This window comes from Schistocerca cancellata, chromosome 8 (genome assembly GCF_023864275.1).
Source record: "Schistocerca cancellata isolate TAMUIC-IGC-003103 chromosome 8, iqSchCanc2.1, whole genome shotgun sequence".
In the NCBI taxonomy this organism is placed as follows: Eukaryota; Metazoa; Arthropoda; class Insecta; order Orthoptera; family Acrididae; genus Schistocerca; species Schistocerca cancellata.
In genome coordinates, this window is record NC_064633.1 from 55,788,712 (window position 1) to 56,077,069 (window position 288,358).

Below are 288,358 nucleotides of genomic sequence, written 5' to 3' on the forward strand. Positions count from 1 at the left end.
TGGCACTGTTATCATAAATTGTAATTCTGTAAGATTAAAAAAAAAAAAACACGCCATTTGCATATTGGCACTACTGACAAAACTTATAGGATAAGCAGCACCTGTTGGCAGCTTAAGTTTGGTTTCCGTTCCATACTTTGTAAGGCACAATGGAAGCCCACATTAAATATTTCCACGTCTAAATTGTCTATACTTATCGAAAGGCACACCTTTCACTTACTGACACTGCTAATGTAATTTATGTGTTTGTTGATGAGCTTAATTCGACATTTGTACCATCCATTCAAGACAGAAAAAAACAACATTATGAAATGATTGGGCAGTACTGCTGATATAGATTATAGATACAAATAATTCGGTCTGTGTATGACTGACTTAATTCTGTACCATCCATTCCAGGCAGCAAAATACATAAAAATTTGTTCTATAACAATACAAAATGAACATGGGCACTGTTTCTGATGTAAATTATAGATCTGAATAATTCGATCTATGTACCACAGTAAACAATGTTATTGATATGTCCAAACTTGGCGGAATCTCGTCTTAATTTGGCTGAAACAGACTGCAATATAAGCCAAATAATATAGTAACCCCCACGCTTGGGTATTAACTTTACCAAGCAGTGCAAAGCATCTGTCATCTGCTGATAATGCTAACAAGTGAGGTTGCATGGTGGAGACTATATAATACTGATGAAATAGCGTACCAAACAGTAGTAGTGCACATTTGTACAGGTAAGAAACAAGAGTTTCTATGCTTTCTAACCTGCTTTCGAGCTATAAAACATTATAATGACCCTATACTAGTGCATTAACTTTATCTTTCAATACAACATGTTTCTCATATCCTGCTGATAATGCTGAATGATGCTACAAGACAGTGTGTAAGGTTTTCAGGACAGAACAACAACTGTGTAAGCTATAAATATTTTGGTTTAATGTTGCAATCTTATCACAGAAATACACGCATTTACGTAGTTTACAATGTGACAATGTTACGACAGTTGCCAAACGAATGTCTCTCGTCCTTAGAAAGTGAGGTAATTCTAAACACAAAAATAGTTAATTTCAACTAGAAGTTTCTTTACGAAATCATCTTATGACTACGTGATGATGTTGGCCAGTAGTACGATAAATCATCCGATTCTGGTTGAAGGTTCGCTACTATTCAGTATGACAATCAAGTCTATGGAGGATGGTTAGTTTTGTGACAACTTGAGCAAACGATTACCCAAGGTCGATCGAGTTTACAGCGGACGCAAGCTGGTGAACCAACAAGTTTACGCCTCTGCTTATGGTATTTACCTTAGCTGCGATGATCTGTCATCTGCATGGCTGCTCTCATCCTCCGGAATTCCTGTAAAAACTAATAAAGACCTTTCCGATGTTTTCCAGCAGAAACTAAACATGTACTCATCGCTAGTCCTGGAATATGGCGATATGCATGCGCATGGCTGGTGCAGCATGCATAATAAAATGCCCTCTCAGTCCTCGCAAGAACAATTAACTAACAGGTTGGTTCGTCCCTCCACAGTTGGAGCTCAACGACGCTACAGCTAATACCTAGCTGAATGTCAGCCGCAGTGAATGCAGTGTTCACACAAATTTCTCCTCTACGTCATACTGTGCATAATGCGCCCTGTTCTGCACTTAATGCTAGTTTAGAGAAGAGTTCCCGAAAATTTCACTCTTGTCTTTCTCGTAGCTGAACTGTCTCCCCACCTGGGTTTTTTCATTCTCCAAGTCACGGCTTCTTTCGACCAATATGAGCATTCCTGTTATTTTTGTGGAAACTCTCTCCGCCAATCGCAATGGCCTTACCATTAAACCGCGTCGAAATCTCCTTCCTAGTTCGTTTCCGCCAATCGGACGTTTTGTGCCCACTCCAGACGCCTAAAAGTTACATGTGTACATCACATGTGTACCACTCGCTGTGCACGTGATCAATTGCATCACTGGTTTTGATTGTATCCATTTGGATTCTGTTGTGTACATAGTTCCGCGTAGTCAGCACGTACACAACTTTCCCACTAGAGCGCGCCCCGCTAAGCACAACACCCCAGGCGCAGCGCTCTTCCGTCTCCCCGCTACGAGATGGCGCTGCCTTAGAGACAGACCAAATTCTGCTTCCGCCGATCTGCGCATTAATATGCAACGCAGCCAATGAGATTGCTGCTAATGTAGAACCTTTTCCCCTCACAGATCACACTCGCGCAGTAATACCTGAATGCGCGAGGTATTATAACGAGTGTACAGACCTCCGATTACTCAGTCTGCATTTGTCTGCACCAGTCTGTACGAGTCTGCATTAGTCTGTACCAGTCTATAGTCAAGTTTCAGTCTGCGCCTAATAAGATTATCATATTCCTGTACATACCCATGAAGATGAATGTATAGACACTTTGTCAAGTATCAGAGATATGTGAGAATAAGATTAACGTCCCAAGAAAAAAGGAACTTCAGATTGTCAATTGTAATTAGCATCCAGAATCAAGTTACGTTATGTTAATGCTTGTTATTATTTTAATAAATGTGTGTGAAAATTAATCAAGTTCTGCTTAAAGTTGGTCACCGTCAATCTGCTACTCTAACCATGCAAGTGGCATTTCTATCGTCTGCCCTAACGGCAGAAGATAAACTCGTCACAGTAAGACCACGAGACATATTGCTGGCACTCGCCTACTTCTTTAGAGCGACATGTCAAATAATCTGATGGTGTGTGTACCGAAGGTCTTACAGTACGCACACCACAGTTTCCGAAATGCAGTTTTCTAAAGCTTGTTTCTGTCCTACTTCTGGTGGCCCGTTGCTTGCTCTCCAGTATGCGTCACCTGTCCGGTCGCTGACTTCCGCAGTGGGACGCCCCTTAGAGCTTTTCGTGGTGTCTCCTGTGGTCTGGCCTCCACTTCTACCTGCATCTGCTTCCAAACAAAACGTATCCTCTCCCTGCTTGTTTCACCTTCTGCTCATTGACATGCATTATATAGGAGCAGTGTGTTAATACCATCGATTGAGTGTCATCCCTTTTGCATTACATACTTACAGGCAAATCTGCTCATTACTGCCGAAGTAAGTCAGGTGTCATATTCACCTTCTCGTTACGATGTATAAAATCCTTATGTAAGGTGCAAAACTGAGCTTCATTTATTTCGCCACCTTACATATCCTCCTCCTTCCATGTTCAATTTTGTGCTGGGTCAATCAATAGTTGAGAAATTGATTGAAGTCAATGCAAAATTGTTTGCAACTGCTGACTGTTGCAATTTACACATGTAATGACCAACTTCCTGTTTTAATATTTTGTATACCTTAAACAGTGGTTTGATCTAGTCTCGATCTATTTTACATTGTAGTCGATTTCATGTTTGCGTATTTGAGCTCTTAAGTGATGTTCTTTTCCTTTCAAAATTTAACATTGTTTCTAATTTTCTGATTTTTATACAATTCTATTTAACTGATGTAAGGTACTTCTCTTTCCGTACTTTAATTTTAATTTTAATTCAAACACTTTGAGCTTATCTATAAATTTCTAGCATACCTAATTTTTTTCTTACTTTGAGACTGATCTGTTTCCTTCAAGTGTGTCATGTTTACTTTTATTCGTTCTACCATATTTGGGTGCTGAGATGACATATTTACGTCCCATCTAGCATCGTATCTATGCAGTGCTGTGCACTTACCTAAACCGTACCGTACCTTGTGTATCAGACTGAAAGATTCGTTTAAATTTCCCGTCACTGGATCAGTGTTTTTTCTTCCTATTTGATTCATATTGACTTACGGTCTATAACCTGTTGTACTATAACTTTGGAATCGAGAAATCGGTACATGTGTCGTCCCAACTTGCTCTGTTCTCGCGTCACACGGTTACGCACGGAGAATCGGTTGCCACTCTGTTGGAATGCGCGCGTGTACTGTTTCTCGCTCCATTGTCTGTTGTGACTGCACATTACCTGTTTCGCTCATCACATGTGTTAACTGTTCTCTTCCCCTTTGCTTCTGTTTTGTTTCGGTAATTATTGACGCAACCTCTTGGCGATATACGACTGGAATCTCATGGCTTCTTCGTGTTTCTGACACTGCTTCAGAAGATTGCACAACCGACTTGTTTACTTCTGGATTTTTGTCCATCACTATGTCGGATTATACTACCGATTCCGTTGCCTCACTACAGTTTTCTGTACGGTTCGCGATACACTCTTTCAGTTCTGTACGAAGCTGTTCATACTGTTCCTGATTTTTCGAGACGATGTTTTCAATGAGTGTATCGAACCTTTCTAAGGTGGCTCGCAAGACACGTTTTCTGACATTGAGCTCTTCCACGGTTTGTTGTGCCTTACCAGGCGTCTTACGTGCTAAATAATCAACTCTTTGATTAACATTAGACACTGCATCCTGCACCTGGTGAACGTCAGAACGCATCTTTTTCTGGTCAGCCATTACAGATTGTATAAACTCGCGCGAGTCTCTCGCCTCTCTCCGGATTTTAGTAAACTGTTCATAGTTTTTGCTGATCTTCACGGGCTATTTAGAATCCAGTATAGGTTTCAAATTTGAGATTTGGCTTAATTAGTGAGTTCTGCGGAGCCCCCCATTCTGCTCTCTCACAATGTCTAATAACTACTGAGGTCGGTGATGTGGAGTACCTGGCAGTACGTGGCAGCACACTTCACCTAATATGAAAAACGTATGTTTTTGGGGTTGTCCGGATACTTTTGGTCACATAGTGTATCTTACAGTCCAACTCGTCACCCATTCGACCAAGTATAAAGTCTCCTCAGCTGGTTACCGATGGACAGATCTGTTTCAATTGTACATTTGAGTGTGGTTCTGATGTTAAAAAATGGTTCAAATGGCTCTGAGCACTATGGGACTTAAGTGCTGAGGTCATCAGTCCTCTAGAACTTAGAACTACTTAAACCTAACTAACCTAAGAACATCACACACATCCATGCCCGAGGCGGGATTCGAACCTGCGGCCGTAGCGGTCGCGTGGTTCCAGATTGTAGCGCCTAGAACCGCTCGGCCACCCCGGCCGGCGGCACTGATGTGATTGTACTCATAGCAAGTTACAGAATTAGAATACGCCATAAGGAAAAAGCCGCCTGTATTTATCATCCCACTTAATTTTTCCCGATTCCTGATGCCACACTTATGCCAGGAACGTACAGTCATTCGGAGTGATCACTGCAGTCAGTTCAGTTCTTGGAAACGGCAACAGCATTAATTTATATTAATTTATTATTTCCTGGTACAGGTAAGTTTCTTGTACAGACTGTTAACATGCTGCCAAGGTACTATCGTTGCAGCTGTAACTGTCTGCGCAAATATTCAAGGTGAAAATACCATTAAGTTGTGCTATATTAATGTTTTTGAGCGGGCATGTGTTTGTATATTACAACTACTTATTTTATGATAATATGTTAATATGATATTATATTGTAACTAAGTTGGAATTTGATGTGAATCATAATTTTCAGGAAAGCAGAACAGACGTTATTTAAGGAATTAACATGTTATAGATCCGCATTAAAGAAAGTTAAAACACCATGTTGTATGCAGTGCTCTCTGAACAGCGATACTAGGGACAACGTCGTTGTTGACGTGTGGACGCAGGCATAGGCTATGCATTAAGAGACCCTCATTCCTGGGCAGCTACATATAAGATTTAAACCAAAAACACCTTACGACACTGCTGAGATTCAAGCCACTAATTTACATAAGCAGCAGAATCGTTTAGCACTTCTCAGGCCGACTCATTTCCACTACCACACATTTAATTCAGCTGTTGTTTCCTAAATATTGAACACTTATATTAAAATCCTGTTTATACTTTGCTTTTACATCTTGCGTAATTGGATAAAAATTCTCAGTGCACTTTGCACATAAATCTTGTATATCTGAAGCTCTCGGTGACTGCCTCCATCATCGTCGTCATGACCAAAGACTGACTCATGAAAGGGGTGAGGCTCCCACTTTTATGTCCAGAAGAAGTCACCTCATTAGTTACATTGCATCGTGATGACGTCACGCGTATGACCGAATCTGAGGTGAGGCTCTGTTCGTCCATAGATTCCGTTTGGACTCTTTGTCCAGTTTCACTTGCAGCGCCACCCTCGATAAACTATTCGAAATCCTCCTCTGTGCTATTTCTTTCTCAACTGCAAGATTCCATGCTTCGGTAAGTGCAAAGCTCGTTCCCCTCTGGACACACCAAGCTACTGCAGACAGGCGTCAGTGACATACGCCTACAGTTGAGTGCAATTATTAGGCAACCCCTCTTCAATGACCTACGCATTCTTGGCCTTCTTGAGGACTGGAATGACCTACGCATTCTTGGCCTTCTTGAAAACACAAATGATCTACGCATTCTTGGCCTTCTTGAAAGCATGAATGACCTACGCATTCTTGACATTCTTGAAGACAGGAATGACATATGCATTCTTGGCCTTCTTCAAGACAGGAATGACCTACGCATTCTAGGCCTTCTTGAAGACAGGAATGACCTACGCATTCTTGGCCTTCTTGAAGACAGGAATGACATACGCATTCTTGACTTCCTTGAAGACATGAATGGCCTACGCATTCTTGGCTTCTTGAAGACAGGAATGTACTACGCATTCTTGGCCTCCTTGAGGCAGGAATGACTTACGCATTCTTGACTTTCTTGAAGACAGGAAAGACCTACACATTCTTGGCCTTCTTGAAGACAGGAAAGACCTACTATTCTTGGCATGCTTGAAGACAGGAATGACCTACGCATTCTTGACCTTCTTTAAGACAGGAATGGCCTACACATTCTTGGCTATCTTGAAGCCAATAATTCCCTAAACATCTTGGTCTTCTTGAAGACAGGTATGTCCTACCCATTCTAGGCCTTCTTGAAGATAGGAATGACTTACATATCCTAGGCTTCCTTGAAGACAGGAGACACCAACGCATTCTTGGCCTTCTTGAAGACAGAAATGGCCTACCCACTCTTGGCCTTCTGAAAGGAATGACTTACACATCCTTGGCCTTCTTGAAGACATGATCAGCCTAACCACTCTTGCCCTTCTTGAAGACAGGAATGGGCTATACACACTTGGCCTCCTTGAACACAAGAATGACTTGCGCATTCTTGGACTTCTTGAAGACAGAAGTGACCTATGCATTTTTGGCCTTTTTGAAGTCAGGTGTGACCTACACATTCTCAGCCTTCTTAAAGTTAGGAATGACATATGTATTCTTGCCCTTCTTGAAGACGGGTATGACCTACGCAATCTTGGCCTTCTTGAAGATAGGAATATCCTGCGCAATCTTGGCCTTCTAGATGACAGCAATGGCCTACACACTCTTGGCCTTTTTGAAGACAGGAATGACCTACACATACTTAACCTTCTTGAAGACAGGTATGAAGAACGCATTCTTTGCCTTCTTGAAGACAGGTATGACCTACGCATTTTGGACTTCTTGAAGACAAGAATAACCTATGCGTTCTTGGCCTCCTTGAAACCAGGAATGCCGTAAGCATTCTTGGCCTTCTTGAAAACAGGAATGACCTACACATACTTGGCCTTCTTGAAGACAGGATTGACCCAAACATTCTTGATCTTACTGAAGACAGGAACGACCTAAGTATTCTTGGCCTTCTTGAAGATAGGAATGAGCGACACATTTTTGGCCTTCTTGAAGATAGGAATGACTTACGCATTCTTGGCATTGTTGAAGGCAGGAATGGCTTACGCACACTTGGCCTTCTTGAAGACAGGAATGACTTACGCATTCTTGGCTTTCTTGAAGACATTATCGCCTACGCATTTTGGGTCCTCTTGAAAACACGAATGTCCTACACATTCTGGGCTTTGTTGAAGACAGGAATGGCCTACACATTCTTGGCTTTCTTGAAGACAGGAATAACCCAAACATACTTGGTCTTATTGAAGACAGGAACGACTTAAGTAGTCTTGGCCTTCTTGAAGATAGGAATGACCTACACATGTTTGGCCTTCTTGAAGACAGGAACGACCTACACAAACTTGGCCTTTTTAAAGTCAGGAATGACCCAATCATTCTTGGTCTTATTGAAGACCGGCATGACCTAAGTATTCTTGGCCTTCTTGAAGACAGGAATGACCTACACCTTCTTGGCCTTCTTGAAGACACTAATGGCCTACGCACTCTTGGCCTTTTTGAAGACAGGAATGTCCTACGCACTCTTGCCTTCTTGAAGACAGGAATGTCTGAAGCATACTTGCCCTTCTTGAATGTTGGAATGACCTACTCATCTTTGGCCTTCTTGAACACTGCAATGACCTACACATTGTTGGCCTTCTTGAAGACAGGCATGACCTACGCCCTCTTGCCTTTCTTGGAGACAGGAATGACATACGCATTGTTGGCTTTCTTGAAGACAAGAGTACGTAGGCATTACTGCCTTCAAGATGGCCAAGAATGTATAGGTCATTCCTGTCTTGCCAAGAGTGGGTAGGTCATTCTTGTCATCAAGAAAGCCACGAATGCGTAAGTTATTCCTGTCTTGAAGATGGCAAAGAATGCATAGGCCATTCCTGTCTTCAAGAAAGCCTAGAGTGCCTGAGTCATCCCTGTCTTCAAGAAGGCCAAGAATGTGTAGGTCGTTCCTGTCTTCAAGAATGCCAAGAATTCGTAGGCCACTCCTGTCTTTAAGAAAGCCACGAGTGTGTAAGTCATTGCTGTCTTCAAAAACGCCAAGAATGCGTAGGTCATTCCTGTCTTCAAGAAGGCCATGAATGCGTAGGCCATTCGTGACTTCAAGAAGGCCAAGAATGCGTAAGATTTTTCCTATCTACAAGAAGGCCAAGAATGCGTAAGTCATTCCTGTCTTCAAGAAGGACAAGAGTACATAGGCCATTACTGTCTTCATGAAGGCCAAGAACGTGAAAGTCATTTGGAGCTCTTGAAGACAGGAATGACCAACCCATTCTTGGCCTTCTTGAAGACAGGAATGACCTACGCATTCACTGAATTCTTGAAAACAGGAATGAGTCACGCATTCTTGGCATTCTTGGAGACAGGAATGACCTACGCATCTTGGCCTTGTTGAAGACAGGAATGACCTACTCCCTATTGGTCTTTTTGACGACAGGAATGACTTACACATACTTCATTTACTTTAAGACAGGATCGCATATGCATCTTTGGCCCTCTTGAAAACAGGAATGACCTACGCATTCTTGGCTTTCTTCAAGACAGGGATTGCCTACACATTCTTGGCCTTCTTGAAGACAGGAATGACCTACAAATTTTTGGCCTTCTGCAGTCAGGAATGGCCTACACATTCATGGCCTTGTATCCAGGAATGACCTACACATTATTGGTGTTCGTGAAGACAGGAATGACTTACACATTCTTGGCCTTTTTGAAGACAGTAGTGGCCTTCGCACTCTTGTCCTTCATGAAGACAGGAGTGGCCTAGGCACTCTTGGCCTTCTTGAAGACGTGAATGGTCTATGCACTCTTGGCGTTCTTGAAGACAGGAATAACTTACAAATTCTTGTGCTTCTTGAAGACATGAATGACCTACGAATTCTTAGCCTTCTTGAAGAAAGGCATGACCTACGCATTCTTGGCCTTCTTGAAGACAGGAATGACCAACACATTTTGGCCTTCTTGAAAACAGGACTGACGTACACATTCTTGGCCTTCTTGAAGACAGGAATGGCCTACGCATTCAGGGCCTTCTTCAAAATAGGACTGAACTACTCATTCTTGGCCTCCTTGAAGACAAGAATGATCTACGCATATTTCTCAAGGAAAGGGAATGACCAACGCATTCTTGGCCTTCTTGAAGACAGGAATGACCTACGCATTCTTGTCCTTCTTCCACGATGGCCTATGCATTCTTGGCCTCCCTCAAGGCAGGAATGGCCTTCACATTCTTGGCATTCTTGGAGACAGGAATGACCTACGTTTCCTTGACTGTCCTGAAGACAGGAATGACCTACATTTTATTGGCCTTCTTGAAGACAGGAATTACTCACGCATTCTTGGCCTTCTAGAAGACAGGATTTACCTACGCAATCCTGGCCTTCTTGCAGACAGAAATGACCTATGCTTTCTTGGCCTTCTTGACGAGAGGAATGACTTACGCATATTTGGCCTTCTTGAAAACAGGAACAACCTAGGCACTCTTGGCCTTCTTGGATACAGGACTGGGCTGCACATTCTTGCCGTTCTTGAATACAGGAATGACCTACGTATTCTTGGCTTTGTTGATGACAGGAATGACTTACGCATTCTTGGCTTTCTTTAAGACATGAATCGCCTTCGCATTCATTTAATTTCTTGAAGAAGGGAATGTCCTACGCATTCTTGGCCTTCTTGAAGACAGGAATGTCATAGGCACTCTTGGCCTTGTTGAAGACACGAATGCCGTATGCATTCTTGGCATTCTTGTACACAGGAACCACTCATTCTTGGCCTTCTTGAAGACAGTAATGGCTTAGGCACTCATGTCCTTCTTGAATACAAGAGTGGCCTACACACTCTTGGCCCTTTTGAAGATAGGAACGACTTATGTATTCTTGACCTTCTTGAAGACAGGAGTGACTTATGCATCTTTGGCCTTCTTGAAGACAGGAAGAGCCTAGGCACTCTTGGCCTTCTTGAAGACAGGAATAGCCTATGCACTCTTCGCCTTCTTGTCGCTGGAATGACTGACGCCTTCTTGCCCTCCTTGAAGACAGGAATGGCCTACGCATTCTTGACCTTCTTGAAGACAGGTATGACCTTCACATCCTCGGCCATCTTGAAGACCGGAATGACCTATGCTTTCTTGCCCTACTTGAAGATTGGTATGACCTACGCATTCTGTGTCTTCTTGATCACAGGTAGGACCGACGCATTCTTGGCCTTCTTGCAGACAGGAATAACCTGCGCAATCTTGGCCTTCTTGAAGACAAGAATGACTTACGCATTCTTGGCCTTCTCGAATACCGGAATAATCTATGCATTTGAGGCCTTCTTGAAGACAGGAATGACTTACCCACTCATGGCTTTCCTGAAGACAGGAATGGCCTACGCATTCTTTGCTTTCTTGAAGACTGGAATGACTTACGCATTCTTGGCTTTCTTGAAGACAAGAATGACCTACCCACTCTTGGCTTTCCTGAAGACAGGAATGACCTACACGTTCTTGGCCTTCTTGAAGACAGTAAAGGCTTACGTACTCTTGTCCTTCTTGAGGATAGGAGTGACCTACGCACTCTTGGCTTTCTTGAAGACAGGAATGGCCTACGCATTCTTTGCCTTCTTGAACACAGGAATGTCCTACGCATTCTTGGCCTTCTTGGAGACAGGAATGACTTACGCATTCTTGACTTTCTTGAAGACAGAAATGACCTACCCACTCCTGGCTTTCGTGAAGACAGGAGTGACCTACACATTCTTGGCCTTCTTGAACACAGGAATGACCTACACATTCTTGGCCTTCTCGAAGACAGGAATGACGTACGCATTCTTGCAGCCACTGGGAATGCTATGGTCCTCCAGCGACCTACAATAGAATGCTGCTAAAAGAGAAGCCAGTTCTTTTTTATTCTCTGTGAAAAACAGTACTGATAACCTATCTGGTTCGGTGATCTTTGTTCAATCGAGCGATTTCAGTTGATTTCCTATCCTGTAGTAACTTATTTCGATATCAGTGATGTTGCTGTTCACGTTACGATATAAATGAGTAATAGCAGTCGCAGTCTCCAGTTGCGGATGACCACTCACGACAACTGAGGCTTGGTCTGGCGGGTATCGCTCATCTGTAGCGCTCCATCCACTCTGCAGAGTTAGATACGGCTGAAGAAGCGAAGCCTGCTGGAGGCCAGAGGTCGACAACTCTCAGGTTGGCAGCACTGATGCACCACAAAATCTACTCTTCCACCAATGTGAATTTTTTAATGTATAGGCCTATTATCTGGACGCTGCAACCAGACGTATTTGCCGCATACAAATATAAATTAAGGTTTTCAGTCAAAAACGATGAATACAAAAGAAAAGACAAGGTAACTGAAATCTAAAACCTAACCGTAATGTAATCGCACCATCAGTCTAAGCTATCCTAAATCCAATCTACGGCGAGAGTGGGTCAGATCCAATGTATCACTAAATGTCACAAACTTCATTTAACCTCATGACAGCTCGGAAGTTCCTGGGGACCCCTCCTTGGTTCAAATGGCTCTGAACACTATGGGACTTATTTAACATCTGAAGTCACCAGTCCCCTAGAACTTAGAACTACTTAAACCTAACTAACCTAAGGACATCACACACATCCATACCCGAGGTAGGATTCGAACCTACAACCATAGCGATCGCACGGTTTCAGACTGAAGCACGTAGATCCGCTCGGCCACAGCAGCCGGCCAGAACCCAACCTGGGCCCGAGATCTAGTCATTGCTGCAATATCTCCTGCCTACAAGTCTCTTTTGTCGGTAAATTATCCTTGGGAAAAGTGAACCGCTAGCCCATGCAGCACCGGACACAATTCTACATTACATATAATACTCTAGATATGTCTCAGTAGACAGAGTGAGCACTGTCTACGATTGTTTGCTGACGAAGCTGCAGCTTCCGAGTAAGCGTCGCTTTTGAGTGGCTGCTCGAGGATACAGGAGGGCTTAGACAGCATCCCTAGTTGGTGTGCAGGGACTAGAATACCCAGCAAGACGCCTTACTCCAGCCTCCATTAGGCAGCTTGCGAAGTACGTGAGTAGGTGCAGATGTAGACCTTCTTCATACTCTCTGAATAAGTCCACCACATCATCAAAAACTACATGATGTCGTATCTCTTCTGCACCAAATATGGTTTATCTCATTTATTATCGATATTTGGGATACGAATTGCGTCCTGTCAAGAAATGTATTAATCCAATTCGGAAGTAGCTCGTAAAGCCTCGAGCATGGCAACGTCCACATCATTTGTCGGAAAGGCATCGATCCGAGGCGTGCAATAAAGACCGACTAATCGCCAGTATGTCAACTGAACATACTGTATTAATAAACACGGGGTGCGAATTTCGCTATTATTACGACTCAAGGACACGTGTTCATCTTTTATATACCAAAGTAAACCTGTTTTTAGTACATACAATGTTCTCCCACTATTACTAACTGATGATGCTTTTGCATCTGGCTTTTCGAGGGAATCAAATATTTTTCTTAATTTATGGGAAATTTTGAACTTGATGTCCTGCAATATATGTTGATGACATAGACTCGGTCACTTGAAGATGGCATACCTGGGTCGTAATGAAATAAACAACAAAACAGCCAAATGATGATGTGTTCATGTTAAAAAATGTACTTATTAGATTGGTTAGTAGAGTTTGTCTCTAATTAAAATTTGCATTACAGTGAAATTACAGTCATGAAATGAAGTAATTAGGTCCCCAGTGCTGAAACGTATAATTTATTTCTGAAAGCAAATAGATGTAATCAGAGCTAAGTTCACGTGGCAATCTCGAGCTCGTGCATTAATGACGTCGATAGTTACTTGCGAAGGGGTGAGTTTTCATGTTTAACTAAACATAAAATAGTTAAATCAGTGCGCAGACTCAAAACGTTAGAATTCCATAAGATAATGATAAAAAATGGTAAGTGAAGGGATTACAGTAGTATGCTATGCGATAATAATGACGTAGCGTGATTTCAGTATACCCCCTACTACTACATTTTCCGATCGACACACATTTCCATATACCATACTTAAAATCACTATTAATCTTACTTTATTTAAACGTGAATGACCAGAAAATTCTGTATACCAACGAGAGGGGAACACTGCACGCGGTATGTGTCACCCACGGCACATGAAAAGTTTTCGAGTGTAGCTTGAGTCCGTATTACGTGTCACAATGATGCCACGGCACACAGAAGCGCCGCACCTATGGCAACTTAAGGACACGGAACAGTACTGACTGTCTTTTGTGACTGCGCCCTTGTTCGGGCCTTTCACCGCACTGTCCAACAGTTAACGTCTCTTTTGAAATAGAAGAAAATTTTGGTATGCACAGTATGCAACACAAATTTAAAAAGTAGAGACTGACGTTTCCCGGCACTGCTTGCAGTTGACCTATCGTTTGAGCGGTGGAAATTTCCACCGGTATGAAGCTGGTGCTCAAAGCAGAAGCAGTCATTGGAGTTATATTACTGAGCATTCTGGAGAAATTCAGAGAGACCACAGGCCGGAAGATATTTCTCTATTTGTAGTACTGAAAAAATTTGATGGAGCATCTGATCAGAGCGTGGCCATAGAATGATGGCGACGAAGAGTTATCGAGGTCTGTGTGATGTTTTCTGGATAACTCCCTGTAAATAGGGACTGAGTCCATGCCTTCTCACAATATAATACCGGGAGGAATATTATTCTGAGATCCCGACCATCTATCAATATTTATCCCACCCACTAGCAGGGGCAAGTTCTTTTTGTTTATACGGCCTGGAATAGGAGCACTACGTCAGTCTGGTTAGTAGGTGAACGCACAACCACTCCGATACAGGAAGGAGAAGTCTAGGGATGCGAAAATATAGAGTAACTGACGGTGGATGTATTCTACAAAAAAAATACACTGATTATGACTACAACATCTACATTCGAGTCAATGTGCAAAATGTATATAGACTATGTGTAAAAACACTTCCGATAAAATGCTATAGCAGGTTTAAGCTGGTCTCCACGGAATTAGTCTCTTCCACAAAAAAAGCCCTTACCGACTCACAAGAAACTTTTTCACCCTACGGAATCAACAACAGGAACTGAAATGGCCGCAAATACTTAAGCAAGCAGCAATACAAGATACAGGTGTGATGATAATCCACACCACTACATCAAAGGCTGCCATTTTGATAGCGTCACCATGACAGGTGAATAAGTAGATATCTTGATACAGCCGAAAGCATTTGTCTCATTTCCAGATAATACCTGTTTCCAGAAGAGTTGGCGGTATGATTCACCAACTGCACTTTGCGGTGGAGAAATGAACAGAAATACAATCTATGACACTGACAGTTCTCTAAATCTGCAGAAAAACTCGCACTACAACTTTCGACGCTGCCGCCTGGTCGAGACTCCGCACAGTGCCATGATTTTTGCTACGTACCTACAGGTACTGGCATGGCTGGATAGAGAACGTAGTTCGGCTGATGCCCTGAACCCCCATTCTCCACTGTTCGAGTCTATAGCGTTGTTCCGAAGGAAGAATAGAACACAAGACTTAACGTCCCACCGATGGCGAGGGTGCAAGCGGAGTTGCACAAAACCTCGAATTGCCAAAGATTGGGGAATGAAATCGGCTACAACTACCACCACCACATCGTAGAAAAAGATCTGGCCAAGAAACTGAGAAAATTCTGGTTGCTGAGAGGGACTAAGGGTTCCATCCAGTAACTCCTTAGCTAGTCTGGTGTGGCAATAGAAGACACGAAAACGAAAGCTGAAGTTTTAAATTTCACATTGAGGAAATCATTCACGCAAGAGACCGCAGTTTGACCGTGGCACAGACTTCCTGTGGAAAACGTAGTAATATCCCTGGAGTAATGAAGCAACCGAAGGAGTTGAAAACAAATACGCCTCCACGTCCAGATGGAATGCCACTTCCATTTTACGAGAACGCTCCGTACGAGGTGCATTCAAGTTCTAAGGCCTCCGATTTTTTTTCTAATTCTCACCCGAAATCGATGAAACTGGCGTTACTTCTCGACGTAATTGCCCTGCAGACGTACACATTTTTCACAACGCTGACGCCATGATTCCATGGCAGCGGCGAAGGCTTCTTTAGGAGTCTGTTTTGACCACTGGAAAATCGCTGAGGCTATAGCAGCACGGCTGGTGAATGTGCGGCCACGGAGAGTGTCTTTCATTGTTGGAAAAAGCCAAAAGTCACTAGGAGCCAGGTCAGGTGAGTAGGGAGCATGAGGAATCACTTCAAAGTTGTTACCACGAAGAAACTGTTGCGTAACGTTAGCTCGATGTGCGGGTGCGTTGTCTTGGTGAAACAGCAGACGCGCAGCCCTTCCCGGACGTTTTTGTTGCAGTGCAGGAAAGAATTTCTTCTTCAAAATATTTTCGTAGGATGCACCTGTTACCGTAGTGCCCTTTGGAACGCAATGGGTAAGGATTACGCCCTCGCTGTCGCAGAACATGGACACCATCATTTTTTCAGCACTGGCGGTTACCCGAAATTTTTTTGGTGGCGGTGAATCTGTGTGCTTCCATTGAGCTGACTGGCGCTTTGTTTCTGGAATGAAAAATGGCATCCACGTCTCATCCATTTTCACAACCGACGAAAAGCAAGTCCCATTCATGCTGTCGTTGCGCGTCAACATTGCTTGGCAACAAGCCACACGGGCAGCCATGTGGTCGTCCGTCAGCAGTCGTGGCACCTACCTGGATGACACTTTTCGCATTTTCAGGTCGTCATGCAGGATTGTGTGCACAGAACCCACAGAAATGCCAACTCTGGAGGCGATCTGTTCAACAGTCATTCGGCGATCCCCCAAAACAATTCTCTCTACTTTCTCGATCATGTCGTCAGACCGGCTTGTGCGATCCCGAGCTTGTTTCGGTTTGTTGTCACACGATGTTCTGCCTTCATTAAACCGTCGCACCCACGAACGCACTTTCGACATATCCATAACTCCATCACCACATGTCTTCTTCAACTGTCGATGAATTTCAATTGGTTTCACACCACGCATTTTCAGAAAACGAATGATTGCACGCTGTTCAAGTAAGGAAAACGTCGCCATTTTATATACACTCCTGGAAATGAAAAAAAGAACACATTGACACCGGTGTGTCAGACCCACCATACTTGCTCCGGACACTGCGAGAGGGCTGTACAAGCAATGATCACACGCACGCCACAGCGGACACACCAGGAACCGCGGTGTTGGCCGTCGAATGGCGCTAGCTGCGCAGCATTTGTGCACCGCCGCCGTCAGTGTCAGCCAGTTTGCCGTGGCATACGGAGCTCCATCGCAGTCTTTAACACTGGTAGCATGCCGCGACAGCGTGGACGTGAACCGTATGTTCAGTTGACCGGCTTTGAGCGAGGGCGTATAGTGGGCATGCGGGAGGCCGGGTGGACGTACCGCCGAATTGCTCAACACGTGGGGCGTGAGGTCTCCACAGTACATCGATGTTGTCGCCAGTGGTCGGCGGAAGGTGCACGTGCCCGTCGACCTGGGACCGGACCGCAGCGACGCACGGATGCACGCCAAGACCGTAGGATCCTACGCAGTGCCGTAGGGGACCGCCCCGCCACTTCCCAGCAAATTAGGGACACTGTTGCTCCTGGGGTATCGGCGAGGACCATTCGCAACCGTCTCCATGAAGCTGGGCTACGGTCCCGCACACCGTTAGGCCGTCTTCCGCTCACGCCGCAACATCGTGCAGCCCGCCTCCAGTGGTGTCGCGACAGGCGTGAATGGAGGGACGAATGGAGACGTGTCGTCTTCAGCGATGAGAGTCGCTTCTGCCTTGGTGCCAATGATGGTCGTATGCGTGTTTGGCGCCGTGCAGGTGAGCGCCACAATCAGGACTGCATACGACCGAGGCACACAGGGCCAACACCCGGCATCATGGTGTGGGGAGCGATCTCCTACACTGGCCGTACACCACTGGTGATCGTCGAGGGGACACTGAATAGTGCACGGTACATCCAAACCGTCATCGAACCCATCGTTCTACCATTCCTAGACCGGCAAGGGAACTTGCTGTTCCAACAGGACATGCACGTTCGCATGTATCCCGTGCCACCCAACGTGCTCTAGAAGGTGTAAGTCAACTACCCTGGCCAGCAAGATCTCCGGATCTGTCCCCCATTGAGCATGTTTGGGACTGGATGAAGCGTCGTCTCACGCGGTCTGCACGTCCAGCGCGAACGCTGGTCCAACTGAGGCGCCAGGTGGAAATGGCATGGCAAGCCGTTCCACAGGACTACATCCAGCATCTCTACGATCGTCTCCATGGGAGAATAGCAGCCTGCATTGCTGCGAAAGGTGGATATACACTGTACTAGCGCCGACATTGTGCAGGCTCTGTTGCCTGTGTCTATGTGCCTGTGGTTCTGTCAGTGTGATCATGTGATGTATCTGACCCCAGGAATGTGTCAATAAAGTTTCCCCTTCCTGGGTCAATGAATTCACGGTGTTCTTATTTCAATTTCCAGGAGTGTATTTAAAACAGTTGCATTCAAGGTGCAAGGTGCATTCAAGTTCTAAGGCCTCCGATTTTTTTTTCTCCGGACTGGAAAGAGATAGAAACATGCGAATTGTTTTAAAATGAGGCCGCATTCATTGTCAATACGTCCCTGAGATGGCAGCACCGTACGGCAGATGGAATTTTACCGCCAGCGGGGAGAATGAGAACTGTTTTAAATACTCAAAATGGCGACGTTTTCCTTTCTTGAACAGCGTGCAATCATTCGTTTTCTGAATTTGAAAGCGGTTGTCTTGAGAGTTATTTTTTTTAGGAATTATGAAGGACAAACGCAACATGAGGAGAGACAAAGCCATTGGCCATCGTTGGAAGAGGCTTCGTCGATCAGCAGTATTTGTTTCAATCATTTCTGTTGTTGTTGTTGTGGTCTTCAATCCTGAGACTCGTTTGATGCAGCTCTCCATGCTACCCTATCCTGTGCAAGCTTCTTCATCTCCCAGTACTTACTGCAACCTACATCCTTCTGAATCTGCTTAGTGTATTCATCTCTTGGTCTCCCTCTACGATTTTTACCCGCCATGCTGCCCTCCAATGCTAAATTTGTGATCCCTTGATGCCTCAGAACATTTCCTAACAACCGGTCCCTTCTTCTAGTCAAGTTGTGCCACAAACTCCTCCCCAATTCTATTCAGTTTCTCCTCATTAGTTATGTGATCTACCCACCTAATCTTCAGCATTTTTCTTTGCAACCACATGTCGAAAGCTTCTATTCTCTTCTTGTCCAATATATTTATCGTCCACGTTTCACTTCCATACAAATACTTTCAGAACCGTCTTCCTGACATTTAAATCTATATTCGATGTTAACAAAGTTCTCTTCCTCAGAAACGCTTTCCTTGCCATTGACAGTCTACATTTTATATCCTCTCTACTTCGACCATCATCAGTTATTTTGCTCCCCAAATAGCAAAACTTCTTTACTACTTTAAGTGTCTCATTTCCTAATCTAATTCCCTCAGCATCACCCGACTTATTCGACTAGATTCCATTATCCTCGTTTTGCTTTTGTTGATGTTCATCTTATAACCTCCTTTCAAGACACCGTCCATTCCGTTCAACTACTCGTCCATGTCCTTTGCTGTCTCTGGCAGAATTACAATGTCATCGGCGAACCTCAAATTGTAAATTGCCTTTTACTCCCTGTATTTTACCCTTGCCATTTCTAGCAGGACCAATAGTTAAAAATTCAGCCTTCACATTTTTGTATTCATCACTTTCATCATTTGTTTCATTCAAGGAAATCACATGTGGCAAACCATATTCGTCTTCACTTTTGCACTGTTCCGATTTTCTGTTACGTGCGCTTTAATTTCGTTCTCACTATCTTATACGACATCACTTCTTAAACTGTCCTCGAACCACTCTAAAACAGCACCCTCAAAATCAGGGTCTGTAACACGAACAGTAGACGAAGACCTGACTACCGAATCCATAACGCAAAGGCCCAGGAGAGATCTCAGAGACTGCTACCACGAAAGAAGCAGTGTTAGTACAAGTCTACGACACGTTCAAGTGGCTACTGAGGTAGAAAACCACAACAGCTTCGGGAAAAACGAACTACATGCCGTTTTATTCTCCTAGCCCTCCCCTATCAGCAATAAACTCTTAGTGATATATGAAAAATCACTTGGGACGTTACTGCTAAAACTAAGTGAGCTGTGCGTGGCTCATGTTCGTGTCATCTATTATGTAACATCTTGTTTTACCGTACGGCCACCTCGTCGTTTTAATTTCAGTTACTGGTGTCACTGAATTGCTGTCTTGCCTGCCGTGAGCGGCAGCAGCAGCGCGTATCGATAAGTGCACTGTCGTACTAGCTCTGGGTGACCGATAGTATCTCCGGGTCGTCGTATGTCTGGCAGTCATTAGAGTTGGAATGCGGCAGAAGTGCAGTCTGGGAGAGAGCCCATGTCAGGTCCGCACAGCCAGTACCAGCGAGGACGGCCGATGGTTGGTCGTTCGGTCGGTCGTCTCATCGACGTAATGTATTTGGGTCAGTTCCTTCCTGTGCAGGGAGTTCGGTTGTGTTCCCTCTGCATGGTTGGGACGTCGTCAGTCCGAAGGAAGTCAGTGAGTGGGAGTCCCACCAGCAGTGCAGTCGCGACGGAGCAGCAGTCGCGAAGGGACCAGCAGTCCAGTCAGGCGGTTGGCGTGGAGCAGCAAGCAAGCCCCCTGTGATATTCGCTATATTTGCCTTCATTAAGACAGCAAATAGTTAACACTTTCAAGACGGCATATTACAGGCGGAGCACAAGATGTCTTCATAACATACATTCGAATATTTTTTGTAAAGTTGTCGAAACAGGAACGAGGTATTTGACACCTCCCCTACCCATCGGTCGAGGGCCAGCCATTTCAATGCTAATGAGCTGATTAGTCTTTATCCGATGATCGGATTCAATGGAATTCAAGTAGGAATATTCACAGCTTTCACCTTTTGGCAGATGACACAGAATTTTAGGAACTTGTGTATCCGACGATGTAGGTTGGGAACGTAACAGTAAGTAGCAATCTCCTTTTTACACTTCTCTGGACCTTAGTGAACCCAAGAAATGTGGGTATATGACAAAAGATGTTCGACGAAACTGCTAGGTATACAAACAAGCCAGTTGTCTGATGACACAGAGGTACGATGAAATAATACCTGATTATGAATCTTGAAGAACAACTTATGGTTCGGATTTTCTTGAAGAAGCCTTATATCTTTTCTGCACTTAGGATCTGTGCTCTGTAGTGTCTGGATTTGCTTGCGCAGTTGAAAGAAGTATTTCCTATGAATGAGATCTTGCATAAGAAGAACTTTGTAATTCGACATTTGTTCTACCAGCTCACTTGTCTCTGGCAGACCTGCTGGTGAACGAAAAAGTGCGTCTGCAATAATGTTATCCTTGCCCTTTATATACACAATATGACGGTCGTATCCTTGCAAAAATAAACACCACCTGGTGAGGCACGGATGTTGTAGTTTACAGATCAGAAGATACGAAAGTGCTTGATGGTCAATAAATACTTTTATCTTTCTACCAAAAATGTAATTATTAAACCTCTTGAAGGCCCAGATTAGTGCAAGTGCCTCCAGATCAGTAACTGAATAGGACTTTTCACGTTCTGTTAAGACCCTACTCGCAAAACTAATCACTCTGATTTGCTCTGTTTCGTCTACTAATTCAATCTGAAACAAATAAGACCCATTTCCAACAAACGAAGCGTTTTAAATGATGCAAAATCCTTTATCAATTTGTGGATGACAGAGAATGTTACTGTTTAAAGTATCATCTTTAATTGCCCGAAAAGCTTTCTGACACTCTGTTGTCCAATTCCAGTGCGTACTTTTCTTCAGAAGAAAATGCAAAGTAGAATTATTCATTACATGACCAGACAGAAATCGTCGAAAGAAACACGATAGACCGAGAAATCCTCTTAGTTGCCACTTAGTTACCGGTCTAGGGAAATTCTTAATCGCAGACAACTTTTCCGAGTCAGGTTTATTCCCTTCAGGTGTAATCACATGACCTAAAACTTTACCTCACCTTTTGCAAATTTTGACTTCTTCAGATTTGCTGTAACACCATGTTCTTGAAATCTCTGAAACACCTTTCGTAGAATAGCTAAATGATCTACCCAGTTCTTAGTGGCTATCAACACGTGGCCTCCGCCTTGCCCATGCCACTTGCTATTTTTCCACCTATAACTTTGATTGTACACAGACCCATTTGAAAAATTACCACTCGTTTGTCGAGGATTTCCATACTGCTCAGGCGCAGAATTAAAGGGTCGGTTTCCATACTGATGTAGTACCTGGTGGTTATAAATTGGGTGGTATCTCTGCTGATTACTGTAACAGGTTTTGTGCTTCCGTTTATAGCTAATGCCGTGTATGTTTTCATAACGGCTGGCAGGTTGGAACCAGCGATCGCGGTAGCGCGCCCTCTCCTTCGGCGAATAGTTGTCCGCGTGCGATGCATTCTGCTGGCTGACAGGGAAGAATTTGTCGCCACCAACCTTTGAGCGCACATCCGCGCTAATTAAATCTAAGGAATCCAGCACAGAAAGGAATGCATCCGTGTCTTCTTCGGACACATTTACAAGTTTCTCTCTTATAGACAATGGGAGTTTGCTTTTGAGAATCACTATTACGTCCTTGGAACTAATTGGAGAATCCCAGAATTTAATTTTTGCTAGATACTTCTCAAAGTATCGCCGGAGACTTTCATGCTTCTCATTGAAAATTTCCGCACAATACACCTTCCTTAATCTCTGCTGTTTCCCATCACTTTCTCAAACTCTTTATAATTCCTACTCCCCAATAATGCTGAATCACCGGAAATAAATCCAGTGACGAACTGAATATACTGTCTGTCTGTCCAGCTCCTGGGAAATATGCCGGAAAAATTCTTTAGGAACACGATAGGGTGTATTTCTCGCTTCTGCGGATGAAAAACAGGAAAAGTGCGATCCTTAAACACAGTTTGCATTAAACTCACAATTGTGGGCGGATCATTTATTTTCCCCACTCGGGACTCAACAGGACTGTCGTTTTGCATGTAATCAGGCGGTGAACCATAAGGAGTTGACTGACATTCGTCACCGTCTAAAGAGTTGTTCCCTATAGTTTGCGTATGCGTGTGCGGATTTTCTACCCAGTTACTCAGCATTCTAACTTCGTCCACTACTTGCTGCTTCCACTCAGGAAGATCCCATGTAAGTATCCTCCGAATTTGTCCCAATTCAGGCACCACTGTGTCTCCCGACTTACCAGGAGCTGGTAAGATTTCATATGTTTCATCCTTGAAAGTCTCCCTAAGCTCCTCCCTGACCCTCTTTTCCAAAAAATATCTTTACCTTTTATCCATTCACCGTAGTGTCCCGACAACACCTCCGTGTGTGTTTTCACGGTGATGTTAACCTAGTCTTCGATATTGATTGATTCTACCTGCCTCGACAGATCCTCTACCACACTTTTAGTGTCAGTTACCGCATTTCTAGCTGAGTTTTTCTTTGGTATCTGCCTGAATTTTTGTGTTTAATGTTCCAGATACTTCAGCTATTTCACCTTTCACCTGTTTCTGCATTTCCCTAGATTCGGAGTCCCTGAATCTATACTTTCAGATAATCCATCCAACTTTACTTGCCGCAAATGGCATGAATTTTTGGCCATCACAATCTCAAGCAGATCTTAATATCACGTTTTAGGCCTCAGTCGAATCCGACTGCGCAGATCTTCAAGGAGTTTAACAGATTTGTTCAGACGTACATTCCCAACCAGCAAACACGTTGGGTCGATTTCGTGACACCTTTTGAGGAGATAGCCTATAATTTTCCACACACTTCCACAGGTTTTACTCCGCATCATATCTTGATCCTCTTCCCAAGATACCTAGCTCTGAGGTAGATGTCATAATTCGAGAAGCTTTTAGTTCCATTACCACCAGTTCTCAATTAAGGAAGAAAGGGCATGATAAAATAATAAACAAAATTGTAAATTATCATGTAGGTGGAAAGGTATTACATAAGACTCATTTCAAGCCAACCTTAATATGTAAGAAAAATCGCAAGTGGTAACATATGTATCAAGGTCCTTACCTTATTTTAAGGAAACCGCCCATAAGGAGTTATTTATTAACTGACCTGGCTACGGGGAAAGCAAAAGGCTTATTTCACCACCAAGACTTAAAGAAATTTTATAATGGTAATGGGTAAGCTGAAAGGGTATAGTACCGCCCGACATTGAAAATAGGTACAACATTGATCACATGTGCACTCCCACAAAATAAATCCCTACATCCAGTTTGGTGAGATCTGTGAAATGAATAAATGTATGGTCGTCTGCTAACCGCAGATAGTGAATGTGAATATATGATCATCTCTGAGGCGATCCTTTGGCCACCTTTGGTGGAACCAAAGATGAAATTTACCGGAGCTTTGAGCGCCTGAAATGTGGCTGACCAATACAGTAGCAAGGTGCTCCCCCACTTCGGCAGAGGTGCAAGAGGACCTGAAGAATGGCCATGTTTCAGCACTCTGCCGCTGGATCTAGTGTTGTTAAGACCTGTCTTAGGTGTGCTCCATAAAGACAAAAGAGTGGAGACATGGTATGCATGTGAAATACTCAAGAGTAGTTTGGAATAATTATTTCTCTATTTCAGGAACTTTTGTGGGGAGAATTAAATGTCAGGCAGGTAATATTAAGGGGATCGTAGTAATCTTTGGAAGTGACCAACGGTCACAATGAAACCACGTGTAGCAATAAGTTGAAATACTTACGAGTGCTTAAGTTAAGCTGAATTATTAGCGTGTGTACTATAAGTTGGAAATATTTAAGAAATGGCATGTGCAGGACTTGAAATTAGAGACGAGTACTTCCATGTGGTGAGTACTGTGTGAGTCTCAATCTGTGTATGAGACAAAGGATAAAGAGAATTACTCGTCCATGGTATCAGTTGAGGACTCGCGTGTGTGATGAATATGTTCTTAATATTACTTTGCCTGTTATGTTTCCGTGTGACGCTTGATTCAAACTATAATACTCTGAGAGAGAAGCATGGTGAGTCAGCCGTCTATCCAGCAACGCCACTTGGCTTGCATTGCACAGGAAGACGTGCATATATCCTCCAGAGTTCGTAGTAGGAAAGAAAAGTTACGAAGTGGGGCAGTGTCGTGTGAAATTGGTATGAATACTAATTGAAGTGGGAAAGCTGAAAGTGATGTGATTATAATGTTGTGACTATTCCTTGTGTTGTATTCCATGTTGCAGTGTGGTGTATGTCATGTAATTTAAGTATGTGTGGTTTGCATAGGAGAGTAGCAAGATAGTTTCAGAGGAAGTGGGTTATGCATGTTCCTTTTTGTACTGCTCTGTCTGGAGGAAATTTTCGTAATGATGGGTGTGAGAGTCGAAGTGTGAGATATAGAAAAAGATCCACCATCCTATCCAGAAATTGCACTGTAGCGTTAAATAATTACGAGACCATAAGATAGAGAATCACCAATGTAAAGCCATGCCCACTGGAGGGAATTTCCCGTGTGTTATTGTTGTAGGTTAAAGAATTTGTGTGTTTAGGTTATAGAATTTATCGGAATAAATAAGATAGTGAAAAGAAAAAGATTGGTGGCCTTTTCCTTCGAATAGTATGTTGTCATGATACCCAGAATATATAATGTGTGTGCCATTCATATTCAGTGCGATGGCCACGTGTTGATCAAAGCCGTTGAATAAGAAAGAAAATGTGGTATTGCCAGTGCGTAGTGAACAATCAGAGTTGTGTAAATTTTTAATAGTCAAATGTGCGTTATCCGTTTCCGTTGGTTAATATTCAAACAGGAGAATAATTTGTAACTTAATTGTGTGTACTAGAGTTCATGTTACTTGATAAATAAAAAAATGAATCCACTCGGTTGGCAGACCACTCATCTTGCAGGCCTGACTGCTTGATGCCACAGTATGAGCAAGGCATGTGGGTGCCTCTCAAAGTACTGTCGTGGAAATGAATTCTTGCATAAGGGAAATTTCCTTGTGTGAACTGTTAATGACAAGTATTGTGTTGAACAGCACCCGTACTTCATGGTACCGGCTGCTACATGGAAACTTTAACTATTAAATGTTAAGAATGAAAAAACTGTTTATAGTGATGGACATGAACTGATATTTCTTCAACAAGCTGAAGCAGGAAATTAAAATTGCAGAAAGAATTTCAATTTAACTTTAAGTTATACAAAAAGAAAAGAAATGTGATTGTGAGGTGATTGCCTGGAGCTACATAAATATGTAAAGGTGAGAAATGGAGGAGGGTACGTAAATAAGCACTTCTCTCAAGGTACAAGGAGATTTATAGATTTATATTTAGTAATGTAAGTACTTGAAGTTCTGTTGTAAACGCCCAACTTACCCCGACGTCCAGACAGTGAACAGGAGTGAAGTAAAGCTTGCTGTTAAATGAGAAAACAAGTGGTAACCCTCATGTGTTCACACAAGGAGACAATAAATTGTAGTAAACAAAGTTAGTTGAAATACAGTACCAAGAGAGACGAACCATGAAGCATGAATAATGTAGCGTAAGTACACCCCGAGGCCATTAATTGCCCTGAAAGTAAACTGTTTCCCTGTGATCTGAGCCCAATCTAAAGAATATATGAGGAAACTTAGCTGACGAATTTATTCCATTAGAATCAAGGTAGTAATTAACCACACAGAAATCCCCCTGTATCAAAAATCTTCAGATGCTTTGTAGTGTAATCTAGCGAACATTCAATTCTCTAATTGAAGGCTAAACTAAAGAACAAGCAATGCAGTGATGTTTAAATTTAATATTGACTATAACGAGAGTAAGACGTAGAACTAGCAAAGCATGCTGCAATGAAAGAGGTTAAAAATATATATATGTGTCTATGTTTGTAATGATAATTTTATTTATATGCAGATATTATTGTAAAAATGTCTCCTAAGACACACCTCTTCTGAAATCCATTTTCCTTGTGGCCGTTCCTTTTGATCCTGGTTCATTAACCCAGACCAAGGGTCGACTTGTAGAAGGCACGTGTGTTTGGAGGCAAAGCAGAGCTTATGAGAAATGAGATACGTAGCGCAATGATCTTCGCTAGCTTTGGTAATGTTTGTTATGGATAGGTTGCGTAAGCCCAGTGGAATGTGGGTAATTCCACCCATATGAAAAATAGTAGACACGCATTCCCTTTTTTTCTATTGTTATCCAGTCTGCCCTCAACTATAAAAGTTTTGGCAAGCCCAAAGGAAAGCACAAAATAAATGTTTCAGCGTTAAATGCTTACTCGTTAAGTAGTAGATACGCTACGTGGCAGTAGAAAATGATCTTGGGTGCACTAAAGAATAAATGCAACGAGTGTTGCGAAATCTGTAGTTGTCATAATGAGGAGATGAGGCTTTCTTTTTAAAAAAAAGAAAGGTTTCAAAAAATATTTTTAGGTTCACTAGTGAAAGTAAACCTTGAGATATAAAGTGTCTGTTCATAATGCACTTGTTCACAGGACTTAACCAAAGGATTGACCATTAATTGTAAATATAAGCTTGAAAGTGATCTTTTGTAAATAGTAGAATATAAGTCTTTCTGTACCAATGGAGGAAACCTTCAAATTTGACTGTTTCGTAAATGAACGCTATCGACGAAGGAAGTGGGTACGAATGCTGTGTGAAGATGCACACTACAGTGCGACGTGCATAATAAGAATAACTGTTCAGTGTGTATTAGTGGCAGTGTTATACTGCAAGTGTAGAAAGAAGTCAAGGCTACGACAAAAGGTGCAACGCAAAGTTCAGTGTTGTTTTAAGTGCAACGACAGCTAAAATATTGTCCGCAGCTCGTGGTCGTGCGGTAGCGTTCTTGCTTCCCGCGTCCGGGTTCCCGGGTTCGATTCCCGACGGGGTCAGGGATTTTCTCTGCCTCGAGATGACTGGGTGTTGTGTGCTGTCCTTAGGTTAGTTAGGTTTAAGTAGTTCTAAGTTCTAGGGGACTGATGACCATAGATGTTAAGTCCCATACTGCTCAGAGCCATTTGAACCATTTGAGCTAAAATACTCGTCGTCACTTACCTGTGAGCCTCATGGGAGGCAATTGACAGGGAAGTGTGAACGCAGCTTCAATGTCCGGCTCCTCCGATGGAAAACAACCCCGAGGTGTGTGCATCGATGCACTCGCATGATACGAAGTAAAAAAAAATGCGATCGACGACCGGCACGTTACAGCCTGAGCGCGAACGGATACTGAAAAGGGAGCCTCTCCATCGCACCCTCCTCAGATTTTGTTATAAGTTGGCACAGTGGATAGTCCTTGAAAAACTGAACACAAATCAATCGAGAAAACAGGAAGAAGTTGTGTGGAACTATGAAACAAATAAGAAAAATATACAAACTGAGTAGTCTATCCGCAAAATAAGCAACATCAAGGAAACTGTGAGCTAAAGAGCGCCCTGGTCTCGTGGTTAGCGTGAGCAGCTGCGGAACGAGAGGTACTTGGTTCAAGTCTTCCCTCGAGCGAAAAGTTTAATTTTTTATTTTCAGACAATTATCAAAGTTCAGGCACTCACACATAATCATCTTCGCTCTCCAAAATTCCAGGACATGTTCAGATTTGCTTGGGCATATGCAGGATTTGACGGTCTACACACGGAAAAATTTGAAAACGTTAAAAACATATGTTTTGACAGAGCACAGGGAAAACTGTGCGACTTGGAAACTGTTGCATTCATTTGTTGCAGTTTATGTAACAAACTCTTATGTTTTCATCACTTTTTGGGAGTGATTATCACATCCACAAGAAAACCTAAATCGGGCAAGGTAGAAGAATCTTTTTACCCATTCGCCAAGTGTACAAGTTAGGTGGGTCGACAACATATTCCTGTCATGTGACGCACATGCCGTCACCAGTGTCGTATAGAATATATCAGACGTGTTTTCCTGTGGAGGAATCGGTTGACCTATGACCTTGCGATCAAATGTTTTCGGTTCCAATTGGAGAGGCACGTCCTTTCGTCTACTAATCGCACGGGTTTGCGGTGCGGCCGCAAAACACGCACACTAAACTTATTACAGTGAACAGAGAAGTCAATGAACGAACGGACAGATCATAACTTTGCGAAAATAAAGAAAGTAAAATTTTTACTTGAGGGGAGACTTGAACGAAGGACCTGTCGTTTCTCAACTGCTCACGCTGACCACGAGACCAGGGCGCTCTTTAGCTCACAGTTTCCTTGATGTTGCTTATCTTGCTCATGGAGTAGTCAGTTTGTATATTTTGCTTATTTTTTCATAGTTCCACACAACTTCTTCCTGTTTTCTCGATTGATCTGTGTTCAGTTTTTCAAGGCCTATCTACTGTGCCAACTTATAACTAAATCTGAGAGGGGTGCGATGGGGATGTTCCCTTTTGAGTATTGGAGCGCACGCAACACTGTGCAGCCGCTGTGAGCGGCTGACGTGTGGGTGACAAAACAATCCATGACTTCTATCGTACATACTGGAGGAAAGACATTTGCACACTTATGTGACTACATTTTCATACATAAATTAAGCAATTTTCTTGATTTGAAGTTGAGTGAGAAGTAGATTGTCAGATTACTCAGACCTTAAAGCCATTAATACCGGCACTCCTGAACACTGCTATAATGAATTATAATCCCGTCTCTTGATGGACAAAGAAAATTAATGTGCACTATAGGAAGACTCTGATCTCCAGACCCACCCCGATCATTAACCAATGTATCCAATAGGTTGTAAGTTACACTAATAATTTTCCACTCCTTCTGTTTCATATTGTAAATAAAAACCCGGGAAGCCACTCGAATTCCTGGCACCACAGTGGAAAGGACAGATGTACTGCATGATGTACGCCGTTGACAGCTAACACAGAAAGTGAAAGCATCACCAAGTGTAGTGCTACGCAATTAAATTGTAATTGTACCACAACGAGTCAACAGAGGCTCGAACATTGTCCACTCTAGTTTAGTGAAAATAAGAACTCGCTGTTCTCATGTATTGGTTGTTAATGTCAAGAGACTGTAAATTCTGAATTCTATCCCCCGAAGTGTGAAATGAACGGTCACTTATTGTTATAAGCAAATATGGACCAATCTTAAATATGCACATAAATGTGAATCTTAGTATTAAAGAATGAAGTGACTGATGAACAAACAATGAAAAACTTTATTTTCAATAATGATAAATATCTGATATATGTATATAAATGTAATTTCAGTTAATGGACTTAGTACGCCAGTAACTTCCGATGGAATAGTACGTGCCATACCAAAAATCACAAATATCTCATGATGACATGAGGATCGAGGCAATCCTTAGGTATTCCCTCTCTCATCATGGGAGGCGCTGTGACATTCGCTATTTTTGACTTCATTAAAACAGCAAATAGTTAACACTTTCAGCCAGAAGGCGAATACTTGTTTATAAAGAATGATTAATGTATAATAAGGCGTCGCATAGCGACGGTGGAATTTCCTGCATAATGTAATTCGTCGTCTTTGAGCGGCAATATAAACTGAGAAGAATACAGATCGATATGCGATCTTTCATTATTTTGTTCGCTGGAGATCAAATGAAGCCTTGAGCGCTAAACACTTGCACTGTTTTTCTTAAGTAAGAAGGACGCAAATTTGTGGCGGTACTAAATGTATAAAAACGTGTTCCGTCTAAGTTTGAGTGAAGTGTGAAAAGAAGAACTGTTATAACTTATCGTGACGACGCACGGGCGGCTGAAGTGGACAATGACTATATAAAAGAGCATTCAATGGACATGAAACGGACATAAAAATCTACCGTCATTGTTGTACTAAGCATAAGGTATGATATATGTTTTAGTTATAATAAATATTTGTTCTGTAAATATTGAATCATTTAGCAGTGCTCATTCCTATCATCTTCTCAGTATTATTTGCATTTTAATTATGCATTTTGCTAAGATTACAGACACCAAGATCAGCAGTCCAATGCGTGTGTTACATTGGAAAAAAAACCTATTTTATCGTCTTCTTGCATCTGTTTTAATATTAAATTCCTTTTTTGTGTGATGTTGCAGTTGTTCTTGCGCCCTTAAGAACTTTCTGGTCCTTTAGGAAATTGTTTTGTCATAACAAGAACTTCACAACCTAGTATAATCGTATCTACGTTCATGAAGTAAGTAGAAAGACGATAATGCAATTTCTTAATCAATAGCACGCTAGCTGTGACTGCCTCAAGCCACGCGAAATTGCAAGTAAGGACTATTCACATTTCATAATGCAATATCTTATGACAATGGTCAATCCATGATTCTTACGCCAATTGTGATTGATAAAACAGTAAACGAAATCTCAAATTCCAGCTTTTCCCTTGAATAACAACATCAAATGTTCAAATGTATGTGAAATCTCACGGGACTTAACTGCTACGGTCATCAGTCCCTAAGCTTACATACTACTTAACCTAAATTATCCTACGGACAAGCACACACACACCAATGCCCGAGGGAGGACTCGAACCTCCACCGGGACAAGCCGCACAGTCCAGGACTTCAGCGCCTTACACCGCTCGAATAACATCATCACTTTTATTTTATTACAACACACTTGGCGCGTCGCACGGAGTCGGGCTGGAGCTGCTGGCGGTGTGCACGCGCGGTTTGAGTGCGAGGTGCTACTTACGAGTGCTACGAAGTTCGTCCCCCACCGATCTTGGACATGAAAGTTGAGCCCTCACTTAACTTAGTATCGAGCCTGAACTGTTTACATTTCTTCGTTTGATACTGGTTGTCGCTTTTGGGACATTACCGCAGGCAACAACGTGTGTGTATTTAAGTCGGCTAAGATTCCAGCCGCCTTCCTGTGAAATTTAACTTAATTTATTCCCTGTTACGGAAGTTCACCAGCGGAATCTTCTGCCTTGTGGCCGTTGACGTTCCCGTTACATGCCCTGGTCGTTGCCGCAATTTTAGGCAGTGTATTTTTCTCGTCGTGTTGTTGCTGTCCAGCGCGGCGTGTGGTTTGACAGCTGAGGTGTTGGTGGTCGTTGTGGGCGACAGTATTGTGTGTGTCGTGTATTGAAATCTCGTGGTCGTTTTGCTGGTCGCGTGGAGCCGAACTGATTTGGTTGATTGGTCGGTCGGCTGTCTGTCGGTTGGGTTGCCTCCAGATTAATAAGTCGTTGGACAGGCTGCCTGTTTCACCTAAACGTGCGTTAGCGTTACAATCGTAGGCCGACCCTTGGAAACTTCTGAGCGCCGTTCCTTGTGTGTTATGTAGTGACTTCCCCGTTTGGATTTTAGTTATTTGGTTGATGTGTGGCTTTCAGCTGAGTATCAATATCTCTTAAATTAATGTTCTTGTCTTGCCCTTAAGGCATGAGATTGTTATATTTTTATATGGGGCCTTCAGCCGAATTTTACTGGAGAGGTTTTAAGATAAGGCATTCTGCCTTATAGACTGAAATTCTTTCCAGGCCATAAGCCATTAAACATATTAGTTGATATGCAGCCTTCAGCCGAGTATTAATATCTCTTAAATTAATGTCCTTGTCTTGCTCTTGAGGCATGAGATGTTATTCTTTATATTATATGAAATGTATTAAGACGCGGCCTTCTGCTCTCTGAAATCGAAACTCTTCTTGTAGGGCTTAAGACGTTAAATTATTTGTTGGTGAACGGACGGCCTGCAGCCGAGTTTTAATATCTCTTAAATTAATCTTCTTCTCTTGCCCTTAAGGCATAAGATTGTTATGCTTTTGAATGTTGCCTTCAGCCCAATTTGCATAAATGTTTTATGATAAGGCCTTCTCCCTTTTGATTGAAACTGCTCTTATTGCTTAATATGCGACCTCCATCTTAATTCCATTACAATTAAATTGTTAAGGCCTTCAGCCGATTGGATTGAAGACCTAGAAAATATTGTTGGGTGACACTTCCAGAAGACCTTGTATTTCAATTTTGACTAAGCCTTGCGTCTTGGATTTTGAATGTGGCCTTCAGCCGACCTGAAGTTAATCACAGGAGGTCGATTAAAGTTTTGAGTATTTTGCGTCCTTGTTCTAATACTGTGAGTTGATAAACAAAGTTTTTATGTCGAGTGCAACCTACAGGAACTCATTTTGGCCCCTTTCCACAACCTGATACGCTCTGTCCTGCTAGTTCAGGCATTTCACTAAAGTTCGTTGTATACTCATGAAACCAAAAGCTAAAATAAATTTAAAAAAAGAAAATAAAGAAAAAACAGATTCCATGAGTTTCCGGATGGGTGCTAATAAGAGGAGGGAGGACTCCCATAGCAACAATGGAAAAAGTAGTTCCAGCCTCATTAGTTCCACTAATCTTAAATCACTTCTTAAGCTGTCCTTCAGCCACTTTAAAACAGTATCTCCAAAGTCTTGCAAATGTATGAAAGTGTGTAGCAAACAGGTCGGCAGTTTCAAAAAGCAGGACCCTGGTACTCCGACATTAGCAAACATTGTTGAGACAGTGCTTGTGAGAATGGATTTTAGCCTTTCCGCAGTAAGGAGGACGTTCAGCAGGATTACAACGATGGGAAAACCCGAAGCGTCGACATCATTGCTGAGGAGGGAGGAGCTCAAGCTCAGTGTGACTTCCCAAATGGGCCAAAGAGGCCAAGACGTCATAGCTTTTCGTGTGATTCTGTATTCTGTTACATGCTTTTTTCATTCATGGTTATTTTCATGTCTTAAACATACGTTTAGCTGGTAAGAACTAATAGAGCATCAGATGTAACGGAAATTTTTCTATAAGTATACTTTATGTAGATCAAAAATTGTGTGTATCTGTGTAGTTTCTTACCTCTGCTGGGTGAAGATCGCATAACGACAGTTACAAGGGGCGCTCGTGAACTTGCTAAACGTTAACAATTATAAGCACCTAAAATGAAAAACCTGCGTTTCTGTCGTTTTTAGGCAACCTTAGTAGAAATGTGTATCCCCACTTGGAGATAGAGTTGGGGCTCTTGATGTTAAACATTGACCATTAGAGGCGCTTAGCACTATACTTTTAAATAAATATTATAATTAAAAGTATAATTCTGAAGCTTGTCCTTTTTTCAGTTTTTTTGTTTATTTGACAGTTTTATTGCTCATTTGTAGCTCTGCATATTGGTAAGCATGTGGTGTACCCATAAAATTGCGTTTGAACAAAAAAAAATGGTACACTGTACAAGAATGATTTTTTTTAAGAAAGCAGAGGAAAACATTCGGAGGGATGAGCTGAAAAGAAAACTACTAATCTTCGCGGTTTTTCAGTTTCCACCTCCTCCTAACCCTCACCCCAAGTTGGAATAGGGTTCTAGAGGTCGAAACTTGGAATCTACGGTAGAGACCTGTGCTCTGTAACCTTTCAGTGCTCAAGATACATCCAGATTTGCCTAGACTCAACATGGCACACCAAAATGTCTGTCCCCTCAAAACCCTGAAAATCATAATATTACGAATCATTATGACGTTATGAAATCATTTATTACTATTTATTATTATTACTATTATTATCATTATTATTAAACAGGTATCGGCTCATTCATTTATCAATAACATACTAACATTAATTAATCTCACAAAACAGACATTTAAAGTACCGTAAATAACTTCATTCATGTCGACCCCCGGTAGCTGAGTGGTAGAGTTGGCCTTTGGCTGTGCTGCGGTGAGGACGCGCTGTTTGTGTTCCTGCCGCGGAGCGAGCGCTCGTGTTGTTTACATAGTATTCGGCCGTTTCGCGCGTGCCGTACTCAGCATATAGATCACTATGGCGCACCAATACAGAAAATCGACGCTCAAATTTACGTTCCGCAACGAATTTGCACGGCCTAAAGCACTCGAAGTCGAACGATTTCTACGAGAAGAAGTTAAAATCCCGGCGAGCGACATTCTCGGCATTCACTTGTCCATTGTGAGTAGTATCGTATATGTCAAGATCATCAACGACGCAACATGTGAACGGATCCTTCGGGACACGAAACAGGGCCTCCGTTTCTGCCATGCTGATGGCAATGTGGGGACTGTGCACGTCGATTATTCTGGCATGGGACTTCGCACGATCAGAATTTTCGAACTTCCTTTCGAACTACCGGCGGAGGACGTCGTGACAGCGCTGCGCCCCTACGGCACGGTCCATGATCATATTGCGGAAAAATGGACGCAATTCCAGACATATCCTGTGCTGAACGGCGTCCGCCAGGTCCGAATCGAACTTAAACGACATGTACCTTCATATCTGACTATCGGTGGCTGCCGTGCCATCGTCATCTACGATGGGCAACCGAAGACCTGCTCTGGTTGTGGGAAGGAGGGACACCTCAGATCAGAATGTATGCAACGTCGAATCACGCAACTGCCGCCGGCTGAAGCGGACCCGCCATCGCAGCCGACGCTGCTTCCTGTGACTTATGCAGCAGCCCTCACGACAGCTACCACTTCACCACGACAGCCGACATCCACTGCTGTGTCGCGGCTCCATGCTCCAATACAGGGCGATGATGCCACACCCGTTCCACAAGCTACGGATTCAACTCCGATGCCGCCGCCTCCGTCGACGGATAACAACATACAGGAAGATAGCATGGCCGTCGATTCGCTTATTGTGCCTACGGCTGCCTTTGTGCCGGAACGTCGTGAATCTTTGCCATCGTCTGACGCAGAAGAGCACACCAGGAAGCAACGCTCTCCGAAGCGACGGAAGCGGAGGCGTAGAGCAACTTCCGAACGGGATGCGACACCGCCTCCAGAGGATGACGATTCCACCTTCAATGACGACGCTACCACAGAGGCAGCCGCCACTTGCTGCAGTGTGGCACCATCGAACGATAATGAGGACCAACCACATATATCTACAGTGGCACAATCGGATGCCGAGATGCAGGACAGATGCTGCCCACCACCTTCTGGAGTGCAAGCACCAGCGCCGTGTCCTAAGGACGCTAGGGAAGCCGATCTTGCTTTCAGTTCCCCGACGTGGGCGGATGACCACGACGACGACGGAACCATGCAAGTTACGCCAACAGGGCCCACGGCGTTGGCGCCGGCTCTCTAGAACGGCCTGCAGGTGAGGTTTGGGGGGCTGCGGAGGTGTCAATACAGTCAGAAGCGTCATAGGTAATTCCAGTCTTAATGAATAACTTAACACCTGCGGTTCGTCAACAAGCTTATCGTATCGCCACGCTTAACATCAACACGATACGAACGGCAGTGAAGATCCAGTTGCTGCGTGAGATGCTTCGTTCTTCGGATGTTGACATTGCCCTGTTGCAAGAAGTATATATAGCGGCCCTCCCCGTTTTCTACGGTTATGTGACATATGTGTCACCGGCGGACCGGAATGGCAGCGGTACGGCAATACTAGTGCGCGACGGAATTGCCATCGAAGAAGTGACTTACCTTCCGTCAGGAAGGGGGTTGGCGATCACAGCACTGGGCACGCGCATCATTAACATTTACGCTCCATCAGGAACTGACCAACGCCGCGAACGATCGCTGTTCTACTCGGAGGATATCGCCCCCCTCTTTATCAGCAGCTTCGAGCAATATATCTTCGGCGGCGATTTTAACTGTGTGCTCAACCCCAAAGACCAAGTCCCACATTTCTCGACTTGTCAAGAACTTCGGCTCCTGGTTCGAGACCTGCTTCTCACCGACACGTGGGAGACAGTGCACGGTGACCGTCCCGGTCCGACATACCTTACTAGTCACTCAGCCAGTCGCCTAGACCGCATTTATGTCTCACGAGCTCTAGCACCGGGAGTATTGGACGCCGAACGTTGGCCGCTTGCCTTCTCCGATCATAGCGCTTTCATATGCACACTCACTCTACAACAGCAGCGGATATGGCGCAGCCGAGGACCCTGGAAGCTGAATGTGGCACATCTTCAAGCCCCGGAATGCCGTCAGATTATCGCCAACACATGGCTGGATTGCGAACGTCGTCTTCCCCGATACCCATCGACTCTAGCATGGTGGGTGGACTGTGCAAAACCAGCTTTTCGGCGTGTGCTAACTCAATTCGGAAAAGATACCGCAGCTTGGCATCGTCACACATTGGACTTTTATTACACGATGCTTCGCGAACTCGACAGCCAACCACCATCTCCAAACCGACAAATGGAAAGCCGCCGAATTAAAGGTAAAATATTGTCTCTTACGAGGAAACGTTTGGAGGGGGTCGTAGTGCGATCGCGACGTCAAGACCGAGTGGAAGGAGAAAACCCGTCTATGCATCACATCGTGCTCGACAGCCGCCGACGCCGACAGCAGCTGATCACGGACCTCGTATTGCCAGGTGGCAGGGTCGTAACGACTCAGGCGGCGGTTACAGAAGCCTTCGCAGATCACTATCGCCGGTTTTACGACGAGGTGAATACAGAGGACGAGGAAGCGGACGATCACGACATACTGCAGCATGTGTCGCACACCCTCGACAATGCAGCAGCGGCGACGCTTTTAGGTGGAATTACACGAGACGACATCGAGGACGCGCTTAACAAGGGAGCCCTCAACAAATCTCCCGGGCCAGACGGACTGCCGCTCGAGTTTTATCGTACTTTCCGCGATCTCATGATGCCCCGATGGATCATCATGTACCAAGAACTGATAACCCCTGGTTCCCACGTGCCACCTGCATTCGTGGAAGGTCTCCTTATACCGATACACAAGCCTTCCAGAGGTCGGACGGTCGAGGACTACAGGCCCATTACAATGCTTAACTCGGACTATAAAATCTTCGCCCGATTACTCGCCAGCCGCATAAAGAAGGTTCTGCCCCTGCTCCTCTCAATGGAGCAAACGACACAGGGTGGAGTGACCAACATGCAAACGGCAACCAGTGAATGCAGGGATTTAATAGCCATCGCCACATCCTGTCGCCTTCGAGCTGCTCTGATCTCCATTGATTTCGACCACGCCTTCGACAGAGTTCACCACAAGTTCCTTCTGTCCGTAATGGCCCGCATGGGCTACCCGCCTGACTTTATCGACATCTTTCAGCGCCTTTTCCGTGGAGCTGCATCCCGTGTACTGGTGAATGGACGGATTGCGGGTCCCTTTCCGATCCGACGGTCAGTTCGCCAAGGATGCCCACTCTCCATGATTCTTTACGCGATCGCACTCGAACCACTTGTCGGAGGGTTGAAAAACAGGCTCTCGGGCGTTTCATTGAGGGATCATACCTTTCAGTGCAGAATATATGCTGATGACCTTCTGTTACTTGTCCGATCTGATGACGAGGTACGCTCGGTGATACAATGGGTCAATCGCTATGGTTTGGCAGCGGGCAGCCGCATGAATGTGGCCAAGTCGGCAGCGATGCCCATTGGGAGAGGTCTACAGGCCGACGCTTTAGCCCCACTCCCACTAGTTAACAAGATCCGGTTCTTGGGCATAACATTTACACAGGATGTGCGCCGCACGGCTGCCATGAACTATGCACGATTACTACAGGCAATACGCACAGAAGTTCGCCGGAACTTACTTCGACGGATGGACCTCCTACAGCGTGTGGAATACCTCAACCTTCACGTGGCGACTAAGATGATCCACATGGCCCAGGTCCTACCGATATCGACAGCGATGGCACACAGACTGCAAGCAGCGTTTGGGTATTACCTTACCGCCGGACACCTATTCAAAGTCCGCTACGAAACACTCACCCTCCCTCCGCTTGATGGCGGACTGGGACTTATAAATGTACGAGCGAGGGCTACAGCATTATACTTGTGCACAATGATGAAATTGTGGACCCACCAAGATGCTTCCCTTACGGGTCGTCTGTTAGAGGAATTGCTGCCGGCGTCTCTTATGCCACCTGTCACGGTTGCACACATTACACCCTCACTCTCGCACCTCTCGGCATTTATTCTTGAGTATAGTTACGTGCACCCAGATCTTCCCAACACTCGCACTCCCAAGGCGAGAGACTTTTACAAACTGCTGCTAAGGTCCACCCCTCGCAATGTGATTGAGAGGAAGAGCCCTACGACCCTATGGCCTGCAGTGTGGAGAGCGGTCCAGAAGTCGTTCCTCCCCACGCGGGTTCGAGCCGCGTGGTACCAGGTGGTGAACGGGAAGGTTGTCACACGACAAAGGCTGCACGCTATTGGGATGGCGGATTCCCCCCTTTGTCCACATTGCCACCTCGTGGATACTGACGAACACCGTTTAACATGTGGATCGGCGATAGAGGTATGGCTGCTAGTGCAGAAGATCCTCGCCTGCTACCTACGTATCGCGCCTCGCACAATTGAGCCACGGCTCCTCCTTTGTCCAGAGGATACTTATTTCCCACCTGCGAAGACTCATGCTCTCACATGGTTTAAAGGCATGTCCATATACTACCTCTTTCAAAATGATGAGAAGATGGTGCTTGATTACTGGCAATTTCTCCAGAACAGTCATAGCACACTTGAGTGTACACCCCGATACCGACAACTATTTGCGAACTATTTGCGCAGTGTCTTCGATAACCCCCCTCACAGTTGGGGAGTACCGGGCAGAGGATGATCGCCTTCATGGGGCTCCACACGCTGAGAATTGCTGTACCAATTTGGAACATGGAACCTGTATGCAGATGGGCCATGCACATGGAATGGCGTGCGGGATTTGGTTACATTTTTCTTTCTTTATTATCTATCATCACACTATTGGTTTCAAATTCTATTTCATAGTTTAGAAGGAACTCTTGTTTTCTTTGTTGATATGGATGTCCATTCTAATTTTGTTTGTCGTAACTGAAAGACGCCTTTTCCATCATTTACAATTTAAAAAAAAAAATTAAAAAAAAAATAAAAAAAAAAAATAAAAAAAAAAGTGGTCAGAGCGACAGAATGTCAATCCTAAGAGCCCGGGTTCGATTCCTGGATGGGTCGGAGATTTTCTCCATTCAGGGACTGGGTGTTTTGTTGTCCTAATCATCATAATTTCATCGCCATCGATGAGCAAGTCGCCGTAGTGACGTTAACTCGAAAGACTTGCACCCGGCGAACGGTCTACCCGACGGGAGGCCCTAGTCACACGACATTTCCACATCATTCATACCTTCAATGTGATACGAGTCTGCTTAGTTACATACAGACTGCTGATTCGTAAAGGAATCATTGACAAAGCAAGCCTCATTTCTTCATCTATGGATTTCAGTCTCTCTCTCTTTGATGTTCTACTTTCAGTCAACGGCGAGAAGCCAAGTTCACAGAAATAAGTAGTTGAAAATGGTAATAACTCATTAACTTCCATCTCATAGATTGTATTCGTTGCTGTCTGTTTATTAAGAACCAAAATGTATCCTAAGCAACTTAGAAAAATTTTTATTTCATTGTTCTGTCTGCTTTCAAAACTGCCGGTTCTTCTTGTAAGCCTAAACCCAAATTATTTGGAGGATGTTTCGAATCCACGAACGCATCACGAACACAGTCAAAATCCTTTACACTCTCTTTAACATATTTTTAAATTTTGCTGCAAGAGTACTAAATGTTTTTAATTAAGTCCATCAACACCTTATTATCGTCAGTAAGGAGCCATACAACTGGAAACACCTCAGACGATCTATTTTCAATGGTCTGTATCCAGAAATTTAACTTGTTAATACATCCTTAAAAATTATTCATACTTGTCAGAATGTTTCTGTTTCTACCCTGCATTTTTCCCTGTAGTTCATTTAAGTGTAGAATACGAACGCGAATTCTTTACAGACGAATGGAAAAACTGGTAGAAGCCGACCTCGGGGAAGATCAGTTTGGATTCCGCAGAAATGTTGGAACACGTGAGGCAATATTGACCTTACGACTTATCTTAGAAGAAAGATTAAGAAAAGGCAAACCTACGTTTCTAGCATTTGTAGACTTAGAGAAAGCTTTTGACAATGTTAACTGGAATACTCTCTTTCAAATTCTAAAGGTGGCAGGGGTAAAATACAGGGAGCGAAAGGCTATTTACAGTTTATACAGAAACCAGATGGCAGTTATAAGAGTCGAGGGGCATGAAAGGGAAGCAGTGGTTGGGAAAGGAGTAAGACAGGGTTGTAGCCTCTCCCCAATGTTATTCAATCTGTATATTGAGCAAGCAGTAAAGGAAACAAAAGAAAAATTTGGAGTAGGTATTAAAATTCATGGAGAAGTAGTAAAAACTTTGAGGTTCGCCGATGACATTGTAATTCTGTCAGAGACAGCAAAGGACTTGGAAGAGCAGTTGAACGGAATGGACAGTGCCTTGAAAGGAGGATATAAGATGAACATCAACAAAAGCAAAACGAGGATAATGGAATGTAGTCAAATTAAGTCGGGTGATGCTGAGGGAATTAGATTAGGAAATGAGACACTTAAAGTAGTAAAGGAGTTTTGCTATTTAGGGAGTAAAATAACCGATGATGGTCGAAGTAGAGAGGATATAAAATGTAGACTGGCAATGGCAAGGAAAGCGTTTCTCAAGAAGAGGAATTTGTTAACATCGAGTATAGATTTAAGTGTCAGGAAGTCGTTTCTGAAAGTATTTGTATGGAGTGTAGCCATGTATGGAAGTGAAACATGGACGATAACTAGTTTGGACAAGAACAGAATATCTTGATGATAGAGAGATGAAGACAATAGAAGCTTTCGAAATGTGGTGCTACAGAAGAATGCTAAAGATAAGGTGGGTAGATCACGTAACTAATGAGGAGGTATTGAATAGGATTGGGGAGAAGTTTGTGGCACAACTTGACTAGAAGAAGGGATCGGTTGGTAGGACATGTTTTGAGGCATCAAGGGATCACAAATTTAGCATTGGAGGGCTGTGTGGAGGGTAAAAATCGTAGAGGGAGACCAAGAGATGAATACACTAAGCAGATTCAGAAGGATGTAGGTTGCTGTAAGTACTGGGAGATGAAGAAGCTTGCACAGGATAGAGTAGCATGGAGAGCTGCATCAAACCAGTCTCAGGACTGAAGACCACAACAACAACAACGAAAATATCAGAAAGTTACACCAAATTAGATATTCATTCATCATCTGCAAATACATCTGTATTCTCATGCTCCTCGGTAGTAAAAAATGCAAGTAGTTCATCTCTCAGCTCAGACATTCGCATTAACGCTTTACCTAGTAACAACCAGCGTACTTCTCTATGTAGCAGAAATTTAATGTGGTGATCCCATTTCATAACACAAAATGAAAGAAAGTCGGATATTTAGGGATCGCGATTTGATGAAATTCACGGGCCTTACTACTTAGTCCATAACAATTTTTTGAGGAGATGGCAAAGACTTAGTTAGCTACAAAGGCTTTGCGGCGAGTGAAACAACAGTCGGTTCCTAAGTTACTTCGTGTACCTTACCCACGAATCCTGTCACTCGATTTGTCATAGATGCGGCTCCGTCTGCGCAAACACTAACCAATCATTACAGACCAAATATTCATTGGTCGCACAAATAATTCCTTCACCTGTTGCTCGTTCGAGGAGTTAAGTAGCAAAAAAGAAATTACTCTCAATTACATCCCCATAACTGTACCTTATGCAGGAAAGGCGTTTTGCGTGACGGACAGTGTCGGTGGACTTGCCGATCTGCAGGAAGAATTTACGACTGCTTATAACCCTACCACTACTATTGTAATTTAGTATGCTTTTACCTAAATAACAGAAAACCCTGTCCCTGTGTTGCCACGTATACCATACCCCAACAGAACAAATAGTCCAGTCACGGGAAAACTACGTATAACCCTCTTAATAAAATTTAGTTTAGGTTCCAAATAAAGTACACTATGGGAGGATAGTTCTGTTAATAGGAAAAGCTAATCAATAGAGCTACCCTTTTTACAGGATTTGACCGTGTGTCGTGTCTAATGGATAAGTAAATCAGACTATTGACTTCTTTTCCTTTGATCCTACCCAGCGGTTAGATAGAAACGCAGTATGAATAATATTATACTGAAGCTATGACAACTCAGTTCCAAGTTCACTTAGTGGTTTAAAACATGTGCTAATGCTCGCCAGCCTATCCAGGCAATGAAACAGTGAAGTATTGGAAAAGCAGAAGTATGAACTTTTCCTCCTTTCTTGCTACTGTTTAATTTGCTTCTTCAAATAAATATTACTCCACATAAACAATGTTGGATTATGCCCTTATACGTTATGTTTTAAAAGAGAAAGAGACCTGTAGATAGCCGGCCGAGGTGGCCGAGCGGTTTTAGGCGCTTCAGTCTTGAACCGCGCGACCGCTACGGTCGCAGGTTCGAATCCTGCCTCGGGCATGGATGTGTGTGATGTCCTTAGGTTGGTTAGGTTTAAGTAGTTCTATGTTCTAGGGGACTGATGACCTCAGAAGTTGAGTCCCATAGTGCTTAGAGCAATTTGAACCATTTTTGAACCAATAGGTAACTGCGAGGAAACCAAAAAAATTTGGCCAGCTGGGACCTTTAGAAAATCGCTGTCTATAGTTGACAGACTTAAATACTAAATACTTAAATACTAAAGCACGCATTTTTATACTGAAAATTTCACTTCAAGAAAAACTCCTTCTCACTGAAATTTACTTTCAGAAGCTATTACTCTTTGAACTATTGTGTATAGTCATTTAACAGATTCTAGTAACATGGGTACACACTGACGGAATGTTACGTAAGCAAACTTTTACTATAACACGTTGCAATAGAAATAGAAAACACAAAAACAATTTAAATGGTGCCTCTTTATATTAACTTGGACTTCATAAGTCTGTAAAATAGGATGCTCGGATTAATCAAACACCAGGAAGGAATCCTATATAGGTGTATGAGTAGGATGAAATAACAGGGTGAGCCAGTTTCTTTAAAGTTCAAGAATGATTATTAAAACACTGTTTACAATAATGGTTCACGTTTCACAAAAGTAAATTTACAAAATGAAAAAAAAATCTTATCTGGTGGCTGCAGACTTGGGTGTGGCAAACAATTATCTTGCTGTATCGGCTCAGTTTCTCTACTTGGCGTCTTTAAATTTTACTTACAGTATCCCAACAATTCGCAGGTATGTCGTAAACCGTTTGCAGTCTCCATCCGATGCATTTTTGTGCAAATTTGCTGGCAAAGCTTCTCCTCAAAACTAGACATAGTTGTCTCACTGGGAATTCCGCGATCGTTCAATAAGTAAAATATGGAGTTTCAGTCTTCGATCGCTATTCTTTATTTTCAATTACCGGTTTCGGGCTAGCTGCCCATCTTCAGATCTGTTAGACAATGTTAAAAATGCAATTAATAAGAGAGATACAGTTAGTGAAAAACTATCTTAGTTTACAAAATGAAATTTTGGAATATATAAAATGCCAACATACCATATGTTGTAGTTACAGAGTAACTTGTCCGTACAGAACACACTGTTCACTGTCATAATTAAAGTAAATTTCAATCTGTTAAAACATTATATCGCAGTATTTAAGAGTAATCTGATTGGTAACAGTAAAAAGTGCCCTCTACCTATAACAATTGTGCATCTGTTATTATTTCGCCGTATATATTATTGGCGAATATTCTTTTTAATAAAACAATTTTTAAGGTAATTTCATGGTCCACTCAAAAAGATTATTCATTTGTTAATACCTTAAAAATTGTTTACGCACGATTTACATATGAAGTTAGGTAACCTATTGTCGCCACTGCAGTTTAGACAAGTTGAATATGAGATTGAAGCAAGAATCCAGGTACATAGGGACGAAATCATAAAAAGACACAATAAGAAAATTACTAATCTGTGCAGAGCAATAGCAAAGGCAGAGAGGGAAACAGATAAAATACAGTATGTACATAAGTTTTATGACAGAACCGTTAACCTAACAGATATTAATCAAAATATCCACGGGTATGCTGCCGGTCTATAGTGTCCAACGGGCACGGCAACGGTGCCCGTTGGACACTATAGACCGGCAGCATACCCGTGGATATTTTGATTATCAAATACGCCGGGAGAAACTCAAGAATCACATCTAACAGATATTGTATTTTCTAAAGAAGAGCAGAAGCTTTTGGATAAGGGGCTTAAGCATAATCCGCGAACGAACTTGCAAGATCGAGACATCAAAAGAATGATCGCAGAAGTTAAGGTAGCATGTAGGGATGCTAAGTTAACTAAATTCCAGGAGACATGTATCGCCATCAAAACCAAAGAGGCAATTGAATGCCAGAAAACTTTACATAACGGTAAATATAGTGAGATGAGGTTAGTGAAAGAAATTAACTTAAAACTGGATTCTAATAACGCAATCGTGATTAAGTCAGATAAGGGCAGTACCTCAGTTGTCATTTACGAAAAGGAATATATAGATAAGACAATGCGGTTTTTTCAGGAAAATGGAATTAAAGAAGTCAAAAAAGATTTAACAAAGAAGTTTCAGACAGATTTAAAGGCAAGGATAGAAGCAATACAATTTTTATTCACTCCAAATGAAAAAGCTAGATTAGTAAAGATGAATCCAAGAACACCAGAAGCAAGAGCGCAAATAAAATTGCACAAGGAGAATAAACCAATGCGTGTTATTTGCAATGGGAAGGAATCCGTTAATGAGCTCTTGAATAAAGCTTTGTACCGTAAGTTAAAATCTGCGTATAAATACGAGCAAGTTTACAACGTAAAAAATAGTGTATGTTTCGCGAACGAAGTGAAGGACATTGCAATCCCAGAGGATGCAGTCCTAGCCTCATTGGACGTCGTGAACCTCTACACTAATATACCAATACCAGAAACTTTGCAAATTATAAGGAAAAACCTGATAAAAAATAAGTCAATGAGCATGGGTGAAATCGTCGAACTCGTAGATATGCTAGAGTTCACACTGAGTTTTAATAGTTTTATCTTTAACGATAAAGTTTTTATTCAAGATGAAGGTTTAGCTATGGGTAACAGTCTATCAGGCATTTTAGCTGAAATTTTTATGAATGACTTTGAGAACAAAGTTTTTAGCTCTTTTCCAGAAATTAAGGAGAAGTTAATTTATTACAGACGGTATGTTGACGACACTATTTTATTATTCAAAGGGGAAAAAGAAGACGTAGAGGAAATGACTAAAGTTTTAAACGAGCAGCATCCAAAAATTCAATTCACACTAGAAATGGAAAACAACAGGACGATTAACTATTTAGATTTGACTGTCAGAAAGGAGGGAGGCAGGCACGTTTTCGGCGTCTATAGAAAAGACACGTGCTCCGACAACATCATAGTAGCGACGTCGCACCACCCGGCACAGCATAAAAGAGCGTACTTTCATGCAATGTGCAACAGAGCCCTCAGATTGCCACTACAGGAAGATGAGTTGCAGAAAGAACTGGGTATCATTAAGCAAGTAGCAGCAGCTAACGGATACAGGACACAAGATGTTACACGCATGTTTAACAAAATCAAAAACAAATCCGCGGGCATCATTAGCGATTCTAGGAAAATTAAAGTTAAGAAGAAGTTTGTCACCCTGACATACAAAGGGCGTGTGTCGGAAAGAATTGCTAAATGCTTTCCAAAAAACATCGCAGTGGCATTTCAGAACGAAGGGCAAATGGCACATAGATTAAGACATAAACCAGCAACGACGAAACAAATGAAATACAATAATTCCGGAGTATATAAGATTAAATGTGCTGAATGTGACAGTTATTATATAGGACAAACAGGGCGGAACTTTGAAATTTGATACAGGGAACATTGTAGCCATAGCAATCGAACAACATTTGGAACACATGTAAAAGAGAGTAGACATGAAGTTAGTAATATAAATCAACAAATGGAGGTGCTACATAAAGCTCCAAAAAGTCTCTATCTCAACGTGCTAGAAGAGCTTGAAATATACGCACATCAAAGAAAAACCCCAGGCCTACTAAATGAGCAAAGTGATTTTATGCACAGGAATTATTATGAGATTTTTAAAGACCTGTTTTAGGCTTACTCTTGAACGCAGCAGCACGCCCCAGTAAGAAACAGCTACAGCGGAACGGCCCTCAGCGTACTGGCGGCGAGGTGAATTGGGCGCGGCGCATGACAACTCGGCGTGGCGTTGTATACGCTCAGGCGTAGGGAAATCCACTCAACCACCAATCAAAAACAAAGAAGAGTAAACGCACATTTTCGGAAGGATATCTACATTTTAATTATATTTTATGTTTCTTTATAAATAAATTTTAAATTAATGTAAAAATTTTTCGTTTCATGGTCCACTCAAAAAGATTATTCATTTGTTATTACCTTAAAAATTGTTTTATTAAAAAGAATATTCGCCAATAATATATACGGCGAAATAATAACAGATGCACAATTGTTATAGGTAGAGGGCACTTTTTACTGTTACCAATCAGATTACTCTTAAATACTGCGATATAATGTTTTAACAGATTGAAATTTACTTTACTTATGACAGAGAACAGTGTGTTCTGTACGGACAAGTTACTCTGTAACTACAACATATGGTATGTTGGCATTTTATATATTCCAAAATTTCATTTTGTAAACTAAGATAGTTTTTCACTAACTGTATCTCTCTTATTAATTACATTTTTAACATTGTCTAACAGATCTGAAGATGGGCAGCTAGCCCGAAACCGGTAATTGAAAATAAAGAATAGCGATCGAAGACTGAAACTCCATATTTTATTTAAAGCTTCTCCTGTTGCACAGAATTGTGCCTCAATCACTGCTGGCTACATACTGCGTGACGTACAGGGTGGTCCAAAAGTTCGGAAACACCCTGATAAAATTCAAATGGAGTGGCAAACAAGGAAACAGAGTCCCTACAAACGAGGAACAGGAAGGGGGAAACTTCATAGGCTATGCCACCAATATGGCGGCCATCTTGAAAGCCGCCATCTTGGATTCGACTCCAAAATTTCAAATGGGAATGTAGTCATGTGACATATCAAACACATAGCGAATTTAACCAGAAAAACAATGCCGTTGTTATTTTAAACATAGCTTTATTTATTCTCATGTTATAGCCAATTACTTGCTGCAGCAGTAGGACGCTCGGCAGCGTGAGTATTACGTACTGAGAAGTCATAAAATGGAGTCTGAAACGGTGCAAAGTGACTATCCCATGCCTGATACGTTACATGTGTTTAAATGTTAGGTATCATTTACTCATGCTAACGTTTTAATCATTGTTTCCTTATTTACAGGTTACAAAATGTCCTTAACACATGCAGAACGCATTGAAATCATTTTGATATCAGGAGAAAGAAGCACACGGGTCATTGCTGAGGATTTCAACAGTCGTCACCCAACCAGACAGCCCATCACTCACAGTGCAGTTGCCAAGCTTTTAGCCAAATTCCGAGCAACAGATTCTGTCGCAGATAAACCTAAGGCTGGAAGATCAAAATCCGCCACCGATGAAGCAACAATAGTGAGCTTGTTGGCATCATTTAGCAAGAGTCCGCAACGGAGTACTCGTCGACTGCCTCAAGAATGTCGGGTTAGCCGTACCTCCATACTGCGAATTTTATTGCAGCACAAATGGCACCCGTACAAAATTACACTGCTCCAACACCGGAACGAGGATGACCCAGACCGTCTGGTACAGTTCGCAGAATGGGTGACACAGCAGCTGCAGATAAACCCACGTTTCCCCTATCATGTGCTGTTCAGTGATGAAGCCAATTTCTTTATCAATGGTGAAGTGAACAAGCAGAATCACAGATACTGGTCCGACACAAATCCGCACTGGATGGATGCTTCCGAAACGGTCGACTCACAAAAAGTGATGGTCTGGTGTGGTGTGTGGGGTACCAAAGTCGTTGGACCTTTTGTTTATTGATGATACATTAACAGCCAACGGTTATCTGAGGTTATTGGATGAAGAAGTGTTTCTCTCGTTGTTAATGGAGGACGGGATATTTCCGGAATGCTTCCAGCATAATGGAGCCCCACGACATTATGGGTACAATATGCGATCATACCTGGGTGTGCATTTCCTCAAAAGTGGATTGGTCGTAGGGGTGCTATGGAGTGGCCACCACGTTCACCAGATTTGACTCCTTTGGATTTTTATCTTTGGGGTCATGTCAAAGCACTGGATTATTCTGTGAAAATACGGGATTTGCATCATCTAAAGCAGCGCATTGTTGATACGTGTGGTCAAATTCAGCCAGATGTGTTGGTCAAAGTTCATCAGGACTGGATTCGGAGGATAGCATTAACAATCCAACATAATGGACAACATATCGAGCCATTCCTATGACTGTTGGTGGTCTCTCGGGACTGTGTAACATCGGCGGAATGTCTCTTCGGCACGTAACACACATGCTGCCGACCGTCCCACTGCTGCAGCAAGTAATTGGCTATAACATGAGAATGAATAAAGCAATGTTTAAAATAACAACGGCATAGTTTTTCTGGTGAAATTCTCTATCTATTTGATATGTCACATGACCACATACCCATTTGAAATTTTGGAGTTGAATCCAAGATGGCGGCTTTCAAGATGGTCACCGTGTTGGTGGCATAGCCTATAAAGTTTCCCCCTTCCCGTTCCTCGTGTGTAGGGACTCTATTTCCTTGTTTGCTACTCCATTTGAATTTTATGAGGGTGTTTCCGGACTTTCGGACCACCCTGTACTTCCCATTCGCCCTTTGCAACTTTTCCACTCCCCAGAGCCACTTTCGTTTAAAAAAAAAAAGCACACTGACTTTTACATACCATCTATTTCCTGCATTGTTTCTAAGCGTGACAATTTCTTAAATTGTCAAATTTACATCAACATGAACAATTTATACATACAAATATTTTTAAATACAAAATGTCATCAGAAAATTATTTAACGTAATAAACAAATTACATATTATTTTACATACATTACACACATACAATGCAAAGAACTTCAAACGCCAATATTGGACACATAACTTTACATCTACAGAAAATATAGTACCAATACGGGAAAATTGTAAATCAAAAAGAAATTATAAAAATTTAAATGAACCATAAACAAATGATGTTACCTGCTGTGTGTTTTCTCATTTTGTCACCAGAATGAGGAATTTTTAAAATATCAGAAGCAGCTTCTCAACTGAATGACTAATTTTACCATTTCCTTACATGCAGTTGATAAAAATTTTCTGCTATTGTATGTCGTTTTTGGTCTTTACGATAAGTTCAGCTGCCTTCTAGTTGGCTACCTATACTTTTTACTGAACACGTACCGATGTAGTAATGAGTACATTTTATTTTGTTACAACAGCTGACGAAAATTATTCGCATCATAAGTTATTAGACAGGATTTTTTTTTTTTTTTTTTTTTTTTGAGAATTGTCGTTTCCATATACTGGGAACCATATCAGCATTAGGTTTTCACCATACACAACACACTCGGGGATTGGGCATGTTTTGTTACCATATCAAAAAAAATAAGATAAATACTCATCAAGATGTTGTTGTTGTTGTGGTCTTCAGTCCAGAGACTAGTTTTGGTGTGATGCAGCTCTCCATGCTACTCTATCCCGTGCAAGCTTCTTCATCTCCCAGTACCTACCGCAACCTACATCCTGCTCAATCTGCTTAGTGTATTCATCTCTTGGTCTCCCCCTACGGTTTTTACCCTCCACGCTGCCCTCCAATACTAAATTGGTGATCCCTTGATGCCTCAGAACATGTCCTACCAACCGATCCCTTCTTCTGGTCAAGTTGTGCCACAAACTTCTCTTCTCCCCAATCCTATTCAATACTTCCCCATTAGTTATGTGATCTACCCATCTAATCTTCAGCATTCTTCTGTAGCACCACATTTCGAAAGCTTCTATTCTCTTCATCTCTCTATCATCAAGATATTGCCTCAGAATTATTTTCTGTTCCCTTTTTTCGAGCCCGATGGTTTCACTACTTGCACTCGAGGATCGGTCCGCTCCGTATGATACAGTTATCCATAACGAGGGAAATAAACAGTGCAATAACACTGTCATAGAAAATAACGGTGTAGCTGTCACAATATTTGCACTACTGGAGAGTACAGCTGTGTAAAAACTGAGCTGAAATACTCAAGTAACGGAAAATTCCATGATGGAAACAATATTGTCAAACCGAAATTGTCTGACAACATGTGGTCTCTTTGGCTGCGAACGAAAAGACAAATAATGTGTAAACTGCAACAAATACGAAAACAAGGCAATAAAAGTAATCAGAGAGCGAAATTTTAGCGAAAATACATGTACAGCCAGCCGTGCACAAAAGATGTGGTGTTACGAAGTACTCTCACCCTAAATAGTGCAGGGCCTGGGCAAATCCCGTTTCGCGACCGCGGGTGCCCGCAGATGAAAGCAAGGCCTGCCCACGGCTCTCCCCCACTCCGTCAGCCAGCAGTACCCCCACCACCTACTCGCCTAGTCACGCACGTCACTGCGCCGCTCGAAGCGCTCGGTCCATTTATTTCCCGTCGTTTCTATTGTCTGTGTAGACATCGCGTTCGGTGTTTGTGATAGAACTACTGGCTGGAAGAATGGCTGAGGAGGAGTTAAAATCGTTGAAACGAAAGTCCTTTGAACCCATACTTGTTAATCCACAGTCGAACGCAAAACGGACCTCAGTTTTTGATTTACAATACAATATTGTCATCACAGAAGAAGATCAGTGTCAAGCGACATTATCGAATGCTTCACGAGAAGGATATAGTCGATTTAAATAATGAAGAAAGAAAAGCCAAACTTATGGAACTGAAGCAGAAAAAGGAGAAAGACGTACGTATACATGTAGATAATTATGACATTGACTCATACAATTACTGTTATTAATAATATGTTGGGCATACCTTCTCCTGCACGTATTTACACGACGAAAACCTCATCATCCCCAACGATGCAGCGATGACAGTAAGCTATCATGTAGCTCTTAAAATAGCTGAAACAGCACGGCCCTTCGGGTATGGAGGATTTGTGAAAGAATGTTTTGTTGCTGCCGCAACAATTTTGTGGCCAAAAGGTCTTAATGTTTTTGAAACCGTTCCTCTTTCACGGAGAACAGTTTGCAGGCGCATTGAAGAAACGGCACACGATGTCGGAGCTCAAATGAGAAACAGAATCAAAGATTTGGTTCTCTTTCCACTAGCTTTGGACGAAAGCACTGATGTATGTGATGTTGCTCAACTTCCAGTCTTTTTGCGAGGAGATGATGCTCAGTTTAATGTGATTGGGGAACTCCCTGATTTAGTGCCAATGCATTACACAACAACGGCCGACGATATATTTCCGAGCGTAGAACAAATGGTTCAAATGGCTCTGAGCACTATGGGACTTGGGTCATTAGTCCCCTAGAACTTAGAACTACTTAAACCTAACCAACCTAAGGACATCACACACATCCATGCTCGAGGCAGGATTCGAACCTGCGTAGAACATATAATAGAGAAATACGAGCTATGTTGGGAGAAACTTTCATCGATTGCAACAGATGGGTCTCCTGCAATAATTGGTAGTAAGTCTGGTGTCGTTGCTTTCATACGAAAAAGTTGAAAGCCGTCGGTGCCCAGCAGGAACTACCAGCAATACATTTCGTTCTTCACCGAGTTTTTTTGCTAGCAAAACGTGCCAAACTAATGTGCGTCATGGACGTGGTTATCAAAACAGTTAATATTCTCAGAGCGAACTGTTTTGAACACAGACAATTCAAATCTTTCCTGGCAGATCTCGAGTGTGAATACGGTGATGTTCCATATTTTTGTGAAGCACCTTGGTTGAGTCGAGGTGTTGCTTTAGAATGGTTTTTTATTTTACATAAAGATATAGCGTTATTCATGGATGCGAAAGAAAAGCTGGTGAAAGAATTAAACGATCCACAGTGGATTTTAGACCTCGCGTTGTTAACTGACGAAACAAAGCATCTGAATAGCTTGAATGTAGCTTTGAAAGGTAGAAATAAGGTAATTAGCGAAGTGTTTGACACTATTCTGGCATTCGAGAGAAAACTGCTTTTGCGGGCAAAGCACTGTCAGAAATGTCGTGTGTACACTTCCTGAGTGTTGACACTAGTTGTTAGTGAAAACAATTTGGAACAGGAGAGGCTCAAAGAACATTTTGATTGGTTTATAGCGGTGTTACTATCCCTCGAAGGCATTTTTGTTAGTAGATTTTAGGACTTAAATCGACTGGATGCGATGTCAGCTTTTTTTACTCCTTTTTCAGTTAACGTTGAAAATGTGCCTTCTGAAATTCAGTTGGAACTCATTCACTTTCAATGCAATCATGCGCTGAAGCAGAAGTTAAGCACTGTAGAAATGTTGGAAAGAACAAAATGGCTCTGAGCACAATGTGACTTAACTTCTGAGGTTATCAGTCCCCTAGAACTTAGAACTACTTAAACCTAACTAACCTAAGGACAGCACACAACACCCAGTCATCACGAGGCAGAGAAAATCCCTGACCCCGCCGGGAATCGAACCCAGGAACCCGGGCGTGGGAAGCGAGAACGCTACCGCACGACCACGAGCTGCGGACTAAAACGTAACATAGCTCCAACAGCGCAGTGGAGGAAAGCTGATATTTTGCTCTAGGTTTTAAGAGATATAGTTTAGCGTAGGTTGTATGAGGCGAAGTTAATAGAACTTGTACAAATCAGAACTCCACGCTACTAGGTAGACGAACTGGCTAACGATAAACAGCATAGTTTAATCATGCTTCCTCCGTATCATGCTCGTTTCAATCCGTCTGAGAGTGTAACGGCCTAGGTGAAAAGTAATGTGGCAGAAAACAGCAAAAAGTTTACGGTCATTGAGGTTGGGCCGGCTGGTGAGGCCGTGCGGTTCTAGGTGCTTCAGTCTGGAACCGCGTGACCGCTACGGTCGCAGGTTCGCATCCTACCTCGGGCATGGATGTGTGTGATGTCCTAACGTTAGTTAGGTTTAAGTAGTTCTAAGTTCTAGGGGAGTGAAGACCACGGATGTTAAGTCCCATAGTGCTCAGAGCCATTTGAACCATTTGAACCATTGAGGTTGAGATGGTGACAAAAGAAGCCACTGCAAATGTTACACAACAGGACGAAGTTGTCAGCCATAGAGAAAGGTAGTTGAGGAGCCACTCATGAAGGACTGTAACGAGTTCTGAGGAATACGTGACTTCTCTTGTTGCTATGTTATGGTTCAAATGGCTCTAAGCACTATGGAATTATCATCTGAGGTCATCAGTCCCCTAGACTTAGAACTACTTAAACCTAAATAACTTAAGGATATCACACACATCCATTCCCGAGGCAGGATTCGAACCTGCGACCGTAGCAGCAGCGTGGTTCCGGACTGAAGCGCCTAGAACCGCTCGGCGATACCGGCCGGCTGTTGCTATGTTAAAATCTGTTTCTTTTGTCAGAACACAGCAGAGTTTTGAAATACTCATCTCAATAACATTGTAACGCAGTTGAAATTGCGACAGAATCCTGATATAGTGTATTATTAAACAAACAATTTAGTGCAAATCAGGTCAATAGTTTACGAAACAAACCATTCTCAGCATAAAAATAATTGTGTAACTTCATCACTTTTCATCTCTTATATTGTTACAAAAGCCACAGCAGTTCTCGTTTCATCAGCTACCGATGGCCCTCAGTAATTACAGTATTTGATTGAAAAAATCTGTAGTCTCTTGAATATCGCGGTAGATATATATATTTCGCATTCTAATCATATGCCAAACACTCTCGTCTTTGTGCGCTATCGTTTGCCAAAATCTTGTTTCGATATTTCAAAATATTTATAAGATTCGAAGAATCTTGACGGAGCGCTTTACATACATTCCATTTTCTCGAGACTGGAAACAGACAGGTGGATCCTTCCAAGTTTAAAGAATAATGCACTATATTAACTGTGGTGTCACCGCCAGACATCAAACTTGCTAGGTGGTAGCCTTTAAATCGGCCGCGGTCCGTTAGTATACGTCGGACCCGCGTGTCGCCACTACCAGTGATTGCAGACCGAGCGCCGCCACACGGCAGGTCTAGAGAGCCTTCCTAACACTCGCCCCAGTGGTACAACCGTCTTTGCTAGCGATGGTTCACTGACAAAATACGCTCTCATTTGCCGAGACGATAGTTAGCATAGCCTTCAGCTACGTCATTTGCTACGACCTAGCAAGGCGCCATTACCAGTTACTATTGATGCTGTAAAACATGTACCGTCAAGAGCGATGTTCACCATTTATGGATTAAAGTTAAGTATTCCACCAGCTACGTCAGTTTTTTCTACAGTCTAATTTTCTTGTCCTGTTCCAGACCTCACGCCAGCCTGCGTGAGCTAAAACGCGTGCCTTTCGGCTTCCTCTAATATTACGGTGTTGGTCTCCTGCCAACCCACATTAACCACGTTTAGTCCACAGGAACATCTAAACTAACACGCGCCAAACATGAATTCTTAACGACACCTGTTTCTCACTGCAAACTGAGATTTCTTACATTAGTTTACCTGTTACTGAAACATCGCAACGACTGTGACCATTCACACTCTGGTGGCGCCCCCCTTAACTCATACTGATGGTCGCGCCACATCTGTGACATTCATTCACTCAAATTAACAATACATTATAAATATCACGTATGGATGAGCTCCAGGATCGTGTAGGTACTATATTTATTTTTAATAATTTTATTAGAAAATTATTTCATAAACATACATCATGGAACTGAGGAACTACGATTTGAAAAAATATAATGTTCAGGAAATCTTTTATATGGTATGTAAAACATACAAAGACCTGAAAAGAAACTTACAACTAAAAATATAATAAATAAGAGACGTTTTCGTGTTTCTTCTGGAGGAGCATCCAATTCATATCCTTCAAGGCAATCACAGTGTTGAAGACACAGGTATTGTCCGCACGATTTACACGAGTATTTCGTCACTCGTCTTGTACTAGTTGTGAAGCAGGGTTTGCAACATTTCCTTGTTTCTTGATTGGTGTCGACATTGTCGGCTCTCTCACCAGAAAGACCTAAAGGTAGATTGGAAAGCAGGCTTCGTTTTACCAGTTGATCCTCCAAGAGTTTCCATACGAGCCGACGAAGAAACAGCCGTCGGCCGAGGCTTTCGTTGCCATTTCCCATATAAATTATCTGGGAATTTATAGCAGCAACATTCAGTATCGAATAAAATACGACCGTGGACCATCGTCGTGCAGCCCTCTGATCGTTGTGGGTAGAGCACATTTTGTCAACCATATCAACTCCAATTTTGTGTGTGCTGTAAGAAGTTATCGCAATAGGTTTCCTTTTATCTCCCGTGTTTTCCTCAATTTCAGCATCATAATGCATACTTGAGATCAATAAAACATTTTTTGTTAGTTTCATTTTGTGGGACGTAAGAAACGATCGTACCTTCTTTTCTGTAAGCAAATATACTAGAATTTGCAGCCCTGGTTTTCACGTCCTTCATTTCTTTCCCGATCTGCCATTTAATTTTTTTCAGGTTTCCAACATATGACAGCCGGTGCTGCTCTGACAAATCATGGAGCAGATTTACATCGCTGAACCAGTTGTCAGCACAGACATTGCGTTCTGAATTAGTGAGAGGGGCCACCAAACGTTCAACCACGTCACTGCTTTTGTTACTAAGCTGAAAAGGGACTCTGACTGTCTGCCAGCATACATCTCCACATTTCAGATGTAAAACAGTTTGGGATCAACTGTAGCAAATATTTTTATTCTATATTTTGCCAGCTTCGACGGTATATATTGGATAAAAGAGCAACGTCCTCTGAAGGCCTCTAATTTCTTATCATTTTTGACGTTTTGGCCTACAACATAACAAGACTGGTAGTTCATCACAAACTTTCGAAATAAATCTCGAATTGGCGCCAGGACGTCCACTACTCTGCGTTCACTACGTGATCGTCTTATCATCAAATCGGAGGGCTTGTAACTGAAAACGCGACCTGTACTCACTCATGGCCTACCAAAGTATCTCGATTCCGAACCCCTTGAAATGTCACAAATCTTGAAGACTTTTCCTTCCCGCCTTGGGCATTCCAGCTTGTATAGAAGTCCAATGAAGGCTGTTAAGACGACTATGTGCGTTAGAAGAGCGTTCCGTTGTCGCTGGTAATTGCTTGGGATCATTTCAATGGATTGATTCTTGTACTTTACAATCATTTCCAGCATTTCCTGGTCAAATAAGCATTCCCATGTTGTTAAAATTCCTTTAGTATTTTTTGCTTTCCCAGTGACACCAGGAAGCCTTATGCGGAGAATGTTGTGCTTTTGGGATTTCCTGCGGTTATTTATGGTGCCTTTTTCCAATCGAATGATTCAATTATTTTCTTTCCTCTCTTCCTATAACAACGATGCACATCGCCATCTTCCTAACCTGAACTTAAGACTGTGTCATTCTGTTCGGTCTCTGAGTCGTCTCTTTCTTCTATACTTTTTGAGGCATCAGTATGGATCTCTTCGTCTCCCTGATCGAGAATAGGAGCCCTGTGTGCAGCGTGTTAGCCCTCGTCATCGCTGTCATCAAACAAAATTTGTTGAAAATCTGTAACTTCTGGATTGTGTGTATCCCGAATTTCATTTGAGCCCGTGTCCAGACAAACAACATACCTGTAAACAATGTTATCATTCTGTACAGGAATAATGAAATAAAAATAAAAAGAGTAGTTGAGACCATTGTAAAGGAACGAGGAAGACTAGAACCAGTGTGCGCCCAGGGGGGGGGGGGGGGATGGGAGGGATTTCCCCCCCACTGCATCAGACCATCCCCTCCTCTGGTTTTAGTTTATGCATCCGAACCTGGGATGTTTATTTCCCACGCACTGGAGTAAAACTTTACATATAACTTAAATTTGTGGAGCCGAACACTGAAAGTTTTTAATAAGTCTTACTATTAATGCTATTAATATGTTTCAGTTTTCTATCATCAGAATAAGTACAGCTTTTCACAAACGTGCCTCTACTTTTCGAATTCCCCTCGTATATCTGTACCCGTATGTAGATAATTTTGTAAATAAGCTTTACCTGTAATGTACTTTTAAAGATATAACAAGGGATGGCTTTTCTGATAGTTCATACCGGTGAATAGTGAGTTTCGGCATTAACATCTATTTATAAATAGCTGTTTAACCATGCGTAACGCTACGGTCCAAGCTAGTAACATATATAATTCTACTAACCCCCTAACACATCCCCCCCCCCTCCCACTGGCAGAAGCACAAATCGCACCGTGGCTATAACGTAAATGTTGGCGCCAGATCGAAGAGATCCAATACCAGATTCTGTTATAAAAGTGCACGATAATAACTTCCACTTCACATATAGAATGCTTGAATGTAAAACACAAAGACACTGGAAATGAAGTCCATGCTTCTTGACAGAGTGTAGGGGTACGTGAGGGAGACCCGCACTGCCGTACTAGGCGAGGTCCTATTGCAGGTGGTTTGCCGTTGCCTTCCTCCGACCGTAACGGGGATGAATGATGATGATGAAGACAACACAACAACGCCCAGTCATCTCGGGGCAGGTGAAAATCCCTGACCCCGCCAGGAACCGAGGCCAGGACCCCGTGCTCGGGAAGCGAGAACGGTACCGTGAGACCACGAGCTGCGGGCACCAAGAAACATTACAGTGAGGAAAATTCAATGGATCAAGAAACGAGGATACTGTACGATCCGTCGCTCCTCTGCAGCTAAGGTGTTGCTCTTGCAGAAGTAAACACGCTGTAAACACGCTATTGGCTGTTGTGAACGCTCGAGTCAGGGGGATAGACGAGGGGAGGGGGGGGGGGGGTAAATAACGGTGCAGGCGTTCGCTGAGACCCAGGCACAGACACACTACCTAGTGGATCTGTGCGATACAACGCCAGCATCAGAGAACGGAATGAACGGCGGTTCATCACGAAGCTGTGGAATTAAACTATGAAATGTGGGAGAATGAGAGTTTATTACGGAATAGTTTCTTCAAAAACCATAAGAGAAAGTTCGCAGATCGGCCGGCCTGCTATTCACGCAGTGAAGCGATCCTGCCAGATGCCGCGGCGAATATGACTGGCACTGTACTGCGGTCACCAACTGGCGCGCGCAACACACGCCGGCAACTACGCTTCCCTCCACTCGCTCCGTACCGAACTGTCAAAAGACAACTTATTTTAAACGCACTACAGTGGCACAACCGGAGCAGTGTACAGACGAAAATACAATTAAGATAACAGCAATATTGAGTAGAAAATTTACATGTAATTTCTATGTATTGATAATTAAATAATAAAAGTAAAACGCCCTGCTAAACCCGCACGACAGGGCAGGTAGTTGGAACCGTGAAAAGGGGCCAAAATGAGCGGCTGTCAGTTACACTCAAAAACATATAACTTTATTTATTTGACCGAATATTACAGTACAAATTCTTAAACTTAGTTATCGGCTGAATACGCCGTACTATCATATGCCTTAAGGGCACAACCACTTTAATTTAAAAACACGGCTAAAAGCCATTAACTCAAAATTCAGACACCAAACAGAATATGTAGAAGGCAGAAGGCCTCACGTTAAGTAAGTTCTATAATTTAGCTGAAGGCCCAAAAATCGAACACTTGTAAAGCAACAACCTTAATTTAAAGACGGCTGAAGGCCGATGATTAAAAACTCAAGGTAAAATTAAATAAAAAAACCACAAGGCAGCAGGCCTTATCTTCATTAGGCTGAAGGTCCCAAACAGTCTGATGCTCGAAAGACAAAGATCCTTAATTTAAAAACGGCTGAAGGCCCCATGACTTAAAACTCAAGGTAAAATAAATTTGTACAACAAAACCTTACCTAAAGTTGGGCTGAAGGTCCCAAACAATCTAACACTTGAAAAGTAAGGGATTTTAATTATAAAGTGGCTGAAGACCCATGACGTAAAACACCACTAAAAACAATTCGACTTTAATTCAAGACCATCGGCTATGAGCCATACAAATACACACAACAGAAAATAAGAAAAAGCAATGCAGCTAACGGCACTCAGAAATTTTGGGGGTCGGGCAGCATTCGAAATACTAACGTTAGGTGAGACAGGCAGTCAGCCCAACCATTCTCGATCCGACAACAACCCAACCAAGAGACAGTCAACAACTTGCGCTCCATTCGACTAGCACACAACTGGGAAGTCAATGCAAACGTAAAACGCATGGAAGCCCACAACGAAGCATACGTTAAGCTGTCAAAACTACACACCATGCTGGACAGCGACAACACAGTGAGGAAAGGACACTGCCTAAATTTACGTCAATGGCCAGGGCAGGTAACCGGAACGTTAACAGCCACAAGGCCGAAAATTCCGCTGGTGCACTTCAATTGCAAATAACCAAATACAGTTAGACTCCACCGGACAGCAGCTGAACCTTTGCCACCTCGAACACACCCGTTGTTGCTCACGGGAATGTCCCAACAGCAAAGAGCGAGAACCAAATGGCACAATGTGAGCAGTCTTGACATGCTGGTAAATTAAATCCAAACTCAAATTTCGTGTCCAGAGTCGGTGAGCCACGGCTCTAGTAGCAATGGGAACAGCCCCCACTCCCACATTGTGTAGAGACCACCAGCGGTCCCAGCCAAACTACGCCCCGCAGAGATTTTCTCGCTGCTCCACGCCAACCGACCGACTGCCACACATCAGCATGGAGACAGCACTAAAACAACTGAGCAGTCGACATCACAAGCTGAACACAGTTTCACGAACACTTTCACGAAGGACTGGATAATACTAACGTCAGCGACTGTGCAATAACAAGGACGAATCGCGAGTCGGCACATGCGGGCAACCCATAAGCCATCGCCAGCCAACACACACGTCGTCCGACAAGGCGACCGACTGACGTCCAACCAAGGTGTTTCACACTCAAGTGATGTGTATCGGCAACTGTCGGGCGAGTCATGGCTGTCTGGACCTCACTGCAGTCGCGCCCCGACTGAACTTCTGCCGCGTCCTAAGTCAAATACTGTCAGGTCGGAACTGCACTGCTAACGCCTCCCAACTCACTGGCAGATCCGAACTAACTGCGAAATCTTGATAACCGGGAAGTAACAGCAGTCAGCAAAGATACAGGGTGTTTCAAAAATGACCGGTATATTTGAAACGGCAATAAAAACTAAACGAGCAGCGATAGAAATACACCGTTTGTTGCAATATGCTTGGGACAACAGTACATTTTCAGGCAGACAAACTTTCGAAATTACAGTAGTTACAATTTTCAACAACTGATGGCGCTGCGGTCTGGGAAACTCTATAGTACGATATTTTCCACATATCCACCATGCGTAGCAATAATATGGCGTAGTCTCTGAATGAAATTACCCGAAACCTTTGACAACGTGTCTGGCGGAATGGCTTCACATGCAGATGAGATGTACTGCTTCAGCTGTTCAATTGTTTCTGGATTCTGGCGGTACACCTGGTCTTTCAAGTGTCCCCACAGAAAGAAGTCACAGGGGTTCATGTCTGGCGAATAGGGAGGCCAATCCACGCCGCCCCCTGTATGTTTCGGATAGCCCAAAGCAATCACACGATCACCGAAATATTTATTCAGGAAATTAAAGACGTCGGCCGTGCGATGTGGCCGGGCACCATCTTGCATAAACCACGAGGTGTTCGCAGTGTCGTCTAAGGCAGTTTGTACCGCCACAAATTCACGAAGGATGTCCAGATAGCGTGATGCAGTAATCGTTTCGGATCTGAAAAATGGGCCAATGATTCCTTTGGAAGAAATGGCGGCCCAAACCAGTACTTTTTGAGGATGCAGGGACGATGGGATTGCAACATGGGGCTTTTCGGTTCCCCATATGCGCCAGTTCTGTTTATTGACGAAGCCGTCCAGGTAAAAATAAGCTTCGTCAGTGAACCAAATGCTGCCCACATGCGTATCGCCGTCATCAATCCTGTGCACTATATCGTTAGCGAATGTCTCTCGTGCAGCAATGGTAGCGGCGCTGAGGGGATGCCGTGTTTGAATTTTGTATGGATAGAGGTGTAAACTCTGGCGCATGAGACGATACGTGGACGTTGGCGTCATTTGGACCGCAGCTGCAACACGGCGAACGGAAACTCGAGGCCGCTGTCGGATCACCTGCTGCACTAGCTGCACGTTGCCCTCTGTGGTTGCCGTACGCGGTCGCCCTACCTTTCCAGCACGTTCGTCCGTCACGTTCCCAGTCCGTTGAAATTTTTCAAACAGATCCTTTATTGTATCGCTTTTCGGTCCTTTGGTTACATTAAACCTCCGTTGAAAACTTCGTCTTGTTGCAACAACACTGTGTTCTAGGCGGTGGAATTCCAACACCAGAAAAATCCTCTGTTCTGAGGAATAAACCATGTTGTCTACAGCACACTTGCACGTTGTGAACAGCACACGCTTACAGCAGAAAGACGATGTACAGAATGGCGCACCCACAGACTGCGTTGTCTTCTATATCTTCCACATCACTTGCAGCGCCATCTGTTGTTGAAAATTGTAACTACTGTAATTTCGAAAGTTTGTCCGCCTGAAAATGTACTGTTGTCCCAAGCATATTGCAACAAACGGTGTATTTCTATCGCTGCTCGTTTAGTTTTTATTGCCGTTTCAAATATACCGGTCATTTTTGAAACACCCTGTAATAAGCCAGGGCTTATATCGATAAGCGCCGCTGCTGCTAATGGGGAGACAAAGCAGCAACTCAGTGACAACAGAAATTGAAACTAACATAACGAGGTGGCAACACGAAAAAAACAGGATGTAAAGTAAGAGATTCCGCGAACACGAGCCATGCACGGCTCAAAACGTACAGCTTATTGCTTGAAATCTAAGGAAGTAAGTTACATTTAATTTATTTAAAAATTCATGGTACGTATGAAATTGAAGTCCGTCAGTTTCATACAATAGCATGTAAATGTTCACGTCACACCATTCAGTTTGTGGCGGGAAACCAATGCCCTGCGGCCAACATCTTGCGGAACACTGCTGTGGACCACCTGCACACAACATACTCAGAGTTCACAGAATTCGGATCTTCTGTAGGACCGACAAGACTACGAGAGAAGGTACTGAGATTTATTCACATTGCAACCCCTGAAGCTATCATTGGCAACTACTGAAATAGGATGCGATTCTCCAGCCTTTTGCTAGCAAGTGTAACATTTCTGCACATTGTAAAGCCGGAGTGAATCACATATTAGATACTGTACTTACTATATTATCTTTCGCTACACAGAATAACGTATGTTATTTCCTACAAAAGCAGCTCATAAACGACAAAGAGTAAAAATTTAGTCACAACACGTTACAACCATCAGCACTAAAGCAGTTATGAATAAGGGTAAGATATATCTACACAAAGAATCGAGGTATTTCTCACCTACCTCGGAAACAAGATTAACTCAGATGAGTGTACCTGAAAGATGTCAGTTTCAGAATAAACCAGAAGAAAGACACCTTTTACCAAAAATAGGTATCTTTCGTCTTAAAAAAAACATCCTACCGCTCACAGATTAATTCCCAGAGAAATGACAGTCGTATTGTGGCGGTTTTTTGCTACAGCACTTCGAGTAAACTTAGTCGTGCCTTGCGACTTTATTCTGGTGAGTGAACTGAAGTGGTCATCGAATTTTCATGGAGGACATGTTTCTGGAAACGCTTTGCTTGGAATAAACATATCCAAGACTGCCTGTGTGAACTGTGAATGGAGAGCAAATGGTAGCAACACATATGAGGTATGGCAACATAGAAGGGCTTAACACTGGTCAGACTTGCCAAAGTTCAAGAATATTGTCACAGATCCCTGCAGAGTAAATATGATACAAACGAGATCAGAAGTAACACAGCGTCTCCAGCTGTTTCTTCAAATACTGTCCGAAGGTGGAAATTAAACTTATAGATCAGTTTGTTTTATTTAGAGACAGCAGACAAGACATAAATAAGGGTGATAAGACTGGAATACAAATCCCGTTGCCGGCAAATTATAGTCCAGCGCCCGAACCATATATTCGCTGGGTAAGATGATACGACGCGAGGTGCATACACTCTACTGCATCGGCGGTTGTGGCATTTATCACATTTCAGATCTCCGCATAGGTCGTTCTAACATTATATAAGGCGCAACATATACTATCGGTGACAGTATTATCTCAAAAAGGCCAGGTGTGATTAAGACCAGTGTAGGAGCTCCGTTGCATTTACAGTCAAGAGCGAGACAGATTCAAAAGTCGCTACATATTTTATCGAGTGGTGTGTTTGGAAAGGGGGGGATCGCTACTATGTGCTCCTTGAGTGCACAACTACTGGAGTGAGTGCAGTTAGCTACAAGACTACGAGAGGAACTTACAGCCCCGAACAAACGAAACACAGAAATAAGTTAAATCGGCGTAGTCAGTTTCCGCCCTCTACTTGCTCGCAGTACTTTCTTACACGGTGACAGATGGACGCCCCAGTGCCCGCACGACTTTTGCCCCTCTTGGGCTCGCATGTCGCGCCGACGGCCAGTGGAAGGCCTGGCGACATAGTCGAAGTCGTCTATCTACTGTAGCGAAGGGCACCTCACTCTTCCTCCAACGAGACGGCTGGAGTGGCCGTGCGGTTCTAGGCGCTACAGTCTGGAGCAGAGCGACCGCTACGGTCGCAGGTTCGAATCCTGCCTCGGGCGTGGATGTGTGTGATGTCCTTAGGTTAGTTAGGTTTAATTAGTTCTAAGTTCTAGGCGACTGATGACCTCAGAAGTTAAGTCGCATAGCGCTCAGAGCTATTTGAACCATTTTTTCTTCCTCCAACGCAGCAGGTATAATCATTTTAATTTATCCTCGCAGCATCAAAAGCAGCGTCCAATCTTATCAGAAAACGTCGTGCAGATTGTATGCTATCGAGATAGAATCAGGTGACACTTCTCACATGATTTCTCCGATTATCTAAGTACCCTTTTTTTCAGAATTGTAACCACTTGAAAGAGGCGGCTTCAGGTAGCAAGTGTGACTAATATATAAACGCCGTTGAACTGTCAGGCCGTAGCGGACTCTGTTCTTGCACGAAATGCAGCGAGTGGCGCTACTTGTTGCGGTGTTGACCGCAGTGAGTGTGCTGCACGGAGTTCCCCAACCAGCGTTGGCGTCGCGCAGGGCTGCCAACCAGTTCCCAGACGACTTCTACTTCGGTGCTTCCACTGCCGCCTACCAGACCGAGGGCGCCTGGGACGCAGATGGTGAGTCACGATCTGACGTGCTGCAAAACTAAAAACAATGGAAAAAATAAAAAGGGTTATTATCCCATACCAAATTGGATAAGGAACTCGAGCTTTTAGTGAACGCCCCCCGTAACGATCAAGCTTCTTTGTCAGATTCACTCTTTTCTATCTATCACTTCATCCAACAAGATGCCAGACGTACCAACAAAGATGGTCAAATTGGACTTCATTTTCGAAGTAGCTGTCAGGCTGTCGTGGAGTATTTTGAAACTAGTGGAGATGGCTATAAATGCAGACAAAACGTTTCTTGCATTGACTTTATCGCTGGATATAAAGAAAAAACAAGACGCCAGTCCAGGGGATGGTTAAAATTTATATATAAATAAAACCATGAAAATCTAATGAAATTTTATTGAAATACCACAATGAGGAAGATGTGTGCAGAATATTGATTACCTTATTATGTCTTCCTGCATAATGTACGGCTGGGAAAGACGCAACACCTCTGCCGTTTTGGTAACTGCCACTGGTCCTCCGTTTGCTTTGTTCCCATATGCTCTCACACAATGCAGTGAGGAAAACTGATTCTCCCTTAACATTCGAAGTGAAACGTTACTACAAACGGTGTCTGTATCAAATTTGAGGGCAATTAATATTCCTCTGAAACCTTCCACCGCGGTCTATGTTTGACAAACATATCAAACATTTGAAAAACCGATAAAGTTTTCTTCATCTGGGCCTCAGATCTTATCGTTGTTGTTGTCAGCAATAAAACTGACTTCCAAATTGCAGTTGTAGCAGCACCTGTCTTTCTCTCGCTCTCTGTTTCTCTGTTTCTCTCTCTCTTCCATAAACACACACACACTTTTCTACGCCCTTACCACTCTTCCATTCCTCTCCATCTCTCTCACTCCTTATAAGCTTCTGTATGGTAGTAAAGGAAGCCTGCCAATTTGGATATCTAAGGAAACGTTATTTGCTTCTGGCAGAGTCACAGCTGGTTTATACAGGTTGCATGTTCCGAAACAGAGACTGTCACGTTTTTCTGATTTGTCACATGCAAAGAACATCCAAAAAAGCACCTTTGTCTATAGCTCCATATGTTCTTAGTTTCGAACATAAAGCAGATGGATGTCTTTTGCGTGTCTGTGATATACAAAGAAATGCATTTTGTCGCATTACGCAGAAATGCAATACTGAACCGTTGCTATTCTGATCAGATGAAGCGCCATCTGTCGGACATTTTTTCCAACTTTTGTATTTTTTTGGTTCTAATAAAACCCCGTGTCATTCCAAGCATGTATGTCAATTTGTGCCTCTCTATCTACAATGTTCCGTGATTTATTCAGTTTTCAAATGTATACTGACTTTTTGATCAACTGGTAGGTAAGGTAGTAGCGCGTGGAGTAAATGCGGAAGTGTGAACTATAGGGACTTTATTCAAATGGGTCCAAAGAGGGTCAACGTGCTGCCGAAGGCCAAACACCGGTAGACATCCATTGGAGAATGAAGAATGTGTATGGGACAGCAAGTCTGTCGAAAAGCAGTAATGGAGAACGCTGCTGCAATGGGTGCTGCTGCTTCGTGACGACGCGCATCCACACATCGCAAATGTCGTGAATCAGAAGTTACGCCAACTCAAGTAGGGTACACTCGAGCCCCTGCCCGGTAGTCCTCATCTCTCCTCATGCGACTCTCACGCCTTTAGTCCGTTAAAAAAAGCCTTGAAGGGTCGACGATTCCTGTCGGGCGAGGAAGCAGAGCAGCAGGCAGTTACGGACTTCTTCACGCAGCAGGAGCTTCAACGTGACGCGCCGGCGGGACGACTGTCTGAGTACTCAGTGCGACTTTGCCTGACTGGCGTACCGATTCTGGACTTTATGGCCATCAAGCGGAACCTTCTTGATCGCCCTTTATACATCATCATCATCATCATTTAAGACTGATTATGCATTTCAGCGTTCAGTCTGGAGCATAGCCCCCCTTATACAGTTCCTCCATGATCCCCTATTCAGTGCTAACATTGGTGCCTCTTCTGATGTTAAACCTATTACTTCAAAATCATTCTCAACCGAATCCAGGTACCTTCTCCTCGGTCTGCCCCGACTCCTCCTACCCTCTACTGCTGAATCCATGAGTTTCTTGGGTAACCTTGCTTCTCCCATGCGTGTAACATGACCCCACCATCTAAGCCTGTTCGCCCTGACTGCTACATCTATAGAGTTCATTCCCAGTTTTTCTTTGATTTCCTCATTGTGGACACCCTCCTGCCATTGTTCCCATCTACTAGTACCTGCAATCATCCTAGCTACTTTCATATCCGTAACCTCAACCTTGTTGATAAGGTAATCTGAATCCACCCAGCTTTCGCTCCCATACATCAAAGTTGGTCGAAAGATTGAACGGTGCACAGATAACCTAGTCTTGGTACTGATTTCCTTCTTGCAGAAGAGAGTAGATCGTAGCTGAGCGCTCACTGCATTAGCTTTGCTACACCTCGCTTCCAGTTCTTTCACTATGTTGCCATCCTGTGAGAATATGCATCCTAAGTACTTGAAACTGTCCACCTGTTCTAACTTTGTTCCTCCTATTTGGCACTCAATCCGTTTATATTTCTTTCCCACTGACATTACTTTCCTTTTGGAGATGCTAATCTTCATACCATAGTCCTTACATTTCTGATCTAGCTCTGAAATATTACTTTGCAAACTTTCAATCGAATCTGCCATCACAACTAAGTCATCCACATATGCAAGACTGCTTATTTTGTGTTCACATATCTTAATCTCATCCAGCCAGTCTATTGTTTTCGACATATGATCCATAAATAATATGAACAACAGTGGAGACAGTTTGCAGCCTTGTCTTACCCCTGAAACTACTCTGAACCATGAACTCAATTTACCGTCAACTCTAACTGCTGCCTGACTATCCATGTAAATACCTTTAATTGCTTGCAAAAGTTTGCCTCCTAGTCCATAATCTTGTAGAACAGACAGTAACTTCCTCCTAGGAACCTGGTCATATGCCTTTTCTAGATCTATAAAGCATAGATACAATTCCCTGTTCCACTCATAACACTTCTCCATTATTTGCCGTAAGCTAAAGATCTGGTCCTGACAACCTCTAAGAGGCCTAAACCCACACTGATTTTCATCCAATTGGTCCTCAACTAACACTCGCACTTTCCTTTCAACAATACCTGAGAAGATTTTACCCACAACGCTGATTAAAGAGATACCTCTGTAGTTGTTACAATCTTTTCTATTTCAATGTTTAAAGATTGGTGTGATTACTGCTTTTGTCCAGTCTGATGGATGGTTCATGGTGTGGGTTCATGTAGTCATGTCCTAGTTCATGAACCACGGGCAACGTATGAGTGTCCAAGTAAGTGGTCCCGACATTCGGGATACCAGTTACTTTGGAATAAGGCTGGGCATCTCGGACATATTCTGAGTCGTGGTCACCTTTGTGCTCATACGGCAAAGACTACCAAATCCACCGGTTAGTCCCTCAGCCGTTAGGGGTAAAACCCAATGGGACTTGGGGCAAGTAAGGCTAGCAACCTGCATCCCTGGTACTTTAAATATGATGCTGGCAACAATCAGAGCTAACGCCCTTTATACACGAGAAAAAAATAACATAAGTTACTATATTTCAATACTTTCTGGAGGCATTCGCGACTTCAGGAACAGCATTTCATTTGTAGCTTACACTTAACAATAATTAGCTGAACAACAAAAAATGGTTCAAATGGCTCTGAGCACTATGGGACTTAACTTCTGAGGTCATCAGTCCCCTAGAACTTAGAACTACTTAAACCTAACTAACCTAAGGACATCACACACATCCATGCCCGAGGCAGGATTCGAACCTGCGACCGGTGCGGTCGCGCGGCTCCAGACTGAAGCGCCTGGTACCGCTCGGCCAAACTGGCCGGCAATTATGGAAGTGTGGGGTCTCGCATCGTCCTGCTGGAATTCCCCGAGTCCTTCGGAACGTACAATGAACATGAATTGATGCACCTGGTCAGAGAGGATGCTCGCCGGCTGGGTTGGCCGAGCGGTTTTAGGCGCTACAGTCTGGAACCGCGCGACCGCTACGGTCGCAGGTTCGAGTCCTGCCTCGGACATGGATGTGTGTGATGTCCTTAGGTTTGTTAGGTTTAAGTAGTTCTAAGTTCTAGGGGACTGATGACCTCAGAAGTTAAGTCCCATAGTGCTCAGAGCCATTTGAACCAAGACAGGATGCTGACGTACGTGTCACCTGACAGAGTCGGATCTAGACATACCAGGGGTCTCATATCACTCCAACCGCACACGCTCCACACCGTTACATAGCCTCCAACAGCTTGAACAGTCCCCTGCTGACATGCAGTGTCAATGGATTCATGGATTCATTCCCTCAATACTACTTGAAACGAGACGCGTCCGACAAGGCGACATGTTTCCAAACATCAACAGCACAATGCCGGTGTTAACGGGCCCAAGCGAGGCGTAGCGCTTTGTTTCGTACAGTCATCAAGAGTACACGAGTTGGTCTTCGGCTCCGGAGTCTCACATCCATGATATTTCATTGAGTGGTTCGCACGCTGACACTTGTGGGGGACCTGTCATTGAAATCTGCAGCAATTTGTGGAAGGGTTCCACTTCTGTCACGTTGACCGATTCTCTTCAGTCGTCATTGGTTCCTTTCTTACAGGATCTTTTCCGGTCACAGCGATGTCGGAGATTCGATGTTTTACCGAATTCCTGATATTCACAGTACACTAGTGAAATGATCGTACGGTAACATCTCCACGTCATTGCTACCTCGGAGATGTTGTGTCCCATGGTTCGTGGGCCGACTATAACATCAGTTTCAAACTCACTTAAATCTTGTTAACCTACCACTGTAGCAGCAATAACCGATCTAACAATTGAGCCAGACACTTGTTGTCTTCATAGGCTACGCTGACCGCAGCGCCATATTCTGCCTGCTTACATATCTCTCTACTTGAATTCAGTTTAGCTGTTTGCATCACGCACTAACCACTACCTCTGATCGCAATAATTATTCCCCAGAAACAAGAAATTGCTGTTGTGAAGTGCTAGTATCGTGTTACGCCAGTGGATTTCGTTTTTCTTTTCAAGACCAACTTTGCTTATCTGCTGTAAATTACATCCGTAGTCGCAACGTTACCTCTTACATGTCCCTCCGTCTCCAAATTAACAATTCTTGACGTTTCGGTATCTATCCTAAAACGTGTTTATTCGAGTTTTACCACAAAGTTTTTTTTCTCTACTAGTCCATACAACGCTTCTTCGTTAGTTCATCGACGCCCCATTTAATTTAGTCTCTTTTTGGGTACCACATTTCAAAATTTTCTGTTTTATATTTGTCTCTACTTTCTATCATTTCACTTTTATAAAATGGTTGCACTTCAAAGACGTGGTTTTGAAAATGTTCCCTTTCACTGAAATTTACATATTTTTATATATTTTCTCCAACAGCTCAGCTGCAGTTCAGACTGTTACAATAAACATTTTAAAAAATTTGTGCACTTGCATAATCTCCCTTGATAATATGTCATCCATCGTTAAATATGCATGCGATTTTAACATACAATATGCATGGAAAAAAAAGCAAATTTCTGTATTTCTGGAAAAAAAATTGTTTATTCCTCTACATTAATGTTATATTTTTCAAAATAATCCGCATTGGATATTATACACTCATCCCACAGCTTTTTTAACCCCGAAATCCTTCTGGAACACGATCATTAAAAAGCCTTTAGCTCTCTCAGCGATGAGTTTTTAAGCTTATCTTGCGACATTCCTGGCTGTAGAGCCATAAGATTCCATCCTACCCACCACTTCATAGTTTTTTTGAGATTGTGTTAGCTGGGGTATGACGTCAGAAGTGGCGTGAGGGACCGACAACATATGGTACAACGAGTACCATTTCCGTGAAGAATTGCGCTATTTCAGTAGGAAGATAACGTGGATGGCTGCCACCACAGAAGCCAGAGCGCCAAATCTCAAAGTATAATAATTCAGATTTAATTATCAATAATGCAAGTAACCCCTCAATGGTATACTAGCATCCATTCATTTCAGATCTGATATTTACAATAATCTTCGTTAACATTATAATAAGGGTATATAGACGAAACACTTCAGGCATCTTCAACTTCCATGGAAAGCGTGCGCTGAGCAAAGTGATTCGGGCAGACCACTCCACTCTGTTACGAGGGCCGTAAGATACACTCAACAGCAAAAATACTGGGACACTGTAGACAAAAGGGTAGAAAAACGGATCATTTGGGAACAGTAGCATAAAAATTGGGCCAGAGTGTGTCATCAGACAGAGGAAGTGGGTCATTGATTCAGGAAATGGGAGCTACCTGACTGTCATTACTATGCCCCGTATATTAATGATTGATTACGTCACGACACCAGTTATACATCAGACAGAACATCTGAATTGCAGTGACAGCATCTGGATACCAACAAACACGAAGCCCAGAGGGTTTTAATAATGCGTTTATAAGTGATCACTATCTATCATTCAGGCTTAACTAACAATGAAAGACCAGTTCTGCCAATACGGTCCTCGTCCTCGTCTTTTGCAAGTTGAGATGATAGCTTCGCACGCTTTAGAATGAAGATAAGATCGACAAAATTGTCTTCGACGAGCACATATTCAAGGAGAGTGCGTTGGAGCCTGTCTGTCGTGGCGTAATGGTTACAAGAGTGCTAATCTGAAGAGTGCTAATCTGAAGGTCGCGGCGGACGGACACTCGAGCGGGTAACTTGTGTTTACTTGCTGATATTATGCGGTTCTCAAGTGTCTTTACTTAGCGAACTTTTCAGGTTAATAATCGTTCCTGGCAAGTGTTGTTTACGTGTATCTTCACTATTTCAACACTGCAACTGCAATGGAAACACACCCCAGAAAGAATACTTTCAAACTTGAATTCTCAAAGGATAACGAGCAGCCCTAGAAAACGAGCAGTAAGTAACTATCAGTCTCAGACTTACTAGAGATCAAGTGAATAGTATACAGCGTAACAGTCTATAATTTATTACAAAATTATTTTTCATCCAGTTTACGAACGTGTTGTTTGGTATTCTTCACGAAATATTGACATGGTACTAACTTCCGAACTTCAAGTTTTCTGTCACTGCATAGAAGGCAACGTGACCAACGTGAGTGTTTAATATACTAGTGGAATTGGCGAACGAAGTTATGAGACGAAAGTTACATTTGTGGTATTTAAAACAAGGTATGGGCTGACTATTAACAGTTTCCCGTTCCCAGTCGTATACGATCAGTAAAATTGGAGGTAAAAATGCCAGTTCCATCAGTGACCGACTCGAGGACCTATCACGGCTATGTAACGTATCTGGGGCAGCTCTCATTGTGTTTCATATGGAACCAAACCGACCATGTTAAGCAGCACTGCTAGAGACGAAAATTTCATATGTAAATAAATGTTGCGGAAGGTCATCCTCTATTTTTCGATCTGGTTCCGGGTACAACAAGAGATTCAGATGTAAACATTACTGTCTCAGCTGGGAAACGTGAGGAGTTGAGGACGCAGTTCGTGATCCCGCTGATGCAGTCAGTAATTTAGCACAGCACAGGACAGAAACAATGTAGAGAATCGATATGACATTAATAACAGGAAAACAGCTTCAGCAGCAAGTATTCAGGATCTGTCTAGCCTCCTAGTTGAGTTCAACAGTGCACCTTACTCAGACAGTGTTGAAACACGAAATCATGAGCCACGTGACGTAGCAGACACTAGTGTGAACGTGGGCAGGCGAAGTCCGAAACTCAATCTCACCAATTTCCGGGTGGAAGCAAATCAAATCGTAGCGTTGCATGAAGAATCGGTAGTGAACTCTGAAGTGCACAGAACAACAAGTTCACTTAGCAGAGGAGCTACAAAAGACGACAACTGAAACCCAAACTGTAGGACTTCATATTGACAGAAAGAACGAACAATATAAAAGGAAGATATCAGGGACCAGCACTGAAAAAGCGCAGGAAGAAATAGAACAAGACCTCTTAACACAGTCAAATACTGACCTAGGTGAGAGTAGTGTGTCAGGCTCCAGAAGATCCCCTCACACGGTGCACCCTAAGTTCCTGTAGGACCAAAGTGCTGAGGTCATCAGTCCCTAGGCCCTAGGCTTACACGCTAGTTAATCTAGCTTAAACTAACTTACGCACACACGCCCGAAGGAGGACTCGAACCTCCGACGGGGGGAGCCGCGCGAACCATGGCAAGGCGCCTCAAACCCCGCCGCTACCCCGCGCCCTATGAAGAAAGGGTAGAGCGAAAAGAATGGACCGAAACAGGGTACTGTTGTGACTACTGAAAGTAAGCGTAAAATCAGAAAAAGAGACGCGAAACCAAATCTAATCACAAAAATTAAGACAAAAGCCGAAACTGATTAGCAAGAAATCGTCAGCCAGGGAGCGACAATGAAGTTGCAGATCCATAAAGTCTGCACTTTCAACGATAGCAAAATCTCTTCGTGGTTAAAACTGGTGTGTCTTCAACAGTTTTTACATGCAACTGTATAAGACATAACATTACTACCGGAAGTTTCTGCAATCTCGACTCAGTTCCAGGCGAGAATGCTGGTATAGCTAGATTAATCAAGTATGGTACACTACCTGCAGGAACTGGAAGGTTATGAAAAGAAGGGCGTTAACAATATCCGCAACAGGTACACATACCTTAAATGTATACACCCCGTCTGGAAGTAACTACAAAACCGTCACAGATGATAAGTTCATTAAACACGAAGTTATGCCTGTTTTGCCGATGACGTGGAACAATGTTGTAATGGAGGATTTTAATTGTGGTATTAACCGAAGGGATCAAACGCCAACTTACAACAGCTGCTCAGAGCTGGAGCATACGATCACAAAACTAAGTATGCGGGACACCTGGGAGATTATAAACGGCGACGCCATAGCCTACGTCACCAGCACTTCGGAAAGTAGAGTTAATAGAATCTACGAGTCACGATATAGAGCTATCTGCTGAAATATGGCTAGTAAAATTTTCGGATCACTGTGCCTACACAACCAGAATTAATTTGGCAAAACAACAGTACTTTCTCGGCAGGGTCTATTGGAAATTAGACAGCAACTCACTCAGCGACATAAATCAATGGAGATGTTGTTTAGAACATGGAAGGCTTCCATAACAAATATTAGGAGATACCCGACAAACTACAGTGGTGGGTGGGGCATGCGAAACCAAAACTGAAGACGCTGCAGTTGTAACAGGCATGACTGGAAGGAGCGCATTGAAGTATTTCTTTTCCTTTATCTTCAAGAACTCTATCCACATACAGACGGAATAGCCAGTAACAATACGTGAAAAAAAAATAAAAGCACAAATCACATTAATGCAGGGAAGGATGTTGGAAGCTCTTAATGTGAGATCAAGGCATGACATCTTACACGAGGAAACGGCTTTCCTTTACCATCGAATCCGAACAGCACAAGGGATTCAATGCAAAACGATTTCGGAACTTAACACTGGAACAGTCAGAATTTTCGAACCCCCCCCCCCCCCCCTAAAACCGCCGTCGGTACACAAGTATTCCATATCTAGCCGATACGTTCGTAGTCTTTCTTTAATTTACGGATTTAGTATTTTTTTAACAAATTGTCACTCTAATGGTCTCTTGTTTAGTTTTAGTTCTAGACATCGAACATTTTCTTATTTCTTTTCTGCATCAACTGAAGTACGCATACATTTGAAAACTGTTTGAAATATCGTGAAGAAATTTTGCATTTCTATAGAAAGTCAAAAAGTTTTCAGTAAAAAATTATTTTGTGAGCTAGAACAGGTAACGTAGAATCAATATCTTAGCATAATCTAGTACAGGTCTACATTTTCATAAACATTGTCTATAAAGAAACATTACGATCTGTGCAAGAAATGTGTTTCTTTCAGGTACCTACGGATCATCACTGTCTGTAGACTGAGTTTTACGGTCTGCACGAACATAAGAACTTGTAACAACACATTTCCTGCAAACTGTTTTTTCACACAAAGCACATCTATACATCCTTTTTTTTCTCATTGCAAGATTTTCACACCTGGCAGGCGACTTCCGAATATGTGTGATGATTCAACGTGGATAACTCTTTTCTGTGTGATCTCTGGCCGGCTTGAGTGACAAATCTCGTCTTGTTGTTTTGACGTTTGTTACAACGCAGTAGGACACATAGCCACTGATCTAAAATTTATAAAAAGTTATCTTATACATTCTTTCACTGAATATTTGAGGACCATATGTAATTCTTTGTAACATCTCTCTGCGTCAGACTTTGACTTCCTGCAAGTTGCAAACTGTACATTTGGATGGAAGAAAAAGACAACGTTTACAATCTTTCCTGGCTCTCTTTCATACGAATTTAGGATCATACCATCGTTTTTGAAAACTACAGTCTTGTATGGGTTCTCACGAGCTTTATACACACACTCAGACACTTCTTTACTAAATTTGTTTTTCTAACAAACACACTTGTTCAGTTTGTTTCCAAATGTCATGATAGTGAACTCCCCTCAATGAACCATGGACCTTGCCGTTGGTGGTGAGGCTTGCGTGCCTCAGCGATACAGATAGCCGTACCGTAGGTGCAACCACAACGTAGGGGTATCTGTTGAAAGGCCAGACAAACGTGCGGTTCCTGAAGAGGGGCAGCAGCCTTTTCAGTAGTTGCAGGGGCAACAGTCTGGATGATTGACTGATCTGGCCTTGTAACACTAACCAAAACGGCCTTGCTGTTGTGGTACTGCGAACGGCTGAAAGCAAAGGGAAACTACAGCCATAATTTTTCTGGGTGGCATGCAGCTGTACTCTATGGTTAAATGATGATGGCGTCCTCTTGGGTAAAATAATCCGGAGGTAAAATAGTCCCCCATTCGGATCTCCGGGCGGGGACTACTAAAGAGGACGTCGTTATCAGGAGAAAGAAAACTGGCATTCTACGGATCGGAGCGTGGAATGTCAGATCTCTTAATCGGGCAGGTAGGTTAGAAAATTTAAAAGGGGAAATGGATAGGTTAAAGTTAGATATAGCGGGAATTAGTGAAGTTCGGTGGCAGGAGGAACAAGACTTCTGGTCAGGCGAATACAGGGTTATAAATACAAAATCAAATACGAGTAATGCAGGAGTAGGTTTAATAATGAATTAAAAAAATAGGAGTGCTGGTAAGCTACTACAAACAGCATAGTGAACGTATTATTGTGGCCAAGATAGACACGAAGCCCATGCCTACTACAGTAATACAAGTTTACATGCCAACTAGCTCTGCAGATGACGAAGGAATTGAACAAACGTATGATGAGATAAAATAAATTATTCAGGTTGTGAAGGGAGACGAAAATTTAATAGTCATGGGTGACTGGAATTCGACAGTGGGAAAAGGGAGAGAAGGAAACATAGTAGGTGAATATGGATTGGGGCTACGAAATGAAAGAGGAAGCCGTCTGGTAGAATTTTGCACACAGCATAACTTAATCATAGCTAACACTTGGTTCAAGAATCATAAAAGAAGGTTGTATACATGGAAGAATCCTGGAGATACTAAAAGGTATCAGATAGATTATATAATGGTAAGACAGAGATTTAGGAACCAGGTTTTAAATTGTAGGACATTTCCAGGGGCAGATGTGGACTCTGACCACAATACATTGGTTATGAACTGTAGATTAAAACTGAAGAAATTGCAAAAAGGTGGGAATTTAAGGAGATGGGACCTGGATAAACTGAAAGAACCAGAGGTTGTACAGAGTTTCAGGGACAGCATAAGGGAACAATTGACAGGAATGGGGGAAAGAAATACAGTAGAAGACGAATGGTTAGCTCTGGGGGATGAAGTGGGGAAGGCAGCAGAGGATCAAGTAGGTAAAAAGACGAGGGCTAGTAGAAATCCTTGGGTAACAGGAGAAATATTGAATTTAATTGATGAAAGGAGAAAATATAAAAATTCAGTAAATGAAGCAGGCAAAAAGGAATATAGACGTCTCAAAAATCAGATCTACAGGAAGTGCAAAATGGCTAAGCAGGAATGGCTAGAGGACAAATGTAAGGATTTAGAGGCTTAACTCACTAGGGGTAAGATAGATACAGCCTACAGGAAAATTAGAGAGACCTTTGGAGAAAAGAGAGCCACTTGTATGAATATCAAGAGCTCAGATGGAAACCCAGTTCCAAGCAAACAAGGGAAAGCAGAAAGGTGGAAGGAGTATATAGAGGATCTATACAAGGGCGATGTACTTGAGGACAATATTATGGAAATGGAAGAGGATGTAGCTGAAGTTGAAATTGGAGATATGATACTGCGTGATGAGTCTGACAGAGCACTGAAAGACTTGAGTCGAAACAAGGCCCTGGGAGTAGACAACATTCCATTAGAACTACTGACGGCCTTAAGAGAGCCAGTCCTGACAAAACTCTACCATCTGGTGAGCAAAATGTACGAGACAGGCGAAATACCCTCAGACTTCAAGAAGAATACAATAATTCCAATCCACAAAGAAAGCAGGTGTTGACAGATTTGAAAATTACCGACCTATCAGTTTAATAAGTCACGAATGCAAAATACTAACGCGAATTAATTACAGACGAATGGGAAAACTAGTAGAAGCCGACCTCGGGGAAGATCAGTTTGGATTCCCTAGAAATGTTGGAACACGTGAGGCAATACTGACCTTACGACTTATCGTAGAATAAAGATTAAGGAAACGCAAACCTACGTTTCTAGCATTTGTAGACTTAGAGAAAGCTTTTGACAATGTTGACTGGAATACTCTCTTTCAAAATCTGAAGGTGGCAGGGGTAAAATACAGGGAGCGAAAGACTATTTACAATTTGTACAAAAACCAGATGGCAGTTATAAGAGTCGAGGGGCATGAAAGGGAAGCAGTGGTTGGGAAGCGAGTGAGACAGGGTTGTAGCATCTCCCCGATGTTATTCGATCTGTATATTGAGAAAGCAGTAAAGGAAACAAAGGAAAAATTTGGAGTACGTATTAAAATCCATGGAGAAGAAATAAAAACTTTGTGGTTTGCCGATGACATTGTAATTTTGTCAGAGACAACAAAGGACTTGGAAGAGCAGTTGAACGGAATGGACAGTGTCTTGAAAGGAGGATATAAGATGAACATCAACAAAATCAAAACGAGAATAATGGAATGTAGTCGAATTAAGTCGGGTGATGGTCAGGGAATTAGATTAGGAAATGAGACACTTAAAATAGTAAAGTAGGTTCGCTATTTGGGGAGCAAAATAACTGATGATGGTCGAAGGAGAGAGCATATAAAATGTAGACTGGCAATGGCAAGGAACGCGTTCCCGAAGAAGAGAAATTTGTTAACATCGAGTATAGATTTAAGTGTCAGGAAGTCATATCTGAAAGTATTTGTATAGAGTGTAGCCATGTATGGAAGTGAAACACGGACAATAAATAGTTTGGACAAGAAGAGAATAGAAGCCTTCTAATTGTGGTGCTACCAAAGAATGTTGAAGATTAGGTGGGTAGATCACGTAACTAATGAGGAGGTATTGAATAGGATAGGGGAGAAGAGAAGTTTGTGGCACAACTTGACTAGAAGTAGGGATCGGTTGGTAGGACATGTCCTGAGGCATCAAGGGATCACAAATTTAGCATTGGAGGGCAGCGTGGAGGGTAAAAATCGTAGAGGGAGACCACGAGATGAATACACTAAGCAGATTCAGAAGGATGTAGGTTGCAGTAGGTACTGGGAGATGAAGGAGCTTGCACAGGATAGAGTAGCATGGAGAGCTGCATCAAACCAGTCTCAGGACTGAAGACCACGACAACATGATAGTGAAAGTGAAGTGAAGAAGGTGTCACACGTAAAATGCCTTCCTTTATTTAGATGTGGGAATAGTCGTTTCTTTGCTGAAAATTCACTCAGATTTTCACCACCACTACGAGTTTCATCTCTACCAAGATGTGGGAAAGTATTTCGCTTATATTTGGAATGTTTATCGACATACATGCAGTATGTCTGCTCATTTTTGTTAAGTTGTGACAAAAATGTCACATCGGCGAATCTAGGAATTTTTTATTAATTTTTTTTAAAGCATGCAATTATAGAAGACCACGTGAAACGTTTTAGAAAAGTTTTATTTGCAAATGTCCGTTATTTCTAGTAATTTATATTACGGAAGTCGCCGGCCGCGGTGGTCTAGCGGTTCTGGCGCTGCAGTCCGTGACCGCGGGACTGCTACGGTCGCAGGTTCAAATCCTGCCTCGGGCATGGGTGTGTGTGATGTCCTTAGGTAAGTTAGGTTTAAGTAGTTCTAAGTTCTAGGGGACTTATGACCTAAGATGTTGAGTCCCATAGTGCTCAGAGCCATTTGAGCCATTTTTATTACGCAAGTCGTTTGGTGTGTGTGTATGGTACTACTTCCCAGAACAGAGTACGTCTTCTCTTCTCTTATAAAGTTTCCTTATTTCCTTTAGTCTGGAGTTAATACTTGGGCCAAAATTTTATAACCTACATACATCAGAGTTGTTGGTCTCGAAGATTCTATGATTGTTGGTGGATGTACCTTCGGTATTAAAACGATTAGGCTTTCCTGGAAACGTGGAAGGAGCTGTCGGATGTTCCAGAGATCGTTAAAAACATCAACAAGTTCACAATAAGTGAGGTAGAATCCGTTGGCAATCCATCCAAACATGGCGATTTTGCTACCGGACTGCTGCACAATGCTTCAAATGCGTGATTCCGTATTCTGTGAGATCCTATTGGGCCATTGTCTACTATCCTAACAGTACAACCCCCGACGGGACAGTTTTGTCCCACAGCACAATGTTATCCCCAGTTTTATCCGCTCTCCCTCCTCTAATTGTTTGAGAAGTTGAATGAGAGTTCCCGACTTTTACTGTTTCTTAGCCTTGCCCATTTTGAAATAATTTCTGTTAACTTTTCTCCCATAATTCCCTATTGAGAACAGTGCAGACGTTTGAAATTAGTAATAAATTCAGACAGGTCCTGAAATAGCGCTCGTTGACATCAAGCGATCAGTGTGACACGATTTCCACTACCAACGGCACTTCACGCAATCGTAATTTAACCGTTGTTGAATAAACTACACAGTGAAATTCCAGGTTTGACATTATTGTGAGAAAACGTTACGTGCAGCGCACTCGCCGACAACTTGAGCCTATTTGCTTCGGCACACAATCAGATAACAACCTTCAAAAGCATTGTAACCGCTGTTGCCGACATACTGGAGCCATTATCAACTATGAAAAATTTCTTACAATGAATCTGGGCAGTGTTCTACAATTAGACGAACATCAGTGGATCTGTGTAGCAAGGAGGATATTGGGTCTTGGGATCGACCTCGTATCATTCCCACTGAACACGGAGGCTTGCAGCTGGCTTTCAACGATGCCCATAGTTAGAGGTAATGCTCAAGAGCACTTAATGCGTAGTTTAAATATGCATCAAGAGGCAGAACTGGTAAATGGCTGCAACTTACTCAGCTTCTTCTATGTCGTATTCACGCTACCACTCCCGCAACAATAGTTAGGGTAATTCGAAAGACGAAGAAATAGAGATTCCTTGCGAGAAAGATGGATCAGCGTAACTGATATAGAGCAAACTTGCAAGCCCTTCCTGTTAACAATGTTATTAATGAGACAAGAGTAAATTCTCCAGATCTGACGAATATCTTTGCCAACGCTGTTACTCCTGAAAGCCATATAGCACCTGTTAAGATTGGAAAATAAATCCAAAACTTAACTCCTTCAAAACGTCAGTAATTGAGAACAGCTACACAGGCCGGAGCGCTAAACTGTGCACTCCAAGGAAAAAAAAAACAACATCTCGAAAGAGAATGCAGAACAAGTATCCTCTATGGATCGGCCTGAAGTCTGGAAAAATATTAATAACCATCAATTACCAACATATACCAGATCGACGTGGATAAGCTTGTCAAAAAATGGTTCAAATGGCTCTGAGCACTATGGGACTTAACTTCTGAGGTCATCAGTGCCGTAGAACTTAGAACTACTTAAACCTAACTAACCTAAGGACGTCACACACATCCATGCCCGAGGCAGGATTCGAACCTGCGACCGTAGCGGTCGCGCGGTTCCTCCTGAAGCGCCTAGAACCGCTCGGTCACATCGGCCGGCTAAGGTTGTCAATGAAACCATTCTAATACATAGTAAGCTACACGCATTCACTAAACCATCTCCCTCAAGTGCGTAAAATGGAACAATGAAGACACATTGACATGCAAATTTACATGTTGCACAGCCACCGAAGTATGGCAGTGGTTTAGAAGAAGACTTGCTACCATAGTAAAAACGGCGATACAACACGTTCATATAGAACAAGTACTACGGCAAGACGTAAAGCTATTTCCAATACAAGGCACAATATAATTATCTGCTCACTTCGCCCAGTATGTAATGGGCGTGGGCAACCCAGAGCTTCAAATGGTTCAAATGGCCGTAGCGGTCGCGGGGTTCCAGACTGAAGCCCCTAGAACCACTCGGCCACGCCGGCCAGATAATCCAGAGCCCTTGAAATTCTAATATAGTCTCCCAAGAATGTGTGATGAACCGAAGAAGAATCGAAAATATAAAGTGCTATTTGCTAACTATACAGTGGCATGGTATTCTTATGCTTAATATTGCAACCATTCATTTCCTTGTTGTTTCGATTTCTTTAAGCAATGTAATATTCAGCCATCAATACATAATTAATATTACACACTGAAGAGCCACAAAAACTGGTACACGTGCTTGATATCGTGTAGAGCCACCGCGAGCATCCAAAGGTGCCGCAATACGATGTGACATGCACTCGACTAACGTCTGAAGTAGTGCTGGAGGGAATTGACACCATGATTCCTGCAGGGCTGGCCGTAAGTCAATAAGAGTAGGAGGCGGTGGAGATCTCTTCTGAACAGCTCGTTGCAAGGCATCTCAAATATGCTCAGTAATGCTGTGGGGAGTTTGGTGGCCAGTGGAAGGGTTTAAACTGAGAACGGTGTTCCTGGAGCAACTCTGCAGCAATTCTGGACGTGTGGGGTGTCGTATTGTCCTGTTGAAATTGCCCAAGTTCGCGGAATGCACAATGGAAATGAGTGAATTCAGGTGATGAGACAGGATGCTTACGTACGTGTCACATGTCAGAGTCGTATCTAGACGTATCAGGGGTCCCATATCACTCCAACTGCAAACGCCCCACACCGTTATAGAGCCTCCACCAGCTTGAACAGTCCCCTGCTGACAGGCAGGGTCCATGGATTTATGAGGTTGTCTCCATACCCGTACATCTCCATCCGCTCGGTACAATTTGAAACGAGACTCGCCCGATCAGGCAACATGTTTCCAGTCATCAACAGTACAATGCCAGGCGAGGTGTAAAGCTTCGTTTCGTAGTGTCATCAAGGGTCACGATTCGAACGCCCGTATCGACGATGTTTCATTAAATAGTTCGCACGCTGACTCTTGTTGATCGCTCAGCATTGAAATCTGAAGAAATCTGCGAAGGTTGCACTTCTTTCACATTGAACGATTCTTTTTTAGTCGTCGCTGATCCCGATCTTACAGGATCTTTCTCCGCCCGCAGGATGTTGGAGATTTCAAGTTTCACGGGATTCCTGATATTCACGGTACACTCATGAAATGGTCGTACGAGAAAATCCCCACGTCATCGCTACGTCGGATAAACTGTGTCCCGTTACTCGTGCGCTGATTATAATGTTCAGACTCACTTGAATCCTGATAACCTGCCATTGTAGCAGTAGTAACCGATCCAGTAACTGTGCCAAACACTTGTTGTCTTACATAGGTGTCAGCGACCGCGGCGCCGTATTCAGCCTGTTTACTTAAATTTGAATAAGTATGCCTATACCAGATTCTTTGGAACTTCAGTGTATGAAGAGTATCATAGCATAGCAGCATAAATGTAGAGAATATATATTTATTATTGAACAGTAGAAAATGAAATATTGTAAATTTACCAAAATTTTTCAAATCAAGAATTTTAGTTGTAATTTAAGTTCGTAAATTTATGTCTGAAAATAAATTATTGATCAAAAAGTTTGTAGAGTTCAAAGCTACTTTTTTATCTTTTGTAGAAATTCATTTGAATGAAAAAGACGGTGAAATTTCGGACAATGCTTACGAAAATTATACAATAAAGTATGACAGTAACGGAACAGCTGCCCTTACCGTATATCGGTTTCTTTATTATCCCAATATTTTTCCTCAGATAGCTTAAATTTCCATAAGATCTGATGTTCTTGATTTCCTGTGACTGTTGTATCTTTGTTGCTTTGAACATGGTGTCCAGAATTTTTCTTTGCTCGGAATTTTGAAGACATTGCAGTGTTTCAGCCGAGAGTTAAGCAGAGTCAGTTCAGTAGAGACAGGTAGCGATCTATGTTTCTGGTTCAATGGGAGTAAATTGGAACTTAACGTAACGTAATGAGAGCTGATAGTAGTGAATGAGAGATACCATTCTTATTCTCGTCTCGCGGGCCTAGGTGAGGCTGGTGAACTCGGCTCACCTGATCAGCTTTTCCGACAATGCCGCAAATGACTCGTACAGGGAGACTGCGTACCTCACCGCACAGGGACAGAGTCTCTGGTCTTCAGAACGACCACGATCTGCGAAAGTAGGAAACCGTCCGTGACACATACAGCGGGTTCGTTCGTTATTCCGTGACAAATAAACGTAGCGAAAACAACAGGTGCAATGAACTTCGTTTTATGCTGAGCAGTGCACGGCTCGTGTTCATGCCATTTACTGTTTGTCATCTTCTGTTACGGTACTGCCACCTCGTTTCCTTATTCCATTTACTGGCGTCAATAACTTCCTGCCTTACTTGCCCGTGAGTGGCAGCAGCAGCGCGTATCGATAGTGCACTGTCGTACCATCTCCGGAGCGACTAGCCTTGTGGCCGTTGACGTTCCGTTTACCTGCCCTAGGCGTTGACGCAATTTTCGGCGGTGTATCTTCCTCGTCATGTTGATGCTGTCCAGCACGGCGTGTAGTTCGACAACAGAGGTGTGTTGGCAGTCTTGGGCGCTTATTCTGACTTGGGTGGATTGGGCACCAGAACGTTGTGCTATTGACATCTTGTTGTCGCTTTGCCGGTCGGGTGGAGCAGAACTGATCTTGGTGGTTGGTTCGTCATCTGGCTTTCAGTTAGGTTGCTTTTCGATTAAGAGGTTATCGGTCTGGCTGTCTGTCTGTCTCACCTAAACGTGCGTTGGTGTTACCTTCCCGGGCCAACCCTTGGAACCTTCTGAGCGCCGCTTCTTGTGTTTTACACAGTGATTTCCTTTTTAGTCTTAAGTACTCTGTGTGGCCTTCAGCCGAGTTTTAGCTTACAAGGGGAGGCCGCCAATTGTGAAATTCAGATTCGATTCATACAGCGCATAATAAAAGCTCATGGCCGTTGTCGAGAAAATCGACAGTTAAAAGAAATCGTTGCGGTGAAATACTCTCTACGATTAATAATTTTCTACAGCGTCGTGGCGCAGTGGTAAGCGCTCGGGTTCGTAATCCAGAGGTCGCCGGATCGAATCTCGCACCATTCAACCCTTTTTTTTTTAGTATTTGTTTTTTGTAATTCAAATGTGTATGAACACACACACACACACACACACACATAAAATTTAATGAATTGCTTATGCATGTTGGTAAAGGCGGATCGCTCTCCAATTCTACCGCCTCCATTTTTCCATTTGTTTAACAGGGTGTACCAAAGCTCTCACGTCCGCACTGATTTTCGACGATGTTATAAGTTGCGCTAGGGACCGCATCTACCTTATTTCGAAGTTAGCAGGCAGCTACGCTGTTATCCGACGGCTCGTTTTGGCCCATTCAACATCTGCCCTTCAAGCGTAACGAGCGAGTAACGGAGTTTATATTTCATACCTGCCACAGCAAATTTGTGTTCGTGGGGTTTCTATTCTAATTCGAACGTTTGACTTACGCTATACGTATTCGTTTCGGAATATCGTTTCTACGTCTTCCGTTAACTATACGTGGTAAACATTATGATGACAATTAATAACATTTGTGAAATACAATTTTGTTTGCGGAAAACATAATGATGTACGAAGTCGCCAGTTTTTCCACGATAAACGACTTTCAACAACTTATTATTATATGCATAATTGTTGCAACTGATTGTCAGGAATTATATATATATATATATATATATATATATATATATATATATATATATATATGTATGTGTGTGTGTGTGTGTGTGTGTGTGTGTGTGTGTGTGTATGTGTATACATACACATTTGAATTACAAAAACAAATACTAAAAAAAAAGGGGTTGAATGGTGCGAGATTCTGAAACGTCCCCTTAGAAAAATTGCACAAGACTGTGCTTAAACTGACACAATATTTTTAGAGCAACGCAATCTGACTTTCAAAAATCCCTACAAAAGAATGGCCCTGACTAACATTAACCTATACGTTTCACAAATCACTTACCTCACCAAAAATCTTCTTTACTCGAACTACTGCAATACAGCGAGCGCCACTACTGCCAGCTAAATAAAAGATTCAAACTACAGAAGGCACTAACTACTGATAGGGATAGTTAGCAAATGAAAGATTTCAATAGAGAACAAACAATGTATTTACCTTAATATCATCAAAAGTCATAATATATGTAATTTCAAAACTCCGCCATCTCTCTCCTCACATCCACCACTGCTGGCGGCTCACCTCCAACTGCGCAACGCTACGCGCTGTTCACATCCAGCTGCCGCTGCCCAACACTACAATGGCAGACAACAATGCAAACTAGCCACAGACTGCACACAGCACAGCCAGTGATTTTCATACAGAGCGCTACGTAACGTTGCTAATAAGAAAACATAAACAGCCTACTTACATAAAGAAAACAATTCGATCCGGCGACCTTCGGATTACGAACCTGAGCGCTTACCGCTGCGCCACCACGCTGTAGAAAATTATTAATCGTATAGAGTATTTCACCGCAACGGTTTCTTTTAACTGTCGATTTTCTCGACAACGGCTGAGAAGTGCATCTTGGTGCTTTGCCACATTACACCTCTGGTCATGAGCTTTTATTATGCGCAGTATGAATCGAATCTGAATTTCACAATTGGGGGCCTCCCCTTGTTAGTAAAATTGAAAGGTTTTTCTTCTTTGGCCTTAAGCCGTAAAAAAAAATTCTTTCTTATTTGGTTTGTGGCCTTCGGCCGAGTTTCAGCCTTTGAAAATTAGAATTGAAAATTCCTTGTGCCTAGGCCGTGAATTTGTTTCAAGTTGGTTTGTGGCCTTCAGCCTAGTTTTCAGCCTTTTCAAATCAAAAGTTGAAAAATTTTGTCTAGGCCTTAAACCGTAGGAAATATTTTCTGGTTTGTATATGGCCTTCAGCCGAGATTTCCAGCTTAAATTTAAAATTGCACATGTCTTTGTCTGGGCTTTAAGCCGTGAGATTGTTTGGGTTTCGTATGTCTTCTTCAGCCGATTTTTATGTGAAGTATTTTCGGATAAAGCCTTAAGCCTATTTTAGTTGAAATTTAGAAGCTTTTCCCTCTAGGCCTTAAGCCGTAAAACTGTTTTCTGCATGGTGTGTGGCCTTCAGCCGAGTTTTAATCTCTCTTAAATTAAAAATTAAAAATCCTTGTCTTGCCCTTAAGTCATAAGATTGTCATTCTTTAGTATCAGGCCTTCAGCCTTTTCAAATTGAAAGCTCTTCTTCCTAGGCATTCAGCCGTTGAATTGTTTTGTTGATATGCGGCCTTCAGCCGATTTTTCAGCCTATTTAAACATTGAAAATCATTGTCTCGGCCTTAAGCCGTAACACTGTTCTTGATTAATGTGTGGCCTTCAGCTGAGTACTATGGGAAAAATTTAAGCTAAGGCCTACAGCCTATTTATATTGAAGATAATTTTTTTCTAAAGAAGTGAAACCACAAGAAGAACTGCTGTACCTCAATTCCTTGCTTAGGCATTGTGCCTTGGATTTTCGATGTGGCCTTCAGTCGATCTAAATTAAATCAAAGGAGGTCTTTCGTTAAAACAGAGTTTGTGATTCTTGCTTGTGTGATTGTGTGTTTTAAGAAAAAAGTTTATTTGTTGAGTGCAACTGACAGTAACTTATTTTGGCCCTTTACACTAATATAACACCAAAACCGCTCTGTCCTGCTAGCCCAGGGATTTCAGATGCACGGCAGTTTAATTTACTGAATTTTCATATAAACTCGTTACTTTAGTTGATTTTCGCCTTCGCAACGATGTTTTCAAATTCTTGCATGGTGATTTCAACAGTGGGGCTGCTGGTCTCGATATCTATTTGTCATTCCCTTTATCATTACAACGCGGAAACGACAAAACAAATAAACTAAAATAAAAAAATCGACGCACCACGTAGGAATTATCCGAACGGGACGGGAATCTGTAGAGCTGATGTACGTGTACAGAGAAACAACTGATTACAATTTCAGCAAAACTTAGATTATTTATTCAAGAGGAAGAGTTTCACAAACTGAGCATGTCAATAACGCGTTGGTCCACCTGTGGCCATTATTCAAGTAGTTATTCAGATTGGCATTGACTGAAAAGTTTGTTGGATGCCCTCCTGAGGGATATCATGCTACGTTCTGCTCAACTGGCGGGTTACATCGTCCAAACCCCGAAGTAGCTGGAGGGCTCTGAAATGAAGAGAGACCCGGCGACCTTGCTGGCGAATGTAGGGTTCGGCAGGCCCCATTACAAGCAGCATAAATTCCCGCTATGTGCAGGCGAGGCATTATCTTTCTCAAATGTAAGCCCAGGAAGGCTTGCCATGAACAACCATAGGTGTCCTGCTATGAAAACAAATGGCACCCGAGACCATAACTCCTGGATGTCGGGTCGTCTGGAGAGCGACACTCAGGTTGATATCCACTGCAGTCTTCAGACACGTCTTCGGCCTGGAAGTCAGTGATCTGCTTCAAACTCAGCCCCGGCGACCTACAAAACCGTGTTGGGAGATGCCGCAACGACGTTGGGATACCAACCTCACTATCGCCCGCCCTACGGCCCAACAGACAGTGGTAGTGGTCCGTGGTGCCATTTCTGTTTATACCACGACAACTTTGGTTGTACTCCGCGGCATTCTTACAGTACAGCGGTACGTTTACGATATTCTACGGCCCAGTTTGTTGTCCTTTGTGCCAAGCCATCCTGGGCTTGTATTTCAGCAATATAATGCCGCCTGCACACGGTAAGAGTTTCTACTACTTGTCTTCGTGCCGGCCAAACCCTGCCTTGGCCACCATGGTCGCCGGATCTCTCTCCATTTGAGACGGTTTGGAGCATTATAGGCAGGCTCCTCCAACCACTTCGTGATTTTGATGATTTAACGCTTCAGTTCAGCAGAATCCCTCAGAACGAAATCCAACAACTCTATCAATCAGTGCCAAGCCCAATAACTGCTTGCATAAGGGTCAGAGGTGGACTAATGCGTTATTGATTTGCTCAGTTTGTGAAGCAAATGGCCACAGGTGGACCAACGCGTTATTGACATGCTCAGTTTGTGAAACTCTTAAATCAATCATCCAATTTTTATGAAACTGTTCGCATTTGTTTGTTTGTCGGTACACGTAGATCATATCTATCCATTTCCTTCCCATTGGAATAATTCCTTCGTGTTGCGTTTTTGTTTTTTTGTTTTTTTTTAGCAGGTCCGGGGGAGGGTACGACAAAACAGCGAGGTCATCGGTACCATCTGACTAGGGAAGAATGGGAAACGAAGTCGTCCGTGCCCCTTCAAAGGAACCATCCAGCCATTTGCCTGAAGCGATTTATGGAAATCACGGAAAATCTAAATCACAATGGCCAGACACGGGTTTCAACTATCGTCCTCCCGAAAGCGAGTCCAGTGTGCCAGCCACTGCGCCGCTTCACTCGATATTTTTCTTTTTTTTTGCGAATGTATATATGAAAAGGCTGCAAGTGGAATCGCGGTTTGGGGAATACTGGTGTTCGGTTCCTATCTGAGCTATGAGCATGGGGTGGATAGTTTTTTTTGTAAGATCAAATAGACACGCATTTATATGCTTCTAGAGAGTGGGATGAAACTACAGAAGAAAGTATACGTGCGTGGGTGTGCATCGATAATATCATGTACCACAGAGTGATATATCCTAACTTCACTGACTTGTACACAACTTCCATGTTAGATGACATGATAGCATTTGTCATGTTATACAACATGATATCATGTACCATGTTACTTTACTTGACACGACGCATTGCGTTACATCACTTGAGTACTAATACTATCTATCTACACTCCTGGAAATGGAAAAAAGAACACATTGACACCGGTGTGTCAGACCCACCATACTTGCTCCGGACACTGCGAGAGGGCTGGACAAGCAATGATCACACGCACGGCACAGCGGACACACCAGGAACCGCGGTGTTGGCCGTCGAATGGCGCTAGCTGCGCAGCATTTGTGCACCGCCGCCGTCAGTGTTAGCCAGTTTGCCGTGGCATACGGAGCTCCATCGCAGTCTTTAACACTGGTAGCATGCCGCGACAGCGTGGACGTGAACCGTATGTGCAGTTGACGGACTTTGAGCGAGGGCGTATAGTGGGCATGCGGGAGGCCGGGTGGACGTACCGCCGAATTGCTCAACACGTGGGGCGTGAGGTCTCCACAGTACATCGATGTTGTCGCCAGTGGTCGGCGGAAGGTGCACGTGCCCGTCGACCTGGGACCGGACCGCAGCGACGCACGGATGCACGCCAAGACCGTAGGATCCTACGCAGTGCCGTAGGGGACCGCACCGCCACTTCCCAGCAAATTAGGGACACTGTTGCTCCTGGGGTATCGGCGAGGACCATTCGCAATCGTCTCCATGAAGCTGGGCTACGGTCCCGCACACCGTTAGGCCGTCTTCCGCTCACGCCCCAACATCGTGCAGCCCGCCTCCAGTGGTGTCGCGACAGGCGTGAATGGAGGGACGAATGGAGACGTGTCGTCTTCAACGATGAGAGTCGCTTCTGCCTTGGTGCCAATGATGGTCGTATGCGTGTTTGGCGCCGTGCAGGTGAGCGCCACAATCAGGACTGCATACGACCGAGGCACACAGGGCCAACACCCGGCATCATGGTGTGGGGAGCGATCTCCTACACTGGCCGTACACCACTGGAGATCGTCGAGGGGACACTGAATAGTGCACGGTACATCCAAACCGTCATCTAACCCATCGTTCTACCATTCCTAGACCGGCAAGGGAACTTGCTGTTCCAACAGGACAATGCACGTCCGCATGTATCCCGTGCCACCCAACGTGCTCTAGAAGGTGTAAGTCAACTATCCTGGCCAGCAAGATCTCCGGATCTGTCCCCCATTGAGCATGTTTGGGACTGGATGAAGCGTCGTCTCACGCGGTCTGCACGTCCAGCACGAACGCTGGTCCAACTGAGGCGCCAGGTGGAAATGGCATGGCAAGCCGTTCCACTGGACTACATCCAGCATCTCTACGATCGTCTCCATGGGAGAATAGCAGCCTGCATTGCTGCGAAAGGTGGATATACACTGTACTAGTGCCGACATTGTGCATGCTCTGTTGCCTGTGTCTATGTGCCTGTGGTTCTGTCAGTGTGATCATGTGATGTATCTGACCCCAGGAATGTGTCAATAAAGTTTTCCCTTCCTGGGACAATGAATTCACGGTGTTCTTATTTCAATTTCCAGGAGTGTATATCCGAATCCCGCTCCAGCTACTGCCGGGTCTGGGTGCTGACGAGTCCTCTCATTTGGCTCGGTCTCTCCCACCACTTTTCTTCCTCCACTTGCTGCCAGGTCACACCTCTCCTTTCAACAGATATTCTCACTCCCATTTTCCACCGTGTTCTTGGGCGCCCTCTAGGTCTTTTCCCATCCATCTTTAGTTCTCCCATAATTTTGGGGAGTCTCTGCCCATGCATCCTCTTAACATGCCCATACCACCTTAATCTCTTTTTTTCAATTTCTTCTCTCATACTTTTTTGTTTGAGGTCCTTTCTAATCTCTACATTCATTACTCTGTCCATTCTTGTTTTTCCCTTAACTGCTCTGAGAAATTTCATTTCCCCTGCTTGCAGTCTGCTCCAGTCCCTTTCTGTCATTGTCCATGTTTCTCCACCATAGGTGACAATAGGGATGTAATAATTCTTATACATAAGGAGTTTTGCTCTTTCTGAAACTTCATTGTTCCAAATCAGATGTTTTATTGTTTGGTAGGAATTGCCTCCCTTCTGTAACCTCCTATTAATTTCGTTAGTTATTCTTCCATCCCTAGATATTTCACTCCCTAAATAAGTGAAACTTTCTACCACTTTGAGGGGTTCTCCATTCAAGGTAATATTTCCGTTGATTCCTTTCTCCCTTCCAAATACCAATACTTCACTCTTATCTTTATTTATTTTTAATCCATACCTTTTCATTATTTCCTTCCACGCATCAAGCTGTAACTGTACATCTACCTCTTTATCACCCCATATTACCATATCATCTGCAAAAATCATCTTTTTGTCTTTTTCTTTTACTATATCTTTAATTGCCCTATTCATTCCCTCCATCACAACATTAAAAAGCGCAGGAGATAGAATACTTCATTGCTTAAGTCCTTGTCTTATTTCGAAGTATTCAGAGTTCCCCAATGGTGTTCTAATTCTACAATTGTGGCCTCTGTACATTGTCTTTATAACATTAATGTATCCATCTTCTATATCTATCTCCTTCAGTTCTTCCCAGAGTCTTTCCCTGTCAACTGAGTCATATGCCTTTTCTATGTCTATAAAAACCATTATCACCCTTTTGTTATATTCCCAACTTTTTTCCATCAGTTGACGGATAGAAAATATCAGGTCGATCGTGCTCCTTCCTTTCCTAAACCCATGCTGTTCTTCACTCAGCCCATTTTCTATCTTTTCACTTATTCGATTTAGTAAAATTCTTTCAAAAACCTTGGCTGTATGACTCATGAGGGTTATTCCTCTGTAGTTTTTACAAAGTCTTTTATTGCCTTTCTTGAAGATGGGAACAATGTCTCCTGTTCTCCAGTCGTCAGGTATTTTACTATTTCTCCACACGTTTGATAGTACTCTATACAGCCACTGCATTCCCACTGGACCTGCTGCTCTTATCATGTCCACTGATACTTCATCAGGTCCTGGGGCTTTCCCCCCATTCATCTTCTTCACAGCTTTTTCCATTTCTTTCCGTGTAATTTGTCCTAATTCTGCTTCCCAACTTCTCTCAATTTCTTCATTATTTGTTGTTTCCTCATGTACCTGCTTCTCAGCGTTTAACAGCTTCTTAAAATATTCTTTCCAGAGATCTTTTATATTCCCTGGATCTTCAATAATGGTACCGTCCTCTGTTTCCATCTTTACTGGTACTTCAGAAGCCTTCCTTTTATTTTTCATCATTTTATAGAACATTTTCTTATAGCTCTTCACATCTTCTTCAAGTTTTTTTGTAAACTCTTCCCGTGCCTTTTTCTTTGCCGTTTTCACTATTTCTTTGCACTTCTTCTTTTCCTCTATATATCTTTTATGGTCTTCATCATTTTTAGTTTTCCAAAATCTTCTCCGTGCTCCATTTTTTCTTCTAACTGCTTGGATTGTGGTATCATCCCACCAACTTGGTTGTCTTATATTTTCCTTTCCAGGTGTTCTGCCACATACTTTTTGTGCTGCTTCGACTAAAGTGTCTTTGAATCAACTCCATTCTTTTTCTACATCGCAGAAAACTTCTTTTGGAAATTTTTGTGTTATTAATTCCCTGTACTTCTTAGCACATTCACTCTCCTTCAATTTCCAATCCCGTATCCTCATCACTTTCTTCTGTTTTCTATTTTTCACACACTGATTCATTTTCCATTGTCCCACCAGTAATCTATGGTCTCCATCTGCACTCACACTTGGAATTACCTTCACATTTGTTACTTTCTCTCCCCAATTCCTATCTACTAGAATATAATCAATTACACTCTTCGTTCTTCAATCCCAACTGTATCTGGTGATAACATGACTTTCTTTCTTCATAAACCAGCTGTTTGCTATTTTCATTCCATTCCTCTGGCACAAATCCAGGAGTCTTTCCCCTTCTTCATTTCTGCCTCCATATCCAAAACATCCCAATACTTGAAAAAAGAGACAGCATTGGTCGTATATTTTTTACTATCGCAAAATCGATTTTCTGTCACTGAGTGACCATCTTCAGTGCTATATTGTATAACTTAAATTAGGATGCACTGTTGTCAATAAGCTTACGGCAATCACATAGACTCTTTTTTCAAGTATACCGTTTTATCTGGTCGTAGTGCACAGGACAACATGGAGTCGCCAATCAATCCCAATACTTGCTCAAATCCCTTTCTGTCTTTGCCTACCTGTGCATTAAAATCTCCCATATTAGCACACTCTGTATGGTTTTCTAACACATTTTCAAAGTCCATCTTCTCTTCTTCGCTACATCCCACTTGAGGTGCATAAATCTGGATTACTTTTAGTGTTTCTTTTTGGAATCTCAGGTGTAAGATTATGATCCTGTCTGATATATATCTCACATTTTCAATACAGCTTTGTACATTCTTATTCACCATCACTGCCACACCATTTCTTCCATACCTGTTATTACCACTCCAGTACAGTTTTCCTCCTCCTCTCAAATTCTTCTCACCTTTTCCTTTCCACTTTGTTTCGCTTAATCCCAATATATCTAACTTCGTCTCTGTTAGTACATCTGTCATTTCTTCCATTTTTCCATTGAGGGTTAATGTATTAAGTGTGCCAATATTTAGGTTATTTTTTAGTCCAGTTGGTTTCATCTTCTTGTACTGATGAATATCATCAGGTGTCCCATCATTTGCACCAGTACTTGAAGAAGCAGTGGGGTCAAATCCTGAGTGGTTCGTTCCGAGGCTCGTCTGTGTTTTGAAAGCAATATATGAAGACTTTCCTACTGGCTTGCTAGGCCTAACGCAAGGAAGGATTTTCTGTTGGGGTTGTCTCCCTTAGCCTTTGGAGTGTCGCCTCCACCACAAGGCAGTGGTTCCCTTCTCATTTAATCCCCAGAAGGAGGGTTGCCTCATCTGCCAGCTACGCCGTTCCGAAGTCTTCCTTCTCCGCCGTCGCTGCCATTAAGGTCTTCACCCGTAACCCTGGGCATGGGTTCCGTGTTATACCCCACGGGATTGGGTCCCTGCCTGAACTCAGCCATCCTAGCACTCCGGCCTACTGGAGTGTAGGATGCCCACCCCCGCGACGTGGACGCGCCAGGCAGGAATTACCCCAGTGGAGGAATAGGGAAGGGCACCCTACCTCCCTGGAGCCAGGATAATGATTGTGAATGGTGCCACAATGAAAGGGCAGTACTAATACTGACAAGTAAAAAAGCAAGAAAGTTTCATGTTCTGATGTAATCTGTTGGAAAAGTCTGTAACATTTATTTGAACCACAATTTTTCAGTTCAGCAAAAGCTGATGAGCAGTAGTGTAAGGAAACAGCTTGATGTTGCCAAGATTTATGTCCGAGGCATTATTTATCTTTACAATAGCCTCCAAGCGTTTTGACTGGTTTAAGACATGCCGAACGCTATACAGGTTCGTATGGGATCAAAAGAAACAATTTTGTAACCATAATAACTACAGAGGATTTAACTGAAATAGAGAACGATATTTACGTAACAAAACATTAGATTAGGTCCAGAAATAAGATTTACGTTCCATCCACATCCTGGGTGTTGACGGTGGGAAATTGTTGTTTATCGTTGCTGTGGCCAGGGCTCATACTGCTACAGACGAAATTATGTTGTTTACCCACTTACAAATTGGTCGGTGCCACTCAGTATTTAATCAAATCATGTATTCACAAAATAATTTTAGACACTACTGGCTGAAGTAAAAAAATGTTGGTATTAACAAATGCGTAATTCAGGAATTTCTTAACTTTTTCACCTTCAGATCTAAAACGCACTGAATGAATGTTATGATAATTCTTATGAGGCACAGGTTTTCTTAAGATATCCTTGCCGAGTTTCGATCCGGCAACGTAAAGGAGAGGAGAAACGTAAATGCAAAATAATAGTCCTCCAGTACGCTTCCAACTCACAGTTTTACAGCCAATGCTTCTTTTTCCCTCGACGTTTGATCTGGGCGGACGTCACAAGACACCCATTTAAGTTCATTGATGAATATTTAACTCAGTCTTCTTAAGGCAGAGAGCAGACAGCCCTCTGACCGAACACGCTGAGTTACCATGCCGGCAAAACCGGGAAGCCACGACGCTAACCACTGAGCCACAATTTCGGCCTTAGCAGAAACAGGGAACGATATTTATACTTCAGACAGCGATCCCGTTACCACTACGCTAGCAAGGCAGTGCTGCTGTCCCTCTCCAGTCATTGCTACACTATGTTATCAAAAGTACCCGGGCACCTGGCTGAAAATGACAAGTTCGTGGCCCCCTCCATCGGTAATGATGGAATTCAATATGGTGTTGGCCCACGCTTAGTGTTTCTGACAGCTTCCATTCTCGCAGGCATAAATACAATCAGGTGCTGAAAGGTTTCTTGGTGAATGGCAGTCCATTCTTCATGCAGTTGTATCGATGTCGGTCGGTGAGGCATGGCACGAAGTCGGCGTTCCAAAACTTCCGAAAGGTGTTCTATAGGATTCAGCTCAGAGCTCTGTGCAGGCCAGTCCGACACAGGCCGTTTATTGTGAAGAGATGCTCCATCGCGTTGGAAGATGCAATTGCCATCCCCGAAATGCTCTTCCACAGTGGGAAGCAAGAAGGTGCTTAAATCATCAATGTAGGCCCGCGCTGTGATAGTGCCACGCAGAACAACAAGGGGTGCAAGGCCCCTCCACGAAAAACACGACCACACCATAACATCACCGCCTCCGAATTTTACTGTTGGAATTACACTTGCTCGCAGTTGATGTTCATCGAGCATTCGCCATAACCACACGCTGCCATCGGATGGCCACTTTGTGTACCGTTATTTGTCACTCCAAACAACGTTTTTACACTGATCAATTGTCCAATGTTCACGCTCCGTACACCAAGAGGGGCGTCGTTTAGCATTTACTGGCGTGATGTGTGGCTTATGAGCAGCCGCTCGACCATGAAATCCTACTTTTCTCACCTCCCGCCTAACTGCCATAATACTTCCAGTGGATCCTGAAACAGTTTGGAATTCCTGTTTGATGGTCTGGATAGATGTCTGCCTGTTACACATTACGACCCTCTTCAACTGTCGGTGGTTTCCGTCGGTCAACAGACGAAGTCGGCCTCTACGCTTTTGTGCTGTACGTGTCCCTTCATGTTTCCACTTCACTATCACATCGGAAACAGTGAAACAGTTGACCTAGGGGTGTTTATGAGTGTGGAAATCTCGCATACAGACGTATGACACAAGTGACACCCAAACACGTGACCACGTTCGAAGTCCGTGAGTTCCGCGGAACGCCCCATTCTGCTCTCTCACGATGTCTAATGCCTACTGACGTCGCTGACATGGAGTACTGGCAGTAGACGGCAGCACACTATGAAAACGTATGTTTTTGCGGGCGTTCGAACCCTTTTGATCACACACCAAGCGAGGTGGCGCAGTGGTTAGCACACTGGACTCGCATTCCGAAGTAAGGCGGTTCAATTCCGCGTCCAGCTATCGTGATTTAGGATTTCCGTGATTTCCCTAAATCGCTCCAGGCAAATGCCGGGATGGTTCCATTGAAAGGGCACGGCCGACTTCCTTCCCCATCCTTACCTCATCCGATGAGACTGATGACCTCTCTGTTAGGTCTCTTTCCCCAAACAACCCGCAACCCTTTTGATCACATAGTCTATAATTACAGCTAATATAGATAATTTGAGAGTAAACGACGAGATAAATGGTATTTTCTCCGTGGAACGACTTCCCTGGATTGAACACAAAAAATTCATATCCCGATGTCACGCCCTAAATGGAAATCACTCAGATTATATAATGCAATACAATTCTTCTCCGTTTGGAAGTAGATTGACTATCACAAAGTTGCAAAATATGTTATGTTGTGTTTCCCGTTTTACTGACGCAGGCTGCGTTCGAAATATTATGTTTAAGTGTCTTTTTATTGCGCCTATCTTCAAATTACTGTATTATCCTTATGGGAAATAGCAGTAAGTCTTTTCCTACATGAGATTTAAAGAAGTTTACTTCAACGTATAGGGTAAGGAGGCTAGGTATGACATTCTGGTGACGCAACAATCTCGTCCCATACAGTGCTATGTTACACATCTGGTATCTGGTAAACTATTTGGGTTCCTTGCTTCCTCCTGTCCATTTGCCCCAGGGAACCACTCGGAATTGATCAGGGTCACCCAAGGCAATCACACAGCCAACTGTCCTACTTACATACAAGATAATGGCGGCAACAGATTTCTCTCCCCTTTCAACAAATAACGCTATTGCGCGCCATCTAATCTTTTATTTTTATGACTGGGAGGTGCAAGTGAGCAGCATAGGGAGAGGAAGTGTCTATTTGTTTACAAAAACCTAGGTCATTCTAGGTCTATTTGTTGAACATTTCGAGACCCCCAACAGACGCTACACCCAAACAAATAATACGTTAGTTCTCTTAGTTTTACGTATTTTCCACAATTTTGCACGATGTACCCAATTACGCGAGTTACGTGTCGACATCGCGTCGTTTCGCATCAAGACGCCACGTTAGAGTGCTGCGTCGCGTCGCTTCGAGTCACGACATCACATTGTGTCGCAACGACGTCATAGAGAATTCTACAAGCAATATCGAGTTCTAACCAAACATTTTTCATACGAGATACCACACTACATTACTATATGACGTGACGTCATAGCAGAATTATGATGCTTCCAGCCAAAGATACTACACTTGCAGCGCCCCTTTAAAGAGATGCGTCCAGTACCTGCGATAGCCACGGAGAAAGTCATGTCGTCCAATACAGTGTAGACCGCCACCCTCAGTCTCCGACTGTGGTGCGTAACATCGAACGGATATGTTTGCGAACAGACTACCCAGCAATTACCGAGAAAATTGCAGTTGCTACCTATCACTGGTGCTATATCGCTGCCGGCCGAGAGAACTCCCGCTCGCGGTAGTAACAGCAAACAGATCCCGAGACGTAGGTGGAAATATCAAAGACTCGTGCACATCTAGATTACGAGGAACTCTTCCACTGTATTTGCCGGATAACGCCGAAACGGTATGGAAAACCTCGTACGATCGTGGCCATCTCCCCGGCGTATTACAGAAATATTAACAATGTGTGTGTAATAACTTCCGACTCACCGACCTAGTAGCCATCATAAATGACGCCAAATCGTTCAGGAAGGAAGCGTGACGCCAGAGTAAAACCTGTCGTAACTTGTCGATGCTTTTGCAGACGAATGTTGCTAACAGTTCAGGCACCAGGTACTCTCCTGCCCGGCCCTCCATCCTCCCCCCTCTCTGGGGCAACACGGGGGCAAACCAGTCAAAACTCGCAGAATCCGACATCAACACCAGAGGACATCCATGGACTCCTTTGCAGATAAACGGTGCTATCAGTTTAAGGGCCAAGCTCATCCGCCCCCACAACCGTTTCTTTCTGGACCTATCAGAAACATACTCCCGTCCTCCTCCATCCAACCGTCATTCTTTTGAAACTAGCCTGGGTGACTCCATTTTCAGCTAGACGGCCTCCCTTGTGGAATGAAGATCCTTTGTAAGTAGGCTGTTTAGGTTCTTATATTGGTAACCCCGCCGCCACGTAGCGCTCTCTGTATGAAAATCACTGGCTGTGCTTTGTGCAGTCTGTGGCTAGTTTGCATTGTTGTCTGCCATTGTAGTGTTGGGCAGCGACAGCTGGATGTGAACAGCGCGTAGCCTTGCGCAGTTGGAGGTGAGCCGCCAGCAGTGGTGGATGTGGGGAAATGAGATGGCGGATTATTGAGTACAGAATGGATGTCATGAACTGCTATATATATTATGACTATTAAGGTAAATACATTGTTCGTTCTCTATTAAAATCTTTCATTTCCTACTAGTAGTTAGTGCCTTCCGTAGTTTGAATCTTTTATTTAGCTGGCAGTAGTGGCACTCGCTGTATTGCAGTAGTTCGAGTAACGAAGATTTTTGTGAGGTAAGCGATTTGTGAAACGCATAGGTTAATGTTAGTCAGGGCCATTCTTTTGTAGGGATTTCTGAAAGTCAGATTGCGTTGCGCTAAAAATATTGTGTGTCAGTTTAAGGGCAGTCTTGTATAATTTTTCTAAGGGGATGTTTCACCTTATCATAATAAAATCCGTAAGTATAAGCTATGTTATTATAAGAGTCGACTACTAACCACAGGAAAATCGGAGTATGGTATGTTATTTCGATAAGTCCATAGTATTCCAAAAACGCATGCTGCCCAGCCAGCACACTGATGTATTTGCTACGAAAACTTATCTGTGCGACAATAGTAGATACCCCTCAAACGTGAGCACGTCTTGTGCAACAGACATATATCCCGCACTACACGTAACTCATACTTGGTACATCGGACAAAAAATTTGCGGCCAAATACAATACTGGGACCACAATGACGATGGACTAGACCTGCAGACAACTCTCGTAGTAATTAAAAGCGTGATGCACATAAGAATCGTAAAGAGGTGGAGAAATAATCACATACGACATTCCCAAACTCAGACGAGACTGATAAGTGATCATAGTGTATCAAAAGTAAACTCTTTCTGCATACAAACTCATAAGCTCGCAGAGATCACTATACTATGAAATGGGGCCTCAGAGATCTGGCAGCGTATGCCGGTAAGCGTAGCCTCGAAAGATCCAGTTACCGACATAATTGGAAAGCAACTTTGTTGGTCAGAACGCAGCCAGGCGGTACTCGCCGTCCTCGCTACAGTCTTACGAACAAAATTTTTTAAGGGAAAAATTTATCAGTTGTTGCCTGATCAGAACTTTTATCAATTAACACTATTTTGCAAACTTTAAACGGGCCGGTTACAAACCCTCCCTCTCAAAACTTAATTCGAAATGAGTGTAAAGGCAACACCCAACAAAGCCCAAAAACGCACATAAAACTCCCATAGGCAGACCATTCAACCCCGGCGATATACGAGAAGGCGATCTGACAATAAGGTCATAGACACAGTCACACTAAAAAGCATCTAAAATAGCAGCACTTTGAGGAAGTGTTAGTCTACGATCTACAGATTGAACAAACAAAGCGAAGACAAACTGCTCACAGGTGTGCTGGTGGGGATGACATCCACAGCCAAAATCCTATCATGCATCCAGTAAGATAAATAAAGCCTGTCAAGCGTAATGCTATAAGTGGCAGCAAAATAGATAAATTATCCAAAAGTTGAATACTTACAGACCCAGACGCCTTGCAGTTTCAAGTAACGAAGTAAATATTGCAACAGAAAGTATAATTGGGAAATTGAACAACAAGACGCAGCACACAGTTAAAATCACCACCTATCGAAATACTCTGTGGACTTGGCGGTCACAAACACACCACCTCTTCCTCGTTAAATTTGGAACGGTCCAAAGTGGTACCGGACACTGCACAAAGGAGGATCAAGGTCAGGTGAAGAAAAGTACATACTTTTTCCTCTACCATTGTCAAAAGTTCAATAGACTTGTTTCTGGAAGGGTCCACCTTGAGAAAAAGAAAATTTTTGTTTTTATTCCCCAGATATGATTCCATCAGTGGGTTTTTTCTTACCTTGCTTATTATTATTTGTATACATATAAATTTGAGTTAATAAGGCAGTATTTACGTATTTGAAAAGTAGACAAAATTTTGTATATACGCCTGTACATTGTTACTAATTGATGTAGATTTTCTGGATTTCTTACAATTTGATGCAGTTGCTCTGTTTCACAGTTTCTTATGTGCAATCTTATAGAGCCTAATGTAGAAGAGTCATTTACTCCGAAAATTTACGACTGGGCATGTTATGGTTCTGCCTACCATTAACTAATACTAATGTGGAAGATTGTATGTGTGTGTGTGTGTGGCGGGGGTGGGGGGGGGGGGTGGTATGTGTGCGTGCCTCCGTGTGCGTGTGCGAGTGCGTGTGTGTGTGTGTGTGTGTATTTGCAAAATGTTTCCCTTACTTTTGTTGGGTTCCCCATTTTCTTCAATGTGAAAGCCTGCACTAAGTAATTTTTCGTGTCACTGTTTACACACTACAGAAAAAAGGAAGTAGACAGCTGAACAGTCGAAAATTTTCTGGATGAGAGTTTTGAATCTTTGTGGGGTGCCAATCTATTTCTTGCACTTCTGTTTTGAATACGTTTTATATTCTATGGGCTGCTTTGTTGTTGTAAGCGAGAGTGTATCATTTGATTGTTGTTATGGGTGTTTCTTGTTCCTATGTGCTTGTGTATATATTCTGTGTGTTTGTGTTATGTGTGTTTACGATCAGTGCGTGCGTGTTCCGAAGCTGGGGACAGGCTGTTTGTTTTCGAATGCTGGGTGTCCCTTTTATTTTTGTTTTAATTTCTATAACGTTTGTATCATATTCATTTCTATAGCTATTTGCCTGATTGTCTGTAATTACTGAGTCTTTTCCAGAGTGTGCAGCATGTACTGGAAAACGGCTAGTTCGTGCGTAATAGATGATTAAAGTATTTGTGTATGGCTGTGATGGTGATGGTGACTTTCCTGAATAAGGAAATTTAACATTTTGTCATTTTCTGTTTCTATGTTGAATTTTATTTTGCGTTGAACAGTGTTTATATCATTGTGGAGTTGTTGGATACGTCATATGGAAGACATATGATGACATCTACATATCGATATCATAATACTATCCTGTACTTCATCAGGTTACCTTCCATTAGGAACGTGGGTGCACTCAGCGACTGCGATGTGATTTATAAATGATATAGCGGAGCAATCAATCATCTTTTTTTGCTGGTTTTATTTGGCAAATCCAGATTTCGGCTAGTACCTAGTCATTATCAATGTACTATTTTCTAGTCTCAGTGCATGTCAGTTCCCTGTTGTTCGGGCGTCAGTCACAGTTCTAAAGAACTGGAAAATAGTGCATTGATAATGGCTAGTCACTAGCCGAAATCTGGATTTGTCAAATAAAATCTGCAGAAAAGGAAGACAGATTGCTGCGCTCTGATATTTATAAATCTATCCTGTACCGTTTCGGGCTGGGCTTCGCAGTGAAGATCATAGGGAAACCTGCAAAAAAAAAGTGAAACATATTGCAAACGCACACACACACACACACACACACACATATGCACACAATCTTCCACAAAGTATTAGTTAATGGGAGTCATAACCATAATATTCCTAATCGTAAATTTTCAAAGTAAGTAAATGTTCTACATTAAGTTCTAAATGATTGCATATGGCAAACTGTGAAACAAAACAACTGGATTATATAGCATAAAATCAAAGAAATTCACTGCATGTGGTAACAAGGTATAACTACAAAATTTTGTCTGTTTTTCAAAGATGTAAATACTCTCTTTAAAATGAAAATTTATATGAGTATAAAACATATTCCTGTTTTATAGAAGACAACAAAAAACCCACTGCTGATGGTGAAATTACAGCGAAACATGTCTGGGAAACAAAAAAAAAATAAATCGTGTTTTTCCCAAGGCGTACCCTTTCCAGAAACAAATCTGTTTGTAAGCAAATACGGGCAGAAGAACTTCAACCTCAAGAACTTCAATCCCTTCAACGGGAATGCCTAAGAAAGAAGGTAGTCCCAGTGGGAGCCAGATTTAACAAATTACAAAAGCCAGGAAGAGTAAAGCGAGTAAATTGTATTTATTGTAGGAATACATCAGCACAGGAATCACAGATAAACTGACTCAAGAGATCTGATTCCATCCTTATACCATGACAAGAAACAAAACACACAAGCCTTCGAACTTTTACAACAAAAATAAAGGGGACACCCAGCATTCAAAAACAAACAGCCTGTCCCAAACTTCGGAACACGCACGCACTGGACGTAAACACACATAACGATCTGCTTACCAGTTGAATTACGTCATCAGAGTGTACAAAATTGTTAAGACTTTCGTGGCCACTTGTTGATAAACTGCCTACTGGCTTGTGTCTCGGTTTCTTAGGCCGACGTTCGTTTGATGCTTTTCCTGACGTTTCGCCAGAAGGAATGGCTGGCATTCTCAAATCATGGAAGTAGAAAAGGACAAAAAACAACCATTTACAAATGTGCTGGTCACAAAGGATGGCGAAAACCTGGGACACAGCGTGTATCGAAAGCCGACACACACGGACCGATACCTGCACAAACCATCAAACCACTACCCTAACGAGAAAAGACGCACGATTAATTCGCTCGTAACTCGAGCAGGACGAATATGAGTCGCAGCAGCTCAGACGCGAAATGCAACACCTGGATAGTGTTCTGAGGAGCAGTGGGTGCTCCACAAGTTATATCAGAAGTATAACACTCGGCAAAGTGACAAATCAGAAAAAAGAAATGTCAGCTACGGCCTTTCTGCCATACATTCCCAGAGTGACGGACTGAATCGGCCGTATATTACGCAAACAGTGTCATAGATCGGCAGAGGACTAAAGGGACTCACTTGCAGTGTCGGAAATGTACCCCATACCACGAACATACGGAAAAGTTTATGTCGGAATGACTGGACGATCAATCAACACCAGGATCAAAGAACATAAGCGACACTTAAGGTTGGGGCAGGTGGAGAAATCGGCCGTGGCTGAGAACGCGCTGAGTGAGACCGACTACGTAGGAAAATTCGCCGACTCGGAAGTTCTGGCTGTAGAGAAGCACTAGCAAACCCTCTTGTTTAGAGAAGCTATAGAAATATAAAAACACGGGAATAGCTTCAACAAGAAAGGAGAAAGCCTCAGGGTAAACGGATTCTGACGTCCCATGCTGCAACGAAGGTCCGTCGCAGGTAGCAAGAGGAGAATGCACTAGAAATGGCCGCGGAGAAGCCCTCGGACGCTGGTGCGCCAGGTACATATAGTCTGCGGCCGCCAATTCACCACCAGCAATGAAGGGTGAAACTTTGACAATGCCAGCCACTCGTGCTGGCGAAACGTCAGTAAAATCATCAGACGAACGTCGTCCGAAGAGTCCGAGACAGAAGCCAATAGACAGTTTGTCATCAGTGTGTGTCGAGGTCCACTTCTGAGTCCATTGGCGACTCAGAGTGTGGAAAGCTTGCAACCCAGCCTCTGAAACTTCATGTTTTTTTGTTTTTTTTCTTTTTACGAGCCACTGAGAGCTCAGGTTAGAGGTGTTGTCTATAACAACCACGAGGCTTGCTCTGGAGAGTAACAGTAGTTGGTCGTTTCGACATCAGTTGAATGGCTGACGAAGAGGGATCAGGTAATTTTAGGGGCGCCACGATTTGCTGATGTTTTATCAATATAACATCAGAAGGCTCAATAGACTTTGCTAATTTTGGGTGGTTCCGGAGGAGTTACCACAATCGCAGGAGGAATACCAGGAGAAACACTGGAGACCTCAGCAGCAGTTTTCACACCATCTATCCCACCAGGGAAGCAGGACTCAGCATTACAAGATCCAACAGGCGACAAGATTACTTCAGGGAAGAGTGGGCGGCATCCGACTCCTCACCGAACTGCGTACTACGTCTCCTATGCTGCACTGCGGACAACGGCGGCTTGGCAACAACAATTTCGGGACCGTACTGCTAGGTCAAAGGCGGAAAGTCGGGAGCAGTAAACTGCGCTTCCCTCTGTTGGTCCATTGCGCCTGGGAAGACGCGGCGCCGTCCTCCTGAGCAGCAGAAACGACGTCAGTCGACGTCAGTTTACGAAGCTGGTCAAATGAGGGCTTCAGTACAAAAAAGTGACATGGGAAATTAGATCTAAAATAGCTGGTTTCATTGCAGAGAAACCATGTCCCCACTTTCCCACTATACATTGTACGAATGCGTTAACCACCGACCGTAGATGGGAGGAATGTTACGTTTAATTACGATTTCCATTGAACGGGTTCCGCTGTAGCACTGAAACAGGGTGTTGAGCGGACCAGCGTTCGCGTCGTGTAACCGTCACATCACCAGAAGGGAGCAATAGCTCCTTAAGTAAACTGTCGCCAACTTCCGGCTTGAGACTGAACATTCGGTAGAAGAAGTACGACGACTCCATTTTGAAATGCGTCACCTTCACCCTCCCCCACACAATCGATAAGGGTACAGCCCAACAGATCGCCCAGCATTGACGGCTTACCGATTGAGTTTTATGTGCCTTCTGGGACCTCAGGGCACGGCGGTGGACGGCTATGTATCAAAATCTGATGACATCTGACCAAGCAATCCCACTCCCTTTGTTGAGGGCACCGTCATTCCAGTCCACAAACCAGCCAGTGGTTCGACGGTTACGAGTTACGGGACCGCTCACCCTACTCAATGCCGATTATAAGATTTTCGCTCACTTACTGGAAACGCGTCTCCGAACAATACTCCCTCATATCCTCTCCCCAGATCAAACGACGCCTGAGGAGCAGGTTAACATACGGACTGCCACAGGGGAATGCCGCGACTTAATTGTGATGGCGGCGGCCTGCAGACTCCGTACAGCGGTCGTCACTATAGACTTCGATAGCGCTTTCGATAAAGTGCGCCATCGTTTCCCGTTTTCGGTGGCGGCCTGAATGGGCATCCCCCCCGCCCCCCACCCTCCATTCCTCGACGTCCTCTGGCGTCTTTACGATAGTGACAGTTCACGTGTCCAAGTCAATGGATTTTTAGCAGGGGACCGTACCTATCTGCAGTTCGATACGGAGTGGGTGACCCTTCTCTATCCTGCTGTATGCAATTCCCCTTGAGCGCTCTTGATCCCTCATTGGGGACTTGACAACCAAGCTCTCTGGCCTCACCCTTCGACAACACACTTTTTCGCTGTCGGGCATATGCTGACCACCTCCTATTCGCTCCAGCTCTGAGACTCGAGCAGTCCTCGAACTGATCACACGTTATGGGGCTGCCGCTGGCAGTGCCATGAATGTCGCCAAATCTCTTCCATTCTACAGCTCATAATTGTCCTTAGTTTTTGATACTTGATGTGTTTGATATCTGATGTAAGTATATTATTTGATGTAATATATATTTAATGTAAATTTTCGATATGGCTAACACTGTACAGGTACTTTTCAGACATGCTACCCGCTCAAAAATGAAAAAACGTCATTAGAATTGGACTCATACATCACACGGAATTATAAAATTTCTGTTACTTTTTTAACACACCACGTACTAGAACGAGTTGAGAAGTCCTTGGCTTTTCCTAGCGAAAACGAATGTGGATTGATTCTGATGTTTTGGTATTAAGCCATGTATGTTACATGTCATAGTAATTGCGTGGCAATAATATTGTTTTTATTTTATGGTTGAAGTGAACATGGAGCAGGAAAACAGAGAATTCAGAGTGAAAGAGAGTAGTGTTGCGATTAAATTTCTTCTTTTAAAAGGGAACACGGTGAAACAAATTTATGACGATAAGTCTGATACAGTGGGTACTAACTGGCGTTCCATCTCCACTCCCAAGAACTGGGTGGCTGCGTTTAAAAGAGGACAATTTAGCAGTTAAGATGAAAGCGTCCTAGAAGGCCAACTCAAGTCACACTCCTGGAAACCGTGTAGCCAGTTCATTCCACGACACCGCATGATGTAAGGATAACCAACAAGATAGAGCAGGGAACCTGATCACATCCAGAGAAGGTGTTGGCGTATTAATCATGAGATTTTGGACATGAGAACGAGCTCAGCCAAATGCATTCTCCAATGTCTCAAAGCAAACCAAAAGCGTAAAGAAATGGTTTGCTTTACATTCAATTTTGTTCCAGTTTCGCTGGGACCTTGTAGGATTTTCGAATCGCTTCATCAATATGGATGAAACATGATGTATGCTTATGATCCAGAGAGCAATGAATTGTCCAAAGAGTTGAGTCCTAAGAAGTTCAGGACACGAAGAATTTTGGACAAGGCTGCGACTGTGGAAGTTCTGGATGTGGAAACTTCTTTCAAACGAAATACGAGAATATGCGTCAACGACCAACAGCCAATAAGCATTGGGAAAGAGGCCATCGAATTCCATATGTATATGCTCCCTTACAAGAGAAGGTATTGGCCAAGAAGACAACGATGGCCATTCAGCTGCTTGGTGTGTTACACACTGTGAACAGGAGGCAACCAGATATGTAACGTCACTGTCCAAGCTGGTTCAAAACACGTGTCAACGGGCCAGCACTTCTGTGCGTGATTCACCCCAAAGATCTGCAAATAATAAATGGAGGAGAATCCCCGAATGAAGCACTGAGGGGATCACTACCTGAGGGGCTGTGTGATCCATTTCCGAAAGCAGAACGACACCCACAACAGAGAATCGACGCTGAAAGATGTAATAATTACAGATGCATGAGAAGGTGGTGAATCAAGCCAAACTTGTTTTGACCTTCCGTAAAACGGGATCCGAAGCTACACACTTTGCGATCCGTGTGCTGGTTACAGGAAAACCATCAACCATCTGCTGTGTGGTGTCATCAGTGTGAGACAAATCAATGCCCGCTGATCAAATCCTGGATCCGAACCGGCACCGAACCCGGGACAAAGCATCGGCATTTGTGTGTTGACTCGTACGTCGGAAATGAGTCTCGCAGTTTTAATGTGAAAGGAGAAGAGCCCAGCGTTGAATGCGATGTTCCATTCTACATGCTAACGACGCAGAAGGACTGAATAAGAAAACGAATGGGTTCTGATTGGTGATCAGGTGGAATTTGGTACCACAGAGAAAAACGTGGAATTTTTTTCACAGTAATACAATGGCCAAAGCTTCCTTGTCTATCTGAGGATACCTAGTTCGAGAAGGAATCAGCGATTTTGAGGCATAAGCAATAGGCCACTCGGAGCCATCGGGACATATATGAGTCAGTACCGCTCCAAAATCTCACTGGAAAGCATCCATTGTAAGGAGCAAGTAGAGGCCTAGTTGGTATGTCACGAAGTAGCGGGCAGACTGAAACATGGTCTTCAGGGTGGAAAACGCGGTTTCGCAATCCGGCGACCAGCGAAACTGAGACGCGATGCACAGCAACGCATGTAACAGCTGCGCAACTGTCGCTGCACCAGGCAAAAAGTTATGGTAGTAGGCGCCTTTGCCTTGAAAAACCTTAAGTAGAACGAAGAAGGGATACAACAGCAGAAACATGTTGACCCAGGAGTTTGGGACGCTCGCGAGGAACTTCAAACTGAAGGTAAACCACAGAATGTTGAAAAAATTGGACTTTCTCTATATTACTCTTCAATCCGGCAGCTTTGGCTGACAGAAAAAAAGAGTACCGAGATTTTGTAAATGTTTCTCTGTGGAGGCACTGGAAACTACAGTGTCATCCAAATTCTTTGCACAAGACAGCGCAGAATCTGTAAGTTGTTCCAAAAAACATTGACAAATAGTGGGAATGCTGACGACTCCAAAAGGCAACGACTAGTATTGGTACACTAAAGAGTGTTGTAAATAGACATCTGACAAGTCAATTTCTGAGAAATATTGCCCTCCTGATAAACTTTGCAAAGAATTAGTCCGGGTGCGGTATGGAGTATGTATCCACTATAATAGATTGCACGCTCGCAGAAGCTTTAAAATCGCCGCAGAGGCGTAAACAGGCCTGACAGTTTCTATACCAGAACTAAAGGAGTTAACCCTTCACTTGATGCAATAGGCCGACGAACAACGCCGGATTCCACGAGGCGATCTAATGCATCTTTGAGTTGTTCCCTGAGTGCCTCTGGAACTGGACAGGCCCAGAAGAAACGAGGCCGACCTGAAGGTTTCATTGTTATGTGCGCCGCGCGGGATTAGCCGAGCGGTCTCAGGCGCTGCAGTCATGGACTGTGCGGCTGGTCCAGGTGGTGGTTCGAGTCCTCCCTCGGGCATGGGTGTGTGTGTTTGTCTAAGGATTATTTAGGTTAAGTAGTGTAGCTTAGGAGGAACTAATGACCTTAGCAGTTAAGTTAAGATTTCAGACGCATTTGAACATGTTTTGAATATTGTTATGTGCGCTTAAAAATTGTTGCCACACCGCAGTCCAGGACGCAACAAAGAGAAAAACTTAGAACATAATGCTTCTAACTGTACATACGACGCCCGCATCTTGTGGTCGTGCGGTAGCGTTCTCGCTTCCCACGGCCGGGTTCCCGGGCTCGATTCCCGGCGGGGTCAGGGATTTTCTCTGCCTCGTGATGGATGGGTGTTGTGTGCTGTCCTTAGGTTAGTTAGGTTTAAGTAGTTCTAAGTTCTAGGGGACTTATGACCACAGCAGTTGAGTCCCATAGTGCTCAGAGCCATTTGAACCATTTTTTTTTTTTTGTACATACGACACTTGAGACACTAAATTCACTTCATCTGAAATGGTAAAACCAAGCAAGTTAAAAGCATACAATCCAAAAAAAATAAATTCTCCATACACGTGTTGTCTACAACAGCAAACTTTAGTGACCGGACTATTGACCTGGGACAGAGATTTGGAATCTACTAACTTTCGTGACATGGGGAGAAAATATTTTGGAAATTTGTGTTAAGTTCCTATGGGACGAAGGGACCAAACTGCTGAGGTCATCGGTCTCCAGGCTTATACACTCCATAAACCGACTTGCACTAAGGACAACACACACGCCCATGCCGGAGGGAGGACTCGAACCTCCGACAGGTAAGGGGGGGGGGGATGTCACGAGAACCGCGTGGCAAAGCGCCCCAGACCACGCGGCTACCCCGCGCGGCTACGGGGAGAAGAAGAGGGGCACCCAAGTCCGTATACGTTTGTGAGTTTAAGTAGGTTATCGCGCCTCCTGTATCCACTTGCATGTGCAGAACTACACGAAAAACCGTGACGTCAGTGAAAAGCTTGTTTGGTGCAACAGAAATAGCCGATACAATGTTTACATCAACACGCGCTTCCGGATCGTTGTGCTGAATTTTTGGATTACAAACAGAGGCAATGTGACCTTTTTTATTGCAATTAAGAGAGGTGGCTCAGTGTTTTGGACAGTCTGGGCGCTCTTGGTTAATGAAACGATAAGGGCGGGACGCGAGCGTGGAACGCGTACGTTGCTGTTTACTGGCCTGTTTACTTTGTTAGTGTGGCTGCTACTGGGAGTCGGGCCGGCTTGACAGAGTAATCGTGTGCGGGTCGCAGCGACCACGTCTGCTCCCTGCGAACTGTCTCAGCTTCAGTGTGGAGGAGAGGGTTGGATTGCTGATTTCTCACACCATCACTCAATTTGGTTACGCGCAGCTCGCGACACCTCCATGACAGAGCAGTACGAGGTGCATTCAAGTTCTAAGGCCTCCGATTTCTTTTCTAATTAACTACTCACCCGAAATCGATGAAACTGGCGTTACTTCTCGACGTAATCACCCTGCAGACGTACACATTTTTCACAACGCTGTCGCCAAGATTCCATGGCAGCGGCGAAGGCTTCTTTAGGAGTCTGTTTTGACCACTGGAAAATCGCCGAGGCAATAGCAGCACGGCTGGTGAATGTGTGGCCACGGAGAGTGTCTTTCATTGTTGTAAAAAGCCAAAAGTCACTAGGAGCCAGGTCAGGTGAGTAGGGAGCATGAGGAATCACTTCAAAGTTGTTATCACGAAGAAACTGTTGCATAACGTTAGCTCGATGTGCGGATGCGTTGTCTTGGTGAAACAGCACACGCGCAGCCCTTCCCGGACGTTTCTGTTGCAGTGCAGGAAGGAATTTGTTCTTCAAACCATTTTCGTAGGGTGCACCTGTTATCGTAGTGCCCTTTGGAACGCAATGGGTAAGGATTACGCTCTCGCTGTCCCAGAACATGGACACCATCATTTTTTCAGCACTGGCGGTTACCCGAAATATTTTTGGTGGCGGTAAATCTGTGTGCTTCCATTGAGCTGACTGGCGCTTTGTTTCTGGATTGAAAAATGCATCCACGTCTCATCCATTGTCACAACCGACGAAAAGAAAGTCCCATTCATGCTGTCGCTTCGCGTCAACGTTGCTCGGCAACATGCCACACGGGCAGCCATGTAGTCGTCTGTCAGCATTTGTGGCACCCACCTGGATGACACTTTTCGCATTTTCAGGTCGTCATGCAGGATTGTGTGCACAGAACCCACAGAAATGCCAACTCTGGAGGCGATCTGTTCAACAGTCATTCGGCGATCCCTCAAAACAATTCTCTCCACTTTCTCGATCATGTCGTCAAACCGGCTTGTGCGAGCCCGAGGTTGTTTCGGTTTGTTGTCACATGATGTTCTGCCTTCATTAAACTGTTGCACCCACAAACGCACTTTTGACACATCCATAACTCCATCACCACATGTCTCCTTTAACTGTCGATGAATTTCAATTGGTTTCACACCACGCAAATTCAGAAAACGAATGATTGCACGCTGTTAAAGTAAGGAAAACGTCGCCATTTTAAGTATTTAAAACAGTTCTCATTCTCGCCGCTGGCGGTAAAATTCCATCTGCCGTACGGTGCTGCCATCTCTGGGACGTATTGACAATGAACGCGGCCTCATTTTAAAACAATGCGCATGTTTCTATCTCTTTCCATTCCGGAGAAAAAAAAATCGGAGGCCTTAGAACTTGAATGCACCTCGTAGTTAAAACCTGGGAGACGGGCGGATTTTCACGCTGTAGGGCACACTCTCGCACCTGACAATCCGAAACCAAACAGATTACAGCATCTCTTATCATCTGATCAGCATACGGATCTTTATTCACATCGGTCACAAAATGACAGCGGCGACTTAACTCTTGGAGCTCAGCCGCTCATGCTCGGTAGCACTGATGTGATTGCTTCCTACAGCACTAAAAGTCGACCCGGGGTGGAATAACAAGGGTGCGTTTTCGGTGGCATTTTGAAAGAAGTACTTACATTTGGGCAAAGGTTAAAGAAGACGGATCAGGTAAAGCGGCGAGTTGACATGATTCATTCAAGGCGATATCCATCAAAGGAAGAAGGCACGACATAAAATTGCGTCAGTAATTCCAAAAGCTTGAAAGCTTTGTCACAGGTTTTTCTTATACGCGTCCCGTTCCTCTAGGGACTCATCGTACGTAGAAAAGGGAGGCAGATAAACCATGGGGGCCGCGGAGAGCAGAACAGCAGGTGACACAGACTGACGGGCGTGCCGATTAGACAAAACAAAAGCCGATGACTGAAATATCTGGGTTTGATTGTCCAGCGCCTGTGACTGGTGTTGCAACGCCTTGGCGAATGGTTCTCTCTGATCGACTAAGCGACGTAAAATGACCTCCGTAACAACATCATTCATCGTGAGAATAAACGGAAGATCAAGCAGAGTAGAAATTGGCGCGAGAACAGTACTACACTCGTCGCCAACCTGCCGAGGTGGCCGAGCGTTTCTAGGCGCTTCAGTCTGGAACCGCGCGACTGCTGCGGTCGCAGGTTCGAATCCTGCCTCCGGCATGGATGTGTGTGATGTCTTTAGGGTAGTTAGGTTAAAGTGGTTTTAAGTTCTAGGGGACTGATTTCAGATGTTAAGTCCCATAGTGCTCAGAGCCATTTGAACCATTTTTGAACTCTTCGCCAGTCGTGTTGTGTTTACGTATAAATACCACACGCCGGTAGATTGAACACAACTTTACTGCATCGAAGAATTACCAACTTGTACAGGATATTTAAGTAACTTAACTGAACACAATGTTATTCCACAGAAGCATTAACAAGTTGAACATAATATTTAAGTAACATTTAGCAGGAACCAGTCACGTACACTAAGAGCTGTACCAATACACGTAGAGAACTGGGGCGGAGCGTAGCACGGCTAGCATTAAGTAGACTGGCGCGCGTGGCGCGATATGACGGTGGTCTCACACACACACACACACACACAGAAGTCTGGGGCGCCCTCTGCGGACGATATAGCACTGCCGCGAGCGCGGCCTTATGAAAATACGCGCACGCGTCACTGCAAAAACCATTCCTGAACATTGAGAAAGCGTGAAAGGCTGCCGATGAGTGGTTTGCAGCACATTCGACTTTTCTTCTTCATGGGTTAAAGAAGCTGGAACAAAGCTTCCATAAATGTGTTGAGCTCAAGAGGGAGTATGTTGTTAAACAATTTTCTTCAAACCCGTAACAACACTTTTTTTTCTTTATAAAACGAAGGACTTTTCCACATCCCCCACGTATTTCTCTTGTCCTACAAGCTTTCCTAGCTACCGCCAGTTTGCATATTATACCCTCTTTACTTCGCCCATGTCAGCTATTTTGCTGTCCTAGTAGAAACAGCCTACTACACTTCCTAATCTAATTCTATCAGTATCGCCTGATTTAATTATAGTCCATCAGAAGATTAGATGAGTAGATCACATGACTAATGAGGAGATAGTGAACAGAACTGGGGAGAAGAGAAATTCGTGGCACAACTTGACTAGCAGAAGGGATCGGTTGGTAGGACACGTTCTGAGGCATCAAGGGATCACCAATTTAGTATTGGAGGGTAGCGTGGAGGGTAAAAATCGTAGAGGGAGACAAAGAGATCAATACACTAAGCAGATTCAGGAGGATGTAGGTTGCAGTAGGTACTGTGAGATGAAGAACCTTGCACAGGATAGAGTACAAAAATGGTTCAAATGGCTCTGAGCACTATGGGACTTAACTTCTGTGGTCATCAGTCCCCTAGAACTTAGAACTACTTAAACCTAACTAACCTAAGGACATCACACACATCCATGCCCGAAGCAGGATTCGAACCTGCGGTTTCAGACTGAAGCGCCTTTAACCGCACGGCCACACCGGCCGGCCACAGGATAGAGTAACATGGAGAGCTGCATCGAATCAATCTCTGAAGGCCAGAACAACAACACAGTCCATTATCTGTATTTTTCATTGCTGATCTTCGTCTTGTAACTTCTTTTAAGACACTCTGCATCCCGTTCAATAGATTTTTCAAGTCCTTTTCATCTCTGACAGAATTACAATGTCACATGTATTTCTTCTACCTAAACTTCAGTTTCCTTTTTAAAGTTTCTACTTGGCTTCTTGTAGTCGTTCCTCAGTGTTCAGATTGAGTAACATGGGTAATAGATCACACTCCAGTCTCATTCCCATGCCACAAACTGTTTCCCTTTCATGTCTTCCGATTCTTCTAAGTGCAGTGTGATTTCTGTGTAAGTTGTACGTACACAAACTTCCGGTCGACGTATTTAGACCCTCTCATCTCCAGATTTCAAAGTGTGTTCCCCTCAACATCGTCAGAAGGTTGTAACGCCGGAAATGCATATCCTCCTATTTCGATCTATTGTACTATAAATTTTTTTCCTTGTTTTGTTGCCTGAAGATATGAAATTTCTGTGTCTTTATATATTGTAATCGTTTTGATATATATATATATATATATATATATATATATATATATATATATATATATATATATATGTATGTATGTATGTATGTATATATATATATGCATTTATGTCGATGTATAATTTATTTGTTTTGTAAATATTATTTGTATTTTTACGCTGGGTCTTGCCTAGGGAAAACTATGCTATCGAACGACTACATCGTTAGGTCGTGCGGAGAACCAAAGTGTTTAGAATCTTTGGTAGTGTTACCTCTCCCGCATAGAGCGCGGGCTGGAGTAGGGCGGTGGAGCAGGTGCGTTGTGTGACGCTCCCGCGAGTTGCCGCGCTTTCGGGGTTTGGCAGCATGTAATTGCTATGATAGTTTCTGACACGGTGTCGCGGACGGGAAGCATTAGCAGGCACACATCAAGAGCCCGTTTCGCCTGGTGACCGTGTCGAGAAGAAAGCGCGCCAACATCGAGCTTCTGCAACAGGTACGGCCGACAATGAGTGATTGCCGCCACCTCCTCGATCGACGACTTCAAACCTTCAATCAACCAACAAGGAAGACTGAAAGCAATAAAGTTTTAGAACTGTATGGCAGACCTCAGCTTTTCAAACTATTCTGTTCACAAAATTACAGCATCTTAGCATGAACTTTTGTTGCTCATTGTCCCACTTGCATTACCAAGCGGGATCCCTTCCTTTTCCGGAATGAACCCGAGTGCCGTTGCAATTCAAAAGCCAACATTAAAATAATATCATTCCATTTCACTGCTTTAATTTCAAAGTTCAGTTAAAAGATTCATAGCTGGCTACAATATTTAGATTACACGAGCGGAAATTAAAGAGTGCGAGTTTTGTTACTACACTCCTGGAAATTGAAATAAGAACACCGTGAATTCATTGTCCCAGGAAGGGGAAACTTTATTGACACATTCCTGGGGTCAGATACATCACATGATCACACTGACAGAACCACAGGCACATAGACACAGGCAACAGAGCATGCACAATGTCGGCACTAGTACAGTGTATATCCACCTTTCGCAGCAATGCAGGCTGCTATTCTCCCATGGAGACGATCGTAGAGATGCTGGATGTAGTCCTGTGGAACGGCTTGCCATGCCATTTCCACCTGGCGCCTCAGTTGGACCAGCGTTCGTGCTGGACGTGCAGACCGCGTGAGACGACGCTTCATCCAGTCCCAAACATGCTCAATGGGGGACAGATCCGGAGATCTTTCTGGGCAGGGTAGTTGACTTACACCTTCTGGAGCACGTTGGGTGGCACGGGATACATGCGGACGTGCATTGTCCTGTTGGAACAGCAAGTTCCCTTGCCGGTCTAGGAATGGTAGAACGATGGGTTCGATGACGGTTTGGATGTACCGTGCACTATTCAGTGTCCCCTCGACGATCACCAGTGGTGTACGGCCAGTTTAGGAGATCGCTCCCCACACCATGATGCCGGGTGTTGGCCCTGTGTGCCTCGATCGTATGCAGTCCTGATTGTGGCGCTCACCTGCACGGCGCCAAACACGCATACGACCATCATTGGCACCAAGGCAGAAGCGACTCTCATCGCTGAAGACGACACGTCTCCATTCGTCCCTCCATTCACGCCTGTCGCGACACCACTGGAGGCGGGCTGCACGATGTTGGGGTGTGAGCGGAAGACGGCCTAACGGTGTGCGGGACCGTAGCCCAGCTTCATGGAGACGGTTGCGAATGGTCCTCGCCGATACCCCAGGAGCAACAGTGTCCCTAATTTGCTGGGAAGTGGCGGTGCGGTCCCCTACGGCACTGCGCAGGATCCTACGGTCTTGGCGTGCATCCGTGCGTCGCTGCGGTCCGGTCCCAGGTCGACGGGCACGTGCACCTTCCGCCGACCACTGGCGACAACATCGATGTACTGTGGAGACCTCACGCCCCACGTGTTGAGCAATTCGGCGGTACGTCCACCCGGCCTCCCGCATGCCCACTATACGCCCTCGCTCAAAGTCCGTCAACTGCACATACGGTTCACGTCCACGCTGTCGCGGCATGCTACCAGTGTTAAAGACTGCGATGGAGCTCCGTATGCCACGGCAAACTGGCTGACACTGACGGCGGCGGTGCACAAATGCTGCGCAGCTAGCGCCATTCGACGGCCAACACCGCGGTTCCTGGTGTGTCCGCTGTGCCGTGCGTGTGATCATTGCTTGTACAGCCCTCTCGCAGTGTCCGGAGCAACTATGGTGGGTCTGACACACCGGTGTCAATGTGTTCTTTTTTCCATTTCCAGGAGTGTATATTTTAGCTTACCTGTGACTGCATCTGAGCTTGGTACGTACTAAATTTTACTATTGTTAATTGTTCAGAATCATTTAATTCAAGTTCAAAGTTAAATCTCTTATTTCTAATTTGCGTAGATTCAAGTAGCTTTTGAAATGATTGTTGAGGTAGCCCAAAGCTAACCATATTTTATTGAGTTTCGTAGTGCATCAGAAACAAAGTTCACTATCAATGAATCGCTAAATTAACTTTCAAAATTCCGGTTTTATTCATTCTTTTGCTAAATTAAGTCAGAGAGTGGCGAAATTTATTACTTGTGACAAACATTCCGTTTTCACACGACACGTGTCAACCCTTCAGTTGCCACGCTTTTAGTGCTAATTATATGTGCAGTAATCTTTCATTTTCAGTTATTATGGTAGATGTCCATAGGACTGGCGACCGTAATTTTCCCCAAATATCAAATATCTAATTAACGCCAATTAATTGTTAACGTAACGACCGCACATTTACTTTCTTTATTAATTTTACCATTTTCTCAAAATTAATTTTCACCGATTTCATTGCATTTTTCTTTCATTTAGGTGTAACCCTTTCCTCCCTCTTTACCGATAAATTAACTTCGGTGACGATTGCTTTTCCCAAATTTCCATTAGGTGCACGCGGTTTAATTTTCCACTGTCATTAAGTGCGATAAGTGAGGGGGATGTTACAAGGTCTTCTCCGATGTGCTGAATACGTGACAGCGAGTGGTGTGTGCGTGTTGCAGGCAAGGGCGTCAGCATCTGGGACCACATGCTGCACTCCCAGCCAAACCTGACCGCCGACGGCCAGAACGGCGACGTGGCGGCCGACTCCTACCACCGCTTCAGGGACGACGTGCAAGCGCTGGTCGGACTCAACGTGAGTGCCTGCACCAGCTCTGCGAAACACTGTGGAGTGCGTGGCGGAGGGTACTTCCCGTTCCAGTGCACACGCTGCAATTTGTCTGCTCTGCTCTCCGCTGTTCCTGCGGGACTGATACGTGGGGACTCACCGAATATTCCTATATTTCTCACTTTGAAACTTTGCAAGAAGGATTTGCGGCTTCTTTGATATCTCCCTTCAAGCCTCAGCGAGTCCATGTCTCTCGGCATCGCTGTGGAACAGTCCCACAGTTGAAGCAAACCTGTGGCGACTAGTGCTGCCCTTCTTTGCGTGTCTTTGTTGCTCTGTGATAGTCCCACTCGGTATAGGTGCCATACCCTTGAGTAGATTGAATATATGAATTGAAATCATTCCAATTGTCCCTGTGATATTGCAGTCATAGGATACTATTCTTCTGAGTTTCGCCAAGTCCACAATTTTACATTACAGAACATTTAAAGCACGTAGCCAATCATTGCATCATTTTGAATTCTTGTCAAAAACTGACTGGACAATCTATATAACTTTTTTTTTGAGATGGTATTCCGTTATAGATGATAAGTGTATCATGTGTAAAATTTTTATACCTCGTCTTTAATGTAAAACACGGACAGTGATGAACCAACTAAGTCAATTCTCCAATTATCGTACACTTTCCCAGTGGTCCATTAGCAATTTGCTGATCATATACATGTCTTAAGCTATTTCTTTATTGGGATTTAACTATTTTCAGTCCCTCTCTCTCTCTCTCTCTCTCTCTTTCTCTCTCTCTCTCTCTCTCTCTCTCTCTCTCTCTCTCTCACACACACACACACACACACACACACACACACTCACACACATACACACAAACACACACAAAATCTCTCTCTGTCTCTCTCTCTCTCACTCACTCTCTCACTTTTACTCCCCATCTTTCCTTCTTTCTCTCTATCAATCACTCACGCACACACACCCACACACACTATAGCGATACGCGTTCCATCACTCTCCTATGGAGTCGAAGGAGTAGTCAAAAATATGTTTTCATTTTGTGTTTCATGAAATTCACGTCAGTAAGTAAGTGGTCTCAGATGTTTTTGGCTGAATACCTCACTCCTTATTGTGCCGCGCTATAACTGGGTGAAGGAGAACGTAAGTCATTTCTTTTATTAATGTTATCTTTGTTGCTGAAAGGCGATCGTCAACATTTTAATATAAAAAAGATCTAATATTATTCGTAACATAAAAGACACCAACGTGACACATTTATATTACTCTGCAACACGTAACTTCCAGTTCCAGTTCTTATTAATACCTACGGCTAAGAACTTAATATATAGTGTTTCATTTATTGATTGACCATCATGGATTATTTCTAATATTGTAGTCTGACCCTCCGCAGTACATTTATTCTGTTTTATGTAATTTCAGTGATGGTTGTTTGCAAACCTTGTTAGTAGTTTTCAAGAAACATTTGTTTCCATTTTGAAGTTTCGCCGATAGGTTTTGCCGCAGTTCTATTTTTATCCGTCGTGTGTGTCTCTCTCAGAGAGCACACTAAATACTTAGTGAGGATTTTTGCATTACTGCACTTTCGTGATATCTGTTTTGACCTTGCATTGTTCATTACAAGTAACATAAATGAAAGACAATTTCTAAGTGAACAAACGACTGCGATAGTGTGTATCACTTCTTCGTAAGAGATTCAGAAGCAGAAACTGTGTGCCAACGTGAAGCATCAATTTCGGAATTTTATCGAGTCACATGCAAGGAAAATTAAGGCAAGCTCTGGTTGCCTTTGAACGTAGTCCTCCTAGTTAATGTGACCCCGCTGTGTGGCGGGTAGGACGCTAAAGCCGGAACTTGGCGGCCCCTCAGTCCCGGAAAGAAGAGAGGTTTTAGTCCTTCCAAGACGGCTGCAGCTCCATCCAGTCCGCTATCAAACCGAATATCGGATATCTTTACCGGTGGTAAGAGGCGGCCCCGGGGGGAGCTGCGCTTGCCACCCTCCCCCTCCCCCTCCTAGTGCCGCGGATAGTGAAAGACTGCATTCCACCAGCAGTCAGGCCAGAAGCCATTCACGGGTTGAGTTCCACGGACTCTGCCGTTTAACCTCTGAATTAGTAACCAAATATTACTGATATGGAGATAAGTACCTTTCTCCATTTCATACTCCAAATATGCATTTCCAAAAATCAGCTCCCCATATGTGTCCTCACAATCCTTTTCCTTCTGACCATCAGACCCGTCTACATCACGACACTGAAGTCACCTGCGTTAACACAACCTGCATTCTTGTTGGCATGTTAATGAAGAAACGAGGGGCATCTACAGATCATGTTGTTCCAGTAGAAATGGGCCAAGCTGAAGGAAAAGAATTACCAGAGGCACATGCCAAATTGTTCACAGTATGTCAGTGGACTAAAAAATTCTGCAGTTGTTCTCTTTCCCTAAACTGGAGAAGGGCAAGAGGTAACAAACTGTAAATCCATCAGCGTCCTCTACCACCTGCTACCAACTGCAAATAGAAATAATCGATTTTAGAGGATCACGTATGCGCTAGAAGTGGCCCATTTACAAAGATATTAATGAAATTACAGGACGAAACGAAAACTACAGATTATCAAATTACCTGCAAGTGGTTCATTTCTAGAAAATATTTGACTCAGTTTCAAAAAATCTGTACCCACGCCCTTCATAAACAAGGCGATGATCGAACCTCTTCTGATACACTGATTAAAATATACAAGAATGTTGTAGCTTCCAACTGGCCTTCATCTACCGGAAAACGAAATTTTAAGTGGCGTCAGGCAAGAAGATTTAATGTGATCAAAGCCGTTCTCAGCAATCATGGAGGAAGTTTTCAGATCCTTAGACTCAGGAAACTAAGAAGGGATACGTGTTGATGGAACATATTTGAACCACTTTCCTTTTGCTGATGGATTGTACTGTAGACCTCTAGCGCAGATGAACTTCAGCAAGAAAAGAAAAAACTAAATAGAACACTCTCCTGAAGATAGCTGGACGTTTGCCAGCCGAAATATTGTTGCAAGAAGCCAACATGATCCGGCTGCAATCCCGAAACCGCATCGAACGTTCAGTACGCCGGGGAAACGTCAAAAATCGCACTTAATAGAACAAGATTGAAAATAAGCTTGAAAATTAATTACAGTAAAATGAAAAATGTGTAATCAAGGTAAAAGTGAAAATCGTATAAATGAACACTCAAGATACAGAACGGAGGGTTAGTCTTTACATCTGCTGTAGTTGAAGGCAATGACTAGATAAACAGGAGCATAAATCAAAAGAAGAGCAAAAAGTTAATGATAACGCGGAAGACCGTAGTGCTTGGAAAAGCCTAGGGGAATCCTTTATCCAGCAGTGGTTTCCAAATGGCAGTTGTTAATGGTGATATTGATAATGAACATAGTATAACGTTAATTTCGTGACGCGTATCTTCTCGGTACGGTAAACTTTACAGCCATTGTTGTGTTATAGTGTCGCGCTGTGGTAATTATAGTTAACATCTTAAGAACACTTTTCACAGCGGTATATCGATTTTCATACTGGATCACACCAAAACACTCACACACAAAATGCATACACAAACATATCACAGATACTTCAAATGTTACTCTCGAAAGTTGGTAATAACATTCGATCTTTGGCAATAACATCCGACAGTCGGCAACACTAACCAAAGCATTGCATCAAAAGAAGTGTACAGTTCCCAGCACTGTGAAAAGTGGGAAAAAACCGCAAGTGACATTTATAAGAAAAGGAACGGTACCAAAAATGGAACAGAAGTGTAATATATAGAAAATCGTCCACGCATCCTGTAAGTACAGTTCAAAATATTACTACATAATAGCAAAAACCAACCACCAGAACTGTTTATAACCTATAAGTACATTGCCCAAAATGTAAACTAAATAGTAAACATATGTACATATTCCAGGCCACTGAAGATGCCTTGCACAGAATAAAGGAGAAACGCGTAAGGTATGAAAATTGTGTTTCATTCAGTTCTAGTCAGACGGTCCAAAAAGTAAAAATTACCAATATACCGTAATATTACACGCTACTGAGGAAGACCCGCCTACAAAAGTTGAAGGCTGTAGATGCTTCAGTGTCGTGGTGGGTCAGGTGGGTAACATGATCCACCCATTCCTGGAACTGTCAGGGTGTTCAAACATGGCGAGTTGGCTGTAAAGCGTTGAGTCTGCGTTACGAAACATCCATCATGGCATCTGTCTGACTGGTAAATCCAGACTGGGAAGTGGCCACTTGAGTGCAAATCATCAGTCACTTCCCATTGGGCGGTGTTGGTGAGAGCTGGGCAGTATACCGAGAGATCTGTGGCAGTGAACGACCATGAACCAGTGCTGAAGTGTATATTCCGCCCAATATTCAGCAAACGTGCATACAAGGACAACAGAAGGCTCTCAATCGCTCTACTCCTGGGCCAGGTGGTTGCAGAGCCCCAAAGCACATTCTGTGCATTAAAATAGCCACACAGGATAAAGCGGAGCGGGAAATGAGTAAGGAGGTCATAAAGAGCTTCTTCGTAACACCTGATGTGGCGGCGTGCAAAGCGAATATTTTGTCGACTGACGACACACATGTATCGATACAGCGACTGCTTGCAGCCTGGTTGTGAGGGAGAGAAGGGAGGAGAGGTAGGCGTTGTTGACGAAAATTGCCACTCCTTCTTTAGCTCTGTCTCCACTGAGGTCGTTCTTCTTTTGAAGAATGTAGCCACGTATCTCATGAGCGTCAGAAATTTGAAATATGTATAAATTTCAAATATGTGTCTTTAAGACAGAGACAAATCGATCTATCCTCAGTTAACAGACGTAGTTCTTCCACATGTGTCCCGAAGCCACTCAAGTTCTACTGCAGGATGGAAGACTGTTTATCGGTGAGATTCTTTATCCCTCGCCTTCTCGTTCTGTTATGGTGGCAAGACTGCAGCGGAGGCAGGTCACTTGTGGGACTCTGTGGTTCCCTCTGGCAAACGTTGACGTCAATATTGGGGATGGTATAGTCATTGTGAGATCAACTAGACAGCAATAAGGTCGAAAAGTCCAATGAGTTTGGAGCAAATCACTTTGGCCATTCAGTTTTCATCTCCAGCTTGGAGTTTGGGAATGGTGGCAAGGTCGATGTACCAGAAACACACTGCCAGATCTCTTCTGATGTCTACGGTGACGGTTTGCTGTCTAGGCCGACTTTATATTCGGCAACTTTCAACATTTATGCGATAGGAAGACTGTGGCACCAGCAACGCCAGCTGACAGCTGCATTTACCGGTGCGGGTAGATGTTCCCTGCTCAACTGTCAAAGACTGGGTACTAAAACTGACATCCTGGGCAGGCTACTTCAACGTTGAGGCAAAAGACCTGACAAAACCTGGTGGCTGCATGGCCTTAAATTCCTTCTTTGTGACAGAGTATGAGACACGTCGCGTGACTTTAATTTCCAGAATCTCCTTTTGTTCAGCGAAGGCAGGATAGTCCCTGCTCCAAATCGGATGGGCCTGCAAACAGTTAACACAGCTGGATTGGATAGTGCACTGGAATCCTTGATCTATGTTGTGCTACCACATTGTCCACACGTATCCTGGCTGTGGCTGAAGCAATGGCACTTGAAGCAGCGCACTGGATTTGGGATATAAAGTCTAATCTTATGGTGGAGAAAGCCTGATGCAATATACCCAATAAATTTCGACAGACAGAATGTCAGGATAAATGAGACTCGCTTTTGAAGCTCACCATCAACCCTTTTCATAACGTTCTGGACTTCAGTCACTATTGTACTTTCCTAGCCCTGTTGCAATTCTTGTATATCAATATCCGTAATGACACGACATGTGACAACACCTTTAACACTATTTAACCCAGCGTGAAGCTCACTGTTGATGGGATATTCTCCAAGCAGCTTGGTATTCAACAGCTTCTGTACTTGGGGAACCTTCACAGCCTCCAGCTGGTGACCAGATCCTCTTGATAGATTTGAGTTGCCCTGCAAGTCACTCGAGAACTTTATGGATATAGAATGGCGACAATTTTTCAAAAGAACCATCCACACGTTTCATGAAAACAAAGATGTTATTGAGACGGGTGTTACGATTAATCAAGGAAAACCCCCAGTTGGGAAACAGGGCCAAAATTAGTTGGTTACTGTCGAGTTGCAATTTACAATTTCTTTATTGATTACTTCAATCATTAAAATTCATTTCTTTAGCACTTGACTAGGAACGGATACAAAAAAGCTAGCATAAGTGCCTTTTCAAAACAATTACTTTACAGTTAAAGGCCAAGCCATTTTACGTAAAACCGGCTTTGCTAAAACATTTGATAACAAATCAAAATTTTCCAAGTAATGAAATTAAAAACTTTACTTTACCGTTAATAGCCAAGCCATTTTACTTAAAACAGACTTTCATAAAGCATTTAATAACAAAATTAAAACTTTCCAATCAATGAAACAAAAACACCAATTTGCATACAATTTCGCTACCGAAAATGTAGGGAGCCACTTCTTTTAAATTTTGGCACAACAAGATATTAAATTACAAGGGCTCGCTAACAGGGAGGCAGAACCAGCATTTTCAAAGGATGCCAAGTAGATTAAAACAATCAAAGTAAACATACAGTCATTCACCTTTTACAATAACTAACAATTTTAAGGCCACATAATTTAAAAAAAAAACACCAATGAAAGGCAGACTTAACGTTTTTGAACAGTGCCCAGAAACAATCAGAGTAAAATACAACCATTTAACATTTTACAATAATTAGCAACTTTAATACCATGTCCTACCACCAAAATGTCCTGGGATAGAAATACACTCCTGGAAATTGAGATAAGAACACCGTGAATTCATTGTCCCAGGAAGGGGAAACTTTATTGACACATTCCTGGGGTCAGATACATCACATGATCACACTGACAGAACCACAGGCACATAGCCACAGGCAACAGAGCATGCACAATGTCGGCACTAGTACAGTGTATATCCACCTTTCGCAGCAATGCAGGCTGCTATTCTCCCATGGAGACGATCGTAGAGATGCTGGATCTAGTCCTGTGGAACGGCTTGCCATGCCATTTCCACCTGGCGCCTCAGTTGGACCAGCGTTCGTGCTGGACGTGCAGACCGCGTGAGACGACGCTTCATCCAGTCCCAAACATGCTCAATGGGGGACAGATCCGGAGATCTTGCTGGTCAGGGTAGTTGACTTACACCTTCTAGAGCACGTTGGGTGGCACGGGATACATGCGGACGTGCATTGTCCTGTTGGAACAGCAAGTTCCCTTGCCGGTCTAGGAATGGTAGAACGATGGGTTCGATGACGGTTTGGATGTACCGTGCACTATTCAGTGTCCCCTCGACGATCACCAGTGGTGTACGGCCAGTGTAGGAGATCGCTCCCCACACCATGATGCCGGGTGTTGGCCCTGTGTGCCACGGTCGTATGCAGTCCTGATTGTGGCGCTCACCTGCACGGCGCCAAACACGCATACGACCATCATTGGCACCAAGGCAGAAGCGACTCTCATCGCTGAAGACGACACGTCTCCATTCGTCCCTCCATTCACGCCTGTCGCGACACCACTGGAGGCGGGCTGCACGATGTTGGGGCGTGAGCGGAAGACGGCCTAACGGTGTGCGGGACCGTAGCCCAGCTTCATGGAGACAGTTGCGAATGGTCCTCGCCGATACCCCAGGAGCAACAGTGTCCCTAATTTGCTGGGAAGTGGCGGTGCGGTCCCCTACGGCACTGCGTAGGATCCTACGGTCTTGGCGTGCATCCGTGCGTCGCTGCGGTCCGGTCCCAGGTCGAAGGGCACGTGCACCTTCCGCCGACCACTGGCGACAACATCGATGTACTGTGGAGACCTCACGCCCCACGTGTTGAGCAATTCGGCGGTACGTCCACCCGGCCTCCCGCATGCCCACTATACGCCCTCGCTCAAAGTCCGTCAACTGCACACACGGTTCACGTCCACGCTGTCGCGGCATGCTACCAGTGTTAAAGACTGCGATGGAGCTCCGTATGCCACGGCAAACTGGCTGACACTGTCGGCGGCGGTGCACAAATGCTGCGCAGCTAGCGCCTTTCGACGGCCAACACCGCGGTTCCTGGTGTGTCCGCTGTGCCGTGCGTGTGATCATTGCTTGTACAGCCCTCTCGCAGTGTCCCTAGCAAGTATGGTGGGTCTGACACACCGGTGTCAATGTGTTCTTTTTTCCATTTCCAGGAGTGTAATTAACCGACCGGGTGTAAGGGCGGCCACAATTGTCTCCCGAAGGATGCTCAGGCTAGAAGCGGACTAACAGACCCACAATGCCTCACATTCAGCAATCACATCGATCTCACGCGAGGCCAGGGGAGGAGGAGGAGGAATCAAATCAGGAACCATAATCCCCGCCCAAAAATACACTTCCTCCCAGGCAGTACTAACAAGAAGTCGAAAGATCACTGTCTATAACTACACCGGCGACAGGTACAGGAAATCCGAACGCAGGAGGCCACAAGGCAGAAAAAATGTAATCTAAAACAATAATCCCTGCCCAAAAATACACTTCCTACGGGGCAGTACTAATAAGAAACGGAGATCACTGTCTATAAATACACTGGCGACAGGGACAGGAAACCCGAACACAGGAGGCCACAAGGCAGAAAAGACGCTGGTTGCATAAACCAAAATTCTTCAATTAACATGTAAACCTCTATCCAACTTAACTTGCAGTTTATCAGAGAATCAGCAGGTGAACTCCGATGCAAAGGTTCCTCACTCCCGACCGTGTCCACGTCGCCAGCGTACCCAACTGGACACAGTCACGCAGCCACGTACTCTGTCACCAGAGCCCTCGTCTTCTCCGCACCCACGACAGCGAAATACCACTCCACAGGTTAGGCGAGCTCCTAGTCCATCATTCCCGCCTCCAGACGGACAATTTAAAGACATCCGGTGCCGCTCCCACCAAGTAGTGACTCGAAACCACAGCCGTGGCCCCGGGTGTCCACAGCAAGAGCTTACAGCCTTGTCCCGTCAACTCGTCCCACACGTCTCGCACCGCCAGGATAGACCACGCGGCTTCTCGGAACAACAGCCAACTCTCCACCGCCACGCCACGCCGCGGTCTCATCGTCCTACATTCTCTAATTCCCGATTTTAAAAACCGACCGACCGACTCGTCACGGCTAGGCAACCAACAGGCCATCCCCCAAAAGATCTTATTCCCTTACACAAGGCTAACAGGAAGCAACGACTCGAAGATCGATAAGACCAGACACGCCACCAGAGGGGAATCTCAACAGAATCGTACGTAGCATAACGATAAATATGAAAGAATCAATAAACGATGGAATGGAAGGACTCAGAACAATCTTAACAGCGCGATATGTGTTGAGAGCCGACACACGGCTCAGTTATCTATCACAGGATGTGTCTGTCAATTTTATTACTGTCGTTGTAAGTCTGAGATGACTGAGGTGGACTAGCCACAAGAGACCTCTTCAGATTCTGGGTGTTAATACTACCAAAAGGCCCATCCGAACCACTCGGAGTACAAACACGTCTATTAGACTTCATGGTGTTCCTTCGAGCAGCTGGGGAAGAATGTCCACCCACACAGAGCGCTGCGTGCCTGAGTAAGCCCTAAACAACGAAGGTACCTCAGAGGTTGCGCACTAGCGACTGTTCCTCCTTCAAAGCTACGCGTCTCATCAGCATGCTGCAAAACATGAAAGTGAGGTTTTTTTTTCTTTTTTTTTTTTTTTACAGAGGTTCCACCGTTCTCGCGACCCGGGCAGTTAAGCCAAGATCTCTGATCCCTCTGACACACATCGTCCTACCACGGCGCCACCCGGTGGTCGCTGAACCACACCCGGAGCTTATGGTAACAGAGGACTGCCGTTGTTCATCAGTACCCAACTCAGGAACCCCACCGCCGCCAAGCTCGTACCAAGAAAATGAGTGCTGAGCCCCTGTAAGGCTCAAACTGCCATGTGACCACACAGCTTATAGCAAAATTAATGCTATGAGGATCTTCCTCGTGACTACAATTACTTAGCTTGGAGTCGGAAACATCTGTCACTGAATTACTTCGTTAAACCAATAGAAATATGATTGTGATTAATTACCTTCATTCACTTGTAAATCACTCGTGGACAGAGCGGTATATTTACTATTAATGAACTGTAATAATCGTTTACAACTGAAGTATTTGATTATTCACACAATGACTCATCAATATTTCAGAAACAGGTGCCGAAAAGACAGTGCTGCACCAGCGTGTAGCTGCCATGTATTGAAGAACAGATGAACAGCTTAGGAAGTGCAGTATAGTGACAGGAACACTGAATACAGTCGCCATCGGGGCGTGCTCAAAAGTGAATTTATTATATAAAACGGACTTTATTAACGTTCTCCATATTTATTACTCATGACTACGTATTTGTTTCTCAACATAGTCACCCTGGCGACAAACACATTTCTCCCAATGAGAGATGCGGTTTCTTACACCGTCACTGTAGAATGTCTCATTTTGTTCACGGAGCCACAACCTCACTTCTGCTTGAACCGCTCCATCGATATGTCAGAGGTCTTCTTTAAGTTTTGGAAACAGAAGAAAATCGATGGGACCAAGTCTGAACTGTATGGAGAATCTGTGACAGTGAACTAAAGGCGACTGATTGTTGCAGATGTCGCAGCACTTATGTGTGTTCTCACATTGTCATTATGAAAGAGAGGGTGCTCCAATTGTTGACGATCTTTTCGAATTCGAAACTCGATAAGAGCACGTTGTTTCTCATGCTTATAGTTACGTTGCACATTGCCATGTGGATTGTTAACAACGTTTGTTTTATTTAAAAAGCTTTAAGAGTTTTCGCATCAAAAAATTCGGAGTTTAACGTTTCCCTAGTATATTGTTTCGTCTGTGGAGACAAGACAGTAAAAATCACATGGATTCTTAGTACACATAACATTAACTGAAGTTCTGACAGAAAGCTTCAAAATATATATTCTCTACATATGTGTTCAACAAAGACATGAAGCTATTCATAATACAGAAGACGACCTATTCATAATACAGAAGACGACGATAAGATTGAAAACCGAATGCACTGTGCAAATCAGCTTCCACCTTACGAGAAACGACTTGAGCCGTTGTGATGCCACGCGCATGAGTACCACGTTACATTAAGAATCAGTGCAATTCCTGGGGGTATTTTGGTCCCATCATTACAACTACAAGGAAACGAGTGTTTTCTTTTATTTTTTCACCACACGCGTTTCGTTTTATTGAGGTAAAGCATCATCAGCAGCTTGTAGTTAAAGATATTTACAGCCTGATTTGTTTTTAAGATAAAAAACGAGTTCGTTAACAATCTGTTGGATTTTACTTAGGGATATTCTTGCCTGATTTCTCGTCTACATCACGAAATGCCTTCTACTAGCACGTCTTTGGTGTCTTTCTTCATTATACACATGCTTTAAGCCTAATTTTCCGTTGTTTTGCAGAACTATGCATTTCTTACGTTTCACACAGCACACTTTTTCGTACACCACTGTTTATTGATTATTTATATACTTTGAAGTGTGCATTGTCCTAAGTAGTGTTGCCAACATTGCTCTACCATTAGTTTGTCTTTGACCTATACTTTTTTAGTTACTTGTATGTGTGTTATTCTAGTTATTTAAGTTTCTATATAATTATATACTGTACAAGAGTAATGAAGGAATAGGGATTGAGTGTTAATTAATAGATTGGGTAGGGAGAAGTAAAGACGACTGGACATAAGTGCACAGTAGTGTGATGGAGAGTGAGTGGGAGGGACGGTAAGAAGCAAGAAGTGAAATGAAATTGGGGCGGGAGGGGGAGGGGTGGTTTAGGTGGGAGAGGGTGATGGATGGGAAACACTTTTTCCTTTTTCATATATTTTCTATTGTATTAAATAGCGTCTGGTTCCCAATATTTATTTGATCATTGAGGAACTGTTTATTTTGTGTTAATGCTTTGTGTGTGTGGAAATTTTCTTTATTTTCTTTGAAGGGGAGGAATGGTGTCTGTCTTTACTGATTCTTATGATGTTCATATCCTTTTCAATATTGCTTGGATTGTGATAATCCTGTTTTAATTGATCTGCTAATGTGTTTAAATACTCTGATGAGTTCTTTATATCCTGTGTTGAATGTCCTGCCAGTCATTAGAGTGTATATATTTTCACAATCCCTGGAAGTGAGGTGACAGTTGTCAGATTGTTGGTATCTGTCTCGTTTTGATTTCAGTTTTGGGATGTGCTTTAGCATTGAGTTTTTTGATTTGTAAGCAATGTTTATGCCTTGACTTTTGAATGTGTTACTTACTTCATTATTAAATTGTTGTGGCAGGCCACTACATGTCATTTTTTGTGGCAGTGTAGGTTGTATTTGTTGGTATGGTTTGGTTAGTTTTCTTCATTATTTGTGTCTTTGCTTTTATATTTAGTTTGTCTACCATTGTTTCTTTGTGTTCATTTTTAATGCTATTTGTTTTATAACAGCCAGCTCTTTTTTGTAATTAAAAATTGTTATGGGGATCCTGTTCAGTCTGTTTAACTTGTATCTGATTGCAGCCTGTTTCTGATTCTGTGGGTGGTATGAGGCTGCATTCTGAAGGTGTCACTTGTTGTGGGTTTTCTGTACATGTCAAATGTGTGCTTGTTATTGTCTTTTCTTATGGTGATGTGTAGCAAAATTTGTGAGTTCTCTTGAACTTCTTCTACAGTGAACTTTGTTTTTGTATACAGTATTTATGTCTTTGTGTAGTTGGTGTATTCTATTTCTACATTCATCTTCCATGGATATTTTGTCATTCACGTACTTGTAACAATAGATGATGTAGATTTTCTTTGTTATTATGTCTTAAAATATTAATTTTTCTATATGGTTCACAAAAATGTTGGCTAATGTTCCTGAAATAGGTGAACGCATGGGACAACCTCCTTCTTGTGTGTAGTATTCTTAACTGGATTCAAAATAATTTTGTTGTGTTACTAACTGTATGAACTTTATTGTTTCATCTGTGTGTTCATGAGATAGCTGGTCGTGTGTTTTCAGGTTTTCTTCAATTAGTTTTATAGTTTTGTTAACAGGGTGTAACTGTACATACTTTCTACATCAAAGAGAGCAGTGTTGCTATGCCAGGGATTTTAATGTGTCTTACATGTTGTACTAGCTGAGAAATATTTCTTATTGGTCTATCATTTTTTAGTTTATAGTATTGGGTGAGCTGTGTCTGCATGTGTTTTGATAGTAGGTATGTGATATCTGCTCTGAAATTCACTATCGGAGGGACAGGATCATTTTCTATATGGACCTTTGGTTGATACCGCATTTTGGAGGCTTGAGTAATTTTTTGTACAAGTCTCTGTTTATCGCGGTTCGTAAATGTATGCTCTATGCTTTTGAGTGTGTTTTTAACATGTGTTTGAAATCTATTAGCTGGGTTCCGTTTTAATATTTTTATGTTTACATAAATTTATCTAGGTTTCGGTTGGGATAACCCAACCTTCTTCAGAATAAAAAGAACTACGATATGTCCATTTAGGTAAACATTCCAACTGAGGCTGTTGTTAATTTAAAATTAATTTTTCTGATGAGTTCATGAGGATAACATTATTACCGTTTTTCAGATTTTATTATTGTGATGTTTCCTGATTGCAGTCTTTCCTTTGTTTCGTCAGAATTATTTTTCTATTTTCTTGTTCCCTTTTTTTAATTTGTGTTGCTATGTTTTTAATTTCTTCTTTTACTAATTGCCTAGTTGGCACTGCAAGTTCTGTACGCGGGGTGATCCGAAACAAATGGGCAAATCTATACATGACACGACTAAAATTACAAATTGGGATTTTTGTTAATGGAAAAGTAATTGGAAGAGCACACCCAAAATTTCAAACACTACAAGCCTCCGAACGGGCTCGCGCCGACAATGGAACACACAGTGCCATACAGTGTCCTTTCAGATTTACGGTGCCACGTGGCCCCGACAACTGCCAGAGTTTCTCATCAGCTGGAGACCCGATCAGAACATGAAAGATGCAAAGATTCTTCAACGGTGCAACAATCATATAATTCAAAGAGTTTGCTCGACTAATCGAAAGCTGACCGTTGGATGTCCGAGTAGAATATTGCGAAAACTATTTCGCTATTTTATAAAGAAAAAAAGGCAATAACGTATGCACAATTTATCTAGTAACTCTCTAGATTTATGTTTGTTCTTTCTTGAAAGTACGTTCAGTCTAAATTTTGTTTCGTGTCCATGGACAGAGCTGTTTGTGCCGTAGTTAGCAACGTTATTGTTCGTGCGCAAAATTGATCCGTAAATATACTGACAAGGTTTGGTTAAAATGCTCAGTGTTTCAACAGAGATCAGCTAAGATTTTTGAGTATAATTCTCATGGCCCTTTACTGTAGTTTGAAAACTGAGTTCATGTTTACTGTATCATTTTCCAGAAACGAATTCCATGGCGAAGAATCGAGTGCAGTTATGACCAATACGTAACTAAAGACACTGGCTGTTACACAATGATGACAGGACTCTAAGGACATAACATTCTGATGACACTCGTTGCAGGTACCTTTGTGTGCTTCGCATAGAGGTGTACAAATTCCCCTTGCAGCCTGCTTGCCCCTAGCTCCTCTGCTAGAACTGCAGTGGCCGAAAAGAGCGTCGAAATGTGTGCTAAGGACATGAGACCATTTAGCAGTATAGAGAGAGAAGGATTTCATGGTAACCCGCAAACGATGTCAAAAACTTTTGTAAGGTACTCTATTCCATGTACTGTCCGAAATATTATGTAGACAGTGATGTTCCTCTTGATGCTCAAGTGTGCAAAATTTCTTCAAGATCGGAATAAAACTGTAGGTTGGTGTAGAAGTGTGTAAGTAAAGTACCCTCCGCCTTGCACCATTCATAATTTTAAGCAGACAGCGCGCTTCATTCTGTTTTGAATATCAAGTGTGCCAAATTTCATCGAGATCGGAAAAAAAACGTAAAATTTGTTGAATTCCGTTAGGTAAAGTAACCTCTGCCATGCACAATACGAAATTTTATGTAGGCTGTGACCTTCCTCTTGGTTTCAAGGTATAGTATGCAAAGTTTCATCAAGATTGTATGGAATACAAACACACGGACACAATGAAAACGCACTTTCAGTTTTTCTCAAATTTTCCAATTTTTCGGTCGATTTTCCAAAAATTTTATTTCATAAAAACCTTGTCCTGAGAATTACGAACACAGCAAAAAACAAAAACAAAAATTAGCCAAATTGGTCCAGCCGTTCTCGAGTTATCAACACAACGCTTATCAACACATTTGGCAATTCATTTTTCTTTATACAGATAATAAGCCCAAAATATACACGTAAAGGAAGAATGTACAAATAAAACCCAATATTTTTTGACCTGCCGTTCTGTTCTGCCCGTTCTGCCCGTTCTGTTGACAATGCGTGGCGGCCTGCCCGCCTGGCCACCGGGCAAGCATGGGCGGGTTAAAAGCGGAACATGGACACCACTGGCTTCGCACCGCTTCAGCTGTACTTGGCACTGGACCGGCTGACATAACTGCGCCGCAATAAACGCCTGCAGAGAGTCGTGGTCAGAGTTTGTTGTGGTTCGCAGGCGAACGTGTACCGCTTCTCGCTGAGCTGGCCGCGCATCCTGCCCACCGGGGACACCGACAATGTCAACCAGGCGGGGATCGACCACTACAATGACGTCATCGACGAACTGCTGGCCAACGGCATCCAACCCATGGTGAGTGCGCGCTGGGCTCAGCTCCAGGCGAGCTGTTCCACTTCCTCCTTCGACGAAAATATTACCGTTTCTTGAATATAATAACAAAAATTCCTTCCTCGCTCTCTCTAAATCTGAACATGCAATCTTTCCACATCCGTTATCTCGTCCCTACTTTATTTACAGCATTCTGGATGGTGTAACTCAGCTTGAACATATAATACATAGCTTCTGGTCTAGGGGCTAGCGTTGCTGTCTCTGGATCACGTGGTCCCAGGTTTGATTCCTGGCCGGGGGGCTGGGTGTTTATGTTGTCCTCATCATTTCATCATCATCATTAGTGAGAGTGACTAGACTGGATTGGGAAAAGAAAAAGGAGTGTGTAAAGATTGGGATGACAGCGAAGTTGAGCGCCTCACAAACCAATCTTCATCATCATATAATAGCTTCAAGCTTTATGTGATGGTTGAAATAGTGTCAGCAACATCAATTATTTTTCAGCTCACCACTACAATGAGCAAAATCTGATAGAACGTGCGAGCGTGCTTCCGGCATATGTCCATTCGTCACGGCTGCTACCAGAAAAGAAAGGGACGAATATCAACCTTTTGTTTTCCTTCCGAGTCGGCACCGGAGATATATTTGCTCAAATGAGAACTGAATCAAAATCAAGAAAGCGTGGACGAAACAACAATAAAGCAAAGGCTACATCACAAGCACAAAGCTACTGACTGCGTATTGTTGTAACCGGGTGAGGTGTGGGAAATGGCATCTTTCACAGGGATACCAACTTGACACAATATTTTACGGAGAAAGAAAGCACGCTTGCAAGATAGCCCCAGCAACCGATACCGCCCGAATCTTTGGGTTCTAATTTGATTGTATGAAGTGCAGCTATTAAACTACAGCTATCAACAACTCACCGGTCGTTTGTCACTTGCTCCGGCCCACTTCACTCGCCTAATGGCCGAGCGCCAAGTTCCGTACCGGTAGGGGAGGGGGGGGTAGGGGAGGGGGGAGTGAGAGGTACATGAAATGCTGTTTTTACATTCGGTACATGCTTTGTTCATTGTGTCAAAGTGCGCCATTTAGAACCCGCAGCTGGCGTCAGAGATCGCTATGCCTTGAACATTCTTGTTCAAATGTTCAAATGTGTGTGAAATCTTATGTCACTTAACTACTAAGGTCATCAGTCCCTAAGCTTACACACTACTTAACGTAAATTATCCTAAAGACAAACATACACATCCATGCCCGAGGGAGGAATCGAACCTCCGCCGGGATCAGCCGTACAGTCCATGACTGGAGCGCCTGAGACCGCACGGCTAATCCCGGACGGCTTTTAACATTCTTATCTTGCGATGCACAAATGAGGTACAAATGAATGAAAAGAATGAGTGTGTCCTTAAATAAGTTGTGTAGCTCAATTTAATCATTAATATTGCAGTTTTGGTTTATTTTCTTTCGAATTTAAAGCCGGTACTGTTGAAGTGAAGTACGTTTGCAGGAACAGACCTGTTCTTCAACATGACTGGCATGATAACACTGTAAACGGGAAATAATTAATATCATTTCGTAATAATTGTTCAGTTACTTGGGTTTATTCATTTTGATTCGGAGGTGCATATATAGCTGCAGAATATAAATATGAGAGTACTGTTAAAATAATATTGAATGTATATGTGCCTCAGTTTGACATATTACGTACTCACATATGACTTACTATTTTTCTTGTTGAGTATCATGTGTTCTGGAGCAAGATTTGAAAACACGCTGGGCACCTCCCGCCTCTGCCTTCCTCTCCATCAACATTCAGCGAATAGGAGGGCTCTGGTTGTCACTCTGCCGTACGGTACTTCGGCATGCGGGCAGTGGGCGGCTGCTACAGGACGCAGTGAGGAACAAATAACCGGTGCGCGCCACGTTTAAAATCTGTATATTCAGGATGTCGTAACGCCCTGCTGTCGCAATTACGGCTCAGATTTTCGCACAGGATCGATTGCTGGGGCTGAAATCTTGCAAGTATGCTTTCATTACCTTACAATATTACATCAAGTTGCTGATGTTTCATTGTCAGATATTAAAATCCACGTCCGCCTAGTTAGCTGAGTGATTCCCATGCAGCGGGTCAGACTTCAATTCCCGGCGGGGTTGGACAAGTAACCGTAACATGTGGCACAATTGGAGATATCCCACACCATGAAATTGGCAGTGGTTTTCAGAGAAATAGCGCGACTTCAATGGACTGGTCTTTCTCTGAAGGTCGCCTGAATAATTTATTTTATACAGCAGTTGATCCATATGCCAATTCCCTTCATTAAAAGGCGATGGCTCAAAAAACGTTGCGGCACAATTTGGGAACTTCCCAAAAGGTGCAAAGATGCTGGACACGAATAATCAGCGCACTTACAGAAGCAAAGTTGACACCGCTGAACGGTTTCTGTTGATTCCTATGGGTTGACGACATTTTGAACGATTCCAAGAATCAAACAGTGTGTTTCTAGAATTTTGCATAGAGTTCCTCTCCATGAATGGGAGCCGCTTCGCTGCACAACCATAAGGGCAATTTTCGCGGAAGTGAAATGTGAATAGTAAGAGTGACACTATGCTTGCTTCACATACTTTGGACATAAACGGCAACTGAAGGACTAAGTATTCCTTTCGTAAAACAGGAGACAGCCGCCCATGCCAACAATATTCCCCGCCATTTCAATTACTCATAAATATGTTAGAAATATGTTCATTCCAGCGCTGTTCATTTCTTGCTGTGTTTACTTTGCCTGCGTCTGTAGGTGTGTTCGACGCACGTTGGAAACAGAACAACACGATACACACCTTTAGACACTTGTCACACGAGATTTACGGCTGTGAAGCATTTTGAAGTTAGTATCGTCGCTGAAATCAACGATCAATAGCTTTTACCACTTTTTAGAGAAACAGATTTTAGTGAAACGAAGTGATCGTGAGGCACTGTTGGCCGGGAAGCCCCGTTCGGGGAAGCTCGGCTGCCAGGTGCAAGCCTTATTGCACGTGACGCCACGTGGGGTACTTGCGCGTCGGTGATGATCAACACACAGTCTAGGGGTGGAGAAAATCTCATCGGTGTCCACTTTGTTTCTGTAAGTGCGCTGATTATTCGTGTCCAGCATCTTCGCACCTTTTGGGAAGTTCCCAAATTGTGCCGCAACGTTTTTTGAGCCATCGCCTTTTAATGAAGGGAATTGGCATATGGATCATCTGCTGTATAAAATAAATTATTCAGGCGACCTTCAGAGAAAGACCAGTCCCTTAAAGTCGCGCTATTTCTCTGAAAACCACTGCCAATTTCATGGTGAGGGATACCTCCAATTGTGCCACATGTTACGGTTACTTCTTACTATGTTCGCGCGCTGTAATTAGTATTTGTAAATGGTTCAAATGGTTCTGAGCACTATGGGACTGAACATCTGAGGTCATCAGTCCCCTAGAACCACTTAAACCTAACTAACCTAAGGACATCACACACATCCATGCCCGAGGCAGGATTCGAACCTGCGACCGGAGCAGTCACGCGGTTCCGGACTGAAGTGCCTAGAACCGCACGGCCACCGCGGCCGGCTTAGTATTTGTAGATTTAGAAAAAAATTTCTTTTGGTGTTGATTGGTATACGCTCTTTGGAACATTAAAGATGCCAGATATAAAATAACGGGATTAAAAACATATCTAAAACTTGTACAGAATACAGAGTGGAGTTACATGAGGCGATGGACAAAAAGGAAGCAGTAATTCAGAACGGAGTGAGACAACTTTATAATCTGTGTCCCCTGTTATTCAATCAGTACACTGAGCAGACAGTGATGAAAACCAAGGAATAATTTAAAAGACGAATTAAAGTTCGAGAAAACGAAATAAAGCTTAAAGGCTTATTCATAGCATTGTAATTCTTTGGGAGACAGCGAAATACGTGGAAGATCAGTTGAATAGGTAATGTCTTTAAAAGAGATTGTGAGAGGAACATCAACAAAAGTAAAATATAGATAATGAAGTACAACTGAATTAAATCTTGATGCCCAGGGAATTTCATTAGGGAATCGGACACTAGCAGAAGAATTTTTCTGTATGGGCAGTCAACGAATATAAATTGGAGTGTTGAAAAGTCTTTTTGAAAGTATTTGGCTCTAAGTGAAACGTCGATGATAAATGTACGTACAACATGACCACAACGGTTTCCTATTTGTTCCGTCTTTTGGTACGAGAAATCTGCCCTCAGTGAGTGCGTCCAAGTATTCTTTCATATAATTTGTCGATACGTAAATGAAACACGGTGCTCATAAGTAGTCAAAAGCTTGTATTCATTTGGTAACACGTCGGAACTTAATCACTCACATATTTCAGATACACTGTGTGTCACTTTTGCTTATGTAAGGTGGATCCTCATCAGTACACCACAATCGATATTATTTTGAATAGTACGATGTAATGGCGAATCTGCGTTCCCAGAAGCGGCGGAGACAGATCTTCTGACGGAATGGATGGGGACGCAGGAAGGAGAAGAGGAGAAGAGGATAAATAGGGGAGAGAATGCCTCACCGATGCAGATGTAATTATAGAGGCGCCATAGCTCAATGAAGAAGGAAGGATAATGCAATACGGAGCAGAGTTGCAGAACGAACCCTAATAAGTTTTGCCGCAGCTGAGTTGTGTCAACCACGAAGAGGTAAAGGTGGAATAACTGAACGCTTACCACGAACACGAGTGCAGTACTTTGACCAGAGTAACTTCACAAATGTGTCCGGTTTCGTGGAAGGTACGAGGGGTATCTGTAATGAACTTCTGCCCCGGAATAATCTACAGGATAGAAACACTCTCTAGCTACACCATTATGTAATTTAATGCAGTATCTATTATATCACTCCTTTGGGTCCTTGCGAGTGAACTGAAGGTGACACAATGTATTCTACTTCAAAATAGCTCCTACTATCTCTCACATAAATGAATAAAATTAATGAGAGGTGAAAGAATGGTATCTTCTCGAATAAAAGAAGACATTCAAGATAATTTATTACAAAAAATAAGCATGACATTGGACATGAATGGGTATAAACAAAATTGATTTCATTAAAGCTCTTCTTTAATGGTATGTACTGATGTACGGTTGACAAAGCTGGTTTGACAACTACGCGTCCAATACTAAATAAGGGTAAAGCCTTTAACGAAAACTACCTAGTTTGACAGTGATTGTGAAATGCAAAGCTGCAAGCTACCGCGAAGTGCGTAAACTGGACAACAACTGTTGCTGTTCAAAATGGCTCTCAGCACTATGGGACTTAACATCTCATGTCATCAGTACCCTAGACTTAGAACTACTTAAACCTAAGTAACCTAAGAACATCACACGCATCCATGCCCGAGGCAAGATTCGAACCTGCGACCGTAGCAGCAGCGCGTTCCGGACTGAAGCGCCTTGCAACGCCCGCAGAACAGGTGATTAGGATTCTGGAAAGGACCAAATAAGCCTGGGGTCAGTTTCACCTTAAAACTGTAATTCATTGTAATTTAATAACACAAATGGTTCAAATGGCTCTGAGCACTATGGGACTTAACATCTAAGGTCATCAGTCCCCTAGAACTTAGAACTACTTAAACCTAACTAACCTAAGGACAGCACAAAACACCCAGCCATCACGAGGCAGAGAAAATCCCTGACCCCGCCGGGAATCGAACCCGGGAACCCGGGCGTGGGAAGCGAGAACGCTACCGCACGACCACGAGATGCGGGCTTTAATAACACATTTACAACCAAAGCGGCACATAGCCGAACCCTTACAACCACGAGTTTCAACATGCAAAACTTTCACGGCTGAAGGCCTCCAAACAAGAAATCTTAAAAATCAACAAGATAAAAAATCAGTTAAAATAGCAAATAAAATAATTAAAATATATATGATATCACAGATAGGCTGGAAAGCCTCACGGCAAAAGTAGATGAAACAAACACATGCAAGGTGCAATACAAGCGGCTGAGGGCCACAATAAAATCTGAAAATTTTAAAATATATTACCATAATCTTTTAAAGCAGAAGGCCGCAATGTTTTTGCTTCAAGGATTCAAGAATAAGGTTTTAAGTGGCTTAAGGCCCAGAATTGATTTTCCTAAATTCAAAATTACATAAGGTCCAGTAAAAACGAGAATCTTCAAATCATTGGCTGGTAAATTATAAACAAACAAACACCGGTGAGGAAGACAGTAAAGACAACAGCACTCAGAAGCCTCCAGGGAGTCGGTCTGCCCATTCACTTAGATTAGACACTTGTCCGTCGGAACCCAACCAACGGACAGCCGCGGACCGACCGACAAACGAGTTGCTTGCCAGCAATTGGTACATGAGAATTCAAACACAAAATGTTACGGGCGTGATTATTCACAGTCAAATATGTATATGTATTAAGCTGTCAAAATACACAACGTGTTGGACAGCGACAACAGGTGAGGAAAGGAGACTGCCTTAAATTACGTTAGTCGCCAGGGGAGGTAACCGGAACACTAACGGCTACAAGGCAGGAAATTCCGCTGGTGCACTTAAATTGCAGTCAACCAATATATTAATTCCACCACATGGCGGCTAAATTTCAGCAATACAAACGCTCGGTGTTGTTCACACGAAAACCTCTCCAACAGCGAACCACCGAAACAAACCACACAACACGAATGGACGTGACTCGGGTACGTAAAACACCACTCAACTTTGGCGTCCTGGGTCGGTGAGCTGCGAAGCTCGTAGCGATCGGACAGCTCGACACACGCTCCGACACTGCGCAGATACCGGCAGTGGACCCAGCCGACTGCACCGAGCGGAGATATCCTCCCTGGTCCGCGCCAACCGACCTACTGCCTGCTGGTCCGCGACTGCTGCCCCGTCGCGACCGCACTGCTGGTGCGTCTCCCATCACTTCCAGACACACGACGGCGGAAATACTGGCTCAGACCCAGCCATGCCACTGGCTAAACGACATCGCTGCACCAGGAAAGGACCGACCCAAGTTCCACAATATGGTAACTGAAGGGGCCCAGAAGCTCTCGGAGAACCAGTTACACATCGCCCGATGAAACGACCGATCTCTCAGAGGCAGTACGCCGGCAACATTTAAAATAACTTGGCGAAGGATATAACGCCAACTACACACACAACCTGACAAACAGTTGCCCGAAGACATGAGCGATACCCAACAGTAACTAAGCACACACGAAGGCAAAATCCGGATGCGCGCACACACACACACACACACACACACACACACACACACACACACACAAGAAGCGTCGCCCAGTAGGGCGACCGACCGACGGTCCACCAAGACCGTGGCCCGGCTCAAGTGATGCGTGACGCAATGGTCGGGCGAGCCATGTCGACGCAGACCTCACTGCTGCTCCAACCTGACTGCACTAGCGCCGCATTGCAACTCCCCGACTGGCAGGTCCAGACTGCGCTCCAGACACGTTCCAACTGACTGGCAGACCCAAACTCGCGACCCGAACTGGCTTACGACGGACAACGACCGGGAAGTAATAGCAGTCTAGCAAAGATAGTACGAGAGGGGATATATGGATACGCGGTGCTAACGCCGGTCAGGCAAAGCAGCAACTCAGTGACAGTAGTAATTTAAATTAACGTAGTGAGGTGGAAGTACGTTAAAAACAGGATGTAAAATACACGATGGCGGGAACAGGAGCCACGCACGCTCACGCCTAGGAACGCTCGGCCACAGCGGCCGGTAACTTATGCTGTTTGGAAGAGCACGCAGTGGGCTGTGAAAGTTAAAGTTTCCTAATGCGCCGGAGCTGAGAAAATCCCAACATACGCCTGCAGGAATCTGCAGTCCCCGTGTGTCGAGTCGAACGGCTGACCTCCGTCTGCTTGTGCCGTCGCACGCACGTCCCCATAGCCAACTCAAAAATAGGCTCAGACTCACCATCACCCGACTCTCTGATCAGACTGTCGTGGTTCAAACACGATTGCCTCTTATGTCTCCTCTCCGTTTCTCTACAATCATTTCTAAAATCACTCCACGTGGAGTAATGTCTAAAGGTTGAAACAACCAAGAAAAATGTTGCAGCGAGCTAATGTAACAATGCTCTCCGGTGTCAGAAATTATGTTCCTCCTATACTATCTCCTTCCACGGCACAGAACAGTCACTAACCGGTACCTGTTATGACGCCAATCGAGACGCCGTCTCTCCGCCAGCGCTGGAAGCAGCGCGGTACGGGTGGCCGGGTGGTTCAAAAAAACGCGTGGGCTGTCCCGGCTACATTGTATCCCGCCTCTTGTCATGCTGGCCCGTTTCAACAACCGAGGCGAAATTTTTTCACGAGCTTAGCAGTTGCCGACGTTGCAGGAAGGGCCACAGGAAAATAGTTGGATACCTGTAGAATGTGAAGAATGCGCTTTCCTCAGTAAGGAACTATTATCAGGGCTCTGGTCGGTCCCGACTCTGCTAAATAAGTTGTGAAACACTCTGCCGCGAGCCCCTCGGACAGTGTGCTGTGGCCCACAAGGAGTAGTTCTGCGCCCGCGGCTGCTCGGGCAGCGACCGCCAGAGAGCCTTCCTGCGCGTGGAAACACTGACGGAGGATCCCAAGTCCGGTCGTCATAACTGCGAACCCGTCCTTTCCTCGTTCCCCGAACTGACCACAGTAAAGCGGCCTTCATGCCGTCTATGCCCGCTTTGTTCCGCCTCGCCCAGTGGCAACCAGCAAGTGTCCAACAAAACAATAACTCAATCCCACCACCTCAAAATCACTCTGTGCAATTAGCTGCCAATGAACTCGTTACTCACCCACTGTCAATCGTCTACAACTAACATCATATCGGTCAGTGTGGCATCCTAGGTCGATACAATTGGCCCTAACCGCACATGTCCGCATGGACTGGATAAATAAAGCGAAACAGAGGCGAATCCAAAGGACTTGCTGCATTTCAACTTCTTTGTCGTCAGCGTATGTGCGAAAGAAAATCAGGGAATGGCCTCCTAGGTATAAAAGAGCAAATCTTGACCCTTTTAATCGTTTTTAAATTTATTTAATTCCAAGTGAAATTTTGAAACCAGTACCACGTTCATCCCCGCCATTCAAGAACTCATTTTAAATGTAAATTGTTTTGTGACTTGTAGAGAGATACATTGTTTGTTTTATCTTATTCCAGGTATAATGCTGCTGAAATCATCCTCTGAGGCTCTTTCCACTGCCACAGAAAGAAATATGTAGTTCAGTTTTCAAAAAAATTATAATTCGCAAGCTACCATGGCCATTCAGGAAGTGAGGAACGATCGATCGCGAAATGGAAACCGCTGTGAAAATCCGACGAGGTTTTTCACAGACGTTTTGGGCACTGTCTGTAATATCCCATCGATCGCATCAAGACGCTCTTTTCAGTTGTGAGCGCACTGTGAGAAAGTAAAGGTGCCTGCCTAGAACAACAATGTCTCCTGCCAAGTAGGAGGCCCGCTGAGAGTCTTCGCCTTAGTGAATGCAGCCCGCCTAACACAACTGCCACACACTTCCTCCTTCGTGACAATTTTCAGGCACACTCTCCAAGGGCAGTGAAGACACTTCTGCAGCCTTTTCGATGGGAAGTGTTCGATCACCCACAACACAGCCCTAATTGGCTCGTCCTGAGTATCATCTCTGTTCACATGAAACGCTGGATACGAAGACAACACTTGGACGCAGGCTACCCGCTATAGACCAGCGTAGAGAATTATCGGAAAGCAAAGGTGGCTGTGTTAACTGCATACATTACAATTATAACAGAACCACATACCTGAAACGTGGATTGAGATTTATAAAACCATATGGACATAATGACACACGAGCAGACCATCTGATAAAAATCATAGTCACAACCAATAAAAATAATAAAATAATAATAAAAAACTGCTCCCATGGTCGTTCTTTCCATAAAATATAAAACCGAAGTCACCAGATAAAACTACCACTGCTCGCTTAACACCGGAAGGCGAACTGTGGTACTTTTATCTGGTGACTTCAGTTTTATATTTTATGGAAAGAACGACCATGAGAACAGTTTCTGCATTATTTTTTAATTATTTTTTATTATTTTTTATGGTTGTGACTGTGATTTTTATCAGATGGTCTGCCTCATGTGCCATGATGTCCGTATGGTTTTATAACTGTTAATCCACGTTTCAAATATGTGGTTCTGTAATAATTCTAATGTACAATACCGGCCATTAAAATTGCTACACCACGAAGATGACGCGCTACAGACGTGAAATTTAACCAACAGGAAGAAGCTACTGTGAAACGCAAATGATTAGCTTTTCAGAGCATTCACACAAGGTTGGCGCCGGTGGCGACACCTACAACGTGCTGACATGAGGAAAGTTCCCAACCGATTTCTCATATACAAACAGCAGTTGACCGGCGTTGCCTGGTGAAACGCTGTTGTGATGCCTCGTGTAAGGAGGAGAAATGCTTACCATCACGTTTCCGACTATGGTAAAGGTCGGATTGTAGCCCATAACGATTGCGGTTTATCTATCGCGACGTTGCTGCTCGCGTTGGTCGAGATCCAATGACTGTTAGCAGAATATGGAATCGGTGGGTTCAGGAGAGTAATACGGAACGCCGTGCTGGATCCCAACGGCCTCTTATCCGCATGGCTGTAACGGATCGTGCAGCCACGTCTCCATCCCTGAGTCAACAGATGGGGACGTTGCAAGGCAACAACCATCTGCACGAACAGTTTGACGACGTCTGCAGCAGCATGGACTATCAGCTCCGAGGCCATGGCTGCGGTTACCCTTGACGCTGCATCACAGACAGGAGCGCCTGCGATGGTGTACTCAACGACGATCCTGGGTGCACGAATGGCAAAACGGGATTTTTTCGGATGAACCCAGGTTCTGTTTACAGCATCATGATGGTCGCATCCGTGTTTGGCGACATCGTGGTGAACGCACATTGGAAGCTTGTATTACGCATCGCCATACTGGCGTATCACCCGGCGTAATGGTATGGGGTGCCATTGGTTACACGTCTCGGTCACCTCTTGTTGGCATTGACGTCGCTTTGAACAGTGGACGTAACATTTCACATGTGTTACGACCCGTGGCTCTACCCTTCATTCGCTCCCTGAGAAACCCTACATTTCAGCAAGATAATGCACGACCGCATGTTGCAGGTGCTGTACGAGCCTTTCTGGATACAGAAAATGTTCGACTGCTGCCATGGCCAGCGCATTCTCCAGATCTCTCACCAATTGAAAACGTCTGGTCAATGGTGGCCGAGCAACTGGCTCCTCACTATACGCCAGTCACTACTCTTGATGAACTGTGGTATCGTGTTGAAGCTGCATGGGCAGCTGTAGCTGTACACGCCGTCCAAGCTCTGTTTGCATCAATGCCCAGGCGTATCAAGGCCGGTATAAGGGCCAGAGGTGGTTGTTCTGGATACTGATTTCTCAGGATCTATGAACCCACATTGCGTGAAAATGTAATCACATGTCAGTTCTAATATAATATATTTGTCCAATGAATACCCGTTTACCATCTGCATTTCTTGTTGGTGTAGCAATTTTAATGGCCATAAGTGTATATAGTTAACTCATGTAAGCTCTCACTCACACCTGTTGTGTTATACCTTCACAAATCCGATGATGGCACCTTCAGAACGCTGAAACCGGTCATCTAGTAAACGATATTGAAACGATCGTGGCTTTTCAATTATTTTAAAGACAGAGTGATCGTCCCACGACACACCATGTGTTCACTGCTATGGTAAGATCTTTTCACTGGGCGTGAGATCTGAAAAACGTGCTGTCTAGAGAAACAGTGGGATGCGCTATGTCAGGACAGCGCGTGCAACAATCGGTCTTCGCGTAACTTGTAGAAACAGAACGTTGCAGAGACCTCGAAGATACGGCCCCAACCTCGGCCTCAGCGCATCAGAAATTTGACGACGGCTGTCCAGGTTACTGCGAACCAGGTGCGAACGCCCTGTGTAACCAGTGCTACCCCGCACCACGGCGGCAAGTGCTGGGCCAGTACGACGACCACGAAAACGCCGTGGGAACGCCGGCTCTCGTCGGAGCCTCCCCTCCACTGTCAGTACGTCTGTCGTGATGCTGCTGTATGCAAAACCAGAACTGCTCTGAAAAATGGACACGGTGCCGCCACTCGTGCGCCTCCCTCAGCCTCCCTCTGCTGCCTCTTGGAGGGAAACAGAAGCGGCGGTCCCGAGCCGACAGTGCACCGCACTCCAGACGTCAGCTGCGTGGACACGCGCCCGACTGCGAACGAGCGCCATCATTTTTGTTGTGGACTGACAAGACAGCCAGTCCACAGTGACGGGTAACCGAAAGGCACGCGTACACAGACGCCGGCTGGCGTGAGGTCTGAAACAGGATACGTAATGAATGCTATAAAGAAAAGTACGTAGCTGCAGTAATACTTAACTTTATTCCATCATTGTGGTACATGGCTCTTGACGATACAAATGAGACTCTTTAAATACAAGCACTGTTAGGCTAATGGCGCCTTGCTAGGTCGTAGCCATGGACTTAGCTGAAGGCTATTCTAACTGTCTCTCGGCAAATGAGAGAAAGGCTTCGTCAGTGTAGTCGCTAGCAAAGTCGTCGTACAACTGGGGCGAGTGCTAGTACGTCTCTCTAGACCTTCCGTGTGGTGGCGCTCGGTCTGCAATTACTGACAGTGGCGACACGCAGGTCCGACATGTACTAACGGACCGCGGCCGATTTAAAGCTACCACCTAGCAAGTGTGGTGTCTGGCGGTGACACCACAATTTTCTGGTTCGACGTACTTGACGATGCTGCACGATGTCCCACAGTCGAGGGAACAGCTCGTCTTTCCTCTCGGGCGCTAGTCTCACGGGAACGTTGACATCGTACTTAGCGTTCCGTTTTACGTTTAATCGACACATCGATTCCATACTCGCGTGACGGCCGTGAGTCCCCCGACCAACTCCAGCAGCTGTATCGCAGAAAGCTGCACTGCGGTGTCGCCAGGTCGCGAGCACGTCACAGACACATTCAGACATGTGCTGAAAAACGTTTCTGCTTCTTCTGTCTATACCAGTACTCCGCAAACCACCTCAGGGTGTGTGGTGGAGGGTGCGTCTCGTTCCACTAACTGTTCCCCCCACTTGCCTGCTCCATTCGCGAGTGGCGCGTGGTAAGTCTGATCGTCGGTTTTACGCGAGGTATAGTGCGAGCATCTTAAAAATAAAACGAAATGCTATTTATGAATGAGAAACACGTTGTATAACATTTTTTATACACAGAATATATACGGCATAACCCCTATTACTATATACATTCTAGATTTGCGGTAAAATGCTGAGCATTTGCCTTTGTTCGCCTCACGAGAATTTGACACTTGTTGCATGCAGCCTCCATAGCGCTTCATAGCGCTGTCAGCTCTATATTTGTGTATTTACTAGTTATGGGTACGAATGGGCCGGCCTGTCTTAGTTGGCTCACCGTCTGCAAGACAAGGCTTAGGAGCTGCATCGCCTTACCACCCCCTCGCCATTTTTTAGTCTACCTTTCTGTTTAGCTGTGTGCTCCCTCGTCGCAGGTGACGCTGTACCACTGGGACCTCCCCCAGGAACTGCAGAAGCTGGGCGGCTGGCCCAACATCGTCATCGCCGACTACTTCGTCGAGTACGCGCGAATCGCCTTCGAGAACTTCGGAGACAGGGTGAGTGCTTCTCTCTCCGCTGAAACGCTTGACGCTAGGACTAATTCCGTCCCGAATGTGCGTTAGGGACTTGTCAACGATCCAAGTACTGCCTAGCATTCATAATCCACCTTATTGCACTATTTCCAGTACAAGAAACACCAAGCAAAAACTCGAATCTCCATTATTGTAGCGAACAGATCACACTAGGAAGTAGAAACCGGTCCTGTTGCTAGTGAAACCATATACATTACTACTTACATCTCTCACGAGATTTACAGTGTTTAAAATTAATCCCCCTGTACTCACTGTATTTGACTATTATGGACCGTGTAGAGGACAATGAAACAAACAAATAACCCTAATAAAAATAACTCAAACAAATTGTTTTCCCGGTAAGACGTCTTACGCCTGTGTGAATAACACAGAACTCGAGGATCCAGACCGCACACACGCACCTAACGACGAACGCATTACGACAAGTGCTCCACATGGCCAGCGTCAGTGTGAGAGCAGGCTCCCCATCGATGCTCGTACTCGTCCAAAGATGTCAGCCGTCTTCCGAATGCATTTACAGTTATTCACAATGGATTCCCGGAGTTCGTGGGAACTTATCAACAGGTCTTGGATACGCAAAACCTTTTAAATATCTCCTCACACAACACAAAATCCAACGGTTCAAGTCGGAGCACATGGGAGCCCGTAGCATTAGCGAGCAGCGACCGATTCTCTTGTTCTCGAACAATCGTGCTACGTATCTCGCGTGTGTTGCGGGTGTTCATAATATCGTCTCGGCTAAAGCATGCTTCGTCTGTAATTCCCATGTGCACGAGGATCTGTGGATCATTTCCGTATTGTGCAAGAATCTAGTGGGAGAAGGCATGGAAAGTCAGGGGCGGCCGGGGTTTGCACACATTACAACTGAACCTTATTTATCAACCGCCATACATCTAATCGACCAAAGCGTTGCTTTCAGAACGACAGGATTATTCATTTCTTCCAGGGCCCTCTACTCCTCCCTTTCTTTCTTGCCTATAATAAACAGGCGTCATAACACTGATACGTGAATTTGCAGAAAACTTCTGCTAATCTAACAAGCTACGCCAACTGCGGAACAAGTCAGTTATCGACAGAGTGATGCGACTGGAACATATTATGAAACCGGAAAGGTATTTGGTAAGATTCTAAGACACATGTGAAGCCGTTATTAACGAGTAATAGGTTGCAGCGTGCAAATAGAACCAGACAATAAGCTAAGACTTCGCCGAAGAATCATGAAGGTTGTATAAGCGGAAGGGATCCGAAGACACCGGAAGGTTTCAGAAAGATTACATAATCATAAGGATTTCGGAATCAATTTTAAACTTCAGATCATTTACAGGAGTAGATACGGATACTGACTATGATTTATCCGTTATGTACTACAACTTAAAACTGAAGAAAATTTAAAAAAAAATTAAATGAAGGAGACGGTACATGGACAAATTAAAAGGGCCGGATGCTGTTGAGAGTTTCAAATGGAGTTATAGACAACTATTGACTGAAGCAGGGGAAAGGAATACAATAAAAGAACAAATAATTTTAGAGTAGACGGTAAAATACGAGAGATCGAAATTTAATTAGATTGTTCAAATGGCTCTGAGCACTATGGGACATAACTTCTAAGGTCATCAGTCCCCTAGAACTTAGAACTACGTAAACCTAACTAACCTAAGGACATCACACACATCCATGCCCGAGGCAGGATTCGAACCTGCGACCATAGCGGTTGCGCGGTTCCAGACTGTAGCGCCTAGAACCGCTCGGCCACCCCGCCCGGCGAAACTTTAATAATGACAACTATTTATTTACAGCTCGTACAAAATATATATGTGTTTCAAAGTTTCACTGACTTTGAAAGTAGTCACCAGCATTGTGTATAACCCGTTGCCAGCTATGTGGAAGTCGTAGGATACTCTTAGCAGTGCCAGTTGTGTTGACAGTTCGAGCGGCGCGGTCTATTGCCTGACGGATTTGTAGCAGTTCTGAAGCGAATGCCGTGAAGTGTTTCCTTCAGTTTAGATATCGAGTTGAACTTACAAGGGCTTAAGTCATGGGAGTGCAGTAGGTGGTATAGCACTTAGCAGCCCCATTAGTCAAACAAATCAGTAACAGCTTACACTGTACGTGATTGTGCATTGTCCTGCAAAATGGTGGTCAGGTCCTGCAGAAAGTGTCATAACTTCTGTCTCTATGCTGTTCATTTTTGGAACACAACCTACGACCAGCTTAGAGACAGAAGTGATGACATTTTCTGCAGGACCTGACCATCATTTTGTAGGAGAATGCTCAATCACGTACAGTGTAAGCTGTTACTGATTTGCATCTTCATATATTTGCGGCGCAAATACTGATCCATAAAATTTCGGGCGTGCACCTGCATAAATTTTACTTCTTCTTCTAATATTTCTGTGGCTGCAGGCCCGAAAATTTATGCGGCTGCACGCCCGAAATTTTATGGATTAGCATTTGCGTCGCGAATATATGAAGATGCACATCAAGTACCTCTTCGGGGAGGAGATGGTTTTAAGTGTTCGCCGATTGGATAAGTTAAGACACTTGCGAGCGAGGTTACTGAGCTCTTTTAAGTTTTTTATTAAGATGCCGTGACCATGGCATAGTTCCAAAGTTTGCCAGATTTGTACATTTTATAAAGTCGACTGTCATGAATAAGATTTTAAGGAAAGCTGGTGCTGCTATTGTTAAGGAGAGGATCCGTTTTACCCGCCGAAAATTGGACCTGGTGTCGGAACAACTCTATCGCCTACATCTAAAGATATGTGTGGAGTTACCCTACAATTCATGGAACTGGGTCGATGGTATAACGTGGGCCAAGTCAGACTTGGTTCGTGAGATAGCGACATAGAGACAGATGGCAAAGTTTAGCCGGCTTGAGACGTCCTCGCAGTAAGGAACTGATATTCGACGCTCCGTCATTAATATGACGGATAAAGTTTTGGACGACGCTACGATGATGGTTGTAGCTAAAGGATTGTACCTGCACCCACGCCGAAGGTTTTACCAATACCAGCTTCCATCAGTGCCGTTGAAGAAGCTGTTCGTCCTCTTTCTACAGAATCAGCAGAAGAAATAAGACGCTAAACTTGTCGAGCAGTTATGAAGGCTCGCCCACAAAGGAGTAACATATCTGTGGCCGAGACGGCTACACTACGTAAACTTCGCCAGGATACCGAGACGGTGGTTCTGCCAGCTGGTAAGGGTAATGCCACTGTTTTAATGTCTCGTGACGATTATCATCATAAAACGAACAGTTTACTGAGTGACAGCACATACCGCAAGATCAGTAAAGACCGCGCCAACCAGGTGGTTAGGAACACTGCTTCGTTCCTGAACGCCTCCCCCCCCTTCCACCAGAAGTTGTGCGAAGATTGAAGCCAAATGGTGCGGTGCCTCCAACGCTTTATGGACTTCCAAAGATCCACAAGAATGGTGTTCCTCTGCATCTGATAGTGAGTAACATCGGCTCTCCAACCTATGATTGTGCCGCCCGGGATTAGCCGAGCGGTCTTAGGCGCTGCAGCCATGGACTCTGCGGCTGGTCCCGACAGAGGTTCGAATCCTCCCTCGGGTATGGGTGTGTGTGTTTCCCCTTAGGATAATTTGGGTTAAGTACTGTGTAAGCTTAGGGACTGATGACATTGGCAGTTAAGTCCCACAAGATTTCACACACATTTGAACATTTTTGAACCTATGATTCGGCCAGACGCTTAGCATCATTATTAAGGCCTCTGGTGGGAAAATGCGCTCATCATATACACTGCTGGCCATTAAAATTGCTACACCACGAAGATGACGTGCTACAGACGCGAAATTTAACAGACAGGAAGAAGATGCTGTGATATGCAAATGATTAGTTTTTCAGAGCATTCACACAAGGTTGGCGCCAGTGGCGACACCTACAACGTCCTGACATGAGGAAAGTTTCCAACCGATTTCTCATACACAAACAGCAGTTGACCGGCGTTGCCTGGTGAAACGCTGTTGTGATGACTCGTGTAAGGAGGAGAAATGCGTACCATCACGTTTCTGACTTTGATAAAGGTCGGACTGTAGCCCATCGCGATTATGGTTTATCTTATCGCGACATAACTGCTCGCGTTAGTCGAGATCCGATAACTGTTATCATAATATGGAATCGGTGGGCTCTGGAGGGTAATACGGAACGCCGTCCTGGATCCCAACAGCCTCGTATCACTAGCAGTCGGGATGACAGGTATCTTATCCGCATGGCTGTAACGGATCGTGCAGCCACGTCTCGATCCCTGAGACGTTTGCAAGACAACAACCATCTGCACGAATAGTTCGACGACGTTTGCAGCAGCATGGACTATCAACTCGGAGACCGTGGCTTCGGTTACCCTTGTCGCTGCATCACAGACAGGAGCGCCTGCGATGGTGTACTCAACGTCGAACCTGGGTGCACGAATGGCAAAACGTAATTTTTTCGGATGAATCCAGGTTCTGTTTACAGCATCATGATGGTCGCATCCGTGTTTGGTGACATTGCGGTGAACGCACATTGGAAGCGTGTATTCGTCATCGCCATACTGGCGTATCACCCGGCGTGATGGTATGGGGTGCCACTGGTTACACGCCTCGGTCACCTCTTGTTCGCATTGACGGCACTTTGAACAGTGGACATTACATTTCAGTTGTGTTACGACCCGTGGCTCTACCCTTCATTCGATCCCTGCGAAACCCTATATTTCAGCAGGATAATGCACGACCGCATGTTGCAGGTCCTGTACGGGCCTTTCTGGATACAGAAAATATTCGACTGCTTCCCTGGACAGCACATTCTCCAGATCTCTCACCAATTGCAGACGTCTGGTCATTGGTGGCCGATCAACTGGCTCTTCACAGTACGCCAGTGACTACTCTTGATGAACTGTGGTATCGTGTTGAAGCTGCATGGGCAGCTGTACCTGTACACGCCATCCAAGCTCTGTTTGACTCAATGCCCAAGCGAATCAAGGCCGTTATTAGGGCCGGAGGTGGTTATTCTGGGTACTGATTTCTCAGGATCTATGCATCCAAATTGCGTGATAATGTAACCACATGTCAGTTCTAGTATAAAATATTTGTCCAATGAATACCCGTTTATCATCTGAATTTCTTGTTGGTGTAGCAATTTTAATGGCCAGTAGTGTACGTAACTCTGTGGACTTCATTGGCAAACTGAAATCACTCAGACTGAGCAATTCTGATATGTTAGTCTGTTTCGATGTTGTGTCATTGTTCACAAATGTTCCTCTTTCGGAATCATTGCTTCTCATTGGAAAAAGTTTCGATAAAGAGATTTCAGCTTTGTTTGAACATGTTTTGACCTCGACATTTTTTTTATTCCATAACGAATTTTATGAAAAGACTGACGGTGTCGCTATGGGTAGTCCTTTGTCACGTTTGGTGGCCAACTTTTTTGTGGAGGACTTCGAGGAGAAGGCGCTGGTATCTGCAAGCTTGAAGCTCACATTGTTTTGGAGGTATGTTGACGACACGTTTGTAGTGTGGTGAAGACAAGTAGTAGTGTGTGAAGACAAGTTAAAAGGATTTTTAGATCATCTAAAATCCATCCACAGACAAATTCAGTTCACGGTGGAAATCGAAAAAAATGGATGCCTTCCATTTTTGGATGTGCTGGTACGGCGTAAAGATGATGGCACCTTGGGACAAGCGGTTTATAAAAAACCTACCCATACGTATTTTTATTTACGCGCAAATAGCTGCCACTATCCTTCACAGACGATGAGTGTACTGAGAACTCTAAAGTGCGCGTCATATATCTTGGCGGCCGAGTTTAGGTTCGTTCTGCGCATCTGAGGTCACAAAACACAGTCAGCCAATGAACAGAGAACGACGTTGCCAGATCTCGACAGCAGTGCAGAGCACGGACGAGTGTCTTCAGTTTTAGAAACGTTCAGTCATAAATAAAGTAATAGAACAAAAGCAATGTCTTGATAGCAGACTTTCTTTTACAGAAAGTTTGGAAAAAGCATTCTTTATACCAATTGCTTCATATTCTATTAATTAATTAAACCAAACAAGCAATAAGACTCCTAATTCAGGCGATAGCAAGGAAAGGTGTTTGTTTCAATCTCACGAACTGCTTTTTCGCAATAAAGAACAGCGGTAATTGTTTATTTCCTATTGTACTTCGACAAAGCGTGAGTAATTGATAGTCATACCAACAGTGTTTATAAGTAGTTGCGTGATGTGTTAGAGTCCTTATGGAGTCACACTGTTCGATGAGCTGAGGTAGCGGAACGGTTATGAGTTCAAACCTTGTGCAGTGCTAAATATTTTCTTTATTTAAAAACAGTATTGGAGTGCCTTACTTCACGAATTTTATTCGTTTGAATGAAACTTCTAGTGCTTTGCCTCTTCATTAACTTTTTCGCTGCTGCAGACACGTGCTCCCCGCATTCCGCGCTGTGCGCGATTTTGTCATCACTGCACTTCTCGCCTGTGCAGACGCATGGTGTTCCCACTGCTTTGACACACTTGTCATTCGATTTCACAAAAACTATTTGGCCAAAAAATTTGATTTTTACACGTCTTCTTGCCTGATACCTTCCCCCCCATAAATGACTTAATTTTGTTTTGATGTGCAGCATTAAATGTAGTAAACCATTGCACGAAATTTTGAAGAGTTTGCAGAGGTAAAAGTCCATAGCGTATACTTTCCGTATGGTCGATTTTAGTTGCCACAATGTTGTCAATGAAATGTGGACAAGATACCTAAATTTCATATAATATTTACTGTATAACAATATCTCATTTAATTTAAGTACCACATAGGTGTCGTATGTAATATTGAGAAATATTCCGTCTTTCGCGACTGTAATAAAAGTTTTATATACACACGGCGCGTTTGGCTTTATTTTAAAGCACTTCCATCGGTGAAAGGTATGGCACATACACAATGGTATTCATGTTCTATTTCTTGTTTTTGTTCCACAGTCGCAGTTTTACCAATGGTATTGAAATATATCCCTCTTCTGCAACTGTAATAAGCGACTTATTTAGACCAGACGCGTTTCTCTCTTTTGAAGCATCATAAGAAGACTGTATATTGTGTCCTCCATTGCCAAGTCACCTTTCGTAGTTTTGTGCTGCGGTAGCACAATATTCAACGTTTGTGTTGGCTCATCAGTGTTTTAGCAAATAAATGCTGTTTGTGTGTGCCACACACAAAATTATATTTGTCATAGCTCTCAGCACTTCACTGACAGACGGTATATTCAAGTCCTAATGTTTTTGTAAGTCCACAGTTTTGTTTAATGTATTTTGTCTACTTCCTTTTGATTGATTGAAGTGCTTTAAAATAAAGCCAAACGTGCCCAGTCTAAGTAAAACTTTTGTTACAGTCGCAAAAGGTGGAATATTTCTCAATATTACATACGACACTTATGTGGTACTTAAATTAAATTAAATATATAGGTATCTTGTCCACATTTCATTCTCAACATTGTGGCAACTAAAATCGACCATACGGAAAGTATACTCTATGGACTTTTACCTCTGCAAACTCTTCAAAATATCGTGCAAAGGTTTACTATATTTAATGCTGCATAATAACTGCGTTGAACATCGAAACAAAATTAAGTCATTTATGGGGGGAAGGTATCAGCCAAGAAGATAGGTAAAAATCTAATTTTTGAGCCAAATAGTTTTTGTGGAATCGAATGATAAAGAGTGTCAAAGCAGTCGGAACACAATGTGTCTGCACAGGCGAGCAGTGCAGTGACAAAATCGCCCACAGCGCGGAATGCAGGGAGCACGTCTTTGTAGCAGCGAAAGGGTTAATGCGGCCGTGGTGGCTTTACTTCAGGAACTGCGCGCTCCCCCCTACACGTAAGCTTGCGAACTATGCTATACTATGGCGCTGCTTCTATTGGCGCGTGCGTCGTGTGCAATTGGCAACGCAGCAATCTCCAGCGTCTGGGCGGGCATGCGCGAGCCGCCAAGATAAAAGAATTGAACTATAGTACACAGAGCACATGTCACTGCTGACGAGAGCAGTCTGGAGGACGAGCTTTTACACCTGATAGTAGTTTTTGAAGCCAACGGGTACTCACAACAACTGATACATAAGGCGCTACAAATGAAACCAACTGTGGGTAGAAGAAAATCAGAAGAAACAAGAAAAGTTTTAAATCGATGGCTTTTCTGCCATACGTGGGAAGCCTACTGTCAAAAATAGGACGGATCCTCAGTAAGCATGAAGTGAAAGTGATTTTTCGCCCTCCACCAAAGACAGCAGCACTCCTGGGTTCCGTTAAAGAAGATTTTTTTGCTTCGGAAGCCTCGGGCTTGCAAGATCGCCTGTGAGTGCGGCCGGACATACATCGGACAGACGTCACGTACTATCCAGGAGAGATGCACGAAGCACAGCAGGTACACCCGGCTCTTACAGCCTAACGAATCTGCGGTGCCCGAGCACTGTATTGACACTGGGCACCCTATGGTGTATGATAACGTCGAAATTTTAGCCTCGACTTCATCCTTCTGGGCCGCAGTAGTGAAGGAAGCAATTGAAATTCGCTTGGCGACGAATTTAATTAATAGAGATAGCGGCTTCAGCTTGGATAAATCTTGGAATTAGCAGTTTCTGTAATAAAATCACAAAGACGTCGCGACGGTGCAGCTCGCAGTGATACATCGATATCACCGTGTGGATCGACTGCGCAGCCACAGATCTGTTTCCATGCATATGCCATACGTCTTTGCCGCCGATTAACGTCTCTGGCGCCTTGTGTATCTGTGGCCGCATGCGCAGTGGTGCGGTCGACTGCTTTAAAAGGACGCAGCAAGTGGTGGAGCGTCAGCCACCGCGGCTCCCCCTGAAGATGGCTGGACGGTATTCAGCCGAAATATTAGAAGAAGAAGTAAAATTTATGCGGCTGCACGCCCGAAATTTCATTGATCTGTTACTGATTTGTTTGACTAATGGGGCTGCTAAGTGCTATAGTACCTACTGCACTCCCCTGACTTAAGCCCTCGTAAGTTCAACTTGATTTCTAATCTGAAGGAAACACTTCACGGCATTCGATTCAGAGCTGCTACAAATTCGTCAGGCAATAGACCGCGCCGCTCGAACTGTCAACACAACTGGCACTGCTAAGAGTATCCTGCGACTTCCACATCGCTGGCAACGGGTTATACAAAATGCTGGTGACCACTTTGAAAGTCAATAAAACTTTGAAACACGTATCTATTTTGTACGAGCTGTAAATAAATAGTTGCCACTATTAAAGTTCCAACCCTCGTATGTAAAAAGACAAGGTCTTTTAGAACACGGGAGGTACCGAATTTAAACGAAGAAAGGACATAGTATAAAAAATTAAGCAAATGAAACAGGTAAAATCTGAGATGAGATTGACAGGAAATGTAAAACGGAAATAGAGGACAAGACTGTAGAAGCTTTCATGACTAGGGAAAAGATAGTTGCTGCCTACATGAAAATACAAGAGAACTTTTGACGGACAGAGAATACTGTACGAATATCAAGAACTCGAATGTCAAATCAGTATGAATCAAACAAACGAAAGCTGATACGTCGAAGGTATAGGTCTATAAAAAAGAATTAAAAGTGAAGACAGTAGTATAGGATGGAAAGAGAGATCAGATGAAGATGAGTCTGGGAGACATGATATTGCCAGAATGATTTGACAGTCCGCTGAAAACCCTAAGTCGGAAGAAGACGAAATTCCGTTACAATTACTGAGATTTTTGCTAGACCAGCCCTGACGAAACTATTCTACTTGGCATTGAAGACATACCATCGAAGTGAAATACTCTTTGACTTGAAGAGAAATGAAGTAATTTCAATCCCAAAGACGGAAGCTGCTGACGGGTTTGAATGTTTTCGATCTGTTAGTTTAAATATCATGGTCGAGTACCGAGCTATAAAACCAAAACGCTGGAGAAAGGAATTGGGTGTTTGCTGGTCCCAGTTCGTGATCTGCCACTGGTGATTTATCAGCGTTGCCCAGGTGACAATTGGTCTTGCGTTCTTTAAGCCGAGTGCTGGCGCTTCTTTCTGCAGTTCCTATGCGCTAGGACCAAGGATAGTTTTACCAAGGTCCAGTCATAGCTGTGCTAAGATGTACAGAGAAGCCAAAGAAATTCAGAAGCACAAAACCAACTTTTACAGAAAAGAAAAAGGACTGAGATTAGTCATGTTGTGGGTCTTAGTGGTACATAAAGCGAATATCACCTTCTCATCCCCGCTGCTGGGTCCATACTATTCGTCGTTGTGATCACGCGATCTTAGGCTGCGTTCTGACGTCACGAACTTAGTGTTGCGTAGATACGTATAAACGGATCGGACTGCTGCGCTTGTTTTATTTGAAACTACTTTCTGAGTCTTTACAGCCTCTGATGCTGTGCCCAACATTAGGAGGAGAAACATTAGCCACAGGAACGTGACTTGGACCGTGGTCTAATGTCCATATAAAAAATTTCATCAAGGATTTTTTTTTTGGTAAAATGGTACCTCAGTTCTTCTTGGCCCTTGTCGCTGCAGGAGTGTGCAGTGGCTCTCTGTGAGCGGCCCTTGTCCGCAGGTGAAGCTGTGGCTGACGCTCAACGAGCCGGACATCTTCTCCCTCGGCTACTCGACCGCCGCGGCGTTCGCGCCCGGCGCCAACTCGTCCGGCATCGCCGACTACCTCATGGCCAGGACCATCCTGCTGGCGCACGCGCGCGTCTACAGACTCTACGACGAGCAGTTCCGTGAGGCGCAACAAGGTAGGCGGCCATCGCGCACGTATCTTGTAACCGGTAGCAGATGAAGGGGAGAGGAACGCGGTTCTCTGCAACAACCTGTCTTCGCACTTCTTAAAACTACGCCGGGCTGTTACGAGGGTCACTCCAAAAGAAATGCACACTATTTTTTTTAATTCATCTTTTATTCTACATGTTTTAAAGTTTTACAGAGTGTAGATACATCTTTTAGGAACAATATTTTCATTTCTCCACATAATTTCCATCTCTCTCAACTGCCTTACGCCATCTTGGAACCAGCGCCTGTATATCCGCACGGTAAAATTCTGGACCAACCTGTTGGAGCCACTGTTCGGCAGCGTGCACAAGGGAGTCATCATCTTCAAACCTTTTTCCACGAAGATAGTCTTTCAGTTTCCCAAAGAGATGATAGTCACATGAAGCCAGGTCAGGACTGTAAGGCGGGTGTTTCAGTGTTGTCCATCTGAGTTTTGTGATCGTTTCCATGGTTTTTTGACTGACATGTGGCCGTGCAGTGTCGTGCAACAGCAAAGCATTCTGCTTTTGCCGATGTGGTCGAACACGACTCAGTCGAGCTTGAAGTTTATTCATTGTCGTCACATATGCATCAGAATTTATGGTGGTTCCACTTGGCATGATGTCCACAAGCAAGAGTCCTTCGGAATTGAAAAACACTGTAGCCGTAACTTTTCCAGCATGAGGTGAGGTTTTGAATTTTTTTTCTTGTGTGAATCTGCATGATTGCCTCTTCGTCTCTCGTGGAAAATGATGGAGCCATGTTTCATCACCTGTCACAATTCTTCCAATAAATTCAACTCCACCGTTCTCTTACTGTTCCGAAAAGTTCGCTGCATACCGTTTTTCTTGTTTCTTTGTGAGCCTCTGTCAACATCCTGGGAACTCCCCTGGCACAAACCTCTTTTAATGCCAACACTTTCAGTATTCTGCAAACAGTTCCTTCCCCTCTGCCAGCGTAGCGTGACAATTCGTTCACTGTGACGCGTCTGTCAGCAGTCACCAATTCGTTAACTCTCTGCACATTGTCTAGAGTGTGTGCAGTACGAGACCTGCCGCTGCGAGGACAATCCTCAATATTTCCCTGCCCGCTTTCGTCACGTAACCTGCTTGCCCACCGGCTAACTGTACTGCGATCGACAGCAGCATCTCCATACACCTTTTTCAACCTCTTGTGGATGTTTCCCACTGTCTCGTTTGCACAGCACAGGAATTCTATGACAGCACGTTGCTTCTGACGAACGTCAAGTGTAGTAGCCATGTTGAAGACATGCTGTGACAGCTTCACTCACGGGAACAGTTTGAACTAAGTTTGAAAACAAGCGGCGAAGGATGTATCTACATACTGTAAAACTTTCACACATGCAGAATGAAAACTGTATTTTTACAAAAATAGTGTGCATTTCTTTTGGAGTGACCCTCGTACGCAGTGGTCAAATGAATTTCTTGGAGGAACCCGACGCTCTTTCTCCGTCAGCTGACACCAGCTTCAAGGCTGCTTGTGGCTTCCACGAATGTCCTATCCTCACTTCCAGTCCCCCAGCGCAACAGACTTTTCATTTCCTGTAACATACTCAATAATTCCTATTCATTCATCTTTTCAATAGCTTTATGATCTGCGGAACTAGCAGGCATAGCAACTTGTCTTATGTATGATGATCCGTTCACCTAGCTGTTCATAGACGTTTACCTCTATTCTTACTTTTTTGTTCATTAGTTGACCAACTCCAGCCTCTACTTGATTTTGTGTAGAAAGGCCTATAACCTCTGGCCAAAAATCCTGTGCTTCCTGCAATAACACTTCACTAATTCTCACTATATCTACCTTCAACCCATGTTCAACGCATCTAAGCTACCTTCCCTATTAAGACCTAACATCCCACGCACTGACCGGGAACGTCAGTTTTTTTTCTGATGACAGCATTCTCCTGAGCAGTAATTGAAAAGGTGATCCAAATGGGGAATAGTTTACGTCCAGAATAATTTACCCAAGGAGATGGCATTATTATATTACACTGCAGAGCTGCAGGGCGTCGAGAAATATAACGATTGTAGTTTCCCTTGGCTTCAAGCAAGCAGTAGCAACGCCATATTGACTTACGTTAAAAGGCCAAATGAGCGAACCCTGCAACCATTGAAAAATAAATATATAAATACTACTTTGTTACATCATGTCCATCTTTCATAGACACACAATTTTTATAACGTTTAATTCGTTACGTACTTCTTGTCTTCCTGTGTACAGTTCTCTCTACAATTGTATAGATTTCTGTATCGCACGAGCCTGTATTTGAACACGAAAGGCAGTCGTACCCAGGTACGGACTGTACGTATGAAGAGATTATGCAAGCTGCATTACTAAGGAGTAGCATCTACACAGACGACATAACTGCATATGGGTCGCTTTTCTGCCATACGTGAGAGATATTTCGAAAGTCTGTTCCTGCACCTTTGTTTTAGGGCATCACAAGACTATCTAACGTAGCTCATATTGATGAACTTCGTTACACACTTCTGTACTCCATGAACTACTCAAGATGTGTGGGAGATGTAACATTTGACTGCACTGCCAACAAGTATATAAACGTTCCATGTGCCTCTTTCTACCTTCAAGAATAAAAAACCGACGCCGGATTCGATGAGAAATGTCGTAAGCAACTTAGTTCATCGGAGCTGTGGTACGATTTTTTTAGTTCATCCACAGATGATGGTAGCGGTGGCACCCTGCGGATTTGCAGAAAGATCAGTGACAAATCGCGATGTCAGCAGACTCTGACGTCACAGTGGCGAGTCTAGCGTTATTGTTAATTAATTTTCTGGCAAACTCGATTTCTGAGAGAGCAATGACAACCCGAGGCCCAGACGCGATGCGGTTAGTTCTTGGGGTCGCTCTGCATCAGGGTCGGTCAAGGCGTGCGAGACTTCACGCGGTCACTTCGTCAGCACAGTCGATGATGCCGACGGGTTCTGTCTACGCCATTATGTGCCCTCTCCGCACCACCAGCTGACCAAAAACCTGTGGTTTACTTTGTCATGTTATACGCTTGGATAAACTGAGGAACAAAAATATGTTTGTTAAATACGGTTATCAAGTTTGTAGCACGTGCAACAAATCATGATACAAAGTTTGCTCCGCGAAGCAAAGTGTGTAAAGGCGCCTGAGAGAGACTCATTGTGTGACCCTGATGTGTTTCAGGTAGGGTGGGCATCACTTTGGAATGCAACTGGTACGAGCCTCTGACCAACAGCACGGAGGACGCCGACGCTTCTGAACGTCAGCTCCAGTTCCAGGTAAGTCGCGTCCACATGATGTCATTGATGACTCAATAACCGCGTTTTGTCAGGGAGCACAGTTGTTTTCATGTTGTTTTTTTTTTAAATACCTTTTATTGCGTGTTCTTTGCATCACAATTGCAGCTTCCCGCTGTGATGTGAAACGAAACAGTTTTACAATTTAGCCTACAGGCTCTCAGTCAAGATGCCAACCATTCACAGTACCCAGTTGTCAGGCAGATATGATTTCAGTTTGTGTTTCCTGTTAATTTTGTCACCTACCACATTCCTTACATTAAAGATTGTTAGGGCTGAATACACCACAGCTTTCTGTGCCACACTAAGGCTGAGTGATGGATAGAGTAAATCATTTTTCCTTCTAGTAGCATATTTAAAGATCTGACTGTTGTTTTGAAATTGTGATTAATTGTCGGCAACAAATTTTGTAAGTTAGAAAACGTACTGTGAGGCTGTTGTCACTACATCCAACTGTTTAAAAGACCTGACAACAAGACGTTCCAGAGTGCGTGCTTACCACAAATTTATGTGCAAAAAACATTTTTTCTTCAATGACAAGTTATCCGGATAACACATTAGAGAACGAAATACGAAAAAGTGAGTCACTCTTCCTCTCCAAAATCTGGTATTATCGCCAACGCAAAAGTTGCTGGGCTTAGACATTTGACAAGAAGATCTGTAACGTGACTCCTGACAATTTAGAATATTCTGCTTCATTTATTGATTAACTTTCAGGCGTGGCCAGGCCCTGTACAGCGCTGAACTGCCTGTCTTGTGTCTTGCCGAAGTCCAGTGACAGTTCATTTGCGGAGAGTCATTCACTAATTTTCAATGAAATATTATTTACATTCTCTACTATTAAATTTACTTCAATATGCTTGATTATATAATTCTTCCACAGTCAGCAAAGAGAATTATTTCTACTTCTTGGATATATGATGGCAGGTGAACAAAAAGAAGAGCGAACCCAAACTCGACCCAGTGGCGCACCTGTAGTGGTTATTCTCGATCCTGAAGACGATCTTTCGTTGTGTACTCTCCTTGGGTTTCTTAATTCAACGCTATGTATCCTTTCAGTCAGGATGAAAACTAATTCCCAGAAGATCTCCGATGCCACGATGTTTCAGCTTCCTTAGTAGAATACAATGAACTGTACATTCAAATCATAGTAGAGAGTGTAAGTGTAAACCATTTAATATATTCGATACAAACGCTGCATTTGTACAGGCAGCGAAAGACAACATTAGAGTCAACGGTTTAAAGGGTCGTCCAATGAAGGCAGTAGAAGCAACTACTGACTGTGAAAATGCTGAGCACATAGCAACTGAGTTTTTCTTGCTGGACGACGGTCTGTTATTTTGAGTATCGTGTTGGCTTGGTAAAATTTGTAAGGCGGCCACGACAGTCATAATTCGAAGAGGTAGCTGCATTTCAGCGATGTCGTGTTTTTCACCAGTGGGAGACTGGAAGGCCCGCCGGAAAGACTGTCCAACACGTTGGGCGGTAGGTTTCAGACGAGAACGTCGCCGATCTCGGTGTTAAGAGAGGAGAAGACGCTCACCATCTTGGCGGCAGACTGCAGCGTCGTGCAGGCGTATGTCTGGACCGCAGGCATCGCCAACCGCGTGGGCACCGCAGTGCGGGTTAGGACCTGAGCACGTCGAGACTGCGTTTCGTATGGTATGCCTTACGCGCAACCCACCTCTTTTCCAGTTGCGACAACAGACGGAAATAGCGTACAAGACTGTCTCCAAATAATGCATGTTCACCCCCCACCCGGCAACGGCCTTGCCGCAGTGGGTACACCGGTTCCCGTGAGATCATCGAAGTTAAGCGCTGTTGGGCGTGGCCGGCACTTGGATGGGTGGCAATCCAGCCGCCATGCGCTGTTGCCATTTTTCGGGGTGCACTCAGCCTCGTGATGTCAATTCAGGAGCTACTCGACCGAATACTAGCGGTTTCGGTCAAGAATACCATCATAACGACCGGGAGAGCGGTGTGCTGGCCCCACGCCCCTCCTATCCGCATCCTCCCCTGAGGATGACACGGCGGTCGGATGGTCCCGGTAGGCCACTCGTGGCCTGAAGACGGAGTGCACCCCCCACCCCTCTAACCCCTCAACAAACAGTCTCCGCAACTGACAGAATTCAAGCAACTCCATTGTACTCGGTGTTGAAATAAAGCTAGACGATTGCTATGTTTGTAACGGAGCAATAAATAAAGTAGTACTGTCATAAACAGTTATCACTGAACTCAAATGTCAGTATGTCGAGTCGAAGTACCAAGCTATCGATCCCCACTAAAAACGGAATCAAAAGCTAGCATGGGCACTGTGCCTTCCAAAGTTTATTCAGAGTCCCAGCGACGCTTTACAAATCATCACATCTGGTGGCTGCAGTTCTGCGCCACAAGCTAAGTCTAGGAAAGGTAATCACCGTATCACTGAAAGGCACTGCCCCCACCCCCACCCCCCCACCACTTCCGCCATAGCTTTCGCAATACTGGGCAAAATCAGCTTCACATATTCCTGTAGGAGGTAATATTGGCCAAAACGAGAAGAAATGTTCCTGTAGTTATTCGTCTCGAAACGAAAAGCTTTTGTGATATGGGTCTGACTGCCATCTCTCTGTTACGTATAAGTAGACGCTATAGACAGAGCCGTATGTGGTTAGCATGCATCCTCACAAACCCTTCAGCCCTTCTTCGCAGGAAATCGTGCACCGTTCCTGATATACCTGTCTCCATTCGCGTTGCGTCACATGCATTGATCTCACGTTCTTGTAAACTCTGCACATTTCCGATGGATTGAGGGTAAAAAGAAAGGCCTTTAAATGTCCTGACAGCCAGAAATCTAAGGGATTCAGGTTCAGTTGACGGGGAGGTCATGCTACTAGACCTCTTTCACCAATCCATACCCACGAAAGGTTACAGTGAGATACTATTGTTCGATAGGCATAAAATGTATGGTGCCCAATCGTTCCCATACCACACTTTATCTCCTTCTACAGGGGTTCCATTCCAATTTAGCGGTGGTAATTAATCTGCTTGATAATGTGTATGGCCTGTGAGTCTACCACCGACAATCCCTCTCCATACATAGATACCGAAGCAATGCTGGTGCCTCACCTCCCGAATTGCTCGACAGTTTGCATCTGCCCACAAGTGGCAACTGTGCTATTTACATGCACAATGAACTCCAGCAATAATATGGGCTGTTCCACTGAATGCTACACATTACTTATCACAACTAAAACATCCTGGCCGGCCGGAGTGGCCGAGCGGTTCTAGGTGCTACAGTCTGGAACCGCGCGACCGCTACGGTCGTAGGTTCGAATCCTGCCTCGGGCATAGATGTGTGTGATGTCCTTAGGTTAGTTAGGTTTAAGTAGTTCTAAGTTCTAGGGGACTGATGACCTCAGATGTTAAGTCCCATAATGCTCAGAGCCATTTGAACATTTTTTTTAAAAACATCCTGTGTCTCAATGAGTATTGGTTTCCACATATGTATTGGTTTCCAGATAGGGACTTTTCTTCTACGCCCATGTGTATGTCCAAAATTTTAACTTCTATGCCAGCTGGTGGTATTGACAGTGGCTCACACTCGTTGCAGCTCACGAGCGAACAGCACGACCAGATATGCGGGAGATGTTTCATGTCAGTAACTACCTATCACGCCTATCTGGTTGTTGTATACCAACCTTGCAGTGGACTTTGACTTTCTCCATATCATTATTTGCATTTCTTCCGTGTACCGGACATGACGAACTTGGCTTTATTTCTGGATTACACACTCGTTTCAGGCACAGATGCAGCTGCCTTCAGTTTAAAAATAAAAATAGCACTGCATTCGAAAATACATTACAAACATCTTATAAAATATATATTCGTGTAGTTGCATGATCCTCATGGTCGATTTCTGACTTCACAAAACATTGAAATTTTGTGTTCATTATTATGACTACTAATCAAAAATGTATTTCTCATCTGTACTAAATCCAAGACTGGGTTGGCAGCAGAGAGCGAGAACGCGGAGGAACCTTGTTGGACGTTGGTTTCTTGCTCATACCACCATGAAGAACGTGGGCACACAAAGTATTAGTAACATTTAAATGAAATGATAGTATTCTGAGGTGTATCAGTTCCTGGGAGAGACTCTCTGCATCTCAGATTTTGCGTAATCATGTTGAGCAACCGATTCTTCCGCACAGGGTGATGGCAGCTGTCTGCGACGCACCTGGTATTGTATCCTCTGGGCTCTATGAACTGGCAGTACACCCATGAGCTGTTTGATGAACTAACAAGTCAGGTCACACTGAAGAACCACAATATTGGCCTTATTCTAGTGAATTTAGATCTGAAAACAGATTACATTAATAACTTAACGATTTCTGTGAATGAGGGAGACTACAGATACGACTGTGAGAGAGACGCTAGGAAGAGCGTTTGTGGTCTGCAGTTCACTGCTGTATACGTCTAAGCAACTTTCTGCTCGGGCGGTTTTAGCAGCGTGCTAATGACTTCCTTGCTGTTGGCGTCAAGCGCACAGTGGATGACGTACCCTGCTCTACTGTTGACAGCTGGGAATGTACGCGCAGCCCATATTTTCGTCCAGCGGCGACTTTCCGGAGGTGGTCAAGCAGCGGGTGGCGGCCAACAGCGAGGCAGAGGGCCGCACGAGGTCCCGCCTGCCAGCACTCTCCCAGGAGGAGATAGACTACGTCAAGGGTGAGTCGCCGGCGTCAACTGCAGAGGGGGGCGCCGCCTCCCCCGTGCCCCCTGCCCGTGTCCTGCGCCGCAGCAGAGCCCTGCAACCGCCTGGCCTATCCGCGTGGCCTACACGCGTGGTCAGCACGCGCCTGTGTTGTGCGAATGAGAGCGCCAAATGGGTTAGCGAACGTTGGCGGAAGTTGCCGAAGATTGCCGATGCTAATAACAGCTGCATGAGCGCATGTACAGTCGTGGACAAAACGAGCCAGAGCCCTCCCTTTTCGTTGTGCTGATCTGCTCAGCATTTAAAGTCTGCTATACAGCATAACAGGCAAGGCGACGAAGTGCTACCCACATACTATGCACAGGCGTGAAATTGACAAACTATCCGAACTTTACTTGGCAGATTAAAACAGTGTGCCAGGCCGAGACTCGAACATCCTCCAGGCTGTGGCTAAGCCATGTCTCCGCAATATCCTTTCTTTCAGGAGTGCTAGTTCTGCAAGGTTCGCAGAAGAGCTTTTGTTAAGTTTGGGAGGTAGGACACGAGGTACTGGCAGAAGTAAAGCAGTGAGGATGGGGCGTGAGTCGTGCTTGGGTAGCTCAGTTGGTAGAGCACTTGCCCGCGAAAGGCAAAGTTCCCGAGTTCGAGTCTCGGCCCGGCACACAGTTTTAATCTGCCAGGAAGTTTCGTATCAGTGCACACTCCGCTGCAGAGTGAAAATCTCATTCTGGAAATATCCGAACTTTGTCAGACTGTTTTCAATCATGTGTATGACTATATTAATGCAGATTAGTGTGTTAAACACAACACGTAAATATAAGATGTAAATGAAGGAAGAAACGCTAATCAGTATGATCTTTACTAATAAAAATGAATTTCAGCTTATCGAGATAACATAACTGTTATAGTAAGACAAAGTATCCCAGATCGTTACGAATTAGCAAGATATTATGCGCATTCGGCTGTGAAGCGGTTTGTGTCAACGTTCAGACCAGTCATACTGCATTACCGTTGCTGACCTACCATGAAAATGTGCAAATTTAGCAATGCGTGAAGATTCATAACGAAATTCAGTTAAAAATCATTCAGTGCAAACGTAAGTCAAATCTATTATTGACAGAAGCGGAAAAAGTAATCAGTAACAAGTATGAAATTCTACAAGAGTTTCATTTCGACATCCACAGGGTGCCAGAATAAAGGTTGCAATAAAACGTATTGAGGCCCGAGAATGTCATAAAATTACTTTACTGATAAACTATCTGCCTCCATCGAAATTAGAACCGAAAACAAACCAGACCGCCCTTGCGGTAGCAAACACCTTACACTACGCTAGCAGACAACGCAGCCCTCTATTATTACTCCAGACATGAATAAGGCGGCAATTTCGTAATGAAAATGGCAAAATGATCTGTAGTTTCTGTTGCATACAGCTTTCTGGACTCAAAAACATGAATTTTCTACCTTTATGTCACCGCTTATATGACAATCATTCGGGATGTTTACCGAAATAACAAAATAATGTTATTGGCGAGTGAATTTAGTAGGATAATCTGCACCACCCCAGGAAATAAACGGCTACATAGCTGCCAAACGTATTCTACAATGTTTCGAATTCTCCGATAGACTCGCCACAGCCCGAAAACGTACATTAGCCGAAGTGTTTCTTAAACTACCAGCAATGGGAATGCTCGCACTTCTAAAACGCGGTGGCATTAATAGTGGGATCTAAATTGCCACGCAAATGGGTTTTATTTGCATTCCTGTAAATGTGATTTGCATCGAAAGCATATCTACGAGTAATGTGCTGATGTATCGACTGCAACTAGAACATTTCGAATAAAGAATAGGGGGAATTATTTATGTAACCCTCATCTTCAGTAACGGTCGTTGCTATTTTAATTCATTTTTATTAGTACAGTTCATACTAATTAGCGTTTCTTCTTTCATTTATATCTTTTATTTACGTGTTATGTTTAACACACTAATCAGCATTAATATAGTCACACACATGATTGAAAACAGTCTGAGAAAATTAAGACAGTTTGTCAATTTCACGCCTGTGCATAGTATGTTGGTAGCACTTCGTCGCCTTGCCTGTTATGCTGTGTAGCAGACTTTAAAGCTGTGCGGATCAGCATAACGAAAAGGCGAGGGGTCTCGCTCGTTTTGTCCACTACTGTACAAGCGGCTGGCACGGCCCGTGAGCCACTTGGATTTCACGCTTCTGCACTCCCTTGCACGCAGGCGGCGAATTTACAGTGTGCACATGCGCGATGCGCTTCCCTTAGCATCAGACTTGAGCGAAGTTTGTCCGAATGACGAATAACGAATTCAGATATAAATTACTATTTGTTATTCGTGAATAACAAATATTATTCGAAACATTATCAAATGGTTCAAATGGCTCTGAGCACTATGGGACTTAACTTCTAAGGTCATCAGTCCCCGAGAACTTAGAACTACTTAAACCTAACTAACCTAAGGACATCACACACATCCATGCCCGAGGCAGGATTCGAACCTGCGACCGTAGCGGTCACGGGGTTCCAGACTGTAGCGCCTAGAAACGCACGGCCACCCCGGCCGGCGAAACATTATCCATTTACACAAATAAAAACATTTGTCATCTGGGAACAGAGTTGAGCATAATAAATAAACCTGAAATGCAGTTGCATTTATAGCTCCAGTTCTATGTCACTCTTTTCGTTTCTTTTAAAGTAGTTTTCTGATCGACTCTTGTTTTGAAATGTGTCATCACAAAGTTTATTTGATTTGCAGATACTTACCACTGTGAAGTGAAGGAAAATACGTTCTACACAAGCAATACACTCCTAATTCATTAATCATGACTTTTACATATGACTTTCAGCTCATAATATTCTTCAGTAACAATTGAGAAATCATGTGTTCTGCTTTAGTGTTTGAAAAATAATTCGTTGTGATTACACTTTTAACTTCAGCTGTCAAACCACATTCCTAATAAAATCTTTTAACGTCATAATGCTATTCGAAACTCGTGACCCTAATTCTTTGACTGCTATATGTCTGAAGTTTGTTGCAGTCCTGCTTTGGTCATGTACAGCAAAAAGGTTGACACTTTGTTTTTAATTCGTGGGTAAGAATTTGCTGCCATAATTGCAATTGGTATAGAAAGGCGAAAAACCTCTTAAAATCGTCACACTTTTATATACTCGAAAGCAGTGTCTCTTCGGAAACTTTTGAGTCTCAAAGCATGGGCATGGGCATGGGTAGCGCTCGGAATTGATAAAGTGTGCTTGCAGACGACGTATGTATGCAGAAGGTGGCAAACTGTCGCGCACCCCGTCAACTACTGTGGAAGAACTGAAGCTCATCTGGAAGAGGAGTATTCACCTATGCTTCAGATTAAATGCAGGGCAGGGGAGGTTAGTGGTAGGATAGATCGGTGCGTGCATGTATTAAAAACCTTACCGCAAAAAAACTTTTGCGGGAATCTACTTCAGTTAGATTGAACGAGTGTGTGTCACCAACGCATGGAAACCTGAGATGGCAAACCTTCGGAGAAATATGAGAGCAGTCAAAAGGAATTACCAGCGATCAATGAATAAGAGGAGCGCCAGAGGGGCCTAACTACATATATGGGACCGATGACCTGAGCATTTTGGGCCCTTAGGAATTCACACACATTTGAACTCAATACATAAAAATGCCAAGAGTGTGTACAAAACCAGAAGTCTGAAACCAAACAAGAGTGGGAACGGCACATGCAGACATATGTTGAATTGAATGTATCGGGGCAGCCCTATAAGCTGCTTATGAGAATGGAAAGTCACTGCTAGTCCTATCAACGGTGCGCAAGGAAACTGGGAGTACGACACGTGGCTGGAGACACCTGGCGGGCTGTCTACTGACAACCTTTCTACTTGATGGCATACCAACTGCTGAAACCGCTGTACAAAACTGTCTTAGGGACTTTCGAAAGAGTACCACAATAAGAGCCCTGTAATGCCCTTCGCACAAGAACAGGTGATTAATTCGATATATAAGCTTAAGAGACACAAAACACCCGTCCTAACGGGCTTCATTCGGAAGTAATACACAATATGGTAACCTATATCACAACGTTTATAGGTCCAGTATCGAACGAAGCTCTTCTTCAGGGAAGAGTTTAGAAGCTTTGGAAAAAACCCAACGCTGTGATGATAAAGAAAGAAGAAAGCAAGAGCTCCGTCGAACCAAAGACTTACAGACCTATGTGTCTGCTTAAAACACTGACTAAAGTGCAGGAGCGTCTTTTGTGTGACAAATTACAGACGCACAACGAACTCCTTGACTTCCGCCTGTGTCAATTTGGCTTCTGAAAAGGAAGAGCAATTGTAGACGCCATCAACCGATCTCATTGTTCAAACTACAGAGGAATTGCGTTACTAAACACAACATATAAAATTCTGACAAATATACTGTTAGCAAGGATAAGCCCTTACGTTGAAGACTCCCTAGATGATGCCCAATGTGGATTTAGACCTAACAGATCGACTATTGACAATATATATGTCCTAAGGATGTTGGGTGAAAAGAAATATGAATTCAATCAAAATGTACATATGCTTTTCATTGATTTTAAAAAAGCTTTTGACAGTATCAACAGGGAATATTTATGGAAGTGCATGAGGCAGATTGGCATCCCTAACAAATTGATAAATTTAATAAAAGCTTGCACTTTAAACTCAAAATACAAAATAAAAGTAGCTGGCAAACTTTCTGAAGACTTTGAGGTTAAAACTGGAGTCAAACAAGGGGATTCACTCTCACCAGTTCTCTTTAACATAGTAATCAATAGAATAATCCAAAAAGTAAAGCTACTACAAATTGGAGCACAACTGGAAAGCAAAATTAACATTGTAGCATACGCTGATGACATTGCATTATTATCTGACAGTGAGAATGATTTGAAGCTTCTTACAGCACAATTAATTAAAGCCACAAATGGCACAGGCCTCCAGCTGAATACAGACAAAACAATGTACTTTATCTTATCCCGCTATCCATCAAATAATAATGTACTGCAAATTAATAACACAGCTTTCACAAAGACAAATGAATTTAATTACCTTGGTACAATAGTAACCTCTGACAACTCCATAAAAATTGAAATAGAATCACGAATTCAGAAGGCTAACAAATGCTACTATAGTCTCTTGACAGTTTTCAAAAGCAAGTTAATATCTAGGAACACCAAACTACAAGTATACAAATCATTGATTATACCAGTACTCACCTATGGATCTGAAACCTGGACTCTCACAAAAAAAGAGGAAAACAGATTAAGAGTATTTGAACGAAAAATTTTGAGAAAAATATTTGGACCCATAAGAGATAGGATCAGTGATGAATGGAGATTGCTAAATAACAATGAAATTTACAAATTATATAAAGACTCCGATATAGTGGCCAAAATTAAAGCCAAAAGACTGAAATGGATAGGGCATGTCATCAGAGCACCACCAAACAGGACCATCAAGAAAGTGACTGAAGAGATTCCCACCGGAAGACGACCTCTTGGACGCCCACGCATGAGATACTTGGACAATATTCAAGACGATCTCAGAAAACTAGGACATGACAGACAGTGGCAAATTACTTGTAAAGATAGAGCAAAGTGGTTCAACATTGTCCATTCTGCAGCAAAAAGCCTTCATGGATTGTAATGCTTAATAATAATAATAATAATAATCAACCGATCTCATAAAATAGTGGACTCGACTCTCCACAAGCAAACAGCTGCAATATATCTTGGTCTTTTGAGAACGTTCGGTGGTCGGTGTGCAGTGTACTGAATCTATGTCCCTCCATATCGCAGCCGACCGCGTTTGCCGAGCGGTTCCAGGCGCTTTAGTCCGGAACCGCGCGACTGCTCCGGTCGCAAGTTCGAATCCTGCCTCGGGCATGGATGTGTGTGATGTCCTTAGGTTAGCTAGGTTTAAGTAGTTCTAAGTTCTATGGGACTGATGACCTCAGGTGCTAAGTCCCAGAGTGCTCAGAGCCATTTGAACCTCCATATCGCATCCGATGATGAACAAGTAAGCATAAAACGGCGGTCGGTCGACTGTCGCGTGACTATTGCAGGGCCTGATCGCGACGTTTCCTTTCCTTTTTCCTTTATGGTTGCCGGCAACCTTTCAAAGACTGAGAGACATCCAGACCCCTAACTGCTCTGCTGCAGCCTTTTGGACTACTGTAGGATCTGAGCAGTGAAGTGGACTGCACAGAATACCAAAATACTGAAGAAAATAAAATTCTGGGATTAAATTACTGACGCACTTTTGCAAATACTCGAGAACGATGAAGACGTAGACGACGTGGTGGCATATGCTGATGATGTTTCTGTAGTAGTATCAGAAAGTTCTAGGCCAAAACTCGAGAGGAAAGTAAACCGTACGTTCTTTGAGAAGCAGGGATGGTATGTTAGCAATACTATGACTATCGCTGTCAATAAGACAACATATGTACTACTAGAGGAAATTTGTCGTCTAATAGAAATTGTACAGTAAGATTGGAGGGCGTTGTAACTCGCCACAGGAACAACAACTCGATATCTCGGTGTCAGCCAGGTTTTGACTGAAAGTTGGAGACCGGGAGAGGATCTTTTGTATCAGAGTGGACACTGAGCTAGGCCTACGGGACTGGAAGACGCAGGAGCGGCCGAGTGAATGGGACTAACTGCGTATTGGGCGCAGGGTTCGCGCTACATTTCCAAACATTAGGGGCAGACTAAAGGTGAAGCATATCGACGACAGTAATGGAATGACACAGTTTTTAAAAGAGCAAGACTCCTGTCCGCTTTACTTAGAAAAGAATGCCCAAGTGCACCAGAAACCTTTGTGGTTGTGGTTATGAGGGAACCCCAGATCAAACTACCGCAGTCTACGACGTACGATGTAAATAGAACGGCAGTAGCACCCAGTACCACCGTGGAAAAATAGCAATGAATACACAGCTACGGAGTGCGATTGACAGAATATTAAATAAGATATATGCAACGGGAATGAGCAGGTACCATCAAAATCCTGGAAGTGTAACAGTAGTTTTAAGACATCAGAGTTTGGGAGAAGTTGTGTCTGGGGAGTCATGACAAGATGAAGAGGGCAACGGTATGGATCACTGTACTGTTAGAACAAGATATGCCATCTTCACATCCTCCTTTAGTTCGGAGGTCATATGCGCGCATGGATGCGAAACACACACTCCCTCTGGGTGGCTCTGACTGGAAGATCACGTTGAAACAGCCGCTGCTATCCTACAGGGTTCTGATACATTCTGGAACTTGAAGATATAGCCACTGATTTAGAGACTGAAAATGACCAGCACAGTGAAAATTTCCATTACTTATTGTTCCATGTACTAGGGTTATTCGGAAAGTAAGGAACACTCGGTCGCCAAATGGAAACCACAGTGAAAATCCGATGAAGTTTTGCGCAGGTGTGTTGGCCAGTGTCTCTAGTATGCCCGTCGATTGCGTTACGTCGTTCTTTTTAGTTCCGAGCATACAGGGAGCACATAAAAATACCTAGAACAAGGGTCTCCCGCTAAGTACCAGGGCCTGGTGAGAAATTTCGCCTGAAGCTATGCAGCCAACATTACATAACTGTCGTTCGCTTTCTTCTTCAAGACAAGTCACAGCCTCGTTCTGCAGGGGCAATGAAGATGCTCCTGCATCGTTTTAAATTGGAAATGTTTGGTTACCCACAATACAGCCCGTAATTGTCTTCCTCTGAGTTTCATCTGTGCTCACATGAACCATTGGCTATGAAGACAACGTTTTGGCACAGACAATGAGCTATAGACCAGCGTAGACAATTGGCGTAAAGCACTGGCGGCTGCCTTCTATAACGAGGGTATTGGCAAGTTGGTACAACGCTACGACAAACGTCTAAGTCGGATCGGCGACTATTGAGTAAATTGTAGCTAATTGTTGCAAATAAAACAGTTTTGATTTTCACTGTGGTTTCCATTTCGCGACCTATCGTTTCTTACTTTCCGAATAGCCTTCGTAGTATTTGAGGAAAATAAGTGTAGACAAATGGATGGACTTGTAAAACCTCGTGGTGGCTTGAGTCCTGTGAGGACACACAATCAAGAAGGGTCCGTATTCGTACAGGTAGCGTAGCGAGTGTGTACGGAAATGGCAAGACACACATTCCGGGACAGCCACTGGATTCATAGGGTTCAGACTAGACGCGGAATGGTTGTAAATTTTACTTTTCTGTTGTGTTATATTTTCACAACTTTCTTTGTTTTCTAAATTCGTTCTAGTACATGCTGTGTTATACATTAACAATAACACATGTAATTGATTATTTTGTAAAATGGCAAAAATCTAATGTTAAGTATAGTTACTACTTGCTATTGTTTCTTAGGGAGCATGTCAATTTTGTGCAGTAGAAAATAAATATATGTATATGGGACGTGTGTCCATATATTGCTCTTTGTACCCAAAACTATAAAACTATTCACTATAGACCATGGCGTTTATGGATGGGAGTAGCCTTAAGTCTCACATAGTGCGCCATGGTGTTTTGGTAGCGGTGGGTGGAAGTGGGTGTTGCGGGTGGCAAAACTTGCAATGCTAACGTAATCAAGACTCTGCGCTACCAACGCAAATTTGATGGCGTAATCCCTGCCTAGAATTTCCAGTCAGTGATATAGCGAGGTCTTCGGCGCATGGTAACTTTTAACGCGGTGCATAATTATTCTATGAGACAAATGTACAATGACCCATAAAAAAGGTCTTGGAGCACTCAATATAACAATACAAAATCTTTGGAAAATCAACAGGTTAATTAAAGGAGTATTATTGCTACTATCAGGAAACTTTTGGCAAACATTACCGGTGAATCCAAACTCAACACCAGCAGACGAAATAAACGTACGTTTAAAGAGATTGACATTTTGGGCTAATGTTGAAAAGTTATCTTTGAAATAAAATATGTGTACAGATAATGACAAGAGATCCAAAAGCTCACATATCTGCCAAAAATTTATTGAAAATTGGAAATGGTACCAACCCTCTGGTAAGCTTATTTTAACACAAGAATTATGCTGTTTGGTGAAAATCGAGGAACAGCTTATTGATAAAGTGTATCTATCGACAGAAATGGACTACCTAAGTAAAGACTGGTTGTGTGAACGAATAGTTTTCACAACAAGGAATGATATGGTGCAACAAATAAATCAGCAAATACAGAAGACGATTCCGGGAGCAGATACAATATGTAACTGGACAAATACAGTGATGGATCAAGATGAAAGTGTCAACATTCCAATTTAATTTTTTAACTCATTAAATCCGTTGGGTATGCATTTGCATGTATTGAAACTGAAAATTTCGTCGCCAATAATACTATTAGGAAATATTAACTCACCCAAATTATATAGTGGCACTAGATATTGCGTATAACTACTACTTAATAATATTATTGAAGCATTAATTTTAACTGGTAAACAAAAAGGAAAATAGGTGTTCATACTAAGAATCCCGTTGATCTCAACTCATATGTAATTTTTTTAAAAAGGTTACAAGCTAGCTTATAGTATGCCAATGAATGAGGCTCAGGGCCAAACATTTCGCTACTGTGGAGTTAATTTGAAGGAACCTTTTTTCTCACATGGTCTGGTCTATGTTGCGGACAAACAGACGACGCATATGTGTATTCGCCACACAACGAAACATCAAATACAGAACGTAAGAACGTAATTTAATGTAAAGAGTTTATGTGTAAGATATCTGTCAGAAAAAAAAACTGAACAAGTCTTTGACTGCAGTTTTTTTGTCCATTATTATTCTTATAAAACTACTGGCAGAAAACCAAAACGCTAGCGAAGCGGGTTATTATCAGCTAGAAAATAATGATAAAGAAAGTTGATTCATCCGAACAGGCGACACGTTCTCATTGATGCACGCTCAAATCTCGATGAACACCTGCCCATTGCAAAGCTAACTGGCGATAACGTCGCGTGAACAAGGCAACAGACAACGGGACGTCTTCTGCGGTACATCGCGCTCAGCCACTTGCGCTTCAGCGGTGTGCCCCGCAGCACCTGCGCTCTGCCGCCACACGTGCCGCGGCGCAGGTCGCCGCCCAACCGACATTAGTGAGCGGCTCCGCTGCCGACCTCTGCGTTCCATGACAAGGAGGCGCCTCAAAGGCATTTCGCCGTCCTTCAACCACTTTCCACGCATGCTCTCGACGTTAGCACGTCAACAGGCGACGAACTTCTCCATTTCCGAAATTCCAGTTCCCTTAAAAATCTGCCCGTTGTCGAAGTCGCTTACGTCAGTAGATTTCCCCATTTGCGGTTCGCGTTGTTGCTAGAATCCTCCGCAATCGCTTCTGGTCCGCTTACACACTTCCCTGACCGCGTCATGTGACCACGTCACGTCCTCCAGGCTGTGACTAAGCCATGTCTCCGCAATATCCTTTCTTCCAGGAGTGCTAGTCCTGAAAGGTTTGTGGGGGAGCTTGTGTGAAGTTTGGAAAGTAGGAGAACAGGTACTGTAATTATAAAAATAATTTTTCCGTTGTTTTATTTGATTTATGTGCTACGGATTATAGGTTCACTTACATAGATGTTGGAGTATACGGAAAATACAGTGACTCACCTAATTTTATGCAATGAGTTTTGCACGAAAATATTGTTAGCAAAATTTTACAAATATCGGAGAAAAGCCCCATATCAAACTAAGTAGTACCGATGCCGTGCGTTATTGTCGGAGGTATTTGCTATGTGTGAAGATTTAATACGTCCTTATGGAGAAAGGTGTTTAACAAACAATAAAAGAACCTTCAACACCATCTCTCGGACTAGGTAGTTTATAGAATACACTCTGGGAAATAAATAGAGAACGGAGAATTTTTCATCGCCCAATGGACGTTCGAGATGAATTTTCAACTGCTGCAATAAATGTGTGGTGTGTTTTATAAAATAATGTTCCAGAAAGACGTGCCCATAAATTTGAAGACATTGTACGTCCCTCCAGAACTGTAAATTCCCCAAGTCCTACCAGCTGTCGGAATTCATCACGAAATTTGTTTCAGACAGTGTGGAAGGTCTGGCTGCTTGGACACGTGCAGGGACACTGAAGGCAGCCACTAGAGTTCTCATAACCGGCGGCTGTCGCAGCGGCTAAGTGCGCGGGCCACAACGCAAGTCATTTTTTTACCGGACGCGGCATAAGATCTGCCTAAATTTTTGTGAATTACAGCCCCACTACCTTACATACTCGGCCCCCTTCATCTGTCTCTGCAATGCCAATACATCTTCCCCCGCCACTGCTAACATGGCGCAAGAACTCTTAAGTAAGCAGCCAACGATGAGAATGCAGCCGACAAAAACCCTCAATCTTACAAACCTTTCTTAGATTGCTAACACTTTCTGATAATGGTGTCTCCTTAGTACAATAATCTTTAGCCATGACTAAAGTACTTCTCATAGCTTTTAACTGCAACTTAGGATGGAAATATATGCAATCATTGGCTTTACAAAATCTGTATAAACCCGTTCCACATCTAAAATTTCTTATCTCCGAACATAAATCTGCCGCAGTAAAGTGTCAAGTTTCTCTAGTGCTGTGCAACTATTATTGCATTTAAGAAAAATTCAGTCAACCTCTTCTGCAACATTAAAAGTTATAGAGTTTCCCGTGGGATGTGCCACACGAATGATCAAACGTAGACCAGGCTGCAGATCGTTTGTGTCCACAGGTCTATTTAGTAGTTAAGTAGACGACATTTGGACTCAGAAAAGACTCACTTTCCCTGCCTACTGTTGCACTGACTGGTGTGTCATCACTGTTTGCAGTTGCTTTTGCATGCATTCATCTTCACGGTCACCGTTCCTAATTTCCTAGACTTCACAGACGTCCTCTACCGACTTAGTCACTTCTCTTCGTACCACTTTTGCAGGCGCCCAGCAAGAAGTAGGTTCTGTATTGTGTCTTAGACTTCAATGATTTTTTTTGCAGATCCCCAGCAAGAAGTAGGTTCTGTATTGTGTCTTGGACTTCAGTGATTTTTGTTAACATTTAGCTCTTGAGAACATAGTTCCACAGAGTGCCGTGCTCAAGCCTATTATCGGTTTCAGGTTTTCTTCGATCATCTTCCTCTATTAGTTGTTGCTTACCGTTCTATCTACACGGGAAACACAATCAAAAAATAATAACAGTATAATACGTCACTGGTCTTCATTAAATGAATGTTGTCATCCTCTGGATGTGAAAGTTGGCATATAAGCAAGTACAGACTCAACTGCCTGCACCATTCTACAGCGACTCTCTAACAGCCTTTAATACGTTGCACAGTCGACACCCGGTTTGTTGCAATCCTTCTTCCTGCACGGCATGCAGACGGCTTTTTCACATTTCTTTCGACTGTCCTTCTGGTATCTTTCAGCTCCGCGACGAGAGGACATTTCATTTCTTGTGCAAGATTTCGCCGGATGGTCCAGATTTTTGCGCTAGAAACATCGTTCTACAATTACAAATTTCTTTAAATTAATAGTACGGAATCGTAAATAGTTTCCCTCCTTCTTCAACAAGAACATCTAAGCCGTGGGTTCACCTCAAGGACAAGGTTCACAACCTGCTTAGTTTTCTACCCTTTTCTAAACCGCAATTTTACTTCCGTCAACAAATTCTGTCTGTTTAGACATATTCTCTGCTAGACAGAGTTCAAAAATTTCATCCAACAGAGTCTCATCAGGGTGATCTTCGGCACAACATGATCTATGAAGAGCGGTCTCCTTTTCCGAGGGGTTTCAGATATCATGTTGCGAATTTAATTTACTTTCTCCATCAACTTCTTTTGATTCTCTTGAGACACTGTCTCCACTATGATCATGTTGTTGGTCATTCTAATTGCTCTGACTCTACGTCTGTCACGTTTTTGGTTGGTTGTCAAGGTGACTTTCCCCTTGATTGCCGTGTTGCCTTGTCAGATTGTCATTGTAACAGGTAAAGACCGCATTTACCTGTTTGGCCGTGGTTTGGGTGATATTTGCTGCTTAGCCTGTTTTTCAGTCGTTTTTCCCGTTACTTGGTGCATGAACCATGATTTATTTTCAAAGAATATTCTGAAGAATTTATTTTATTTACTAGCGATTCATCAAAAACATTAACACATTTAATCACAGTATGTAAGCATGGAAGTAGTTTCCAGGGAGTAACTGATGAAATCACAACCAAATTCCTCTTAACAAATGGGAATTTTATTCACTTTAACAGTGCCTAAAAGCATTTTTTTAAGGAAACAGATTTAAAATTATAATCAGAAAGCACCCTCTAAATATCGAAGTTACAATTTGTTCAGAGACAGAAAGAAACAAGTTTTGACTGTATGAGCTTTTGAGCAGAGAACCTTGCCGCTCCCTTTTGACACGGCCGTAGTTACGACCGCTCACAACAGCCTTTGAAAGACACACTGGTGCAAATCTACAACACACCAGATTATTTTAAACTAAGAGTTTAAACAATTTACACAAGCACACAAACCATGCAACCCCCCTAGGAGGGATGGAAATGGTAGAAAACCCTAACAATCAAAGAAATATTAACCGTGCCACCGAAAGGTGCAACTTGATTTTAACTTATAAGACAAGTCTCATGGTGAAAGGGTGGCAACTTTATATATTAAAATGATCATTTAAATAAAAGCCCATGAAATGCAATCTTACATAAAATTCTACAAGGTTGGCCAATAGCTAACACTTGGTTTAAGAATCATAAAAGAAGGTTGTATACATGGAAGAACCCTGGACATACTAAAAGGTATCATATAGATTATATAATGGTAAGACAGAGATTTAGGAACCATGTTTTAAATTGTAAGACATTTCCAGGGACAGGTGTGGACTCTGACCACAATCTATTGGTTATGACCTGTAGATTAAAACTGAAGAAACTGCAGAAAGGTGGGAATTTAAGGAGATGGGACCTGGATAAACTGAAAAAACCAGAGGTTGTACAGAGTTTCAGGGAGAGCATAAGGGAACAATTGACAGGAATGGGAGAAATAAATACAGTAGAAGAAGAATGGGTAGCTTTGAGGGATGAAGTAAGGAAGGCAGCAGAGGATCAAGTAGGTAAAAAGACGAGGGCTAGTAGAAATCCTTGGGTAACAAAAGAAATATTGAATTTAACTGATGAAAGGAGAAAATATAAAAATGCAGTAAATGAAGCAGGCAAAAAGGAATACAAACGTCTCAAAAATGAGATCGACAGGAAGTGCAAAATGGCTAAGCAGGGATGGCTAGAGGACAAATGTAAGGATGTAGAGGCTTATCTCACTAGGGGTAAGATAGCTACTGCCTACAGGAAAATTAAAGAGACCTTTGGGGAAAAGAAAACCACATGTATGAACATCTAGAGCTCAGATGGAAACCCAGTTCTAAGCAAAGAAGGGAAAGCAGAAAGGTGGAAGGAGTATATAGTAGAGATGGGGGATCAGCTCTTGAACTAATTCATAGAGTTGAATCTTTCAAAGGAGTGAACAATCAGTGATTCAGAAAAAGAGAACGGTAGCTCCAAACGTTTCCCACGGCAGAGAGAGAGAGAGAGAGAGAGAGAGAGAGAGAGAGAGAGACAGAGCATATCAGCAGCGCCTCTGCTGGTCACAGCACAGTGCACGACACACAACACAGCCAGCGCCGGCCTCTGCCCTGCTTCTACCTTGGCTGCCTGCATTGTGCAGTGCCCCATTGGATTTTGTGTTTCACATATGCCGTGCCGTCTCTGTGCGTCGTCTGCCGTGTGCAGTGTCTGGCGCAGCTTAACTTCGCATCGCACTCTGTCGGCGATCGTTTCAGTCGCACGTCCTGCCCCCTGGGCAGTTGATGCGAGCAACAGGACAGAGAGCCACCTAGTGGATAACATAGGAACTACTTGCAACAACCTGCTCGCAAGGGAACGGACGATTTGTCTCGGAGCGGGTGTGATCACCGCTCCCCCCACCCTCGGAACTCGCCCGCTCAACGCTCACCCCACCGTTCTCGACTCTAGCCAGAGCGTTGAGCAAAGCAACTCAGGTGTCACTCTGGTCTCTGCGGTCTTAGCTCACGCAGTAATACAGCTTGCGGCTCGACCTGCTCGACTCAGTGCTTCTGCATCGGAGTTCATCTCTACTGGATATTGTTCTTTGTAGTAATACCGCTATGTATATTACATTATTATGTTATGTATACATCATTTGTTTTTATTTCATTTTTATTTGTTTAAACTGATCAGATTAGGTTCCTGATGACTCCTCTCACTATAGGATTTTTATTATGGACACTCGAATTTACGCTTTAATTATGAGTGAACCGATAAACGTATCGCAAAATGTGGTACACCAATATTTTCCTTGTTTTATTCTGCGTAAGGCTATATGCAGAACTTTCGTTTTACAGTCAAATTTCTACATGTTTTTCTTATTCTGGTACGGATTTTGCGATTTTAGGCGTCTTCGGAAGGAAACGTTCACTTTATAAATATATGGCTTGCGATGTATTTGTATGAGGTTAATGAAATTTTAATACATTATAGCCAAATATATTGTTAATGTAAATCTCAAGTTACAACATTTTCCGATCACCCAAAAAACCGCGATAGTGCAAAATAAATCAATAATCAAAAACTTTGTCATATCGTGGAAATTTCAATAAACAATACAAAATTCTTACTCATTATCTGTGTTACTTTAAAATAGGATCAAATAAGATCAAAATACAGGTATAGTACTGGAATAAACCAAGTTTAAAGGGCAATGTGCCTTCCATTTATTTTCTATTGTAAATGAGTGGTGAGTCATGAAAAAGAGCTAATTCATTTCAGGGAGTGAACAGTTCTGATCCGATCTCTGAAAAGAACAGTTTTGCCCATCTCTAGTATATAGAGGGTCTATACAAGGGCGATGTACTTGAGGACAATATTATGGAAATGGACGAGAATGTAGATGAAGATGAAATGGGAGATACGATATTGCATGAAGAGTTTGACAAAACACTGAAAGACCTGAGTCGAAACAAGGCCCCCGGAATAGACAACATTCCACTGGAACTACTGACGGCCTTGGGGGAGCCAGTCCTGACTAAATTCTACCATCTGGTGAGCAAGATGTATGAAACAGGCGAAATACCCTCAGACTTCAACAAGAATATAATAATTCCAATCCCAAAGAAAGCAGGTGTTGACAGATGTGAAAATTACCGAACAATCAGTTTAATAAGCCACAGCTGCAAAATACTAACACGAATTCTTTACAGACGAATGGAGAAACTAGTAGAAGCCGACCTCGGGGAAGATCAGTTTGGATTCCGTAGAAAGACTGGAACACGTGAGGCAATACTGACCTTACGACTTACCTTAGAAGAAAGATTAAGGAAAGGCATCCCTCCGTTTCTAGCATTTGTAGACTTAGAGAGAGCTTTTGACAATGTTGACTGGAATACTCTCTTTCAAATTCTCAAGGTGGCAGGGGTAAAATACAGGGAGCGAAAGGCTATTTACAAATTGTACAGAAACCAGATGGTAGTTATAAGAGTCGAGGGACATGAAAGGGAAGCAGTGGTTGGGAAGGGAGTAAGACAGGGTTGTAGCCTCTCCCCTATGTTATTCAATCTGTATATTGAGGAAGCAGTAAAGGAAACAAAAGAAAAATTCGGAGCAGGTATTAAAATCCAAGGAGAAGAAATAAAAACTTTGAGGTTCGCCGATGACATTGTAATTCTGTCAGAGACAGCAAAGGACTTGGAAAAGCAGTTGAATGGAATGGACAGTATCTTGAAAGGAGGATATAAGAAGAACATCAACAAAAGCAAGACGAGGATAATGGAATGTAGTCGAATTAAGTCGGGTGATGCTGAGGGAATTAGATTAGGAAATGAGACACTTAAAGTAGTACAGGAGTTTTGCTATTTGGGGAGCAAAATAACTGATGATGGTCGAAGTAGAGAGGATATAAAATGTAGACTGGCAATGGCAAGGAAAGCGTTTCTGAAGAAGAGAAATTTGTTAACATCGAGTTTAGATTTAAGTGTCAGGAAGTCGTTTCTGAAAGTATTTGTATGGAGTGTAGCCATGTATGGAAGTGAAACATGGACGATAAATAGTTTGGATAAGAAGAGAAGAGAAGCTTTCGAAATGTGGTGCTACAGAAGAATACTGAAGATTAGATGGGTAGATCACATAACTAATGAGGAAGTATTGAATAGGATTGGGGAGAAGAGAAGTTTGTGGCACAACTTGACCAGAAGAAGGGATCGGTTGGTTGGACATGTTCCTAGGCATCAAGGGATCACCAATTTAGTATTGGAGGCCAGCGTGGAGGGTAAAAATCGTAGAGGGAGACCTAGAGATGAATACACTAAGCAGATTCAGAAGGATGTAGGTTGCAGTAGGTACTGGGAGAAGAAGAAGCTTAACAGGATAAAGTTGCATGGAGAGCTGCATCAAACCAGTCTCTGGTCTGAAAACCACAACAACAACAACAGCAACAAACAGTGACTAAATAATTCGGAATTTCTTGACCTCTCAAATGCAGTCAATCAGTGCTAAACCTCAGAGAGAATTCTGTAATGCCTCTTTCGTAAACTGTGCCTCCCGCGCGCGGACGCCTACCGTATTGCGCCTACCGTACTGAAGACCACAACAACAACAACAAGGTTGGCCAAACAATAGTTAAGATGCTCTACAGTACATAGATACCACCTCTCAAGATCATAGACAATAATATCAAAGTTTCCAAAGATCAAACATATTTCGGGTATTAGGCCGTTACACTCCAAGAAGTAAATTCGTTAACACAGCAAATCCGACAAACATGAGAGAGGTAGCTACTAACGTACGGTAGATTGATAGGGAGATTACCGAACAACCCGAAACGCAGGTTGGTTTAACCCGCCCCTACTCCACAAGGGAAAAACGGACCACCCGATTTATAAACAACCAGCTTGCCGCGGGTGGGCAAACGGAGAAGAATGGTGGGACGACCCCAAAGCAAATCGGCTGGTGACTTCCCCTAGAAAACAAGTAGGATGTAACAAGAGTAAATCAAACAAGATATTACCAATCACTTAACTTCTAATAAATTGAGTTTTCTCGAGAAGACCTGGCGCAGCACCCTCAAATCGCTCTCTCGAACCGTCCGCTGCCAGCCACTTCAACGGATGCAGGAAGGCTCGCCGATCTCCCGTTTCAGGGGTTGACTCCTGTTGCTCTCGTGTCGACCGCGAAGTCACTACCCCTCGCTATACGCTGCGGCCCACTGGACTTACGTGGCGAACTCACATGCGCCGACGCTCAAGACGGACAAGTCATCTTGTGTCTCAGTGCGCAACTGACCAACCGATCGATCCAACCGCCAGTGACCATTGCCTGAGCAAACTCGAGCAGACTGGCGGCCTAACGCACAGACTCAGATGCAGGAACTAAGCCCCGACCGGGCGACCACTAGCTGAGTTCTCTTACTGGCGGAGTGGAAAGACTCTCATTTTGCCGGCCTTAAAGGTTGATCCGAATGACAGAGATACTAGCACTCCGAACGACTGACAGACACTAACTGCCTAACAAATGCGGACGAGAGACAGACTAGCAAGCTGGCGACGAGAGTCTGACCCAGACTGACCGACTGGCGAGTTTTTTTTTTTTCCTTTATTGAATTTCAATTCCCCCCGAAGGGGGGCGTGCTGGCAGCAGCTTAGGACGCCGCTCTGCGGCCTACAGATTTTCTGACAAAGAGCAGGAGAATAAATAATAATAAAAAACAGGCGATAAAATCGTGGACTTAGTGAGTAACAAGGTGAAAAGAAAACGGGGAAATTAAAACAAACAACAGAGGGATGATGAAGCGAATAAAAATACATACGGAGCAGACAGGGAAAACAATAGACAATTAAAAAAAACATGGCGACAGTCTGGATTCTGTTCGCAAAGGATATAAAATTCACACCCAGCGACAGCATGGTTTCTGTTTGCAACACGTGAAAGACAAACAACACTGAATAGTCACTAGAACACTGCACGAAAAAGTCGGCAAAGGTGACACCACAGTCGAGAGCAGGTGGGGGGAAACTGGACAGGAGATGGGAAAACAAAAAGGGGGGAAAGGAGAGTAAAAGCGAAGGGGGGGGGAACTGGGAAAGGAGCTGATGGAGGATGAGGACCCATAAGAGGGGTGGGGGGCAGACGCGACAGGGAGGGGGGGGTAGGCAGAGGAGGGGAATACAAAAGGACTGGGGGGGAGAAGGGAGGTAGGGAGAGGTGTAGTGGGGAGCAAACAGGACGGAAGGGGGGGGAAGAGGGAGCCCAGGGAAAGGACAGAGGAAAGGAGGGGGAGGGAGGATCAGAGTTGAGACTGGCGAGCTCATAGCGCCCCTTAAATGCACGTGAACAGGCAACCTCTCCCCTTTCCCACCAGAGGGAGACACGAAAGCTGCGACTGCCACAGCGGCGCTACCGCCATAAAGGAGGGCGACTGCTTCACACTACGCGCTGCGGCGCGCTCTTCAAAACAGCAATTTTTACCACAGCTCAGTGCATTTGCCACGTATGTGGGAAGAAGGTTCTTCAGATTCTCGAGTAGCGTACGATTTTCAGACTGGGACTACTCAGTACGCCCTAATAGAGCTGGAGCACTTGACTTGCTCAGTTGCTTGTGCAGACCAGCCTTTTCAGTCCGGTGTTCAAATGGTTCAAATGGTTCTGAGCACTATGGGACTTAACACCGGAGGTCATCAGTCCCCTAGAACTTAGAACCACTTAAACCTAACACACATCCATTGCCGAGGCAGGATTTGAACCTGCGACTGTAGCAGTCGCACAGTTCCGGACTGAAGCGCCTAGAACCGCTCGGCCACCGCGGCCGGCAGTCCGGTGTTCTTCCATTTGTCACGTGACCTTCGCCTGGTCGAAAGGCCACTTGGTTAATTAGCTGTTCATGTTTTCTACGACGTTCCATAGCTCTCTCATTGACTGTATATTGCATTACACCATTGAAGTAATCTTCCAGTCTGTTTGGTTCAGTAGAACATTTCCCTGTATAAGTGTTCATTGTCACGCTATTTCGATCACGGTCATCCTCCTGATCGTTCCTAGTTGACGTCGTGCACTTTCCATATCAATAACTCTTTTAATTCAGCTAACTTGCGCTACTTAATCTTCGTGGTACAGCACACGTATCACAGACACACCTGACCCTCTATCAAGATGATCCTGATACGCCGATCGAACTGCAGATGTGGTATGGGAAACGAGCTATCAGTGTGGTATAGCGAAAGAACCACAGACGCTACTTAACCTCTATTCAGATGGCCAACGTTTTCCAATCGAATTACAGATATGGTATGCGAAGCGGACTATGTACGCTGCACAGAAAACACAGTACAGACACACCACAACCTCTAAATAAATATATCATAAAAATAAATTTTCTAGAGGAAACCACCAGAGACAATTTTCACGGTCCAAAACAATGATAAACCGAGTAATGCAAACACTGTATCCACTTAATATAACAAAGTAAGATCACAAATGAGGTTTGGTGAACAGCAATCATCAACAAAGAAATTCTCGACCGTTCAGTGCTAACTTGCCACCAAAACACATCCATAAATAACTTGTAAATGTTTGTAAGACAGATAATTCAAACAATGTAAAAAGGAAAGTAGGTGAGGTTAGGTGAACTACAATCAACGGTACAGGAATTCCGACCACGGCTGCTAATTTGACGCCAAGACACGTCGTCATATAACTTGCTTAGTTCGAGCAAACATTTTATCGAGCAGAATAACAGAAGATACACAAACTGTTCAAAGATTAACACGTATAAACTTCAAGATCTTCCCACACGAGGTAAAAAGAAACTATAGTTCGCCAGTTGACAGAATTTCTTGATATATCAGGTCGATGATGGAGTGTGGATACACCGCCATCGAGGCAAGCGGCTTCTCGAAACATGGCCGTGACTTCCACGCAAGCTGGTTGGGTGGCGGTTGGGGGTGGGGAGGGGGACTTTATTATACTGTGGGGGACGTTCACCTGCGGTAGTGGCACATGGCAGCATGATAACTGTGGACTTTGTGACCGTTGTTGCGGACCACCCAAATCCTTACACGCTTGATTTCCTACCGGGTAATGACGGCGTAATAACTCTCAATTCAGCTACGTCACAGCTTGCTATAGTGGTTTTATGTGCGTGATAATAAACTCGCGATGATGTATTGGCCACAAACGTCTCCTGATCTGAACCCCGTGGAACACATTTAATTTACGGAAGACATCTGGTGCCGCGTACCACCTACCAAAAACTCATCGGATGCATGGCAAGCGAATCGCTTCACTATTATATTCTAAAGATGAACTGCCTCGTTAATAAGAAGGGGCCACGATGTTTTGGCTTAACAGTGTGGATCATGAAATATTTCATTGCATTCTTCGACAACTATGATTTAAAAAATGTAGATGTCGCGTGACTAGGGCCTCCCGTCGGGTAGACCGTTCGCCGGGTGCACGTCTTTCGATTTGACGCCACTTCAGCGACTTGCACGTCAATGGGGATGAAATGATGATGATTAAGACAACACAACACCCAGTCCCTGAGCGGAGAAAATCTCCGCCCCAGTCGTAAATCGAACCCGGGCCCTTGGGATTGACATTCTGTCGCGCTGACCATTTTTTTTTTTTTTTAATCTCATTTCGTTCGTGGAATCTGCTCGGGGCGGACGTCGTAAGACATCCGTTTAAGTTCGTTGTTGATCCATTAACTCAGTTTTTTTTTTATTACAGAGGGCAGCTAACCCTCTGACCGAACACGATGAGCTACCGTGCCATCACTTAGCTACCAGGGACGGACGACAACTATGATTATTAACACATCATATGGCCATTATAATATACCTGAACAGTTTAGAGACATCAACTTGCCCACATAATAAATATGTCACGACACAGATCCGTCATCTTCTAATAATTTTTTTCCTGTAAAACCCACGCGACAGGTTTCGTACAGCGTAAATTCTCTGCTTTGCTGACGCCCGCAGCTCTGATAGCCTCTGTTACCATCTCTCACGAACGTTCATTTCTTTGATTCACGTTCTTAGTCAGATAAAACCCGTGCGTCGCACTCATAGATTGCTCAAAGCGAAGAGAAAAAGCGTGTCATTAGATACTGAACATCTAAAATTATTTGTATTGCGATTTTTTTCGTTATAAAGAGCACACATTACGATTTCCCTACAGGCTCTCAACTCTATTCGTTGATAAATGGATTAAATGTACCGAAGTGAGATGAATCAGTTGATGGGGTTGCGAAATCAGTGAAGAGACCATGATACGGAATGATGAAAACAGTTCTGATATGCTTAACATTCATGGAAGCGAATATATAATGATAAAAGAAAGACCCTCATTAGTTTCTCTGCGTTTGGAGAGCGCTTTTGCTCCACAACTCTGTGCTGAGCCGAAGAATAGCCGCTGCACGTACTAAAAATGTTATTTATTCTACTCTGAGACAAATTTCGGCCTTTATATTGAAATTAATATTTTAATGGAATATGAAACTGACATTCTGAATACAACTGAACCCTGTACATAATTATGCAATGCATATTTAAATACTTTGACAACAGGAATCTAGAAGTTTGAGCACAAAATGAGTTACATATGCACAATCTGACGTGATATGAGTGTAAGCACAGTAAAATATGTGACTTATATTGTGCTGTGGTGAAGCGAAGTCAAAATTATTAAGAAAGTAAAAGCCGCTAGATTTAAAACAGTTGTGGCCTATAATATAGTAGAAAAGACGTGTATGTGTTTCATTAATGTGAAAAGCCGGCCGCGGTGGCAGAACGGTTCTAGGTACTGCAGACCGGAACCGCGCTGCTGCTACGGTCGCAAGTTCGAATCCCGCCTCGAGCATGGATGTGTGTGATGTCCTTAGGTTTAAGTAGTTCTACGTCTAGGGGACTAGTGACCTCAGATGTTGAGTGCCGTAGTGCTCAGACCCATTTTTAATGTGAAAATTGCAGACTGTGATACATTAAAAGTGTCAGGAACAGGAAATAGATTTTAACAATCGAAATTTAAAATCGCATGCCTTACCAATGAAAAGCTGAAGCTTGTTGTCTATATATGACGAAATACTGAAGAAGTTGTCGCGTCCATGTCAAGCGTAAAGTCACGTCGTGTAGGGTGACTGGGGTAAAAGTTAGAATACAGTTGTTGAGGCTGATAGCATGTCCTGGATGCGTGCCAGTACCCGTAATTTACAGTTTTTATTATCATGACACGCTCATTTTTCCCACTTCTTCCTATGATTCTGTTGGGCACAGCAGTTATAAATCCTCACTACCTTTGCCTTCGTAATAATTTTAAATATACATTCGAAATCATTTGAGATTGCTTTCCTGTATCTATACTTTGCATATGTAAACTCAGTGTTGTTGTTTTCTTTTCTTGAAAAACAAAAAGAATCAGATACTCCTACATTCCTGTTATCTGAAGTATTAATCATTCATTGCATCATTATGTACAATGTTTGGCTGTATTTATGTTAGTTTGAGATTCCACTAGAAAATGACTTAAACGTATCTCCAGAAGCACGTTGGTTGCCAAGCTGAAGTCCTCAGTGCCATGTCCTCGAAGTCCTCCATAAATAAATTGGCGACTATGGGTGACAAAGCACTACCCATAGCCACTCCGTCATTCTGTTCAAAAATGTTACCATTAAATAAAAAAATACGTGGAGGTCAGCACATGACGACAAAGCATCACCAGCTCTTCATCCAGTTTTTCACTGATCAAACTAAGGGACTCTTCCAGAGGAACTCGTGTAAATAGGGATACCACATCGAAACTCACTAACAGATCTGAAGGACTCAACTTCAACGATCCCAATCGTCGAATAAACTCCACCGAACTGGATATATGGTGTTCACACTTGCCAACAAATGGACTGAGAGCAGATGATAAATACTTTGCAAGGTTATATGTGGGTGCACCCAAATTACTAACAATAGGCCGTAGAGGAACCCCTTCCTTATGCAACTTAGGCAGACCATACAACCTAGGCGGAACGGCAGCACCAGGATGAAGTTTCTTACGTAAATCATCTGACAACGAACTCTTTTTCAACAGTGAAAGTGTCTTACATTTGATCCTTTTTGTGGGGTCATTAGATAGTCTTCTGTACGCCGGGTCGGTGAGAAGTAAATCCATATTTAGCACATAATCATCCCGCGTCATTACAACCGTGGCATTCCCCTTGTCAGCTGGTAAAACTACTACTTCATCATCATTCTTCAGGGAACGAATGGCTGCTCTCTCTGCGGAAGAGATGTTATCCCGCGGTGGTCGAGCCCGACGTAATGTGTGCGACACTTCTTGCCTTATTTCCTCTGCTTGATCCTCGGGTAGGCTGCGTACTGATTGTTCTACAGAGCATATGAACTCTGTGACAGGAAGTCTCTTGGCGAAAAATTCAAACCTTTCTCCAATACCGTCACTGTGGGCCAATCCAACGCCTTGTTAGAGAGATTAATCACAGTACGCCGACGTTTATCCGCTTCTGGTGCTGTAGAACGAGAAAGAAGCCGTTCAAATTTCGAGGATTGCCTGGTAACGTGGACGATACCTTCTTCGTCTGGCCGCATGGATGTGATGCTCTTAACAGATTTTTGGACCACTTCAACTGTCTTCATCCCCGTATCAAATTTACTATGGAGGTTGAAAATGATGGGATGCTTCCATTTTTAGACGTAATGGTTTATAAAAAACCAGATGGAACTTTGGGACACAGTGTTCACCGAAAGCCGACACACACACAGATTGGTATCTGCATCCTAAGAGTTGTCATCCACCACACCAACGTAGTGGCGTCCTTAGGACTTTGGTACGGAGAGCATATGCCATTTCCGATGCAGACAGCTTAACCCAAGAACTTGAGCATTTGATGACTGTTTTTAAGGAAAATGGATACACCGAGAAGCAGATTCGTCGGGCTGTGGAGTTTGGACCATCTCCGGAGGTGTACGAAGAGGAACATAGATCTGTGGCCTTTCTTCCTTATGTTGGAGGCTTATCGTTTAAGATTGGACGAATTTTAAGGAATTTTAACATTAAGAGTGTTTTCCGTCCACCTTCTAAGATCAGGGCTCTGCTTGGCTCTGTGAAGGATGATTTGGGGCTTAGGAAACCCGGGGTGTACAAAATTCCATGTCAATGTGGGAAAGCTTACGTTGGCCGTTCTATTCGCACAGTGCAAGACAGGTGTGTGGAACATCGCCGACATACGAGGCTACAACAGCCGGAAAAATCGGCGGTAGCAGAACGCTGCCTAAATGAGGGACACAAAATTAAAATTGAGGAAACTGTTGTGGTTGCCAACATTTCCGGTTTTTGGAACAGTGTGTATAAAGAGGCGATTGAAATTAGGTTGACTGATAATTTAATCAACAAAGACAATGGGTTTCCTCTTAGCAAAACGTGTACTCCTGTATTATCTCGCATCAAAACTGAACGTTCTTCGGTGCGGCCTTGATTACGATATATTGTTGCCAGCAGTGTTTCACTAAGGGCGGCGCCACCTCCCTGTTTTGGAAGGCAGAAACTGTGATGGGCGGCGCATGCGCCGTGTACTGAACGGTGGCCTATATAGGACGTCGATTTGCAACCTGGCGCCAGTTCTCAGCGGGACTAATCAGCATAAGCAGCATTTTCCTGAAGAGGGCGAACAGTTGGATCTCCGAAATATCGAGTCAAGTTGATTTTAGGATCTGGCAGCAAACCCGAAGAGACTTTCAAGACTTATTACGCCGGGAAAGCCTACGCAATCACATCAGAAGAAGGGTACTTTACACACAGAGCAACTTGTGAACGCAGTATGTGTTGCATGAGAAACAGCGAATCGTTGTCAACGATGCGTTCTGACCATCGACCTTCCGATACTTCTGAAATTTCACAGTGTATTGTACTATTCCAGAATCAATGGGACTATTTCGCATGGGTTCCAGATAACCCTAAGGATGTTATAACTCACATCGCCCTGTATTGTTGCTCGCAGGTACCGCTGATTTCTTTGGGCTTAACCACTATTCAACATCGCTGATAACATCAGGACTACAAGGCTCAATCCCATCCAAGGAATACGACACGGCCGTCGTCACATCGCCCATCGAAGGCTACCCGACAGGCGAAGGAATGACGGTAAGTTGGAGGCAGCGCCACACATCTTTATGAAGTATGAAGTAGAAGTTTGAACTTCTAATCAGGCGTTAATGTTAACTACAACAACGCTTGTGAAAACTGCCACACACAAAAACAATAAACCAAATGAACTGAGACGTTGTGGATGTCCAAAATTAAAGCAACAAACTATAATTTCGACGTCCTCTGTCTGATTCACGATATAATCATACAAACTGCCAACAGATGTCCGTACGATCATGTTCCTCAGAGAATATGGTATTCCTGGTGGCGGACAACCACGGCCACGGTGACAGCAGGACACCTATCAAACTGCGTAGTGGTTACCGGGTAGTTCCATATCCACAGTCACAGACGGTGCGGAATGACACAGAGAAGACGCTTATCATCCTCTCTGCGGTGAGGAACGTAGGAAGAATAGAAGCAGGACAGTCACAAACTGATGTGGTTCGCTTGCTTAATGTGAATCATCACGTTGTCTCTCGGGAGTGGAGACAGTTTATAGAGACTGAGACAGTACCCCGAAGACCAGCGCAGTGGCGACCATCAGAAAGAGAGGACCTTATGTAGTTGTAAAGGCAAGACGATACCCCCTTAGTACTGCACGGCCACTGGCATCTGACGTCGCAGCGTTGCCTCGACGCGTTGTATCGTGGCAATCGGTGCACAGAAGGCTTCGGCAGAGTCGCCTTTATTGTCGGAGACCTGCTGTGTGTGTACCTCTGACGCGTCTTCACAGAAGGAAACGTTCAGAGTGGAGTCGTAAACATGCCACCTGGACGCGGCACAGTGGGTTAACGTTCTTATCGCAGATGTGTCTCGATTTCGTCTGCTTCTCGACGGATTCTCATCTGGAGAGAACGTCGAACACGATTTCTCAATCCAAACATTGTGGAAAGAAACCAATATCGAAGAGGATCCCTAATGGTGTGTACCTAAATTATGTTGACCACTCGAACACCTCTTCTTGAAGTTGTACGGAAGAATCGACAAGGTTTAACTGCTGTCGGGTATCGCGACGAGATCTTGGGACCTCATCTGCAGTTGTTGGCGCTGTGGGCCCAGACTTTTACTGATGGACGATAATGCTCGACCTCATAGAGCAAAGGTGATTGATGTTTTCTTGGAAACAGAAGATACTACGCAGATGGCGTGGCCTGCTCTCTCTCCCGATTTTAATCCCATAGAGCACGTCTGGGATGCACGAGGGACACGGGTTGCAACCACCAGCCGATGTCTAAGATTTGTGGGCAGCTCTGCAGGAGGAATGGGCGTTACTGCCTCAGCATGAGATTGCCAGACCTGTATTGCTGCCGTAGATGGTCACATCCCATATTGAGCACATTGACCAGTTTTCGGAATGTGTGTGCCAATCCGTTAAGTTGAAAGAAAGGAAGACAATTTTCAGAATGAGATTTTCACTCTGCAGCGGAGTGTGCGCTGATATGAAACTTCCTGGCAGATTAAAACTGTGTGCCCGACCGAGACTCGAACTCGGGACCTTTGCCTTTCGCGGGCAAGTGCTCTACCATCTGAGCTACCGAAGCACGACTCACGCCCGGTCTCACAGCTTTACTTCTGCCAGTATCTCGTCTCCTACCTTCCAAACTTTACAGAAGCTCTCCTGCGAACCTTGCACACTCCGCTGCAGAGTGAAAATCTCATTCTGGAAACATCCTCCAGGCTGTGGCTAAGCCATGTCTCCGCAGTATCCTTTCTTTCAGGAGTGCTAGTTCTGCAAGGTTCGCAGGAGAACTTCTGTAAAGTTTGGAAGGTAGGAGACGAGATACTGGCAGAAGTGAAGCTGTGAGACCGGGCGTGAGTCGTGCTTCGGTAGCTCAGATGGTAGAGCACTTGGCCGCGAAAGGCAAAGGTCCCGAGTTCGAGTCTCGGTCGGGCACACAGTTTTAATCTGCCAGGAAGTTTCGAAGAAAATTTTGTCTACCGTTATGCATGTTGTAGTCTGCTTACATTACGTATTCTTTACATTGTTTCTATTTTACTGTCGTCTGTTTATACTGTTTTGTTACAAAATAAGAGCAACCATGAATAATTTCCTTTTGTTACTTTAATTTTCGACGCCAGTGTATGTTCCAGCAATAAGTTATTAACACTTACAGAACCCTCGTTACGACACTGGAGTGTTTCCTCTTTGTATGGAACGCTTACCAGCTAAGACTGATAGTGAATATCCACAGAAAAGCAGCTCGCTTCGTTAGGAATTTGTTAACTGATCGCCAAAGCGTTCTCAGATACACTGATCCAATTCCTATGTCAGACGCAACAAGGAGTCGTTTTGCATCACTGTGTGATATGTTGTTAAAATTTGGACAGCATACGTCCCAAGAAGAGCCAACCAACATATTTACTGCTTCCTCCTACGTCTACCTTGCAGAAATCACAAAGACAGATTCGAACTCACAGAGGGGCTTAACAACATTCGATCTACCTGAGGATATTTTGCGTCTACAGCGGTAAAAGAGGGAAGTGACATTTGTACACGAAGTACCCTCTGCCAATGGTGACTTGTGGAGTTTAGATGTAGATGTAGATGTGCGGCAGAGAGACGCGGTGTACAGATAAACTGAACACAGGACAGTTTTTCGCCGGGCTCCGGCCGACGACATACGAAATGGAATGTGAATGTAAATGCCTGAATGCCTCATCGAGGTCAAAGAGTACATGATTGTAGGCCTATATCGTTGACGGCAATCTGTTTTGGAATAAGAGGACCTGTTTTAAGCTCGTGAATTACGATCTTTTTGGAAAGGGACAATCTTCTCCGTAAAAATCAATATGGATTCTGCACACAGAGGTCTTGCGACACTCACCTCGCTTTGTCGACCGATGAGGCGCAGAACCCAGTAGACAAACAGACAAAAGAGCCCAGGTTCACGGTGCGTTAATTCGGTTTCGGAAAACAATCGACAACAGTTCCGCGCTCTCGTTTAGTAAACATAACATGAGCTTACCGATTACTTGGCGAGATTCCTAATTGGACTCAGGATTTGCTGGGAGATATACTCAACACTCGTTTTGAACTAAATCGACAGATGTGAAGGTAATTTCAGTGGATACCCAGATGGATTGATATTGAGTCGTTGCTATTTACGGTGTACCGTGTACATATACAAACTAGCAACCAGCCCTGTGTTTGTATGGATGACATTATGTTTATGCGACAACTTGTGTGGCGGTAATGAATTAGGTATATAAATTTTTCCTCGTAAATCAGTCTGTGTATTAGAAAAAAGAAAAATCCTACACAAGTTCCAGAGATTATACGTGAGATATGGGCTCCACAGAAAAACCCCGCGATAGACTCTAATTTCAACATATTACATTATAGATGACGCCGTCGATAACGTCGTACTTTGCTCGAGGCTTTCCACTATCGATGGCGTCGTCTGCATCATAATTGCAATCCATGAAGATTGTAGGGAAACGCAAGAAGACCTGTAGATCCCAGGACTTGTAGCAAACCCTTAACGTATATAAATATAGCGTATTGCTTCTAAATAGGCGAAGACATCTGTTGCTGTCCGATTACGGCACTGGAAACAAGAACTTGGAAACAATAATCTCCGCAAAATAGCTAGAAGTGATCCTCCGGAGCGACTTAAAGTGGAATGTACGACTAAACAAATTATAGGAAAATTCAGGCTGAGATTCATTGGAAGAATATCAAGGAAATGCAATTCGTCCACGAAAGAAGACGTTTATAAAACGCTTGTTCGACTTTTTTCTGTGTCTTGCTCGTCGGTGTCTGACCCTTACCAGATTGTACGAGGGCAGTTCAATAAGTAATGCAACACATTTTTTTTCTGAAACAGGGGTTGTTTTATTCAGCATTGAAATACACCAGGTTATTCCCCAATCTTTTAGCAACACAACACTATTTTTCAACGTAATCTCCATTCAATGCTACGGCCTTACGCCACCTTGAAATGAGGGCCTGTATGCCTGCACGGTAGCATTCCACTGGTCGATGTCGGAGCCAACGTCGTACTGCATCAATAACTTCTTCATCATCCGCGTAGTGCCTCCCACGGATTGCGTCCTTCAGTGGGCCAAACACATGGAACTCCGACGGTGCGAGATCGGGGCTGTAGGGTGCATGAGGAAGAACAGTCCACTGAAGTTTTGTGAGCTCCTCTCGGGTGCGAAGACTTGTGTGAGGTCTTGCGTTGTCACGAAGAAGGAGAAGTTCGTTCAGATTTTTGTGCCTACGAACACGCTGAAGCCGTTTCTTCAATTTCTGAAGAGTAGCACAATACACTTCAGAGTTGATCGTTTGACCATGGGGAAGGACATCGAACAGAATAACCCCTTCAGCGTCCCAGAAGACTGTAACCGTGACTTTACCGGCTGAGGGTATGGCTTTAAACTTTTTCTTGGTAGGGGAGTTGGTGTGGCGCCACTCCATTGATTGCCGTTTTGTTTCAGGTTCGAAGTTATGAACCCATGTTTCATCGCCTGTAACAATCTTTGACAAGAAATTGTCACCCTCAGCCACATGACGAGCAAGCAATTCCGCACAGATGGTTCTCCTTTGCTCTTTATGGTGTTCGGTTAGACAACGAGGGACCCAGCGGGAACAAACCTTTGAATATCCCAGCTGGTGAACAATTGTGACAGCACTACCAACAGAGATGTCAAGTTGAGCACTGAGTTGTTTGATGGTGATCCGTCGATCATCTCGAACGAGTGTGTTCGCACGCTCCGCCATTGCAGGAGTCACAGCTGTGCACGGCCGGCCCGCACGCGGGAGATCAGACAGTCTTGTTTGACCTTGCGGCGATGATGACACACGCTTTGCCCAACGACTCACCGTGCTTTTGTCCACTGCCAGATCACCGTAGACATTCTGCAAGCGCCTATGAATATCTGAGATGCCCTGGTTTTCCGCCAAAAGAAACTCGATCACTGCCCGTTGTTTGCAACGCACATCAGTTACAGACGCCATTTTAACAGCTCCGTACAGCGCTGCCACCTGTCGGAAGTCAATGAAACTATACGAGACGACGCGGGAATGTTTGAAAATATTCCACAAGAAATTTCCGGTTTTTTCAACTAAAATTGGCCGAGAAAAAAAATGTGTTGCATTACTTATTGAACTGCCCTCGTACTAATAGCGGTGGAGTAGATCCAACGAAGGGTGGCGCGTTTCGTCAGGGGATTGTTAAATAAGAGCGACAGCGTTACGGGTATGTTAAACATACTTCCATTGGCAGACGCTAAAACAGAGGTGTTCTTTATTGCGGAAAGGTTCACAGAGCCGAAATTCCGAGACCATATGTTCCGACAAGAATCGGGCAACATATTACTCCCTCCAGATATGTATCACGAAATGACCAGACCACAAAATCAGGAAAGTTATAGGTCGTATGGACGCCCAGCGACACATTTCGGCAATCGTTCTTCGCACACATCATTCGCGAACGTAACAGCACACAATCCGTTGGGAGTACAGATACATGTGTAGACGTGTGCGGTACCAGTGTCAGTTGAGCCTGAACTGGATGGTATGAGGGGCTTTCAGGAAATGGATGTACCACGCCGTAACTATCTTATGGACTCAGGGGACAGGAGATGAATTTACAAACGAACGTTTTTGATTACGCTTTACCGCGAACATTACTGGCAGCAATTGAAACGTGGAGCTTACGGTTACCAGTCACAATTTATTTTACTTCTACTACGCTGTCCAGAGGTATAAACACCGATCATCAGCCGGATTTACGTCAATTAATACGATATCTATGTGTTGTGTTTGTGTCTTCCTGGTAACTTGCGAGACTCATTGCCGCGGTCACAGGCTCCTCTTCATATTGTGTTACATCGCATGCGCTCTGTAAATACTGAAATGTCATGCACTGGAGTGATCTTTTTTCCCGATTTAGCTAATCGTATTTTCTGACTAGCTGGATACAGCTCCCCGATGTTTCCTCTCTTACCACAACTTCTCACCTTTCAGCAGTCACCTTTCAGTCAGTTAATTGTTGTGTGTATTCTCTGTCTTCCTCGTCCCAGGGAGCATGCTCAGTCATTCTTAGATTCCACGCAGTGACGTACACTATCTAACCAAAAGTATCCGGACTCCTGTTAGTGAACATTGATATGGGCTGTGTCCGTCCTTTGCCATTATTACGGCCTGAACTCTACTGGAGACACTCTCATTACTGGTAGCGCTCTGGAACTCATTGGCGGGTCCGTCCGCTGATTTCCTACGATTGTTTACAACCATCTTCCGCAAAGGTCAACGGTCGCTATCCGACAATGTATGGGGTCTCTCTGATCTCGGTTTAGCTGTGCTTGTTCCTTCGCATTTCCCACTTCGCGGTCACATCACCAACAGTCGACTATGGCAGTTTTAAAAGCGTTGAAAAGTCCCTAATGGATCTTTTAGTCAGCTGACATCCAAGGATTAGTCGACATTTAATGCCACTGAGCTACCCTGACCGAGCCATTGCGCTGTCACTGCTTGTCTGCTGACAGCAAATTACTTCCCGCCTCCACTTTTGTTGGCAGATCCGCCTTTTGTGAGACCTAGTTGTCAGTTCCGCATTACCGAGGTGTGTCCGGATATTTTGGATTAACTAGTCCACAGTGTCTCTGACCTTAGCACGTATGGACTTTACGAATTACTGAATCCTCAAACTCAGGAGAAAAAATACAGTTACGCAACCCTAGGAATGTGTTACTACCGTGCAGCTGATCTGTAGTACAAGGTTCATTTCAGTCACATGTAGAATTCTTAGGGTCTCCGGGGTTCCCAATGAGTCTTGCAACAGACTCTATTTGCTTTACTCTTGAAACTGCGCCTTGATGCCTCCCACTTCGGTTTCAGGATGTACCGTGGGGCCTGCGCAAGCTTCTCCGCTGGGTCCACGGCCAGTACCCCGACTACCAGATCTTCATCACCGAGAACGGCTTCGCTGACCCCCCTGGCGTTCTCAACGACACGGGCCGCATCCATTACCACACGGTGAGTCTCGCCACTACACTCTGCGGCAGGCAGCAAGTTTCCTTCGCCTATTGCCACCCACTGTATGGCGCGTGGCATAGGGTGCTTTCCATATGGATATTCAAATCCCTTCCGGGCATCCAAATTTTGTTTTTCCATACTTTCGCTTAATTACACTCCTGGAAATTGAAACAAGAACACCGTGAATTCATTGTCCCAGGAAGGGGAAACTTTATTGACACATTCCTGCGGTCAGATACATCACATGATCACACTGACAGAACCACAGGCACATAGACACAGGCAACAGAGCATGCACAATGTCGGCACTAGTACAGTGTACATCCACCTTTCGCAGCAATGCAGGGTGCTATTCTCCCATGGAGACGATCGTAGAGATGCTGGATGAAGTCCTGTGGAACGGCTTGCCATGCCATTTCCACCTGGCGCCTCAGTTGGACCAGCGTTCGTGCTGGACGTGCAGACCGCGTGAGACGACGCTTCATCCAGTCCCAAACATGCTCAATGGGGGACAGATCCGGAGATCTTGCTGGCCAGGGTAGTTGACTTACACCTTCTAGAGCACGTTGGGTGGCACGGGATACATGCGGACGTGCATTGTCCTGTTGGAACAGCAAGTTCCCTTGCCGGTCTAGCAATGGTAGAACGATGGGTTCGATGACGGTTTGGATGTACCGTGCACTATTCAGTGTCCCCTCGACGATCACCAGTGGTGTACGGCCAGTTTAGGAGATCGCTCCCCACACCATGATGCCGGGTGTTGGCCCTGTGTGCCTCGGTCGTATGCAGTCCTGATTGTGGCGCTCACCTGCACGGCGCCAAACACGCATACGACCATCATTGGCACCAAGGCAGAAGCGACTCTCATCGCTGAAGACCACACGTCTCCATTCGTCCCTCCATTCAAGCCTGTCGCGACACCACTGGAGGCGGGCTGCACGATGTTGGGGCGTGAGCGGAAGACGGCCTAACGGTGTGCGGGAACGTAGCCCAGCTTCATGGAGACGGTTGCGAATGGTCCTCGCCGATACCCCAGGAGCAACAGTGTCCCTAATTTGCTGGGAAGTGGCGGTGCGGTCCCCTACGGCACTGCGTAGGATCCTACGGTCTTGGCGTGCATCCGTGCGTCGCTGCGGTCCGGTCCCAGGTCGACGGGCACGTGCACCTTCCGCCGACCACTGGCGACAACATCGATGTACTGTGGAGACCTCACGCCCCACGTGTTGCGCAATTCGGCGGTACGTCCACCCGGCCTCCGGCATGCCCACTATACGCCCTCACTCAAAGTCCGTCAACTCCACATACGGTTCACGTCCACGCTGTCGCGGCATGCTACCAGTGTTAAAGACTGCGATGGAGCTCCGTATGCCACGGCAAACTGGCTGACACTGACGGCGGCGGTGCACAAATGCTGCGCAGCTAGCGCCATTCGACGGCCACCACCGCGGTTCCTGGTGTGTCCGCTGTGCCGTGCGTGTGATCATTGCTTGTACAGCCCTCTCGCAGTGTCCGGAGCAAGTATGGTGGGTCTGACACACCGGTGTCAATGTGTTCTTTTTTCCATTTCCAGGAGTGTATTTCATTTTAAATTGTCATAGCCGAAATCTGTTCTCGTTCTTGTAAAGTCCCAAATTCGGCTCAGTCACTAATAACCTTGTTAGCGACCTTTTCTTTCCATCTTTCTTTATGGGTACCAGCTCAATCACCACAGTATATTTTCACGGGGATAGGAGCGGCAAATAATGGCAGATATCTCTCCATGTTTCTATTCTTTAATGCCAACTGCATTCTCACACAAGCGGGGAGTAAATTTACCCAGTATAAATGAAGTTGCTTATTTAGTTTCCTGCTTATTGTTGATGAAATTACCAAACCACTCTCGACCTCCTTATCCAAAATCGAGCCTTCATTTATTTAAAATGTCATTGAAACCCAGACCCCATTGATAGAATGCATTACAGCGACCACGAAACCCACGAATGTAAAACTTCACCCATCTGACCTCATTACAAGTCGCATCACCTACGTAAGGAATGCCTCAACGTAGACTCTCTACCTACTATTAACCGCAGACCACTCCACACGTTCCCCATAAACTGAGGCCACTTACTAGGAAACCAGAGTTCACTGTACCCATACATCCCAACGTCCTCCTTATCATCTTTAATGCTCCTTTAATACCTTTCCAGCGGTTGAAGATATAGACCGATTTATCACAATAGCCCTGCAAAACATCTACACTTTTGTACGGTCTCACACACACCAACAAATACCGCTATCGCCACATTCCATCTTCCACCTCATTGTAATAATTACCTAGCTCCACAAACAGGCTCATTTTCTTTCCAGGTCTTATCAAACTCAGTTAAACCTACTCTTTCCCCCAGTTCCTTAACCCAAATGGTGTGATAGCTGCACAAATTATCTCACTCCGACATCCACTTCCTAAACACCAACGCACTGTGGTTACTTACTTGGCAGCCTTACTTGGCACTGTAAAGGTATCCACAAATATGTAGAATTACACCTTTTTCTATCCACTACCCGGTGTGGCTTCCGTTTTAGCCTCCCAAAGATGCCTATTTCCTCTACCCAGTCCGCTTTCTTGTAGCAACAATACAACGAGTGTCGATACTCCCACTTTCTATCACCATACGCTATTCTGCCCCCCTGTTCAAACATCACTGCCATTTACTTCCAGTCAGTTATATCTTCCAACTGCTTACCTCCTGACTAAGTGTCTATCTTATCCAACAACAAACAATTTGATTACCGAATTTTTCACGCAGATGCTGGTATGCCCCAAGTATCTATCATTTACCTCCTGTACAAAGCTGTCATGCCAAAATTTTCCCCTTCTATGTAATTACTTCAGTAAACCGATGACAGGCATTCTTTGTCATTCGTCCTTTGCCCTCAAATTAGCTAAACAGTCCCTCTAACTCCATATCAACAATTTCACTTCCTGGAATAACCGAAGGTGTCTTCCATCTCTCCTGCAGAAACCTACGCTTTAATCACGGTATAACAAGTCTGCTGTATGGTTTTCCAGATTATATTTTTTTAATTATAAACGTCAAAGAACAAAACTTGCCCTCTTGTTTATTATTTCTCATTCGTGCAATATATTAATCGAAGATGGTGTACTTTTTAAATAACTGACAGAGCTGAGGTTTTTCTGTTTCTTGGCTATTGCAGCTTGTCCATCTGTATAGCAACAGTTACTCTCATAGTCCCATGGCATCATGCTACTAAACAGAGAGTTACTGTTTGATTATCTACTGCCGTTTTTTGTGTGCAAAAGAATAAACTGACTTTGTAAGGTACGCCTCGAAGGTGGAAACGTCAGATGCCAAAGTGGAGACACAGCGGTCGAATAACACCGGCTGATGTCCACAGAAACGGAAGAGAGTGATCCGGCCGCAGATGACCAGACATAATGCCTGCTAAATACTGGATGGGCAATGGATATCACGTAATCTGTACATGGAAAATAAACCAATTATTAAACGAGTCATAATTCCAACTACTGTGGATATTTTCAGGGTTACCTCTCCGCCGTTCTACGAGCCATCAACGAGGACGAAATACCGGTGATCGGCTACAGCGCCTGGGCCCTGATCGATACTCTAGAGTGGATGGATGGATATACGTGAGTACAACCGTTTACAGCTTTCTCCGTTTCCTCTTTCTTCACGGTTCGGGCTCTTACCCCAAACTACATTTCTTCTTGCCACATCTCTTTAAATTTCCACTACTGACATGTTCTAAAACTCTTCTACTGTACACGCTACGAATATTCTTCCCTGTCAGTTTCCCCTAAACTTATACCTCCAGATCTCAACTTAGCAAGCCTGGAATATTTTAAAGCGTTCTCACCAACTTGTCTCTTTCTCTTGTGCATATCCTGCGTAATATCTCTTTAACGCATAGTTTATCTTACGAATGTACTTTTACCGGCTCACTTCGCGAATTCTCCCACTATCTGCTTCCAATTTTCTCTCGCTGTCCACCCGTCAGTTGTGGGCCTTAGAAGAACAGTTCCAAGACTTGAGACTGATTGCTGGAGCGCATCTGGAGACAAGTCTATTTCTCTTGGCAGAGGCTTCTTTCACCAAAGATTGCCTGTGCTTAAGGACTTTATTGGTTGCATCCTGATGTTAAACTTGGCGGAATTCTTTCACTTTTTAATCTTCAATTAGCTGTTGTCGTTTGGGGTACTCTCTCTTTGATTTCTCTTTGCTTTGATATAATCAAATTTTCTTTGAGACATTTGAGATTCAAATGTCTCAAGGAAAATTTAATCATAACAAATCTATAGATCACCTACGCCTGAGCTACAGGCAGTATTTCCCCATTATGTCCAACACTGGCGTGCTTTCCCAACACCGGAGAGCATCGGCGATAGTGACGATCTAAGGAGGGGAAAATAAACTCAAGATGGTGTAATGGCTAACGCATCTGTTTAGAAAGTAAGGAGACCCAGGTTCAAGTCCTGGTCATGGTACAAATTTTAATTCATTTCTACAGCTTCTATAATTTCTCTTTGTTTTTTTTATCCTTGTCCAGATTTTGCTGTAAGCGATCTGTCCATTTCCATTAACAGTTCTTCCAAATCCTCATCATTTTCTGCCTGTTCATCTCAGGTTTTGTGCAGTTCGCTGTGCTGGTGTCTCTTCATTTCTGCAACCTACATCCATTTGAGCCTGCTCGTTGTTGGTCTCCTTGGTCTCCTGCTGCAGGTTTTACCGCCCCTTACTCCCCCCCCTCTCCCCCCCCCCCCCCCGCCCACCATCTCATCACCATCAGCACCACCAAACTTGACGCCTTACAATGCGCCTCATCCCTTCCTGTAATCAAGTTGTGCCACGAATTATTTCCTTCTCCAGCTCGGTTTAGTATATCTTCGTTAGTTATTTGCTGCACTCATCTAGTCTTCAGCATTCTTCTGTAGTATCATATGTCCAAATTTCCTATTGTCTTCTTGCTTGAACTTCTTATTGTCCACTTTTCACTTCTACATAAGACTACACCTCACACAAATACCTTCAGAGAAGAAGCCGTAACATTTAAATTTATATTAGCCACGCTTTTCTCTCTATTGACAGCCTCCTTACTTTGGCCATCCTCAGTTATTTTGTGGCCAAAATAGCAAAAGTCATCTAATAGCTACAGTGTCTTGTTTCTTAATCAGATTTATGAAGCATCGCCCGCATATACTATTACTCTCCCCGAATCTCAAGCTTTTTTATTACTCCCCCTCGATATGTTATTCCTAAATTTTTTTAGAGATTGTACGTTACCCACATGCCTCCATGATGGACACAACAGCATTTAAAAATATACAGTGTGTTTCAGGTTCAACAAATAGACACTTTTCCTTGCAAACGTTGCGTTCGCTCCTTTTCAGGTAAAATGTGTTTTAACCACAACGGTAAAGATGGATATAATGGTGTCTCTTACGTTGCTTGGAAACTGTTGGGAAATGGAGAAGACAGACCCCACTTCTGAGTATCGAGGAATACTGGAACAAAAGTTGATATGTTGAAAAGAGGTTACACAACTGAACATTTTTGTGAAAGAAACTTCTTTCTTATTTTTCACCATTTAGGTAATATAGTTAAAAACATAGTCTGGAGAAAAGAAAAAAAAATTGTAGGATAATTGACGTGCTTTCTGATGTTGTAATACAGGAAAGGCTATTCCTTCCATTTTGAACTAATATGAAAAAATCACTTCCAGTTCCAACATTTCTAACAAATTATTATAAAATTAAACATTTTTCTGTTTTGGTTTACTATAACTGGTGTTCAAAATTGTTTCCGTTTTGTTCTAAGTAAAATCATGCCTCAGCCTCCCTTTGGACTTTGACCTCCGTGGAGTATCTCTGCATCCGCGAATTCTTTCATCACATCTTGCTTCGTAGTGTATTGCTGATAAGAAATGTCTTTCATACCCCCCTCCCTCGAAATAAATAATCAAGGGTGTTAAAACGTAGGGAGTATGGCGTCCAAGACATTGACAATGCTGTACCGACCTATTGACCACGGAAAGTTTGATTAACGGTACGCCTGGCAATCAAGAAAAAAAGTTGTGCACACTCAAACCTTGATACAACCACATTAACAGCAGTGGTGCCGCTGGAAAATGTTTTAGTATTTCTGCCTGCGCATGGTGAAGAACTCCAAAGCACCGTTTACTATTTAACCCTGCTGTTCTGTTCACTTTTACTTGACATATATACTGTTCGGGTCAATATGACCCGACATATCAAAATGCTTTAGAAACATAAATTTTGGTACAGTTTTAGCTATCGACATTGTTGTTCTATTCCAGTACCTTGTTAGTAATAATAATAATAATAATAATAATAATAATAATGGTAATAATAATAATAATAACAATGCATACAACTTTATTGAGGGATATTTTTCATTTAAATATGCACATAAATTTGAAACAACAGACAGTTTCCATTACAGGCATTCAACTTAGAAAGCACTACAGTTTTTCCATACTTCTATTCTTATTGTTGACAGTTTAGACGTAAGTATTGACATTTTCTAACAACAGACAGTTGTCATTACAGATATTCATCTTAGAGCACACTACAGTACAGAACACACTACAGTTTTTTTATTACATTCCAACATAGAAAGCACTACAACTTTAGAATCCTCTCTTCTTACTGATTGTAGTTTAGGCACAAGTATTCACATAAATTTGAAACAACAGAATTTTCAATACAATCATCTTATAAAATACTACAGTTCTTTTCTTACTGCTTGCACTGTGGACACAAGTAGGTTACATGTTTCTTGCAAATATGTTTACTACATTTTCCACACACCATGTTTGTTTTATTGTCATTACTTGATGGACAGAACTTACAGCGTGCACGTTTTGTAGATTTTCTTGTTGTTACCGATTCTGACACACCACCCACATCATTCGGGTTTTGGATGCTTGTGACCATTCTCAAAGAATCTTCTGTTCTTGGGAAATGCGTTCTTGATGCAATATGTTCTTTTATCAGTGACTTTCCAAGTTCCTCCAAGAATATTCTCCTTCTAGTCAATTTGCTTGCATTCCAATTAGGGTCAACCGAAATCCACAAAACGTATGCATTATAAGCAGAAACATCAAGAATATTGTAGAAAACTATCATTGGCCACCTATTACTTTTTCGTTTGCATGTATATGTACCTAATAACTGATCAAGCGTGTCTACAGCACCTTTGGTTGAATTATAGTCCAAAATCATTTTTGGCTTCTTATCAGCCCTGTCACTGATTTCCGCATCATGGTGGAGAGTGCTCATAAGTACAACATTCTTGTGTCTCTTAGGAATATAATTAACCACAGTAGTGTCATTTGTGAAGTAAAATGAAGAGCTGTGTACCTCCTTGTTGGTCATTTTGTGTGGAAGCTCCGGCTTATTTTTCCGTATAGTTCCCAACATAGTCAATTTCCTTTTCAGAAGCAGCTGCCCCAAATTGTACGACGTAAAAAAGTTGTCACACGTGATATTCTGACCACGTAACTCAGAAGTGAGATCAGATACCACCCTCATTCCCTGATTTCTTTCTGGTGCCGCTCCACTCACCTTTCCTGTATAAATTTGGGCTTTCAGTACGTATGAAGTTTTGCTGTCACACATGGTCCATATTTTGATCCCATATTTTGCCGGTTTACTTGGGATATACTGCTTGAATGGACAGCGACCTCTAAATGCTACTAACTGCTCGTCAACAGTAACATTTTCTCCTGGATTATACAGTTGAGGAAGGACCTCTACCCACTTCTCCCAAATACTACGAATTGCGGCAAGTTTGTCAGTACGTCGTCTTTCCTCTCTAGTAGATTTCTTGTCAAATCGCAGGACACGTGATATCTTACAGAATGTTTCATGAGACATGGTTGCTCGAAATATGTTTCGCCCAGTATCTTTATCCCACAAACTTTTTGTAGACTCCCCATGAGATCGATATACACCCGCTAGGAGTAAGAGTCCTAAGTATGCATGGAAAACAGAACCATCAATATCTGTCCACTGTTCACCATAAACTCGCTGCCCTTCAATATTTGTCATCTCTATTATTTCATTTTGAAGCGCTGTGTGAAATACTGCTTCAAATGAACATTTTACATCAGATATTCTGCTGACTGCATACCTGGTAACTCCTGGGGTACTCTTGATGATGTTCGAAGCTGGTAGGCGACCATGTTGTGCTGGTGGATGCAACTGCCATTCTATATTCCCATTTTTAGAAAGAAAAGTCTCTACACTATTTTGTATGGGCTGTGGACTGTCGTAACTGTCATCGGAACACTCGCTTTCAGATGCATTGCTGATGTGATCTTCAAACTCAGAAAGTGATCCTTCATCTGGTGAGGCATTTACTATTTCTTCCAACTCACGATCATTCAATGGTCTCATCGCCATGGTGTCACAAGTCAAACTGGGCAGAAACAAAGCATTCCAATTATTGAGAACTGCCAATTATTATTTCCTGGGGAAAGCAACAAACAAGCCCATTGTTGTGAACGCATGGAGCTTTAGGTGATTGTTGAGAGTAAGTTGGAATGATGCAGTCACTATTCCCACACAACACAACAAAAATAATTTTCGCCATTTCCAGATTTTAGAAATAAATACGAGTTACACTAAACATATTTGTGTCGGGTCATTATGACCCGAACATTACATATGCAACTATTACAGTTGAAGCCCAAACTTCTTAAACTTTTTTAAAACCTTTTAAAACACATGCTGCTCATCCATTTTCAGACAAAGTCACAAAGTTTCATAAATATATATTGGTATTTACATAATGTAAAATAACGTTCATATTCGTTTCGGGTCATATAGACCCGAACAGAACAGCAGGGTTAACTGTTCATCAGTAAAAATAAGGTTCGAGAACTTGGACATGGATGAAACCAAACCAGGTTTCTGTACTCCGGATGTCCCGCTGACGTAACCAGTTATGGCTTCCTTCTGACGAACAGTAAGGATTCTTAATATTTACCTAGCCATTAGATTTGAAAGTAGCTTCACGAGTCCACAATATGAATAGGATTACTTCCATATTTCGAACGATAAAGCAATTGCGCAAGGTGAATCTTTGTCTGGAAATGATCTTCGTTTTATGCCCGATGAACGTAGGTGTGATGCGGACATAATCAACTATTGTGTAAAATACGGCAGGCGGTACTTGCACTCACCCTGGAATCCAGTACTTCTCTTCCTGTAGAAATAAGTGTGTCGAGACTTAGTGCAGCAAGATTATCTGCACTGACATAGACTCCAACACGTCAACTGACTGGCTAATTTCGATTGTGTGCAGGCTGCACCTGAACACAGTTGCGAGTTCGCGCCTCAAGTCGCTTAAAATCGTGTCGTGTCCGCGCCGATCTAAACGTATACCTCTGCTTGAATTCTGGCGTTCTTCTCCGGATAACTCTTCCTTAGAGTACGTCATTACTGAACGAATAGCTGAGGAGCACCAGTCTTTGAGAACGTACAGCCACAACGTATCCTGTTAGGCGGGAGTACTGGCACGAGCCGAGGAGGAACGCAAGCTGCACCGACTACCGCCAGCTCTCGCCAGTTGGCTTTGCTTGCCTGGCGTCACGTGGCGCGTTTCCACGAAGAGTTTTTTCATGAAGTCACCGAATTTTTGAACAAAAATGTTCAGTTTTGAAAACTCTTTTCGATCACGCACTTCCTTTCCTGTGTTCCCGTTGGAAATACTGAAGTTGAGTTCGTTCTGTCCATTTTTACCAGCCAGCGAGATGACTCGGTGTTTAGCACCCTGGAGTTGCAGTCAGGAGGACGGCAGTTGGAATACCCGTCCGGACATCTGGGTTCATGTTTTCCGTGGTTTCCCTCCATTGGCTGAGGCAAATTCTGGCACGTTTACTTCCAGAAGAACTTTTACTGATTTCCCTTGGCATTCTTCCCTCCGCCTCTGATGACCTCGTTATCAATGGACGTTAAACCCTAATCTCCCTGTTTTCTTCCACTCTCCAGCTGATACCAGGCAATATACAGTTTAGCATTCTGTTCGCTTTCATCAGTTTGCCGAAAACACATTTTTCCCGAAACAGGTGGGAAAGCATCGTGTCAGAGAAAAAGTCCCAACAGGCTACACCTGAAGACCAGGTACACGCCGCATATACGTAGGGACTTCGAAGGGGAAGACACACACATCGTCCCACGACAAGACAATTACGCAGAAAGAGCAGTGCGCTGTCAGAAGAGACTAGGTGTGCCAGGTGTCTTGCACACACAGTTCTGCTTCGGTACGGATAGCAGCGGTACCACAGCGTGGGAGTAAAAATGGCGCAGCAGCTGGAAAAGTACTTCAGAACTGAAGTACGGGCAACAGTACGATTCCTGTAGGCAGAACGTATAAACTGCACAGAAATTCACCATGAAGTTCTGGCGGTGTACGGACCACGGACTACAGTCCAGTTGTAGTGGGATGATGCCCATCGGGATTTCGCGGTCTTGCATCATTTTAATTCCATCTTTTCGGCAAGTTGAAACAACATCTGGGCTTTGAAATGGAGATAGAGTGTGACCACTGTGTTCGTATGCGAACTAGTCGCTGACCCTTCGCACACAGCTCCCGGCAGTGTTGGCTTCGGTTACACAGCTTGAGACTGTCGCCAATGGGCGTTACTGTCAGGGACCAGATGTGGGAATCCAGGTGACACAAACCACGTTCCTCATATCCCTCGTTTGTCCAGTACTCTGGCCTTTTGGTGTACTCCCAGACTGAATTTGAATTGTCACCCGTGGTCGAATAGGAGACGGCTCAGAGGAGAGGCAGACTGTGAAAGATTTTGTGGGGAAGCCTATCGTGAGACCACCTTAGATCGTCTAACAGACAGGATTTGAGCGCTATCTGTTCTTGAGTTTTCGTTACTCTCTACAGTAGAATACTGCAGAGATGTTAGTAGTCTTAGTTCGTCTGTGTAGAGTAGTTTTTCACAATCTTTAGTAAGGATAGGGACTGTGTTTGCCGTGAGCTGATGCGATCCAAGTTGGTGACACTTCACTCTCAGTTCCAGGCTGTGTTGGCTTCGGTTACACAGCTTGAAGCTGCAGTGGGTAGGTATCACTGTTGTGGGACAGCTGTGGGGATCCAACGGACGGTCAACACGACCTGTGAGTCCGCCGTAAGGTCTGCAGTGGTGGCCAGCCTAGTTACTGCTCACATTGAGGTTCACCCCTCACCTGTGGGAGATCGCCTCAGGACGTGGCAGGCGGTGAAAGACTTCCCAGGGAGCTGAACGTAAAGTGGCCCTTCTTAATCTGGCAAACAATTTCCAGGTGCTGCCTGTGGTTGACACTGTCCTTTAGCCAGATACAGTCGCTTGTCCTCTTCCAGAGGAAACCTCTCAGCCTGCAAGATCCAGGCAGTCACAAAGGGTAGGATTATTGGCAGTTAGGGGCCCCAATGTTAGGTGCATTTTGGAGCCCCTTAGGGACATTTTTGAGCCCCTTAGGGGAAGAAGCCAGTTTACACTCTGTGATCATACTGAGTGGAGTCATTCCAAATGTGAAACACATCCTTCCAGATGCCACAATGAGCACAGGGTGCAGACAACAGCAGGTGGTGGCTCACGTCAGTACCAATAATGTGTCTTGCTTTGGATCGTAGACAGTCTTTCTGGTTTCGAGCAGCTATCTGAAATGGTAAAGGCTGAAAGACGTCCTTGCGAGATGAAAGCAGAGTCCACCCATTTGCAGCATAGTCGACAGCACCGATTGCAGACCTCTTCTACAGATCCAAGTGGAGGTTCTGAATAGGAGGCTCAGATGCTTCTACGACCATAAAGGTTGCAGATCCCTCGACTTGCGCCATAATATGGTTCGATTTTCGTTTGCGTCAAATACATGAGGAGTCCTTTACACACAAGAGTCAGCTGCACGGGTAGGGGCGCTGTGTGGCGTGGACTGGCTGGGATTCAGGTTAGAGGGTCACAGGGAAACACAGAGAGGTCTGCAGTCTCAACGGGTGCAGACTGAAGACAGGAAGAACATTGATATAGGAACCATCGGTATAACAGTTGTGAATTGTCGCCGGCCGTGGTGGCAGAGCAGTTCTAGGCGCTTCAGTCTGGAACCGCGCGACCGCTACGGTCGCAGTTTCAAATCCTGCCTCGGGCATGAATGTGTGTTATGTCTTTAGTTTAGTTAGGTTTAAGTAGTTCTAAGTTCTAGGGGACCTCATAAGTTAAGTCCCATAGTGCTCAGAGCCATTTGAACCAGCCATTCTGAGTTCTAGGGGGCTGATGACCTCAGATGTAAGGTCCTATAGTGCTCAGAGCTATTTAAACTATTTTTGTAAATTGTCATAGTGTGTTGGGAAAGTACCAGAGTTCCAACGGATAATAGAAAGCACTAATGCTCAAATCGTTATAGGCGCTGAAAGGTGGCTAAATCCGAAATTTTTGCGATGCACCTAATGGTGTTCAGGAAGGATAGGCTAAATACAGTTGACAGTGGTGTGTTTATTGCTGTTACAAATACGAGTAGTTTATCTTCCAGTGAAACTAAAGGAGCTAGTTCCTTTGATTAAGTATGGGCTGACAATCGCTGAAAGGTTCAAAGAAAACTTAGATCCAATGTCAAACATGTACCCAACTAATACCATTATAGTTGGCGGTAACTTCAATTTATCCTCGATAAGTGGGCGAAATTACATACCTCATCCCAAATTATGCTGAACGCATTCTCCGGAAATTATTTTGTACAATTAGTCCATGAACAGTAAACGGTTGTTGAATCACACTGGACCTCTCAGCAATAAGGAATCCTCAGCTAATAACGAGCATCAAAACGGTTATTCGGATTAGTGAAGACAGAGCTGTCATAGCGTAACTCCCAAATCCTCCGAAAATAAACGAACAATATTTCGATTCGAAGAAGCAGATAAAAATTCGCTTGACATCTTCCTGAGAGACTATCTGCACTCCTCCCTCGCAGTCCTGCAGTCGCAAAGTAAGTTAACTAACTCAGATTCCAAATCAACTAACACAAATTCCAAATTAAAATCACACGCAAAGTCATAAGTTCCGCCGAACATCCGGCGAAAATGACAGAGGCCTGACTACTGCAGGATTTCTAAGTCTCCAGTGAAGTCACGCGATATATTTCGGTGTCGCGACCACCGATACGAAACTGTTCCCTGACCGAAGAAGTGCGGCTGTATCACCGCTCAGACCAGCACGCGTCTTCAGTCTTTGAACTCAAACAGTGCCCTCTCAAGGCGTCGGTCCCGCCCTACAACGAAACGCCGCCCGTCGACACTAGTGATGTCTTCATGTTACAACTAACCTGATGCAACATTTTACACATAAATGATAAATCTGAACGCACCACTAGCTGCGCACTAAAATTGCAAATGAAACTAATGCCCCACACTTAATCCTACATGCAGTAGCCCTCCCACAAGTTAACATTAAACAAATTCAAGGTTTCTTGCAGTGTTAAAAATCATTTCACAATATCTGTGGGATCAATTATTACAATAAAAGTGAATATGGTACCATTTACTTATAGGAATTTTTCTTCTCTTTCTGCTGCCACTGTCAGAATGAATGTAACACTAATGATTTTATAATTAGAGGCAAAACTATACAAATTAGTAACCAGTTAGTTAAAATGTGTGACAAAAGTATAAATCTTGCGAAGTAAATGTTGCATATAGTGTGCATTTACGTCTGACGCTACATACTATCGTGCTCATTTTGTAGGCGTCTTGTATCAAATTATAGGATGGTATTTAACTAAAGTTCTATTAAAAAGTGTCTCACAGGGTGATTAATGATGGTGTGATACATGTGAGTAGTTCTGTGGATGTGAATTAACACGCGCTACAATTTGATGGCTTGATATGTTTTGTACCACAGATATTATAAAAGTTATTAATCATTTACTGAATTTCATTTAGGTAAATCTTCTCAATACTGTAAATTCCCACACACATTAATTACAGTGCACACCTGCATACTATCGGAATCGTACTCCTCTTTAGTCGGGCGTGTTCTCCTCCTCTGTGCTTGAACTACTTTACACAGCAGGTGTGCACGTGGGCGGAAGACATAACACCATGTTCGTGTCAGCTGCACGTGACAGGTACACGTGGCTCGGCGGGTGGCCGCAGCGGCGCCTCTGCAGGTTTCCGACCCACCCACCACGGCCCTGCCACCGTGTAACGGACCGCGCCAAAACCACCACCACCTAGAGACAAGGCCGCGGCGCGAAATTCATAGCAGGTCGTGACGTCACTCCAAGCGGGCCACCATGTTGTGTTTCGAAGCGTTTGTTTATCTACACGTTTGTTGGATCGAGTGCTATATTCGTGCTTAAAACTAGCGATTACAGTGTTTGCGTGTAGTGAAGCTACTGTGAACATGGTTTACAAGTGCTGTGTGCCAAGGTGTAGTGTGAATTACGGAACTCGACGGAAAGTAATGTTGTTTTCCTTTCCGAAAGATGCGAATCTGCGTTGGAAATGTCTTTCAGCGATTCATCGGGCCAATTTCCAACCCACTGAGCACAAGAAGGTATGTAAAAACTATATACCTAGTACAATTGTTATTTTTTCTGGTGGAATATCTTGCATTTTGGATACAGTTGACTAAAATTGTGAGCAAAAGTTCGCAGTAAGTAGGCCTAGTATTCGTTATCAAGTGGCTTTATTTTGATTTTGAAAACGAAATATAAATTTGTGGCTCGTGTTACTTTTTATTCGTGTTTAAATTTCTCTGCAGTTCGTATTTTGTTACGCATTACCGATACGTTTTATTCTCTATATGTGAGTGGGTGTTGTTTTTTCACTCTCGCATTAGTTAGCATGAGTGCTAACGAATGTTGAAACTGCTGTTTTCATGTTTAAAAAGCGATCTCTCTGTATGAAGCATATCTGTGTTATTTTTCGATGTGTCAAACAATGGAACAAATTAATGTAGAAATAGGTTAAATTTATTATTGACGTTTTTAGCTTGACACATTGCCTCATTCCAACTGCTGCAAATGTCTGCTGAAGGTTTGTGGATTTTCACTGTTGACTTATGCTCAAAATCTGCCATATTTTTACAGGAAAGAAAATTTACATTACAATAACAACGCATAATTGTTTTTGTGAGGTGAGTTAAAAGTGATTGTTTGCTTGGGGAATGTACTCAGCTTTCCTGAGGGAGCTCTATAAACAGCTACACAATATTTATTTAGGATACTGAAGGCAGAGGAATTTAATATTATACACTGCATTAGTGCAGAATTTTTCAAGTGAGTGTAAATAATAGTTGTCTGGTCCAGAAAGAATGTACTTTATCACAGTGCATTTTTCACAAATGTACCTTGTTTTATCATGTATATCGTAATATTATTTACATCCCGCACTCGTACGTTTTCACTGGCTATTGATAAGTCTTATGCAATTACATTACCGGTAAAAAAGAATTATAAACTATACTTTCTGCTATATCGCGATTGATGAAGTTACTTATTTTAACCATTCGCCAAAGTACTCTCCTCTTTGCGTGGTATCATTTGCCAAGATCTCGTTTCGTTATCTCCAGCGGTTTACGAGATATGACAGGCGTTATGAATATTTCATTCCCGCGCGTTGCGATCGGAAGTGAAGTTGCTGCAGATGCTCAATTTTTTCGAGATTGGAAGCAGATATTGATCAAAAGTTTCACGAAGATTTCAAAACCTCATCTGTATTTCATACTCAGCAATAGACTGTGTAATATGCATCAAACACAAATTCATAGCGACCTCTATTTTTGATGGAAACGTTCTCAAATTTGATACTCATCTGTGAAATACCACAATAGTTATGACCATTATCGAAATGATTGGCACTTTATCATGAAGCTGCCATATAAAGCTAAAAGTATGTCAGAAATTATTTTTTACGGAATAGGTTCTGTAAAACCGTTTGACAAAGATTTGCAGGCCGTGCGTCTCGATTCTTTAAGCGCAGCGCCAATCCAACCCTGGCCCGCTTTGCGTGACGTCACAAGAGCGCGCCGCGGCCTTCTCTTTAGGTGGTGGTGGCCAAAACCCAATCACCCCGTACTCACGTATCATATGTCGTGTCAAAGCTGGATAAGTCACAGGCAGCTCTAAGACAGTTGAAACCTTTACTTACCTCCTGAAAGTTTATTACAGTGAATTCAGTCGCATGACGGTTGGGTTCCCGGTCGTGGGCGTCAGATCTACAGATCACAGAGCCTTCAACACTGTCGCTGACGGTAAACCTAGCTCGGCTCAGCAGCGCAGCGACTTTGCGGCGTACGCATTCCGTGTCGGCAACATCTGTGCCGTGTCAGTGCAGCAGTCTGGCCCAGCAATGCTGCTAGCAAGGCAACTGCATAGGCCCAGCCATGCGAGTGACGGAAGCTTAGACATCCGGAGTGTGGGTCGCGGTCTCGATGTTTAGCTGCACCCTCGAGAAGGCTGACCCGTCAGGACGACGTCTCTGCGGTGGCGGCCTCGGGATGGAATCCAACATCGAAGGTGGTGCCGGCAATATCACTCACTACTCAGTCACTGAACAACTCGATGCCGAAGCTGCCCAGGCTATCTGTGCCAGGCAAGCTTGTCGGTGAGTCGTCGCCGCAGGTCCGACCACTTAAGTACGCCACCTGTCACAACGCTGCATAAGCGCCCCGGTTCACGCAAACTTTATTGGACAACCACTGGACACTTCTGCTGTAGCTCCTAGGCAGGCAGTGCAGCATAACGTTGCGCCACCAGGCTGCGGCAAGTAGTACGACTTCAGGAACGAGCCCTCGGTTTGGCTCACACCATTGTAATAGTCTGCTAGCAAGTGCACATCTTTCAAGCAGAAATTTGCTTCTGTGTAAAGTTCAGTACCGTACTCTCTTGCATGTCCGTAACAACAGATCTTGTTGATGATCCACAGTTGTAAATTTGTTCGCTAACAGCGAATTTTTTGAGATCAACTGCATTAAGTGTAGATGTACTAATTTTACAGGGTGTTTCAAAAATGACCGGTATATTTGAAACGGCAATAAAAACTAAACGAGCAGCGATAGAAATACACCGTTTGTTGCAATATGCTTGGGACAACAGTACATTTTCAGGCAGACAAACTTTCGAAATTACAGTAGTTACAATTTTCGACAACAGATGGCGCTGCAAGTGATGTGAAAGATATAGAGGACAACGCAGTCTGTGGGTGCGCCATTCTGTACGTCGTCTTTCTGCTGTAAGCGTGTGCTGTTCACAACGTGCAAGTGTGCTGTAGACAACATGGTTTATTCCTTAGAACAGAGGATTTTTCTGGTGTTGGAATTCCACCGCCTAGAACACAGTGTTGTTGCAACAAGACGAAGTTTTCAACGGAGGTTTAATGTAACCAAAGGACCGAAAAGCGATACAATAAAGGATCTGTTTGAAAAATTTCAACAGACTGGGAACGTGACGGATGAACGTGCTGGAAAGGTAGGGCGACCGCGTACGGCAACCACAGAGGGCAACGCGCAGCTAGTGCAGCAGGTGATCCGACAGCGGCCTCGGGTTTCCGTTCGCCGTGTTGCAGCTGCGGTCCAAATGACGCCGACGTCCACGTATAGTCTCATGCGCCAGAGTTTACACCTCTATCCGTACAAAATTCAAACGCGGCAACCCCTCAGCGCCGCTACCATTGCTGCACGAGAGACATTCGCTAACGATATAGTGCACAGGATTGATGACGGCGATATGCATGTGGGCAGCATTTGGTTTACTGACGAAGCTTATTTTTACCTGGACGCCTTCGTCAATAAACAGAACTGGCGCATATGGGGAACCGAAAAGCCCCATGTTGCAGTCCCATCGTCCCTGCATCCTCAAAAAGTACTGGTCTGGGCCGCCATTTCTTCCAAAGGAATCATTGGCCCATTTTTCAGATCCGAAACGATTACTGCATCACGCTATCTGGACATTCTTCGCGAATTTGTGGCGGTACAAACTGCCTTAGACGACACTGCGAACACCTCGTGGTTTATGCAAGATGGTGCCCGGCCACATCGCACGGCCGACGTCTTTAATTTCCTGAATGAATATTTCGATGATCGTGTGATTGCTTTGGGCTACCTGAAACATACAGGAGGCGGCGTGGATTGGCCTCCCTATTCGCCAGACATGAACCCCTGTGACTTCTTTCTGTGGGGACACTTGAAAGACCAGGTATACCGCCAGAATCCAGAAACAATTGAACAGCTGAAGCAGTACATCTCATCTGCATGTGAAGCCATTCCGCCAGACACGTTGTCAAAGGTTTCGGGTAATTTCATTCAGAGACTACGCCATATTATTGCTACGCATGGTGGATATGTGGAAAATATCGTACTATAGAGTTTCCCAGACCGCAGCGCCATCTGTTGTTGAAAATTGTAACTACTGTAATTTCGAAAGTTTGTCTGCCTGAAAATGTACTGTTGTCCCAAGCATATTGCAACAAACGGTGTATTTCTATCGCTGCTCGTTTAGTTTTTATTGCCGTTTCAAATATACCGGTCATTTTTGAAACACCCTGTACCAACTCATGAAAATTTGTGCCAGAGTAAGACTTGAATCCAATTACCCCACTTACCGCCTGCACTTGCGTTGAACACTTGGTCCATCCGTGCACGCTCCCTTGGATCGACCTAGACCTTCATACGCCATATTGTCTACATCCTTGTGCTACAGTTTATGGAATTCATCACCTAATGTTCACTAACACTATTAACTGGATAGCCACGCCAGGGAGAATGAGAATGCGAGGGATCGGGACTTACTTTGTTGTTATATGCTCGTGTAGTTCTATAACACTTACTTGCATGTCTGAAAGAACAGACGTTGATGATCCAATACTGTACGAAATCATTCGATATTTGTGCTCTGACCGTGAGTTCTTTGACATCAGCTGTATTTTTTGCTAGCGTATCATGTCATTTCTGGAAACCCAGAATTTACTCTGTAGTAATCAACATGGATTCCGCAAACCGCGATCGTGTGAGACACAACTCACTTTATTTGTTCATGAGACCCAGAAAATATTAGATACAGGCTCCCAGGTAGATACCATTTTCCTTGACTTCTGGAAGGCGTTCGATACAGTTCCGCACTGTCGCCTAATAAACAAAGTAAGAGCCTACGGAATAATAGACCAGCTGTGTGGCTGGATTGAAGAGTTTTTAGCAAACAGAACATTGCATGTTGTTATCAACGGAGAGACGTCTACAGACGTTAAAGTAACCTCTGGCGTGCCACAGGGGAGCGTTATGGGACCATTTCTTTTCACAATATATATAAATGACCTAGTATATAGTGTCGGAAGTTCCTTGCGGCTTTTCGCGGATGATGCTGTAGTATACAGAGAAGTTGCAGCATTAGAAAATTGCAGTGAAATGCAGGAAGATCTGCAGCGGATAGGCACTTGGTGCAGGGAGTGGCAACTGACCCTTAACATAGACAAATGTAATATATTGAGAATACATAGAAAGAAGGATCCTTTATTGTATGATTATATGGTAGCGGAACAAACACTGGTAGCAGTTACTTCTGTAAAATATCTGGGAGTATGCGTGCGGAACGATTTGAAGTGGAATGATCATATAAAATTAATTGTTGGTAAGGCGGGTACCAGGTTGAGTTTCATTGGGAGAGTCCTTAGAAAATGTAGTCCATCAACAAAGGAGGTGGCTTACAAAACACTCGTTCAACCTATACTTGAGTATTGATCATCAGTGTGGGATCCTTACCAGGTGGGGTTGACAGAGGAGGTAGAGAAGATCCAAAGAAGAGCGGTGCGTTTCGTCACGGGGTTATTTGGTAAGCGTGATAGCGTTACGGAGATGTTTAGCAAACTCAAGTGGCAGACTCTGCAAGAGAGGCGCTCTGCATCGCGGTGTAGCTTGCTGTCCAGGTTTCGAGAGGGTGCTTTTCTGGATGAGGTATCGAATATATTGCTTCCCCCTACTTATACCTCCCGAGGAGATCACGAATGTAAAATAAGAGAGATTCGAGCGCGCACGGAGGCTTCCCGGCAGTCGTTCTTCCCGCCAACCATACGCGACTGGAGCAGGAAAGGGAAGTATTGACAGTGGCACGTAAAGTGCCCTCCGCCACACACCGTTGGTTGGCTTGCGGAGTATAAATGTAAATGTAGATACTATCAATAAGTGACACGGAAATTTGTGCTAGACCTGGATTCGAACCTGGATTTTGGCGAGCATTAGATGATGAATATAGTGGACTATGGGATAAGGACGTACAAAATGTGACACATGCACGTTTAGGTCAGTGCAAGCGATGCACATGGCTAACAGAAGTGGTCAAGGCGACTACACACGATGAGCGGGAAATGCGGGTTTGAGGTGTGGTCTGACAAAAATTTTCAGGTGTCACTAAGTGGTAGTACTCATATATCTAATACATTCGATGTCAAAGAAATTGCATTCAGCAAATAAATTTCGTATTTTTTGATATAATAGTGTATCGTCAACAAAGCCTGTTATTTCAGAAATTCAAGTTAGTATCACAAGCCTAGGTGGGCATAGCATGATAAAGACATTAGTCTTGATCCATCGTAGTTTTCTCCTCTCTATTGCGTGAGTCCAATTAATAACGATCATGAGCTTTAGTTGACGATTGTAGTCGACTATAGCAAAGGATATAGGCAGAGTGACGCATGCAGATTCGGGTGAGTGGGTTGAGCATGCACGAGTAGCTGAAGCAGTTAAGCCGCCCGCTCAAGATAAGTGGAAAATTCAGATTCGAATCCCAGCCTGGCAGAAATTTTCATGAGTCACTAAAAGGTAGTACATCTACTCCTAATATACCTGATGTCAAATATTCACAGCCAGTGAATAAATTTCCAATTATTCACTACCGTATTATATCACCATATGGATTGTAACATACCTGGTTCCATCTTATCATGCTTCCCACTATGTCATCCAGTGTGTGAGGAATCTTCTTCTGATGACACACTGCGAGTTTCATTTAGTCCTACGTGCGCTCAGTCAAGTTCGTGACAGCAGATATCGTATATCATTCTATTTTTGATTCCTGCCCTTATACGAAAGGTACTCACTAGGAGGATCCAATGTGCTAGTGCGTAATCCTCTCTAAAGGCGAACACATCGCAGGGGGTTGGGTAGTTGTCGCAATACTGCACAGCCTTTGGATTACCCTCAGCCAACATGAGAGCCTTTCGGCACACTTGCGCATTATTGATCCAACAACTTACCAAAATTATGAAAGTGTGCGGTTGCATCTGTCACACGTGGAATGTTACCTGGCCAACTCCACGTTCTTGTACGACGTTCACCATACGTCAGACAAGTCCTGCACATATCACTGCTGAGCACCTGAAGCTGTTGATCCACCCTCCTTTCTATGTGTCACACAGCCCACTGTCTTCACGCATCACACTCCTGTGAGGTTTATGCCGTTGTTCATAATTTTCAGGCAAATTGAATATGGAATTTAGAAGGCAAATTGAATATGGAAATGACTGCCGACACTCTTAGACGACACACCCCACCCAGTTGCCTCAAAAATGGAAGCACGTATTTCTGTTGTGCTCTCCTCAAGATACCTAAAAGCCAAATTTAGTAGAAAGCCTGCTACGAGAAACATCGTTAAAGTTTTGTGCCCCACGACAGCGGTTAAACTTTCGAATTACGTCCTTGTAGTGAACGCCAATTTGATAGCCAGCTCCCCATGCTGACCATCCTTCATGCCGTAAAGTTACAGTGAACGCACAGTCTGAGCCTGAAACGACCTTCCGAGGCGTCACTGTCCCGACCACGGCTGGAGACACTGAGCACCGTACCCAACTGCGCTGACGTCGGAAATGAGACCTTCGCCTCTGTTGCACAGATGAATGTTCGTAAGGGTTTCTTTTTATGAATGAAGTACTGGGTAATAGGTTTGAAAAGGCCTGCTTAAGTCCACAGGACAGAAAAGGAAGATGGAATTGTGAAAAGGTGCCGAAAGCCGCTGTCAGTTGCACTCAAACACATGTAACTTTGTTTAGTTGTCCAAACAATACAGCAAAAAATTTTGAACTTAGTTATCGACTGAATAGGCCGCACTATTTTGTGCCTTAAGGGCACAACCACGTAAATTTAAAAACGGCTGAAAGCCATTAACTTAAAATTCAGACTCAAAACAGAATATTTAGAAGGCAGAAGGCCTCACGTAAGTAAGTTCTATAACTTGGCTGAAGGCCCAACAAATCTAACACTTGAAAAGCAAACAAGTTTAATTTAAAGCCGGCTGAAGGCCCATGATTTAAGACTATAGGTAAAACTAATTTAAAAAGAAAAAAACACACAAGGCAGAAGGCCTATCTTCAAATACGCTGAAGGCCCCACACAGTCTGATACCTGACAGACAAGAACTTTAATTCAAAAAGGACTGAAGGCTGATAAAACAATAATTTTTAGTAGGTAGAAGGCCCTAAGTTTTAGCTTTAAACACTATTTTACACAGGCTGAGGCCAAAACAGTCTAACATTTAACAAGTAAGGTATTTAAATTTTAAAGCGGCTGAAGGCCCATTATTTGAAAACACAACTACAATAAATTTTCAAAAGGCAGAAAGCCAGAAGCTTTATCCAAAAAAATATTTTAAATGAGGCTGAAGGCCCAAACAATGCAAGACTTGACAAGTAAGGAACTTTCAATTTTAAAGCAGCTGAAGGCCCGTTATTTAAAACCCAACTAAAAGAATACAAATTCAAGCCATCGACTATAAGCCATTAAAATAGACAATCAAACACCAATAAGAAAAGGCAGTACAGCCAGCGGCGCTCAGAAGTTTCCGGGGGTCGGTCTCCACTTGACATATTAGCGTTCGTTTAGGGGAGACAGGTAGTAAGTCCAACTATATCCGATCCGCCGGCAACCCAGCCAAGACACAGTCACCGGACCCACCGACAAGACGAATTGCTTTCCACCAGACCAGTGAACAAGGAACTCCAAAGCCAAAACGTAAAAGGCGTAGCCGCCCACAACCAAGTATGCATAAGCTGTCAAGACTACACACATGCGTTGGACAGCGACAACACGATGAGGAAAGGACGTCAGCGGCCATGGCAGGTAAACGGAACGCTAACGGCCACACGGAAGAAAATTCCGGTGGTGCACTTGGATGTCAAAGAACCAAAATACAGTTAAACTCTACCGGATGGTGGCCAAACTTTCGCCAACTCGAACACTCGCTGTTGCTCACGGGAATACCCCCAACAGCCAACCACGAAACCCAACGGCACAATGTGAACAGACCGCCTTCGGTAATTAAATCACCAATCAACTCTGTGTCCAGGGTCGGTGAGCCACGAACCCCGTAGCAATGGGAACAGCTCCCACACACTCCGACACTGCGTAGAGACCGCCAGCGGGCCCGGCCCACTGCGCCGCGCAGAGTTTTCCTGGCGGATCCACACCAACCGACCGACTGCCACACATCAGCACGGAGACAGCACTAAAATAACTGAGCAGTCGACATCACAAGCTACGCACAGTTTCACGAACACTTGCACGAAGGACTAGACAACATAAACGGCAGCGACTGTGCAATAATAAGGACGAATCACGACTCGGCACACGCAGGCAACCCATAAGCGATCGCCGGCCAACATACACGTCGTCCGACAAGACGACCGACCGACGACCAGCCGAGGTGGTCTGCACTCAAGTGATGTGTATCGGCAACCGTCGGGCGTGTCATGGCTGTCCGGCCCTCACCACAGCCGCGACCCGACTGCTGCCACGTCTTTACTCAAACACTGTTAGGTCCGAACTGCACTCCTAGCGCCTCCCAACTCACTGGCAGATCCGAACTAACTCCCAACACACCAAAACCGGGAGGTAATAGCAGTCCGCTAATACGGCAGGGCTTATATCGATAAGCGCTGCTGCTGCCGCTCACGGGCGGTTAAAGCAGCATCTCAGTGACACAAATAATTGAAACTAACATAATGAGGTGGCAGTACGGTAAAAACAAGGTGTAAAATAAGAAATGGCACGAACACGAGCCACGCACGGTTCAAGGTTATTATTTAAAAGAAGGCCATCCATATTTATTTTTGAGCAGATTATATTATTTTGAAGAAACTTTTGAGACTGACGCTACTATGTTTCCGTCAGGTGCTTGCAGTCTGCGCCGTATTTGAATACTAAACACACATGGCACGTATTTGACTCCGCTGTCAGACAGAAAAAACGCAGAACGCGATTGCACAGTGAGTAGCACCACTGAACTCGCTTTCGGGAGGGCGACGGTTCAAATCTGCATCCGCTGCTCTAGATTTAGGTTTTGCTTTGTTTCCCTAAATCGCTCCAGGCAAATGCCAGGATGGGCACGGCCGATTTCCTTCCTCATCCTCGAAACAATTAGAGCTTGTTCTCCGTCTGTAATGATCTCGGTGACTACTAGACCTTGAAACCTAATTTTCCTTCCTTTCTTCCCTCAGAATAAAAAAAAAAAAACACCAAACTGGTAAGTTTCCTCCAGATAATGGAGCACAATGCAGGTTACGAGAGTTGATGTGTTGTTGTTTCGTGGTCATCTGTCGAAAGATTGGTTTGACTCTAGGCTGATCTGTCCTGTGAAAGTCTCTTCACTTCTGCGTAACTGTTGCGACCAACACCTATTTGAACTTGCTTATTCCGTTCCATCCACGAGCCCCCTCTACAATTTCTGGCCCCTCCACTACCAGGTTAACTATTCCTTGATGCCTCTGGTTGTGTCCTAACAATCGATCCGTTCTGTTAATCAAACTGTGCTCTACATTCCTCTTTTCCCCATTTCGATTCGGCACTTCGTCATTAGCTACTCGATCTGTTCATCTAATCTACAGCATTCTTCTTTAGCACCAAATTTCAAAAAATTCTATTATCTTCTTTTCTAAACTGTTTATCGTTCTTGTTTCACTTCCACACAACGCAACACTCCAGACAAATCCCTTCATAAAACATTTCTTAACATTTAAATTTATATTCGGAATTTGTAAATTCCAAGAGCTCTTTTCTTGCTATTGCCAGTGTGCATTTCGTATACACCCTAGTTCGGCCATCATTAGTTATCTTGCTGCTCAATCAACTATACTCGTCTATTACTTTAGAGTCAGGATTCCTAATGCAATTCGTTCATCTACATCTACATTTATACTCCGCTAGCCACCAACCGGGGTGTGGCGGAGGGCACTATTAGCGCCAAAGTCATATTCCCTCCCTCTGTTCCACTCGCGGATCGCGCGAGGGAAAAACGACTGTCTGAGAGCCTCAGTACGAGCTCTAATTTCTCTTATCTTTGAATGGTAATCATTGCGCGATTTGTAAGTTGGAGATAATAATACATGTTCTACATCCTCGGCGAAAATGGGTTTTTAGAATTTAGTGAGCAGCCCCTTCCGTTTAGCGCGTCGTCTAGCTGCAAGTGTATCCGACTTCAAACTTTCTATGAGATTTGCAACGCTCACGCTATGGCTAAACGTACCAGTCACGAATCTTGCCGCTCTTCTTTGGACCTTCTCAATCTGTTGAATCAGACCCAACTGGTAAAGGTCCCATACAGACGAACAGTACTCTAAGACTGGACGAACTAAAGTATTGTAAGCAATTTCCTTTGTCGAAGGACTGCATCGCTTCAGGATTCTACCAATAAACCGCAATCTACAATTCGCCTTACCCGTTACTTGTGTAATCTGAACGCTCCATTTGAGATCATTTCGAATAGTCACACGCAGATACTTGACTGATATTACTGCTTACAAAGACTGGGCACTTATTTTGTACTCGTACATTAATGGGGATTTTCGCTTTGTTATACGCAGTAGGTTACACTTACTAACATTGAGAGTCAACTGCCAGTCATTATACCTCGCATTTATTTTCTGCAAATCCTCATTGATTTGTTCACAACTTTCGTGTGATACTACTTTCCTGTAGACTACAGCATCATCGGCAAACAGTCTAAGGCCGCTGTCTATACCATCAACCAGATCGTTTATGTAAATCGTAAAAAGCAGAGGACCTCTTACCCTGCCCTGGGGCACATCTGAAGTTACGCTTGTTTCTGTTGAAGTCTCTCCAATCAGGACAACATACTGCTCTCTGTCTGTTTGAAAACTTTCTATCCAACCTTATACGTCGTCGGATATACTGTAAGCGCGCACTTTTTGGAGCAAGCGACAGTGCGGAACTGTGTCGAACGCCTTTCGAAAGTCTAGGAATACGGCATCAACCTGAGAGCCGGTATCTAGAGCCTGTTGTAATATCATACACAAAGAGGGCCATTCCATTATTTAGTTGATGTTCACCTTATAACCCCTTTTTAAGACGCCATCCATTATCTTTAACTAATCTTTCAAGTCCTTTGTCGTCTCTGTCAGAATCACAATGTAGTCGGCAGCCGACAGTGTTTTTATTGCTTCTTCATGAACTTTAATCCCTTTCAATTTTTTACTTGGTTTTGTTTACTGCTGGCTCCTTGTACAGTCAGAAAAATATTGGCTGTATGCTACAACCCTATTTCATATCCTTCTCAACTGCTCCTTCTCTTTCATGTCTTACGACTCCTATAACTGCTGTCTGGTTTCTCTGCACATTTTAGATATCCTTTCACTCCCTTTGTTTTATCTCTTCTACCTGTTTAATTTCAAAGAATATATCCCAGTCAAAGGCGTCAACGCTTTTTCTAAATCTATAAATGCTTTGAACGTAAGTTTACTTTTTTTTCAATCTGTCTGCTAAGGGTAGTATTGCTTGGCCTGTTCCTACGTTTCTCAGTAACACAAAGCGAGTTTGCGCGAGGTAGGCTTCTATCACTTTTTCCAGTCTTCTGTAAATTATTCGTGTCATTATTTTATCAACCATGATTTAGTTAACTTATAGTTCGCTAATTTTCACACCTGTTAGTACTTGACAACTTTGGAAATAGAGTTCTTACATTCTTCTTGAAGTATGAGGGTATTTCGCCCACTCTCATACCTTTCGTTTCCACTTTGTTGTTTCACTGCCCTACCACTTTCTCTAGGAAAATATCATATATACCATATCATGATCATTTACTTTCTATTCCGTTTCTGTAATGTAGCTTTCAAGTTTATTTCCCTTATACAGCCGCTTATTCCTTCCACCCTTGAATTTTCACTTCTTTGGTTAGTACTGTCTGGCCATCTGAGCTCTTTATATTCATAACTATGTTTCACTTTTCTCCAAAGGTTTCTTTACTTTTCCTAAAAGCAGCATTTACCTTTCTCTAAGTCATCACTGCTTATACAGTGTCCCATTCGTCTTCGAACCATTCCTGGCTAGCGATTTTGCATTTATTGTCCATCTCATCTTTAGACGTCTTTACTCCCATACTAATCTTTTATTTTCATTTTTGTATTTTCCTTCTTCTTGCTTTAGATTCAGTATCTCCTGTGTTATCCAAGGATTTAGACGACGCATTGTCTTTTTGCCTATTTTATCCTCTGATGGGTTCACTATACCATCTCTCAAACTTACCCACTAGTGTTTCACTGGATTCAGCCGAACATTGCCTGATGCTCCCCCTAAGACTCACTCTCAATGACCTTTGTTTCCTTCGTTTTATTCGTGCCGCATCTCCTTAATTTCGTATGTTTCTGCAGTTCTTCGATTTTAATCTGCAGTTAGTAACCAATAAGTTACGGTCAGAATCCACGTATGCCCCTTAAAATCTGGTCTTTAAATTTGTGTCTTACCATCATAGAATCGATCTGAAACCTTCTGATGTCTCCAAGACATCTCCACATACACAATCTTCTTACATGATTCTTAAACCAAGTGTTACAGATGTTTAAAATTATAGATATGTGCCAAATTCTACCAGCTGGCTTCCCCTTGCATTTCGTTCTCTTGGTCCATGTTCTCCTTCAGTTTTTTTCCCTTTTTCTTATTTTTCCTCCTCTCTAACCGCAGTTGAATTAAATTTTCGTCTCCTTCAATTATCTGAATAATTTTTTTATCTCATCATAGGCTCTTTCTGTCTCTTCATCATCTATGGATCTAATATGCGTATAAAGTTGCAGTATCGTGATGGGAATTGGCTTTGTATGTGCCTTGGTTACAGTAATATGTTCACTATGCTACCAATAGTTGCTTATCCACATCGCTATTTTCTTAATAATTATTACACTAACTCTCACATTACTCCTACATCATTTTTCAGAGTCCTATGTTGCCCTGACATAAGTCTCGCTCTTTCTGCCACCGCACTTCATTAATACCCACTATATCTGAAGTGCGATTGGTTTTGCGTCCGACAGGAAGAAGTTCGGCCTGTACGCCGTGGACTTTGACGACCCAGAGCGGCCGAGGACGGCGAAGGCGTCGGTGTCGGTGCTGGGGCAGATCTACCAGAGCAAGGAGGTGCCGCTGCAGGACTTCGAGGACGCGGACACGACGCCCCCGCTGCTCTGAGGCGGGCCGCGGGCGCAACACTCTGCTTCTTCTGACAAAACTAGCCGTCTACACAAGCCGCCTTTCGAGTTTTTACAAAAGCAGTGAATAAAATACATAGTGTGCTAGAAATAGTTTTATTTTTTTCTCAACACTTACGTCCCCAAATAGAACTCAATACTTAATAGTTAACTTGATGAAATCGACAGACGGACAGGTAAATTTTAGGGTACTTCAAGCGAGTATTATAGGGCCTTCACTGTTTAGAATATCCTCTGGCTGACTAAATCAGTAAATCACCCGGGAGGAGAGGAGGAAACGAAATGAAACTTCAGGAGCTGAGTGGGCGTGTGATGTTCTTTCAGTGATTACTGTATCGAGTCAAATGTATAAATAACTTAGCAGTATGAGAACACGAACTCTGGCCTAGATGCTTGCACTGACTCGGTTGGGAAGGGCGCCATATGGTTCGGATGGCTCTGAGCACTGTGGGACTTAACATCTGAGGTCATCAGTCCCCTAGAACTTAGAACTACTTAAACCTAACTAACCTAAGGACATCACACACATCAATGCCCGAGGCAGGATTCGAGCTAGTCCGCTGCTATTGTAACTGGGCGCAGGCACTGGGACGGACCGCTCTGACATCCGAGCTGGTACCGGGATTGGTTCAAATTGCTCTGAGCACTATGGGACTCAACTGCTGAGGTCATCAGTCCCCTAGAACTTAGAACTACTTAAACCTAACTAACTTCACACACATCCATGCCCGAGGCAGGATTCGAACCTGCGACCGTAGCGGTCGCGCCGTTCCAGACTGTAGCGCCTAGAACCGCTCGGCCACCCCGGCCGGCTGGTACAGGGATCGTGGAGGTCACGGGAGTACTTCAGAATCACGCAAACAGTTCTTAGAGACACGTGTCACGTGTGGACGAGCAGACTCTTTTTGAAAAAAGTGCGTCACAATACCGTCCAATGAGAGGTAACACACAAGGACGCAGGACGTCGTAGATGTGTCGCTGTCCTGTCAGAGTTCTTTCAGGGAGTACCAGCACTGACCGTGAAACCAGGAGAAACGTCGTCGTGCCTTTCCAAAACACTGGTACATCGGGATCCATCCGCAGGTAGCCACGATACCCGTCGACGACAGTCATCCGTGGTGAAGCAGATCAGCGAGTCATCGCTGAACACAGTGCGACGCCATTCAAAGCAGTGCATGCTTCCCGGCCATGGCGCCATCCAAAACGCAGCCATTTGGGTTGTGCTCTTAACGGTAGCTTATGCGCTGAATGAAAATTCTCTAGTCCGTTCCTGCTCGTCTCCGACGAATGTTGATGGATGACACGTAACTTTTCCTGATCTCGGATGGCAAGTTGAGATGTGAAGGGCTTACAATCTACTCGGTGCACTATACGGCGATCTTCCCTCGTGATGGTCAGACGTGTGTCGACCGGAATGTTCACTATGAGTAAGCCTGCCTTCGTGCTCCCGTGCAGTTCAGTATCGGGCCATTGTCACACCCAAATCCACCACAAATTTTGATACTGCATGGTTAGACAACCTGCCAAATGGAGACCCACGGTGTGGCAAGCTTCAAGTCACCTGTTACCCTTATCAAGGCAGATGTGCTGCGCTGTTTACGGAAACGGGATTGCTATCCGTCTTGTAGGTTGTTTGTCGTTCGGTAGTTTGTTAGCTGGCCTTGGACAGTACAGGAATAATGCAAACAGGTAGGTAATAAGAGGGTGCTGCAGCAACGTGCTTTTTAGGTAGTGGCTTAACTAGTCACTGTTTCCAGGAGCAGAGGAAAACACCTGTGGTTAAGTTCAAATGGTTCAAATGGCTCTGAGCACTATGCGACTTAACTTCTGAGGTCATCAGTCGCCTAGAACTTAGAACTAATTAAACCTAACTAACCTAAGGACATCACACACATCCATGCCCGAGGCAGGATTCGAACCTGCGACCGTAGCGGTCACGCGGTTCCAGACTGAAGCGCCTTTAACTGCACGGCCACACCGGCCGGCCACCTGTGGTTAAGTAGAGGAAGATAAATGTTGTAGTGGGCAGTAGTAATAATATGCTTCATCACTTTGACTGTGATGCCATCGCGTCCAGTACAAGTTGATTTGTTACGGATGATAGCTTTTCTGGCGTTATTGTGACTAACATGCTTTAGATAGAATGTTTTGTGGCTACAGTCGTTTACCCAGATAGACAATCAATGTGCCTTTGTTTCGTCTGTGGTTCAATTGTGGTTGTAGGTTGTCTGAACTATCGTTTCAATTCTTCAGCTGGGACAATGGGATCAGCTGCATCTTTTACTTTTCCTGTGTCCACGCAGGTTTTTCCATAGGACAGCTGTTACGTTTCTGTTGTCAGTTAATGTATGGCCACTCCCTAGTTTAGGATTTCTCACAGCTTGACTGACTCTGTACCACCTCTCTCTGTAAGCAATATGATTTTCAGGAGTGGGGCGCAGTTTGTATGCCTGACGTGCAGCGTCTCTGTGATTCACGAACGGCTATTGTTCTTCAGTTAGCAGAGGTGCAAATTTTCTTCTTACATTTCATGTCTTTAGGGGAGCATATTTGTCATATAATTGAGTAAGTTTGTAGGTAAATTCTTAAAGTTTTTCGAGTATGCGCCAGAAAGTAATGGAAGGCGTCCGCCAAAACTATTTGTGGAATATCGGTTGCAAGTGCAAATAAATTAATGTCTTTGAGGTCCCGGTATGTAGTCAGTTGTGGTTTCTTTCTGGGACATTCTAGGGAGTATTTCACGAAAATTATGTCATGGGCAAACATGCCAGGTGGAGATATTTTAGTGGTTGGATGCACAAGACGCGACTGTCCCGCGCTTCATAGACTTTAGCAAAGCCTTTGACACCGTCCACTTCAACGTTTTAATTGTCTAACTTAGCAGCCAAAATTTCTCGTCAGATTCAGTGCAATGGTTTTGCTCATACCTGACGTCTCGTCAGCAGTGCGTCATTTCCAGCACCGTAAGGTCCCAATGGAGGCAGGCATTCACGTATGGAACGCGTGAAGAATAATTCTTTCAATATCTGTGTGAGTGCAGTAATTATTCTAATGTTATCCTCACAACCCCTATGTTAGCGATATGTGGGGGTATTTAGTACATTCCTAGAGTCATAATTTAAAGCCAGTTCTTGAAACTCTGTTAACAGACTTTCTCAGGATAGTTTACATCTATACATCTATCTTCAGGAGTCTTCCACTTCAGTTCATTTGATATTTCTGTGACACTCCCACGTATCAAACAAACCTGTATGTGTTCAATATTCCCTGTTAGTCGTATATGGTACAGGTTCCACACACTTGAACAATATTTTAGAACTGGTCACATGACTGCTTTGTAGCCACTGTCTTTTGTAGACTGATTGCACTTCCCCATTATTCTACCAGTAAACCAAAGATCAACATGTTTGGCCTATTACTGGCAACCTGCCAAAGTGTTACACCTAGATATTTCTATTAGTTAGCTAATTCCGGCCGAGGCTTATTGATGTCATAGTCATTGGAACGATCACATAGATAATATTGTGGGTAGAGCAAACCAAAGACTGCGATTCATTGGCAGAACACATAGAAGGTGCAACACGTCTACCAAAGAGACTGCTTACACTACGCTTGTCCGCCCTATTCTGGAGAACTGCTGTGCGGTGTGGGATCCGCATCAGGTGGGACTGACGGATGACATCGAAAAAGTACAAAGAATGGCAGCTCGTTTTGTATTATCGTGAAATAGGGGAGGTAGTATCACAGACATGATACGTGAATTGGAGTGGCAATCATTAAAACAAACGCGTTATTCGTTGCGACGGGATCTTCTCATGAAATTTCAATCACCAGTTTTCTCTTCCGATTGAGAAAACATTCTGTTGGCACCCACCTACATAGGGAGAAATGATCATCACGATAAAATAACAGAAATCAGGGCTCGCACCGAAAAATTTAAGTGCTCGTTTTTCCCGCGTGCCTTTCGAGAGTGGAACGGTAGAGAGACAGCATGAATGTGGTTCATTGAACCCTCTGCCAGGCACTTTATTATGAATAGCAGAGTAATCATTTAGACGTAGATGTAGATGTAGATACCATGTTTTTTCGTTTTGCGAAGTGCGCCATTTTACATTTCTGAACATTTAAAGCATGTTGCCAACCTTCGCACCACTTTGAAATCTTAACATCTAACTGAATATTTATACAGTCTTCCCCTTGATTACAGATAACTGCATCATATGCAAAATGTCTGAGGTTACTGTGAATATTGTCCAAAGGCCATTAATATACAACATGAACAGCAAGGGTCCCAACACACTTCTCTGAGACACACCTGAAATTACTTCCAAATCTGGTGATGACTCTCCATCCAAGATACATCATGTGCCTTCCCTATCAAAAAGTCCTTAATCCAGTCGCAATTTTCTCGTCATACCCCTTATGATGGTACTTTTGAAAATAAGTATAGATGTGGTACTGAGACAAACGCTTCTTGGAAATCAAGAAATACACTCCTGGAAATTGAAATAAGAACGCCGTGAATTCATTGTCCCAGGAAGGGGAAACTTTATTGACACATTCCTGGGGTCAGATACATCACATGATCACACTGACAGAACCACAGGCACATAGACACAGGCAACAGAGCATGCACAATGTCGGCACTAGTACAGTGTATATCCACCTTTCGCAGCAATGCAGGCTGCTATTCTCCCATGGAGACGATCGTAGAGATGCTGGATGTAGTCCTGTGGAACGGCTTGCCATGCCATTTCCACCTGGCGCCTCAGTTCGACCAGCGTTCGTGCTGGACGTGCAGACCGCGTGAGACGACGCTTCATCCAGTCCCAAACATGCTCAATGGGGGACAGATCCGGAGATCTTGCTGGCCAGGGTAGTTGACTTACACCTTCTAGAGCACGTTGGGTGGCACGGGATACATGCGGACGTGCATTGTCCTGTTGGAACAGCAAGTTCCCTTGCCGGTCTAGGAATGGTAGAACGATGGGTTCGATGACGGTTTGGATGTACCGTGCACTATTCAGTGTCCCCTCGACGATCACCAGTGGTGTACGGCCAGTGTAGGAGATCGCTCCCCACACCATGATGCCGGGTGTTGGCCCTGTGTGCCTCGGTCGTATGCAGTCCTGATTGTGGCGCTCACCTGCACGGCGCCAAACACGCATACGACCATCATTGGCACCAAGGCAGAAGACGACACGTCTCCATTCGTCCCTCCATTCATGCCTGTCGCGACACCACTGGAGGCGGGCTGCACGATGTTGGTGCGTGAGCGGAAGACGGCCTAACGGTGTGCGGGACCGTAGCCCAGCTTCATGGAGACGGTTGCGAATGGTCCTCGCCGATACCCCAGGAGCAACAGTGTCCCTAATTTGCTGGGAAGTGGCGGTGCGGTCCCGTACGGCACTGCGTAGGATCCTACAGTCTTGGCGTGCATCCGTGCGTCGCTGCGGTCCGGTCCTAGGTCGACGGGTACGTGCACCTTCCGCCGACCACTGGCGACAACATCGATGTACTGTGGAGACCTCACGCCCCACGTGTTGAGCAATTCGGCGGTACGTCCACCCGGCCTCCCGCATGCCCACTATACGCCCTCGCTCAAAGTCCGTCAACTGCACATACGGTTCACGTCCACACTGTCGCGGCATGCTACCAGTGTTAAAGACTGCGATGGAGCTCCGTATGCCACGGCAAACTGGCTGACACTGATGGCGGCGGAGCACAAATGCTGCGCAGCTAGCGCCATTCGACGGCCAACACCGCGGTTCCTGGTGTGTCCGCTGTGCCGTGCGTGTCATCATTGCTTGTACAGCCCTCTCGCAGTGTCCGGAGCAAGTATGGTGGGTCTGACACACCAGTGTCAATGTGTTCTTTTTTCCATTTCCAGGAGTGTAGTTACCAACCAGGCTGCCTTGATCCAAAGCTTTCAGTATGTCACGTGAGAAAAGAGTGCGAGTTGGTTTCACATGATCGATGTTTCGGAATCCATGCTGGTTGGCATTGAGGAGATCATTCTGTCCACGATATGTCATTACGTTTGAGCTCAGAATGTTCTAAGATTCTACAACAAACCGATATCAAGAAGGTAGTTTTGTGGACCACATCTACTAGCCTTCTTGTATATGAGTGTGACCTGTGCTTGTTTCCAGGACTGGGCACGGTTTTTTGTTTGATGAATCTACGATGGCTTACAGTTATAAGAGGGGCTAAACCAATCGCAAATGCAATGTAGAATCTGACAGGGATTCCATCAGCCCCTGGGGCTTTTTTCAGTTTTAACGATTTCAGTTGGTTTTCAATACCACTGACATTCATACTTACTTCATTCATCTTTTCAGTGGTATGAGGATTAAATTTGGGCAGTTCTCCTGTGTTTTCCTTTGTAAGGGAACATTTGGAAATGGAATTAAACGTTTCAGTTTTTGCTTTGCTACCTTCAACTTCTGTTCCTGCCTCATTCGCTAGGGACTGGACACACAGTTTGGTGCCACTAACAGCTTTTACATACGACCGGTATTCCTTCCGGGTTTGTAAAGTATCATTTGACAATATTCTTCTACGGTAGTCGTTGAAGGCTCATGCCAAATGTGTTTCATTCAACATCTCTTTATCTATAGCATTACGCTTTTTTTAAAAACTTATTATCCAGTAATCTCTGTTTCTTTGGAAATTTCTTTACAGTGACAGTATACCATATAAGTTCCCTCTCATTCTGAATTGTTCTACTGCGTATGTATCTATCTGGTGCATGGTCAACTATTCCTTTAAACTTGAGCAATAGTTCCTCTCATGCTCTTGCCTTGCGCTGAAAGTCTCAAGTTCCTCATTGATATATTATGATGCTTTTGATTTTTATCCAGTTTACTGAACATGTATCGCTTTCTGCTTGTTTTATTTGTCCTTTGTACTTACGTAATGATTGTTGCCCCAACAGCACCAGGGTCACTGATACCAGTTTCAATATGGACATCCCCAAAGATGCCAGGTCTGTTTGTTGCCATTAGATCGAGTATATTTCCATCATTACTGGGATTCTCGACTATCTGTTCAAGGCTTTCTTAAGAAAAGGCATTTAGTAGTCTTTCACAGAAAGTCTTATCACGCCTATCAGTAACAAAACTTTAATTCTCCTAATAAATTGTTGGATCAGTAAAGTCTCCACCAATTATTACAATATGATTGGGGAACGTACGTTCAAGTGAACAGCAGTTCTCTGTTAAGATTTTGGATACGTCAGGAGGTGAGTCTGGTGGACCACAGAAGGATTCAATTATCAGTTTATACCCACCCCTGATGCTGAGCCTTGCCCAGACAATCTCACAATTTCCATCTTGGGGGATTTGAGTTTCTTATCTACAGTGACAAATACACTAAATCCACTTTGCATTTGTCTATCCTTCCGATACATACTTAAATTTTCCCCAAAATCCTCACTCCTGACGCTTTCAGCCTTCAACCAGCTTTCTGTACCTAGTGATATGTGAGCTTCACAGCTTTTCACAAACACTTCAAACTCTAGCTCTCTTTGTTGTGAATGCATCGGCAGTTTGCCATTACGATTTTAATACTTCCACCTGAAGGAGACGTTTCTTTCGATCTTACACTGATACTTCTAGGTTTCCTACTGCTATCGGTGTCTGGATTGAATAGATAGCTTCATCCATTCCTACACAGGCCTGCTCCCAAATCCTCGCCTCATGACTCATATCCTGTAAGAGACATAGATGCAAGACCTGTCCCATACATCCTCCCACCACCGCCTATTACAGTCCAGTCACATCAGAGGAAGAGCTGTCTGTGAAAAAAGTCTTGTGATCTACAAGTTAAGCTGCACCCACTATCTATTTGCATGGGCATGACAACCAACAAGGTATCCGTCTACATGGCTGGTCACCAACAATTTCTGACCAAAATCAGGTGGATCATCCAGTTGCTGAGTATGTTGCCCAACATAAAGTTCTTCATTTTAATGACTGCTTCACACACTGTAGCATCTGGAGCCTCTCTGCCAACACCAGAGTTTCAGAACTTTGCAGGTGGGAACTGTCCCGTATGCCTCCTAACCTCAACCTTTGTTAGCCATTGTCATACACCCACATATCCCCTTCCTTGTTTCCACTCCAGCACTATGTAGCCATATGTTCCACCAACAAACAGACAGACTTTTTCTTTTCTTCTTTTCCACTGACTAAACCCCCCCCCCCCCACACCCACTATCTAACCTAGCGACTGCACATAGCTGCCCTATCTCTCTCCACCTCATCCCTGTATTCTCGCTCAAAAGCCCTTTACTGTGCCCAACCCCTACCTTGCAATCCCTCCCCCTCTCTGCTCCAGTCTCATCCTAATCTCCAATACTCTGATTGCTTCTCCAATCATGCACTGCTGCTCACAGTCTGGCCTCAACAGTCAGAGACTGTGATCCGGTGTACATGAGTTGCATTTGCATGATTCTGTGCATGTATATTTTCTAATTCCGTTGAAAGCCTTTTGGCCAAAAGCTTACTTTTTGAGTATTTTTGCTGTGCTTGTCTGCAACTCAACATCTTCACTGTATCAACATAATTCTTCTTATTTGCTTCTTCTTCAAAATAACTGTAATGGTGATGCAGTCAAATAATAATAATACGGAAACAGCAAACTAACCCATGTCTTTCACAATCAGTAACCATATGTTTAATAAAAGTGCTTCCTTCAATGCAGAATGATTTTATTTACACCCCTGCAGCTGATCAACTGTACAATGTTTAAAGCAATAGAAATGCATTAAATTACGACGAATTTTATTCATAGATTATAGGGCTAGCAGCAGCAGGTGAAGAACCACACACATACTCATACACATATATACAGGATATTCAAAAGAAGTGTTGAATACTTTGAGAGGCGTCAGTACTCACTCAAACAAGAAAAAGAGCTCAAATAGACAAGGATCTGGAAATGCATACTTTCTGAGATAAGTCCAATAAACATGGGTTTAGAAATGCTGACTTCCTGAAATAAACACGCACTGGAGGCAATCAGATTGGCGTCCATTCATGACACTAAATCGCTCTGCCCTCCAGCGTCAGATATGATGCATTCTTTGAAGCATACCCAGCTGTTGTACCTGCTAGCACGCGTTGAAAACGTGACCCTGTAGCGTCTGCACATCGTTGATTGATGTGGCATAGGCCAATTCCTTCAAGTGCCTCCATAACCCTCTCAACCAAACCAATGGTCCTGCAATGTCTGTGTCAAATGTTCATGCAGATTGTGATGAAAGTATACTGTGTGTCATCATGCATTAACCACATTTTTATTAGTTGCTGCAGTGGAACAGCCTCCAGCAAGGTAGGAAATACATTAATAAGAAAGTCCACACTATGTGCCCCAGTCAACTTTTGTGTTAGCACATATGGCTTTACATTTGACATACGTGCTGGTAATGGATATTCACAATACTATTTCTTGTGAATCCTGCCTCATTGGTAAATAAAATCTTTAAAATCTTGGATGTGAACAGTGGATCTGTGGCAAACTTCTGAAACAGCCATTTACAGAGCCACAAAGATGATCCTGTGCCCTTAGAGTCTGAACAAACTATAGATGATATAGATATGCTATTATTCATGTATTCCCTCACTGGTTTACAACTGTTCCTGGTAATTCCAATAATGTGCACTCCAGTAACCAAAAATATTAGACAGGATCTTTGTTGCCTAAGTTTAGCAAACCATTCTTTACGTATTACACATATATCACTTACTGAATCCAAAACAATAGCTCCTGGATGCCCATCAATGTGTCCCCCTACTAAAGGTTTGATAAGTGTGTTTGGTTGTTTATCCTCCCCTTCTTCTAATAATTCTTGCCCCGTTACTTGTCCCTGACAATTAGTTTGCAATCTTAACTTTTGGGCCAGTATTTGTCTCTTATTGGTCCCACACTCTGGCCCTTCCTGCAGGACCCCTTTCCTTTCCTGCATTTGCTATGATTACCATACCTATTGGAGATTTGTCCGGCTCCCATTTCCATTCCTCTGGACAGATGTTTGGTATGAATTTTGATTTCTGTTCCCTTTATTGCAAATTATTAAATCCGTTTTTCTGTTTAGATGCCCACTCATCGTCATTATCCTTCCCCAGTATACTTAGCTGTCCTAAATATCTCAAAATTGCTCATATTTGGGTCCATTCTCTACCGAACATATTTTCTCTTACACGAGTGGGTAGTCAGCTAATAAGCACTTTAATTACGCGTCTTTCGCTTATTGTTTCATCCAATAACTTGACCTTATTTAAGTGCCACTCAAAGTATTTATGAAAACCACCTACTTCTCGATCACATGGTTTATGGTCTAACAATTCTAAAATGAGTTCCTGCTGCTCTCCTTCTGACCAGTATTTCTCCTTGAGTAAGGAGTAAATTCATTTCGATGAAGCTCTCCCCATTCTATAGCCTCACCAGCTAAATGTCCTATGACTAATTGTATTTTCTTTTGATTGTTCCATGAACTTGGGAATGCCCCTTCAAATGTTTTTAAGAAAATAATTGGATGTAATCCATTATCCAGTTTGAATACTGGGAACTTATTAGAGCGTCCTACGCCGCTTTCGAAATGAAATTCCTCCCACCAATCTTTAGCTGAACTCGTAGACTCTGTATTGTCAGTTCATTCCATTCTTACACTCAAACTTTCCTTAGGATGATTTTGCTTTACTCTTACCTCTAAAACTAGTAGTAGAATTATTATTGGATATTGGCCCAGATATTATATCATTAATTACAGATACAGACTCTACTCCAAATTTTGGTGAGTCACCAACTTGCTTCAGGTTATACTGCTCTCCCTGAAGCTTGTTGATCCTACTAAGATTATTTACTTTTGACTTTACATTTTCTAACATTCTCATATCTATATTCCTTCGTCCTTTCAAAATTTGTACTTCATCTAATAAAAACTCTATATCTCCTTTCATCTGAAATGAGATTTTCACTCTGCAGCGGAGTGTGCGCTGAAATGAAACTTCCTGGCAGATTAAAACTGTGTGCCGGACCGAGACTCGAACTCGGGACCTTTGCCTTTCGCGGGCAAGTGCTCTGCCAACTGAGCTACCCAAGCATGACTCACGCCCTGTACTCACAGCTTTAATTCTGCCAGTACCTCGTCTCCTACCTTCTGTAAAGTTTGGAAAGTAGGAGACGAGGTACTGGCAGAACTAAAGCTGTGAGGACGCGGCGTGACTCGTGCTTGGGTAGCTCAGATGGTAGAGCACTTGCCCGCGAAAGGCAAACGTCCCGAGTTCGTGTCTCGGTCCGGCACGCAGTTTTAATTTGCCAGGAAGTTTCTCCTTCACCTTCCTAAATACTTATCCATGCAACCCAGAGCCGTCAAGTTTTATTTCACTTAAGGCATCCGATACCTTTTCCAGCAAAGTACTAATTTCATTAGTCTGATGTTCTGCTACGATTTCTACCTTCTCGTCTATTTCTTGTGTTCTGTTAACTTGTATTCTACTATATTCGTTAGTTAATGTGTCTTACCTGTAATTTGAGTTTCACCTTTTCATGCTTTGATTCTTCTATATGAGTATCTACCTTTTGGTCTAATTTGTCAATTTTGGCCTGTAGTGTTCCCATACCGTGCATGAATTCGTCTTACAGATCACCTCTCCCCTGTAGTATCTTGGATTTTAATTCTCTATTACTACTATCTCTCTTATTGAATAACTCAAGATTGTTACTATTTATTAGCTGTAACATTTTATGTAATTTAACACTTAACACTTCCATGTAGCCTACAACAGTCGAATCTCTTTGTATAAAATTAATATTACTATAGGCACTGACTTAATAAAACATTCACACTCACATGAACTTTCCTCTGACACCCCATTAGTCTTAATGTTAACATCCCTTTCCTCTACAGATCATTCACCTGATTAATATTCAATTCTATGTTACCCTTAACAGTCATTGGATTCGATTCACCAGGTTTTATATATAATACTACACCAGAACTGCAGTTCGTGTGCTCGTTCTCTGCACAGTGTCATCGGAGCTGTGTTGCCCGCCAACTGCTCCTCAGCTGCGGAGTTGTGCTACAAGCATCGTCTGCTACTGCCCACCCGATGATGCTTCACCTCAAGCCGTATACTATGTCTGCGATGCTATGCCGATGAACTGCAAACACCGACTGGCACTGGGATGCAAAGCCAACTAACTGCAAGCGCTAACTGCGACTGCTATGCTTAGCAGGTGTACTGTGCCCACGGACGGTGACTGGGATGTGAAGAAGATGAACTGCAGACACTACATCTACATCTACATCCATACTCCGCAAGCCACCTGACGGTGTGTGGCGGAGGGTACCTTGAGTACCTCTATCGGTTATCCCTTCTATTCCAGTCTCGTATTGTTCGTGGAAAGAAGGATTGTCGGTATGCCTCTGTGTGGGCTCTAATCTCTCTGATTTTATCCTCATGGTCTCTTTGCGAGATATACGTAGGAGGGAGCAATATACTGCTTGACACCTCGGTGAAGGTATGTTCTCGAAACTTTGACAAAAGCCCGTACCGAGCTACTGAGCGTCTCTCCGGCAGAGTCTTCCACTGGAGTTTATCTATCATCTCAGTAACGCTTTCGCGATTACTATATGATCCTGTAACGAAGCGCGCTGCTCTCCGTGGGATCTTCTCTATCTCTTCTATCAACCCTATCTGGTACGGATCCCACACTGCTGAGCAGTATTCAAGCAGTGGGCGAACAAGCGTACTGTAACCTACTTCCTTTGTTTTCGGATTGCATTTCCATAGGATTCTTCCAATGAATCTCAGTCTGGCATCTGCTTTACCGACGATCAACATTATATGATCATTCCACTTTAAATCACTCCTAATACCTACTCACAGATAATTCACAGAATTAACTGCTTCCAATTGCTGACCTGCTATATTGTAGCTAAATGATAAAGGATCTTTCTTTCTATGTATTCGCAGCACATTACACTTGTCTACATTGAGATTCAATTGCCATTCCCTGCAACATGCGTCAATTCGTTGCAGATCCTCCTGCATTTCAGTACAATTTTCCATTGTTACAACCTCTCGGTACACCACAGCATCATCCACAAAAAGCCTCAGTGATCTTCCAATGTTATCCACAAGGTCATTTATGTATATTGTGAATAGCAACGGTCCTATGACACTCCCCTGCGGCACACCTGAAATCACTCTTACTTCGGAAGACTTCTCTCCATTGAGAATAACATGCTGCGTCCTGTTATTTAGGAACTCCTCAATCCAATCACACAATTGGTCTGATAGTCCATATGCTCTTACTTTGTTCATTAAACGACTGTGGGGAACTGTATCGAACGCCTTGCGGAAGTCAAGAAACACGGCATCTACCTGTGAACCCGTGTCTATGGCCCTCTGAGTCTCGTGGACGAATAGCGCGAGCTGGGTTTCACATGACCGTATTTTTCGAAACCCATGCTGATTCCTACAGAGTAGATTTCTAGTCTCCAGAAAAGTCATTATACTCGAACACAATACGTGTTCCAAAATTCTGCAACTGATCGACGTTAGAGATATAGGTCTATAGTTCTGCACATCTGTTCGACGTCCCTTCTTGAAAACGGGGATGACCTGTGCCCTTTTCCAATCCTTTGGAACGCTACGCTCTTCTAGAGACCTACGGTACACCGCTGCAAGAAGGGGGGCAAGTTCCTTCGCGTACTCTGTGTAAAATTGAACTGGTATCCCATCAGGTCCAGAGGCCTTTCCTCTTTTGAGCGATTTTAATTGTTTGTCTATCCCTCTGTCGTCTATTTCGATATCTACCATTTTGTTATCTGTGCGACAATCTAGAGAAGGAACTACAGTGCAGTCTTCCTCTGTGAAACAACTGACTGCGACTGCTGTGTGAAGCCGGTGTAGTGCACCCACCGACTACGACTATGATGCGAAGCCGATGAACTGCACGCATGGACCATGGCTGGGATGCAAAGACAATGAACTGCCAACATTGACTGCGACTGCTATGAGAAGCCAGTATACTACAACGACCGACAGCGACTACTATGCGAAGCCGACGATTGCAGCACATGAACAGAGTAAACCCCTGTACCCTTGCCCCAAATGGCCTCTTCTTCTTCTTTTTCGTTTCTTGTATTGCCGTCGCCCCTGGATCGAGTCCTGTCATGTCTATGCCACATACAGAGGCACGACAACTTTTCTTGCTTGGTGACGAAATGGTGCCACCTATCAGTTACCATTCGCTACTGCAATAAAGCAAAGCACATACTGTAGCTGCCGTACACTGTATAGTTCTGAAGATATGATCAATATCAAGGTTCACTTTTAAAAGTCGATCGCCGAGGGCATAAGCACAATGATAGTAGTTGCTTTAGTAGTATTCATGATCCTAAAAATTTCCTTATCACAGTCTTGTTTATTATTTTGTCGACATAGCAACCCCAAAGATATTCACTTTCAGTCAAGTTTCCACAGCAATTGATCTTTGGTCCTAATAACACTTAATGTTGGAACAGTTTATAACTTTTCTCCAAAAAAACACAGACTCACGAAGTTTCACTTTTACGGAATAATTGGCTTTTGGACTAGTTCCAACTAACACTTTTCCATAATTAGTATGACTTTTCACTTTAAAATTGCTTTTAACATGAGTTACAATATTATAAATTTAGTATAGTGGTCCCCTGCAGCTGTTATTCAAGTACAAAGTTGATCTTTGTCTGTTGATTTATAACTGTCACTTGAAAACTTATTTCCCCCGTAGTTTGAAAAACCTTTGTTTCTGCAATGTTATGAATTTAGATTTATTTTTGTATGCGTGCTACAGAAAATCTCAGAATCCTAATCACTGTGAGGTATAGTCCATAAAATATCACTTCCGTGCATTCACTATTTCAAGGATAGCATTATCGTATATGATTTGATCTCCCGTTTCATTAAGCTCACTTTAACTTTAAAAAATCAACTTCGCTTAATCCACACTACATTCCATTCAGACTCAATTTGTAACATTTACCTTCATATAAACCTTTCGACTGAACACTTCAAAATTAATAATTTCACTTTTTATCCAGTTTATTACAATGAACGAATACAGTTATAAATAGCCACATATCAAACATTAACAACGTGGATGAAGAAGGTTGCACCCATTCCTGACTAAACCCGAACGTGAACTCTCTCTATCTTTGCAGTATTAATTCCATACAAAATCTTTCTCAGTTTGCAGCATTGTCCTTTTTTCCATTATTACAGCAGGGGTAGGCGAGTCGCTTTGGGATGTCTTCTTTGGAATCGGACCATTGTTGTCACATTTCTGATGGCCAGTAACTCTGACTATGACGGGAAGATCTTTCCTTCCGCCACTGCCACACCCCCGCTCGTATCATGAAAGACAAATAAACACAAACATTTCTTCCAGTATTACAGTTACAACAACAAAATATAAAATTCATTTTACCATATCTAGCATTATAACAAACCTAAAACTACTACCATTCCAAGTGTCATGTGGCGGGAACAAATCGACGGTACAGCGCTCCAAACACTGTGTCATCACAAGTATTATCTCACCTGCGCAACGAGATTTGTGATTTCCTGTTGCAGAGGTCACAGTTCATAGTAACTGACAGAAAGTCATCAAGTAAAACACAAGTAATATCTGACATTCTGCCCTTCTCCAAAGAAGTGTTATAGGCTCTCTCTGGTTCCTGATCCACATAAATGACTTGGGAGACAATCTGAGCAGCTCTCTGAGATTGCAAATGATGCTGTCACCCTTTTGTTAAGTCGTCAGATGATCAAAACCAATTACTAAATAATTTAGACACCTTACCTGTATGGTGCAAAAAGTGGCAATCGTCTGTCAGTACGGAAAAGTGTGATATCATCTGCATGCTTACAGAAAGAAGCCCACTAAATTTTGGTTACATGATAATCACACAAATCTAAAGGCTGTAAATTCAACTAAATGCTTAGGGATTATAATTTCCAATAACTTAAACTGGAACAGTCAAATAGCTACTGCTGTGGTGAGTGCAAGCCAAAGAGGGTGGTTTATTGACAACACACTCAGTTGATGCAACAGGTCTACTAAAGACACTGCTTGTACTACACTTGTCAGCACTCTCCTGTAGTACTGCTGTGTGGTGTTGGACCCACATAAGATAGAAATATCAGTGTTTTATTCTAAGGTTTCTACACAATTGTCTATTCAGATTTTTTTGTAAGAATATTTCCTACATTATTCCCTGTTAATGCATATTGATATCCATTGAGTTGAAATAGTTCAAAGAAGGGTGGCTCGTTCCGTAGGACCACAAAACAGGGAAAAGGGTTCCAGAGATACGATACACAAAGTAGGGCGTCAATCATCAAAACAAAGGCAGTTTTCACTACAGCAAGATTCTCTCGTGAAATTTACATCACCTACTTTCTCCTCAGAGTATGAAAACATTCCATTGGCACCCAGCTACATTAGGAGAAATTATCTTCACAATAAAATAAGATAAACAGCGCATGCACTGATATTCACCCATATTAACATACAATTTTTTACATGTCGAGCAAGCTGCCATTCATCGCACCAAATAGAAATTCACTCCAAGTCAACCTGTATCCTCCTAAAGTCACTGAATTACAGTACTCTTTAGTATACTACAGCATCATCAGCAAACGGTACACTAGTTTCAGTGATGAAAGTGCAAAGCAGGTGAAGACTTTGCACCTAAATGTACAAGCATATAAAGCTATTGCATCTACTGATGATTTGACAGTTATACTAAAATGTGAGAAGATTGAGGAGCTGTAATGGGCTTTTAATTGTTCTACAAATCGCATCAGTAGTACAGTGAACTGCATCTACTAATTTACAAAATAACGGTAATACCCGAATATGTGAACTATTCCATTGTTGTGTACCAGAAGTCATTGTGACAGTTTTCCTTGCGGATGATAACGTGCAAAGTGTCGCTGTAACAATTGTCGATGGTGCTTGGATATGAGACCGTTTGAAACACCTTCCCACTGATACACTATGCATGTTTAATCCAAGTAGAAGATTTTATGTCCTACGAGCCATGCATCACTACAGAAACTGAATGTCAGCATAGTAATCACTCCAAATAGTCCCATGTAAAATAATGAGCAACAGCACACTATACATTTGCAGTTGGAAAGAAGGCGTTTACTAAAATGAAGTGGAATAATTAAACAACAGAAACCTGCTAACCTGCCTTCACATTATTTGATGATAATTATGATGAAGTTTCGTTTGTGGGGCACTCAACTGCATGGTCATCAGTGCCCATACTAAATCCCAATTTTGAGACAGTCCAATTTTTTTCGCAATTCAATCTAACCACTGTCATGAATGATGATGTGATGAAATGATGATGACAACACAAACACCTAGTCCACAGCAGAAAACATCCCCAAACCGGCTAGGAATCGAACCAAGGACCCTGTGATCCACAGGCAGAATGCTAGCCACTAGACCACGATCTGTGGACTGCACAGTAGTTAACAAACTTCCACTACCTTGAAACGTAACCAGTCTATGGGTGCAAACCCCTAAATCAAACCTACCACAGCTGACAATCTTGGTAGTGACCAGATCTGAGTGTTAAAACTTAGATCCCCCAAAATAATTACAATTAAAGCACGGAGGAACAGCTGATGGCAATAACTACTCGAGGTTGTATTTAAATGGTTCAAATGGCTCTGAGCACTATGGGACTCAACTGCTGTGGTCATAAGTCCCCTAGAACTTAGAACTACTTAAACCTAACTAACCTAAGGACATCACACACACCCATGCCCGAGGCAGGATTCGAACCTGCGACCGTAGCGGTCGTGCGGTTCCAGACTGTAGCGCCTTTAACCGCGCGGCCACTCTGGCCGGCGAGGTTGTATTTAACCCACCACTGCCTTTGGCGGGATTTGTGGGCATTCGCATTGTGGGTAGAGCACACCCACGTTCTACGAGACTGTGCCTGGACATCTTGGAACCACTAATGAAATCAGACATTTTCAGTGTGACTAAGAAGGTTATTTACTTGTATCAACCCACTACTCAAGATGGGCAAACTGAAACAGCTAACAGGCACTGTATACTTATTCTCCCATATTGCAATGAGCAGTATCAATGACGAACAGGCCTTTCATTCACAGGGCTAACACATTTGTAAAGTAAAGATGTAGTGTAGGAGAATGAAGAACCTTCCACAACTGGGGACGGCTTTTATCATTAGCCATAAAATAATGTATTGAGTTATTGACTTCTAATCACCCAATAACCTGGTTACCCTGCTAATCTTTCAGTGTACAAATAGGATCTATACTGTAGTATCCATGCGGCCCTCAATGGTGATAACAAATGATACCTAGAAACCACTGACAAGGTTTGACTCAGAATCGGTAATTACACGGAATGATATTTAAGGAAGAAATATATGCGATAGGGAATATGCATGAATACAAGCATCTCAGGATGCAATATCCGCAGCTAATATTTAGTGTAATCAAAACAGGGAAGAAATGGAGATGAAAATCTGCTCGTATTAGTAACTGAGAATTATTGAATAAAGTCACTATACAATCAGTCAGACATTATTATGAAACTAACTCTGTTGCCAAATCATTTACTTACATAATGATGAATGACGTCATCATTCAGCAAAATAACACTGTTTCAGTAACAGATCTTCAAGATAACTCAGACACTGGGTTACTGAAAATACGGCTGAGTATCCCAGCACTATCCTGGAATCCAATACAAGATGCAGGTTGCATTACTAATGGCTTCCAGGAGTTACAAAATTTTGATTTCCAATATTTAATGTAATTATTGACTAAAATGATGACTTCTTCCGTTAAATACAACTTTTTTAACTTTTAACATACCTTTATACCTATTAACAACTACATAATGGCAAGTATTACAGTTAGCAACCCTGTGCTTATCGAGTCAAGGCAACTGATGGTGTGTAAAAACGCAGATATCAGTCACCAAGTGCTTCAAAACAAGTGCACTTACAGACTTCCGACAAACTTCCAGCACATAAGCAAGAAAAAGTTGAAAATGGTTTGAAACTACGCAAGTCAAATATTTACCAGTTACACATAAACAACTCATCTGCAAAGCAATCAGAAGATTGAAGCTGTTTTATGTATGGAAGTTTCATTCTTTAAAGAATCAGGGGTTTACTGGAACATTTATGTGAACTGGAGGATAAGATACAGAATTTACGCGCATAAATAACAGGAACATGGACATATCACGGCAATACCAGATCTGAATTCAAAATATCATCATCATCATCATAATTGTAATCATATATGCACGTTAATAACAGTAACATACAACAAACTTCTTTGTTGTTTACAAGAGAATAAAGGTAATGATACGTTAGTTTGTTCATAACATTTTCAGAGTGCATATATCTACCATCAAGAAAGCATGGGATTTGTTCACATTCTTAATTACTGGAGATGTCAGCTGAATTTGTCATGGAAACTTGATTGTTGACAATTTTACAGGTTTTTACTCTAAGGTTTCCATGTGACTGTCAATTCACATTTTTTTGTGGAAACACTTCCTACATGTATTTCTATTACTGCACATTGATATCCATTAAGTAAGTAAGATTGAAGCAAGCACTTTTTCTCACTACTAGCTAACAAATTCCTCCCAAATCAAGTATCAAACCTCTGCAAGGTTCCAAATTTAGTACACTACATTAGCATCATAACAAGAAACTAAAAAATTAAATGCCATGTTAATGATGTGCATGGGCTTGCGTCTAATTATATTGGAAACGTCTGTCAGATTTTATAGCAAGTGGAATGATATGCAAACTAGATATAAAGGACACTGAATTACTGAGGCTCAGATTTTCATCTGCACTAAACATTCGCCATTAATCTAGTCACTGGAAGCGTCACTGTGACTCACAGTACCCATAACAGTCGTTGAGGGGTTTCCAGAGCAAACTTTATCTCCTGTGTTATGATAATGATGTCTGCAAATGTACAAAGTCCTCTCTACAATCCCTAGAAGTATGTAATAGGATTCACGAAATGTCCTGCACACAGGGGACAGCAGTAACAGCAATCTGCAGATATCACATTTTGCTCATGGTGATGAGGAGACTGAACCCACTTGAGGGTGTGAATGAAATTTCAAACAGTCAGAGACAGTAAGACATTCTCAATGACTGGATAAAACTGCCAAATGTGCTTTTATTTTAAAAATCAGAGGTGTTCTGAAAATACTTCAGTGTAACACTGTAATGATGTACGAACATACAATTACCACCTTACATTCGTGTGTGGCTTGTCCTTAACCTTATTGGGAATAATTTGATTCTAGTGCTACAACTAGTGACAGCAGAACCATAGATTATGAACAATCATTATCCTAGAAGCTCTACATTCACACAATCATCTATCACAAATTTCCGTATTATAGGACAAAGATAATTCCACTACCTCTTACATTAAGGCAATGACTAAAACCAAAAACACGATACTGTAAAACAGCAAAATTACTATCAGAATGTGCCTATGCTAAAATCATCTTAAAATTGTGCAGCTCACCTTGTATAGAGATATTTGTTGTAAAATTACCATACCAAGCTAAACGTAAGGCAATAAAACAAATTTTTAACAGGACAATGTGGGACAACAGATTGCATTTATCATAAATATATGTAGCAATACTGAAAGTGAGCCAAGAACAAGAATCGTATGACACTTTTGACTATATAAATAAATGGCCATACAAGATGATGTTGTGCTTTTTTCATATACATTTCATTCTAAAATTGCGGTGTATTGCCTATTCATTATTGGTAAAATATTCATAGTTAACTAGCAGCTGTTATAGAACAAGTAAACTGTTTGTATGCAGTGTGCATATTGCAATAATGAACTTGGTTAAGTGATGAGGTTACTCTACTTGAGACAGTAACTACATTGTCTGCATATTGATTTAAAATACATTGCAGTACTTACATAGACAGCGTTCTTTGCTTAAATTCATTACAATTCATGAGCAATAAAATAAGAAACAGCAGAGCTGCAGAAGTGGAACACATTGAAATACCATGTAAAGTATATCTAAAGTGAAACTAAATCCACTTTAATGTGATATATACATCGAGTCAAATTGTCAGCAAAACCAGGTTTGCTGCCTGGCTCATAAAACGTCTGGACATTCACACGTTCCACCACAATGGAATATACTCATGTTCACTTTGGTCTTCTCCTAACATTTGGCACTGACAAAATTACTTTGGTTCTGAACAATAAGGACGTCCAGCCTGGTGCACAAGAGCCTGGTGCATACAGCCTGTAGTAATCAATCGTGACGAAATCTCTGTGTTGCATCTTACAAGTATGGGTGCTATTGTATGAGAAATTGAGTTGCGGGCCATCGGAAACCACGTACTGGACTCCCAGGGGAGGTTCTGTACGGTGACGGTAGCCACGTTACTCTCTGAGAGAGACGTCGGCATGGAGGCTGTAGTAGTCAATCGCGACGAAACATCTAATGTTGCATTGTCAATGGTGGGTGCCATTGTACCAGGAAACGTTGCTGCGCCAACGGAAACCAGCTAATGCACTCCCACGGAAGTTCGTATGGTGACGGTAGCCACCTTACTCTCTGCGAGATAAGTCGTCATGGAGCATGTAGTTTACAATCGCGACGCAATTTCTGATATTGCATCGTCAAAGTTGGGTGTCATTGTACCAGGAAACGGGTGCTGCGCCAGTGGCAACCAGCCAATGCACTCCCAGGGATGTTTTGTACGGCAACGGTAGGCAAGTTACTCTCTGCGAGACAAGTCGTCTTGGAGCCTGTAGCATTTCATGGCGACGAAATATCTGTGTGCTTCGTCAATGTAAGGTTGCGATTGTACGAGGAACCGAGTTGTGGGCCTTCGGAAGCGGGGTACTGGACTCCCAGGTAGGTTCTTTACGGTGACGGTATCCACAATACTCTCTGCGAGAGAACTCGGCATGGAGCCTGTACTATTCAATCGCGACGAAATTTCTGTGTTGCATCGTCAACGTATTGGTACGATTGTACGAGAAATCGAGTTGTGGACGATCGCAGAGCAGATACGTTACACCCAGGGTAAGTTTTGTACGGTGACGATACGCAAGTTACCATCTGCGAAAGAAGTCGTCATGGAGCCTGTAGTATTCAATCGCGACGAAATTTCTGTATTTCATAGTCAATATATGGGCACGAATGTACGAGGAACCCAGTTGTGTGCCATCGGAAACCAGGTACTGGGCTCCTAGGAGAGGTACTGTACGGTGACGTTAGCCACGTTTCTCTCTGCGAGAGAAGTCGTCATGGAGCGTGTAATATTCAATCGCAACGAAATTTCACTGTTGCATCGTTAATGTTATTCTACCCGGTAACGGGTTGTGGGACATCGGAAGAGTTACTGGACTCCCAGAAGAAGTTATGTAGAGTAGCGGTACCCACGTTACACTCTTTAAAAGAGATGGGCATTGAACCTGTAGTATTCAATCGTGACGCCATTTTTGTATTTCATCATCAATGTGAGAATGTGGTTATACCAGGAAACGGCTTGTGTTGCGTCGGAAACAAGCAACTGGACTCCCATGGGAAGTTTTGTACGGTGATGGTAGCCACGTTACTCTCTGCGAGAAAAATCGGCATGGAGCCGGCAGTATTCAATCGCGACGAAATTTCTGTGGTGCTTCGTCAATGTATAGGTGCGATTGTACAAGGAACAGAGTTGAGGACCATCAAAAACCAGGAACTCGACACCCATTTGAAATTTTGTACGGTGACGGTTGGCATGCTACTCTCTGCGAAACAAGGCGGCATGGAACCTGTAGTATTCAATAGCGACGAAATTTCTGTGGCGCTTCGTCAATGTAAGGGTCCGATAGTACGCGGAACAAAGTTGTGGGTCATAGGAAACCATGAACTCGACACCGAGGGAAAGTTTTGTACGGTGACGGTAGCCACCTTCCTCTCTGCGAAAGAAGTCGGCATTGAGCCTGCAGTATTCAATAGCGATGAAATTTTTGTCTTGCATCGTCAATATATGGGTGCGATTGTACGAGGAACGGGGTTGTAGGCCGTCGGAAACCAGGTACTGGACTCCCAGGTAGGTTCTGCAGGGTCACAATAGCCAAGTTACTCACTGCGAGAAAAGTCGTCATGAAGCCTGTAGTATTCAATCGCGACGAAATTTCTGCGTTGCATAATGAATGTGTGGGTGCGATTGCACCTTGAACCGAGTTGTGCGCCATCGGATACCAGGTACAGCACCCCAAGGTAGGTTCCTTACGGTGACGGTAGCGACATTACTCTGTGCGAGAGTAGTCGGAATGGAGCCCGTAGTATCCAATCGCGACGAAATTTCTGATGTTGCATCGTCAATGTTGGGTGCCATTGTACCAGGAAACGGGTGCTGCGCCAACGGAAACCAGCTAATGAACTCCCACGTAAGTTTTTTACGGCGACGGTAGCCTAGTTTCTGTGAGAGAAGTCGTCATGGTGCCTGTAGTATTCAATCGCGACGAACTTTCTGCCTTGCATCGACTATGTATGGGTACGGTTGTACGAGGAACCGAGTTGTTGTGCATCGGAAAGCAGGTACGTTACACCCAGCGTAACTTTCATACGGTGACGGTAGGCAAGTTACCCTCTGCGAGAGAAGTCGTCATGGAGCCTGTAGTATTCAATCGCAACGAAATTTCAGTGTTGCATCGTCAATGTATGGGTACGATTCTACAAGGAACAGAGTTGAGCACCATCGGAAACCAGCTACTCGACACCCAGGGGAAGTTTTCTACGGTGACGGTTGGCATGCTACTCTCTGCGAAAGAAAGCGGCGTGGAGCCTGTACTATTCAATAGCGACGAAAGTTCGGTGTTGCATCGTCAATGTGAGCATCCCATTCTACCCGGAAACGGGTTGTGGGACATCGAAAAAAGGTACTGGGCTCCGAGAGGAAGGTATGTACAGTGGCGGTACCCATGTTACTCTCTTTAAAAGAGGTTGGTATTGAACCTGTAGTATTCAATCTCGACGCCATTTAAGTATTTCATCATCATTGTGAGGGTGCGCTTATACCAAGAAACGGCTTGTGTGAGTCGGAAACAAGCAACAGGACTCCGAGGGGAAGTTTTGTACGGCGACGGTAGCCACGTTACTCTCTGCGAGAAAAGTCGGCTTGGAGTCTGCAGTATTCAATCGCGGTGGAATTTCTGTGTAGCATGGTCTGTGTATGTGTGGGATTGTACCAGGAAACGGGTTGTGAGCCATCGGAAACCATCCTCACGACACACAGGGGAAATTATGTATGGTGACGGTAGGCATGTTACTATCTGCGGGAGCAGGCGGCGTGGAGCCTGTAGTATTCAATCGCGACTCAATTTCTGATGTTGCATCGTCAATGTTTTGTGCCATTGTACCAGGAAACGGGTTGTGGGACATCGGAAAGAAGGTACTGGACTCCCAGAGGAAGTTATGTACAGAGGGGGTACCCACGTTACGCTCTTCAAGAGAAGTGGGAATTGAACCTGTAGTATTCATTCACGACGCCAAATCTATATTTCATAATAAATGTGAGGGTGAGACTGTACCAGAAAACGTCTTGTTTTGCGTCGAAACTGGACTCCCAGGGGAAGTTTTGTACGACGACGGTAGGCACGTTACTCTCTGCGAGAAAAATCGGCATGGAGCCGGCAGTATTTAATCGCGACGCAATTTCTGTGTTACATCGTCAATTTGATGGCGATATTGTACCAGGAAACGGGTTGTGAGCCGTCGTAAACCAGGTACACGACACCCAGGAGATGTTTTGCGCCGTGATGGTAGGCATGTTACTCTCTGCGAGAGAAGTCGTCATGGAGCCTGCAGTATTCAATCGCGACAAAATTTCTGTGATACATCGTCAATGTATGGCTGCGTTTGTACGAGGAACCGAGTCGTGGGCCATCGGGAACCAAGTACTCGGCACCCATTGGAAGTTTTGTACAATGACGGTAGGCATGTTAATCTCTGCGAGAGAATTCGGCATGGAGTCTGTAGTTTTCAATAGCGACGAACTTTCTGTGTTGCATCGTCAATGTATGGGTGCGATTGTATGAGGAACCGAGCTTTGGGCCATCAGAGACCAGGTCAGGTACTCGACACCCAGGGGAAGTTATATACGGTGACGGTAGCTACGTTACTCTCTGCAAAAGAAGTCGTCATGGATCCTGCAGTATTCAATGGCGACGCAATTTCTGTATTGCATCGTCAATGTTTTGTGCGGTTATACGAGGAAAGGGGCTGTGGCCCATCGGAAATCAGCTAAAGTACTCCCAGGGGCCGTTTTCAGGGGAAATTATGTATGGTGACGTTAGGCATGTTACTACCTGGGGAGCAGCCGCCATGGAGCCTTTAGTATTCAATTGCGACTCAATTTCTGATGTTGCATCGTCAATGTTTTGTGAAATTGTACTAGGAAACGTGTGCTGCGCCTACGGAAACCAGCTAATTCACTACCAGGGAAGTTTTCTACGGCGACGGTTGCCAAGTTACTCACTGCGGGAGAAGTCGGCATGGAGCCTCTAATATTCAATCGCGACGAAATTTCTGTGCTGCATCGTCTATGTGAGTGTGCCATTCTAACCGGAAACGGGTTGTGGGACATCGGAAAGAAGGCACTGGACTCCTAGAGGAGGTTATGTACAGAGGGGGTACCCACGTTACGCTCTTCAAGAGAAGTGGGAATTGAACCTGTAGTATTCATTCACGACGCCAAATCTATATTTCATAATAAATGTGAGGGTGAGATTGTACCAGGAAACGTCTTGTTTTGCGTCGAAACTGGACTCCCAGGGGAAGTTTTGTATGACGACGGTAGGCACGTTACTCTCTGCGAGAAAAGTCGGCAAGGAGCCTGCAGTATTTAATCGCGACGCAATTTCTGTGTTACATCGTCAATTTGATGGCGATATTGTACCAGGAAACTGGTTGTGAGACGTCGGAAACCAGGTACATGACACCCAGGAGATGTTTTGTGCCGTGATGGTAGGCATGTTACTTTCTGCGAGAGAAGTCGTCATGGAGCCTGCAGTATTCAATCGCGACAAAATTTCTGTGTTGCATCGTCAATGTACGGCTGCGTTTGTACGAGGAACCGAGTCGTGGGCCATCGGGAACCAAGTACTCGGCACCCATTGGAAGTTTTGTACAATGACGGTAAGCATGTTAATCTCTGCGGGAGAATTCGGCATGGAGCCTGTAGTTTTCAATAGCGACGCACTTTCTGTGTTGCATCTTCAATGTATGGGTGCGATTGTATGACGAACCGAGCTTTGGGCCATCAGAGACCAGGTACTCGACACCCAGGGGAAGTTATATACGCTGACGGTAGCCACGTTACTCTCTGCGAAAGAAGTCGTCATGGATCCTGCAGTATTCAATGGCGACGCATTTTCTGTATTGCATCGTCAATGTTTAGTGCGGTTATACGAGGAAAAGGGTTGTGGTCCATCGGAAATAAGCTAAAGTACTCCCAGGGGCCGCGTCCTACGTTGGCGGTCGCAACGTAGCTCTTTAGGAGAGCTCGTAGTATTCAATCGCGAATCACTTTCCGTGTTGCATCGCCAATGTGAGGGAGAGACGGTTGCAGCAAACGTGTTACGGTGTATCGTAAAATAGCTACTGGACTGCTAGGGTAAATTCCTTATGGTGATTATAGCCAAGTTGGTCTCTCAGAAGCAGGCATGGATTCTTTAGTGTTCAATCTAGCCTTAGTTTCTGTGTTGCAACGTCGATAGGCGGGTGGAATTGTACCAGGAAACTAGATGTCCGCCATCGGAAACCACCTATTGGACTCCCAGGGGAAGCTGTGTATGGTGACGGAAGCCACGTTACGATCTGCGAGAGAAGTTAGCATAGAGCCGGTAGTATTCAATCTCAATGCAATTTCTTTGTTTCATCATCAATGTGAGGGAGGGTGGGTTACAGCAAACAGGTTGTGGTGCATCGGAATCAATCCACTGCACTGCTGGAATAGGTTCCGTACGTTCACTATAGCCACGTTGGTCTCTCGGAGGGAAGCTGGAATGATGTCTTTAGTGTCTAGTTAGGACACAAATTCTGTGTTGCAGCGTCAATGTGAGTGTGCCGTTGTACCAGGAAGTGGGTTGTGGGGTATCGGAAATATATACCGGGCTCCCAGAGAAAGTTTTCTACGGTGATGGTAGCCACGTTACTCTCTGCGAGAGAAGTTGACATCGAGCCTGTAGTATTCAATCGTGAGGTAATTTCTGTGTTGCATCGTCAATGTATGGGTACGACTGTACCATTAAACGGGTTGTGAGTCATCAGAAGCCAGGTACTCGACTCCCAGAAGAAGTTTTGTACGGTGACGATAGCCATGTTACTCTCTGCGAGACATGTTGGCATTGAGTCTGTAGCATTCAATTGCGTCGAAATTTCTGTGTTGCATCGTTAATGTGAAAGGGCTAAGGTTGCACCAAACAGGTTCTGGTGATAGGAAACAAGGTACTAGACTGCCATAATAGGTTATGTACGGTGACTACAGCCACATATGCCTCTTGGAGGGAAACCGGCATGGAGTCTTTGGTGTTCGATAGCGACGCAATTTCTGTATTAACTTATCAATATGAGGGTGCTATTGTAACAGGAAGCGGATTGTGAGCCATCGGGAACCAGCTACTGGACTCCCAGGGGAAGTTTTGTATGGTGACGGCAGAAATGTTACTACAAAATTGTTAAGGCTTTCGTGGCCACTTGTTGACAAACTGCCTATTGGCTTCTGTCTCAGGTTCTTTGGCCGATGTTCATCTAACGATTTTTCTGACGTTTACCCAGCACGAGTGGCTGGCATTGTCAAAGCTACACCCTCCATTGCCGGTGGTGAACTGGAGGCGATAGAGGTGGCAAAAAATAACGTAACTGATAGAAATAACCGGTTACTGAAAACTAACGGTTACTGCGATAACCGTTCCTCTGATACAGGCAGTTATTTCAATAACTGTCTAAAGTCAACAGTGCCTTGCGCCATCTGTTGACCGAAGATCGTACTACGCTTTCTCGTCAAATCATCTGAGAACTGGCTAGGAACTAAGGAGAGGATAGACCATTTGGAAGGCGTTCTATAGGCCATGGGAATAACTGTGAGACTGCGCGCCATCTGTTGATAAGAACTGTGTACTATATCGTGCGCCTTCGTTACTTTTAGCACAAACAATTAAATAAGATTAATGTCCGAGCGGTGGCTGATAGGAGCTGCAGTACAGGCATTAACAAGTACGGTCGTTCCCTTAAGCCACCGCCTCATATGTCAATTTAGCTTGGTCGGGTTGTGTAAAGAGAGGTACCATAAGGAATTCGAGCGACTATGGAAATAACTGTCAGAGATAGGTATTTTCCTCTGGCAGTTATCGTTATTGGCTCACAGTTCTCGTTCTCTGGGAGTTATCGGACTACCATTACAAGTAACCTGGAAGTTGGTAACGGAATAACAGTGTGACTGTGTTCCTGATACAGTGACTCCAGTCTTAGACCCCGGTGATATTACAGAGACGATAGTTACTGGAGCGAACAAATATTTACTTACTTCTTCGGAAATAGCCGCTGGCCGTCGCGAATGACAAATAACATGTCAGAACGTATAACATAATACAGTGGAATATAATAATTATTATCCTCATCATTTGTCAGGAGATTGTCAAAATATGTGAATATATCACAGTAACTGCTAATATTTACAGAATTGATACACTGTCAGATTAAAACACAGATACGCACTTTCAATAAATTTATCATACACAGAATACCCGATCTTGACTGTTGCAACCAAGTGCTGTCAAAACTGAAATATAGCAGAATTTTTACCTAAGTTGGTCTATCAGTCTCTGTTACGATATTCATCTACAGAGTAGAAGGAGCGGTCAATGGAAGCGTCTGATTCCACCCGTCTGCTTCGACGTAAAGGTGTTGTGGTGTGTGAATGTCATTACGGCACGGTGTTTATGAGTTGGTTTTTATGTGTGTCGATCTAGGTTGCAGTGCCGGAATTTGCTGGTGGTAATTACTATTTTTTTTCTAGCTGTGATGTTTTGTGTATTTATGAAGTATTGAATGTGATTTAATTTATGTAGGGATTATTGATTTGTGGACTTTTGGGATTGTGGTTTTATTTTTCGCAGTTGTAGGTGTTGGTTTTTTGGCATCAGTAGCTGTGGTGGACCTATCTAGGTCACCGGAAATGACTGATTCCCATTTTCATAGTTGTATGTGCTGATGTTTTAGTATCGTCATCTGAGGTTGACCTATGTAGGTCAAGGGAAATGTCCGATTCCAATTTTAGTACTTTTAGTTGTGGGTATTGGTGTTTTGGTATGGTCACCTATGGTTGACCTATATTGTTCAAGGGAAGTGTCCGATTCCTGCAGATTTTTGTTGGTGTTGCAGAATGCTGTATTTTTTTTTCTTTTTGTTATTCATTTTGTGTTTTGGGATCATGGTGTGTGCTTTTTCTTACTAGCTTGTCCTCACTCTAAAACCCCCAACTTCCCGCAGTTGTCCCGTTGGTTTGATTGTATTTTTGGTGGGAAATGTTATTGTATTATTTATATGTATCTTCGTGTTTGTTGCCATGTGTATGTAGTAACGTCATAGACACACTTAAAATAGCTATTTCCGGCATATTGATGACAGGTGGAATCACACTTCTGTATCAAATAGTCTTTCAAACACACTGTAAACCGTGCTTTATCTGAAACCAAGTTTTTAATGGTTGCTGACTTGCTGGCAGTTTATTGAAAATGCATGTTCCTGAATATTGGACCCCTTTTGGACCAAGGTAAGTGATTTTAGGTCTTTATGTAGATTGCTATTCCCATTTCTAGTACTGATATTATGTATTAAGCAATTGGTTGGAAATACTTGTAACAAATTTCATTAAGGAATAAATATACTAGGAAGCAGTAGTTAGAATACAAAGTTCCTTGAACAGGTTCCTACATGATGTTCTTGAATTGATATCAAAAACGATTTTTATTACACGCTTTTACATGCGAAAAACTTTTGCTACGTTTGATAAGTTACCACAGAATTTGCTCTCTTATGAAATAATAGAATGAAAAAATGTGGTATGCCCTTCCCAACTGAATTTATTACCGAGTTGTAGTCCCAGAGATGTAACACTGTCAACCTTTTCTATCTGCATGTCTTCATATGTTATAAACATGCTGTAGCTGGAGAAATCGAGCAGTTTCCAAATCTGACATAAAACTTGGATTAGCGTACTCACACTTTCCCCAATAGGACTAGCTTTTACACCACAAGAGTAAACGAATCTGTCACATTACGCATATTTTTTGTTGTATTACAAGGCTGTACACTTTATTCTATTATGTGAGCAGCACAAGAAATTAAGCTTCGAATTTAACCTACGGTACTCAGTTTACATATTACTTCATACTTAAAAACGCACGTTGTTAACATTTTACTTAAACAGTGTTTTGGCGAAGTTCCGCGTACTTCCTGTCGCAGCTGCGAAGATGATATTTCTAATAGCGACCGATAACCTACAAACATATAATCTGAAACACTAATAATCGTTCTAACATCAACTAACATGTACCCGGAGTTAATAAGCTGAGGTTATGACACGATTCATACGACATTCCTGCTATTTCACACTACTCGCAGTTATACTGATAACTAAACTGATGGATTCCAACTATGTCGATATTTAACTGTCGGAGTTATCGGTATTCGCTAGCGAAAAATAATTTGGCAGTTATTAATAACCGTTAACGATAACGGTTATCAAAGAATAACAGGAACTGTGATAACGGTTACTCCAGAATAACCGTTTGGCCCACCTCTAGGAGGCGAGCTCGCGGCCGCAGACTATATGTACCTGGCGCGCCAACGTCCGAGGGCTTCTCCGCGGTCATTTCCGGTGCGGTTCTCCTTTTGATACCTGCGACGGTCGTTCGCTGCAGTACGGGAAGCCAGGATCCGTTTACCTTAAGGCTTTCCTCTTTCTTGTTGAAACTGTTCGCGTGTTTTTGGATTTCTACAGCTTCTCTGAACAAGCGCGTGTGATAGTGCTTCTCTACAGCCAGAACTTCCGTGTCGGCGAATTTTATTACGTGGTCGGTCTCATTCAGTGCGTGCTCTGCCACGGCCGATTTCTCCACCTGCCCCAACCTGCAATGTCGCTTATGCTCTTTGATCCTGGTGTTAATGGATCGTCCAGTCATTCCGACATAAACTTTTCCGAATGTGCATGGTATACGGTATATTCCCGACATCGCAAGTGGTTCTCTTTTCTCATTCGCCGATCTAAGACACTCTTTGATCTTCCTTGTTGGTTTGAAAATCGTCTTTACGCCGTGTTTGCGCAATATACGGCCGATTCTATCCGTCACTCTGGGAATGTATGGCAGAAAGGCCGTACCCGACATTTCTTTTTCTGGTTCCTTACTTCGCCGAGTGTTTGGCTCTGTTACACTTCTAATGTAATTTGTGGAGTACTCATTGCTCCTCAGAACAGTTTCCAGGTGTTGCATTTCTCGTTTGAGGTGTTGAGACTCACATATTCGTCCTGCTCTCGTTACGAGCGTACTAATCATGCCTATTTTCTGGCTCGGGTGGTCGTTTGACAGTTTGTGCAGGTATCGGTCCGTGTGTGTCGGTTTTCGATACACGCTGTGTCCCAGGTTTTCGCCATCCCTTGTGACCAGCACATCTAGAAATGGCAGTTTCTTGTACTTTTCTACTTCCATGGTAAATGTTATGTTGGCATGGAGGCTGTTCAAGTGTCTCAGGAATTCACCGAGCTGTTCTTCACCATGGCTCCACACCACGAAAGTATCATCGACGTACCTGTACCACACCTTAGGTTTGCAAGTCGCCGAGTCCAGTGCCTGTGCTTCGAATTGTTCCATGAAGGAGTTGGCCACCACTGGACTGAGAGGACTACCCATGGCGACGTCTTCCAGCTGTACGTAGAAATCGCCATTCCACGTGAAATAGCTCGTGGTGTGAGACATGCATGGAAGAGCTTTTTGATGTCTTGCAGGAACATGGAACCGATGTGCTCCAGAGCGTCACTGAGTGGCACTTTCGTAAATAACGAAACAACATCAAAACTGACAAGGATGTCGTTTGGCGCAAGTTTCAGTTTCTTCAGCTTCTCAATGAAATGTCCTGAGTCCTTAATGTATGTGTCGGTCTTCCCCACGTGTGGCTGGAGCAGAGAGGCCAAGTGTTTCGCCAGTTTATACGTTGGTGAGCCAGGAGCGCTAACGATCGGTCTCAGTGGAACGTTGTTCTTATGGATCTTGGGTAATCCATACAGCCGAGATGGTAGGGCTTCTGTGTCGCGCAGGTTTCTCTGTATGTCCGCCGGCAGAGAAGACGCCTTGATTAATCGATTCGTATTCCGAGTGATACGCTGCGTCGGATCTGCGCTTAGTTTTCGGTACGTCGTCGGATCTAATAGGTCTCGGATCTTTTGCTCATAATCTTCGGTCTTCATTACGACGGTCGCATTCCCCTTATCGACAGGCAGTACCAATATACTCTTGTCGGCGTTGAGATTCTTAATGGCTTGTACCTCTTCTTTCTTCAGGTTGCAAGCTGGTGGTTTTGCTCGGCGCAGTATCCTGGCTGTTTCAGTGCGTATTTCCTCTGCCCTTTCACAAGGAAGGGTCCGAATGGCTGCTTCGGTGTTGGCAATGATGTCCTCCATAGGCATAGTTCTCGAGATGATAGCGAAAATCCCTCCTTTTTGAAGAACAGACACTTCCTCTTCGGTCAATTGTCGTTCAGTGAGGTTGACCACTGTGTGTGACGTGTCGGGAATCGCCTTGTCGGTCTGCTTCCGGCATCTTTCAAACTTTTTCTTTTGGCGCTCGGTGCAGCGCTCGAGTTCGTTCTGCATACTCCTGTGAGTGATGCTATCGATCTTGTCCCAGTCGTCTCGATGCATTCTGCTACTTAGTTGATAGAAAATGTGCAGAAGGTCCTGATCCGTTCTTGCCAAGTCTCTCCGTGTTGTATGTATTCGCTCACGAAGAAAAGCTCGTTCCATTCTGTCGTAGATACCATGTGCTTGGGCGGTGTTGAATAGGCGCTTACATCTCAAGAACTTCGGTGTAGCATATTCATTTCGGCACCGTGACAGAAAGGCTAGAGAGGACATCAGTTGCGCTTTCTTTTTCCGTCGTTGCTCAAGGCGTCGGTACAATCTGCAAACCTCCTCCCCGTAGAGGCGTAATACAAAATTGTTAAGGCTTTCGTGGCCACTTGTTGACAAACTGCCTATTGGCTTCCGTCTCGGGTTCTTCGGCCGACGTTCATCTAATGATTTTTGCGACGTTTCGCCACCACGAGTGGCTACCATTGTCAAAGCATCACCCTCCATTGCCGGTGGTGAACTGGAGGCGAGCTCGCGGCCGCAGACTATATGTACCTGGCGCGCCAACGTCCGAGGGCTTCTCCGCGGTCATTTCCGGTGCGGTTCTCCTTTTGATACCTGCGACGGTCGTTCGCTGCAGTACGGGAAGCCAGGATCCGTTTACCTTAAGGCTTTCCTCTTTCTTGTTGAAACTGTTCGCGTGTTTTTGGATTTCTACAGCTTCTCTGAACAAGCGCGTGTGATAGTGCTTCTCTACAGCCAGAACTTCCGTGTCGGCGAATTTTATTACGTGGTCGGTCTCATTCAGTGCGTGCTCTGCCACGGCCGATTTCTCCACCTGCCCCAACCTGCAATGTCGCTTATGCTCTATGACCCTGGTGTTAATTGATCGTCCAGTCATTCCGACATAAACTTTTCCGAATGTGCATGGTATACGGTATATTCCCGACATCGCAAGTGGTTCTCTTTTCACATTCGCCGATCTAAGACACTCTTTGATCTTCCTTGTCGGTTTGAAAATCGTCTTTACGCCGTGTTTGCGCAATATACGGCCGATTCTATCCGTCACTCTGGGAATGTATGGCAGAAAGGCCGTACCCGACATTTCTTTTTCTGGTTCCTTACTTCGCCGAGTGTTTGGCGGGGCAGTATCCTGGCTGTTTCAGTGCGTATTTCCTCTGCCCTTTCACAAGGAAGGGTCCGAAAAAAAAGGAGGGAATTTCGCTATCATCCCGAGAACTATACCTATGGAGGACATCATTGCCAACACCGAAGCAGCCATTCGGCAACAGCAAACAGGTTGTGGTGCATCGGAATCAAGCTACTGTACTGCTGGAATAGGTTCCGTACGGTGACTATAGCCACGTTGGTGCCTCTGAGGGAAGCTGGAATGGAGTGTTTTTAGTTACGACACAATTTCTGTGTTGCAGAGTCAATGTGAGTGTACAATTGTACCGGATATTGGGTTCTGGCGCATCGGAAATAGGTACTGGACTCCCAGAGAAAGTTTTCTACGGTGATGGTACCCACGTTACTCTCTGCGAGAGAAGTCGGCATTGAGTCTGTAGTATTCCATTGCGGCGCAATATCTGTGTTGCATCGTCAAAGTGATAGTGCGATTATAACAGGAAACAGGTTGTGGGCCATCAGAAACTAGCTACTGGACTCCCAGGCGAATTTTGGTACGGTGACAGTAGGCACATTACTCCCTGCCAGAGAAGTCGACATGGAGCCTGTAGTATTCAATCACGACGCAAGTTCTGTTTTGCATCGTGAATGTTAGGGTGCGGTAGTACCAGCAAACGTGTTGTGGGCCATCGGTGACCAGCTACTGCACTCCCAGGGAAAATTTGTGCGGTGACGGATAGCACGTCACTCTCTGCAAGAGAAGTTGTCATGCTGGATGCAGTTTCTGTCTTGCATCGTCAATGTGAGGGTGAAAGTGTACCAGGAAAGATGTTGTTCGCCATCGGAAAACAGCTACTGCGCTCCCAGGGTTGTTTTGCATGGGGACGGTAACCATGTTACTCTCAGCAAAAGAAGACCTCATGGAGCCTGTAGTATTCAATGGTGGCGCAATTCCTGTGTTGCTTCGTCCTTGTGAGTGTGCGATTGCACCAGGAAACGGGTACGGGACATCTGATACCAGCTACTAGACTCCCAGGGGAACTTTTGTACGGTGACAGTAGCAAAGTTGCTCTCTGCGAGAGAAGTCGGCATGAAGCATCTAGTATTCAATCACGACTCAAGTTCTGTGTTGCATCGTTAATGTGAGTGAGCGATAGTTAAGTCAAACAGACCCAGAAAATTTTAGATACAGGCTCCCAGGTGGATGCTATTTTCCTTATGGAAGGCGTCCGATACAGTTCCGCACTGTCACCTGATAAACAAGGTAAGAGCCTATGGAATATCAGACCAGCTGTGTGGCTGGATTGAAGAGTTTTTAGCAAACAGACCGCAGCATGTTGTTCTCAATGGAGAGACGTCTCCAGACATTAAAGTAACCTCTGGCGTGACACAGGGGAGTCTTATGGGACAACTGCTTTTCACAATATATATAAATGACCTAGTAGATAGCGTCGGAAGTTCCATGCGGCATTTTGCGGATAGGCACTTGGTGCAGGGAGTGGCAACTGACCCTTAACATAGACAAATGTAATGTATTGCGAATACATAGAAAGAAGGATCCTTTATTGTATGATTACGTGATAGCGGAACAAACACTGGTAGCAGTTACTTCTGTAAATTATCTGGGAGTATGCCTACAGAACGATTTGAAGTCGAATGATCATATGAAATTAATTGTTGGAAAGGCGGGTGCCAGATTGAGATTTATTCGGAGAGTCCTTAGAAAATGAAGTCCATCAACAAGGGAGGTGGCTTACAAAACTCTCGTTCGACCTATACTGGAGTATGGCTCATCAGTGCGGGATCCGTACCAGGTCAGGTTGACAGAGGAGATAGAGAAGATCCAAAGAAGAGCGGCGCGTTTCGTCACAGTGTTATTTGGTAACCGTGATAGCGTTACGGAGATGTGGCAGACTCTGCAAGAGAGGCACATTGCATCGTGGTGTAGCTTGATGTCCAGGTTTCGAGAGGGTGTGTTTCTGGATGAGGTATCGAATATATTGATTCCCCCTACTTATACCTCCCGAGGAGATCACGAATGTAAAATTCGAGAGATTCGAGCGCCCACGGAGGCTTTTCGGCAGTCGTTCTTCCCGCGAACCATACGCAACTGGAACAGGAAAGGGAGGTAATAACAGTGGCACGTAAGGCCCTCCGCCACCACTGTTGGGTGGCTTGCGGAGTATAGATGTAGATGTAGATGCATATGTTGTGGTGGATCGGAAACAAGGTACTGGACTGCGAGAATACGTTCGGTAAGGTGACTATAGCCACGTCTGTCTCTCGGGAGGAAGCCGACATGGAGTCTTTAGTACTAAATCGCGACAAATTTTCTTTGATGAAACATCAATTTGAGGGTGGAATTGTACCAGGGATCGGGTTATTAGCCGTCGGAAACCAGCTACTAGACGGTAGCCACGTTACAGTATGCGAAATAAATCTTCATCGAGCCTGTAATATTCAACCGCGATGCAATTTCTGTGTTGCATCCTCAATGTGAGGGTGCGATTGTACCAGGAATCGGGCTATGTTACATCCGAAATCAGCTACTGGACTCCCTGGGGAAGTTTTGTATGGTGACGGTAGACACGTTACTCTCTGCGAGAGAAGTCGTCATGAAGCCTACAGTACTCCATCGCGATACAATTTCTGTGTTGCATCGTCAAGGGAGCAAGAGTTACAGTAAACAGATTGTGTTTCATCGGTATCAAGCTACTGGACTGCCACAATAGTTCCCGTACGATGACTATTGCCACGTTGGGCTCTTGGAGGGAAGCCGGCCTGGAGTCTTAAGTGTTCAATCGCCACGCAATTTCTGTATTGCATCATCAATGTGAGAGTGCGATAGTACCATGAATCGGCTTGTGAGCTGTCCGAAAACAGTTACTGGACTCACCGGGGATGTTTTGTACGGTGACGGTAGCCACGATACTCTCTGCGAGAGAAGACGGCATGGAGCCTGGAGTATTCAATCACGTCGTAATTTCTGTGTTGCATCGTCAATGTGAAGATGCGATTATACCAGGAATCAGGTTCTGGGCAACCGGAAACCAGCTACTGGACTCCCAGGGAAAGTTTTGTACGCTGACGGTACGCGCGTAACTCTCTGCGAGATAAGTCCTTATGGAGTCTGCAGCATAGAATCGAAACGTAATTTCTGTGTTGCTTCGTCAATGTGAGGGTGTGATTGAACCATTAAACTGGATCTGGTCGATCGGAAACCAGGTACCGGACTCTCAGAGGATGTTATGTACAGCGGCGGTACCCAAGAGAAGTCGGAATGATACCTGTAGTATTCAAACGCGATGCAACTTCTGTGTTGCATCGTCAATTTGAGGGTGCGATTGTACCAAGAAAGAGGTTGTCGGACATCGGAAACCCGCTACTGAACTCCCAGGGAAAGGTTTGTTCGGTGACGGTATCCACGTTACTCTCTGCGAAATTAGTCGAGTAACGTGGCTGCCCGCATCTCGTGGTCGTGCGGTAGCGTTCTCGCTTCCCACGCCCGGTTTCCTGGTTTCGATTCCCGGTGGGGTCAGGGATTTTCTCTGCCTCGTGATGGCTGCGTGTTGTGTGATGTCCTTAGGTTACTTAGGTTTAAGTAGTTCTAAGTTCTAGGGGACTGATGACCATAGATGTTAAGTCCCATAGTGCTCAGAGCCATTTGAACCATTTGAAGTAACGTGGCTACTGCCACCGTACAAAACTTCCCCTGTGAGTCCAGTAGCTGGCATCCGATGACCCACAACCGCAAACTCACAAATACGATGCAACATAGAAATTTGGTCGCGATTGAAAACTACAGGCTTCATACCGATTTCTCTCGAGGAGAGTAACATTGCTACCGTCATTGTACAAAACATCCCCTATGAGTACAGTAGCTGGTTTCCGATGGCCCACAACCCGTTTCCTGGTGGAATCGCACCGTCACATTGACGATGCAACACTAAAATTGCGTTGTGATTGAACATTAAAGACTCCATGATCGCTTATCTCCGAGACACCAACGTGACTGTAGTCACCGTACAGAAACTACCCTGGCAGTCCAGTAGCATGTTTCCGATGCACCACAACCCATTTGCTGTAACCCTTGCTCCCTCACATTGACGATGCAACACAGAAATTGCAATGCGATTAAATAATAAAAGCTCCTGCCCACTTCTCTCGCAGAGAGTAATGTGTCTACCGTCACCGTACGCAAGCGGTAGCACGTTACTCTCTGCGGGGTAAGTCGGCATGTAGCCTGTAGTATTCAATCGCGATGTAATTTCTGTGTAGCATCGTCAACATGACGGAGCAAGGGTTACAGCAAATGGGTTGTGGTGCATCGGAAACGAGCTGCTAGACACCCAGGGGAGGTTCTGTACATTGACCGTACCCATTTTAGGATATCGAAGAGAAGTATGCAGGTAGCCTGTAGCATTGAGTCACGAGCAATTTCTGTGTTCCATCGAAATTTGATGGAGCGAGGGTTACAACAAATGGGTTGTTTGGGGTCGGAAACAATCTACTAGCCTCTCAGGATAGTTTCTGTACGGTGACCAAAGCCACGTTAGTCTCTTGATGAGAACTTGACATGGAGCCTGTAGTATTCAATCACGTCTCAATTTCTGTATTGCATCGTCAATGTAAGCGTGCAAGGGTTACAGAAACGCGTTGTGGAGCATTGGAAACGAGCTACTGGACTGCCAGGATAGGCTCCGTATGGTGACCTTATGTACATTAGTCTCTCGTAGAGAAGTGGAGAAGAAGCCTCATGTATTCAATAGAGATGCAATTTCTATGTTGAACTGCCAATGTGACGGTGCGAGGGTTACAGGAAACTGGTTGTATGCATCAGAAACAAGCAACTGGGCTCCCATCAGTGGTTCCGTAAAATGACAGTAGCCACGGCAGTCTATCGGGGAGAAGGCGGCATTGAGCCAGTAGTATTCAATCGCTACGCTATTTCTGTGTGCAATCTCAATGTCAGGTTGCGAGGAATACAACAAATGGGTTGAGGTTCAGCGCAAACAAGCTACTGGACTCCGAGGTGATGTTCCGTATGATGACCAAAGCCACGACCAAAGCCAAACAAAGAAGTAAACATGTAGCCCCTAGCATTCAACTGGGGCCCAGTTTCTGTGTCGCATCATCAATGTGAGGGTGTGAGCATTACAGCAAAAATGTTGTGGTGCATAAGATACAAGCTACTGTACTCCCAGGAGTAGTTCCATACGGTGACCATAGCCACGTTAGTCTATGGGAGAAAAGTTGGTATGGGTCTGTAGTATTCAATCTGTGTTGCATCGTCAATGTGAGGGTTACCGCAAACGAGTTGTGGTTCATCGGAAACAAGGCACACGTCTCTTACTAGAGGATCCGTATGGTGACCGTAGCCACCTTAGTCTCTCGGAGAGAAGTCGGCACGCGAGCCTGTAGTACTCAGTCGCGACCCAATTACTGTGTTGCATCGTCAATGTGAGACTGCAAGATTTACAATTTGTCGTGTATCAGGAACAAGCTACTGTACTCCCTGGACAGGTTCTTTACCTTGGTCGTAGTCACGTTAGTATCTTGGTGAGGAGTTGCCATGGAGCCTGTAGTATCAAATCGCAACACAATTTCTGTGTTGCATTGTCAATGTGAGAGTGCGAGAGTTAAAGCAAACGGCTTCCGCTGTATAAGAAGCAAGCTACTGGACTTCCGGGTGAGGTTCCGTATGGAGACCGTGAGGACGTTATTTCGTTGTATAGAAGTCGGCATCAAGCCTGTAGTATTCAGAGGCGACCTAATTTCTGTGTACCATCGTCAATTTGAGGGACCGTGGGTTACACCAAACGAGTTGTGGTGCATCGGGAGCAAGCTACCGGACTCCCAGGAGAGGTTCCGTACGGTGACCGAAGCCATGTTTGTCTGTAACAGAGAAGTCGGCATGGAGACTGTAGTACACAATCGCGACGCAATTTCTTTGTTACATCGTCAATGTGAGGTTGAGAACGCTACAGTAAATGGGTTGGGGTGCAACAGAAACAAGTTACTGGATTTCCAAGAGACATTCGCTACAGTGACCGTAACTACGTTAGTCCCTTACAGGAAGTAGGCATGGAGCCTGTAGTATTCAATTGTGACGCAATTACTACGTTGCATCAGTAATGTGTGGGTGCAGTACTTACAGTAACAGGGTTGTGTTACATCGGAAGCAAGCTACTGGACCTCTATTCAAGGTTCCATACGGTGACTGTAGGCACATTAGTCACGTAGAGGAAAGTCGGCATGGAGCCTGAAGTATCAAATCGCGTCGCAATTACTGTGTTGCATCAACGATACATGGGTGCAGGAATTACAGTAAAAGGGTTGTGGTGCATCGGAAGGAAGCTACAGGACTCCAAGGAGGGATTGCACGTGGTAACCATAGCAACGTTAGTCTCTCGGAGAGAAGTAGACATGGAGCCTGAAGTATTCAACCACGACTCAATTTCTGTGTTCCATCGTCAATTTGAGAGTGCGAGGTTTACCGACACGGGTTGCCGTGCATCGGAAACAAGCTACCGGTTTCCCAGCAGATGTTCCGTATGGTGACGGTAGAAACGTTAGTCTCTCGGAGAGAAGTAGACATGGAGCCTGAAGTATTCAACCACGACTCAATTTCTGTGTTCCATCGTCAATTTGAGAGTGCGAGGTTTACAGACACGGGTTGCCGTGCATCGGAAACAAGCTACCGGTTTCCCAGCAGATGTTCCGTATGGTGACGGTAGAAACGTTAGTCTCTCGGAGAGAAGTAGACATGCAGGCTGTAGTATTCAATCGCGACACAATTTCTATGTTGCATCGTCAATGTGAGGGTGCAAGGTTTAAGGCAAATGGGTTGTGGGGCATCGAAAACAAGGTACTGTACATCCAGGGGAGGTTCGTACAGTGACCGTAGCCATGTTTGTCTCTCGTAGAGAAGTCAGCATGGAGCATGTAGTATTCAATCGTGACACAATTTCTGTGTTGCATGGTTAATGTAAGGGTTCGAAGGTTACAGTTGGGATGCAACGGAACCTAGCTACTGAACTCCCAGGGAGGTTCTTTACGGTGATCGTAGCCACTTTAGTCTCTCGAAGAGATGTCGACATGGAGTTTGTAGTATTTAATCGTGACGCAATTTCTGTGTTGCATCGTCAATGTGATGGCGCGAGGGTTACAGCAAACGGATTGTCGTGCATCGGAAACGAGCTACTGGTTTCCCAGGCGAGGTTTCATACGGTGACCATAGCCACGTTAGTCTCTCGGAGAGACGTCGGCATGGAGCCTGTAGTATTCAATCGCGACACAGTTTTTGCGTTCCATCGTCAATGTGAGGGTGCGAGAGTTACAGCACACGGGTTGTGGTGCATCGGAAACGAGCTACTGGACTCCTAGGAGTGCTTCTGAATAGTGATCGTAGCAACGTTACTCTCTTCACCATTAATTTCCAGATGCAGTTTGTTGTTAGTCTCAGTGATATTTGGGATGCTGTTGTGCGTCTCCAGTCCAATCAATGCCATACTCCAGTCACCAATGGTCAGATTCATTGGAGGGAAGTAATTTTCACGCAGTGCAGATAACCGTTCTTTAAACGTCAAAGTGTATAACATTGCATCTGAACCTCAACTGGTGAGGTACGTTTGTAGCTCCTCCTTATGTAGCATGCTGCTTCTTCTTTGTAAACGCCAAGAGAAACATGAGCCATAGATGAAACTTCCTGGCAGATTAAAACTGTGTGCCCGACCGAGACTCGAACTCGGGACCTTTGCCTTTCGCGGGCAAGTGCTCTACCAACTGAGCTACCGAAGCACGACTCACGCCCTGTACTCACAGCTTTAATTCTGCCAGTACCTCGTCTCCTACCTTCTGTAAAGTTTGGAAGGTAGGAGACGAGGTACTGGCAGAAGTAAAAGCTGTGAGTACCGGGCGTGAGTCGTGCTTCGGTAGCTCAGTTGGTAGAGCACTTGCCCGCGAAAGGCAAAGGTCCCGAGTTCGAGTCTCGGTCGGGCACACAGTTTTAATCTGCCAGGAAGTTTCATATCAGCGCACACACCGCTGCAGAGTGAATATCTCATTCTGGATGATCCATAGATGTCCACAGAGGTGTGTATTAAAGACCTGATAGCGCCTATAATTGTTAAACACGTGTCTTCTGTGAGTGAAGTATCGTAATTCTTCTGGCGATTGCAGGTCACCAAATGAGTCGAAATAGTAGACGGTATCCGCAATTTTCATAACATAATGATACTCAGTGGGTGCCGGGGCCTCTAGCAACATCTAAATTCACAATACCGCGTTCACCAGTTTTCCACATAGTCTTCAGTAATGTATTCCGCATAAACACACCACAGAATCTTAGAATGTTGAATTTGTTTCTAACAGACTTACGAAGATCAGTATTTGTGAGTGGTCGATCTGGTATGACCGCTAATGGGCTTTTCTTTTGTTTATGAATAGACCAAGCCCTTTCCTGTACGGTTTTAAGTATCGTCCTTCTCTGATGGCTGCAGGTCCCATCACGCGGTTATGTCTTCTTGCCTCTTCTAACTGCTCTTGGGAGCTGCGCGTTCTTGACCGTTTGAGCAATAGCTGCAGCACCACCTACCACCGAGAGCGTGGAGAGCGCTGGGATGAGGAGTGAAAGAAAACCTCAGTCATCTTGGGTATTGGTAGAACTCGAGGTGCTTTTCTCGCACTTTCCTGCTTCAGTGTGTTTTCGGCTGCATACATCGCTATCAGGATACAGTTCTTGAAACAGCTCTGCTTCCCGCCCTTATCCTTCTTGTTTAGTGCACAACGTGCAGCATTCATAACTCGCTTGAAACTCATCATTCCTAAACACAACTTAATTTTTCCAAGCATGGTGTTATCAACTGCAAACGATGCGATGCATTGACCTATACCAATATCCTTTCTTCTCTGTATTGCCTTAGTCTTACTAGTTAAAATCCTCTTTGCAATGTGATGACTTGACAGATCTTTATTTGCACTGTATGCAATGACATGTTCCATACATGCATCGTCGAGCAGATTAACCCCCTTATCACCTAGTGCCAAGCGTTTCTGAAGCTATGTTCCAAGTCAACAATAGTTATACCCCCAAATGCGTAATCCCACTGGCAGTTTGTCTAGGATACCATCTCCTCCTCAAATGCGTCTCCTAGCATGCATGTTATGCTACTGCCGTGGTTGTGGACTGTCCATTTGGCCTAGGTGTTGGTAGCTGTGCTACATTTACAAGAAATTTTAGAGGACAGAACGAGATGTTATGTCATGATCGCATGGATAGATCTGACATAAAAATCGATTGAATTTCGCAAAATGACGAGGGAGTAGGTATGCAGCAAGAGGAATCCGGGAAAACGTCGACATCGAAATGAAGCGAATGAGAGAGGCAGTCAATTTTTTCCCATTGAGGCAGCATTATACTGTATGTCTATTGAGGTACGAGTGATACGTGCGAGTTGACTACTGTATTTGATGCTTTTCGGGGAGACAGAGAACAATTCACCTCTAAACATACTTTCATCTGCGTTAAATGATAACAGAGAGTGGACGGGGTGATCGTCTGAGACAGAGCTATAACGAGGTACGAATTAATGGTTGACTGTTTCGTTCTAGAGAAGGAGAAGTTGCTGCAGGTCAATTTTTTAGCCAGTGTTCTGTCTGGATGCATCAGTCGCGTGACACAGCCTGCGTTCTACTCGTATACAGCCACGTGTTCTGTGTGTGGTTTAAAGCACTGTCTACTTACGATCGTTAACGGTAAACCTGTCGGTCATCAGAGGATTTCCGTCTCATGTGTGATGAAACTTGACACATTCCTCTAAACGAACTTTGATTTATGTGATCCCCCCTATCACATCTTGGGTGTACAATCGAGACTTCAGCGTCACAACTAAGTTAGCGATCGGAGCTTGTGAGGCGCTGCAATCCCCGTGTACACAATTGCCCGACAGAAGGGCTGTTTACAGAATTGATGACGAAATGACTTGTAATTTTCACATGTCGGACGCTGCTGCTATGCGTTTATCTGCTTCCCTGTAGAATGTATCCCACTCTACTAACGATCATTTTATATAAGCCTGATGCAGGCGTCATATAATTTCTGAACTGTGATCAGATGTGAACAGAGGACACTATACCTCTCCGGAAAGCTATATTGTGCTCGTATCACGCAGAGCAAGCGTTTTATGGTTCGATAACATAATTTTTCGAAGAGTAACGGGGAAGAAGGATGTATGTCATGGGTGCGCCATTCTGTACGTCGTCTTTCTGCTGTAAGCGTGTACTGTTCACAACGTGCAAGTGTGCTGTGGACAACATGGTTTATTCCTTAGAACAGAGGATTCTTCTGGTGTTGGAATTCCACCGCCTAGAACACAGTGTTGTTGCAACAAGACGAAGTTTTCAACGGAGGTTTAATGTAACCAAAGGACCGAAAAGCGATACAATAAAGGATCTGTTTGAAAAATTTAAACGGACTGGGAACGTGACGGATGAACGTGCTGGAAAGGTAGGGCGACCGTGTACGGCAACCACAGAGGGCAACGCGCAGCTAGTGCAGCAGGTGATCCGACAGCGGCCTCGGGTTTCCGTTCGCCGTGTTGCAGCTGCGGTCCAAATGACGCCAACGTCCACGTATCGTCTCATGCGCCAGAGTTTACACCTCTATCCATACAAAATTCAAACGCGGCAACCCTTCAGCGCCGCTACCATTGCTGCACGAGAGACATACGCTACCGATATAGTGCACAGGATTGATGACGGCGATATGAATGTGGGCAGCATTTGGTTTACTGACGAAGCTTATTTTTACCTGGACGGCTTCGTCAATAAACAGAACTGGCGCATATGGGGAACCGAAAAGCCCCATGTTGCAGTCCCATCGTCCCTGCATCCTCAAAAAGTACTGGTCTGGGCCGCCATTTCTTCCAAAGGAATCATTGGCCCATTTTTCAGATCCGAAACGATTACTGCATCACGCTATCTGGACACTCTTCGTGAATTGGTGGCGGTACAAACTGCCTTAGACGACACTGCAAACACCTCGTGGTTTATGCAAGATGGTGCCCGGCCACATCGCACGGCCGACGTCTTTAATTTCCTGAATGAATATTTCGATGATCGTGTGATTGCTTTGGGCTATCCGAAACATACAGGAGGCGGCGTGGATTGGCCTCCCTATTCGCCAGACATGAACCCCTGTGACTTCTTTCTGTGGGGACACTTGAAAGACCAGGTGTACCGCCAGAATCCAGAAGCAATTGAACAGCTGAAGCAGTACATCTCATCTGCATGTGAAGCCATTCCGCCAGACACGTTGTCAAAGGTTTCGGGTAATTTCATTCAGAGACTACGCCATATTATTGCTACGCATGGTGGATATGTGGAAAATATCGTACTATAGAGTTTCCCAGACCGCAGCGCCATCTGTTGTTGACAATTGTAACTACTGTAATTTCGAAAGTTTGTCTGCCTGAAAATGTACTGTTGTCCCAAGCATATTGCAACAAACGGTGTATTTCTATCGCTGCTCGTTTAGTTTTTATTGCCGTTTCAAATATACCGGTCATTTTTGAAACACCCTGTAGTTATGGGACGTAGCACATTGCGCACAGATCCGTCGAATGGTCAAAACACGGTCCTGTTGCACTAACTCAGGTCGTTCTGTTCCTACACGGGCTGCAGAAGGTGGTAGGTATGGTTTTCTCCGACTTCTGCTCAGTTCCGACTTAAAATGGAACGATCACATGCGCGAAGCTATAGAAATGGGATCAGGTGCAAGATGCATAGGGGATTTTACTGTAGCAGTTATGTTCGAGGAAGGTGACTCGTTTCGAGATATGGGAGTGTGAGAAATATGATTCACTTGTGGGTGTGATACGATGCAGGTATTTGCTTGAATCGAGAGACCTGATTCCAAATCATTGACATCATTTCTAGCGGATAGCGTAGTACTAGAGATCTGAGAAGCTAGTGTACATTTTTCCTCTTACGACCTCAATCGGCACATCATCTACTACTACTGTTTGTGCTCCTTCTCAATCAGTCGACTTATCGCCGAAGCTCTGATATGGAATCGAGAGAGAATGCGCTACAAATACTATAGAATTACCTAGTTGGGGCGGTGTGAGGGAGTCGCAAATACTGCTTACATACCACGTTGCTTAGCAAAATCACTTTCAAAGTTCAGTGATTTTATCCTGAGGTTGCATCGTGGATGGATAACGCGCATTCGTACGATCACCATCACAGTATTTGTCTGAAAAAAAAAAAAACACCTCATTCAGAGGTCATGGCGTACCTCGATTTGTAAAGCGCGTTTAGCTGTTGACATGGATACTTGCGTGCACCAGTAGAACAAAAGCCGCTTGTGACAGTAACATGCAGTTGATGCGATCGGTTTCTTCTTTAACATCTGACTAATTACGTCTCTCTTTCTAGGACACAGTGATAGGACTCGCAACGAAACCCTAAGAGACTTGCACTCCCATCGTTGATTTTCGTTTAGTATTATTTCGTATCGTAGGCAATCAGTTATTGACGGAGTATTTTACTTAGGAGTAAGGGATGCGTCATTTGTTCGCATTTGAGCATCAGTATGTGTTTGTGGGAAGGAAATGACTATGTACAGTCGTAAGGAGGCTATAGATTTGACTTGGAGTACTGTGATAGCAGAGGGAGGAGTACGTCCAGTGGTAAGGAAGGTACAGATATTTCCATTTCCAGAGATACTGACGACAGCAGGGTGTATTTCCGATACTTCGCTCATTGATCGTAAAATTTAATTGTAAGTATAAGGATAAAACATATATGTGACCAATTTTTCTAGAATGATTCCACGTATGCATGGCCTGTGGCGGTAATGATTCACGTTTCCCGTTAACGGCAGCACCCATCCGAAAGCATAGGGCTGTTGGAGTGTAGGAATGTATCTGAGTTAACTTTGCAGTCCTCTAGACGACCGAATAGTGAACTTGATGTGTTGGCAGAAGAGCCAACACCGTGTTGCTAGAGGAGGCCGAAATGCACGCGTTTAAGCTCACGCAGACTGGCGTGAGGTCTGGAACAATGTAAAGTAGTTAAGTCTAGTAAGAAAAGAACGTAGTTGCTGGAATACTTAACTTTAATCCATAATGGGTGTACATCGCTCTTGACGGTACAGGTTTTACAATGTGAATATTAACTGGTAATGGCGCCTTGCTAGGTCGTAGCAAATGACGTAGCTGAAGGCTATGCTAACTATCGTCTCGGCAAATGAGAGCGTATTTGTCAGTGTAGCTTCGCTAGCAAAGTCGTCTGTACAACTGGGGCGAGTGCTAGGACGTCTCTCTAGACCTGCCGTGTGGCGGCGCTCGGTCTGCAATCACTGACAGTGGCGACACGTGGGTCCGACGTATACTAGCGGACCGCGGCCGATTTAAAGGCTACCACCTAGCAAGTGTGGTGTCTGGCGGTGACACCACAGAACTAATACTTAGTATGCGTTGGGCGGCTTTCGTGATTAAGTGGAAATTTGAGAAGATGGTGCATTTGCGCTGGACCGTTATTGCCTCCCATGTTCGGTTGACTGCTTCTGCACATTTCGCGCCTTTGTGTAGTTGAGAGAAGATGGATTGTGGTGTGTGGAAGACACGTTTGAATGTTCTCCAGACATGGGAAAGTTCTTAGTTGGCTTGTAGATTGTAGGGTTGATTTGGGATCTGTTACATAACCGATATCGGTATTCGACAGTGGAAATAACAGTTTCCTCAATTTGTTTCTAGTTTCTCAGTGGTTTACAGCACGCTGCACCACTCTAAATTTTGGGGTTGTAGAGAAATAGTTTCCAGTCTATATCTTGGGAATTATGTTGCACTAGCAATCGGTAGGATGCTGCCTAGTGCTCGATATCGAGAAGTACCGCGTGTATGGTATGATATTATAGCGACAATGCGCATGTTCTTGTAATCCCCGAGTATGGGGATGTGTGTAGTAAAAAGTGAGCAAGCAAGGAAGCAGGAGCAGTAACGCATTTGTGTCGAGGGGAAAGGAGTGCACGTTAGTGCACGTTAGTACACGTTTCTTTACGTTAATGTATGTGACACTCTCCCCTTTAAATATACCACTTAGAGTTCATTCTACCGTGTAGCCGTTGTAGTTCAATATTCAAGCTCCTGTCCTCAGTGGGAGAACAGTGTAGTTGAGTAAGAGTCTTTCCGTATTTCACGATGTGTATGACACTATGCAAGGTTTAGTTGTTGGTGCAAACGGCGCTTCCCTAGGACTGGGGAGCATCGTGACATACAGCTGGTGCGAGTGTATGCATAACATAATTTTCTGGGTGCTGTACAAGATAACTGCACTGTTTGTGTAAAATGTGTATATATTGCATTGTAAAGTTAATATGGTTTATGTTATGGCCTGACTAGAGAGGATGAGTGTGTCCTATCATAAGAGTCTTTCCGTATTTGACAATACGTGTGATAGTTTGTATGATTTGACTGTCAGTGCAATATGACGATCTGTGTAAATTAACCACTGAAAGTCTCGTCTGCAGAAGGAAAAAGAAAGGCGGACAGTGCTTCGATATTGGCGGTATCAGTAATTCGGCCGGAAAAATTCCATAACAGCCAATCAAAATGCTCGGTTCATTCACATCGTTTGCGCTGGGATACAGGAGCCTCTATACAGTGGAGGGAATGTTTGCGTATGTTGGAAGCATGAAGGGTAACATGTGATGGACTGGTTACCACTTTAGGTCCGCGAGAAAGACTGCATTCGGCGCTAGGATACGAATTTTCGCGCGTGCAAGCTGAGACATCTAGAAAGCGAGCGTTAACTCTCTGGGACACTATACAGTTCCCGATACGTCGACTTGGCTCTTATTTTGTTTTACAAAGCCATGTGACGAAAGAATAACATTGGGAACGTTTTAGATGGCGAGTCGCCACGCGGACGTTTCGCAGCGAGGCGTCAGTGATGCTGGGGTGGGTACGCATCTCGTATCTTACTTTAGGGGGAGAGCACGCTGTGCTATTCTGTCATGAGCAGTACGGGCAAGTGCCACCCTGAGGTGTCTCAGGCATGGGGTCTGCGCCTTGGAGTTCGGTGACGTCGGTATATAACAATAAATGTATACTCGAAAATAGAGGTAGCTTTCACCTGCGTCTGGCGGCGGGTCGCGTCTGCACTCCCACCCATTCAGATTGGCCATGTCGACCGCACGCGTGTGCAGCTCAGCTTGGAGCGTCCGCACTCTGTAAATAAGTCTTTTCTCCAGCCCGATCGCCTCATCATCGGCGTCTAGGTGACCACGTATTGCAATAGGAATTTCTCTGGTGTCAAGTATGAAAAGGGATGTGGCTTCCTCATGCCTGTGAGTAGTTTGATAGCTGACGACCGCATCATTTTGCAGGGGGAGCAACGGTGGCAGACGGTGCTTGCACGTGTCTGTTGCATTATTTTGTGAGCAGGTCTGTAGGCTGCACTATGCTTTATTTGGACAGTTTACGAATACTGAGCGCGTCTACTTATCTGTGTACTGCATTATTTAGGAGGAGTTTGCCAGTGTGTACTGAAATTATTTCGGAAAATTAGGAGTTGTTTGCATGTCTGGAGAGCATTATTTAGGACTAGCTTACAGGTCTGTGGGCTGTGTGACATGGCCCCAAGCACATCACGGCTAGTGTATGGTGTCAGTGTGATAAATGTACTCCATCCCTAAATAAAATTTCCAAAATAAAGAGAGTGTACTTCATCCTTACTCTGTACAGCAGCCGGCCGCGGTGGTCTAGCGGTTCTAGGCGCTCAGTCCGGAGCCGCGCGACTGCTACGGTCGCAGGTTCGAATCCTGCCTCGGGCATGGATGTGTGTGATGTCCTTAGGTTAGTTAGGTTTAAGTAGTTCTAAGTTCTAGGGGACTGATGACCATAGATGTTAAGTCCCATAGTGCTCAGAGCCATTTGAACCATTTTTCTGTACAGCAGCCCAGCGCAGGCTGAGTCATTTTCGCGCCATTTCCCCACTAAAGACCGTGATCTTGGATTACGTCACAGGAGGGATGATGGCGCCATGTGGTGCCAGTACTGTGTACTGGGTCAGTTGGCGTCTAGATCTCATGGTGGAGAGACTACCTGCAAAATAAACGAGTCCAGAGTCGTTTTGTCGCCATTTCCCCCCACCATCTGGGATTACGTCACTGGCGGGATAACAGCACCTTCTGGTGACAGTATTCTGTACTAGGCCACTTGGAATCTAGATCTCATGGTGGAGACACTGCCTGCAAAATAAAAATTCATGTTCAGAGTCGTTTTCCCGCCATTTCCCTCACCATCTTGGATTACGTCACAAAACGGACGATAGCGCCCTCTGCTGGTGGTACTTAGTACTAACTCCAGACCTTGTGGTGAACACATTGTTTGATGCCATCTAGGATGACATCACCTGATGTCATGGTCGAAATGCAAGTCCTTTTTGTCCTATGAATCCTTAGGAGTGTCCTTTCTTTCGTGCCATATTTTTTACCTTGGCAGCAAACCCACAGTGAGCTTTGTTTAGAGCCGAAATTCAAACTTGGCACCAGTTCCTAGGAGGAAGTGGCGGTTGGATGACTTAGGTTAGTGGAGGTAGGAAAAGTGAGCTATCTTCCCGTGATTTTCTTTGCTTAATAGAGATACCCATGGTGTGATGCATTATCCTGCTGGAATCTGAGCTTCCCGCCATTTTTCTGGGGGAGGGGATGGGGTTAGCTTAGTGGAGGTAGCCCAATTGACCAAATTCCCACCAAAATTGAAAACTTCCCGCCAAAATCCACCACCTTGAATGACGTCATGGCCGCCATCTTGGGTGATGTAATGCACGGTTGCCAAGTCTACACGACGCCATCTTGAATGACGTCATTGCCGCCATCTTTGATACATGTGACAACAATGCAGAGTGGCTCCATATCACCCTTGACCCAATGCTCAAGCCATTTCCCCAATGTCTCATGACTCTCTCCATAAGAAACACATCTGGTTCCGAGCTTTCCTGCAAATCCTCAGTGCAGAAGTAGCCTGCAATTTCTTTGCCTTAGCTATCCTTCAATATATAAGTCCTAGGATTCATACTTTGCACCTTAGAAACTATAAATATCTCTGTTGGCCATTTCGATAGGTATAATTTCTCAAATGTTGTATTTTTTTTTTTTTAGATACAAACCAAATCACCTACATTAAATTTCTGTCTGCGTGAATCCAGCACTTTAATGCGATAGTACACGGTTTCCACGAGTCCATTATCACGAACGTCGATTGGTCTCATTTTTATTGTGCTATGTTTGGTTCGATTATACTGACATGGGAACCTCCCCATCGCACCCCCCTCAGATTTAGTTATAAGTTGGCACAGTGGATAGGCCTTGAAAAACTGAACACAGATCAATCGAGAAAACAGGAAGAAGTTGTGTGGAACTATGAAAAAATAAGTAAAATATACAAACTGAGTAGTCCATGGCTAACATATGCCACAACAAGGATGACATTAGCTCAGGAGCGCCGTGGTGCAGTGGTTAGCGTGAGCGGCTGCGGAACAAGAGGTCCCTGGTTCAAGTCTTCCCTCCAGTGAAAACTTTAAGTTTTTATTTTCAGACAATTATCAGAGTTCAGGCACTCACACATAATCAACTTCGCTCTCCAAAATTCCAGGACATGTTCAGATTTGCTTGGACATATGCAGGATTTGAAGGTCTACACAAGGAAAAATTTGAAAACGTTAAAAACATACGTTTTGACAGAGAACAGAGAAAACTGTGCGACTGTGAAACTGTTGCATTCATTTGTTGCAGTTTATGTGACACATTCTTATGTTTTCATCAATTTTTTGGGAGTGATTATCACATCCACAAGAAAACCTAAATCGGGCAAGGTAGAAGAATCTTTTTACCTATTCGCCAAGTGTGTAAGTTAGGTGGGTCGACAACATATTCCTGTCATGTGACGCACATGCCGTCACTAGTGTCGTATAGAATATATCAGACGCGTTTTCCTGGATCAAATGTTTTCGGTTCCCATTGGAGAGGCACGTCCTTTCGTCTACTAATCGCAAGGTTTTGCGGTGCGGTCGCAAAACACAGACACTAGACTTATTACAGTGAACAGAGACGTCAATGAACGAACGGACAGATCATAACTTTGCGAAAATAAGGTACGCAAACTTTTCGCTCGAGGGAAGACTTGAACCAAGGACCTCTTGCTCCGTAGCTCCTCACGCTAACCACGGGACCACGGCGATCCTGCGCTCAGACTCTCCTTGATGTTGCCTATGTTACCCATGAACTACTCAGTATGTATATTTTGCTTATTTTTTCATAGTTCCACACAACTTCTTCCTGTTTTCTCGATTGATCAGTTTTTCAAGGCCTATCCACTGTGCCAAATTATAACTAAATCTAAGGGGGGTGCGATGGGGAGGTTCCCTTGTGAGCAAATATTTATGGGAGGATATTCATGCCATAAGCAGCTGTAGTCGATCTATTAGCTCTCTGGGGTCATCATAATATATATACTGCAGGATTCAATTGTTCACTGCTTTATGCTCTATGGCAATACCATCACCGCTGCTGCTGCTGTTGTTGTTTTCACCATCAAGTATTGGTTTTATAATGGTTTTATATTTCTTGTTGCTCAGGCTTCTCCCGATCTTATGTACATCAGTTAAATGCGTTATTTCACGGTACATTTCCGTATCATTAGCTGAATAATTTGTAGATTTATTGGTAGGTCTTAGGAAAATAAGATTCTTTAAGCCTGGTGTTCTCTCAAACCGCCTATCACCAATCTGTATTTTGTCATCAGTTACATTTATAAGATGCATGCCTAACATGTACGGTCTCCCCCTGCTAACGCCAAATGTTGTATCTATTTCACCAGGGACGTGACTGATAATGAATTCGTCAATAGCAACACCATCACTGTGTTATCAATTTCGCTGAGAACTGCCTGTGAGATTCAGTAACTGGCTTAAAGGTCTCTCTTAGTGTTTGCTGTCAATCCATATGCCCTAACCTCAGCAACCGTAATTTCTCACTAACTGCTTTCTGCGGTTGAATCACTTCGTGCTTCGTTGAAACCTCGGTGTATACTAATCAGACATCTCGGCAGCGTGAGGCTTTATATATCCCCTCTCCTTCTTCCTCTTACTATGTGCCTGCTCCCCCTTCTGGACAACAAGGAAATCTGCATGTATTTACCCCTCAATAACCTCGACCATTTCAGTTAATTCGGTTACTTTCTTACCAACTTCATTAACTAATTCATTTAACGCATTCATCATTATCAGAAGAGTCTGGTAATACGTCTCTAGGTCCCTGTGCATACCTCCAACTTTATGCGCAATAGCCTGAGTTTTCGCATCCATATACAGGTGAATGTTCTGTCTGTGTACACCCATTCTCTCGGTTTGACAGCTGGACATGCGCGCGAATTTGTCCATAGTGCACCGTATACTGATGTACTAACCTCTCTTACCACATTATACACTCCTGGAAATTGAAATAAGAACACCGTGAATTCATTGTCCCAGGAAGGGGAAACTTTATTGACACATTCCTGGGGTCAGATACATCACATGATCACACTGACAGAACCACAGGCACATAGACACAGGCAACAGAACATGCACAATGTCGGCACTAGTACAGTGTATATCCACCTTTCGCAGCAATGCAGGCTCCTATTCTCCCATGGAGAAGATCGTAGAGATGCTGGATGTAGTCCTGTGGAACGGCTTGCCATGCCATTTCCACCTGGCGCCTCAGTTGGACCAGCGTTCGTGCTGGACGTGCAGACCGCGTGAGACGACGCTTCATCCAGTCCCAAACATGCTCAATGGGGGACAGATCCGGAGATCTTGCTGGCCAGGGTAGTTGACTTACACCTTCTAGAGCACGTTGGGTGGCACGGGATACATGCGGACGTGCATTGTCCTGTTGGAACAGCAAGTTCCCATGCCGGTCTAGGAATGGTAGAACGATGGGTTCGATGACGGTTTGGATGTACCGTGCACTATTCAGTGTCCCCTCGACGATCACCAGTGGTGTACGGCCAGTGTAGGAGATAGCTCCCCACACCATGATGCCGGGTGTTGGCCCTGTGTGCCTCGGTCGTATGCAGTCCTGATTGTGGCGCTCACCTGCACGCCGCCAAACACGCATACGACCATCATTGGCACCAAGGCAGAAGCGACTCTCATCGCTGAAGACGACACGTCTCCATTCGTCCCTCCATTCACGCCTGTCGCGACACCACTGGAGGCGGGCTGCACGATGTTGGGGCGTGAGCGGAAGACGGCCTAACGGTGTGCGGGACCGTAGCCCAGCTTCATGGAGACGGTTGCGAATGGTCCTCGCCGATACCCCAGGAGCAACAGTGTCCCTAATTTGCTGGGAAGTGGCGGTGCGGTCCCCTACGGCACTGCGTAGGATCCTACGGTCTTGGCGTGCATCCGTGCGTCGCTGCGGTCCGGTCCCAGGTCGACGGGCACGTGCACCTTCCGCCGACCACTGGCGACAACATCGATGTACTGTGGAGACCTCACGCCCCACGTGTTGAGCAATTCGGCGGTACGTCCACCCGGCCTCCCGCATGCCCACTATATGCCCTCGCTCAAAGTCCGTCAACTGCACATACGGTTCACGTCCACGCTGTCGCGGCATGCTACCAGTGTTAAAGACTGCGATGGAGCTCCGTATGCCACGGCAAACTGGCTGACACTGACGGCGGCGGTGCACAAATGCTGCGCAGCTAGCGCCATTCGACGGCAAACACCGCGGTTCCTGGTGTGTCCGCTGTGCCGTGCGTGTGATCATTGCTTGTACAGCCCTCTCGCAGTGTCCGGAGCAAGTATGGTGGGTCTGACATACCGGTATCAATGTGTTCTTTTTTCCATTTCCCGGAGTGTATATACAGAAATTCTTGAGAGTTTCGCCAGTACCTACCATCATCCAGTCTTTTTGTTTTATCAATAACGAGAAACCCATACTGTGAATGATGCCAACAATCAGCACGTATCTTTACAAATTCATTGAACGACATATCAGTTCCTACATGTGTCTGGTAAATGTGTTTTAAATTCAGATTGACTTGTTTAAAGGCTATAATGAGCTTTGAATTTTCCCTAACAAACTGTTCCGGGATTCTGGAATACGTTTGGCATACATAAAATACATCAGTACCCATATGACGACCGAAACAGACATATTTTCGAATTTTGTCTTGTTTTCCATAGAAACATCGTCAGATATGAAGACAGTGTTTGGCTTTGCTTTTTCAGGTGGGGAGGGATATCATTTCTTTCACTGAATGTCGTGTATGTAATACCTTCTACACCGTGCAACATCTCCTGTAACAGCTGATTCTTGGGCTCAAACTATGCTTTTGAAAATACACAAACAAGTTCAGATTGGATTCCACCTACATGTGTTACCACCGTAATGAGGACATTAGTCTTGTCACAACTGGATGAACCGACAATAATTGTTCGTATATTATTAGGAAGGAGAATCCCATTCTTCTTTTTCTTCAGGTCTTCTTTTGCATGTTCGCAGGATCAGTCACGGACAACAATGTCCTTGTGATGAGGATGTTTCACCCACCCTGCCATGATACTAAATACGCTAGATACTGACATGTAGTTGGCACATACAGAAAGATACACTTAAAAGGACAGTAATAGTATTATTTAGCCACTATGGCTCCATCACTTAACAACTGAACTATATTGGCTACACGGAGAAATCAGCTGTATACATTTTACCTATGAAGAGTAACTTGATCATTCATTTTGTCAATGACTATTGAGAAGATGTTTGTGGTAACTGTCCGCTGCTGCTTCTGCTGCTCCATCATTGAAGGTGTAGCACTGATAATAACGATATTAATAAGCGTAATGCTTGGGCTATAATAAGAGAGGTTTGAGATTATATATACATATATTATTTATTTAAATATCATACATCAGATGCAGTATTTCAAAAAGATTATCAGACTCTTTCTTTACCTTGTTCTTCACACCTGTATAGTATTACCCAAACAAAGCTTTTTGATATGCATAAATTCCACATGTATTTCCCTCAAGCTATCTGTTTGTCTTTTGGTTCAGCGCCCATGTGCAAACAAAGGTACTGCCCCAAATCAACATGTACACTATGCACATGCATGAAGTATACATCATCATTGTATGCAGAGTCTAAGCTCGGCAACCAACGATTCAGTCTCTCCAATGCAAGACCTAGCAAAGTATCTATATCGTATAAGTCCATAACTGAGGTATGCTGTAGATACACTCACTTGTCACCAGATTTCACACATAGTGCAGAGTCATCATACACTGTTGTAACAGATCACACCAGTAAGGCGAATGTCTGGGGGGGTTCGAGTTGGATAATATTTTGTAGTCATCAGCTGACTCAGGAGAAAATAACATGTTTTGGAAAGAAGTGTGATGTGCAGCAACGAGTACACTTCTTATTTTTGTATTATGAAAGTGTAAATTCGAATTTCGTAAAACAGCACATGTTAATTTCTGAAGAATTGAAATCGAGATTGCGATGCGCTTTGGTAAGCCAATCGTGGCTCATGTCATGTTATCTCGCCAGCTAATGACAATGGATACTCAGAGCACAGAACACATGACGCATTCAGTCAATAGCAACATCACTGTTCAGTAGTGCGAACACACAAATAGGAAAAGTTATTTGTTTAAATTAATATACACAGTGTTGCTACAAGAAAAGAAAAGCTTTCACATATAGTATTGTTGTCTAGGATTAATGAGCTGCAAGAGAAGCTAAGCTTTCCCATATAATTTTCACCTTTTTTGCGCGTGTTACACTTTGAAGATACGTCACACAAATATACTAGTAAAATTTTTAACAACGACATAAGGGGTAAATATCATCTTCTGGGCTCTAAATTATTCTAAATGGTCGTCCTCAAAGGATTGATTTTTAAATTAGAGTCAAACTCTCTGTGATTTAAGAAATACATCGTCCATTCTCACACACAGTTATTCTTGTGTAAAAGGAAATTTACTTAGAAAGTAACGCTTTTCAGTCTGTGAATTGAACATTTTCATGCGACCTGTAGGAAATATGTTTGCTTCAGCAGTTGCCAGGGAGCGCCCGATAACAGGCGTCACCGCGCTTGCGTTACTAGGATGATACAGGAAGCCTGTATGTTCGTACGTGTAAAACATTGAATGATTTTAACATTACGTCATAAAAGAACAAGACGTCAGGTGCTACTCAAAGAGCGTGAGAATTTCATTACCGATGCTGTTGTTGTTGTTATGGTCTTCAGTCCTGAGACTGGTTTGATGCAGCTCTCCATGCTACTCTATCCTTTGGAAGCTTCTTCATCTTGCAGCACCTACTGCAACCTACATCATTCTGAATCTGCATCACCCGACTTAATTCGACTACATTCCATTATCCTCGTTTTGCTTTTGTTGATGTTCATCTTATACCCTCCTTTCAAGACACTGTCCATTCCGTTCAACTGCTCTTCCAAGTCCTTTCTTGTCTCTGACAGAATTACAATATCATCGGCGAACCTCAAGGTTTTTATTTCTTCTCAATGGATTTTAATACCTACTCCGAACTTTTCTTTTGTTTCCTTTACTGCTTGCTCAATATACAGATTGAATAACATCGAGGAGAGGCTACAGCCCTGTCTCACTCCCTCCCCAAATATTGCTGCCCTTTCATGCCCCTCGACTCTTATAACTGCCATCTGGTTTCTGTACAAATTGTAAATAGCTCCCTGTATTTTATCCCTGCCGCCTTCAGAATTTGAAAGAGAGTATTCCAGTCAACATTGTCAGAAGCTTTCTCTAAGTCTACAAATGCTAGAAACGTAGGTTTGCCTTTCCTTAAACTTTCTTCTAAGATAAGTCTTAGGGTCAGTATTGCCTCACATGTTCCAACATTTCTACGGAATCCAAACTGATCTTCCCTGAGGTCGGCCTCTACCAGTTTTTCCATTCGTTTGTAAAGAATTCGCTTTAGTATTTTGCAGCTGTGACATATTAAACTGATAGTTCGGTAATTTTCACATCTGTCAACACCCGCTTTCTTTGGGATTAGAATTATTATATTCTTCTTGAACTCTGAGGGTATTTTGCCTGTCTCATACATCTTGCTCACTAGATGGTAGAGTTTCGTCAGAACTGGCTCTCCCAAGGCTGTCAGTAGTTCTAATGGAATGTTGTCTACTCCTGGGGGCCTTGTTTCCACTCACGTTTTCAGTGCTCTGTCAAATTTTTCACGCAGTATCATATTTCCCGTATTATCTTCATCTACATCCTCTTTCATTTCCATAATATTGCCCTAAAGTACATTGCCCTTGTATAGACCCTCTATATACTCCTTCCACCTTCCTGCTTTCGCTTCTTTGCTTAGAACTGGGTTTCCATCTGAGCTCTTTCCTCCAAAGGTCTCTTTCATTTTTCTGTACGCAGTATCTATCTTACCCCTAGTGAGATAAGCCTCTACATCCTTACATTTGTCCTCTAGCCATGCCTGCTTAGCAATTTTGCACTTCCTGTAGACCTCATTTTTAAGACGTTTGTATTCCTTTTTGCTTGCTTCATTTACTGCATTTTTATATTTTCTCCTTTCAGCAATTAAATTCAGTATTTATTCTGTTACCCAAGGATTCCTACTAGCCCTCGTCTTTTTACCTACTTGGTCCTCTGCTGCCTTCACTACTTCATCCCTCAAAGTTACCCATTCTTCTTCTACTGTATTTCTTTTCCCCATTCCTGTCATTTGTTCCCTTATGCTCTCCCTGAAACTCTGTACAACCTCTCAACCTCTGGTTCTTTCAGTTTATCCAGGTCCCATCGCCTTAAATTCCCACCTTTTTTCAGTTTCTTCAGTTTTAGTCTACAGTTCATAACGAATTGATTGTGGTCAGAATCCACATATGCCCCTGGAAATGTCTTACAATTTAAAACCTGTTTCCTAAATCTCTGTCTTACCATTATATAATATGTCTGATACCTTATAGCGTTTCCAGGGTTCTTCCATGTATACAACCTTCTTTCATGATTCTTAAACCAAGTGTTGGCTATGATTAAGTTATACTCTGTGAAAATTCTACCAGATGGCTTCCCCTTTCATTTCTTACTACTAATCCATATTCACCTACTATGTTTCCTTCTCTCCCTTTTCGTACTCTCGAATTCCAGTCACCCATGACTATTGAATTTTCGTCTCCCTTCACTACCTGAATAATTTCTTTTAACTCATCATACATTTCATCAATTTCTTCATCATCAGCAGAGCTAGTTGGCATATAAACTTGTACTACTATAGTAGGCATGGGCTTCGTGTCTATCTTGGTTACAATAATGCTTTCACTATGCTGTTTGTAGTAGCTTACCCGCACTCCTATTTTTTATTCATTATTAAACCTCTTCCTGCATTACCCCTATTTGATTTTGTATTTATAGCCCTGTATTCACCTGACCAAATGTCTTGTTCCTTCTGCCACCGAACTCCACTAATTCCCACTATATCTAACTTTAACCTATCCATTTCCCTTTTTAAATTTTCTAACCTACCTGCCCAATTAAGGGATCTGACATTCCACGCTCCGATCCGTACAACGCCAGTTTTCTTTCTCCTGATAATGATGTCCTCTTGAGTAGTCCCCTCCCGGAGACCCAAATGGGGGAATATTTTAACTCCGGGATATTTTACCCAAGAGGACCCCATCATAATTTAACCATACTGTAAAGCTGCATGCCCTAGGAAGAATTAATCTATCTTCCTGGTTTTCTCTGTCCTTATCACCTTTCTTTACTCTCTCTTTCTTCCTCTTTTCTTCCTGTGACACGCCTAGAATCATATACAGGCAACCCTTAAATGGCCGTAACCGCCCAATGTGTACTATCGTTGTTCTGGTTGACAGCTGAAGCTTAACATTAATGGGGGATGTGGTTTCAACAACTCGGTATGGCCCTCGATACCTCGTGAGGAGCTTCTTCGTTTTCCCTTTTTGTGTATAGGGGCTGGACAGCATCACTCATTGCCACACTCTATGCTGTGGTAAACTTCCTTTCCGCTTTACTGCACCTTCCTGCCTTTCCATATCCTTTGTATTCACCTTTTGTAGCCGTTTCCAAACATCCCGAATTGTCCTTGCGAATTGACATTCAGATTCACCAGTCCTTCCTTTCTGTAGCCTCACCAAATCAAACGGTGGCGGCATATGGATTGTTGCGTTGTATGCACATACAATATGCTTCATATACTTGTCCCACTGATGGTAATGAGAATCCACATAAAAACTCAATATCTTCCCAATTGTTATGTGTACTCGTTCTGTCCTTCCGTTGGCCTGTGGATGCAATGTGCTCATCCTCAACTTCTTTACGTTCAACAATTCACACAATTGCTTCATTAAATCTAACATGAAGTTGTCCCTTGGTCAGTAATTATTGTGTCCAGTACACCAAACTGCAAAATCCAGTTATTTACTAACGCTTGTGCGACCATTGCTGCCTGTTGATTTGGCATAGCCACCATCTGCACATACCATCCCCAGCATAGAGAATGGACATACCGCTTCCAGCAATCGTTGTAGCTGTATCTGTTTCCGGCTCAAATCTGCTCTCTGTGCTCATGGAATACAATTCTTGAGATACTGATCCACATCTACTTTCCTACCTCTCCACCAATACCTATCCGACACTCTCCTGTTCGTTGCTCTACGCCCTCCATGACCAGATAACACGTGATCATGTGCTTCCTTTAAAACCTCATCCCTCAGCTTCACTGGCACTACTACCCTTCGCCCTAACTTCGTTACCCTGCACAGAAGACCATCGT

General features: G+C 43.8%; 1 protein-coding gene across 1 annotated transcript; it reads left to right on the forward strand.

Moving 5' to 3' along the window:
• Positions 1-64,621: 64,621 nt before the first annotated feature.
• On the forward strand, positions 64,622-227,429 carry LOC126095338 (myrosinase 1-like). The gene is made up of 11 exons (XM_049910143.1): positions 64,622-64,799; positions 117,266-117,399; positions 133,063-133,197; positions 146,773-146,895; positions 157,503-157,686; positions 160,895-160,989; positions 165,567-165,714; positions 191,770-191,912; positions 198,763-198,900; positions 202,446-202,552; positions 227,232-227,429. Exons 1-11 carry the CDS (start codon positions 64,631-64,633, stop codon positions 227,383-227,385), a joined length of 1,530 nt encoding a protein of 509 aa, XP_049766100.1. The 5' UTR covers positions 64,622-64,630; the 3' UTR covers positions 227,386-227,429.
• Positions 227,430-288,358: the final 60,929 nt, after the last annotated feature.

Coding starts and splice junctions, on each gene's coding strand:
- LOC126095338 (XM_049910143.1), top strand. CDS start 64,631: ATGCAGCGAGTGGCGCTACTTGTTGCGGTGTTGACCGCAGTGAGTGTG. Junction 117,400..133,062: donor AAGCGCTGGTCGGACTCAAC/GTGAGTGCCTGC, acceptor TGTGGTTCGCAG/GCGAACGTGTACCGCTTCTC. Junction 191,913..198,762: donor CGACAGGCGAAGGAATGACG/GTAAGTTGGAGG, acceptor CTTCGGTTTCAG/GATGTACCGTGGGGCCTGCG.